The 288358-nt window shown below is 41.4% G+C and overlaps 2 protein-coding genes across 8 annotated transcripts; one reads left to right on the top strand and one right to left on the bottom strand.

Annotated features, from left to right (window-relative positions):
• Nucleotides 1–129178: 129178 nt before the first annotated feature.
• On the top strand, nucleotides 129179–205866 carry UGT8 (UDP glycosyltransferase 8). Of its 7 annotated transcripts, none has more exons than XM_063458268.1 (7): nucleotides 129179–129409; nucleotides 164755–165578; nucleotides 194101–194243; nucleotides 194353–194429; nucleotides 198875–199094; nucleotides 203979–205606; nucleotides 205728–205866. In XM_063458268.1, exons 2-6 carry the CDS (start codon nucleotides 164757–164759, stop codon nucleotides 204328–204330), a joined length of 1614 nt encoding a protein of 537 aa, XP_063314338.1. In that variant the 5' UTR covers nucleotides 129179–129409; nucleotides 164755–164756; the 3' UTR covers nucleotides 204331–205606; nucleotides 205728–205866. The 7 variants fall into 7 exon arrangements, with proteins under 7 accessions (XP_063314338.1, XP_063314337.1, XP_063314336.1 ...); XM_063458267.1 differs by having other exon boundaries at nucleotides 164752–165578; XM_063458266.1 differs by having other exon boundaries at nucleotides 129179–129617.
• A 5687-nt stretch (nucleotides 205867–211553) lies between these two features.
• Nucleotides 211554–281916, bottom strand: LOC134614463 (EF-hand calcium-binding domain-containing protein 14-like). Its single transcript, XM_063458264.1, has 10 exons — nucleotides 281624–281916; nucleotides 279504–279679; nucleotides 275910–275965; nucleotides 274105–274182; nucleotides 262565–262648; nucleotides 260528–260602; nucleotides 240202–240376; nucleotides 222296–222406; nucleotides 219385–219561; nucleotides 211554–211869 (listed from the first exon to the last, which is right to left on the bottom strand). The coding sequence occupies exons 1-10, from the start codon at nucleotides 281722–281724 to the stop codon at nucleotides 211865–211867; spliced, it is 1038 nt and encodes a 345-aa protein (XP_063314334.1). The 5' UTR covers nucleotides 281725–281916; the 3' UTR covers nucleotides 211554–211864.
• Nucleotides 281917–288358: the final 6442 nt, after the last annotated feature.

The following is a 288358-nucleotide window of genomic DNA, read 5'->3' as shown; positions in this document are numbered from 1 at the left end:
AATCAGGGGTTAATACACTAAGTCCATGATTGGCTTTATGAACATTTTTCACTTTAAAAATGATTGAATCACTCTAAGGACATTAGAATCATTTATGAAAAGGAGCACTAAAAGAAACTTAGTTGCACTCTTAACACTTAACCACCAGTATGACACTTTGTACATATATGGTTTTGAGACATTTTGTCTTCATACTTATAAGAGTATCCACTTGGGGATAATAGATGATGGTTCATGCACTCTGTTTCTAGTGCTTATGTATTTTATGTTCTTTATGTATCACTTTTTGTAGCTGAATTATCTTTATTTCATATAACACCTTATGGTTCTTTTTTTATCCGTTCATCTAACTGTGCACTCATCCGTGCATTCTAATTTGTTTCAGACCCGGTCAGGGTTAATGACGGACGAGACCAGTGCCCACCCCCTCTCCTGCGTAGGCAATTATCTTCAGCCTATCATAGGAGAGGGCGGGATATTTAAACCACGATTTCATCTTTAACCGGTTCCCTTGAAGAGCCGTCAGTCGGCGAAACGCGCGTCGGACTAAACCAAGGGAGGGTGGAAGTTCTAGACAGGGAGGACGCTCCTGGGCTATTGATTACAGTATACCTACTCACCCCCCTTGAGACCTATTTCATCGATTACATTTTCATGTAGGATAGAAACTCTTTGAATAGACAGCAGTCTTTATCATAAGGCTGACGATTGCAGGTCACCACCTAGCAATTAGTTATTCTGACGGTGTGGAGATCTAGTTAAACTTTGGAAAGTGAGGGAACGCTGGGGTTTTTGGAGTTCAGATTTTTCCTCCTTTGTACCCTTTCCCTCCTGTACTTTTCTATTTCTATTTTTGCCACCTACTAATGTGTGGTAGCTTTCCCACTATGTTTTAATAACTTGATCTCCTCTCCTTCCACACATTTTTTGTGAGTTCTATCCTTATTTATTTTAAAGATATATTTTTTTATTTTTTTATATTTTGATATACTTACTTTTAAATTGACTATTAAAAGTTATATTTTAACCCTGAGACTGCTGACCTTAATACTAAGTACCCTGCATTTGCAAGATTACGTTTATGCATGCATTTACCAGGGTTACTAGTATTCACCTTGTTTCTTTGTTCTATTCAGTAGGGGTTACCCCCCATTCATTCTCAGCAGTTTGACACACTCTCTCTATTTGAAAAATGTCATCTTTATCTTTTTGGTAACATGTTTACCTGAACTTTCCTCTGGAGAGAGAACAGAGACACAAGCTGATTAAGTAAACATTTAATCTGACAAAAAAGATTCACAGTGCTGAGTACAAAATACAGAAATAAATGATATACAGATAACAAATTTCAAAACAGTACATAAAATAAAATAGGAGAAAACACGAGAAATTCCTTACATGTATTTACCCCATATAGATTTCTTGTGGGAGTCTTAGATGGTATAGGTCTCCTAGAAGTTGCTGACCAAGGAAAAAAATGAATAACTCCCTGGATAGTCCAGCACCCTCATTATATACTTAAACTAGTTGTTTCTCAGTGGGCGGACCCCTGGGGGGGGGGGGATCAGAGGGGGTTGGTCTGGCAGTTTATTGCCCACTCTATGCAATTCCTTGTGTCCAGCTCTGGTGATGGCTATCTAGATGTTTTATGGTTTAGGCCTGGTGCAAGATCAAAGACCAGAATAAATGTCATCCCAAGGTTTACATAAAAACAACTCTTAACATATATCAACACACATTAAACACCAACTCATGCTTTTGGCATGACAGGTACCAATATCAAAATGTATATTTAAACCTTTTGGGGACAGTGTCTGTAGCTCAAAAATCCATTTTAACTCCTGTCTGTCCAGACTACAGGCACTGTTCCCACCTCTCCAATGATTAATTACTCTGTCAATCCCTAAAAATTCCAAACCACTAGGGTCAGATTGATGGTGATCTAAAAATGCTTGGATACGCTGTGGTTAGCAAAACCCTTTTTTAATATTCCTAACATGTTCATTTATGCATACTTTTAGCGGTCTAGATGTTCTGCCAACATATTGTTGGCCACACGGAAATTTTAATAAATAGATAACATTCTTGGTTCCGCAGGTAATGAGGGATTTAATACTAAAATCTTTTTTCTTTTTTTAAAATTGTTGTTTGTTTACATGCATTTCAACAACCACAATGATAAAACCCTGATTGTGATGTAGACCATTTGTTTAAAAAAATTACTTTATTCTTTATTGGTTTTTATATTACTTGATGTTAAAATACGTTAGCTCTTCTAAAAACTAATTTTGGGTTTGATCCTGTGAATTCATTCAATTTGTGATCTTGTTTTAAGATGTGCAAATTATGATGAATAATCTTTTTTAAAATTCCATCATGCCACAAAAATAAAAAAAAAAGATACTTTGTGGTCCCTCTTAGAAGAGAAGAAAAGAAGTCTACATTTTAAATTACATACTCTGCCAATTTTATTCATACATTTGTGAGTGTATCTTTGTTTTTACTTTTTATGGTGTTTAAATCTATGTACACCATTTGTGGTCCCTCTTAGTTCTTATTTATTTTAGGTTGTGTATTTTTTATTCATATCTATATTTGCAAAGACACAGAGGCGTCTTCACACTACCTTTGAAGGGGTAATTTATTATTATTTATTCAACGATTTCACTATTGGAATTGCATGCCACAAGGGTAATATTGTATTTTTTTCAATTAATATTTTTCCTGATTGTTTTGTCATTTTTGCATTTCCGTATTATCTCATTCACTGACACCATCAATTGCACTTATTATGTTTGCTGCATATCGTTTGGTATACTGTATTTACAATGCTTGCTACATATAACCAACTGATCAATGTATATTATTTGCCAACATCTCTTGCCCATTTCCTATATGGCAACTGAGGACTTATCAGGACATATTATCCCGATTTCTGTGTTACGGACATCGACAGGAGATGTCATCGCGTGAGCGTGATAATGTCCAACGCACGAGGGACAGGATGTTACCGCAGCCCCATCTTGGAAACCCCAGTGAGAGATGGAGATCGGACGGAAAAGGCAGAGTTTGAATGAAGATACTGTGGGTGGGTTTTTTTATATGCATTGGGAGGTTAGCAATGAATTGAGGGTTTCTGATCTTCTTTTAATGGTAGAATATACCGGAAATACCTTATATAGGTATTTCCTTTGTGCCACCTGTTTTGAATTTTATAATAAATTATGGTATAATACAGAACATTTTGAACCCAGTAGGACATGCACCTGAGGAAGACCAGCTACGGTCGGAACGCGTTGTGCTACTAGCTTTTACCCCTAAGTTTCTTGTGTTTGTTTATTTATTGTAATAAAGTATATTACTTATATAATTTATGGTTCATGATCTTCATTTGAGAAAAATACAGTTGGGACCGTCTGCACAGCAATACTTTGAGTGGTTTTATCATACCTACTGAGTTCAGAGCAGACCTGAAGGAGAAGAGAATAAATAATATGTATAATATAGAGTTTCCTCTATATTTGCTATACGGATACCACTTCGTACAGTCTGTGCTATGTCACTTTTATGTTTTTATTAATCGGTTTTATCCAGTTTACCTCTGCCAGTGTGTAATATACCATTAGTGCGCATTCATCCTTATTTCTCATCAAGATTCTGTGTATGTATAAGTGTTTTTGGCATAACACGTGGGTGAATTTGTGCATTTGGGTGAATTTGTGCTGCACTAGTTACTGGGTATTATTGTGGCATCATTTATCTGTTAAAAAAAAATGTTAAATGGTTGGTCTTCTCACAGGTCTATATTTTTCTTCCTTCTCAATTGGCCTCATCTCAATATTTTTCTAAAAATTGAACTTCAAGAGAAAGTTAAAATCACACAACTAGAATAGGTAATTTAAGAGAGACTTATCTGTTATCAGATTCTTTGTTAACAATCTCCTCTAATCTACTTAATTGTGCCTTGAGACAATCCAGTTTTTCAAGGAACTCATTTCGTTTACATGTTAGAGAAAGATTTTCTGCCTTTAGTTGTCTAATCTGTGCTTTAAGCACATGGTAGGGAATCCAAGGTTCTGTGGGGGGTTTACCATTATTATTTATGCTCTGTGATACCCACCTAGAATTAATTTGGCTTTTTTTTTTATTTCCCAGAGTCCAGCCATTCCTACTCATAGTTTGAGATTGATTAATTCGCAGAGTTACAGTTTCTTGCCATGTGCCCAATCTTACCACAACTAAAGCACTTAATACCTCCTCTTTGTTGGTTAAACAATTTGTTTTGTTCATGAATATTTATTGCATACACTCTCTCTGTATCAATTTTGCGCTGATTTTTTTATAATCGTGTTAGCTTTCTTTAACATATCTAAAATGTTTGGAAATGGGTTCTGTGTAGACACACACAATCCAACAAGCTCCTGAATAGAAGGCAGTGCTTTGCTCAGTAGAGCCCTTAAGGGGCTTGTTTGTTGTCCAGCTGGGAGTTTTAACTTGTAAAGTATCAACAACCTATCACTATATTCCTGTACACACTGTTAATTTCTTTGAAAGCAGTTTGCAAATGAAGCATGGACATTTGTCTCCTCCATACCTATGGCTTTTAAGATTTCATTTGCGAGCAGATCTTTGTTTCTGGGCTCTACAAACACTTCAGGGTGTAAACTTGCCTTTAAGGCGCAGTCAAGACTACTCATAAGTACTTCTAATTTGTCTGCATCTAATAAATTTGATTTGACTCTATAAAACTGCTGAATCTTTATGAACACTTTCGCTGGGTTATCAAGAAAGCCTATTTTTCCAAACTCTTTGCAAACGAAATCAATCTCAGCTATGGACAAAGGTCTGGACACATATTTTTAACAGAAATTAAAATTCCCTGATAATCCATTTTAGTTTTAACTGAAATTGGTGCCATTTTTGCAAGAATACTGCACTCACAATCTTCTTCATTATTATTAAAAACCTCCATCTTTGTTGCAAATAAACCTCCACAATCAGTTTTCAGCCTATATTTTGTAGCAGCAAAAAAAAAACATTTATTTTTCTTAGTTTACATTTTAAATCATCGATTTCTTCAAGGCAGGCATAATGGTCAGCCTTTTTCTGGCTGCTGGAAGCAAAGATCCTAGTAGCACCCTCTGCATCCTTCAGCCTTTCCACAAGCTACTCGTTACAACAACGCAATTCTTCATATTCTTTACGCATTTGCTGACTAGCTACACACAAAGCAGCAGCATTTTGCTCAGACAGTTTAAATGATTCAACATCATTCTTTAAACTCAAAACAACTGCCTCTAATTTCTCTTTTTGCTTGTATAAAGATTTGTAGTTCTCTGCAATCCAACGGGCAGCATAAATCAAAGCAATTTTACCACTAGATTTGGACAATTTATTTTTAATAATTGACCTGGCCACATATTCCTGAGCATTAAGCCACGGATCTAATGCACCCTCCATACATTGTATTATTGCTTCTGGATTAGACACCTTAGCAATCTTTTTCAATAAACTCTCCATCATTGACAAAGCACAATTCACTGAAATTTCTATACACAATATCTGAACAGTATCCAAAAGTCAATATACAAGTAGAGTTGAGCGAACCCAAACTGTAAAGTTCGGGCTCGTACCGAACATTACGATTTTTTTACACTGAACCCGGACATTTCAGTAACAGTTCGGGTTCGAGTTCGGGTTCGAGTTCCATTAGTGATTTAATGGCGCGTTTTGAAAAGCTGCAGGGCAGCCAATCAACAAGCGTTTGACTCATGTGCCCTTAGAAGCCATCACAGCCATGCCTACTAATGGCATGGCTGTGATTGGCCAGTGCAGCATGTGACCCATCCTCTATATAAGCTGGAGTCACATGAGCTTTTATTAGTGTAGGGAGAGGATGCTGCAGCTGTGAGGGACAGATTAGAAAATAATTCTGGTGTTGAATCTGCAAACTACCGCGATTATTTTTGTGGGTGCTATACTACATTTTTGTACCCTGCCCTGCAACTGCATGTGTGCCAGGCACATTACTTTAATCCTGTTCTGGTAGCTCAGTGGGAAACATCTAGGCATTTTAAATACTGCTGTGACATTGCAGTTTAACAAATTCAAATTGTTTTGGTGCATGAAAAGTAAATTTGGGGCGTGCACTTCATATCTGAGAGTCAAATAGAACCGTCAAATACTGTGGTTACATCGCACTTTGAAAAATTCTCATTTTTTTGGTGCTAAAAAGTAAATTTGGGGCGTGCACTTCATATCTGAGAGTCAAATAGAACCGTCAAATACTGTGGTTACATCGCACTTTGAAAAATTCACATTTCTTTGGTGCTAAAAAGTAAAATTGGGGCGTGCACTTCATATCTGAGAGTCAAATAGAACCGTCAAATACTGTGGTTACATCGCAGTTTGACCAATTCACATTTTTTTTGGTGCTAAAAAGTAAATTTGGGGCGTGCACTTCATATCTGAGCGTCAAATAGAACCATCAAATACTGTGGTTACATCGCACTTTGAAAAATTCTAATTTCTTTGGTGCTAAAAAGAAAATTTGGGGCATGCACTTCATATCTGAGAGTCAAAAAGAACCGTCAAATACTGTGGTTACATTGCACTGGAGCGTGATCGGAAGATGCGTGACTATAAGCGCACGTTGGTAGACACGCTGCTGAGGGCATTCCCAACTGACACCGGGGGCTCAGTGGAAGCACAAGGCGAAGGCAGAGGAGGAGGAAGAGGTCCCAACGCAGCTGGGGCACCGCCAGCACCTCAGAAGGCAGGGTTAGCATGGCCGAAATGTGAAAAAGCGTTGTCAGCACGCCACAACAACCAGCACCACCAGCTGATATGGAACGTCTTAGCAGGAGGCAGCATTTCAGCAACATGGTGGAACAGTACGTGTGCACACGCCTACACGTACTGATTGATGGGTCTGCCCCATCCAACTTCTGGGTCTCCAAATTGGGCACATGGCCTGAGCTTGCCCTTTATGCCTTGGAGGTGCTGGCCTGCCCTGCAGCCAGTGCATTGTCTGAACGTATGTTTAGCACGGCAGGGGGTGTTATCACAGACAAGCGCAGCAGCCTGTCCACAGGCAACGTGGACAAGCTCACGTTTATTAAAATGAACCAGGCATGGGTCCCACCAGACTTGTCTGTACCTTGTGCAGAATAGACATTTAAACCGGCCTCACCCAGCCATTGTTATACTCAAGTCCACTTATTCTTTGTTTTCTTTTTTTATATGTCCCAATATTTTGAGGGCTACCCCAATTAAAAAACACCGCCGCTTCCACCTACACCTCCACGGTCACCGCCTCCTCAACCTCCTTCTCCACATCCACCTCCTCCTCCTAGTTCATGATTATTATTTTTAATTTTTATGTATTTTATGTTATTTTAAGTTATTTCCCTATCCACATTTTTTGCAGGGCACTTGTCCTACTCTTATCCCCATTTTACTTCCTTTTGCAGCCCTCTAGCCCTTTCCAGGACATTTTTAGAGCCATTGAGTGCCCAAAAGTTCAGGTCCCCATTGACTTCAATGGGGTTCTGGTTCGGGGTCAAGTTTGAGTCTCAAACTCGAACTTTTTGCTGAAGTTCGGCCGAACCCGGCTAACCCAAACATCCAGGTGTCCGCTCAACTCTAGACGTGTGGTTTACAAAATACGTTGTATGTGTTTTTTTGTGTTAAATGAACCTATGACATCATTTAGTGTCACAATGAACACTTCTTCCAGAAACTCTTATCTGCATTTATGTTATGCTGTGACATTAATAATAAGACTAAAATATCACATCAATGTATTCACTATACTGTGATTTGTTGGGAATTTAAAGTAAATTCAAAGTGAATTTCAAAGGTTAGGCTAAAGTAGCTGAACTAGAAATAGCTGACTTTGAGATAATTCCAATTCAGTTATTTTGGCCTTAATATTGCACAAAAAAAAAAACAAGTGGAAGTAAATAGTAACATGCGCAATCTCAGTCTATGCAAACATAAATAAATATAAATAATACTTACATATATATGATGGCAATAAACATACAAATAAAAACATACTACCTCAAGTTTCTGCATGTGCTAGTTTTACTATATTCATATATTGAACATTGATTTGAGAGTAGTTAAAAAATGTGCGCTAGCAGGTTGTGTAAATTTGCACATTAAAAAAATGTTCTGGAGTGCACATTGCTTCAAGCTAAAATAAACAGGAGCTAGTACGTGGATGACTCAATCATTTTATTTTGTTCATTAAATATATACAATGAACTAGTATGTGGGTGACTCAATCCTTTAAATTGTGTTCATTAAAAGTAAACTATTGAGTCCAAAAATGCACACGTATTTTTAATGCATATAACTAATATTTGGAAGAAAAAGTATTTACCAAAATGTGCACAAATCTTTCCTAAGTCCTAAAAAACTTACCTTCTAGTTAGCTTTAGAAGTGGCCTCTGCAGTTAAAATTAATCAGCTCTCTTTTAAGAGGACAGAGGTGAGCAACAATTGGCACTCCACATGTTGTAGACTACATATATCTTGATGCTTTGCTAGCATTGTGGCTGTAAGAGCATTATGGGAGATGTAGTCCACATTATCTGTACTGCCAAAGGCAGGGCCGTCTTTAGTATTGATTGGACCCTGGGCAAAGCATTTGCTTGGGCCCTCTGGACCCTGTACACCCTCCCCAGGCATGCAATCATGTTATCACCCTTAACGCAGTGGCAACGTAAAGTAGAGAGGTGTAAGAATATTTTTTGGAGCCCCCCTAGTGAAAGGATGTTTAAAAGGTAGATCCCCATCTGTCATGCAACTCCAGCAATGCATTGACAGCTGTGTTGGCAGGTTTGTATTTAGCACTAAGCAGTTTTTGTGTGTTTCAATGTAAACCGTTTTTTGTATGGAATATGTTTGAATGTGGTGTTGGCGTTTGAATGTAAGCATGTATTTATGTGTAGTGTTGTTTTTTGAATGCAGGGGTGTGTATACATATAATGTTGGTGTTTAACACAGACGTGTAGTTGTATGTAGTGCTGAAGCTTGAATGCAGGGGTGTATTTGTGTGTAGTGTTAGCGTGTGAATGTTGAGATGTATGCACATATACACACACAAACACACACTTAGATATACACACAGTAAAAAAAAAAAGCAGACACGCAGATATACACACACTGACACACAAATACACAACCTGACACACATTCAGATACACAGACACACATACTAATAACATACAGATATACATACTGACAACATACAGATACACCAAAACACACAAAGACAACATACAGATACACACTGACACATGCAGACACACCGATACACATCCTGACATACACAAAGATACAAACAATGGCACACATGCAGTTACACAGACACACATATACACACCTGACACACTTGCAGATACACACAATGACAACATATAGACACACACACAGATATACTGACACATAGAGACAGACAAACTGACACACAAACATACACTGATAGACATATTTACACAGACACATAAACTGACAGACATACTGACTCATAGACAGACCGATATATACTAAGAGACACACAGACATACTGACACACTGACAGACATGCTGACACATTCACCAACACACACACACCGACATACTGAAACAAAGAGCCATATTGATACAGACATGCACACACTGACATACATATGGACACACACAGACACATACACTAACAGACATGCTGACACACACACACATATACTGACAGACATATTGACACACATTCACAGACACACATACAGGCATACTGACACGCTGACACATACACTGACAGACATTTTGATGCACACATATACTAAGACATACAGACATACATTCACAGGCATACTGACACACACCCTGACAGATATACTGACACACACTGACAGGCATACTGACACATACACTAACAGACATACTGACCCACACAGGCAAACATACTGAAACACACAGGTAGACATACTGACACATACACTGACAGACATACTGACATAGATATATACTGCTACATTCACAGATACACATACACACTGGCAGACATACTGACACACACACAAAATTTACACTATTAAACCCACCCTACAGTTTCCTACCTTGGAGGGTGCATTTCCCACTGGTGGCTGAAGCTGTTGGGAGTTGGGGTCTTGCCAGTTTGTCCCAGACCCCCTCCGCTCTGCCTCTTACTCCTCCCGCGCGGCTCCTCTCTTTATGGGAGGAAGTGACTTGCAGCCATCACTTCCTCCCAGCCGGATGCCGAAAAGCAAGAGGGCCTGGTCGCGCTCTTAAAGCGCCAGAGAGCAAGACCGGGCCCCTGCTGACAGAAGCCCACAGGGTGGCTGCACCAGCGGGTGGGAGAAATGCTTGAGGCCAGCGGGGCCAACAGTGCAGCTGCTTGGGGGCCCCCAGGAGTAATTGGGCCCAGGGCAACTGCCCCGTTTGCCCTGTGGTAAAGATGGCCTTGGACGAAGGTTGTCTACACCTAATTTAGATCAAGTCTCCAGTACAGAATTTTTCATATAGATAGGTCATTTTATAGAGATTTAGATATTCAAATAAGATTTTCTTTTTTCTTTTTTTTTTAAATTATACTTTAGGGATGCATTCGTTTACGTGCCATTTTAAAGAATTTATTTTTATGTGTATATTCAGCAAACAAGTGGGATATTCTGCAATGGCTGAGTCAATTGCCTGATCTCAAACCAGATCGAGCACGCATTTCACTTGCTGATGACAAAACTTCAGACAGAAAAACTCACAAACAAACTGAAGACCCGCTGCAGCATCACCATGGAGGAAGCCCAGCATCCCATACTTTAAGCAGTCATTGCCTGCAAAGGATTCTCAAAAAAGTATTGAAAATTAACATTTTATTTATGATTGTGCTAATTTGTCCAATTAAATTTGAGCCCCTGAAAAAAGGTGACTATGTATGAAAATGGCTGCAATTCCTGAACATGTCATATGACATTTTTATCCAAGCCCTAGAAGTTGAAGTAAAGCTGAAAGTCTGCACTTAAATTGCATCTTAGTTGTTTCATTTCAAATCCATTGTGGTGGCGTATAGAGACAAATTTATGAAAACTGTGTCTATGTCCAAATATTTTCAGACCTAACTGTATATGCTGAATGTACACAGAATGTGGAATGTATTCTGGAATAATGAACCTTGCACTGAGACTTGCACAGAGATGGGAAGTTGAGGGAGACTGGGAGAGGAGTCCATGACACATATCATAGAGAGCCACACCACTCAAGTCACTCCCACGAATTAGGGGGGCAAATTTTGATTTTGGGGGCGCCCGAATTTAGTCGTGCCTAGGGCAGCACAAATCCAAAATACACCACTGCATACACACTCACTGACAAACACATATACGCTCTCACTAACAGACACACACACTCTCACTAACAGACACACATACACTCTCAGTGACACACACACATACACTCTCACTGACAGACACACATACACTCCTTCTAACAGACACACTAACACACTAACTCACACAAACACACTCATAATTTTTTTTACTCACTTTTTAAGTTGCTGTAGTGTAATGTTTCCCCCTCGGGTCCAGCGGGGCAGGTGTGAGCGGTCGGGCAGGCAGGTGAACAGGTGTGGGCGGGGGGCGAGGGGTTAGGGAGCTCTGACCCTCCTGCTCAGCTCACTCGCGTGCCTCTTAGTTATTCCGGGCCGGAGTGACGTCATATTCTTGCTCCGGCATCACAGCGGGGCGCGTGAGGGAGCTGAGCAGGAAGATCTCAGAGGACAGTGCTCGCCTCTATTCTGAAGAGATGCCAGCCTCGTGGGGGCCCTGAGGTGGCCAGCCAGCCAGCTCTTGGATCCCCCAGGACAAGAGGCTGACAAGGTATTTTCCATGGCAGCTTTTTTTGCCACCCCCCTTAAAGTGCCACCCAAGGCAAATGTCTTGTCAACCTCGCGGTAAATACACCACTTGACTTAAATGAAGTATACAGGGAGTGCAGAATTATTAGGCAAGTTGTATTTTTGAGAATTAATTTTATTATTGAACAACAACCATGTTCTCAATGAACCCAAAAAACTCATTAATATCAAAGCTGAATATTTTTGGAAGTAGTTTTTAGTTTGTTTTTAGTTTTAGCTATTTTAGGGGGATATCTGTGTGTGCAGGTGACTATTACTGTGCATAATTATTAGGCAACTTAACAAAAACAAATATATACCCATTTCAATTATTTATTTTTACCAGTGAAACCAATATAACATCTCAACATTCACAAATATACATTTCTGACATTCAAAAACAAAACAAAAACAAATCAGTGACCAATATAGCCACCTTTCTTTGCAAGGACACTCAAAAGCCTGCCATCCATGGATTCTGTCAGTGTTTTGATCTGTTCACCATCAACATTGCGTGCAGAAGCAACCACAGCCTCCCAGACACTGTTCAGAGAGGTGTACTGTTTTCCCTCCTTGTAAATCTCACATTTGATGATGGACCACAGGTTCTCAATGGGGTTCAGATCAGGTGAACAAGGAGGCCATGTCATTAGATTTTCTTCTTTTATACCCTTTCTTGCCAGCCACGCTGTGGAGTACTTGGACGCGTGTGATGGAGCATTGTCCTGCATGAAAATCATGTTTCTCTTGAAGGATGCAGACTTCTTCCTGTACCACTGCTTGAAGAAGGTGTCTTCCAGAAACTGGCAGTAGGACTGGGAGTTGAGCTTGACTCCATCCTCAACCCGAAAAGGCCCCACAAGCTCATCTTTGATGATACCAGCCCAAACCAGTACTCCACCTCCACCTTGCTGGCGTCTGAGTCGGACTGGAGCTCTCTGCTCTTTACCAATCCAGCCACGGGCCTATCCATCTGGCCCATCAAGACTCACTCTCATTTCATCAGTCCATAAAACCTTAGAAAAATCAGTCTTGAGATATTTCTTGGCCCAGTCTTGACGTTTCAGCTTGTGTGTCTTGTTCCGTGGTGGTCGTCTTTCAGCCTTTCTTACCTTGGCCATGTCTCTGAGTATTGCACACTTTGTGCTTTTGGGCACTCCAGTGATGTTGCAGCTCTGAAATATGGCCAAACTGGTGGCAAGTGGCATCTTGGCAGCTGCACGCTTGACTTTTCTCAGTTCATGGGCAGTTATTTTGCGCCTTGGTTTCTCCACACGCTTCTTGCGACCCTGTTGACTATTTTGAATGAAACGCTTGATTGTTCGATGATCACGCTTCAGAAGCTTTGCAATTTTAAGAGTGCTGCATCCCTCTGCAAGATATCTCACTATTTTTTACTTTTCTGAGCCTGTCAAGTCCTTCTTTTGACCCATTTTGCCAAAGGAAAGGAAGTTGCCTAATAATTATGCACACCTGATATAGGGTGTTGATGTCATTAGACCACACCCCTTCTCATTACAGAGATGTACATCACCTAATATGCTTAATTGGTAGTAGGCTATACAGCTTGGAGTAAGACAACATGCATAAAGAGGATGATGTGGTCAAAATACTCATTTGCCTAATAATTCTGCACTCCCTGTATGTAAAAAAACAACAACACATCCCTAGTAATATGACAGGATCCTTCAGCCTTATACCTGTACCATGTACATGTTTTCCCTGCCACACTCCCTGCACAGTGCAGTGACATCATCAGACCCAGTGTCGATTCAAACACTGTCTGACCAAAGGTGCATGTATGTGGTGGAAAGATCCTATCATACACTAAAAGTATGGACGTGTTTTTATCATTTTGTTACTTAATTTAAGAACAATTTATTTCCTTTCAATACTTGATGAAAGTGTTCTCCTTTATTAAGTCAACTCAGCCAGTGGTTCTATTTCCCCAGTACAAATGCAGGCTTTGCACAATGCAGGGAAAATAACTGGAGTAAGTCTTAAATTAGAGCAATTATTAGTAAACCTGTTAACAAAATGCAATAAGGGGCCCCCAGAAACTAGGTCCAGTGGACACTTCTACATTTGTAGGGGGCATTTAATTGGATCCCCTCCATTTACTAGAGATTCCTAAAAATTGCTCCTGTCACTATCTGAGTGTAATGTATGCCTTCCTCACCTAGGTGTAAAGATAAAAAAAAGACAAGATAATGATTACAAACTACCAATACATCCTATATTGAAAAAAATATATATTTTTTCTAAATCACTTATTTTATCATGAAAATTTATCTACAGTCACAATGTATGTAATATTAGACAAATACCTGTAAAAGTGTCAGGTGTATGTAAAAAATGAAGGGACATTGCTCAGGTGATGACAGGTGAAGACTGTATGCACTAAGTGAATATTTATAGTATTCTGATGACGATATGAAGATGAAAAATGCACCTTTTTCTTGATGTAAATAATAAATGTTATGTAGAGGTTAGTATCAGCCATAACATCATTAGCGGTGGTGTCACCCAGTGCGGTGACTGACGGTGTCATCCTCCCATGGATTTCCTCCCATACAAGGCAATGATGAGATCCCTGGTGTTCAGTGGTCAGTCTTTCCGGTCTGCACCTTCGCCAGGTGCTAACCTTGTATATTCTTATTGTGAATTCCAGCTCACTGCTAGTGTCAGACCATTGCCACAGGTTACCATGGCAATGCACCAATATTATAAGTTAGTATAGTGCCTGTGCTCACGAGAGGGATATTCAAGGTTTGCACCCGAATGTCTCTGGACTTCCATGCATTGGGTACACTGGGCCAGGAAGAAAGATTTATGGTCTCAATCACCAGCTCAGGTGGACACAGCATTTCCACCTGTGCTGCCTTAAGGTGACTCCAGTTTTGTTAGTGTGACTCCCTCTGACTGTGTCACCAGGAATGGTCTGCACCCTCCACACCCTGCTAATGATGTCATTGATACCAGTGCGGGTGACCATGAATAGCATGGAGAAGTTCAACACAAGTGTTGATGATGGAAACGTTCAAGCTATAGACATCTACAAGCTATTGGTCTCAGCAATGCTACAGCTGCTTTTTACTAACACAACATAGCAGCATGCTAATTGGGGACACAAGGTAGTTGTCTGAGCCAGTTGACATGCAGCAGAGCACCCCCACTTGCCAGCAGCACACATACCTGCCTACCAGGGCATTGCTGGCAAGGGTGGCGCACAGCAGGTACTTGTTCTGCCACTGTTGTTAAGGACTGCAGAACGAGCCCTATACTGATGCTGGTTGCAGGCAGGTGATGTCACACTAGTCCAGGCATTAGTACAGAGCTACAGGAGGCACTGGGAGCTGGTCAATCATAGTAGTTCTTCACTGAACCAGGGATTAGGTTCAAGGTAAGAAAATGGAGATTGGGTGAACCTCAGTATAAAAATAAATTAAAAACTGTTTGCGTGTGTGTATGGAATGAATCTGTATGTGCATTAATATGTGTGTGTGTGTGTGAGTGAGTCTATGTATGCATATGAATGTATATTTGTGTTTGAGTATGTGTGTGTATATGAATGTGCATGTATGAGCCCATGTATTTGTGTGTATATGTGTCTCTGTGTTTGTAAACAATGAATGTTTATATGTATATATGGAGTGTTTTAATATTTATGTGATTTATATATATATATATATATACCGTATATACTTGAGTATAAGCTGACCCGAATATAAGCCGAGGCACCTAATTTTACCACAAAAAAACTGGGAAAACCTATTGACTTGAGTATAAGCCTAGGGTGGGAAATGCAGCTGCTACTGGTAAATTAAAAAAATAAAAACAGGAAATATTAACTTTGATTGTTCTGAGATCCCTATTAACCCTGACATGCCCGAGCTAAAATCAATAAATTGGTACAGCTGTGCTGATATCTCCCTGACGTGTGGAGTCCCCCAGGGTTCGGCTTTATCTCCAATCCTGTTTAACATCTATATGAGGCCACTGACCCATATCATCCGCCGCCACAGGCTTCCCTATCATATCTATGCCGACGATACCCAGTTGTACTTTCGCCTGGCCAAGAAAAAGGAGGATCAAATCAATCTTTCTTCATGCCTACAGGATATCCAGTCGTGGATGGGAGCCAATTATTTAAAACTTAATGGCTCCAAAACTGAATGCATCATCTTCAGTAACCAGGAGGTGAATAGTATCTTTCCCTCATGGCCGGACTCGTTTTCTCCATCTCCGAGTCCTGCCACTAAGGTCAGAGATCTGGGAGTCATTCTCGATTCCAGGTTGACACTGAAGCCTCAGATTAATCAGGTGGTAAGCTCTTGCCACTACCACCTGAAGCTTCTGAGGTCTATTTTCAGATTCATTGCCCCCTCCGATCAAATCTCGGTGGTCAACGCCATCATCAGTAGCCGATTTGACTACTGCAATGCTCTGTACATTGGACTGCCTCAGAACATCATACACAAGCTACAGTTGATACAGAACGCAGCTGCAAGGCTACTTACGGGTGTGGCCCGTAATGACCATATCACTCCATCATTAAGAGCCTTGCACTGGTTGCCCGTTCGTGAACGGGTTCTGTTTAAAAATGGTTGTTTGGTATATAAGGCAGTCCATGGTATGGGACCAGACTATCTGAAGGATAAATTCACACGCTATACTCCCAGTCGATCCTTGAGATCGGCTGATTTAGCCTTATTGAAGATTCCAAATTTTAAAAAGAAAAAGTGCGGAGGGAGAACGAGTGATGTTCAGGGAGCGCAATTTTGGAACTCCCTGCCTCTGACATTAAGACTTGAGAATGATCTACTGAAGTTTCGCCGGAGCTTAAAAACAGTTTTATTTGCTCAGGCGTATGGGATGACATGAAACTTTTAACCTGGTTCAAATGCATGTGATTATAATGCTGTTGTTTGCTGGATATTGTTTTGTCTGTTTTATTGCTGGTATGCGCATCGAGACCCTATGGGTAATAAGACTGCGTTTCTTAAGAATTTTTAATAAATAAATAAATAAATAAATATAAGCCTTGGGGAGTTCAGCATGCTACATCATTTGTCACTGACCACACTGGTAGATTACAAGGAGCTGGAACTTAAGTCATTGTGGGCTACATGTCTAATCATGTTCAGGTTGAGGATCCCATCCTTATTTGATGCTTGTAGTTCACAAACCTTTGTACAATACAGCTGTATCTGACTAGGGTTCTCTTGCTGTTACAGATGTTAAAGACTACATGTCACAGGATGCTCAGCAAGCTGGACAGCCAAGCCTATCCAGAATTCTAAGAAAAGAATCAATAAACCAGAATATGGAATGCAATGACCATCATGCTCAGCCACTTGGTTTTCCCAAACTTTTTTTATAATGATAAGTGGCAGTGTGATTGGGAAGCCAGATCAGGACTCACCCACAGTAGCTACAGTATCAAAGTCCTCCAACTTGTACTCAGACTGCGGTTCCAGGCAGGTTGGGGAGTTGTGGCCACATACTGGTAGCCCAAGGCAACCCGAGCTGGGGCTGGCGACTCCTCCATCGCAGCTCCCTTTGCCAGTACTCCTGGAGCCAGAGGTGGCTTTGCCCGAGCCGGTGTTCTATCAGATTCCCATACCTTGTCAGAATGCTATACCCACGTCACTTCCTGTGATGCGGCCACCCTGGACATGATGTTTCCCAGCTGGGGGAGGGGGTGTGCCGCGCCGCCAGGCGTAGAAGTACAGGTAGGGGAAAATGGGGAACCAACTTGCGATCAGAGCAAGGAGTGAATCGAGCTGCTGTGGGAGTGTCTGTTACACATAGAACAGGGAGCTGGGACTGCAGGAACTCTGCGCCGTGTGAGGGGGAGCTGGCTGGAGAACATGCACTTAGTCCCGTTGAAACTCACTCACGCGAGTATAAGCCGAGGGGGGCTTTTTCAGCATAAAAAATGCTGAAAAAGTCGTCTTATACACGAGTATATATGGTATAAATTAGGCAAAAATGTGATTCTTTGTTGAACTAATTTGCATATGCCCACCAAGAATCCTTTGTGGTAGTAACATCACTGCAAATTTGGGATTCCTGTGGGAAAAGCAAGTCTTATGGCTTGAGTGGTGTGCAGATTTTTGTTAAACATTGTATTAACTATCCACAAACTTCAGATGGAAGGGGTTTTCAATCACAATGTTTCCCCACTATACCTTTTTTTGTTTTTTGCTACTCAAGTACAGCCAAGCCTCACTAGCCAGCCAGTAACCAACCTCATGCTGATGATTTGCATTAACAATGAAACTGCTGTCCATGAGTGGTTCACTGGCTTTGCATCTTTTTCTAAGTTGTGTTTTGAAGCTGTTGTATACAGCAAACACAGACTCAAAGGAATCCATGTTTAAAATGGAATGAGGCAAAAATGTGATTCTTTGTTGAACTAATTTGCATATGCCTACCCAGAATCCTTTTCGGTAGTAACATCACTGCTAATTATTTGTGATTCCTGTTGGAAAAGCAAGTCTTATGGCTTGACTGGTGTGCAGATTTTTGTTTAACATTGTATTAACTCTATCTATCTATATATGTGTGTGTGTTTGTATATATGAATGTAAGTGTGTTGCATATGAATGTGTGGGTGTATATGTGCGTGTAATTTCCCTAACAGTTGGGGTAGGTACCAAAATACATTTCCAGCTTTAGGTGCCTTGGACGCCTGTGTCTAGCGCTTAGTTACTCAGTAACAAATACTCAAAATAATATTTAAATAGTCTTTTTTTCCTCCTTCCTTTATCATTATGGGAGCTTTTGTCATTCATTTTTTTAACCAACAATAATATGTTTCAGCAGGTAGCAGGTCATGGTTTAACTCTTTTTCACTTTGGTATTGAGGTTGCATTGTTGCTGATGGTCTACTCTACATACCTCACCAAGTATTTCAATAGAACATCAAAGAAATAAAAACAGCAGAAAGCATGATAACAATGAATAAGCTATAACTATAAATTATAGCATTGCCAGGTATGATGTTAATAATGAACTAGTTTTCAGTAAATACAATGGAAATAAATGTGGTTGCATACTTTGTAGTTAAAAAAAAAAAAATAAGTCTACAAAGGGTTTAGAGAGCTTAATCTCAGAGCGTTAGAGATATCCTCTGCACATGAACAAACACGGTAAATGTAATAAATGAAGACTAAACAGTGCACTTCCATAAAAGTTGATTAATAACACTACACATCCCACATTGTTCTGTGGATGTCACTTGATTGCTCATATATTGCATTAAAATAATCTTACATGAACCTAAAGTGATTCACAGGTTATATTTATACAGGAAATGTGGATACTAAAACATCTATGAATTCTTTCATTCAGTTCTACAGTGTTAATTTATTTGTAATCTTTATGGTCTTCCCGTTTGCATATTACATCACTGGTTAATAAGTAGCGCCATTTATAATGATTAACTTTACCAAATTAACACCATCAATGTGGCTGTTCTGAAGAGTGTGACCTCAGTGCTTGCTCACGGCAGAGTAGGGCACATGTTTGATTTCAGGTAGCTGAAAAAACATTGAAGGAGATCTAAAAATCACTACTGTCCCCTGCAATCCTTAAATCATTAACCTAATCTCATGACTAATTACATTGTAATGCGGCACTGAAATATGAGAAGCCCATTGAATACGTTTAATACTAGACAGAGCTAAAGCGTTATGAGGTTAGAGAGAGTTCCAAATGAGTGATTCAAAGCTCTGTCACAGTATAGGGGCACCTGTTTTAGTTTTGGTGCCAGCATTTCCTTTGTGCTTTTTCATCCAGAGAAGATCAGGTTGCCCATCCACAGTATCTCAAATCAGGTTAGACAATAAGATCTAACTTCCTTTCCAAAATATGCTAGAAGGGACATTCCATACAAAATATCAAGCAAATTGTAGTGTTTAATGAAGTTATCAGTATAGTCCCATCATTCAATCCCTTGCTTTTTTCAGTAACTTTTAGTAAATCTCCAACAAGCAAATTCTATTCATACCCTCTTAATTATTTATTTGTGGGTAGAATAAGGCTAGATGGAGTCCACTTAGTTTGGCAACCAAAGGCTCTAGAAAATGAGGTCTAGGGTGAGTACAAAATGTTTTAGTGGGTACAAAGAATGTTTAACAGAGGGGTCAAGAGAGAGTGTTCTGAGTCTGGTGAGGAGAGTAATGAAAATTTGAGAGGGTAATAGAAGTCTGAGGAGGAAACTAATAGAGGGGAATAGGGTGGATACTAATAGACAAGACTGTGAAGCATATTAGTAAGCTATGATAGCTATCAATGGAAGATGGAACCAGGCAACAAGAGGCAAGGATATTAATCAAGTGTACTACTAATTAATCGCTACTAATAGAATGGAAAGGGACAGAGTATTACATACGAGAAAATTAAGGATTAATTGATTGGAGATGGCACATAATTTATATAGGGGGATGGAAATGGAATGGATTTGAGTTTGGCGAAGGCAAAACTAGAATGGAATAGGAAGAGCTTGAAAAGGCTGGGGAGGATTATAAAAATGTGTACTAAAGATCGACTAGGAGCCTGGGAGGTTACTTATAGAGGACACTGGGGAAGGATGGTAAATATTAGGACTGGGGAGTGAAATATTAGAGGGGACTGAGGATGGTGCTTATAGTAGGATGGGAAGGAGTATTGGACAGGACTAGGGAAGGAGATTGTAACTGAGCTCCATGTACCCTGGCTGGGTACCTCTGCCAAGGACCGCTTCCTAGCTGGAAAAGGGGACAAACCTCAGCACTCCTGTCCCCAGTCGCCGTGACTTGACTGGGGTCCTGGAACCACTCTGTGCCTGAGCCGAATGGGGGAACTCACTCTATCCACTCTCAGGCACTGGATGACACTTAGTCAGGGGAGCTCTAGTCCTTACAAGGACTTTCCCCATTGAATCTTCCACACTGGAACAAGCTGGAGTAGTGATTAGCCCTTTCCCCTCCCAGTAACCAGATGACACATAGTTCTGGGAGTACAAGCTAGAATTCTTTCATCTTTCCAGATGGCCTGATTTTATACATTTATGGACACAGTTAAACATGCCTGTGACACTCCCACACAAAACAGGATAATCCCTCCCCTGTGCCTGGGAGATAATTGAGCCCGGAGCTGTACAAACTCAATTATATCCAGATACAGAAAAACATACAATTTACAAACACCCTAAAAGTACATTCCAAACCCATGAAAACCCCACAAAAGGTACATTCCCCAATCTGGGTGACCAACATATCTAAAAATGACCCAGATCGGTTCACAGGTTCAGCCTTTCCATGGAAGTCAATTATTTGACCAAGCGCGCACATGCTCCTATGCCCAAAACAGTTCCGTGAAATCAGGGCTAGCGGCCGGTCAACTTCGGTAACATAAAAACAAATAAAATACCGAAAGTAGTCTCTATTGGAACCATGGAGCTTGTTCCCCTCATCCAGACGAACGATTCCACCAAACAGTGTTCTTCTAGGATCTATAGAAACTAACGCAGGCAATGATGGAAGTCCAGCGGTGTTCAGGAGTTTCAGTGTCTGATTTTAGTTCTGTGAAGTTGACAACCAAACACCGCTGCCTGCGTTCATGCAAACAAGATGGCCGTTACCTTGTGGTCATTCATACGAATTGCGGCCACCCAGACAAACAATTAGAACACTGAGGTGAGAACTGTTCCAAGGTGTTAATAGGGGTTAACAAGCTGCCAGGTGGTTCCTGATTTGTGCGGTTGTTCGGGTTCCTGTACAGTATAGGAAAATTGGCAAGCAGGCTCTTTTAGGAGTTTGTGGCAAACTCACATGGGAAGGGGAGCTTGTTTAAGAGATAACTGGAGAAGGTGCTAAATTGAGGATGGAGAAAATCTAAATAAAAGGAAATAGGAAGGGCACTATGAGGCAGGGGCTTACTAATAAAGGATAGACATGTGCATTCGTTTTAGTACAAATAAGATTTCGTCTGAAAATTTGGGTTTATTAAATTGTAAATGAAAGCCCTACAAATGAAATATAAAAGAAACAAAAGCCAAATGCTAAATGCATTACTTTTTTTCGTTTCGTACGTTTAATAGACTCCATGCTGCAGGGGAATTAACCCCCACAGCACGGAGAAAAAACAGTACGCATGCGCGACAAAAAAAACAGCTCCCTCCTTGTCATAAATAACTATTCCTACCCACCCCCCACATTAAAACCTATGGGGTTCACTATGACCCCATATTAATAAAAGGGAGGTTAAATCCTCCTGCATGCCACGAGTAGGGGCAAGTCGCCTAAACAAATTTAAAAGTACTAGTGACTGGACAGCTATTGATGCCCAGTCGCTTGTGCAATAAGGAGGGACCTGGCACAGGTTAAATCCTCCTGCATGCCCCTACCTGTGCCAGGTCCCCCGATGTAGTAGGGGCATGTCGCCTAAACAGTATTTCTTTTATATAGAAGTGATAGAGCTACGGCAAGAGTACGTGTAACCAAAAGTTATAGCAAAAACTTTAAAAATGTTGCAATATGGAAAAGTAGCTATTTAAATCTAAATAGCTACTTTTTACACTTACTCTTACCTTAGCTCTAACACTTCTATATAGGATACATCTATATCCATTTTTAAATGACAGCGAGTAGCCAGAGGCTGCTCTCTTTCATTTAAAACCTAATAAAAATCAGTATGAGGGTCACTATAACTCCCATATTTATAAAAGGCAATATGATGGGGAACACAAATAACTAAAATGGGGGGGACATAGTGACCCGCGGGTGGGGGCTACTAATATAAACTGGGGGGGCTATTCATAAAAACAGGGCGACCTAATGTCCCCCCTGGTCCCCACTAAATAAAAAAAAATGAGCGACAGGTGGGGACCCTAAATAAATAAATAATAGGGGGGACCTAATGTCCCCCCCAGGTCCTCACCCATGACCGGTGGGTGGGGACCATAATTAATGAAAGGGGGGGACCTAATGTCCCCCCTGGACCCCACCAATGAGCGGTGGGTGTGGACCCTAAATAAATAAATAATGGGGGGACCTAATGTCCCCCCAGGTCCTCACCCATGACCTGTGGGTGGGGACCATAATTAATGAAAGGGGGGACCTAATGTCCCCCCTGGTCCCACCAATGAGCGGTGGGTGGGGACCCTAAATATAGTAATAATCAGGGGACCTAATATAAAACCTAATGTCCCCCCAAGGTCCCCACGCATGACCAGCAGATGGGGACCACAAATAAAGTGACTAGGGGTCCTCAAGCCCCTAGTCACCTCCTCAATAAAAATACCCTACCTACCCCCCACACACTGAGAATAGGGGATGGGGGCAATAAACTAACCCTGTAAAGTAAAATTTCATACTTACCATAAGATGTCTTCTTTCTTCTTTTCTATTCTTTCTTCAGCCCCCCAAAAGTCCAATAAACAATCCATAATACACATTGCAACTGTTAAAAAAAAAAACAGAGCCCCTCCCCCCAAAAAATATGGTAAAAAAATAATCCTTCTTCACCCATCGAGGGCATGGTGCAGAATGAGCTCTGAAGAGTGGGGAAAGGCTTATAAAGCCTTCCCATGCCCTGCAATTAGGCTCAGAGCGTTTGGATTGGTTGGTTTAAGCCAACCAATCACACTGCAGTCACAGGTAAATGAAGAGACTGACAGGTAATTGAATTGAAGAATTGAAAATCACCCTGTTCTGAGTCAAATTACACAGCATGGGAAAATTCCAAAGAACTTTTCCACACTGTGCAAAATGACACAGAGCACTCTGATTAGTTGGATTTCAAGCCATGGGGGACATTAGGACCTCCCCATTATCTATTTAGGGTCCCACCTGCCGTTCATTGGTAGGGATCAGATAGATACATTAGGTCCCCCCTTTAATTAATTAGGGTTCCCACCTGCCACCTGGGGGGACATTAGCTCCCCCCATTATTTATTTATTTAGGGTCTCCACCCACCGCTCATGGGTGGGGACCAGGGGGGACATTAGATCCCCCCATTTATATTAACAGCCCCCACCTGTGGGTCAGAGGTGGGGGCGCAGGAGGGCACTATGTTGCCCCCATTTTAGTTATTTGTGTTCCCCACCATGTGGAAACGGGGGTCCTGTGTCAGGTCCCTCCTTATTGCACTAGCAACTGGGCAGCAATAATTCCCCCCCTGGTCTCCTGCCCAGTCACTAGTGCTTTTAAATTTATTTAGGAGACAGGCCCCTATTCGCGGCATACCGCGAGTAGGTCATGCAGGAGCATTTAACCTCCCTTTTATCAATATGGGGGGTCATAATGACCCCCATCGGTTTTAATGCAGGATGGGTAGGAATAGTTATTTATTACAGCTTGTAGCGCTGCCGGCTCCCTCCTTGCTTTTTTTTTTTTTGCATGCATAGTATTGTTTTGCGAAAATGCGAAAATGAATTGCGTTTTAACGAATTTCATTAGAAAACTAATGGTTTGCGGACGAAATTCGGGATTGACAAATGACATTTTTATTTAGTATGAAATCATTCGTACAAAACTAAAATTTCATTTTTTTTCAGAAATAGATAAATATATAGATAGAGATAGATAGATAGAAATAGATAGATAGATAGATAGATAAAATAGATAAAAAATAGATAGAAATAGATAGAGATAGATAGATAGACAGACAGAAATAGATAGATACATACATAGATACATACATACATACATACATAGATGGATAGGGATAGAATGTGTGTGTGGGTGAACAATATTTATTTAAAATGTGTGTGTTTGTATACAAACACTATATGTAGAGATATCTTTATATATGGTGTTTGCATACAAACATTTGGCTTAGGAGGGATACCATAGGGGGGCAGGCATAGACAGCGGTAGAGCACTCAGTTCGTTCATAGAGGGGCATTCAGAGAGGGAGCTGGCAGCGCTACAAGCTGTAATAAATAACTATTCCTACCCCCCCTGCATTAAAACCGATGGGGGTCACTATGACCCCCATATTGATAAAAATGAGGTTAAATCCTCCCGCATGACCTACTCGCAGTATGCCGCGAGTAGGGGCCTGTCATCTAAACAAATTTAAAAGCACTAGTGACTGGGCGGGAGACGAGGGGGGAAATTTTTGCTGCCCAGTTGCTAGTGCAATAAGGAGGGACCTGACACAGGTCCCCCGTTTCCACATGGTGGGGAACACAAATAACTAAAATGGGGGCAATATAGTGCCCTCCTGCGCCCCCACCCCTGACCCACAGGTGGGGGCTGTTAATATAAATAGGGGGACCTAATGTCCCCTCTGGTCCCCACCCATGAGTATACACTGTGAGCCTGACACACACGCTGGCAGACAACTAACTGCTATTCAATCTGTTACAGTCAAAACATTTTTTTTTTTTAAATGTACACTACTGTTACACCAGATAGGAGTTGCACTGGTGTGACACTGTGCCCTGGCAGGCCCTGAAATGCACACTAGTGAAGGAAACTGACTGCTATTATATTACAGTCAAAAAAGTTTAGTTTTTTTTAAATGCAAGCTATTGGGACACCAGTGAGTGAGTGGTGGCACTGGGCAATTGGGCACAGTATACGCTGTGAGCCTGACACACACGCTGGCAGACAACTAACTGCTATTCAATCTATTACAGTCAAAATTATTTTATTTTTTTTAAATGTACACTACTGTTACACCAGATATGAGTTGCACTGGTGTGACACTGTGCCCTGGCAGGCCCTGAAACGCACACTAGTGAAGGAAACTGACTGCTATTATATTACAGTAGGGTGTGGAACTGCACTCTATCCCTTTAAGCAGTATGAAGCTGGGTGCAACTCAGACAGTCTCAGTACCAGAGACCAAAATGCTGAATAACAAAATAGAAGGAAAGTCGAGGCACGCCAAGGTACAAATCAGGCAATTTTATTGAACCCACTCCATCGCAAAATCCAAAAGTTAAAACCAATATGACAATGTCTATAATAACGGATTGAGATCATAATAATTAGGGCCTATTGAAGTCAGGGTTTTAAATTCCCTAATTTCCAGTGAGCTTCTCTGAATAATAGCCTTATGTGTGTCTCCATTAATTGACTGTTTAACTCTATGATGTAATCAATCCTGTCCAGCATCACTATAACACCACCCCTATCAGCTGGTTTTAAGACCAAATCCTGCTTTAGTTGAAATATTTTTAAAGCTTTATATTGTGCTTTTATTAAATTATTAGGGTGTGTATACGCTGGACAGGGTTACTTACATCATGACTCACCAAGTCAATAAAAGTTTCAACAGCATGATTAGCAATAGATGGATTAAAGGAACTTTTATATCACTTAATCTTGATATTACGTTACATGGGGTATTCAGATCAGTAGAAAGCAGCGGTTTACTAAAGAACACTTTTAACTTCTCTTAAAAATATTTCAACTAAAGCAGGATTTGGTCTTAAAACCAGCTGATAGGGGTGGTGTTATAGTGATGCTGGACAGGATTGATTACATCATAGAGTTAAACAGTCAATTAATGGAGACACACATAAGGCTATTATTCAGAGAAGCTCACTGGAAATTAGGGAATTTAAAACCCTGACTTCAATAGGCCCTAATTATTATGATCTCAATCCGTTATTATAGACATTGTCATATTGGTTTTAACTTTTGGATTTTGCGATGGAGTGGGTTCAATGAAATTGCCTGATTTGTACCTTGGCGTGCCTCAACTTTCCTTCTATTTTGTTATTGCTATTATATTACAGTCAAAAAAGTTTTTTGGTTTTTTTTTAAATGCAAGCTATTGTGACACCAGTGAGTGAGTGGTGGCACTGGGCAAGTGGGCACAGTATATGCTGTGAGCCTGACACACAGGCTGGCAGGCAGGCAGGCAGGCAACTGCAATTACATTACACAGAAGAAAAAAAAAGCAGACTGATGTTCTAGCCCTAAAAAGGGCTTTTTGGGGTGCTGTCCTTACAGCAGAGATCAGATGAGTCCTTCAGGACTGTAGTGGAAACTGAACACACTAGCCTAGCTATCAATTTCCCTATCAAATCAGCAGCAGCTACACTGTCCCTACTCTCACTAAGAATGCAGCTTCACAATGAATGTAAAATGGATGCTGTCCAGGAAGTGAGAGGGTCTGGGAGGGAGGGTCTGCTGCTGATTGGCTGGAATGTGTCTGCTGACTGTGAGGTACAGGCAGGGTCAAAGTTTACTCAATGATGACGAATAGGGGGCGGACCGAACAGCGCATGTGTTCGCCATCCGTGGCGAACGCGAGCAAGCGATGTTTGCCAGGAACTATTCGCCAGCGAACAGTTCAGGACATCACTATAGGGGACCTGTCTTTCTGGCTTTTTTATGTTGACTATAGTGATCCTTTAATTTTCAAACACTGACGATAATAAAAAAGTTGAAAATAAAATACTAGAAACCAACGTTTCTGACTTTAAAAGGTGTTTTGCTAAAAATAAAACAAGTTTTGCAGCTTTCTTCAATAAACACACCACCCTCTGTTCTCAATAAGCAACTTATCAGACTCAGTGCAGCCAGTGAGAGATCACTGTGAGCGGAGCTGCTGACATGACTTCACCCCTTAGCCAATCACTGTCCTCTTGTTATCTGCCACTTGCACCTCAGCATGGCTCTAAAATACCGTATTTACTTAAATATAATGCACCATCAAATCTAATGCGCCATCGAATCTAATGTGCACCTCAATTTTTGAAACTTGGAAGCTGAAAAACGCTTTTGCCTGCAAATGTAATGCGCATTTATACAAGAAGATACTACTATACAACATTGTGCTATAATGAAAATGTTTATTGCCATATACCATAGTACATTGATGCTATTTCAATTTTAGTGTTACATGTTAAGTCTATTCTTTCTTAAACTCAATTTCAGGAACAAAATTTACCTGTTTGTATTTGTCTGTTTGAATTCACCAGTTTTAATTCACTAGAAAATTTTGCCCCGATTGTAATGTGCCATTGAATATAATGTACGTTCAAATTCTGGAAACTTTATTTTCCAAAACAAGGTGCGCATTAGATTTGAGTAAATACAGTATTATACAGATAAAGTTAGGCTGTGGATCAGTCATGTCAGCAGCTCAGCTCACACTAAAATGCTCATTGGCTAAACTACACTATTAAAGGAACACTCCGGGCACCATAGCAACTTTATCTCAAACAGCTCCCCGTACACAAAACTATGTGAGATAGGTACGCATCTTAAAGGGTTACTCAAAGCACCATGAACACTTTATTGATTTGAAAGGGTTGTGGTGCCTGGAGTTTATATGTGCAGTGTTTTGCATATATGGAAATTAACCCCTCTGCTTTCGGTAGCATAACTCCCCCTCTGGCGGCATCATAGGGGCACAGCATCATTAGCCAGCCTAGAACTAGATCAAAATGGGAGCTAGCAAAATAGGCATCTGACACCAGCACTCATAGCCAATTGCAGCACCCCTCTATCCCGTTTCACCCATGTCCTCCCTTAATACTTCTCCCCCGTGACCTCCACACAGCGGGGTGATTGGAGGAACACTGGGCTGAAAGAGAATTTGGCATTGAAATGTATGGTAAGTTTTGGCTGTTTAATTGGTTTATCTTTTTTTTTAAGTTGGGGTGGTGGACCAACAGGGCAAGGGTTACTTTAACCAAATTAAGTTCTTTATTGAAACACTGTATTTTAGTTGGAATAACCCTTCAAAGTAACATGACACCCAGGATCTTCTGGCACCATATCAGGTTCATTAAGATGAAGTTGTTATGGGGCCCAGTGTTTTTCTTTAAGGGGGTGGAATTTATTTATTTATTTATTTATTTTAGAAAAACTAATTTGAACAGCGATAAAAATATAGAATAAATATGAGTCAAAACCCCATCAAATGCCCATACATTGTATTAGTGCCCAGAGTTTTCCTTCAAGGACAGTTAGCAGTCTCCCAAGCAAAACTGTACCTTTCATTTAACCTAGTGATGTCATTTTGTTATTGACATCTACCCTCCACATTGTGACCTAAAGCAAATGTTGATTATTTCCTTCCCTTTTTATGGCTCAGAGTTTCACATTGTTCATATGGTGTGATGTTACAATAGGTCACAGCTGATACTAGGCGGTCTGGTATAGCTTTAGTAGATAAAACATTGCAGAAATGCTATTGCGCACAGACAGAAATGTGTAGCACTAGGTGTTTTGCTGACAGTAAAAAATGGGTCGCAAGAGAATACTGAGAACGGGCAGCAGCTGCAATAGCCTGCCCTTCGGTTGGTCCCCGCTCAGTTCTCAAGCTGTTTTTTGCTCATCTTGTGCCATTACAGAGAGAACTTCTCTGAAACATATCAGACTGGTCCCACCCATACGGGCAGTCCAGATCCGAAATGCCAGCAAGTTCCCTCTGCACGAGAGACACAGCAACCCCAGACGATCGTTTCAGCCTTGTTAGGCATCATCAGTGAGGCATAGCTGATATCTCCCTAAGCACCGTGAGCAAGGGGTCCACGTCTGGATTATCCCTTTAAACTTGTGGACAGTAAAAAATGGGTCGCAAGAGAATACTGAGAACAGGCAGCAGCTGAAATAGCCTGCCCTTCGGTTGGTCCCCGCTCAGTTCTCAAGCTGTTTTTTGCTCATCTTGTGCCATTACAGAGAGAACTTCTCTGAAACATATCAGACTGGTCCCACCCATACGGGCAGTCCAGATCCGAAATGCCAGCAAGTTCCCTCTGCACGAGAGACACAGCAACCCCAGACGATCGTTTCAGCCTTGTTAGGCATCATCAGTGAGGCATAGCTGATATCTCCCTAGGCACCGTGAGCAAGGGGTCCACGTCTGGATTATCCCTTTAAACTTGTGGAGAGTAAAAAATGGGTCGCAAGAGAATACTGAGAACGGGCAGCAGCTGAAATAGCCTGCCCTTCGGTTGGTCCCCGCTCAGTTCTCAAGCTGTTTTTTGCTCATCTTGTGCCATTACAGAGAGAACTTCTCTGAAACATATCAGACTGGTCCCACCCATACGGGCAGTCCAGATCCGAAATGCCAGCAAGTTCCCTCTGCACGAGAGACACAGCAACCCCAGACGATCGTTTGAGTTCTGAGCGGGGACCCACCGAAGGGCAGGCTATTTCAGCTGCTGTCCATTCTCAGAATACTCTTGCGACCCGTTTTTTTCTCTCCATAAGTTTAAAGGGTAATCCAGACGTGGACACCTTGCTCACGGTGCCTAGAGAGATATCAGCTATGCCTCACTGATGATGCCTAACAAGGCTGAAACGATTGTCTGGGGTTGCTGTATCTCTCGTGCAGAGAGAACTTGCTGGCATTTCGGATCTGGACTGCCCATATTGGTGGGACCAGTCTGATATGCTTCAGATATGTTCTCTCTGTAATGGCACAAGATGAGCTAAAACCAGCTTGAGTTCTGAGCGGGGACCCACCGAAGGGCAGGCTATTTCAGCTGCTGTCCGTTCTCAGAATACTCTTGCGACCCGTTTTTTTCTCTCCATGTGTTTTGCTGACATGCTTGACTACATATTTACGCTCAGTCCAAATGCTGTTTTCAGTTCAGCAGAACAATTCCAAGATCAATAGCACACTTTTTAGTGTCACATCCAATCTGCTGTAACTAGGGGCTCCAGACGTGCATTGTATTTATAAGTAGAGGAACTTGATAATACTGGTTTTATTTCAATTGCCCAGTTCTATTTTGGCATCTAGTGTTTACAATAGGCACAGTCTATACAAGGGCATATATTTTTCGTGTTCATTTATTTTAAAAATATGTAAATAACGTGATGACTTCTTCTCTATCTAGGGGATGAGGAATTCTAACTTCCCCATGACTTGTCCCTCTTTTCAAATCCTAGATTATTCTAGACTCTAGAGGAACAAACCTTAATATGTATTTGTTTAACATATTTATCCTTTACATTTCACAAGTAGTGATGTCCCGAACTGTTCGCTGGTGAATAGTTCCTGGCGAACATAGCGTGTTCGCGTTCAACACCGATGGCGAACATATGCGATGTTCGGTCCCCCCCCTATTCGTCATCATCGAGTAAACTTTGACCCTGTACCACACAGTCAGCAGACACATTCCAGCCAATCAGCAGCAGACCCTCCCTCCCAGACCCTTCCACCTCCTGGACAGCATACAATTTAGATTAATTCTGAAGCTGCATTCATTTTTTTTTTGTGTTTGTGTTTATTATACATTATCCTCCATAGCCAGTAACCTGTGTTTATTATACATTATCCCCCCCATAGCCAGTAACCTGTGTTTATTATACATTATCCCCCCATAGCCAGTAACCTGTGTTTATTATACATTATCCTCCCATAGCCAGTAACCTGTGTTTATTATACATTACCCCCCATAGCCAGTAACCTGTGCTTATTATACATTATCTCCCCCATAGCCAGTAACCTGTGTTTATTATACATTACTGCCCACAGCCTGTAACCTGTGTTTATTATACATTATGCCCCCACAACCAGTAACCTGTGTTTATTATACATTATCCCCCCCAACCAGTAACCTGTGTTTATTATACATTATCCTCCCATAGCCAGTAACCTGTGTTTATTATACATTATCCCCCCATAGCCAGTAACCTGTGCTTATTATACATTATCTCCCCCCATAGCCAGTAACCTGTGTGTATTATACATTATCCTCCCATAGCCAGTAACCTGTGTTTATTATACATTATCTCCCCAATAGCCAGTAACCTGTGTTTATTATACATTATCCCCCCACAACCAGTAAACTGTTTTTATTATACATTATCCCCCCATAGCCAGTAACCTGTGTTTATTATACATTATCCCCCCATAGCCAGTAACCTGTGTTTATTATACATTATCTTCCCCATAGCCAGTAACCTGTGTTTATTATACATTATCCCCCATAGCCAGTAACCTGTGTTTATTATACATTATCCTCCCATAGCCAGTAACCTGTGTTTATTATACATTATCCCCCCACAACCAGTAACCTGTGTTTATTATACATTATCCCCCATAGCCAGTAACCTGTGCTTATTATACATTATCCCCCTATAGCCAGTAACCTGTGTTTATTATACATTATCCCCACCCCATAGCCAGTAACCTGTGTTTATTATACATTATTCCCCATAGTCATTTATCGTTGGACCTAGGTAGCATGATGTCTTAGGCTGGCCCAGAGAGTGAGTGAGTGAGTGAGTGAGTGAGTGAATAATATAATATATATGTTCAGAAACATATTAGTAATATATGTAAATTGGGTCATGCAAAGAGGGTGAAAAAGGTATTAAAGAAAAACACACTTATTGCACCAAATTTACAAAGCAAAACTTTTAAAAGCTTTCCTCATTTCTTTCTCAGGATGAGGAATATATCGGTTGTAGACTGAGGATTTCCATCTGCCCAATCTTTTAATAATATGCACTGGAGTGTCAGTGTTGAAGGAGACCCGAGACATGGATACAACCCAATCTTAGGAATAGTGTTCTGATGTAGAAGATGAATTTAGCCGTAGTCAGAGGGATTCAGTGAGAGTAGTGGTGAAATGTGTGTGGCGTGACTGAGTGTGGGTAAGTAAGAAGCAAGTATTTTAACTGGGCACTAGTTCTAGGTGGGATAAAGTGGTATAGCGGATGGATGAGTAGTTTGGTTCGTTTTAGAGGTTTGTAGAGAAAGTATATAGTGATCATGATTTTTAGCGATATCCAATATTTTTAAGGTGGTCCCAGGGCCACCACTCATATCTAGTGTCACAATAGCTTGCATTTAAAAATAAAATAAAAAAAAACTAGAAATTTGACTCTGAAATAATAGCAGTCAGTTTCCTTCACACATGTGCGTTTCAGGGCCTGCCACGGCACAGTGTCACACCAGTGCAACTCATATCTGGTGTAACAGTAGTGTACATTACAAAAAAAAACTAGAAATTTGACTCTGAAATAATAGCAGTCAGTTTCCTTCACACATGTGTGTTTCAGGGCCTGCCAGGGCACAGTGTCACACCAGTGCAACTCATATCTGGTGTAACAGTAGTGTACATTTAAAAAAAAAAAATACAGGGGGCTTGTTGTCACCTTTCGGGGACCCTTGGTGTTGTACGTGGCTGGGTGGAGGAAGAGACCTTCAATGACATCAGTGAGGACAAGGAACGGGACATGGCTAGCTTGGTATCCAACCTTGTGCAAATGGGGAGTTTGTGGTTGTGCAAATGGACTGTTTGCGGTTGTATGCGGTGCGTTAAACGGGGAGTTTGGTCTGTCACTGTGAAGCGGGCGCAATCCTTACACTACCTGATCGATACAACATCATACCTGATGTTTTAAAGCACGTTATTCCAAACAATTTAGGAATGTTAGGTGATTTATGCCCTTTATGGATTAAAACCAGACTGCATCAACTATGTCATTTTCCATGGCAGTTTTGCCATGGATCCCCCTCCGGCATGCCACAGTCCAGGTGTTAGTCCCCTTGAAACAACTTTTCCATCACTATTGTGGCCAGAAAGAGTCCCTGTGCGTTTTAAAATTCGCCTGCCTATTGAAGTCTATGGCGGTTCGCCGGGTTCGCCAGTTCGCGAACATTATTCACAAGCTATGTCTGTTTCAGCCCTCTAATTGAAGGTTCTAGAGCAGTGATGGTGAACCTTTTTGAGCCCGAGTGCCCAAACCACAATACATGTCAACTTTTTTTTCCTCAAAGTGCCAACACGGCAATTAAACTTGAATACAAACAGACAGACTGCTGAGTACACACAGACCGCTGAACACATACACACAGTCCGTTGAATACATACACAGTCCACTGAATACATGCACACAGTCCGCTGAATACACACACACAGACTGCTGAATACATACACAGAGTCTGCTTAACACACACACAGAGGCTGCTGAATATGCACAAACTGCTGAATACATAGAGATGGCTGAATACACACACTGCTGAATACACATACAGACAGACTGCTTAATACACACACACAGGCAGACTGCTGAGTACAAACAGACTGCTGAATACATACACTCAGTCTGCTGAATACATGCACATAAACACACACACAGACTGCTGAATGCAAATACACAGTCTGCTGAATAGACACACACAGTCCACTGAATACACACCCACACACACAGACTGCTGAATACATACAGACTGCTGAATACACACACACACACACACATTGCATTGAGGGGTGCAGTGTATGTGTTTGTGAGGGGTGCTGTGTGTATGAAGGGTGCTGTGTGTGAGAGGGGTGCTGTGTGTGAAGAGTGCTCTGTGTGTGGAGTGCTGTGTTTGTGTGTGAGGGGTGCTGAGTGTGTGAGGGGTGCTGTGTGTGAGAGGGGTGCTGTGTGTGAAGTGTGCTGTGTGTGGGGGGGTGCTGTGTGGGGCACTGCTGTGTGGAGGGGTGCTGTGTATGTGTGCTCACCTGTCCTCCTGCGCACAGAATGCTGTGTGGAGCATTGCCATGGTAACGCGCGGCAACGCTCCACACAGCCTGCTCGCAGGAGGACAGGAGAGCTGCTTCCCAGATCCCTCCCCCTGCCTCCGGTTCCTCTCGATATGAAAGCAGAGTAGGTGCCTGCCATTTTGGGCAAGCAGGTGCTTACTCTGCATAGCTGCTGACCGGTGCCAGCGTTCCCTCTCCCCCTCCAGCGACCTATGGCCATGTGCCCACAGAGAGGACTCGGCTTGCCACCTGTGGCACGCGTGTTCGCCATCACTGCTCTAGAGTGTTGTCTAATTATACGTACATCTTTACAATACAGATGTGCTTTTGTCTACTGGTCAGTTAATGCCTGAGGATGTACACTTAAAAATAAGGAATAAAAGGTATTAGGCAGATAAATAATTACTGAATATTTGAAATTTGCACAATTCCATCACGTTCTGTGGAACACCAGTTAAGAGTTGCCAAGAAGGTCTAAGCACTGTATCCCTGGTGTTCCTGTAACAATAATTATCTGTGCTACGTATTGCATGCACAACATGGACAAATGTTGTATCAATAAAGCATAATTTCTGTTGTCATTAGACACCATAAATAGTGGTTAATGTTTAATAGTGGTTAATGTTTTTTGTGTTTGTTTGTTTTTTTTGTAATTCTTTATTTTCAAATGACAGAAATTACAGGAACGTATACGTTGCGCTGGAGTGGATCATGAGCTTATGCAAAAGCCGAGGTTCTAACATTCCAGCAGTACAGATTTATACAGAAGGATAGAGAGAGAATTGTTATATGGTGATGGAACATTAGATTTCTTTTGTACGAGCCTGTTCTGTCAGGTTTTTCAACAGTTACATAACATACATAACGAAACAAGTTTAGGTTAAGTTTTAGCGTTAGAACTATAAGAGTGATAGAGAGGCTCCATATTCTTGGAGTCTCTAACCCTTTTGTTGTGTAAAAACAGCATAACATGGTTGTAGCAGTAATTGTTCTTTGTGCAATAAACAGTTTGCAGAGTTAAGCTGTTTCTAGTTATTGGAAATGGTTACAGTGAGTTACGGGGTGGGGATGTGTGTAGAACTTGTGGGGATGGGGGTTGAGGGGCTCAATTGGGCGTTTCCTCGAATCTGTATCCTATCTAACCTCCGCACTGTGTCGTGTTCATTTTAGTGGTCTGGTTAGTTGTGGTGTAGGTCCGTGGATGTCGTTGGTTTTAGTTGGGGAAGTGGGGAAGAGGGGGTGTGGTGGAATCTCAGTAAAAATAAATTACTAGGACAAGATTGCCACGTGGTATGTGCACTTGCATATGTTGATGCATCAGTTAGTTAGTTACACGTAGCTAAGATACAATCAGTAGTGTAAGGATCATGTGTAGGAATACAGGATATACAAGTATTTCCCCTCCTCCATTGTGCTGGGCAAGCCATGTGGTCAAACAGGAATTTAGTCTCTATTCGGTTGATGGATAAGAGTATGTGTAGGTTGAACTGATTATGGGAGGAGCTACATGCCTATATAAGGGACCTACACTGTATGATCAGGGCTCAGACTTTGCTGTTTTTTGGTGAAATTAGTCCCTCTGAGTCCTGGTCGGTGAATCGAATAAAGAATCTCTTCCTTCCTGGAGAAACCTGTGTCCATCTCTCTGTGCTTGGCTTCCGTCAGTTTCTCCGGTATCATTTGGTGCAATTGGCCGGGAAGCTCATCGTTCAATGGTAGCTGAGAAGCAGAGGCGTGAGACGGTATATCTTTGCCCACGCTCTCTACGGCTGCACCCCTGAACTTCTGCGTGGACCTTTCGTCTCGGCGCCACTGGTCTGTTGTCCAGGAGATCATCGGCCTCTACGTAGTAAGTGCTGGGGTGCCCCCGTCGATGAGTGTGAACCCAGGTTCAGGAACGAGGAGGTAAGACGACCACTGTTTTAGACGGTGGACCCACTAGGGGTATTGGATACCGATTGTGCGTTAGGCCCATAAGGGGTTATTTGTGTATGGAATCTGCCCCCTCCAGTGGAGGGAAGGAGCAAAGGCGCACCGCTCAATTAAACGCCCTGTAGTCAGCCCGTTTAATTTGGGTTCGGAGTCAGGCTGGGTTCTGTGTAAATAGCCCAAGCCGGACACCGGTGTCTTGTCTAGACTAGCGTTCTAGGGTGTATATTACGTTCGCTAGGTCGGAGGGACCGGGAGACTAAGCGGCGTCTGTGTAAATCGGTCCGCTAGATCTCAACCTATCTTGGCTAAGTGGGAAGGCGTGTAAATTTGGAACCCACTAGATTTTTGATAGAGTATATAGACTAAGAGGGTGCTGTTGTAAATTCCGCCCTCTAGTTCGCTATATGTGGTGCTTGGGCAGCGTGGCTAACCAAAACGGATGTAAATAGTTTTAGGTAGTCCATCGAGGTACTGGCCAATAGATTAGTTGGGAATTGTAAATGTGTTAAAGATTGTTGTAGTAGCGTGTATATCTTGCTAGATAGCGTGAGCTCTGCCATCTAGCGAGAGTGTGAATAGTGTGTAACTGTATTATAGCGCACGGTACCATAACCATGTATAATTACTGATACTGTAAATAACTACTAATAACTGTCGTCTATGTTGTATATTTAACACCATAACCACTACCAATTGAACTGTGACTTTAAATTGTACTCTAACCAATGCTAACCTTACTATAACTACTGTTTGTAAAGACGATGTTACTGGGGTATGTTATAGACGGGTAATTCAGATATAGGGAATTATAGTGTGGGTGACTGTATAGTTTCGCCAAGAGGCGCAGTAATAGTTATTTAGTGACTGGTGTAACAGCTGTGTGTGTACGGGAATTCCCTGTATGATTTGTTGTGTGCGTTTCACCTAGTAACTATACCACGTGGTGCTGTTGCCAAGGGAACGGGTGTGACCGTTGGAAGTGTGTTTGTTTAGTTTCTGTTGGAGACGACGCTTCATTGTTAGTATGGGTGCGTCAGATTCAACGGTTATGGATCCCTTAGGATGTATGTTGAAAAACTTTAAAAAGGGATACACTGTGTATGATTTTGGGGTAAAGATGTCTCCAACACGCCTGACTACTTTATGTAGTAGGGAATGGCCTACTTTGGTGGCTGCATGGCCACCACGTGGCAGTTTGGATCCTAATCTGGTACAGCGTGTACACGTGGCTGTATCAGGTAGGCCCGAACTTTACGGCCAGTTTCCGTATATTGACTGTTGGAAGCAGGCCGTAAATGACTTGCCAAAATGGATCCGGGTATGCCACGAGGAACAATGTCGCCTCATGGTGGCCAGAACTCGCTTGTCCACTAAGGCCGTAATTACGGCCATTTTGGACACGCCTCCTGAATCCGAGATCCCCATGCCGCCCCCTTACTCCTCCTCCACAGGAAGAGGAAGAGGAGGTGCTGTTGGTAAAGCTACTCCCCTTGCCCCGTTGTCCCCACCTACCCCCTCCTCTAGCTCAGAGCCCAGCCCTCTTGTTTTAAACCCTCCCCTTCCGGTACCTACCTCCGTTAACCCCACCTATCCAGATTTGACGTCATATCTAGTTCCTGGTCAGGCTCCTCCTAGCCCGGCCCGGAATATTTTACTCACTGATCTCCCCCTCAGTAAAGTGTCCCCTTCCCCTCGTCTTACTACCCCTCGACCGGAACCCCTAACTGACGTTTCTAAACGAAGCCCCATACTAACCCGACAACTGACCGGTACCCTCCAACCCCGACATTATCAAATGCCTCTCCGACTGACACCAGGCCCGACACACATTAACGGTGACGGCCAGTTACAACACGCTGATCCTGTATTCGTCTATGTTCCCTTCACTACTACTGATCTATTTAACTGGAAGACCCATAACTCTTCATACACCGATAAACCTCAAGCCATGACTGATTTGTTTACCTCCATAGTCCAGACACATAATCCCACTTGGGCTGATTGCCAGCAACTGCTTATGACATTGTTTAACAACGAGGAAAGGACACGGATAAACCAAGCGGCAATTAAAGCGCTGGAAGAAGTGGCCCGTACACAAAATCAGGCCAACCCAGCAGTATGGGCCGCAGCACATTATCCAAATACTGATCCGGAGTGGAATGTCAATGGCGCAGATATGGCCCATTTAAAATCATACAGGGACGCTATTATTGTTGGCATGAAAGCCGGCTGAGGTATTGCAGAAATGTGATGAATCGCCCAGTGCCTTTTATGACCGATTATTGGAGGCATAACGTTTGTATACCCCCTTTAATCCAGAGGCTCCTGAGAATTCCCGAATGGTTAACTCTGCCTTGTCAGCCAAGCCTACGGAGATATAAAGCGCAAGCTACAGAAGTTAGAAGGGTTTGTAGGGATGTCCATAACCCAACTAATGGAAATAGCAAATAAGGTCTATATGAATAGGGAGACAGAAACGAAGAAGGAGGAAGAGCGAAAGATGCGTAGGAAAGCAGATATGCTAGCAGTAGCTATCGAAGGTGAAGATAGAAGGGAAAAGGAAGTATATAGGGGAACGGATAAAGGTGAGAATAAGTGGAATGGGGAACCTTTGAGTAGGAACCAATGCGCGTAATGTAGGGAAGAAGGGCATTGGAGAAGTGAGTGTCCACGAAGGGAACAGTATGAGAGAGACAGACCTAGGGCAGGATATAGCAGTAATTATAGAGGTAGAGTGAGAGGTAGAGGAGGTCCTGGAGGAAATAGTGGGAATAATAGAGGAAGTGTTAGTGGAGATAGATATTACCCAGCAGCGCAGAGACCCCGCGAGAGAGAGGATAGGGACTTTGTGGGTTTGGCTGACACAGTCATGGAGGACTATTGATACCGACCGGGCTCCATCCCCCTTGGCCGAGCGGAGCCTATGGTCGATGTAGCAATAGGGGGAAAAAGGAGTTCTTTCATGATTGACACTGGTGCTGAACATTCGGTGGTGACTGACCTAGTCGCTCCTCCTTCAGGAAGAACTATCACCGTAATAGGAGCAACTGGAAGGAATGCCGCTAAACCGGTTCTTAAAAGTCGACTCTGTACATTGGGAGGCCACATAGTGAAACACCAGTTCCTTTATATGCCTGAATGTCCAGTCCAACTGCTAGGATGTGATTTGTTGTTGAAATTACAAGCACAGATAACATTTCTACCTAACGGAACAACATCTTTAAAGTTCAATGGACCTTCAGGTATAATGACAATATCAGTACCAAAGGAAGAAGAGTGTCGACTTTATACAGTGTTGACCAGCCAAAACCCTAAGAGTGATGAATCCTTGTTCAATATACCAGGAGTGTGGGCAGAGAATAACCCACCAGGACTTGCTCGTAATATCCCACCAATTCGTATCGAACTAAAGCTTGGGGTTTATCCAGTGAGCTTAAGACAATATCACATCCTACAAAAGGCCAAGAAGAACATACAATCTTATTTGGATAAGTTCATAAGGTATGGTATCCTAAAATTCTGTACTTCCCCCTGGAACACCCCATTGTTGCCTGTTCAAAAGCCCGGTACAGATGAGTATCGCCCTGTGCAGGACTTGAGAGCAGTCAATGATGCGGTAGTAAGTATACATCCAGTTGTGCCCAATCCATATAACCTGCTTGCTTTAATTCCAGGCGGGGCTACCTACTTCACAGTTTTGGATCTCAAAGATGCCTTATTTTGCCTACAAATTGCTGCGGAAAGCCAGTGTATCTTTGCATTCCAATGGGAAAATGCTGTAATGGGCTCGAAACGCCAGATGACTTGGACAAGTTTGCCCCAAGGGTTTAAAAATTCCCCTACCCTATTTGGATCAGCTTTAAGTCAAGACTTGCTGGATTTCAAGTCCATCCCAGGAGAATGTGTACTATTACAATACGTAGATGATTTGTTGATAGTGGCAGTTACAAGAGAGATATGTCAGCAAGCAACACATGATCTACTGCACATTTTTTGGAAGGCAGGATACAAGGTGTCCAGGAAGAAAGCCCAGTTGTGTCAGCCAACTGTCAAGTATCTTGGATTCCATATCTCTGAAGGTCAAAGGATAATGGGGCCAGAGAGAAAAGAAGCTGTATGCCAAATACCAATACCCAAGAATAGAAGACAAGTGCAAGAGTTCTTGGGGGCAGCAGGCTTCTGTAGGATATGGATTCCCAGTTATGCGATATTGGCGAAACCTCTTTATGTGGCTATAAAAGGTACAGAACACGATCCCTTCCTGTGGACCCCCGAACAGCAAAAGGCATTTGAAGATGTGAAGAAGGCATTGATGTGCGCCCCAGCATTAGGTCTACCTGATCATACACGCCCATTCTACTTATATGTACACGAGCAAAGAAGAATGGCTGTGGGAGTATTGACACAGTACTTGGGATCATGGCAACGACCTGTTGCATACATGTCCAAACAATTGGATGCAGTGGCCAGTGGTCTTCCACCTTGTCTAAGAGCCGTAGCTGCCGCCGCCCTGCTGGTAGCCGAAGCTGATAAGCTCACTCTGGGTCAGGAACTCTAGGTGCGAGTCCCACACGCAGTACAGACGTTGCTAGACTATAAAGGCAATTATTGGTTTAGCAATAGCCGCATGACTAAGTATCAAGCTATGTTATGTGAAAACCTGAGAGTGCATCTAGAGACTGTTAATACCTTGAATCCAGCTACCCTTTTGCCACAACCTACTAAGAGTCAACATGATTGCCTGGAGGTGATGGATGAAGTGTTTTCAAGTAGACCGGACCTTCGTGATTTTCCCATTCAGAATCCTGATGTCCAGTACTATACGGACGGCAGTAGTTATGTGAAAGAAGGGATTCGCTATGCAGGATATGCAGTGACAACCATAGACAAGGTGATAGAAGCTCGGCCATTGTCAAAAGGAACATCGGCACAGACGGCAGAACTAATCACACTCACACGAGCGTTACAATTGGCTGAAGGTTTAAGGGTGAACATCTACACGGACTCCAAGTATGCGTTTTTAACCACTCATGCCCACGGAGCCTTGTATAAAGAAAGAGGACTACTGAACTCAGAGGGTAAAGAAATCAAGTACGCAGCTGAGATATTACAACTACTGGAAGCCGTGTGGGAACCGAAAGAAGTTGGTATCATACATTGCCGAGCGCATCTGAAAGGTGATGGTGATGTAACAAAAGGAAATCGGATGGCAGATAATGCAGCCAAGCGTGCCGCTGAATCAGGAAAACAGGAGTATGTGGAACGTATAGCTGCTCTCATACCGACCCCTCTGTCTCAATGGACTCCAGTTTATACAGCTCAAGAAGAAGAGTGGTTAAAGACCGAAACTGGGAAGTACCTGGAGAACAATTGGTATCAGTTAGAAGATGGAAGAATAGTTATTCCAGCATCGCTAGCTGTAGAAATTGTCCAGAATTATCATAACGGGACACATTCCGGAAGAGATAGTATGGAAGAATCTCTTAGGAAGCATTTCTACATACCAAGATTGTCCAACTTGACTCAAGCCATTGTACGAAGATGTGTGATATGTGCCAAGAACAACGCAAGGCAAGGTCCAGTGAAACCACCGGGAGTCCAGTATATGGGAGGACTCCCTATGTCCGATCTCCAAATAGACTATACGGTAATGCCTAAATCCGGCGGACATCGCTACCTACTAGTAGTTGTGTCTACCTACTCAGGTTGGGTAGAAGCATGTCCTACTCGTACAGAGAAAGCAGGAGAAGTTGTGCGATTTCTGTTGCGAGAAATAATACCCCGATATGGACTACCATGTTCTATAGGATCGGATAATGGTCCAGCCTTTGTTCACCAGTGCCTACAACAACTGACTCATATGCTTGGTATTAAGTGGAAGCTTCATACGGCATATAGACCTCAGAGTTCTGGGAAAGTGGAAAGCATGAACAGAACTATTAAGAACCAATTGGCAAAGATGTGTCAAGAAACTCAACTTAAATGGAATGTTCTTTTGCCAATAGCTCTGTTACGCATTCGTAGTACACCTACCAGAAGGATGGGTCTCTCACCTTTTGAAATTATGTATGGGCGTCCACCTCCTGTACTTGGTAACTTAAGGGGGGATTTAAGTCAGTTGGGAGAAGGAATTACCCGGCAGCAGGTTGTAGAGTTGGGTAAAACTATGGAGGAGGTACAGAAATGGGCACAAGATAGATTACCTGTGAATATTTATCCACCTGTCCATTGTTATCATCCAGGAGATCAAGTTTGGATAAAGGAGTGGAACAGTGTACCGTTGGGGCCAAAGTGGAGGGGTCCTTATGTTGTTCTTTTGTCTACCCCTACAGCTATAAAGGTGGCTGAAGTGACTCCGTGGATTCATCACTCCAGGGTTAAACCAGCAGCAGTAGATTCTTGGCAAGCTACACCAGATCCAGAGAATCCCTGCAAGATCCGGTTAAAGCATGTAACTCAGTCGGAGTGACGAGGAGATATTGGGACTTCAAGAGTAAACAAAGAGATCAGCAAGTAGGTGTTTTGACGGCCATAATAAAGCCTGACCACCTGCCCACGTTACCAGGGCCGGTGCTAGGATTTTTAGTTACACAGGCGAAGATGCATTTTGGCGCCCCCAACCCTCATTAAAAAAAAAAAAAATGCATCTTCACCTGTGTGTCTTTCCTCCCAAGCCACAGGAACACAGGCATCATTTTTCAGTCACACAGTCAGTCATACAGGTACACTGTCATACAAAGACAGCAATAATCATACAGAGACATACAGACACATACAGTCAGAGACATACAAGCAGAGACATACATGCATACCGTCATACAGACACATACATACAGACAGGCATACAGAAACATACATACAAAGACATTCAGGCACATACATACAGACATACAGGCATAAAGAAACATACATGCAGAGACATACAGGCATGCAGACACATACATACATACATACATACATACAGGCATACAAAGACATACACACATACAGATACATGCATGCATACAGAGACATAACGTCATACAGACACATTCATATAGACAGGCATACAGACAAATACATACATACAGAGGCATTCCGTCATACAGACACATACATACATACAGAGGCATACCGTCATACAGACACATACATACATACATACAGAAACATGCATACAAAGACATACAGGCATACAGAGACACAGAGACACACACATACGTACATACAGAGACATAAAAGCATACAGTTACATACATGCATACGGAGACATATATACAGACATTCAGAGACAAACATACATCCAGTTACATACATGCATACAGAGACATACAGAAACATACGTACAAGACATACAGGCATACAGACACATACATACATACAGAGGCATACCATCATACAGATACATACATACATACAGACAGGCATACAGAAAAATACATACTCACTCACACACACACATGCACACAAACTCACAGACACATACTCGAACACACACACACACACATACTCACAAGCGCACACACACACACCGACAGACACACTCACTCACACACAAACTCATAGACACACTTACACACACACACACACTGACAGACACACACACACTCACTCACACACATAAACACTGACATACACACTCACACACAAACTCATAGACACACTTACACACACACTGACAGACACTCACACTCACATGCACACACACAGTAATTAATAAAGTAATTACTAATAAATTACATTTAAATGTCCCACCCAGCCTCCCTACCTGGTGGTCCAGTGAGGCTGCTGCGCAGCGTGCGGCTGAAGTTGATTAGGAGGCGGCGAGGGAGCTCTGATTTCTCTGACCGGCTCCCTCGCAGGCTGTTTTCTGATTCCGCGGGAGCCGGAATATGACGTCATATTCCGCTCCCGCGGCATCAGAAAACAGCCTGCGAGGGAGCCGGTCAGAGAGATCAGAGAGCTCCCTCGCCGCCTCCTAATCAACTTCAGCCGCACGCCGCGCAGCAGCTCCGGGGATCCAGGAGGTGACCAGGCAGGAGGGAGCACTTCCCTCCTGCCGGTCACTGGAATTTTGCGCCCCCAGAGCCGGTGCGCCCTAAGGCAGCCGCCTGTGCCGCCTTATGGACGCGCCGGCCCTGCACGTTACATAGCCAGAGTGTCTTGAAGGGACCTCTGTGAAGGGAAGAGAGGACTTGAAGGACTCCATTCCTTGCAGCCCTTACATCCTGGAAGCTGAGGTGCCATCGCACGGACGAAGAATTAGGATAAAGATGTCAGGAGAAATGCATTTGATAATGTGTATATTTGTATTTTTAATTATTCAGGAAGGTAGAGGTACCGACACACCTGGCTGTGAGGTTTGCATTAAGACTATAAAAACAAGTAATCATATTTCCCAGACCCTTATTTGGCATTCACAATATGAGTGTAAAGGATATGTATCTAAGTGTAGATACTTAGGTATAGATTATAGTGTATGCCATTTAGGAGTAGGAGAACCTAAGTGTTTTAGTCCAGAGTATCAACCCCGTACAATTTGGTTGACCCTTCGGAATGGAGACTCACAGGGGACCCTAATAAATAAGACAATACTAGAAACCGTACATTCTTCGGGTGTTCTTCTTTTTTGATGCATGTAAGGCGATATCAAGTGGTAGAAAACCGTGGAATGTATGCGGGGATCTTAAATGGGAAAGAACGTATGGGTCTAATGATAAGTATATTTGCCCCAGTAGTAAGAACAAGTATATAGATCCAAAATGCCCAAATAAGAATTATAATTATTGTCCATATTGGTCTTGTGTAGGGTGGGCAACTTGGGGACAGACAGTAGATAAGGATATGATTGTTACTAAGCTGCCTACCAAACCATATTGTAAGTCTATGGAGTGTAACCCAGTCCATATACTTATTAATAATCCTGAACAGTTTATAGATAAGTTCGGAAACTTATTTGGGTTCCAGATATATGGGACAGGTTTGGATCCTGGGACAATAATATTTATAGGGATAGAGACCGATACTGTGGCAGCCCAGACTCATCAGGTTTTCCATTCTTTCTACGAGGAGATGAGTGTAGAGAATAAGATCCCCCATAATGCTAAGAACTTAATTATTGATCTAGCCAAGAGTATTGCCGGTAGTCTTAATGTAACCAACTGCTATGTGTGTGGAGGTACTAATATGGGAGACCAATGGCCCTGGGAAGCGGTTCTGAGACAATTGAACAGATAACATCTTCTCAAGCTGATTATCAAATGAGTGTTAGAGGTAAATCTGAGTGGCGATTAAAGACCTCCATTATAGGTTATGTTTGCATAGCAAGAAAAGGAATAATGTTTAATACATCTGTAGGAGAATTGACTTGTCTAGGGCAAAAAGTTTATGATGATGATACAAAGAATACAACTTGGTGGTCAGCTTCAAATGTCTCAGAACCACCTAACCCGTTTGCAAGTTATACCAATTTAAAGGATGTGTGGTTTGCCCTATCTGCTACATCGAGTTGGAAAGCCCCAGCAAATTTGTACTGGATCTGTGGTAAGAAAGCATATTCGGAGTTACCACAGGACTGGGAAGGGGCATGTGTGTTAGGTATGCTCAAACCATCCTTCTTCTTGTTGCCTATTGAAACAGGAGAGACTTTGGGAGTTAAGGTATATGATGTGAATCATAGAAAGAAAAGGGGACCCCTAGAGATAGGTACCTGGGAAGATAATGAGTGGCCTCCCCAGCGTATTATAGATTATTATGGGCCAGCTACGTGGGCAGAGGATGGTACTTTTGGATATAGAACCCCAATATATATGCTCAACCGTATTATAAGGTTACAGGCAGTGGTTGAGATAATTACCAATGAAACATCGCAAGCGCTCAATCTCCTAGCGAAACATAATACTAGGATGAGGACAGCCGTTTACCAAAATAGATTAGCCTTGGATTACCTATTGGCAGAAGAGGGAGGTGTATGTGGGAAGTTTAACCTAAGCAATTGTTGTCTTCAAATAGATGATGAAGGGCAAGCAATAGCTGAGCTTACTAGCCATATGGTTAAACTAGCGCATGTGCCTACCCAGGTATGGAAAGGGTATAATCCAAGTAGTTGACAAAATGTAAATGTAATATGGACTGACAGTGAGAAATAAATATACCCAATGGGATGAAATAACAGTAGGGCTGCGTCACATACAAGGGAGCGACTTATTAAATGAAACCGAAAAGATATAACTGGTATGTGAGCGCTCCAATTAATTATGCAGATCTACATAAAAATCAAGATGAAAATATCAATAAACTTAAAAATGACCAATCTCGCCGAGATCACCACAATAACCACCATAAACCACAATTGAATGTACTGGGTGAGTCTTATCTGAATCAGAATACTCTACACATATATATAAGAGTATAACAAAATATCATTTATTGTATAATAAACTAATCATAAAAAATGAAACAACATCTCAAAATGTCCAGTATCAGATGTAATCGTGATGAATAGTAAGGGGCCCCTTATTCATATTCTTGTCGACAAAGGACTGATGTAAAAAATCCGAGATGTGCACATTAGCATAAAAACTATATGTGAACTCAAAAAAGTTCAAGCAGTAGGCTCCAGTCCAGTCCGTGAAAAAAAATATATAAGTGGATAAACGGATAGTGCCCAGACGACCAAGCCGTCTTACGGAGAGGGAGCTCAAACACCAGCCAAACACCCTGGTCAAGACTAAGAGGGAAGCGATAGGGATGGCCCTAAAGGTGAAAAATCACATCCAGATATGGAAAACTATGGGGATATCACTTCAGCAACTTACCCTATCCGTCCGACCATCGGGTGAGAAACTGGGAGCACATAAACTCCAAACCGTGAGGGCTGCAGGAAAAAGGCCGTTCTCGCCAGGTCGCTTGCCGAAAATCAATGGCGGGTCGTAAAGGACGAATCGGCTGGGAAGTTCAAATCCGTCGGCGGTGTGGTGAGGTAGCAGACAGCACGTCTACGCGTTTCGTCCTAGCTGGAGGACTTTTTCAAGACAATGTCTGCTGTCTAAGAGCCGGGTTTATATACCCACTCTTAATTGATTCATAGAATGGTCATGATTGTTAATTGATTCATAGAATGGTCATGATTGTTAATTGATAAACTGAGATCATTACAGATCTAAAGTAAATGGTCATAATTGTTAATTGATAAACTGAGATCATTACAGATCTAAAATAAAATATGCTGCAAGTGGATAGAAAAACACAAAATATAATAAACGAAAACATATATCCTTATTAGGACAATCTCATATTATTAACATCGAAAAATTATATATATATAGACATAAAATAAAGATTAAAAATATATTTTTATTTTTACTTTTATTTTTACTAATAAAGTATTTCAATCTCAAGTTTAACAGAGATAATTAATCAATCTTGATTTGTGAGCCTTTTTTTTTAAAATAATAATAATGATAATATAGTTCAATTGTTTTATAAAAATCTGTTATTTATATATATTAGATTAGGAACAAGAACATTAAAATAAATGTTGAGCACTATATTTTTGTATATATATTTATATGTATAATTAAGAAAAAGAACATTGGAAAAAAATGCTGAACACTCATATAGGATTCATATAAGTGTTAAAGAGACCATGGGGTCTAAGGTGAATCGTAATATATATGTGGTTCCCGATTCATCCTCTCCCACATATAGAGACAGTGAAAGATCTTTCACTCACAGGGACAAATAAGTATGTCTTCCAAATTTTAAATGTTACATTCCACTTCTTCATTTAACCCATTAGGAGTAAGTGTGTTGAGTCTAAAGATCCATTTAGTTTCTGCTGTAATTAAGGCTAATTTTCTATTGGGTATATTCTCTGCAATATGCTCGATGCCCATTACTAAAAGCTGTGAAGGGTTACTGTCATGGGCCATTTGGAAGTGTCTGGCTACTGGAGATTTTTTATCACGGTTGCTGATGGCTCGTCTGTGTTCCCTGAACCTGGCTTTTAATGGTCTCGAAGTCTGACCTACATATAGCAAGTCACAAGTACATATCAACAGATATACCACAAATGAGGTATTGCACGAGATTCTAGTGGTTGTATGGAAGTTCTCATCTTTAGAGGAAGGGGGAAAATTCTTTTTTCCGTGACATATGTGTTGGCAGGTTAAGCATCGGGTGGCACCACATTTGAAATTTCCTGCTTCACATAATATCGATGTTTGATTAGTTTTTGCAGTCGGAAACTTGGAAGGGGCCAATAGGTTCTTTAGATTCCTATTTTTACGGAATGTTACTCTGGGTACTTCAGGGATACTGAAACAAAGCCATGGATCCAACCGCAGAATAGACCAATGATTTTTTAGGATATGAATGATCTGGTTGTACGCCCTATTGTACGTTGTCGAGAAGATGGGACCTTTATTCTGACCCACCTCTCTAGTACTGATGTGAAAGTCTATCCTCGGTTTAGGTCTCCTTATTATCGGATGATAATAGATGGAGAATCATCCGATAATAAGGAGACCTAAACCGAGGATAGACTTTCACATCAGTACTAGAGAGGTGGGTCAGAATAAAGGTCCCATCTTCTCGACAACGTACAATAGGGCGTACAACCAGATCATTCATATCCTAAAAAATCATTGGTCTATTCTGCGGTTGGATCCATGGCTTCGTTTCAGTATCCCTGAAGTACCCAGAGTAACATTCCGTAAAAATAGGAATCTAAAGAACCTATTGGCCCCTTCCAAGTTTCCGACTGCAAAAACTAATCAAACATCGATATTATGTGAAGCAGGAAATTTCAAATGTGGTGCCACCCGATGCTTAACCTGCCAACACATATGTCACGGAAAAAAGAATTTTCCCCCTTCCTCTAAAGATGAGAACTTCCATACAACCACTAGAATCTCGTGCAATACCTCATTTGTGGTATATCTGTTGATATGTACTTGTGACTTGCTATATGTAGGTCAGACTTCGAGACCATTAAAAGCCAGGTTCAGGGAACACAGACGAGCCATCAGCAACCGTGATAAAAAATCTCCAGTAGCCAGACACTTCCAAATGGCCCATGACAGTAACCCTTCACAGCTTTTAGTAATGGGCATCGAGCATATTGCAGAGAATATACCCAATAGAAAATTAGCCTTAATTACAGCAGAAACTAAATGGATCTTTAGACTCAACACACTTACTCCTAATGGGTTAAATGAAGAAGTGGAATGTAACATTTAAAATTTGGAAGACATACTTATTTGTCCCTGTGAGTGAAAGATCTTTCACTGTCTCTATATGTGGGAGAGGATGAATCGGGAACCACATATATATTACGATTCACCTTAGACCCCATGGTCTCTTTAACACTTATATGAATCCTATATGAGTGTTCAGCATTTTTTTCCAATGTTCTTTTTCTTAATTATACATATAAATATATATACAAAAATATAGTGCTCAACATTTATTTTAATGTTCTTGTTCCTAATCTAATATATATAAATAACAGATTTTTATAAAACAATTGAACTATATTATCATTATTATTATTTTTAAAAAAAAGGCTCACAAATCAAGATTGATTAATTATCTCTGTTAAACTTGAGATTGAAATACTTTATTAGTAAAAATAAAAGTAAAAATAAAAATATATTTTTAATCTTTATTTTATGTCTATATATATATAATTTTTCGATGTTAATAATATGAGATTGTCCTAATAAGGATATATGTTTTCGTTTATTATATTTTGTGTTTTTCTATCCACTTGCAGCATATTTTATTTTAGATCTGTAATGATCTCAGTTTATCAATTAACAATTATGACCATTTACTTTAGATCTGTAATGATCTCAGTTTATCAATTAACAATCATGACCATTCTATGAATCAATTAACAATCATGACCATTCTATGAATCAATTAAGAGTGGGTATATAAACCCGGCTCTTAGACAGCAGACATTGTCTTGAAAAAGTCCTCCAGCTAGGACGAAACGCGTAGACGTGCTGTCTGCTACCTCACCACACCGCCGACGGATTTGAACTTCCCAGCCGATTCGTCCTTTACGACCCGCCATTGATTTTCGGCAAGCGACCTGGCGAGAACGGCCTTTTTCCTGCAGCCCTCACGGTTTGGAGTTTATGTGCTCCCAGTTTCTCACCCGATGGTCGGACGGATAGGGTAAGTTGCTGAAGTGATATCCCCATAGTTTTCCATATCTGGATGTGATTTTTCACCTTTGGGGCCATCCCTATCGCTTCCCTCTTAGTCTTGACCAGGGTGTTTGGCTGGTGTTTGAGCTCCCTCTCCGTAAGACGGCTTGGTCGTCTGGGCACTATCCGTTTATCCACTTATATATTTTTTTTCACGGACTGGACTGGAGCCTACTGCTTGAACTTTTTTGAGTTCACATATAGTTTTTATGCTAATGTGCACATCTCGGATTTTTTACATCAGTCCTTTGTCGACAAGAATATGAATAAGGGGCCCCTTACTATTCATCACGATTACATCTGATACTGGACATTTTGAGATGTTGTTTCATTTTTTATGATTAGTTTATTATACAATAAATGATATTTTGTTATACTCTTATATATATGTGTAGAGTATTCTGATTCAGATAAGACTCACCCAGTACATTCAATTGTGGTTTATGGTGGTTATTGTGATAATCCAAGTAGTTGGTTTGGTAACTGGTATGAGCAGTTTGGAGGACTTAAGGCATTGGTAGGTGGAGTCATGCTAATTTTGATGCTGTGCCTTCTCCTACCATGTCTGATTTTTTGGTAGTTAGGTCTGTGCAGAGCATTATAGAGAATATAGCAGAGAGAAAGGCTGCTGCACAGATAATGGCTATATATAGGTATGAGGCTCTAAATCAGGGAGAATTAGTACAGGAAGAGCAATGTTGAGGGATTCGTATCTTTAGGGAGTCGCAAAGTCTGGTCTGGTTCATGGCAACTTGAGGTGTAAGCAAACTATGGTTAAGTGATGCATCTGGAATTGTGAAATATCAGAAGCATCAAAGGGGGGAATGTGGTGGAATCTCAGTAAAAATAAATTTACTAGGACAAGATTGCCACGTGGTATGTGCACTTGCATATGTTGATGTATCAGTTAGTTAGTTACACGTAGCTAAGATACAATCAGTAGTGTAAGGAGCATGTGTAGGAATACAGGATATACGAGTATTTCCCCTCCTCCATTGTGCTGGGCAAGCCATGTGGTCAAACAGGAATTTAGTCTCTATTCGGTTGATGAATAAGAGTATGTGTAGGTTGAACTGATTATGGGAGGAGCTACATGCCTATATAAGGGACCTACACTGTATGATCAGGGCTCAGACTTTGCTGTTTTTTGGTGACATTAGTCCCTCTGAGTCCCGGTCGGTGAATCGAATAAAGAATCTCTTCCTTCCTGAAGAAACCTGTGTCCATCTCTCTGTGCTTGGCTTCCGTCAGTTTCTCCGGTATCAGGGGGGTGGGGGGTCCATTCCCCTTTGTAGGGGACGGTTATGAGCGTGTTGTAGAGGATGGTGATCTTCGTTGTAAGTTTATAGTTTGTTGTGGTGGTGGTGTGTATGGACGCTTATGGTCGTGGTTGTTCGCTTGGAGTGTGTGTAATTCGGATATTCTGTTGTGTTCTTTCCATGGTCTTGTTTCTTGGGGTATTAGATTTAGAGGTGGAAGAGAGAGAGAGAAAAAAAAGGGGGGAAGTGGGGAGGGCATAGGGGGAGCGGGGGGTGGGGTGGGTCTCGGTCTGTGTGGGGTGTTGTCTTCCTTAGGGTATGCCCTATTGTAGTTGAGGGGTTGGCTACCTTGTGTTTATATATGTTTCTGGTGTGTTTTATCTAGGTGTGGGAAATTCATATAGCCAGGGGTCCCATATCTTGTTGAAGTTTGTGATGTTCTCGTGTACTATGGCGGACAATTTATCCATGTGTCTGGCTTCTTCAATTTTGTGTAAGACAATTTGTGGTGTTGGTACCTCGGGTTTGCTCCATAATTCCGCTATCGCCCTTCGTGTCGCCAGGGCAATGCGGGCGATTAGTTTGTTCTGGCTTCTGGGGGGGTGTTGCAGTGGCCTAGATAACAGCCATGTCCATGGGTCTAGCGGGATCGTTGTGTGCAGAACTCGAGAGGCGATTTGTGCTATGTGGTCCCACAGTGAGGCTATTTTGGGTCACTCCCACCACACGTGGAGGTATGTGCCTTTGATTCCGCATTGTTTCCAGCATGCGTCCGTGGTTGTGATCCCCATCTGTTTTAGTCTAAGGGGGGTGAGGTACCATCTCATGAGGGTCTTATATGCCTGTTCTTTGTGGTTAACACAGATGGATACTTTGGCTGTGGCCTCCCAAATTGTCTCCCAGTCAGAAAGCGAGTTCGGTGGCCCGAGGTCCCTCTCCCAAGCCGACACATAGGTTAGGGAGTGTTCTTTTTGGGTTGTAATTATTGCCGTGTAGAGGACAGAAATTTGGCTTTTATGGATGGGGTTTGTTATGCAGGTTCTCTCTAGAGTGGTCTTTGGTGTGGTGCTTGCTTTTTTGTTTATTGGTGTCTCAAGGAAGCTGCGTATTTGTAGGTAGCGAAAGTGGTCGAATGTGTTTAGTGGGGTGTTTTGTGGGAGCTCGGGAAACTGGAGCAGTGTTTGGCCTTGGTAGAAGTTATAGAATCGGGTAAGGTTGTTGTCTTCAAATCTGGAGAAGTGTTGGGGCGTCATGCCGGGGATGAATTGCGTGTTACGCAAGATTGGGGTTAGTGGGGAGGGGTTCGATATCAAAGAGCATTTGGTCGTGATTTTGTCCCAGATTTTGATGGAGTTTGTGATCGCTGGGGAGGTGTTCCCTATTTGGGGTCTATCTTGTTTGGGCAGCCATATGTGTAGTGAGGGGAAGTCCCTCCCGAAGATCGTGTGTTCTAGGTCTACCCAGCGTTTTATGCCGTAAGGGGCGTGTAGGTGTTGCACCTGAGTTATTTGGGTTGCATGGTAGTAGTGCATGAAGTGGGGTAGACCCAGGCATCCAGCCATGTTTGGTACATATAGCGTTGCTCGTTTGATTCTAGCTCTCCTGTTAGCCCAAATGAATCTATCTATTTTGGTTTGCAGAGTTTTGAAGTCTTTGGTGACGAGTGAAATGGGTAGTGCCTGGAAGAGGTATAAGAATCTGGGAGTAAATTCATTTTTATGGAGGCTAGTCTACCTAGCCAGGAGATAGAAATATTAGCCCAGGAATCTAGGTCTTGGATGGCCGTTTGTAGTAATGGAGTGTAGTTCAGGTGGTACGTTTGGGAGAGGTCCTTGGGCAGGCGGGTTCCTAGGTATGTTATGTTTGTGCTAGAGAGGTCAAATGGGTAGGTTTTAGTCAGGTAGGGTTTCGTTTTTTTCTATGTTGAGCTTGTACCCTGATATTCTTGCGTATTCGTCTAATGCGGTCAATAGTGGCGGTATGGATTCGGTTGGATTGGTGACGGTTAAGAGGATATCGTCAGCGTATGCGGCTGTTTTGTATTCTTCGTTACGGATCAAAATTCCGGTTATTTGTCGATTTTGTTGTAGCGTTTGTAGGAGGGGTTCTAGGGAGAGGGCGAAAAGTATGGGGGAGAGTGGGCAGCCCTGTCTGGTGCCATTATGGATTTTTACTGTTGGAGGGGAGGTGAGTGGTAGGAGGAGTTTAGCCGTTGGGGTCTCGTACATTGTTCGTAAGGCATTAAAGAATGGTCATAGGAATCCGAATTTATGTAACGTGGCAAATAGAAATGGCCAGAGCAGGGGGACGAACGCCTTTTTGGCGTCTAGTGATAGAATTAGGGTGGGGATCTGTCGAGTCGTCACCGTCCAAATTAGGTCGTATGTTCGTCTAATATTGTCGCAAGCCTGTCTGTTGGGTATGAAGCCCACTTGGTCTGGGTGGATTAGTTTGTGGAGGTGTGGGTTTAGGCGGTTGGCGAGGATTTGGGTGAATAGCTTGATATCCACATTTAGGAGGGAGATTGGGCGGAAATGGCCGGGTTCGAGGTGGGTTTTCTGTGGTTTCGGGAGTAGGCAGATGTTGGCTTGTAACATTTCCGGCGGTAGCGGGTCTCCTTCCATAATCTTATTATAAAGATTGCAGAGATGGGGGTTAAGATGTTAGAGAATGTTTTAAAGTATAAGCCTGTATAGCCGTCTGGGCCTGGACATTTGTTCGGTTTATGACCTTTGATTGCTTTCGCTACTTCTTCCTCTGTGATCGGGGATGCGATTTGGTCTACTGCTGTTTGTTAGAGAGTCGGTAGTGTGGTCGAGGTTAGGTAGGCGTCTATCAGGTCCCTGAGGGCTTGTGGTTCTGAGCGTACTTGTGGGTTGTGGTCATAGAGTTTGGTGAAGTATGTGTGGAAGACTTCTGCTATTTGGTGTGGGAGCGTTCGCAAGTGTCCATCTGGAGCGAGGATCTGATGGATTTGTTTATGTGCAGTGTGTTGGCGTAATCTGCGTGCTAATAGGGTGTCTGCCTTGTTGGATTTTTCATAGTAGAGCTGCTTGGTCCATTGTAGGGCCTTTGTTGCGTCTTTTGCCATGAAGCTTTTTAGCTCGGTTTGGCATGTTGTAATTTGTGTTTGTAGTTCCGTGGTGGGGTCTTGTTTGAATTTGTGTTCTAGTGTACGTAGTTGGGTGAGTGTTTGTTCTAGGGTGTGGAGCTGTTGTTTTTTTCGCATGGATGCGAGGTTGATGAGAGTTCCTCGGATGACCGTTTTATGTGCCGCCCAGAGGACCCCCTCCGATGTGGCTGAGGGTGTGTTTATTTCAAAATATTCAGAGAGTGCCCTCTGGAGAGCATGCACGGTAGCGGGGTCATGGAGGAAAGTGGGGTTTAGCCGCCAGGACCATGGTCTTGTTATGTTTGGCAACTCGATAGTGAGGGCAATATCTGCATGGTCTGACCAGGTTATTGATCCGATTCTGGAGGTTTTAGTTTGTGGGAGGAGAGAAGGAGATATTAGGAACATGTCTATTCTTGAGTGCGAGCGGTGGGGGTGTGAATAGAATGTGTAGTCCTTCGTGGAGGGGTGTTGGGTTCTCCATATATCTATCAGGCGGGTGTCGGTAACGAATGAGAGCAGGAGTTTGTCTGTTTTAGCTGTAGGGGGTAGGTCTCGGATTGTCGGTCCCGCCCTGCGTCTATCTTCCTTTGGGTGGAGGGTGGCGTTGAAGTCTCCGCCAATGATTAGATGGTGGGATGGGAATAGTTTAAGGTGTGCCTGTATGGCATTCCAGAATGTAATAGCTGGGCCATTAGGGGCATAGAGGGAGGTGAAGGCGTATTTTTGTGGGCCTATGTGGCCTGCTATTGTAAGGTATCGACCCTGTGGGTCCTGGTGTGTTTGTTGGACCATTAGGGGGCATGATTTGCGGAGCATGATGGCGACTCCGCCCTGTTTGCCCGTGGGAGCGCATGCTGTATAATATTTGTTGTAATGTCGGCTTAGGAGAGGGAGCGGTTTGGTTTGGGGAAAGTGGGTTTCCTGAAGGCACAGTATGTCTGCCTTGGATCTGTTGGCCCAGCGGAGAAATTGGTGGCGTTTTGCGGGGCTGTTGAGGCCTTTGCAATTGATGGATATACATGTCAGCAGGCTGGGTTTGGTTTGTCTCCCTGATCCCAAATGTGGTATGTCTGCGGTGCGGGTGGTCCCTGTCATTATGGGGGGTAGCGGAGTAGGGGATAAAGAGAGGAGGAGAATACACACAAAAAAAACAATGAACAATCAAAAAACAAACTCACAAAAAAAAAATAGAGGGGGGGGGGGGGGGTGTGATGAAGACCGGGTGTGTACCGGGCTAACCTGGTCTTAAGTGTGGTGTGCCAGGTCCTGTGGGGGCGGAGTGTCTCCGGACTTGTTGTGTGGGAAACGGTGTGTCCGGGTGTAATAGGGGGAGTTGGGTATGATATTTAAGTTAGTGTTCAATTGGGTTATGGTGGTTTGGTGTTTCAGTGGAGGGTTGGGCCTCTATGTGAGTCAGGGCCCCTCCCCCTGGGCTTTGCGTTCGTGTCGGGTGTTGTGCTGGTGTGGGGTGGCGTTGGGCTGGATTAGTTGTGTTTGGTGATGGATTGATGGGTTAGTGTAGGTCGTGGTACCGTCCAATGTGTGGTGGTGTGTAATGCGAGGGGGTTTGTGTCTGAGTTGTTACCTGTCGTTCGGGTGGGGGTTTGTGGAGGGATGTGACTATGGAGTTGTGTGTGTGTCGGCGTGTCGTCATGGGGTGTGGGATGGGTTTGCCTCTGTATTGTCAGGCAGTGGTGAGTTAATGGGGTAGCATACCATACTATATACATACTTTAAACAAATAACTATATACATGGTTCATGTGCCTTGGTGGTTTTAGAACACCTTGCGCGTGGTTTGGTCACTTTTATACCCTGATTCCTGGGGCTGGCGTTTTCCATATAGCTTGTGGTGGCATGGGTGTGGGCGCGGGGGTGCTATGACTGTTGGGTTGTAGCGTAGTGACCTTTTGGTCGTGCGTCTGGTGGCTTAAATGGGTGTGGTGCGTCTGTTCACTTTGTACCTGAGGGGGGTGGGTCCCGGGCGTGCGTTTGTCCCCATAGGCCTCCCCTTGCCATTCCTTGTTGGTGTGGTTGGGCGGGTGGGTGTTGATGTGGTCTCAGTCAGGGGGTATGGGGCTAAGATCAGGCCCGTATCAAGGGGGTGTGGGGAGGGTTCGGCTGTTGTTGCAAGAGTGTCTTCGTTGAGCTTTCTGTCTCCTCCCCACCTCCCGCCCTCCCCCTCCCCGTCTTCGTTATTTGTCATGCCCCGCCCGGCCTGTGGTGTGGTACCCAGCATGTGGCACAGCGAACAATATAAAGCATTTTTAACATTACATTTAAGACTGTGATACCCAAAAGACACAGGGTGATACTTATGGTGGTTGTCCCTTCATCTTTGTCCCTTGGTGACCGGGCCATACGGGATGTCCTGAAGCAGTTCAGGTCACCTGGAAAAAGGTTGCGAAAAAGTGGCTTGGGTTTCTCCTTACAGTACCTTATAAGTGGCCAGTTCAGTATGTGTGCCCGGTTGGGTACCTCAAGGGCTCCTTGTGTTCCTCCATGAGGTTCGTGGGTGTGGTTGCCGTGCCGGATGGCCGTCAGTTCATGCTCCCAGGAGGTGGGATTAGGTCCTGTGCTGGTGAGTGGGTTTTGGTATGGTTGCCGATCATCCAATAGGGCGGGTCTTTAGGTCTTTTCCTGTATTTGGTTGTTGTCAGGTGCTAGAGGGCGGTTTGATGCCTAGTGGGTGGGGGTAAAGTGATATGGCGAAAAACCCCGCCAAGTGAGAGAAATACTGTATGGATAGGAAAAAAAAAAAAAAAATTAAAGAGTGGATAAATAAAGGAATAAAAAAAAGGGGGGGTCATTGTGTGGATGGGTTTCCCCGTGATTAGCCCCCGGTAGTCCCCTGGAGTGCCCCTGTTGGTCATGGGCTTGTGCCCGGGGCCTTCGGTATTGGGCCCGGGGATCTGTCCTTGGGTGGGGATCTACCGGGTGTAGGGGATATATTATCGTGGGTGTTGGGTCTTGTCATCGAGGGAGTGGGTACCTTTGGCTGAGGGTCCAGTCTTTTAGGTTGCCTGTTGTGGTTGTGGGTGAACTCTGTTGTTGGAGGTTTGGCGTTTCCTGCCCTGTTGGCGTGGTGGTAGTTGGTCCGAGTCCCGTGGGTGAGTATGTCCCGGGATGTTGTCTTCTGTGTCTGCTTCGGATTGGAGGGCAAGTCCCAGGTCTTTGGCAAAATCTACCATGTCAGTGACTCAAAACAGCGTGCAGACGTGGTTGCCTTTTCTCGCTGTTAATTTAAAGGGGTGCCCCCACATGTATTTCCAGCCCTGTTGAGTGAGGGCTGCGGTTAGTGGTTTCAGCTCCTTACGTTTTCGTAGTGTAGAGGGGGCCAGATCCTGGTAAAATTGGACTATTTGGCCTTGTACTTGAGGGGGGTTTGCCCTCGCTTTTCCCATGATTTGCTCTTTGATGTTGAAGTGGAGCATTTTGAGGATGACATCCCTGGGGGCCTGAGGGTTAAAGGCTGGGGGACGCAGTGCCCTGTGTACGCGTTCTATAGTGAGCTCTATCTCTGAGGCCTCTGGTAGCATGGTCTTGAATAGTACCTGTATGGTGGGGCGCAGGGCGTCCGCCATTATGGATTCTGGTAGGCCTCGCAGCCGTATATTATTCCGGCAGGACCGATTATTTAAATCTTCCACTCCGTCTTCTAGTTGTTGTATCTTGTCATGTAGGTGGGAGATTTCCTGATCGTGGAATCGGGACCTGGAGGTGATTTCCGCTAGACCGGTTTCTGTTTTGTGTGTTCTGGCGGCAAGTAATTCAATGTCCGTTTTCAGTCCTGTGATATGTTTGTCTAGTTCCGCCGCTGTGTAGGCTTTGATGTCGTTTGTCGCCTCTTGCAGCATTTGGCGGAGGTCCCCTTTGGTAAGCGGTGTATGCGGGTTTGTATGTTCGTCGTCTCCCCCACTGTCGGAGTCGGAGTCTGTGTGGCCTCGTGGGGAAGATGGCCGCTGGCGTTCTCTGGGTGTCTGGAAGAGCGTGGCGACCGAGGGTGTTTGGTCCCTTTTTTTCTTTGCGCCACCCATCTGGAGAGTTGTGGGGGGGTTGTCTGTGTGGGGGGGGGGGGTTTTAAAGTCGAGTGTCGGTGGTGTGGAAGCGGATGGTGGCGGATGGTAGCCCAGGAGCGAGGGAGCTCAGGCTTCACACGTCTGGCGCCATTGACGGTCAGGCTCCCCCCCCCGTGGGTTTTTTTAATAGTAAAATTTTAAATAACCATATATTAACCTCCTCCTTAATGATTAATATATTCACTACACAATATTAAAATATACAAATTAAATTAGTCATAAATATCAATTCAGATTAAATTACTCTGATTAAGCAAATGGGGATCAGTGGCATTGTGAGAAATGTTATCCTTTCCTTAATTCAAAGACAAGACAATAGAAATAACTTTATATAGATACCTCTTAACCATTTAATGACTTAACTATCTATGCGCAGGGCTTTAATGGCCATTGACGGCATAGACTGGTATGTGTTTAAAGAGTGAGCGTTGATTTATTAGTTATATATTTTCCAGTGTATGTACTTATTATTCTGGGTGTTTTTTTTTTTCTTTTTGCTTAGTTTTCTTTTTATTGTGTTTATTTTGTATCTTTTTTTGCATTTATTTTTATTGTCTATGTTATATGAGTTTTTTTGTCTTAATTTTTTTTTATTTTGTGAGGTATGATAGCCTCCAGACACTTGATAGCGCCCTTAGTATGTTTCCATTTAGATATTCATTGTGAAATGCACTATGCGCTCCAAACGCTCCTCGCGCATGCGCGATATGACAGCTGTGCCAACTTTATTCAGAGGTGATGTGGAACGCACCATGCGTTAAACACACTGTTCGCACTTGCGCGACATGGGTTATACCCCTGTGCGGCTGGCCTCAGGGTCGACATTATTTCCGTTACTGGAGTCAGGGGTGGGATTACTGACTGGGCATATCTGGTTCCGAATATTATTGGGACGCATATGTGTTCCATCTTACATTCGGCCATTGACTGACATGACAAGAGATTTACAGGTAATCCTGTTTTAATACCGGCTTATTATTATTAGTAGTATTTATTTTTTTAAACACTCAAGTTTTAAAACCTGTTTTTCCTGTTAATTACATATATATTATCGATGCACCCATATTTCCTTTTTATTAGTATCCTTGGTGACCATAGCTATGTGATTATGGTTGGGAGGATCCTAATCGATATGGGTGACCACCCATCACACTCACGTGTTTTGCATTGATATTGTGTTCATCTTTGGTATATAAAAGTGTTTTATTTTATTTTTCACAATATGTTCCCTTAATAAAGGCAATTCTGCCGAAACGTTGGGGGCAATTTTGACTTTCTCCCTCTTTTCACTATTTCTGTTATTTTTCATTTTATGGTATGTATAACTTGTTGGGTAGTTTGTTTAATTTATGTATGTGACTCTATACCAGGAATAGCATTATTGCATTTTCTTGCTGTTTTCTTTGAATACATGAGATTGTGGTATACCTTTTATTTTTTTTCTGTACTGAGTATTGTTTTGATACTTTTGTTTATGTTTTTGTGAATGAATTTTGGGATACCTGATATATTGGACCCAACTAATAAAGTAAAAAAAAATATATATATATATATATATCTCTGTGGTTGTGCTCCTCATTTAGTACTATTTGGAATTAAAATACAAGAACAGAAAATATTTTTAGGTTCTTTCCATGATCCATAATAGCAGGGCTGTGTCTGTTCACGCCTCCACTAGAAAACCATTGTGCCTCATGGACAGGGCTATTGTTAATAGTAAATGGGCCATACATCCATAAGGGCTGGGATCCCAATGGGGGGATATTGATGTAATGGGGGAATAGGTGCTGCTCTAAGGGAATAGGGGCTTTAGTGGGGAGATATGGGCTACAGTGAGAAATGGGATTTTTAAAGGCAGACTTAAATATTAAATGGGCCATCCATAGGTGCAGTAGTGTGGTGGATGGGGGCTGTAGTGATAGGATAGGGGCTGTAATAGAAGAACATTAACTGTAATGGGGAAATAGGGGCTGTAACAGGGGATAGAGTCTATAGTGGGGGTAGAGGCTGTAGTGGGGGGGGGGGACAAGGGCTGTAATGAGCAGTAGAAGCTGTAATTTGGGGGGATTGGGGCTGTAATGGGAGAATAGAGGTTGCAGTAAAGGGAATAGAGACTTTAGTGGGGAGACAAGGGTTGCAGTGAGAATAGGATTTTGCTAGTTCAGGAGAAAGGTTGTCGTGTTGAGGAAAAGTGGGTATAGTATTTGAATGGGAGCTGTCATCACCCCGGGTAACCTGACCGGTTACCTCCGTTAATTCTCTTCGTTCATCCATGCAGGAACCCCTTAGAATACAACGAGACTCACGGACAGGACAGAGATAGGACAAATCACGTGGTCGGACCATGCAGACATTACTATAACTATAAGGCTCCCACATACGACCAGACAATGGGCCTTGCGCCTAAACCCAACACTACTCCACGTCCCACACATCAAAAACACAATCAACAAAGCCATACAAGACTTCTTCAAAACCAATAAAGGCTCGGTGCCCTCGGCAGGCATGCTCTGGGCGGCACACAAAGCAGTCATCAAAGGCAGCTCACAAAAGGGAGAAACTATCCCGACTAAACCACCACCTCACCGAACTCCGTAAGGCGGAACACGTGCACAAACAAACCCCCACCCCCGACTTACAACAACAGATACAGGTACACAAACAAGCCATCCATGAATTCATGGCCCAAGACTCGAAAAAAGCGCTGCTATGGACAAGGCAGATGTTTTATGAGAAATCTAATAAAGCAGACTCCCTCTTGGCAAACAGACTTAAAAAGAAAATGCAACATAACCGGCTAGCCTCGATTAAATCCCCGGATGGCCAAACACAATACCTCCCCGAACAGATAGCAGAAACCTTCACCCAATTCTATGCCTCCCTCTACGACCATGACCCCCAATCTCGACACAACGCAACCGCCACAGAGGAGGCCATAGAACACTACTTACAAAACATACCCCTACCGCAACTCACCGACGAAGCAAGAGAATCACTAGCAGCAGAAGTTACAATAGAGGAGGTGGCAGAGACGATCAAGGCCCTCCAACCCAACAAATGCCTGGGCCCCGACGGCTACTCGGGACTATATTATAAAACGTACTCTGCAACCTTACTCCCACACCTTAGCGAGCTATTCACATGGATCCTCAAAAGAGAACCGTTCCCAGCGGAAATGCTCCAAGCTAATATTAGCCTAATACCAAAACCGAACAAATCCCTACAAGACCCGGAACACTATCGCCCCATTTCACTCCTAAATGTAGACGTTAAATTATTTACCAAACTCATTGCGAACAGACTTAAGCATTTCCTCCCCAAACTGATACACCCGGACCAAGTGGGCTTTATACCCAATAGACAAGCCTACGACAACACGAGACGCACCTACGACCTAATATGGACAGCCACCCACAGACGGATCCCTACGCTACTACTATCCCTGGACACCGAAAAGGCATTTGACAGGATCCTTTGGCCATACTTGTTCGCGGCCCTGATGAGGTTCGGCTTCCCCAGGGCTCTACTACAAGCAATCCACACCCTTTACACCACCCCAACAGCACGGCTACTAATAGCAAACGCACACCAAACCCCATTCCGAATACATAACGGTACTCGGCAGGGGTGCCCCCGGTCGCCCCTCCTCTTTGCCCTCTCCCTTGAACCCCTATTACAGAAGATCCGCAATACACCGGCTATACAAGGCTTGAAAATAAGACGGGAGGAATACAAAGTGGCGGCATATGCGGACGACTTGCTCCTAACTTTGACCGACCCAGCGACATCACTACCCCCCCTGCTAGAATTGTTAGATGAATACGCAAACATCTCAGGATATAAGCTCAATATAGAGAAAACAGAAGCCCTGACAATACAGATCCCACCCCACGAACGAACACTACTACAACAAACCTACCCATTCCGCTTACAAACACATAGTATTCACTACCTAGGAATCAACCTACCCGCGGACCTAAACTCTACATACAGACTAAACTACCCCCCACTAATCGACCAGGCCCTGAGAGACTTGCAAACATGGCAAAAATGATCCATCTCATGGCTGGGGAGACTGGCAGCGATCAAAAGGAACTTACTTCCACGTTTTCTTTTTTTTTTTAATTCTTTATTTTGGTAGTGCGCATAAGTATAACATATAGGCATGAGGTGCCCCGAAAGCAATCTCCAAGCATCTTCCACGCTAAACATGCGGGATCAGTGATTAACAGGCACATTTTTTTTGTTATAGTCAGCCTAAGGTCAGCTGTCACCATAGGTTCATACAGTAATAAGGTTTGGTCCTATGCTATACAAGCTGTACAGATGTCGCATGTTAGGATTTTAGTCGCTGCATAGACATGTTAGGGCCTAGGCATTGTAAATGACGGTCATGCTAGATATCTGGTAGTCGCTTTCAGGCAATGAACGGTCGCGTTAATGCTATGGTTAGTCGCCTTAGTGCTCTCATCAGTCACAGAATTAGTAACATTTGTCACTTTAACATGTTTCGCTTTAACATGTGTCGCTTTAACATGAGTCGCTTTAACATTTGTCACTTTAGCATTTGTCGCTTTTAACATTTGTCGCTTTAACATCTTTTAAAGTAGACAGGTAAACAAGGTTACAACGTAAGCTTCATAAAAATAATAGAAAACATTAGCTTGGTTCACAGATAGGCTTCCCTCAGCAAGCGCCTTGAGAGCAACTGGCAGGCTAGGGCATAAATGGTTTTAGAGCATCTTATACAGGCGCTTCATTTAATCGCCCTCAGTAGCGGACGCTCGGTTGAGGCTCGTAATATACGTAACTAGTGAGGTAACCACTTATGTGGCATGAGTGGCTCGATATATTACTGAAGTTAATTTTAACAGGGTATATAAGATTGTAAGTAAGGGTTAATGTGTGGCTTAGGGACGTTGTAGGTATGTGACATGTAATTGTTGTTGGGAGGGCACGCTTATGTGTTTTCTGGGCACGCTAAAGGAAGCAGATGGGTTGGTGAGTTGAGAGATCTAGAGTATTGTACAACATATGAACGACTTGTCGTAAGTTCTAGTCTGCTGTGTTACTACAGTCATGGTACATAGGCATGAATTGCACATTAGCATTAGCAATAGCTAGCTGAGATGGTGCATATCACAATTGGACTATGTATAGGCAAGCTGGGAAACATTATATAGCATGGAACATATAACTGTACTAAGCCTTGCCAATGTTGTATATACAAATTACAATTCCCTCTGGGTCTAGTTTGCCCCGCTGTGTCATTAGTTAATTGAGTATTGGAGCGTTAGAAGTAAGGATCAACAGTAGTAACATTATACTAGCAGGTTAGTGCAGGCATGGGTGTATAGTCCGTGTGGAGCAAGGCTACTGAGATTGGGTATTTAGCTGTTGCAAGAGCTCTGGGCAGTCTGTGCTATAAATACCCGTGTGTTGCAGTGAGTTAGTTTATCCGATACCCCTTGTTGGTTCAGCTCAGGCGTTGTCGTCTTCGACCTTTCCTTTGTGGCTGGTCAGTCCGATGCCGCTGGTGTGCGTCTGGGGGTAGTCCAGCGTGATAGTGCTCGGCAGGTAACGACCCCTCTGTTTCTCACCATGCGGTTTGCCCCAGGTTAAGATGAGGGTCGGGCGTTGGTTTTCCGGCGGTCCTCTTTAGCCCTGGAGTGCAGAGTGGTTACACTCAGGCCTGAGATTCTGTGTTTGGGTGCGTCGCTTGGTCTTTGGGGTTGCCCGGCGGTCCCGTTCCTGTGTGTGTGGGAGTGGGTGCGTGCACCCGGGTTGCTAGGATCCCTGTCCCGCCATTGCGGTCGTCGGTGCCTGCGTGGCTGAATGGCCGCCTTGAAGGTCCACAGAGGGAGTCCATAGTAGCGCGGCGGGTCACAGGACGTATCCATGAAGCCACTACACGGGCTGCTTGATGGTATGGCATTCCGCCGTCACACAGTATCGTGCATAGGCTCGAGCAGAGCCGGTCAAGGGCCTTCAGGGAGTGAGTGTGTGAATGGCTGCCCGTGCTCCCTCTCTGTGGCCTTAGCTTGGCGGCCATTTTGGCTGAGCTCTGGCTGCTCCGTGTCTCTGCTGGCTGTGTAGTCGTGGTTGCTCGTTTGCCAGTCATCGCTATAATCTTGCTCCTGTGTGTGTCTCAAGCTGTGGTTGCCGGGATAACCCTCACCGGCAGGGGGGGGAGGGAGTGTGCCGGGGAGACCTCCAGGTGAGTGGCTGCGGTCAGCTTAAGGGTCGGCCGCCTCCCTCGCTGTGTCCGAGTAGGCCTCTGGTAGGCCTCAGGTCGATCCCCGGTTAGGAGCCTCTGAATTTGGTCGGGATGCTTGGTGCTTGGCTCTGTAGTTTAGGGTTTCCTTCTCCAGGTCGTTTATTCATCTTTTGTCGGGTTTTTGCCCTGATTTTAGCTGATTTTGAGCTTTTTGGCCTGGAGCTCGTTTCATGTGCGACCGTTCAGCATGGCCGCTTAGCCCCGCCCCTACTTCCACGTTTTCTATACCTATTCCAGACCCTCCCCATCCCACTCTCACGAGCAGACTTCAAAAATCTTCAAATGCACATAGATAAATTTATTTGGGCAGGAAAAAGAGCTAGAATAAAACAAATTACCCTGTATATCCCACACAAAAAAGGGGGATTAGGCCTGCTGAATTTCTGGGACTATCACCAGGCATCCCAAATTGCACAAATTCAAACCATGCATGCCCCTCCAGGGGTAGAAAAGAAAAGACAGGGAAGGCAAGAAAGGGGGAGGGGTGGCCCTGTATATGAAGGATAGCATGAAATCTAGCCTAATAAAGGTTAGTGAGGCGAACATAGAGTCCGTTTGGGTTACGTTCGAATTTGGTAATCACACAGTAACTCGTGTAGGTGTGATTTATGGGCCCCCAGGACAAATTGAAGAGTTAGATAATCTACTAGTTGAGGAAATAGCTAAAATGACAATGAAGGGGGAAGTTATCATCATGGGTGACTTTAATCTTCCTGATGTGAATTGGAAAACAAAAATAGCTACTTGTGCCAGGAGCACACATATTCTAAACTCCCTACTGGGATTGTCTCTAAAACAAGTCGTTGAGGAGCCAACTCGTAAAGAGGCCATACTAGATTTAGTGTCAACAAATGGAGATTTGGTATCAGATATTACTGTAGGTGAAAGTTTAGGATCCAGTGATCATCAGTCAGTGTGGTTTAATATAAGAACAGTGACTGAGTCACACCACACAAAAACAAAAGTTTTAGACTTTAGAAAAACAGACTTTTCTAAAATTAGAATATGTGTAAAGGAGTCATTATCAGACTGGATCAATTTAAATGGAGTCCAAAAGAAATGGGATTATTTAAAAGTTGCACTACTGAAGGCAACAGAAAATTGCATTAGGATTGTCAGTAAAAGCAAAAAATTCAAGAAACCACTGTGGTACTCCGCAGATGTGGCCAAAATAGTAAAAAACTAAAAGTTAGCATTTAGTAATTATAAAAAACCCAGAGTGAGGAAGACAGAATGACCTATAAGATTAGGCAGAAAGAGACTAAGCAAGTTATAAGAGCTTCCAAATCACACACAGAAGAGAAAATAGCACAGTCAGTAAAAAAGGGGGACAAAACTTTTTTTAGATACATAAATGAGAAAAGAAAAGTAAAACAAGGATTAGTTAGATTAAAAACAAAAGAAGGAAGGTATGTAGATGAGGATAAAGGTCTCGCTGACTGCCTCAATGAATATTTTTGTTCGGTATTTACAGATGAAAATGAAGGAAAGGGACCTCAGTTAAGAAAAAGGATAAATTAGTCATTTATTACACGTGAATTTACAGAGGAAGAGTTTATATTTTAACTGTTAAAAGTAAAGACAAATAAGTCAATGAGACACGTGGCGAGGTCGGTTTCGCCACAGAAGCAATAGCGACAGTGACAATATGTGTTAACCACAAGGAGCAGGCGTATAAAACCCTGCTCAGGTGGTACCTCATCCCCTGGAGACTCAAACAAATGAAACGTATAGACTCGGACAGATGCTGGAAAGGGTGTGTAGAAAAGGGAACATACGTTCATATGTGGTGGGAATGTAGACATTTAACCCAAATCTGGAAAGAAATGGCCACTGCCACCTCAAGAGCATTACACACTGACATCCCCCTAGACCCATGGATCTGGCTGCTGTCCAAGCCCCATGAAAACCTGACCCGAGCACAAAACAAACTAGTAGCAAAGGTGGCCTTAGCAACGCGTAGAACAATAGCTACCCACTGGGGCAGCCCAGAAATCCCAGCGGCCCCAGAGGGTCAGAGAAAGATTAAGGAGGCTATGGAGATGGACGAACTGTCCGCACTAGTACATGAGAATACCAGATCTTTTCATAAGATCTGGGACCCCTGGTTGGCATTGTAGGAGAACAGGTGCGGTAGTGTGGGGGGGATGGGACGGACTGCCCCCCTCCCTTCCACACTCCACCCCTTTCCCACACCCACCCAATCCACACACCCAAACACCACTACTAACAGACACCACCCACATAAACAAGCAAACATAACAACTACAAACAACCACCTGACCTAACTCCGTAGAACGACATAACGACACTAGAACAATCTCCAAGTTCTAAACCCCCGACTCCGGAGGCACAACCACATCCCCAGAGGACAGAGACAACACAACGCATAAGGCAGGGTAAGACCACGACACCTCATAGAGCCCACGAACAGGGTGTGGAACATGACTGAGCACCACACAACAACACCACAATCTAACGCCCATAGCACAGTAACTAAGCACAGGGAAAACGGTGGTCACACCAACCGGAGGAGTTACCCCCACCCAACCCACCCACCTGGTTCTTCCAGACCGCGAGCAACGAAAGCAACCTGTTTAACAGCTGGAAAAACGAATGTAAACAGTAAAATGCTAAAACTTAAAACTGTAACCAATATGCTTGTAACTTGTTGCAACCCTTTTTCCTTTCTGTACCCCACAAAGTTGAAGAATTCTTAAAAACTCGAAAATAAAGAATTTATAAAAAAAGAATACGTGACTCATTTCCCCCGAGTAACTGGATGAGACCGAGTTCTGGAGTTCTTTTATTGTCCACACACAGCTTTTGTGCATAACCCCATGCAAGGGGTCTACCACACAACTATACAGGGTCACATCCTAGGATCCACACTCTCCCTGGGGTCATAGCACGGGAAGGGACTCCATTCCCTTTGTCCCCAAAGCCTGCCACTAAAACCACAGGGTTTCCCTTCTTCCCAGGAGCCTCTGTGCATGGGAGTCCGGGGACGGGAAAAAGGGATCGTTCCTTTGTCTGCTAGGCACAGAAAGGCCCACCCGCAGGAAGAGAGCTGCTCTCTTTGTCCCCGCAGGCACCGAAAAGCCCACCAACCTTGCCAGTGCCCCACAAGTGCCCACACCTACCTTAGGGATCCTCACAGTGGTACCTTCCTTGACCAGTCTCCTCTTGCCAGGTCCCTGTGTGAAACCCTGCAAGGGAAGTGCCTCCTTTAATGGTGGCTACCACGGGGAGCATTCATTAATTACTTCCCTTGCAGTTTCACATTTATATTGCGAGTGTGAACATTCTGATTAATTTATGTGAACGTTCTAATGGGACATCGGGGAGATCCTTGTTCGGGGGACGAACGAGTTGGGAAACAATCCACAATGGCTCCCCCTGGTGGGCATTCGTTTGTACAAATGCGGCCACCCAGAGCAGCACACCCTAACTGTTTCCCTTGCGGTTTGACACTTATGTTGCGAGGTGAGAACATTCTAACCCAGTATTTTAAATGGGATAATGGGGTGGTCCCTGTTCGGGAGGTGAATGGATTCCCATTCCGGAAGCACTCTCAAATGGGGAGCGGGCACAAAACAGGAAAATACAGGGGAAACACATGAAAAAGAAAAGGAAAATCCACATACAGGCAGCGGTTCTGCCACACAACTCCCCCTTAACCACAAGCCGGCATACACAGTCTGATCCCAACGGATCGGCTTGGGGATATCTGGGGAAGGGCTCACGGATCACTTCTCCAGGTCCGTCTGCTTTTACAACCCATCAGCATTCCCATTTTGCTTACCGGGTCTGTAATGAATGGTAAAATCATATGGTTGTTGGGACAGGCTCCACTGTAACAGCCTGGCATTGTCCCCAGTGACCCGTTTAAGCCACACCAACGGGTTGTGATCCATGAGTAAGGTGAATTGCTGTCCATAGAGGTAGGGGCGCAGTTTTTTGAGTGCCCACACTACCGCCAGACACTCCTTCTAAATGGTGGCGTAGCTCACCTCCCTGTGTAGTAGTTTCCTGCTGAGGTAAACCACTGGATGCTCTCCGCCATTGTCCCTGACCTGGCTCAGCACTGCTCCTAATCCAAACATAGAAGCATTTGTGTGAATGAGAAAACGTTCATTCGCATTAGGAGCAGCCAGGACAAGGGCATTAATCAGGGCGTTCTTAAGGGCTCGGAACGCCCGCTCACAATCTGGGGTCCAGTTCACCTCTCTGGGCAGATTCTTTCAGGTCAGGTTGGTGAGGGCACTGTTAGCTAGGGCACTGTAATTGGGGACGAATTTCCTATAGTAGCCAGCGGTCCGTAGGAAAGCCATCACCTGTATCTTAATGCGGGGCCAGGGCCAGTTAGCCACTGCCTCAACCTTGGCTGGCTTGGGTTTCTGTTTCCCACACCCTACTCGGTGCCTATGGCACTTCGACCATCCCTATGTTGCATTTGTTGGGTTTTAAGGTCAGTCCTGCATCCCTAATCCTATCCAGTACTGCTCCTATATGTTTTAAAACAGTAATGCATGATATTTGAAGTATTAATGTCAAATACTTAAATGCATTCCAAATATGAGGTATTCCCATATTCAGGAATAAAACCTGAATCTGTTTTGCGGTTTGTTTTTTCCTGTTATATCATGTGTGTACAAATTATTATATTCAAAACTGTGAAATTGTGGGGCGGAGCCAACTACCGAGCTGATTGGACGCCATTTCTGACAGCTCCAACACTCACCCTAATATTTTGCCTCAATCTTGAGAATCCAGCCTGATCCTACCGCTCCAAACATATACCCCAACCCGAACTGCACTGATAGATGCCATTCTTTATGAAAAAGACGGCACCAAAGAGGAAAAGCAAGCCCGGGGCCTACTCCACGCTCGCACCACTTACCATGGAGGTGCTCCTCGGCGGAATCTACCAGGGAACCACGAGCACCCCTGCCACTAAACCCCTCTCCAACCCCGGGGTCCACATGCCAGCCATGGGGCGACAATCCCAGAAAGCTGGTATACAGACAGAAGGAAGAGACATTGGGGCCATGCTCCAGCGGCCTGCAAGGCCCAAACTGACCCCAGAGGAAACCCAGCCTACCACTAATCAAACCACTCAGCCTGATCAAGCAGAGAGGAATGACCTCTGCACCATGATACCAGCACCCCCGGAGGGATCGCCTCCAGCGACGAAACACGACCTGCAAATACTTTTACAAGACTTCCAGAAAATCCTCTCGAAGGAACTAGCAGGACTTAAAGCGGACTTACAAACCACAAAAGACCGGGTACAAGCAACGGAGGCTGAAGTGACCGAAGTCATAACCAACCTAACAACGGTACAAGACTCTGTACAACAGCTCCAAAAATCCCACCATAACATGGCCCTACACCTGAATGCCCTCGAGAATAGCCATAGACGCAACAACATAAAAATACGAGGCATCCCGACAAGTGTCACCACAGAGGAACTGCTGCATTACACAAGATGGCTTTTAGCAACTGTTTTACCTCCGGCGGTGACAAGAAAACTGGTGATAGATGGAATATATCGGATTGCAGGTCCCCAAAGAGCCACCACACAAACAGCTCGAGATGTCATATTACGCTGCGTCTTCTTCAGATAAGGGCCTAATAATGGCGGCACTGCGGGGCAAGACCCCACTGACGTTTGAAGACACCAGCCTCACCTTTTACCAGGACCTAACGAGGGCCACACTACAGTGGCGCCCGTTCACTCCATCCTGTGACCCAACAACTACGGGCCGCTAACATACAGTACAGATAGGGAGCGCCGGGCTCACTACTAACGACACACAATGGGACTACCCACATACTCACATCACTCGAGGAAGCCCCGTCATTCTTTGCAACGCTAGGACTGAAAAATGCTGATGCACAAACCTCTGAGGGACCGGTAGATTTGGAGGGAAGCGCTCCAGGCACCGGACAGACACCCCGCATGACCACCTGAACACAGCAGGAGGAACAACTTCACGGGACACTGCATAGTGACTATAAGTTACTGACCTCATTAGATGATATCTATACTATGCCGGCTTGGTTTTAAATGTTTAAATTGTTTACAAGTTAAATACCCTAGTGCAGAATAAGTTTAACCTGAGCGATAGGGTCTCCTACCTGACCCCTCTGACGGACTGGGACCCCCTCTCATGGCGCCCGTGCCCGATAAAATAACTGCAAGATAACAACTCCCCCCCCCGCTGCCCCCAAGGTTAGGGGTAAAAAGCTTGACAATAAACAAATGTCGTTATGCAGCACACAGGGATGAGAGAGCAGTCAGGTTGATAGCGAAATCGCCCCAACCCTCATGACTTACAAATGTAGACTACAACACCCTCACTGGCGACACTCCTATCCTGGGATCTAGCATGTTATTGTCCCATAAAAACTAGGGCCTGAGCCTACAACGCACTGAACTTACACTCAACACCAGCATAGACACCTTCATGATCTCAGACCCACAAGCCAACGCTTAAATCTCTTTCTTGACTACTGACATGTCCTATTTAACCTGACAGACACAGATCTAATCTTTGACATGCCCTTTCAAACGGAGTAGATATCCCAAAAAGTGCTGATTAAAACCTGTTATTTTTCTGTCACACAAATGTATGCCTGATCAAATACTCATTCCCGCTGTTGTGGCAGGATAGGTACAATTGTACCACTTTCGCACAATTAAATAAAGAATTTAAAAAAAAAAACTGTGAAATTGTATTTTTTATTTTCTTTCCAATTTTACTTTACTTTTTTTCATATAAAATGATTACATTTGAATATATATATTCAGCATTAACAAAAAGCCCTTTATGCCCATTACAAAATGATATAGACTACATGAGGCTACACCAAATAAGAAAAATTAAAATCACTGGTGTACAAGCACATAGTAAAATTGCTAACTTGCTTTGGTCCTTTAAGCACAGACATGCTAAAAAGTCTTGGTTCTAAAGGGGTAAAATGTGAAATTGAAGAAAAAAAGATGAGCATTGTTTTCTGTAGTTTGATAGTTAAAATAAAGTCATTTTTTTTATCAAATGACAATGAAAGTTGATAAATTGTATTTCCCAAATGTGACAACAGTAGTTGGCACATGTGTTATTTTACATCTTCGTCTGAAAAAAATACTAGTTTGGGCACATTTTTCAATTCAATCACAGTAAATATACATTACAAAATGTAAGACTTATGCATAATAATTATTTGGTCATTTAGTGGAGGTGTAACTACAGATATGTATGATCACACACAGGGCTATAAACACCGGAACCACTTCATTAAGCTGCAGTGGTTCTGGGGACTATAGTGTCCCTTTAATGTGAGGTTAATTAGAGATTAGTGTCACTAATAATATACTAGATTGCCTACTTACAACCAGATGAAGATGGTGATGGGCACTGGCTGCAGTTTCGCTCCACTGGTCTGGTGTAGAACCGGATCTCTGGAGGCTGTTTGTAACTGCGGTCACAAAATTCAATGTTCTGGGAGAACAGGAAGCAGCTCAAGGTCTGGGCCCCAGGGCCTGACGGTGAGTATTTCCATAAGGCCCACCCATAAGTCCACCTATATGTTCCACCCAATAAATTCGCTCACAGGGAGTGTAGTGTGTAGGGTATGTGTTACATAGTTACATAGTTACATAGTTAGATAGCTGAAAAGAGACTTGCGTCCATCAAGTTCAGCCTTCCTCACACCTGTTTTTTGCTTTTGATCCAAAAGAGAAAAAAAAAAAAAAAAAAACCCAGTTTGAAGCACAATTTTGCAACAAGCTAGGACAAAAAATTCCTTATTGACCCCAGAATGGCAGTCAGATTTATCCTTGAATCAAGCAGTTATTACCCTACATTGAAAGATTATATCCTTGAATATTCTGTCTTTGCAAGTATGCATCTAGTAGCTGTTTGAACATCTGTATGGACTCTGATAAAACCACTTCTTCAGGCAGAGAATTCCACATCCTGATTGTTCTTACAGTAAAAAAACCTTTCCTTTGCCTTAGACGAAATCTTCTTTCTTCCAGTCTAAACGCATGGCCTCGTGTCCTATGTAAAGTCCGGTTTGTGAATAGATTTCCACACAATGGTTTGTATTGGCCCCGAATATATTTGTATAATGTTATCATATCCCCTCTCAGGCGACGTTTTTCTAAACTAAATAGGTTTAAATTTGTTAACCTTTCTTCATAGCTGATATGTTCCATTCCTTTTATTAATTTTGTAGCCCGCCTCTGCACTTTTTCTAGTGCCATGATATCCTTCTTTAGAACAGGTGCCCAAAATTGCACAGCATATTCAATATGTGGTCTTACCAGTGATTTATAGAGAGGCAAAATGATATTCTCGTCCCGAGAATGAATGCCCTTTTTCATGCATGACAATACCTTACTGGCCTTGGCCACTGCTGATTGCCATTGCACATTGTTGCATAGTTTGTTGTCTATAACAATTCCCAAGTCCTTTTCGTGTGTTGTTACCCCTAATTCGCTTCCATTAAGGGTATACGTTGCTTGTGTATTCTTTACGCCGAAGTGCATAACTTTGCATTTTTCAACATTAAATTTCATCTGCCATTTGAGTGCCCAGTCCTCCAGTCTATCTAAATCCTTCTGCAGCAAAGTAATATCTTGCTCACATTGTATTATTTTACAAAGTTTTGTGTCATCTGCAAACACTGAAACATGACTTTCAATGCTGTCTTCAAGATCATTTATAAAAATGTTAAATAGAAGGGGTCCCAGAACAGACCCCTGAGGGACACCACTTGCCACCTCTGTCCAGCTTGAAAATTTACCATTAACGACAACTCTTTGTATTCTGTTTTTAAGCCAATGTTCTACCCAAGAACAAGCATTTTCATCGAGACCGATTTCCTTGAGTTTGAACACTAATCTTTTGTGTGGAACTGTATCAAATGCCTTGGCAAAATCCAAATAGATCACATCCACTGCAACACCCTGATCTATACTTCTACTTACTTCTTCGTAGAACGCAATCAAGTTAGTTTGACATGACCTGTGCTTCATAAAACCGTGCTGATTTTTGCTGATAACCATATTCTTCTCAAGGAATTCTTGAATATTATCCCTTAATAACCTTTCAAATATTTTACCAGCCACAGAAGTTAAGTTCACAGGTCTATAATTTCCAGGCAAGGATTTTGAACCCTTTTTGAATATAGGAACCACATCTGCCTTCCTCCAATCCTCCGGAACACTTCCTGAAAGAAAAGAATCTTGAAAGATTAAAAACAGAGGTTCACTTATTTCTACACTTAGTTCCTTAAGTACACGTGGATGGATACCGTCAGGCCCTGGAGCTTTGTTTATATTAACTTTCTTTAGTTGCTGCAGCACATTGTCTTGAGTTAACCAATTACAATTATTCTGCAAGTTTTTAGTAGCAATCATTTGCACATCTATTGCCATGAGTTCTTCTTTAATATATACAGAGGAGAAATAGTTATTTAGAATTCCTGCCTTTTCTTGGTCTTCATTAACTAACACCCCCGTTTCAGTTTTAAGTGTACCTATACTTTCATTTTTGGGTTTTTTGGAATTTATGTACTTAAAAAATGCTTTGGGGTTGGTTTTGCTCTCTTTAGCTATCATTTTTTCATTTTGAAGTTTAGCAAGTTTAATTGCCTTTTTGCACGCATTATTTGCTTTCTTATATCTTTTATAAGATGCATCTGATTTGTCTGATTTAAATGCTTTAAATGCCCTTTTCTTATTTTTAATCTCTTGTTTTACTTCTCTACTAAGCCACATTGGTTTTAATTTGTTTCTTTTATACTTATTTCCCAATGGTACATACTGAGAAATGTACCTTTCTAATATTTGTTGGAAGATGATCCATTTATCCTCAGTGTTCTTTTCACTAAAGAGTTTATGCCAGTCAATATATTGTAAAGCTTCCCTTATCTTATTGAAATTGGCCTTTTTAAAATTATATGTTTTAGTATACCCCATGTGCTTTTGTTTTTTTGAGTTTATTTCAAAGGACACTATATTGTGATCACTATTTCCCAAGTGCTCACCTACTTGAATGTTGGTCAAAAGATCAACGTTGTTTGTTAAAACCAGGTCCAGACAAGCGTCCATTCTAGTTGGTGCTTGTACAAGTTGTAACATGAAGTTGTCATTTAACAAGTTTAAAAACCTAATTCCCTTTGCTGAGCTACTAGTCCCTATGTCCCAATTTATGTCTGGGTAATTAAAATCTCCAATAATTAAAGTGTTACCAAGATTTGCAGCTTTCTCAATTTGCTCAAACAGCTGTTGTTCCTCGTCAATATTAACATTAGGTGGTTTATAACATATCCCAACCAATAGTTGGTTTCCCTTCTTTTCCCCCAAGCAGATATTTACCCATAAAGCTTCCACATTTTCCTCATCGCATTCAATTTGCTTAAGATTTGGCTTTAAATCATGGTTGACATACAAACATACCCCACCACCCTTCTTGTTTTTCCTATCCTTCCTAAATAATGTGTACCCATTTAAGTTAACTGCCCAGTCATGTGTCTCATCCCACCATGTTTCAGTTATGCCTATTATATCATATTGTTTAGTGTATGCTAATGCCTCTAGTTCCCCCATTTTGTTATTTAGGCTCCTTGCATTAGTAAGCATACATTTAATATCATGCGTCTCTTGTTTATTTTGTGAATTACCAACATTACATAGCTTCTCTGTTCTGAGCTTGCCCCTCCCCCCGTCTCCACCCTCCTTATACTGTTCTAAAGCCCATCTCCTTTCTGTCCTATCTCCATTTTGTAGATTGCTATGACCCTCCCCCCCTACTACTAGTTTAAAATCTCCTCCAACCTTCTAGCCATCCTATCCCCCAGCACTGCAGACCCCCTTCCGTTTAGGTGCAATCCATCACTACTATATAGGTTGTACCCAATCGCAAAGTCGGCCCAGTGCTCTAAAAACCCAAAACCCTCCTTCCTGCACCAAGACTTCAGCCACGCATTAACCTCTCTAATCTCCCGCTGCCTTTCCACTGTAGCACGTGGCACAGGTAATATCTCAGAGAATACCACCTTGGAGGTCCTTTTCTTGAGTTTGCTACCTAATTCCCTGAAATCATTCTTTAGGACCTTCCATCTTCCTCTTACTTTGTCATTGGTACCAACATGGACCATGACCGCTGGGTCATCCCCAGCCCCTCCCAATAATCCATCCACTCTGTCAGCAACATGCCGGACCCGAGCACCCGGGAGACAGCAAACTGTCCGGTTGAGCCGATCAGAGTGGCAGATTGCCCTATCTGCTCTCCTAATGATAGAGTCCCCTACCACCACAACCTGTCTTGCCTTCCTTACATTTTGATCCCCACCCGTACTAGAGGGGCTGTCACCTCGGCTGTTAGAAGTAACAGCTTCCTCTAATACAGCTACTCCTGAGCTGATGCTCCCAACATCTTCCCTCAAACGGGCAAATCTGCTAGGTTGCACCAAATCAGGACTAGCTAGCCCTTTCCTCTTCCCTCCCCCCCTGCTTCCTCGCCCCACTGTCACCCAGCTACATGCCTGTTCCCCATCTGTCATATCTCCTCCCTCTCCACTACCTGACCCCACTAAACTCTGCTCAGTCAGCAGCAGACTCCTCTCAAGATTGTCGATCTCCCTCAAAGTTGCGATTTGCTTCTCAAGATCTCCAATCTGAGCTTCCAGAGAAGCCACTCGCACACAACCATCACAGAGGTATGGACCATGGACGGGTACATCCAGGCATCCATACATGCAACAAGATGTGCATTGAGTTAAACTAACAATCTTGCTAACACTCATTTCCCCAGATACAGATTAAAAAAAAATAAAGTAAAAAAAAAAATCTATATATATAAATAAATTTTTTTTTTAAAAATTACCTTGATAGTTTAAACCCCTAGTTAGTTCCAACTCCTGGTTTTTTAACTCCTACTTGAAAGAGTCTACTTAATAGAGTCTGCTTCCAAATAATGTGAGCAAGCTCAGGGAGTTAGGGGTGTGCCTTTATAGGGATACCAATCCCACACAGGTGCAATTAATAAACACTCCCCCCAATCAATCAAGCAGCAGCACAAAAGAGGGGGAAAAACCAGAACACCAGGAAAAAAAAAAAAAAAAAAAAATTTCTTTTAAACTTTACAGACTGAACCAATTAAACAAAATAAAATACAAACCACTCCAAGCAACTCCTGGTTTTTTAACTCCTACTTGAAAGAGTCTACTTAATAGAGTCTGCTTCCAAATAATGTGAGCAAGCTCAGGGAGTTAGGGGTGTGCCTTTATAGGGATACCAATCCCACACAGGTGCAATTAATAAACACTCCCCCCAATCAATCAAGCAGCAGCACAAAAGAGGGGGAAAAACCAGAACACCAGGAAAAAAAAAAAAAAAAAAAATTTCTTTTAAACTTTACAGACTGAACCAATTAAACAAAATAAAATACAAACCACTCTCCACAGTATACAAACCACTCCAAGCAACTCCTGGTTTTTTAACTCCTACTTGAAAGAGTCTACTTAATAGAGTCTGCTTCCAAATAATGTGAGCAAGCTCAGGGAGTTAGGGGTGTGCCTTTATAGGGATACCAATCCCACACAGGTGCAATTAATAAACACTCCCCCCAATCAATCAAGCAGCAGCACAAAAGAGGGGGAAAAACCAGAACACCAGGAAAAAAAAAAAAAAAAATTTCTTTTAAACTTTACAGACTGAACCAATTAAACAAAATAAAATACAAACCACTCTCCACAGTATACAAACCACTCCAAGCAACTCCTGGTTTTTTAACTCCTACTTGAAAGAGTCTACTTAATAGAGTCTGCTTCCAAATAATGTGAGCAAGCTCAGGGAGTTAGGGGTGTGCCTTTATAGGGATACCAATCCCACACAGGTGCAATTAATAAACACTCCCCCCAATCAATCAAGCAGCAGCACAAAAGAGGGGGAAAAACCAGAACACCAGGAAAAAAAAAAAAAAAAAAATTTCTTTTAAACTTTACAGACTGAACCAATTAAACAAAATAAAATACAAACCACTCTCCACAGTATACAAACCACTCCAAGCAACTCCTGGTTTTTTAACTCCTACTTGAAAGAGTCTACTTAATAGAGTCTGCTTCCAAATAATGTGAGCAAGCTCAGGGAGTTAGGGGTGTGCCTTTATAGGGATACCAATCCCACACAGGTGCAATTAATAAACACTCCCCCCAATCAATCAAGCAGCAGCACAAAAGAGGGGGAAAAACCAGAACACCAGGAAAAAAAAAAAAAAAAAAAATTTCTTTTAAACTTTACAGACTGAACCAATTAAACAAAATAAAATACAAACCACTCTCCACAGTATACAAACCACTCCAAGCAACTCCTGGTTTTTTAACTCCTACTTGAAAGAGTCTACTTAATAGAGTCTGCTTCCAAATAATGTGAGCAAGCTCAGGGAGTTAGGGGTGTGCCTTTATAGGGATACCAATCCCACACAGGTGCAATTAATAAACACTCCCCCCAATCAATCAAGCAGCAGCACAAAAGAGGGGGAAAAACCAGAACACCAGGAAAAAAAAAAAAAAAAAAAATTTCTTTTAAACTTTACAGACTGAACCAATTAAACAAAATAAAATACAAACCACTCTCCACAGTATACAAACCACTCCAAGCAACTCCTGGTTTTTTAACTCCTACTTGAAAGAGTCTACTTAATAGAGTCTGCTTCCAAATAATGTGAGCAAGCTCAGGGAGTTAGGGGTGTGCCTTTATAGGGATACCAATCCCACACAGGTGCAATTAATAAACACTCCCCCCAATCAATCAAGCAGCAGCACAAAAGAGGGGGAAAAACCAGAACACCAGGAAAAAAAAAAAAAAAAAAAATTTCTTTTAAACTTTACAGACTGAACCAATTAAACAAAATAAAATACAAACCACTCTCCACAGTATACAAACCACTCCAAGCAACTCCTGGTTTTTTAACTCCTACTTGAAAGAGTCTACTTAATAGAGTCTGCTTCCAAATAATGTGAGCAAGCTCAGGGAGTTAGGGGTGTGCCTTTATAGGGATACCAATCCCACACAGGTGCAATTAATAAACACTCCCCCCAATCAATCAAGCAGCAGCACAAAAGAGGGGGAAAAACCAGAACACCAGGAAAAAAAAAAAAAAAAAAATTTCTTTTAAACTTTACAGACTGAACCAATTAAACAAAATAAAATACAAACCACTCTCCACAGTATACAAACCACTCCAAGCAACTCCTGGTTTTTTAACTCCTACTTGAAAGAGTCTACTTAATAGAGTCTGCTTCCAAATAATGTGAGCAAGCTCAGGGAGTTAGGGGTGTGCCTTTATAGGGATACCAATCCCACACAGGTGCAATTAATAAACACTCCCCCCAATCAATCAAGCAGCAGCACAAAAGAGGGGGAAAAACCAGAACACCAGGAAAAAAAAAAAAAAAAAAAAATTTCTTTTAAACTTTACAGACTGAACCAATTAAACAAAATAAAATACAAACCACTCTCCACAGTATACAAACCACTCCAAGCAACTCCTGGTTTTTTAACTCCTACTTGAAAGAGTCTACTTAATAGAGTCTGCTTCCAAATAATGTGAGCAAGCTCAGGGAGTTAGGGGTGTGCCTTTATAGGGATACCAATCCCACACAGGTGCAATTAATAAACACTCCCCCCAATCAATCAAGCAGCAGCACAAAAGAGGGGGAAAAACCAGAACACCAGGAAAAAAAAAAAAAAAAAAAATTTCTTTTAAACTTTACAGACTGAACCAATTAAACAAAATAAAATACAAACCACTCTCCACAGTATACAAACCACTCCAAGCAACTCCTGGTTTTTTAACTCCTACTTGAAAGAGTCTACTTAATAGAGTCTGCTTCCAAATAATGTGAGCAAGCTCAGGGAGTTAGGGGTGTGCCTTTATAGGGATACCAATCCCACACAGGTGCAATTAATAAACACTCCCCCCAATCAATCAAGCAGCAGCACAAAAGAGGGGGAAAAACCAGAACACCAGGAAAAAAAAAAAAAAAAAAAAATTTCTTTTAAACTTTACAGACTGAACCAATTAAACAAAATAAAATACAAACCACTCTCCACAGTATACAAACCACTCCAAGCAACTCCTGGTTTTTTAACTCCTACTTGAAAGAGTCTACTTAATAGAGTCTGCTTCCAAATAATGTGAGCAAGCTCAGGGAGTTAGGGGTGTGCCTTTATAGGGATACCAATCCCACACAGGTGCAATTAATAAACACTCCCCCCAATCAATCAAGCAGCAGCACAAAAGAGGGGGAAAAACCAGAACACCAGGAAAAAAAAAAAAAAAAAAATTTCTTTTAAACTTTACAGACTGAACCAATTAAACAAAATAAAATACAAACCACTCTCCACAGTATACAAACCACTCCAAGCAACTCCTGGTTTTTTAACTCCTACTTGAAAGAGTCTACTTAATAGAGTCTGCTTCCAAATAATGTGAGCAAGCTCAGGGAGTTAGGGGTGTGCCTTTATAGGGATACCAATCCCACACAGGTGCAATTAATAAACACTCCCCCCAATCAATCAAGCAGCAGCACAAAAGAGGGGGAAAAACCAGAACACCAGGAAAAAAAAAAAAAAAAAAAATTCTTTTAAACTTTACAGACTGAACCAATTAAACAAAATAAAATACAAACCACTCTCCACAGTATACAAACCACTCCAAGCAACTCCTGTTTTTTTAACTCCTACTTGAAAGAGTCTACTTAATAGAGTCTGCTTCCAAATAATGTGTTATGTGTTATTGTAGAGGATCTAATCTGTGTGCTTATGGAATGTAGTGTATAGGCATACCAGTTTGTGTAGGTGATGCAGTGTGTTTGTGTGTAGCGGAAGCAGTGTGTGTTTGTGGTTGTGTGTAAGGAATCCATTGTGTGAATCTGTGTTTGTATGCATAAGGGATGCAAGGTGTGTGTCTGTAAGTGTGTGCATTGAGTGTGTGTAAGAAATGCATTGTTTCTGTGTGTATGTAAGAGAAGCAGTGTGTGTGTGTGTGTTTGCTTGTGTGTGTAAGGGATGCATTGTGTGTTTCTGTGTATGTATAGGGATGCATTGTGTGTGTGTGCGTGTAGTGTGAAAGAGCTCTCCATTCTGTCCCTTAGAGCTCTCCCCTGCCCCTTAGTGGTCTCTCCTCTCACCCCACTCTCCCCTGGGGGTCTCTTCTCACACCCACCCACCCACCCTCCCTGTGTTTCCTCACCTCCCCTTCTCCTCATCTCCACTTCTCCTCACCCCCTCTCCTGTGTTCTTCTCACCTCCCCCCGTGTCTTCTCACCTCCCCTGTGTTCTCCTCACCTCCCCTTCTCCTCACCCCCTCTCCCTGTGATCTTCTCACTCCCCCTCCCTGTGTTCTTCTCACCTCACCCCCGTGTTCTTCTCACTCCCCCCTCCCTGTGTTCTTCTCGCCTCCCCCTCTCCTCACCCCCCACCCTGTGTTCTTCTTACTCCCCCCTCCCTGTGTTCTTCTTACTCCCCCCTCCCCTCTTCTTCTTACCCCCCTCCCTTCTTCTTCTTACCCCCTCCCCCCTTTCTTCTTACTCCCCCCTCCCCTCTTCTTCTTACTCCCCCCTCCCTTCTTCTTCTTACTCCCCCCTCCCCTCTTTTTCTTACTCCCCCCTCCCCTCTTCTTCTTACTCATCCCCTCCACTTGTCTTCTTCTTACTCCCCTTCCCCCCTTTCTTCTTACTCCCCCTCCCCCCTTTCTTCTTACTCCCCCCTCCCCTCTTCTTCTTACTCCCCCCTCCACTTGTCTTCTTCTTACTCCCCCCACCCCTCTTCTTCTTACTCCCCCCACCCCTCTTCATACTCCCCCTCCCCCTTCTTAGCCCCCTCCACTTGTCTTCTTCTTACTTACCCCTCCCTCGTATTCTTCTTATCCCCCCTCCCTTGTTTTCTTCTTACTCCCCCCCTCCCTTGTTTCCTTCTTACTTCCCTACCTTCCCTCTTCTTCTTACCCTCCCCTCGTTCTTCTTACCCCTCCCCGTTCTTCTTATCTCCCTCCCCTCCCCCAGTTCTTCTACCCTCCCCCAGTATTTTTGTCACGTTTAAGCAACATCTCTTTTGTGTACTAAATAACTACCTGCCATACTGCGCGCACGCACACATCCTTGATTTCATACTCTTACTGAGTCATAATTCAGCATATTTTCTTGTTTATGACAGACACGTATGTTGTAACTTAATGTTGGGTATAATGTAAAATAAATATTGTTTAGTAAATATTGTATGCGGCATCACAGAGCATAGAAGAAGAAACAAAAAGTTTATAAAATTGAGCACTAGTACAGTAGAAATATTAACTACGGAGAGGCAATTGTGATGACAAAATGACCTTGGAAGAATCTTAACTGAATAAAGTTTACCTTTTATATAAATTGTTAAAATGAAAAATATCTCTAGAGAACTTGTACCCAAACCCAAAATAAAAAGTATAACAACTTGATGTCACCAAACTTGTTAATAAAATTTTCGTTAATAAATAGGGGAAGAATATTCTGTAAGTCTTACACTGAATTTAATTTAAACATTACAAGAGTCAATTGACAATTTTATATATATAAAGAAAAACAAAAAATCCATGCACATCTAGCAATTGACTTGAATAGTTTGCTAGAATTTTCGAAAGACTGGAAGGAGAGATACAATCAGCCTATTGTTAACAATATAGCCTACATTTTAAATGTGATTTGTGTATAGATGTATTGTCTTATTGATTCTAGACAGCTGACGTTCCTTGCACAGGCCGCCTCTGGTTACATTCCACGGGACACAATGACAATCTGAAGGGATGTACACTTAACAATGTGGTATTGATAAAACAAAATAGAGGATTGTGCTGAATGACTATTTTAACACATAGTATTTGTTCATGGATTTGCAGAAAATTTAACTCATACACCAGGAACATACATCTTTCTGTTCCTTTAAATAAGTAAAGAAACCACTATTGGAAAAAAAAATATATATATATATAAAATGAAATATAATAAGAAACACTTGCACATGTACAAGAGAGACATTAGAAGATTTGTATTTCTCCTATACCAACATTCCATCAAAAAAAACCTCTTAACATTTATCCTTATAAACAGTGCATTCAGAACGTATTTAGACCCCTTTCTTTTTCACATATTTTATGTTGTAGCCTTACGCTACAATTGCTTAAATTTTTTTAAATATATTTCATAATGACAATGCAAACTTTTTTTTTACTAATTTAATAAACCGAAGAAAGGTAAATATCACATAGACAAGTATTCACACGCTTTGCTATAACATTTATTTAGCATATTATTTAGCTCAGATGCATCTGATTTCTCTGGATCATCTACGAGATGTTTCTACACTTTGACTGAAATCCATTTGTGGCAAATTCAATTGATTGGACATGACTTGGAATTGTACACACCTGTCTATATAAGGTCTCACAACTGTAAGACATAATACAGATTAAGGGACATCACACACACAAAAATACAGCTTTAAATTTTACAAGGATACTTAAAATTACTTATCACCATATTATGTTAAGCCCACCACTACAGTACCCCAATATTGGTGGGTCCTACACTAATTTTAACATTTTATTGTGTATGTGCACTGTACATAATCTGCATTTTGTTTACATTTTGGTCTTTACAGCAGCACCACTGCTGAGAAATGCATGTTCTGGTTGTGCTCTCAATTCCTCTTTTTTCAGCTGTACGTACATGTCAGAGCAAAATCCAAACCATGAGGTCAAAGGAACGTCCTGCAGAGCTCAGAGACAGGAAGTGGCGAGGCACCAATCTGCAGAAGGCTATAATAAAATTTCGGCTGCATTTAAAGTTAAGAAAAGCACAGTGGCCTCTATGATTCATAATTGGTAGAAGTTTGGAACAACTTCTTTAAAGTATGGCTGCCCAGTCAAACTAACCCCCTTGGGAGAATTACCTCTAGATACGAGAGGTGACCAAGAACCTCTCTCACATTTCAAATTGCTTTCTCAAACTACTAATCCAGGTCTACTGTAATAGTGCATGTATGAATGGTAAAGGTGTAGGGGAGATATGTTAATTCCTATCCACAACCCCAGCTAACAGATCTCCCCCCATTTTCAGGGTAGACAGGTATTTTCCCGATGATAAAGGAATGGGCTTTGACAGATAAATGTACCAAACAGGAAGTCCACTCCACATTTACACCCATTGCATTTATGTTTTATTTATTGGGAAATATATTAAAACATTTTAATTTAATACTTTTATATATTTAAAAATTAAAACACCATTATTAAAGCAACTAGGATCTGAAAAGGAAAGTAAGTTAAAATCTATTTAAATTTCACCTTAGATAACCTTCATACTTGTACAATAAAACATATTTTGAAAATAAACCTATCATGTTTACATATAACTTGCTAAGAGTCTGTTGTGTTTGCATATGATACTCACTAAATTGGATGTTGATATGTGTGACAGACCGTCCGTCAATCAATGCTCCTAGCGCTTGCCAAGGACCATCAGCACCGCACCGGACACCATAGCCACTGCAGACTCCACGAACCGCCATAGCTTGGTTGTGATCTCGCAATCTCGTTCCCACCCTGGTCCAAACTCTGGACCCAGGATTGTGTGGGAAGGACCTCTCCTCCAGGAGGGTATAGCTGTGGGAAGAACCTCTCCTTCAGGAGAGTATAGCTGTATAGCTGAAGAGAGAGCTCTTACAAGAGCTAGCAGTGATATAGCAGGTATAGCTGTTCCCTACAACACGAGACGAGGCTGCGAGTTGAGGGTAAGAAGGTCTGGTTTATTGAGCACAAAGGCATTTCTTTTATACACATTTTCAGGCGAGAGGTACACCACCTGGACCTGATGGAACACAGGGACAAAAGGGACACAAACCAATAGGAACAATAATAAACACAATAACATTCCCACATACAGTCAGCTAGCCCTCCCCTCTGCCTGTGATATAATTACGCTAGCTAATGAAATAATTTAATTATCCACAGGCAGAAAGTATCAATTTTTTTCCCAAAACACAGAAAACACCCCAAAACATATACATCCCTGGATAGCCCTGATCTGGGTGAACAACATATCCAAAAAGCACCCAGATCAGAGCAGGGGTTCAAAAATTTTGTGGAAGTCACATTTGACCGACCGCACACACATTTTCATGTCCAAAACAGTTCCAGAGAATTAGGCTGTGTAACGGATCACCTGGCACCCCGACTGGGTACCTCCGTTGATGGATGGTCCTAGTGCTTCCCGAGGGCTCCAAGCACTCCACTTGACACCATAAGCACTACAAACACCACAAACCACCACAGCTTGGTTGGGGTCTCGCTGTCTCCTACACACCCTGGACCTACGACAAGGCTCCAGGTTCCAGTGGGTGAACCTCTCTTTCCCCAGAAAGTGAAGCAGGAACAGGAACAAGCTCTTACAAGAGCTTAGTGATTATTCATGGGAGTATGCAGAGCATAGCAATCCCTTGTAGCAGACTCCCCCAATAAGAGACAGGACTCTAGATTAAGGGTGAAGTAGAACTGAAGGTTTAATGGGACAGCTGCTTATTTTATACAGTATTTCCCCACAAGGTTACTGCCCACATGGACATTGTGGGGCACAGGACATGAAATGCACAATCCAATCAAAACAGAGTTTTACATTTGAACACTCCTAGTTACTGTACACAAACCCTCCCCTCTGCCTGTGATACAATTAACAAATGGACTAACTCAATTAACTTTAGCAGAAAAAAAACATACATTTTTACAAACCCAAAAAAGTGCCCCAAAATACAACATATCCCCACATCCCCTGATAGCCCCGATCTGTGTGAACAACATATCCAAAAATCACCCAGATCGGTTCAGGGGTTCAGGAATTTCCTGGACCTCTTATTTTTGCCCCACCGTGCACATAGTCCCATGCCCAAAACAGTTCCATACTGTTCCAGTTAAAAGTTCAAGGGGCAGAAAAAGTACTTTTGAACATGGGTTATCACAGGGCCCATAGACCCAAGGTAGGAGGCAGATAAGCAGGCCCCTCCAAAAACCAGTGGCGAAGTGTAGTTCGTCACAGGCTGTGGGGCCGGTCTATTTCCATTACTAAGTTCCGTTCATACGCATGAACGGGGGCCGTTTGTGAAAATAGTAAAAGTTAAAGTGGCATTCGAATTGTCGAACACACTTTGATTACCATCGAAATGTCGAAGTCCCAGAGAAGATAAAGTTCAGCGGTGTTCGTGCCATCGCATGTCCGATTTGAGTTCCATAAACTCGATGACCAAACACCGCTGAACGTGTTTGACTGAATTAAAATGGCCGCTGCCACGTGTTCATATGTCGAATGGCAGCGACTTCGACTGCTTTGGCACTTCGGCTGTATCCGAAGTGCCACTTCGAAAGTGCAAATCCTTTCCAATGGAATTTAAAGGGCCAGAAACAGTGTCTTAAAATCCAATAAGCCCAATCAGAGTTTTTGAATGGCAATACACCCCAGGGGCCATAGTCACAGGGCAAGAGGCGGGCAAGCAGGCCTCTCCAAAGCCCAGTGGTGAAGTGCAACTCATCACAATATACTTGGTTGTGTCATATATACACAGATACATTTAAATCATTTGAAATGCAGAATGGATAAATCAAGCAAAATCCAGTTTTGTTTCAATATTAGGCAGGGCATACACAATATGGTTTTGGAGATAGTGAGTTTAAGTTTTCACATAGATTTTTGAAGGTGCTTAGTTACATGTAAGTATTTTTTGTACTTAAGGGGGTCCCTTGAGGAGCTGGTGTCCTTGTTCCTTGTGGGCGATCCTTGGTTAGGGTGCTTAGGGAAGTGCCGCCTGGAGGATGTATTGATTGTACTGAAGATGTACTGATTTGGTGCGCGCAGTGTAAGGTGTAGGGTGGGGTTGAAATGGAAAAACTAAACTTAAGTATCCATAGCTTGATTTTGATTGTGGGTAATTCAGAAGGAGTCCTATTGGTTGATAGTTAAGTTGTATCAATATTGGATCCTTCAACCTATGTATGTGAGCTCTTATTTCTTAATTGAGCCTGTTATGGACAAAAAAACAAACAAACATAAGTTACATAGGCACATTTCTCAAATAATGTCTAATCATATAAAGAAATATACCACTCCCCTCTCCGTTTCCATATAGAGTGGGATACAAGTAATTATAATTAGTGGGTATCTGTCATACTGATATATATTGTATGTTCCATGTGAGATCTGTGAGTTTTCTGAGCAATAAAAAGGCCAGCATTTTGCAGTCCTCTTCTGGTGTGCAATTCTCCAAGTATAATGTTGCCCAGCTATAAGCTGTTTGCAAAGTCATCCATTTTCTTTGCTTAAAACCCTACACACATTGTCACCATCCTGCACACACTGTCTGTCACCTTCCCACACACACTGTCATATTTCCATACACACACTGTTACCCTCACCGGAAGCATAGAGATGGCACAGAGAGGCTAAGGGCAGCAACATGGTACAGAGAGGATGGTGGCAAGAAAGATGGCACTGGCAGTTTTTTTTGGAAGCTCATGGGCATGATATACATGGGTGTATATGTGTGACTGTGCTGATGTGCTTGTGTGTGTGTGCGCATGACTGTGGTTGGGAGTTGCAGGAAGTGAAAATACACTATGCACAGAATGCAGAAAAAACACAAACTATGATTCCCACCGATTAGCACCAATAATAGACAGCATTAAAAATACTTTATTTATTCACCCAATTCAAGTGCCGATGTCTCATGGAACTGGGTTGGCTCACCGCCTGCTTCAATGTGGGGGGCCGGGGGGCTAACGCGCAGATGTGGAAAGCGCCGTGAGTGCATTAGGCCCTCCCCAAAGGAAAGCATTGCCCTCAATGCTTTTCTATTGGGATTTCATTGATGCTGGATGTACTCATGCAGAGCTTGATGACGTCCAGTGTCATTTAGAGGACTCAGAGTCAGGTAAACTCCTGGAAGTATCTTTAGTGGCTGTCTATCTTAGATTCTCAAAAACCGCTACTCAGTAATTTTCAATGTAAACCCTTTAACATGTTCAGATTTTAAAGGAGCACTACAGTGTTCTACAAACATGTATTCCTAATGCTGTAGTGACCTGATCACTGTTTCTGGCTAACCTCTCAGTAAGAAACGGTGAGATTTACTTACCTTTTCTTCATCGCCACACTGCTCTCTCCTTCCTTAGGAAAGCATGCTTTCCTATGGGAGCAGGCTACAGTCTTGCAAAACCTTATTGCATGGTATTGTATTGTGTATAAAAGCAGGATGCTGTGCATCAGAAGCCAGAAATCTTAATGGAAGACCAAGATAAGTTTAACACATTGCAGACAGCACTGGAGATGAAAATGAGTAAGAGAGAGATAAGGTACATTCCAGTATCTCTATTAAACTGTAAAACAAGATTTTAATAAACATTTTTGGCTCTGCAAATTTCTACCCCAATAATAATAAGAGAATTGTATTCCATTGTCTGTTTGCTATCATTCTGTCTTTTGCTATATTCATTCATACCTGTTATATTGTTATGATCACAACATTTAATAAAAGCTTAATTACATAAAATCGATGTTTACATTACTTTTATAAATTACATTAGTATATGTTAAATGCCATTGTTTTGTCTCTGTTGCAGTTTATTGAACAGCTAAACATGAAAATTTTTCTGAATCGGGATTTTTTTTCCCATACCTGTTCTTCATAATTCCTTATATAATTAATTAAACAAGTATTAAAACAACAGCACCATCAAAAACTAAATCTCTGCAACCAACTTGAGACATGCAGACCTGGAAGGTGCTAACTCCAACATTTTAGAGAGAAGGTATCCCCTCAGATACTGGTGGGCTTATTTGGCATTAAAGGTCTGAATCCAGCAATTGGATGCCAGATGGACTTTTGAATACAACGTTACAGGAAGTGAGGTATCGGACTTAGACTGCAGGTACTTCACAGGATGTGACGTATCTGATTCGGACCGGAAGATTTAAGAAAATATATGACGAAGCCCAGATCATTCCGATCAATGAGGATTATGATTCCTCTATAGAAGCCTCTGTATATATATTTTTTATGTGTGATATATCTTGTACTTTAAGTAAAAAAATTTGGGGGACACTAACATGCCGGTTTTTGGACTTCCTGACCGGATGCATATATATAATTTATGTTAGACAACAAATGTATTAGCACCTGAGGAAGACCCCTTAGAGGGTTGAAACGCGTTGTGTGTTTTTTATACAATAAATTTTACAATAAATGATCTTTCTACTATTGTGGAGATCTTAATTTCTGATGATACAATTTGGGAACACTGATTCTGTTCCTTCATTACCGTGGAGTTCTTTAGGTCTGGTGCCACCAGTGGGTTCCTGAACATTTGGGAGTCCTGATCCTCTGCAGCTCCGCCTGACATCTCTTTTGGAGTTTGATATGCACCATAAGTCCCAAGCCTACTTTTAATTGGCTCAAAAAAGTGTGAGTTCATCCACTATTTTCAAAACATTGTTATATTGTATCTACAGGTTACAGTACGTATCTATGTTTGTATCATTTGATATAGGAACAAAGAAATTGTATTTGTCCTAAAGAGAAACACTGTGCAAACGATGTACATTGATACACTTTTTAAAGAAGATCATATACATATGAGGTATTTTGTCCCTCTTTGATACAATCACCTTGTTTTTTCTTCTCTTATGTACCTAAGTATATTTTAGTGACTATATACTTGGGGTGAGGTAGCAGCACGAGAGTTCTTCTCTCTTTCTGAGCGCCAGCTATATTCCTCTCTTTTTACACTTATATGTGTCCAGCAATATCTCCTGAGTACAGTGATACCACCCATGCATAGGTTTGTCGGGATGTTTGGGGGCTAAAAGGCCACATTTGGCAGGTGCCTATATCCGTTTTCCAACTTTTGACAAGTAGTCAACCTGCGCTCATGTTCTATTTGGGACATTTTTAAAGCCGGACAATGTATTTTACCCCCTTGAAACCAGATAGTTTTGAAACGTAGACAACCCAGGGTATTTCAAATGGTGGTATTTTAACACTCTTCATGCACTGAATGTACAAGCAGCCTTTGTCAAATGTTTGGGTAGTAATTGTTTTTGTGTTTTTTCCACACACATTGTACTTTACGCATGAATTAACAGATCCTGTTATGTGTCACTGCCGAACAACACTCCAATATGTGTTCAGCAACATCTCCTGAAATCAACTTACCCATATTTCATCCTTCATAGGTTTGTTGGGTTGTTTGGGGGCTAAAAGGTCACATTTGGCAGGTGTGCAAACTTGGAAATTCCGTTTTCCAACTTGGAATTTTGACATGTTGTCAACCTGCGCTCATGTCCTATTTGTGAAATTTTTTAAGCCGGCCAATGTATTTTACCTTCCGCGGAATATAGTTGGTTTGCTTTGCTAGGCAAATGTTGAGTGTGGTGGGTTTTTACACCCCCAAGATTAATTTATGGTTTAAAAGTATACATTTAAAAAAAAAAAAGTAAACATCCAAGGTTATAGAAAATGGTGTGTTTTGATTCTTTCCCCCAACCATTTTGCCCAACAATTTCAGAGAAAGTGTGTGATGGTAATTTTTGAATTCTGTTTTTTTATGTACCCATTGCTTTTAGATTTTGGCAGGCCAGTTATAAGCTATTTATTACTGCCTGAAAACCTTTTAACTTTTTAAAGAACAAATGTGCAGGTATCAAATGCATCTCTAGCAGCATGCCTCTAAACTAACTTTTGCAAAAAGAATCTACATGGACATTTGGGGGAAGGAAACTGACTAACTAAAAAAGACACAAAGTAAAAAAATGAGGAACAAGTATTATAAAAAGGTATATCTGTGTAGTAGTGCTTAAATCATGTTCTACACAGTCCAGGTTTTTAAGGGCAATCGGGACAGTAAAAGAGGGTGTCTGTCCTTTTCCTTTTTTTGTAACAGACTCTGCAACGTTTCTGGGGATTGGCTATTTTTTTTTAGTTGGCGGTATTTTGAAAATGAAATGTGTAGCCCCAACTCTGGACTCCTCTACCACTTTAGTATTTACAGATGAAAATGAAGGAAAAGGGCCTCAGTGAGGAAAAAGGACAAATGAGTCATTTGTTACATGTGAGTTTACAGAGGAAGAGGTTCTATTTCAACTGTCAAAAGTAAAGACAATTCCAGCCTCTAGTGGCTTTCTCACTGACAGCCGCTAGAGGCGCTTCCACGATTCTCACTGTGAAAACCACAGTGAGAAGACGCTGGACGTCTATAGGAAAGCATTGAGTAATGCTTTCATATGGGATGTTTGAATGTGCATGCGCATTCGGATCTGACATCGGCAGGGAGTGGAGAGTTCCCCTGCACAGAGAGAGCCCGACGCTGGAGAAAGGTAAGTGGCTGAAGGGGTTTTAACCCCTTCAGCCCAGCGGGAAGGGGGCCCTGAGGGTGGGGGGGACCTAATGACCCTATAGTGCCAGGAAAACAAGTTTGTTTTCCTGCCACTATAGTGCTCCTTTAACAGATTTATTTGACCAATCATTGTTAACAGGAGTAGTCCCAGAAGATTGGAAGTTAGCAAATGTTGTGCCCATTCACAAGAAAGGTAGTAGGGAGGAGTCGAGCAACTATAGGCTAGTAAGCCTTACTTCAGTAGTGGGGAAAGTCATGGAAACCATGTTAAATGATAGGATTGTTGAACATCTAAAATTACATTAATTTCAAGATCAGAGACAACATGGGTTTACTTCAGGGAGATCGTGCCAAACTAATCTCATTGTTTGGTTTTTTTTTTTATTGGGTAGCTAAAATAATAAATAGAGAACTTAATCCCAAAGAGACCACTCTCATAGAAAGTGACCAATAGGATCAAATCCCAGTCCAATCTAAAAAAGGTATTGGAAAATAACAAAAAGTGTATTAATATCTCTTAAAATGCTGAAGTAAGACATACACTAGACATATCCTAATGAAACAAGGCAAAAATAGGAGAGGTACTATATGCCTGCAAGTATGACAGTACACAATGTATCCAAAACAGAAACAAAACTAATCAAAAGGAAGTGGATACAAAGATAGGGAATTGGACTAAAGAGCATTGATCAGTTGCTACATAAAACAACCTAGATCCTATCCATGACTATTAAATATAAATAAAGCTAGACAAAGCTTAATAATGGTAACTCAAATTTAATGACAGGATAAGTTGTAAACCATCGGGCCAAACTCACTCCCCAAAGGGGAGGCTTCATGCCGGTTTGTGTGCCACATCCAGCAGGCATCCCCACGATTGAACCAGACCGATACCGCCCACTCTACACGCGTTCCCTAATAGCCCATCTCACAATGGCGGTGTCAATCAAACTGAAAAGATCGACAGTGCATGAAATACACTACCAACACAGATAGCCTCATGTATATCAAAATACCCTATGTATTCGGTTAGCATTTCATTGCATAATGAGTAATGCGTCCATAATATACTATTATAGTTATTATATTAAGGATACTTGTCCCTGTAGTGATCTCCATAAGGGGCGTATTATGACAAATCCTACTAAATAGACAACAGTACAAACTATAATAGAGTCCCATATTGAATAGAAAAAGGGGTGTAGGTTAGCGCTAATAATATATTTGGACAGGCAGCGACCTTATAGAGGGTAACCCTCTAACCCTCTATACAAGGAATACAAGGTAGAAAACAGAGAAAGGTTGCGCCAAAGTTAAAAAATAACCAGTAAAAACTATACAACAATAAAAATAATTAAAAAAAAATAAGTTCCAATGTGTGTCAGAAGGTCAAATGGTTTTAGTCTCTAATTCCGCTGTGGGGGTGACTTCTCTTGTTGTAATGGTTCACACCGTCTCGTGATATGGAAGACACAAGAAGAGAGGACCAATCGTGCGGAGTGTATTACAGTAAACGTAGTAGTATTAAATCTTATGTATTACACTCACATTTAGATGATCTATAGCCAGCTCTGGGTTTGTAGGCATATAGCGGAATAATCCCCGCTTACAGGATGTGTTGGTGCTTGTCCTCCAGGGGTTTGGTCCAACTTGCAGGAGAAGAAGATAAAAACAGCAGATAGTGCTCTCTGATGGTATTTTTGGGTGATGAATAAAATAAGATAAAATATACTCACAAAAGAAGTGCAGGTCTCACTGCACTTTTTGGATAGCGTTAGTGGTATAATCCCCACTTCAGGATATATAGTATAAAAATGCCAGGAAAGATAGTAAAAATTATAGTTGTGTATAAAAAATGATAATGGTGCATATATCTAACCAAAAAGTCATTTATTATTTAAAACACAATATAAAATAACCATAACGCGTTTCACCGCTGGGGCTTTATCAAAATGGTATAACATATATCCTGGCACATGAATAGTTTATATAGGTACACTAGTACTTTAAAAAATGGCGCCAAAATGACATCATAGTTAGGTGGCCAATCAGAATCATACACTGTACATTTAGAAACAGATTTAACATTGAGTTTAAAATTTTAAACCAAAGGTGTGTATCTTTAATAAAACGTTTGTTTTAATCATATCCGATCGTTATTTTTTAAAAACGAGGTTTAGAACTTTAGAAGATTAAAGTTATAAAAATCGCACGTCACGTGACCCGCACAGCACCATGGGTAATGTAGTGCGTCGGTCACGTGATCGGCTTCTGCAGAGTGGGGAGGACTTGTAGGCAATGCTGACGTCCAATGAGTGGGCGGCACCTATTGCATGAGGGGCGGATTGTGAAACAACACGTGACCCGCGGCCAATAGGAGGATGGCACGCGGGTCACGTGATCGGCAGATCGGCGAAAGGGCGCATGGGAAATGTAGTTTAGCACGCCCTTTCGTTAATAAATCATTATAGACTGATAATATTCATAAAATACATATTTAAATATGTTTCAAAGTTGGTTAAGAAGGTAAATAAATGAATGATTAGATGAATTAGTTAAGTATAACATATACTGGCTAATTCTAAATAAATGAATGGGTGAGTTAATCAAGTATAAATGGTACTAGCTGATTAGGCATATCAAATATGACATTTGATGTAATAGTGCAAATAGGGAAAATAAAATGAGTATATAGACATCACATAAATAAACTTATTAAAACCAAAAAGCAATAGAAATATTTTTAGACACTTATATGTAATAAATAAATAAAAAAAATATAGAATAATTAAGATGAAATAAAATAAAATAAAATAAAACAATGAGACACATCTTAAAGAGTAACTAGTAGTGGAAGCTCTACATTTTAGGCTTTCATTAAGGTGCATATACACATTTGAGCATATATATTAATGGTGAACATATAAGCGATAATGCAGTCAGGCTGGGGGTATCCCAGACTATAATGCCGTAGGTGACAGCTATGAATTGGATAGCCCCAGACTGACTGCATAAAACCATACATAATAAAATGACATTTATTAAAAAACCAATCATATTATTATAAAAAATTAAATAAATCAAAGTCAGCGTTTAAGCCTTGGGGGGTTAGAGTTTGTAGATTGAACACCCACTCCATTTCTGATCTCCCTAAGATATTTTTTATGTTGCCCCCTCTCCAGGGCAATTTACATTTTTTGATACCTATACATTTTAAAAATTTGGGATCCCGATTATGTTTAATAAAGTGCTTAGACACAGAGTGATTAGGGTATCCGTTTTTTATATTCCGGCAATGTTCTGCTAATCTGGTTTTTAGACATCTGGTGGTCATACCTACATATTGGAGGCCACATGGGCACTCCAATAGATAGATGACGTTGGTGGTGTTACATCCAATAAAATCTTTAATGGTATAGTTTTTGTTGGTGATATTGGATTTAAAATTAGTAACTTTACAGTGTGTGGAGGGAGCAGTGCTCTTACACACAATGCATCTTTTGCATTTGTAAAATCCTGTAGCTCCATCTAAAAAGGTGTGTGGTGGATTTTTTATTTCTTTAGTATAGTTATCAGTTAAAATGGATCTAAAATTTGGTGCACCTCTAAAAACAATTTTAGGTTGTATTGGTAAGATTTCTTTCAGGAGATCGTCCTGTCTTAAAAGATGCCAGTGTTTTTTGATTGTTTTTTTGATAAAACCATTTTTGTTATTATAATTAAAAATTATAGGAAGGGTGGGGGCTTCCGTGTTGTTTTTATCCTTATAGGTAAGGAGGCTCTCTCTAGGTTTTTCTTTCACTGATAATATAGTGTTATCCAGTTTAGTGGGTGAATAGTTTTTTTCTATAAATTGTTTTTTTAAAACCAATGATTGTTCGTTAAAATCATTAATGTGGGAACAATTTCGACGTATTCGTAAAAACTGACTTTTCGGTGCACTCTCCAGCCATGGCTTGTAGTGACAACTGGTGTGGTCAATTGCAGTGTTAGTGCATACTTTTTTAAAAAATGTTTTAGTGTGTATTGTACCTTCTTTGATAAAAATACTTAGATCTAAAAAATTAATTATCTCTTTACTATATTCACATGTTAAAACTATCCCTTTGTCGTTGGAATTAAGGTGTGATATAAAAGAGTTAAGTGAGTCCTCCGGGCCCTTCCATATAAAAAACAAATCATCAATATATCTAAAATAGGAGACCAGGTTATGCTCCCAGGCATGCCGTCCCCAGATGGCGCTGGATTCCCAGTCAGCCATAAAGAGGTTGGCATAACTGGGAGCAAACCTAGTCCCCATAGCTGTTCCCCTTTTTTGAAGATAAAAAGAGTCATAAAACCAAAAGTAATTGTTAGTTAAAATGATGTCTATACCTTCTACAATAAAATTGATCTGAGAGTCTGGAATTCTTTTTTCGTTAGATAGTATTGTTTTGACAGCATTGCATCCAAGTTGGTGGGGGATAATGGTATACAGGGAGGTGACATCACATGTAACGAGTGTAAAATCTGGTTCCCAACAAAAACCATTTAAAAATCTCAGTAGTGACATTGAATCCTTCAAATAAGATTTCATAAGTTTTACCGCTGGTTGTAGTAGGGTATCTATATATTGGGATAAATTACATAACGGAGAGTTGATCCCGGACACAATGGGTCTGCCGGGGGGGTGTTGAGCGTCTTTGTGTATTTTTGGTAAAAAATAAATTACTGGGATTTTAGGATTTTTTACAAACAGGTAATCAAATTCTTTTTTGTTCAGAATATTTTCATCTAGTCCTTTTTGTAGAAAGGTAATTATTTTTTGCTGTATGGATGATGTGGGATCCCTAGATAATTTCTCATATATAGCAGTATCGTTTAGTTGTTTATAGGCTTCATTAATATACATTGAACTCGATTGGATAACTAGACCCCCACCCTTGTCAGCAGGTTTGATAACAATTTCTTTGTCTTGTTGCAATTGTTTGATAGCTCTCTTTTCTAGTGCATTTAGGTTCTGTGCATCATATTTATTGTATTTAATTTTATTAAAATCTCTTAGCACTGATTTCTCAAACATCACTAGTGGGGCTGATTTAAAATGATAGGGATAAAAAGTAGATTTTGGTTTGAGGTCCGTGTTAATGTAAGCAGATTGCTCGGTGGAGGTAGGGGGAGGGAGGGATGACGGGGGAGGGGGATTGGTTTCTGGGTTATGCGCATTAAAAAATCTCTTAAGTGTAGCTTTACGTACGAATTTATTGACATCTAAAAATGCTTCAAAGGGTTTATTTTTTAGAGATTCAGACACACCCCAACACTTTTGCAAATACACCATACCCACCAAGGACAAAGAAAAGAACCCTAAGCCCAGAGGCAAACGGAGCGGCAGAAGACAACAAAAAAGAGAGATTAGAAAGATAAAAACCGCTCCGAAAGAATCAGATGCTGGCATTTTTAATTTATCACAAAAAGTTTTAAATGCAGCACAGATTTCAGTTTTAAGCAAAGGACTAAAATATGCCCCAACAAATTCTTTTAAACCCTTTGAAGCATTTTTAGATGTCAATAAATTCGTACGTAAAGCTACACTTAAGAGATTTTTTAATGCGCATAACCCAGAAACCAATCCCCCTCCCCCGTCATCCCTCCCTCCCCCTACCTCCACCGAGCAATCTGCTTACATTAACACGGACCTCAAACCAAAATCTACTTTTTATCCCTATCATTTTAAATCAGCCCCACTAGTGATGTTTGAGAAATCAGTGCTAAGAGATTTTAATAAAATTAAATACAATAAATATGATGCACAGAACCTAAATGCACTAGAAAAGAGAGCTATCAAACAATTGCAACAAGACAAAGAAATTGTTATCAAACCTGCTGACAAGGGTGGGGGTCTAGTTATCCAATCGAGTTCAATGTATATTAATGAAGCCTATAAACAACTAAACGATACTGCTATATATGAGAAATTATCTAGGGATCCCACATCATCCATACAGCAAAAAATAATTACCTTTCTACAAAAAGGACTAGATGAAAATATTCTGAACAAAAAAGAATTTGATTACCTGTTTGTAAAAAATCCTAAAATCCCAGTAATTTATTTTTTACCAAAAATACACAAAGACGCTCAACACCCCCCCGGCAGACCCATTGTGTCCGGGATCAACTCTCCGTTATGTAATTTATCCCAATATATAGATACCCTACTACAACCAGCGGTAAAACTTATGAAATCTTATTTGAAGGATTCAATGTCACTACTGAGATTTTTAAATGGTTTTTGTTGGGAACCAGATTTTACACTCGTTACATGTGATGTCACCTCCCTGTATACCATTATCCCCCACCAACTTGGATGCAATGCTGTCAAAACAATACTATCTAACGAAAAAAGAATTCCAGACTCTCAGATCAATTTTATTGTAGAAGGTATAGACATCATTTTAACTAACAATTACTTTTGGTTTTATGACTCTTTTTATCTTCAAAAAAGGGGAACAGCTATGGGGACTAGGTTTGCTCCCAGTTATGCCAACCTCTTTATGGCTGACTGGGAATCCAGCGCCATCTGGGGACGGCATGCCTGGGAGCATAACCTGGTCTCCTATTTTAGATATATTGATGATTTGTTTTTTATATGGAAGGGCCCGGAGGACTCACTTAACTCTTTTATATCACACCTTAATTCCAACGACAAAGGGATAGTTTTAACATGTGAATATAGTAAAGAGATAATTAATTTTTTAGATCTAAGTATTTTTATCAAAGAAGGTACAATACACACTAAAACATTTTTTAAAAAAGTATGCACTAACACTGCAATTGACCACACCAGTTGTCACTACAAGCCATGGCTGGAGAGTGCACCGAAAAGTCAGTTTTTACGAATACGTCGAAATTGTTCCCACATTAATGATTTTAACGAACAATCATTGGTTTTAAAAAAACAATTTATAGAAAAAAACTATTCACCCACTAAACTGGATAACACTATATTATCAGTGAAAGAAAAACCTAGAGAGAGCCTCCTTACCTATAAGGATAAAAACAACACGGAAGCCCCCACCCTTCCTATAATTTTTAATTATAATAACAAAAATGGTTTTATCAAAAAAACAATCAAAAAACACTGGCATCTTTTAAGACAGGACGATCTCCTGAAAGAAATCTTACCAATACAACCTAAAATTGTTTTTAGAGGTGCACCAAATTTTAGATCCATTTTAACTGATAACTATACTAAAGAAATAAAAAATCCACCACACACCTTTTTAGATGGAGCTACAGGATTTTACAAATGCAAAAGATGCATTGTGTGTAAGAGCACTGCTCCCTCCACACACTGTAAAGTTACTAATTTTAAATCCAATATCACCAACAAAAACTATACCATTAAAGATTTTATTGGATGTAACACCACCAACGTCATCTATCTATTGGAGTGCCCATGTGGCCTCCAATATGTAGGTATGACCACCAGATGTCTAAAAACCAGATTAGCAGAACATTGCCGGAATATAAAAAACGGATACCCTAATCACTCTGTGTCTAAGCACTTTATTAAACATAATCGGGATCCCAAATTTTTAAAATGTATAGGTATCAAAAAATGTAAATTGCCCTGGAGAGGGGGCAACATAAAAAATATCTTAGGGAGATCAGAAATGGAGTGGGTGTTCAATCTACAAACTCTAACCCCCCAAGGCTTAAACGCTGACTTTGATTTATTTAATTTTTTATAATAATATGATTGGTTTTTTAATAAATGTCATTTTATTATGTATGGTTTTATGCAGTCAGTCTGGGGCTATCCAATTCATAGCTGTCACCTACGGCATTATAGTCTGGGATACCCCCAGCCTGACTGCATTATCGCTTATATGTTCACCATTAATATATATGCTCAAATGTGTATATGCACCTTAATGAAAGCCTAAAATGTAGAGCTTCCACTACTAGTTACTCTTTAAGATGTGTCTCATTGTTTTATTTTATTTTATTTTATTTCATCTTAATTATTCTATATTTTTTTTATTTATTTATTACATATAAGTGTCTAAAAATATCTCTATTGCTTTTTGGTTTTAATAAGTTTATTTATGTGATGTCTATATACTCATTTTATTTTCCCTATTTGCACTATTACATCAAATGTCATATTTGATATGCCTAATCAGCTAGTACCATTTATACTTGATTAACTCACCCATTCATTTATTTAGAATTAGCCAGTATATGTTATACTTAACTAATTCATCTAATCATTCATTTATTTACCTTCTTAACCAACTTTGAAACATATTTAAATATGTATTTTATGAATATTATCAGTCTATAATGATTTATTAACGAAAGGGCGCGCTAAACTACATTTCCCATGCGCCCTTTCGCCGATCTGCCGATCACGTGACCCGCGTGCCATCCTCCTATTGGCCGCGGGTCACGTGTTGTTTCACAATCCGCCCCTCATGCAATAGGTGCCGCCCACTCATTGGACGTCAGCATTGCCTACAAGTCCTCCCCACTCTGCAGAAGCCGATCACGTGACCGACGCACTACATTACCCATGGTGCTGTGCGGGTCACGTGACGTGCGATTTTTATAACTTTAATCTTCTAAAGTTCTAAACCTCGTTTTTAAAAAATAACGATCGGATATGATTAAAACAAACGTTTTATTAAAGATACACACCTTTGGTTTAAAATTTTAAACTCAATGTTAAATCTGTTTCTAAATGTACAGTGTATGATTCTGATTGGCCACCTAACTATGATGTCATTTTGGCGCCATTTTTTAAAGTACTAGTGTACCTATATAAACTATTCATGTGCCAGGATATATGTTATACCATTTTGATAAAGCCCCAGCGGTGAAACGCGTTATGGTTATTTTATATTGTGTTTTAAATAATAAATGACTTTTTGGTTAGATATATGCACCATTATCATTTTTTATACACAACTATAATTTTTACTATCTTTCCTGGCATTTTTATACTATATATCCTGAAGTGGGGATTATACCACTAACGCTATCCAAAAAGTGCAGTGAGACCTGCACTTCTTTTGTGAGTATATTTTATCTTATTTTATTCATCACCCAAAAATACCATCAGAGAGCACTATCTGCTGTTTTTATCTTCTTCTCCTGCAAGTTGGACCAAACCCCTGGAGGACAAGCACCAACACATCCTGTAAGCGGGGATTATTCCGCTATATGCCTACAAACCCAGAGCTGGCTATAGCTCATCTAAATGTGAGTGTAATACATAAGATTTAATACTACTACGTTTACTGTAATACACTCCGCACGATTGGTCCTCTCTTCTTGTGTCTTCCATATCACGAGACGGTGTGAACCATTACAACAAGAGAAGTCACCCCCACAGCGGAATTAGAGACTAAAACCATTTGACCTTCTGACACACATTGGAACTTATTTTTTTTTTATTATTTTTATTGTTGTATAGTTTTTACTGGTTATTTTTTAACTTTGGCGCAACCTTTCTCTGTTTTCTACCCCATATTGAATAGGCTCAAAATTATCCAGGTATATTACGAATTATAATTCACAGATTTTACTATTAACATGATGTAAAGTCATGATTTTATTAACGACACGGAGGCGAGTATTATGCTGCACTCTTTCTTTATTTTCCCTCAGCAGCAAAGAATTTTTTTTTAAAACATAACCAGTAGTAACAGTAAACAGACTGAGATGAGTATCTTCTTAGCAACAGGAACAGCCAATCGGATTCCGCTCTCCAGCATAATAGGCTCTGTCAACCAATCTAATTCCTCTTTATTTGTGATCCCGAAGCAGTATAATCATCAAACCGAAAAAAAGGGACCGTGTACCAAGGGGTATCCCCAATGATCTGAAGTAGGTTAGGCTGTAAGACAAGGAGAAATATGGTAATATCCTAGTACCGAACTGGAAGTACGCATAAATCATAATCGTCATAATACAATTTTAATTCTCCTAAGCCATTGTGGTTAATTGAAATATTGACAAGCGTAACCTGCAGAAAATTCCATGACTACTAGGACTTACCGTGAAATCAACTTACCCATATTTCATCCTTCCACGGGATGGGCGGGAGGGATAATACTCGCCTACGTGTCGTTAAAAAAATCATGACTTTACGTCATGTTAATAGTAAAATCTGTGAATTTTATTAAGACACGGAGGCTCCTATTATGCTGGTTTAAAGCTGGGAGATTACCGTTCCCGCGAAGTGTTGAATGGATTTAAAGTAAAAGTCACGAAAGGTAGATTCTGAGGACCAATAGGCCGCCTTCAAAATGTCTTCAAGATGACAACCAATCGAGGAGGCCCTGGAAGTCATCACTCCTCGTACTGAGTGAGGTGAGAATAGTGAGGTGTCAATGCCCGCTAGGGACATAATCCATTTTACCCATCGAACCAGGGTAGGAGTAGACACTGGTAGGTGGTTTTAGGAAGGACACGAAGAGTTTGTGTTTCGTTATGTCTCATAGAATGGAGGTGCGAAGTTCATAAGTTTGTAAGCATTTGACCGGGCATAAAAGCGGCCTGTCAGGGAACGCTGGGTATGACACTTTCTTTAATGACGTCTTCGTTCTGCGAGATATATCGAAAGTGACCCCTTCCGGGGTGTAGGAACGTGCGGTAATGTCCTGGGCTCTGACATCGGAGATTGTCTTGCAGAATATGAGGCAGAGGAGTATAGCCAGCTTGGCCAACAGTTGTTTCAGGGATAGAAATGCGTTGTCTGGCCATGATTCGAGGAAATTGAGGATGATGGAAACGTCCCATAATACCAAGTATTGTGGAAGTGGGGCACGTGCAAATTTTATGCCACGTAGGAGTCTACATATCAGCGGGTGGCGTCCTATCGGGACTACATCTATCCCTTGGTGTGAAGCTGAAATGGCCGATCGGTACAGGTTCACTGTACGATAGGCTTTGCCGTCTTCAAACAATGAAGTTAGGAATTGGAGAATTCCAGTCAAAGGAGCTGATATGGGATCCAAATCTTGTTCCAGGCACCAATCACGCCATCTGCTCCATGAAGACTTATAAGCCTGTCTCGTGCCGGGCGCCCATGCGCTCTCGAGAAGGTGGAGAGTTGATTCTGAAACTCCCTCGATTGCCAAAGGTTCCCTGAAATTAGCCACACTGATAGATGCAGTAGGCCTTGCTGTACCAGGGGGTGAGGAGATCCGTCCAGGTCCTGAAGCAGGTACTCGAAGTGTGGGAGAATGCGAGGTATGTCTATCGTCATCTCTAAGAGGGGAGGAACCATGGTTGGGAGGGCCATAACTGTGCCACAAACACCAGGGTTCCCATCTATCGTCGTAACTGCAGTAGGCAGTGGGGAATCACTGCGAACGGTGGAAAGGCATAATTCCTTGTGGACGACCAATCTTGGGTGAAAGCATCTGTGCTGCTGGGTATGGTCTCCAGCTGAAAAATCTGGGAAGTTGTGTATTCAAGCGGGAGGCGAAAAGATCTTTGTCCATGGGGCTCCATAACGACTGGATATCTTGGAAAACCCTGGGGTCCAGTTGCCAATCGCTGGGGTCCCAGAGGTGTCGTGAGTACCAGTCTGCCATGGTGTTGCAGAGGCCCGGAATATATTCAGCTGTGACAGAAATGCCCTGAGTCAGGCAGAATTGCCAAAAATCTTGTGCCATGTTCGCCAGGACCTTCGATTTCGTGCCCCCTAGATGGTTTATATATCGGACTGCCGCTATATTGTCCATCTTCAGAAGGATAGAGCATTGTGCTTGAGTTGGTGAGAAGCTGCGGATCGCAAAGGATCCTGCCAAGAGTTCCAGGCAATTGATGTGGAGTGTAGATTCGCTGTCGGACCATCTGCCACCTGTAGATACATCTCCACAGCGAGCACCCCAACCGTGCAAACTCGCATCGGATTCTATTACGAGATCTGGTGTGGTGCCGAAAATGGCGCGACCATTCCAGGCTTCCATATGGGAAAGCCACCATGTCAGTTCGTCTTTTGCTTCCGAGTTCAGAGTGATCATATCTGTGTAGGAGACCCCGTCTCTCAAGTGGGAAGCTTGTAGACATTGTAACGCTCGTTAATGGAGAGAGCCCGGAAAGATGGCTTGTATGGAGGCCGCCAGGAGGCCAATCACTCTCGCCAACTGTTTGAGGGTAAGCTGGGGAGTCGCCAGAGTGCGTTTGATTACCTTTTTTATATTGTTCAGTTTCGTCATTGGTAGATGTAGGGTCTGAAACGTAGAGTCCACGATGAGACCTAAGAACTCTATGTGTTGTGTGGGAGCCAAAATTGATTTTTCCCAATTGATGAGGAAGCCTAATTTCTGTAATAGAGTCTGAGTCCAGTTCAGATGGGTCTTGGCAAGTTGGGTGGACTGACCCATGATGAGGATGTCGTATGGCTGTCCATCTGTGACATTGAGGAATGTTTTACCTTTGCCAAGGCCTTGCGGCCAGCCTGAGGTTGCATAGGGGTCGTGACAGGCAAAACCTGGGCAAGAGTCGGTTGATTTTTGTGCCTGAATCAGGGCATGTGTAAATGTCTGTGATATCGAGTCAGGTTTTCCCCTTTGCCGACATAAGGGCTTTAGTCATAGCCTGTGACATAGTGTTATCTATCAGGGTCTGCATATCAGCAGAGGTATCAAGCTCAGCGGGGGAACACGCTCCATTATCAGACACACCTGAAGGTGCCTTAAAACCACATTGGTTGGGGTTATTAGACCCAGAGGGTGTTGGAGCATCTTTGTCAGGTGGCATAATAATTATTAAGTTTGAATTCCAATATTGTTGAATGGGCAAGGCAGTGGCTGAGTGACAGGCAACAGAAGGTTGTAGTCAATGGAGTATATTCGAAGCATTGGCTTGTCACCAGTGGGGTACCTCAGGGATCTGTACTTGGACCCATTCTCTTTAATATTTATATTAGTGATATTGCAGAAGGTCTTGATGGTAAGGTATGTATTTTTGCTGAGGATACTAAGATATGTAACAGGGTTGATGTTCCAGGAGGGATAAGCCAAATGGCAAAACAAGAAAAGTGGTCAGAGTTGTGGCAACTGACATTTAATGTGGATAAGTAAAAACCCAAGGGCAGAGTACAGAATATTTGATAGCGTCCTACCCTCAACATCTGAGGAAAGGGATTTAGGGGTAATTATTTCTGATGCCTTAAAGGTAGGCAGACAATGTAATAGAGCAGTAGGAAATGCTAGCAGAATGCTTGGTTGTATAGGGAGAGGTATTAGCAGTAGAAAGAGGGAAGTGCTCATGCAATTGTACAGAACACTGGTGAGACCTCACTTAGAGTATTGTACGCAGTACTGGAGACCGTATCTCTAGAAGGATATTGATACTTTAGAGAGAGTTCAGAGAAGGGCTACTAAACTGGTTCATGGATTGCAGGATAAAACTTACAAGGAAAGGTTAAAAGAACTTAACATGTATAACTTGGAGGAAAGACGAGTTAGAAACATTTAAATACCTAAAGTGAATCAACACAATAAAGGAGGAGACTATATTTAAAAGAAGAAAATCTACCACAAGAGGACATGGTCTTAAATTAGGGGGGCAAAGGTTTAAAAATAATATCAGGAAGTATTACTTTACTGAGACGGTAGTGGATGCATGGAATAGCCTTTCAGCTGAAGTGGTAGAGGTTAACACAGTAAAAGAGTTTAAGCATGCGTGGGATATGCATAGGGCTATCCTAACCATAAGATAAGGCCAGGGACTAATGAAAGTATTTAGAAAATTGGGCAGACTAGATGGGCTGAATGGTTCTTATCTGCCATTACATTCTATGTTTCTTTGTTGTTGGAACTTGACCATCTTCATAATACTTGACCGTCTTCATAAATTATTGTTGAAAGGAGCTTGAGCTGAAATTAAATAAAAAATAATTGGATTCATTTTTTTTTTATAAGTAAACATGAATTGTGCATTGCTACTTGCACAAGATAGATAGCCACCTTTTTATACCAGGCTTTCGTCTTTTTTAAGATCAGATATGGTTGCATCAGTTGATCAGCTAAATCAATACCCATATGTGCCTGTTATAAGCCCTGATGCAAACAGGCTTGGTTTGAACTCTGCCTCGAAAAGTGACGTCTGACATTGTTTCGTCATGGATGGTGGTTATCATGTTAACATCCTACCTGTCGTTAAATTGTATTGGTAACACTTCAGCTTTGTGCAAAGCTTTGCTTTCTCCTTTTTTTAATTTGGCCTGTATTGGAAGTCTGGGGAAATCTTTGGAATTGTTTCGCACAATGCCGCAGGCCAGTGTCTGCAAACCATAAAAAATTTTCCCACTTGTCAGAAAGTCAGGACAGCCAGGAGGGTCCAGTTGGCAATCGTTCCCCTCATATATGCGAAAGACAAATGTATAGCCATTTTCGCTCTCGCTAAGTTTATAGAATTTTATGCCATATCTAGAGCGCTTTGTGCTGTTTGAATCTTGGGGATGTGCTGTTTCAATCCTAATCTCCATTTATATTTCATTAACGATTCATCAATTGATATATTTTGTTGGGGGGTATAAACTTCAGAAATTTTTTTTTGAAGATAGTTTACCAGTGGATGTGTTTTAGAAAGCATATCATATTCTGGTTGATCTCTGGGATGACAGAGGGTATTGTCATTAAAGTGTAAAAAGCAGAGTAGCAGCTCTTATCTTGCTCTAGACATAGTTTGGGAGTACACTGGATTAGAACAGATAGGGTTGGTGCTCCAGGAAGAACAAATTGATGGCTTCTTTATAATCCCCATGAGCATAGTAAGAGCCCATCATTTTTTCAGTTCAGAGACATCTGTGGGATGCCAAGCATGTTTCCTGACTGCATAGCTACCCATATTGGTATTAATGAATTGGGTAGCATATAGATTAGTCTGGGGAGCAATCTCCTCCCAGATGGTATCCCCTAAAATTAACTCCATATATTGCATAGGGGAGAATTCATACACATTGACATTAATGCCTGCGTTGGCACTAAAAAGGGGGATGTTGAGCTCAGCTAACTGTGGAGGTACCCACTCCTCCTCCACGTTCGGCGTAGCAGGGTAAGCACAGCATCTTTTTGCAGCCAGCTCACACACAGATGACGTGTCACTAGACTGACCTGGGTCAAAATTGGACACAGTGTCAATTTGGACACAGTGTCAATGGCGTCAAAATCGTTTTAAGTTATGACGGTTCAAGACCGTCATCAGTTCTCGGGGGAAGGTTTAATTAGGTAGAGCTCTAAAGTAAGCAATTGTAGGGTGCAATCAATTTTAAGATTGGTGAGTGGGGAGGTGGGTGCAACCTCTGGCAGTGGAGTTGTCAGTACTGCCAGGCTTCTCAATATTTACATCTACCCAAAAGGGGCATCCTTCCTTCAACCAGTGACAGCATATTTTTTGAAGTAGATGGTGTTCAGAGCCTTTAAGGATTTTTAATCAATGATCCAAATGAATTACAATCTGTTAAAGTAGCTGGCACCTGTCAGGTAATTCTACCTTTCCAATTGTTGTGAGGAGGAGTGCTGAATGAGTATATCCCATAAGCACCTGATAGACAGATTTGCACAATAGGTTGGCACTGAATTACATTTCACTTCAAAAGAAAATGTGAATAAAACCGTTGCAAAATTGCATACACACCATGACTTCTGAGACTTTCCCAAATACATTTTTAGAGTGCTCTTAATGTCTGTTTAATCACAATGTATGTAACTGAATGTTTAGACATTACTGCTTCTTTAATAATATATTGTGCCATTTCAATCAGGATTAAAATAACACACCTTCAGATATTTACATTTTTCAGACCTGCAAAACACAAAACTATTAACGTGATACTGTATTTTTAAACCATGCTTCCAGACATACTATCCAATTTCATTTTCCATCCTTTGACTCATCACAGAAGATTTAAGAATAGTGCTGGCCAAACGATTTAGCTGGGAATCATTTTAATTCATATAAATTTAACAAAGTGCCAAAGAATTCAAGAAAAAAAGTGCAAACATAATCTCAAATTGTCTCCAATAGTGTAAATCATTACAATATTAACATACATGAATGATATAAATAAATAAAATAAAAAGCAGAGATAAACTCTGAAAGTAATTTAACCTATTTTAAGCCTTCCTCAGTCAGTAATAGTACCCTATCCCAAAAGGCACCAGCATTCTCAACACCTCCCCTCTTCTCCAATATTATCTGAGGGTGCAGCCAAACATCTTCTTCAAGCATAGAAGCAGCCTCATTGTAATTTTGGTTGCCCCAGCTGCATCATCATATCAAGTTCAGGATGTGGCAGCCATAGTTGTTTGCATTGCAGCCACTGTGGCCACCATTTTAGCTTGTGTTTCAGTCACTATTCTTCGCGATCGTAGCACTGTCAAAGTTCCGGTTACAGATGATCAAAGTAGTCAATGGCAACATATACATGACAAATGATGATAATAAATATCACTTTCTATATGATCCATTCAAAATTAATATTAATAAACAAAAAATCAACAACATAATTTTCTTTATATAATTATCCAATACAGAAAGCCATCAAGTTTGAACTAAATAGGAACATCTTAATATAAATAATATACCATACAAAATATTTTTATAAAAGTTTCTTCTGTATTAAACATAAATTCCCTTTCCCTAAAAACTGAGATTTGTTTATAAATACAAAATCATAAAAAGTGACATAACTCAAAGTTATTAAGATCCCTTGGTATTCATGTATTTAACTTGAAAATCGGTCTCATCGCTTACTTTCCTAACTTTTGATGAAAATCCTCCCCCCTTCCAATTCCTTGAAACCTTCTTAAACGCAATCAAGTGTAAACCAGTAGGTATTGTGCCATATTTTAAATTAATGGGGACACTATGATTTTCTGTTCCTTTAAGGATATTTCTTATTTGTTCTTTGATATTTAAATGGAACTCCAATGCCCAAACACAAAATAAATAAATAAAAATCACCCAATGAAAACTTGCCTGCACTTAATTATGAATTTTATTAAAGACACGGAGGCTCCTATTATGCTTCTCTTTCTTTAATTCTCCCTCAGCAGCGAAGAGAGATATATGCAAAAGAGATAAAAAAAGAACAAATAACATAAGCATATTGACAGTGCTATCCTGGGTATCCACCCCCTTAGTATATAAGGTGTAGCACTTCCTGTTTCTTCCTCTTTCTTTCTGCTCCCTCAGGAGATAAGTACACCTTTTATCTATAATGTGCTCTGGTGGGATTTTTCTGTTATTGTGCTGTATATAACCCGGTTTTTTTACTTATATTGGGATAGACTTTAACGTTTATTCCCCTTTTTTCCCACTAGTTTACTCCATTATCTGTTTTTTTTTTTTTACTGTGCCTTTACTATATCTCTTGTGTGACCGTGTTGCCCTCCCTTCCACCTTTGGGCTTATCTGTTTTCGCTCCCTCCCGCCCCCCCCCCCCTCCGGTTGGGGCTCCCCCCCCGGTCACTCCATACTGGTTTCGCCGACGGGACGCCACTGTCTCCCCCACGGCGCTTCCCGGCACTATTTTCAGCACCGGCGGCCGGACCTACTTTTGGCTGCGCGGCGATTTCACTTTACTTTCGTTTTCGCCGCTCGCGAGCAGCGCGCATGCGCGGTAGCTCGCGGCGGCCATTTTATTGGTTTCTGGTCGCCGGTTATGGCGGCGGCCATCTTATGATCCGTTTATCGTGCTTTGGTTCGTTCTTGCACGCTGATTTCGATCCTCTCATCTCTCCAGGCGGGTACAGTGTCTTCCTAACCTTTTATTCTTAGGAGCTACCCTCCATCTCCCTGTACCTTCCCATCTTGTACCTGGGTTAATCAATCCTAGTACTCTAGTTCACCTTTTAGCTTCATTTGTTATTTTCTCACTTGCATTCATCCTGCTACCATGCAATCTGGGGATAAACTCCCTGGCAAACTTAGCCCCTCTATGGCCAATGCTATCCCTGACCCCATAGTTGACCCTGGGGTCATGGGCTCGGAAGAATTTCAATGCCTCCTGGACACCACCATGTCCAACTCTATTTCTAAGGCCATATCATCAGCCATGGGAGCTATGTCCTCTACCATCTCAGACTCCATCGCACAAGCGCTCAGGCAGGTCCAGCCCCACACTACCCCTGCCTTGACTCATACCCCCCCTGAGGGGACCTTGTCAGGACGCAAGGCTTCAGGCAAAAGCAAGCACTCACAAGACCCCCCCCCATGCAGGTTGACCCTGCTCTGATTGACACGCCTCAGGCTGTCCATGATGGCGCGCAACAACCGCGCAATAGAGCTTCTGGGCGAGCTACGGCTACCAGAGACTGGAAACGGGCAAGAGCCCAAGATATACTGTCTGATTCAGACGAGGAGGGGGAAGAGGGGTCTGACGTCCCGTACTCTGATCCGTACGAGGACGAGCTCTCAGAGGGCGAAGGCCTGCAGGGTAAACAATTCCCCTTGGCGCCAACACGTACCTCGGCGCACTCAGAGGCGCCCGGGGCAGAGCCTACAGGCGACCCTAAAGCTATTTGACCCTGACAACTTGAGACACCCACGCTCTGCTAGGTGGGAACCACCCGTACACATCGCCCAATACCTGGCCCTCAGGGTACGCAAGTCCCTCTCTCAGGAGGGCCGTAATAAGTTGAGAGCGGAATGCCCCCGACCCATTATACCTGATGCTGTGGCAAAAACCCCAGAAGTGGACCCCCAATTAGTCCAGTTTCTAGCCAAAACCGGCTGGAAACCTAGAAGGGGATTGGACTATTCCCTCCGTAATTGTCAGGACAAGTTCCTAGACACCCTGGGTCCCGTCACTAAACTGTATGAACTGCTGGAAGCAGCTCAGTCGGGTGAGGCACCATTAGACTTTGAGGTGGCATTTGGCTGGCTCCAACGCCTGGTCTGCATGATTGGCAACGCCAATACTGCCATGTCAACGGAGCGCAGGAAGGCTATCCTGATGAAAATTGAGCCCAAACTGGCGAGCATGGCCTCCACTGAGCCAGGGGCCGCGGCTAAGGGTCTATTATTCGGCGAATCATTCGTCAAAACCTTCACGGCTCTGGATAAAGCCCAATCATCCATAAAAAGGGTCTTCCACCAAAAGGTTTTCGGTGGGGCCGGTAGAGGTAGGAGCCGTCTACCCGGCCGCAATCCCCGAGGTTTCTCCAGACCGGGCAGAGGCTCCTTCAACACACAGAGGCAAAGCCAGGAACGTTCATATACACCATTCTTCCCCTCTCGAGGAAGAGCTTGGAATGCCCGCGGCGGCAGTGGTACAACCCCAGGAAAACGCCCTTATGGTGAGTACGATTTTTCCCCATTTTTCCCATATAAATGTGGGGGGCAGGTTGGCTTTGTTCACTCAGACTTGGGCCACAATCACATCCGACAGCTGGGTGTTACAGACTGTAGAGGGTTACCACCTAGAACTGACGGGTCTTCCCTTTCAGGAATCCCCTCCACGGGTACCACACATGCCACAGTCACACCGCGACCTCATCTCCGCAGAGATCGAGGTCCTTCACAACAAAAATGCCATAGAGGAAATCCCTCTAGATACCCCAGGTTTTGTAAGCAACCTGTTTTTAGTACCAAAGAAAGGCGGGGGTGTCCGCCCGGTTATCAACCTAAGACCCCTCAATGCCTTTATCCGATACCATCATTTCAAAATGGAGGGCATTCACTGCCTCCGAGACCTCCTTCTCCCAGGAGACTGGATGGTGAAACTCGATCTGCAAGATGCGATCCCGATAACTCCTACACACAGGAACCTATTACAATTCCAATGGGACACAAGGAAGTGGCGCTTCCGCTGCCTTCCCTTTGGTCTATCCTCCGCCCCCTGGTGCTTTACGAAAGTATTGAAACCAGTGGTTACATTCCTCAGATTACACGGAATTCGTCTCATCATCTACCTAGACGATATCCTCATACTGTCAGAAACGAGATCCCTTCTACTATCACATCTGTCGTGGACTCTGCACCTCCTACAGAACCTAGGCTTCCTAGTGAATTGGGAGAAATCGGTACTACAACCATCTCAGCAGATGGAATTCCTGGGATTCCGAGTCGATTCGGTACAACAAATTCTATGTCTCCCTGCGGACAAGATGGCCAGCATCAAGAAGGAGATCAGGAAGATAAGACACCGTCCAAATATCTCCCTGAGACAACTAGCCCGAGTAATCGGATTACTAGCGGCCTCCATACAGGCGATCTTCCCGGGACCACTCCACTATCGGGCGTTACAACGCCTGAAAGCTTCTTGCCTACGGAACGGGCAGTCGTACGAGTCCAACATCACTCTAGACGAGGAATCCAAGGAGGAGTTGGACTGGTGGTTGACCCACATGGAAGCATGGAACGGACGAGCGATCTTCGGTTCCACTCCGGATATAATAATAGAGTCGGATGCGAGCTTACATGGCTGGGGCGCGCGCTGCGGCTCCATCTCCACAGGAGGCAGATGGTCAGTAGACGAATCGTTCCTCCACATAAACTCACTGGAACTACTGGCAGCCTCATTTGCCATACGCAGCCTCACTCCCAGGAGCGCCTCTTGCTCAATCCTCCTCAAGTTGGACAATATCTCGGCGGTCAGGTACATAAACCATCTGGGAGGTACCAAATCACGCATCCTGGCGGTTTTAGCTCGAGATTTCTGGCATTACTGCTTACAAAACAATGTGTCGGTGACCGCGGAGCACATACCAGGCCTAGACAATTACGCCGCGGACTGGAACTCCAGATACCTGAGGGATCTGGGGGATTGGAGACTCCAACCGAAGGTCTTTTCCAAGATCTCTTTGCATCCAGACTGAACACACAACTTCCTCAATTTTTCAGCTGGCGACCGGATCCGGAAGCCTTGGCAACAGATGCCTTTCTTCAAGACTGGACCGGGGGACGAGCATACGCCTTTCCCCCGTTCAACCTGATTGCTCAGACTCTGGCGTACATTCGACGGTTCAAAGCAACAGTAGTTTTGATAACACCATGCTGGAGATCTCAACCCTGGTTCCCTCACCTTCTGGAAATGGCAATCGATTTCCCACATCTACTGCCGGATCACACGTCCCTGTTAACCAATCCGGATGGGGAGAACCACGACCTGATAGAACGGGGAATACTCCGTCTCATTGCATGGCTCCTTTCAGGGGACCCTGGGAAATCAGGGAAGTTTCGAGAACAACTACCCAACTTTTGGCGAACGCATGGGCACCAGGAACTCGGCGCACATATGCTGCGGCATGGAGAGTTTGGTCCGATTGGTGCCTGGAAAAATCAGTGGATCCCATATCAGCTCCTGTGAAGACAGTACTAGACTTTCTCACTCATTTATTCGAATCGGGCAAGGCGTTCCGTACAGTCAACATCTACAGATCGGCTATCTCGGCTGGTCACAATAATGTAGACGGAAGTCCTCTCGGACAGAACCCCCTGATCTGTCGCCTGCTCAAAGGCATACGTTTTGCACGGCCTCCAAAATCCAGATACGGGTCCTTTTGGGATGTCAACATTGTGTTCAAATTCTTAGAAGAGTGGCCCGACAACTCGGCACTATCACTTAAACATTTATCCGCTAAATTGCTCATGATTTTATGCTTACTATCCTGTAAACGAGTATCAGATGTACGAGCCTTAGACTGGCAAGCCCGCACATTCACTCCGGAGGGGGTGTCATTTGATATTTCACGAAGAACTAAATCAGCGACTAAGCATGTTTTCTATCCACGCCTCCCGAACCAACAAAAGCTGTGCCCAGTACTGTGCTTGAAAGAATACGAATCCCGTACTTCTTCCCTCCGACCACCAAACGAAGGCCCATTGTTTATTTCTCTGAAAAAACCGCACCTCCCGGTATCTACACCTACGCTTGCCCGTTGGGCCAAGTGGTTATTAGCTTCAGCAGGGATAGACGTAACAGTTTTCTCGGCCCACTCGGTGAGAGGCGCTATGGCTTCTAAAGCATCGACGATAGGATGTCGATTAGAGGATATCCTGAAGGCCGCAGACTGGTCTACGGAATCCACATTTCGGAATTTCTACTTTAAACCAATCCAACATTTTTCGGAAAGAGTTATTGCTCAGCTTTGAAAGAGCATAATAGGAGCCTCCGTGTCTTTAATAAAATTCCTAGATTTTACTATTAACATGACGTAAAGTCATGATTTTATTAAAGACACGGAGGCGAGTATTATTCCCTTCCCGCCCTCCCTGGGTGGAGGGATTGGATTTAGCAAGGATATCGACCTCAAGCGGATGTAACCGTAAGTTCAAACTGCCTTTTGCAGGTTTTCCTACATCCTTCAGGTAAGTGGCTCTACGTGCTACTGTGGACATAATCTGATAGATATTTAGGTTTGACGACATGACTATAATGCTGTACACATTAGTTATAACTGTTGTGGGGGTATATGATCAACCGAATATTACCATATTTTCTCCTTTCATTTTAGCCTGAATTATACTGTCATGGTGTTGAAGTACCGTTACTAAGTTCTACAGTCCATCATCAAAGAATGGAATTTTGACTACCGCCCACTGTTCCTGTTCGGGCCAAGTTTATCGTTCAGTTATGGATCTGGTCTTCGGATCGCAGAAGAAAGAGGAAGAAACAGGAAGTGCTACACCTTATATACTAAGGGGGTGGATACCCAGGATAGCACTGTCAATATGCTTATGTTATTTGTTCTTTTTTTTATCTCTTTTGCATATATCTCTCTTCGCTGCTGAGGGAGAATTAAAGAAAGAGAAGCATAATACTCGCCTCCGTGTCTTTAATAAAATCATGACTTTACGTCATGTTAATAGTAAAATCTAGGAATTTTATTGTTTTGGTTATATCTAAAGACCTCTTGCAAAACATGCATTACTTTTGTCTGCTGACTTTGCAAGCCCTCCCCTTCTAACCCAGTCCAGACATTATGTGGTTGTCCAATCACAGACTTCACAATGCAGCTCAATGAGAAGTCTTTGCAAGGCAGGTGCTCTGAGCAATTGCTGCCTTTTGTGTTTAGTTCCACTGAGCTAACCAAACCAGGAAGTAACATGGCCTGTTGTCTGCTTGGAAGCCAGGAGGATGAAACCAGATAAATTCATAACCTGTCAATTTCTACTGAAATCTGGACTTTTTGCAAAATGAAAGCTTTTCAGCAGGGCCAGATTAATAGCCCAGTGGGCCTGGTGCTGACAGTTATGATGGGGCCTAATTACAGAATCTTATCGACGAAAAATACTAAAACAGTCATACCTCCCAAGCGTCATGTATCTGACGGTGTTGGAGGGAAACTCAAAGGATGCAGCTATAAGAAAACACATACTCTATGCTAATCTCTTTATCTAATTTATGCTTTCATCTTTCAAGTAAATCCATACCAACAGCAGTGTCCAGTAAAGCAGGAAGCCAATGGGCGGGGTAAAAGAGTAAGCCAAATCACATGACCAGAACTGCCAGAAGGGGCGAACATGCCCAAAAAGGGGATATGTCTGTCCAAATAATTGGAAGGCCAGCCTGGCATCAGTGTCCCTATGAATCACAGTGTCAGTGTCACCATGTCGCCCAGTCCCTTAGTCTCCCAGTGTCTGTGTCCACATTTCTACCAGTGACCCCATGTCTCAGTGTGTCCTGTGTCACTAGGATACATGGGGACACAGAGACATGGGGACACTGAGACACATGGGGCACTTGTGGATACAGACATGGGGACACTGAGAGACATGGGGACACAGACATTTGGGGACACTGGGAGAAATGGGGTCACAGACACTAGGGACACAGATATGGGGACAGACACTGGGAGACATGGGGATACTGAGACACTAGGGACACTGGCTGGGAGACATAGGGACATGGGGACACAGACACTGGCTCGGAGACATGTGGACACTGGGAGACATGGGGACACAGACATATGGGGACAATGGGAGCCATGGAGACACTGGGAGCCATGGGGACACTGACTGGGAGGCATGGGGATACTGGGAGCCATGGGGACACTGAGACACTAGGGACACTGGCTGGGAGGCATGGGGACACTGGGAGACATGTGTCCCAATGTGTCTACCTATGTCTCACAGCATCCCCATGTGTCTGTGTCCGCATGTCTCACAGTGTCCCCTAGTGTCTGTGTGTCTCATGTCTCCCTGATGCCTTTCCCCTCATCCCTCACTTCCCTGAGCTGTAGTCTGTCTCTGCAGGCTGGGAGCAGCTGTCTGAACTCTCTGTACTGTGTAGCTGCTCCCCTGCGTATCAGTGAGTAGAGAGAGGCAGGGAGGGATATGCTGTAACTTCCTATCCCTGCCTCTTTCCATACACAGTGACCCCTACTGGCCAGTGCTGGTATTGCAGAGTAATCTCCGGTTATACGGAGAAAAATATTTGCATTTGTATTGCTGGTAATACTGCAATACCAGCACGGCCAGGCAGCCTCAAATACAGGCTGTGCCTTAAAATACCAGTCTGAAGGAAATCTTAAGAGTAGTGTGTAAAAAAAAAAAAAAAAAAAAAAATCAATTTTTTTTTTTTTTTTTTTAAATGGGCCTATTCCATGGGCCTGGGCCTGGAGCTGCAGCTCCATCAGACCCTATGTTAATCCGGCCCTGCTTTTCAGCAAGCTAATGTGCAATTCACATGGACAGATTAATAAATATATAACATTTTTGAATGGCATGTTAGTAGATCTTTTTATTTTTATTATTTTGCTTTGCAAGTAAAGATACAGGTTGGCTTGCAATGGCACAACAGCATGAGCAGGCAACACGTTACATGACAATACAGTGAAACGGCATTTGACAATTCTGCACAATTTTTATTATAAAGAATAATCATGCTAGGGAAACATGTCTAATTTTCTAAATATAAACACGGTAAGGACTGTCTAAGTAATAGACGTTATTTTACATGCTAGGCAGACAGATTATAGTAAGGACCATTGGAGCTGAGCAGACTGCTGTAATATTACATAAAGCTGTGTGAGACTAAGCAGGAGAAGTGATTAGGGAAAACGAAATGGCTTTAGTGGGTGTCAGAGAAGTTAGAATTATATGCTGCATGTGCTAACCTAAAAGCTGCAGACTCTTGTATATCCCTTGCTATGTTAGGCAGTGAATGCCTCTGTGGTTACATAGAGTGCCTGATGGAGTCGCTGGAGACTTATAGTCAGGGCCGGTGCAAGGATTTCTGCCACCCTAGACAAAGATTCATTTTGCCGCCCCTTCATGTCACTCACTCACTGACAGGCACGCACTGAAAGACACACACACACACTGACAGACACACACACTCAATGACAGACACAGACACTCATTGAAAAACACACACTCCCTGACAGATACACACTCACTCACTCACTAACAGACACACACATATTGACAGACATACACTCACTCACTGACAGGCACACAAACACACACTCACTGACAGACATACACTCACTCACTGACAGACACACTCACTAACAGACATACAGACACACTCACTAACAGACACACACACTTACTGACAGACATACACACACACACTCACTGACAGACACACACTCACTCACTCACTAACAGACACACACATACTGACAGACATACACTCACTCACTGACAGGCACACAAACACACACTCACTAACAGACATACAGACACACTCACTAACAGACACACACACTTACTGACAGACATACACACACTCACTCACTGACACACACACACGTACTAATAGACAGACATACACTCACTCACTGACAGACACACAAACACACACTCACTGACAGACACACACACATACAGACACTCACTGACATACATACACTCACTCACTGACAGACATACAGACACACACACTCACTGACATACATACACTCACTGACAGACAGACAGACTCACTGACATACATACACTCACTGACATACACTCATTCACTGACATACATACACTCACTGACAATAAAACACTCATCTCCCTGGGGTCCAGTGTGAGGCAGCTCGTCACTCCTCCAGCATGCCGTTTAGTACAGCCTCCCTCGCTGCCTGCCAGCTCTATCCACTCTCCTCCTCTCATCGCCCTTCTCACCGGCATTTAGTAGCAGAGCAGGCACCTGCCATCAAGGTAAGTGGGTGCCTGCTCTACCTTACCTAGCTCTGCATCGGGGGCACCCTGAGGTGGCCAGATGGACACCTCCTGGACCCCCTGTGACAGGGATCCTCTCGGCGCCTCCACCTTCAAGCGCCTTGAGGATCGGCCCGGCGCTGGGGGTGGCTTAAGAGCCGCTCGCCCAGACCTCCGGCCCCAGACAGGGGGAGCCCACCAGGAAATATCCTGGTGAGCGCCCCCAGCAGGCCGGCGCCCTAGGTGAATGCCTAGTTCGCCTAACAGTGGCGCCGGCCCTGCTTATAGTCTGTTAAGAAATGATACAGCAGGTCTGAATAGGCAATATTATATAAGTCCACAGTCTCTTGCAGGTATCCCAGGGACTCATCTGGGTGGCATTAGAGCTTCCCTTTCCAGGCTTGTTAGTCATCCAACTGCAATGCTTGGCAGGCTTAGTAGCTGTTTGGTGAGTTCGCCGGGTGGATCCGCTTTGCAGCGTGGAGTCCCAACTCCCCTCCAGGGGTCGTGTGTTTCAGACCGAGGATCCATTTACTTTCACAGTCCTGAGCTCTCCCCAGCGGACGTAAACAGTGGGCTCGCCGCTGGACTTGCTTTGCGGTCTTCATGGTGGGTGGTATGACTTCTCCCCCCCTGGAGCTCCATAAAACATGAGCCGTTAGTAATGAGCTTGGAGCCACCACCATCTTGTAAAGTAGGCCTTGTGAGTTCACCGTCCACCTCCCTCTCCTCCGGAGTAGGCCGCAACCTCCGAAGCTTCGTGCTTCCCTCAGGGGACCCAAAACTCCCGATCACGGGGTCTGCCACCTCTTCCACCACCGTGTGGATGTCTCATGGGCTCATTTCAAGTACCAGAGTTGCAAATTATAGCTTAAGAGGCCGGATTTCTCCAGAGCCTTTCCTGCATGCGACCAGTCAGCATGGTGGTTCGGCCCCGCCTATGTTAGATCTTTAATCTTATATTTTCTCTTACCTTCCATTAAAGGGAAACTATAGTCACCAGAACAACTATTGCATGTGTTCTGGTGAGTATAATTCATTATTCAGGCTTTTACTTTCTCTATTTGATTTCTTGCTACTGTATTATCACTGCAATTTAAAGCAATATTTATAAATTATTATTATTATTATTATTATTATTATTATTATTATTATAGCTGTTTGTATCTACTTTTTTTTCAAAAATTGTATTTCTTAAAAAAAAAAAAAAAAAAAGAGAAGTGAAAATATGTCAGTTACCTTTTACATGGTTTGACTTCTTAATTAGGAGTAGGCCCATGAGCGATGGGCACTACAGCAGGCGTTAAAACAATATTAGGACAATCATTAGCTAAATTTTTATTAGGTTTACATATGGATTGCAGGGACTGTTTCGATTTAACAGTGGTGGACAAGCTCACACACTAACTCAATGCCTTACTGATTGTATCAAGGATACTACGATAGCACACTGAAAAAAAAACCCTCCTCAGAATCAAGTCTATCTACAGTATGTTCATATGAATAGAACTGAACGTAAAGGAATCATCTTGACCTGTGCATTTTACCAGATTTACACAGTGATTGGGTACCAACACATGCTTCCTTCACCTTATGATATGTTCATGTAAGAGAAATTACTATGTGCGGAACATATACTTAAGATGTCAGCAGGGCCGGTCTTAGGCCTTTAGGCGCCCTGTGCGAAAAATCTTCACAGCCCTCCCCCCCTTCCCCCCGTCATCCATGTATGATGTAATGTTTGTGTTGTCTGTGTATGTGATAGGTATGATGACTGTGTGTGATATGTATGCTATGTGTTGGCTGTGTGTGATATTTGTAATGGGTGTATTAACAGTGTGTGATATGCGTGTATTGGTTGTATGTGATATTTGTGCTGGGTTTATTGGCTGTGTGTGATGGTTATTTAATTCAGATAAAAACATGCATTTAGGCCTGTGTGTGAATGCAGGTGTATATTTTTGCAGAGTTATGTGCACACAGTCCCACAGTCAGATGCACACAGTTATACATATACACTGTCGAATCCACCACATACACATAGTCGCAGGCAGACAGTCACATGCACAAGATCAGGCAAAAACACACAGGTACAGGCAATAACACACATACACAGCTACAGGCAGTGGTGTATCCTGGTTTTGTGCTGCCCTAGGCAGAATATGACGTCATATTCCGGCTCCCAGCATCACTCTGCGGGCGGGAGCTGAGCAGAGAGCTCAGGGGAAAGTGCTACCTCGCCAGCGCCGCCCGCCCAGCAGCCCGACCGGCATGTCAGTTAGCCGCAAGGCTAACAAGGCATTTGCCCTGGGCATTTGAGGGCGCGTTTTTTGCCGCCTCCTGGAAAATGCCGTCCAAGGCAAATGCCTTGTTTGCCTCGCGGCTAAAACGTTCCTGGTTACAGGTAGATAAACACACTCACACACAATTACAGGAAGACAGCCACACACACAGCCACACATACGATCTGACTTACACACAGCCACACCTACAGTTTTACACACACACACAGCCACACATACAGTCTTACACACACACAGGCAGACAGTCATATACACACACACACACACACACAGACAGTCACACTCACACTGACAATCACACATAGTTACCTCTGTTCATTGTTGAGGCAGTGCAGCTCCTGGAGACTGTTGGGGAAGCAGGGACTCCTTCCTGCTTCCCCTGCAGCAGTTAACTGGCACTTTTAGCTCCTCCCCCGCTGCACCCCGTTGCAGGGAAGCCCCGCCGCAGGGAAGCCCTGCCCCTGCCGCACGGGAACCTCCGCCCCCGCCGCAAATTATTATTTTTTTTATAATCCCGGACGCCCGTGTGAGAGCTGTGTCGGCCACCTGGCGCCCCCTGCTCCATGGCGCCCTGTGCGGCCGCACAGCTCGCACACCCCTAAGGCCGGCCCTGGATGTCTGAAGGACATCTCACAAAGGTGGTGGCTGCTTCCAGGGTCTGACTGAGCCCTACCCTCAAATGCATGGGTTCCCAGAAAAAACTGGGTTTGCAGCAACATCCGTTGGTGTTATCAGGTGAGGAGCATGCAGAGAAATATAGTCACTAGAACCTATACAGCTTAATGTAGTGGTTCTGGTGTCTACTGTCTGTTCCTGCAGCACTGTAATGCTGCCTTTTACATTGCTGCCTAGGAACACTTTAGCGCTTTAGATTGGTGATCTCAAGCCATGGAGGCAGGGCCAGCCGCCGCAAGACCAGCATGGTGTGGGAGAAAAGGTAGTACACAAACTTTTCCATTGCAATGGGAGAGGGATGGTCACCTAAATAGTTAGTCAAACACTATAATGTCAGGAATACATGTTTGCATTCCTCACACTATAGATTTCCTTTAAACCAGTGCACTAATGTGTTGCAGCACTATGTTAGGTGTGACGCAGCATGGTTGCGGAGAGAAGTATCGGCACCAGGGAGGGGGAGCCCAGAAAAGCAGGACCGGCATGGGGACAGCAGAGCAGCAGACTGCAGCTGGGTGCAGAGCTGCAGACCAAAGTAGCTGTCAGCGAGCTCAGGTACTGGCCAATCAGAGCATTACCGTGGATTACCACAGCAATGCTCTTACACTTCCTGTGCCATAGCTCGCGAGAACTTACTATATAGCCTGCAACTCTACCCCTAGAGGAGCTGCAGACCTGAGCATTAGTCCACTGGACCACCAGGGACCAGATTACTGCTGGTCACAACAGGTGTTGTGTGGAAGGCTTGTCACTCCACACACACTGTCCCCTTTACACACTGTCACCCCAAAACACACCACCACCCTTTCACACATTGTCACCCCTCTCACCCCCTTATCCCACCACACATTGTCACCCCCACACACTCTCACAACCCTTGCACTCTCTCAGCCCACCTCATATACTGTCACCCCCATACACACTGTCACATCCATCACACACACTGTCACCCCCTGACACACACTGTAACCTGCCTCACACACACTGCCACCCCCTCACACACTGTATCTCACCTTACACACACTGTCACCCATCACACACAATGTAACCCATCAAACACTGTCACCCCTTCACACACTGTCCCTCCCACACACACCGTCATACCTCTCACACACACACACTGTAACCCCCCTTACACCCTGTTAGTCCACCTCACATACTGTCACCCCCACACAGTCATCCCTTCACACTGTCACCACCACCACACACTGCCACCTCCCTCACACACTGTCAACCCCTTACACACTGTCACCCACCTCAAACACTGACACCCACAGATGCACTGTCACCCCTGCTTACCCTGTCACACTCACACTGACACAGATATCCTCATACTCATCCTGTCACAGTCACCCCCTGAAGACAGTCATTACACAGTCACTCTGTCAAACAACATAGCTTCACCATAAGCACAAGGCAAAGCTACAGGAAGGCCCCCTATACACACAACACACTGCAAGCAGCTACTCCACACACATACGGCCCTAGACACAAACATATACATGCTCAGAGACATACATTCATACACAAGGATACTCACTGTCAGTCACAAATTGTAAGCCTCACAAACAGGTAGACAATACCAGGCATACTCAGAAATACACACAGCCCCAATACACATTTTCTAAGTCTATAATTGTCAATGTGTGTGCAGTGGCGTAGCAAGGGGGTGGTCTGCCCAAGACAGCACATTTTCAGGGGTGGCAGGGGCCTGCACACAGAGCCAGGGCCATCAGGTGGCCCTAAGTGAATGTGTCCTAAGGGGTGTCCTAAGGGGCCCGGTCAGTGCTGCAGAGTTTTAATAGCGTGACCAGACCCCTGTAATGATGCCAATGCTTGGAGGAAATGACAGCCAGCTGGTTACTTCCTCCCAGCTATCAAAGAACTGCCCAGGAGAAAGACAGTGAGGAGGGACAGGCGGAGAGGAGGAGAGCGCAACCTAGAAGATCCTATGACTCACAACATTTTGAGTCAGCCAACCTTACCCCAGGGGAGCCACCCTCCTTCACCCTAAAGGTAGGTGGCTAAAACTGTACATTTTGCATATATGTGTATCTTTGTGTCTATTTGTATGTATCTGCGTCTGTATATGTGTACATGGCAGGGGCCTGCACACAGAGCCAGGGCCATCAGGTGGCCTGCACACAGAGCCAGGGCCATCAGGTGGCCCTAAGTGAATGTGTCCTAAGGGGTGTCCTAAGGGGCCCGGTCAGTGCTGCAGAGTTTTAATAGCGTGACCAGACCCCTGTAATGATGCCAATGCTTGGAGGAAATGACAGCCAGCTGGTTACTTCCTCCCAGCTATCAAAGAACTGCCCAGGAGAAAGACAGTGAGGAGGGACAGGCAGAGAGGAGGAGAGCGCAGCCTAGAAGATCCTATGACTCACAACATTTTGAGTCAGCCAACCTTACCCCAGGGGAGCCACCCTCCTTCACCCTAAAGGTAGGTGGCTAAAACTGTACATTTTGCATATATGTGTATCTTTGTGTCTATTTGTTATGTATCTGTGTCTGTATATGTGTACATGTATGAATCAGTGTGTCTGCATGTATATCTGTTAGTCTGTATGCATCTGCAAAATGCCACTGTTTTGCGTTTGCACTTTATTGCTCCTTTTTTTATATATATATTTATGCTTGTGGTGTGCTGTGGAATTCTGGAAAGAGAAAAGGTTGAGGAATACTGCTTTAAACTATAGAGATATCCATCTGATACAAGCTGTAATTACTGACCAAACTGTTGATATCAAGTAATAGTTAAACAATTATACAAAATTTTAAAAAACATAAACAATCTGTAGTTTCAAGTTCAAGATTTAAATTATGCAAAGCTCTTTGATAAAGCAATTTTTACAGATTCCCTATGGAATATATTTGATGTGCTACAGTTGTGACTGCAAAATTATAGGTTATTGACGTTATTAACTGTTTGTTTAACCATTAATTGATGCATTGATGGAAACTTTGCATTCATTGATGAGTTTGTAGCAGGCAGATCCATATGTACCGTACATGAATCCTACTGACTTCTGATTCCATTCCTGTCACACAGTACCCAGCTGTCCCCTTGCTTTTTGGTGGTCTTACCGTAGGAAAGCTTTCCTTTACTGTATAGTTTTAGCCTGGTCTATTTACAGGGCCGTCTTTACTATTGATTGGACCCTGGGCAAACATTTGCCTGGGCCCCTTGGACTCTGGCCCCCCACCTCCCGGGCATGCATTTACAACCTCAACTCCAACTAAGCGGCAGAACTAATGTATAGAGTGCCCAAGAATATTTTTCAGGCCTTCCCTGTATCGCAAGAGGGAAGAAAAGAGAAATCCCCATCTTTCATATAGGTCAAGCAATGCAATGACAGCTGGGGATCTACAATCCTTGAAGGTTGTATTTGTGAGCAGTGTTTGTGCATTTGAAGGTAAGCATGTTTTTGTATAGAGTGTATGTGTGCGTGTAGGGGTGTATTTGTATGTGCTGTTACCATTGGAATGCAGAGGTGTACTTGTGTGAAGTGTTTGCGTTTAAATGCAGGGGTGTGTGTTTGTCTGTAGTGTTGGCTTTTAAATGCAGGCATGCTTTTGTCTGTAGAGTTGATGTTTTAATATAATTGTAGCGTTTTAATACAAGGGGTGTGTTTGTATGTATTATTTGCATGCAGGGGGGTGTTTGGATGTAGTGTTGTCTTTTAAATGCATATGCACATTTGTGTGTAGTATTGGTGTTTCAGCAAAGGGGTTTGTTTATATGTAATGTTTGTGTTTGCATGGGTGTGTTTCCATGTTCTGTTTGATCTGGGATGTATGTACATACATATTAACACTTATAAACATACACATTAATACGCAGATACACACATAAACACCTTGACACATACTGGCATATTCACACACATACACAGATACACACCCTTTGGCACACATATACATGCACTTTGATACACACATCAACATACACACACTGGCACAGTCACACAGAGACACACACACATTGACACATATGTACACACACTCGGATACACACATACACAGAGGTACACATGCAGGGGTGTATTTGTGTACAGTGCTAGTGATGGAATGTAGGAGTGTATTTGTGTGCAGTGTTGGCATTAAAATGCTGGGATGTATGCATTACCACACACTCAGATGGAGACTTACACACCGACACATACATACACACAGGTAAACATACACACTGACCCACAAGTACACATACACAGGTATACATACACACTGACACACAGCCAGATACACACACACTGACACAAACACAGGCAGATACACACACACACAACTAGATACACACACTTACTGAAACCCATGTACACACACATATATGTGTGTCAATTTACATATTTTAATTTCTGCCCTCTAGCAGCTTCTGGATAGCAACTCCCAACACCCTTGGCCAATATAATGTCTCAACTCTGTTCTTACATAGTTTAAATAAATATTTGTCAATGTTTTATTTATTTATATTTAATAGGGCACTGTCAGGTTCTTCTAGGATTTGTAACATGTAGTTATCCCCTGTGTGCTTCATTACAAACACCAACACATGGGTGTTAGTAATGTCTGATGAATAAAAACAAAACATATTTAGCCCCCCTCCTGTCTCCTTACCTTTTGGGTTGAGAAGGATGGCTTCCCTGGGGTCCATTGGGAGCTTGCTGGCCCAGGCTGATGGGAGTCTGCATTCAGCTGCCCCAGTCCCTCTCCCCCACAATGCTTGCATTCTCCGCTGTGTGGTGTGTGCCCCCTCCCCAGCGGCACTGAGAAGGAAGTGATCTGTTCTTACTGGGAGGAGGCGATCTGCCCTTACTTCCTCCCAGCATGCCCGGGAACAAAGAGACTCACAGGGCAGTGTGTGAGATGGGGGCTAGCTGTGAGTATGTAGTCAGCCACCCCCCATATTACAGTGCCCCGGTCCGGAGCAGTATTAAAGGGCTGGGGACCCCTGATTACCTCAGGTGCTGCAGGGGGCCCACGGGGAAGCTGCCTTAGGGCCCCCAGGAGTAACTGGACCCGGGGCAGCTGCCCCTTTTGCCCCTCCTTAAAGACGGCCCTGTCTATTTACCGTGATACAATGATTACTGAATAATCATCCTCTTTCTGACACATCCGTGGCCACAGAGGCAATGTCAACATGAGAAGGATGTCAGAGAAATTTCAGTCTATAATTTGATAAACAGAAGGGAAATGTGCAGCACTGGCAAAGATGTATTTTTCACAAACTGATTTGGTGAGAATGGATTATCTATTATTCCATGAACTAAAAGATATATAAAAAAGTGCACTATTATTCCAACCTATTTGGCAGAGAACAGAATCGTCTCCATTGAAGTAAGCCAACTTAGAGCATGTACCTTCAGTTTGTCAATTGTGTCACTAAGAGACTTTAGCTGGGCCATCAATTTGAGTAGCTGGGCAGCTGGACTACCTGAAAAACAATCAATAAATGAATAGATCTGTGAGTTGAGGGTAAGAAGGTCTGGTTTATTGAGCACAAAGTCATTCCTTTTATATACATTTTCAGGCCAGATGCACACCCCCTGGACCTGATGAAACACAGGGACAAAAATAACATAAACCAATGGGAACAATAATTAGTACTGTAACACTCCCACATACAGTCAGCAAGCCCTCCCCTCTGCCTGTGATATAATTAAGATAGCTAATGGAATAACTTTACCCAAAGTTCAGAAACACCCCAAAACTCAAACATATCCCCATAAATTATACATCCCTGGATAGCTCTGATCTGGGCAAACAACATATCCAAAAATCACCCAGATCAGAGGTTTCCGAATTCTGTGGAAGTCACATTGGACCGACCGCACGCTTGATTTCATGCCTAAAAGAGTTCCAGAGAATTAGGCTGTGCGGCCGGTCTGTCTTCTCATTCAAATAAAGTACAATTTGCATGAACATTTGTGCGTAACTCCATTGGATGAGTCTCTTTCGGTAGTTTGTTCTTACTGAATAGCGCTCTGTTCGTGTGAATTTAGCCAAACGCACGGAGGGTGGACGTCAATGGCCACCGCCACGTGTTCGTTCATACGAACGACGACCACCCAGCCTTTTGTCAATTAGGCTGCGGTTAACCACAGCTTCTGTGTGGTTAACCAGCAACACACTCCACATGCAGGGTGGTCGGTCATTCGACACTTTGTTCGGCTTCTTGAATAATATGATCTTGTTCGTAATAACGTTTTATTTACTGAACCAACTAACAAACACATCAGGAGGCATATAAAATCCAGCAATGACAAGGGGAAAACGAAGTCCAGGGATGTGTCCTTTGTTGCAATAAATCTATCCTCTGATCAAACCCCTGGTCACCAGTACATTCCTCTCTTCTTGTGCGTGTTATCTACCACCTTCGTACTGGTTCTAATTTGCTGCAAAGTAACCAGTAGCTGGCTTGTCTTTCTGTACAAAGTGCCGGACAGTGTATCCTCATGCAGAGGTGGCAGAGATGCCAGATCCACCTTTATCTGTTCAGCAGCTTGCTGCTGGATATAGATTTATTTTGGTAATAATGTTAAAAATTCAGAACAAGGTGACCAGTCACCTTAATACAGTCTGTTCTCATAGTTCAGGTAATTTGGGGCAGACGTATGAGGTGCTGAAGACTACATATATGATCAGTCACCTTCAGTCTGTTGTTTTCATACTTTAATTGAGTTATTGAGAGCCACAGGGCTTCAATTTCCTTGGACGGTAATGCAAGCTCTGGTTGGAGGATACAAACAGAACTTACTAACATGAACATTTCATCTGTAAGCCATGCAGATATTACAAATGCAGGAATACATGAAGGTGTCTGCATTCAGGAGGCATGAAAAATCTGGACAACATAACACTGTGATGCTTAACAAATCCTAGTAATAATGTATGTGCAACACAGCATATACCATCTTCTTGTGTCACCTAAAAACATGTAGTGACTCCTTTAATCAATCAACCTATCTGAAGGCTAGAGGGAAGTTTTATTAAATTCTGGCACACCTGGTTACTGGAAGGAGCCATTTTATTTCTTCTTTTTTTTAAGTTTCCTATTTTATTTGGGTAAGACAGCATTAGTCAACTGTACGCACTTAAGAAGAAACAGAGAGCACGAACATGTAATAATAAAATAATCAGCTTGAAAACCCATTCTATGAGAGACATATAAGTCAAGGAAGTGATAACCCTGGGGCTTATTGGCAGTAATTACAGGAAGAAATAATTGGATTACATCTAGTAAAAATCAGAATAGTGCCAAGAAAGAAGGTATATTATTCATTAGTTTAAAATGCCAAGGCCATGGAATCATTATGTAATATATCAAGGTACAATAAAACAAATCATTAATGTGTTTTGATGTAACATAAACAGGGCTCGAGTCCTGCAGGAACGCGAGGGAACGGCGTCCCTGCACCTGTTCCAAAGCAGGAACGCCGTTCCAGCTAGTAGTCCTGCAGGACCTGCCCTCCTGCCTGCACACGGGGGCCCAGCACACTCTGTGTTCCCTCTCTTGTCTGATGTGTGCTGACATGGGGGAGTGTCTGATTTACTTTGTCTTGCAATAAAAGTAATAATGAATTTATCCATTCTAGCATTGTTTACCAATGTCCATATTTACTTTCCGCCCACTAAACTAGGTATCATGAGGAAAATCAAACATGATGCAAAAAATAAAAAAATATAAATAAAATAAATTCACCGTTCACCACGGTTGTGCACAACTAACCCCGTTTTGTTTTTGCATTGCTAGTATTTAATAAGAGTTCTAACCACAGTATGTAAACGATGTGCCCGCCTTCAACAGTGTATGGTTAAATCCGAACAAGACATGCCTTTATCAGTATGTTAAAGTGAGCACCTTATAAATACCTATTAGATGGATATTTGTACACGTAATTCATACTTTACTCTCCCACCAGTGGCATGTTAAACAGTGATATTTGTGGTATATTACAAAAATTACATTTGTCCTTGTTGCATTTTTTTCAGAACACTTTGGATGCCTCGAGAAACAGTACAGTATCTCAGACATTGGAAACACACTAATTGTGCAAAGGAAGATATATCTTTTTTTTTAAACCCACAAGCACTAAAAATGAAAACACATTTTATGTAATTTTGAGGTATCTCTGAAGATCAAGCTCTACACGGCTGGTTTCCTGAGAAGGCTATGCATTCTTTGTTGAAAAACAAATTCACCTGATTAAAATGACAATTTCACTGTAAACACCTAAAATAGATCGGTAACTTGGGTAGTTTCTAAAAGCTTTCCTGATCAGAGCACAGGGGAATTGTTTACCTTTTCACAGGGTTTTTTTTTTCCCAGTAACTGAATGCAGAGCAGGGGCAGGAGGAGGAGCCAGTACTGAGAATTTGTCCGAAGTTACAAGACATCAAAAACTGACACCGATCTCGTCCTGCCTGAGGCTAACGAAGAAGAACGTGAGAAGGAGTGGAAATATCCCTATCATCACACCCAGTCATTGGGCAGGCTGCAGAGAGTGACAGAACACTGAGATATATCAGGCATCTGTCATTGTTACTGTATACCGAGCACAGGATTCTATGCAGCATCACTCTCAGGACTGAGTCTAAAACAGCGCTCTGAAGAAGCACTGTTTACGGTACGACATCCTCCTTGATCTGAATAACAGGAGAGACAGTTTGAATGACACTTGTTCGCTAGTCTAGGAGGCAGGGGTCTTTTTTTTTTTTTAAAGACCTTTCTTTTTGGCACTGCTCCATAATTAATTAATTTAATTTCTGGAAAATATCCTTCTTTTTTGCAAGTTACCAACAAAGGCGTAACATTACGGATTCGTAGAAGACAAGGTAAGTAAACAACATATTTTGATATATTGATATCTGTTTTCTAGGCGATGTATTCGTTTTTTTTTTTTAATATTCTGAAAAATGGGTGGTAATGCATACGTCAGGGATAGGCAACCTTCGGCACTCCAGATGTTGTGGACTACATCTCCCACAATGCTCTTGCAGCCATAATGCTGGCAAAGCATCGCCTATCCCTGGTAGTGTTAGACAATGCAGTATTACCTTTAATTATGATCTAATTAATTTTATTATGCAGGGAGTTTACTGAGTAGGTGTTTTTATGCTGTGTACCTGGTTTCCTTATTAGATTCCTGTATTTCCATAAGTGAATGTGTGTAAAAATCACTGTAATGTACTGTATTCTGCCTAGTGTTAAGAAATTGAATGATAATTCACTAAGAGGGTGCAGATTCATAGCTAAATAAAGTCAGTGAGGGCTACCAGGCACATAGTGTAACTAGGAGTCCAATGTGCAAAAGCCATAAAAGTCACTTGTTATGAATGCAAGAACTCTATTAGTATATGCTAACAGCTGACTTAAACTTTAACCTACAACTATGCAAGCATGTATAACATTATCATTTTAACTGCAGCATTATGTGGACTGTACAATGTACTTTTATAATATTATTTATTGATAACATATTTTACCAGGAAATAATATCTGTCCATCCGTCTGTCTGCAATCATTATCATCATACCCTCCCCCCCCCCCATTATCCAGTCTACCTATTAAAGGTAAATTGAAACGCAATAGAGAAACAGTGGGATTTATTCCGTAGACATTGAACTGCAGTGAATTGCTAAATTGTGGGTAAAAAGCGAACTTGACTATAGTTGGAATTTTTTTTTTCTCAGCAGTTATATTTGCCCATATTTTGCTCTTTTCTCTTCAATTCACTGCAATTCTCATGGTGATTCAAAAGTGTAAAAAATAAAGTGAAATTTGGGCTTTGAACCAAAATAGTCCAAACAAATACATAGCTGACTTGAACAGTTTTTCCATTTCACATACTTTGCTCTAACATTTTGAAATTCGCTTTGAATTCTAGTCAGTTTACACTTAGGGATTTATTCACTAAGCTAAAAAGTGCAGTTAATTGAAATACAAATGACAACATGTAGGCACAAATAGCTGATCTGAAAACATTCTACAACACAATTATTGTCACAGATTGGATATTTTAGCCTACATTTGACTTAATTTACTCCTACAATTTTAATTGACTATGGCGATTTTTTTTAACTTACTATTTAGGTTTCGGTGAACAATTCTGTCTGTGTATAAACACTGTCTAGTGGATAGTCAACTACATTAATGCACTTTACACAATAGGGGTGTAGACATGTAGACTAATTTTAAGGGACATTCCAGGCAGGGCTGTATTTACCACAAGGCAAATAAGGCATTTGCCTAGGGTGGCACTTTCAGGGGGGGTGGCAAAAAATGCCACACCAAGTGCCCAGGCAAATGCCTTGTTTGCCTTGTGTCCTGGGGGTGCCCAAGAGATGGCTGCCACCTTAGGCCCCCCCCAGGTGTTAAAGTACTAATAATCTAGCCGGGTGGTGAGGGAGATATGTCCTTTTAGATAATTATTAAAGATCTTAATAATTGATGAGTGTATGAGAAAATATCTGTGTGTGAGTATGTTTGTGACTGTCAGTGAGTGTCTGTGTGTGTCTGTCAGTGTGTGTGTCTGTCATTGTTTGTGTGTGTGTGTCTGTCAGTCAAAAAAAAGGCCTTGACACGAATTAGTGGAGCAAATCTAGTTAAAGGGGGTGCCGCATTTAGTCATGCCTAGGGCAGCACAAATTCAGAATACACCACTGATTCCAGGCACCAACGCAACTTAATTTAAATGAAGTTGTTATGGTGCCAGGAAACCTCTGAGGGCACTCTTGCCTCAAGGTGTTGAATTGTTCTTGAATGGTTTAACTCCAAACTTGCCTCCAGCGGCGATGACCACTCCCCCCGCAGGCGACATCCGGCTTCTGAATTTTCAGATTCAGGAAGTGCGGAGTGCTGATGAACAGAGGTGCTGCTGATTGACTGAGAGTGGTCAGCTGATGCTCTCAGCCAATCAGTGACTCCCCATTCACCAAACTGTCTTGGATGCTGTATGGCGGGACTGGACATCACCGCTGAAGGCAACTTTGGGGTTAAACTGTTCAAGAACGGTTAAAGCCCTTGAGGTAAGAGTGCCTCGAGGGGCCTTCTGGCACCATTACAACTTTTAGACTAAGTTGGTTTAGTGCCTGGAGTGTCCCTTTAAGTCTGGTCTGTTTAAGAACCACAAGATTTGCTAGGGTGACAACCACTATGTTTGGATATCTTTATCTGAAGCCTGAAGATTAAAGCGAAAAGGACGCTCATTTTATACTTTAAACTTTTTCACTACTGCATAGTGGAAATTTATCAAGGCAAAAACAGTTGCTATTATGGTGCAAACTTTTAAGTAAGGACTCATCACCATAGTAACCAATAAAATGTTTCTCAACATTTAGAATTTTGCAGCTAGAATAGCACCTATTTTTTGTTTGAAAAATCTAGTATGTGTTTGCAAAAATAACTTTACTAATAAACAAAACACATAAAAAAAAATCATTTTTTTTGCGTAGGTGTTGATTTAATATTTATGACTAAGTATTTTAAATGATTTCATATTTTAATTTTTTTTTTTTAAAGGACCACTATAGTGCCAGGAAAACACTCGTTTTCCTGGCTCTATAGGGTCCTTGGGTCCCCCTCACCCTCTGGGTCCCCCTCCCGTCGGGCTCTAGGGTGAGGAAGGGGTCAATCCCTTACCTTTTTTCCAGCGCCGTGCTGAAGCGGGGGGACTCTCCTCCTCCTTTCCCGTCGTCGGCTGAATGCGCATGCGCGGCACGAGCCACGCGTGCATTCAGCCAGTCTCATAGGAAAGCATTATCAATGCTTTCCTATGGATGCTGGTGTCTTCTCACTTTGAAAATCACAGTGAGAAGCGTGGAAGCGCCTCTAGCAGCTGTCAATGAGACAGCCACTAGAGGCTGGATTAACCCATTTGTACAGCAGAAAGGGTTAATCCTAGAGGGACCTGGCACCCAGACCACTTCATTAAGCTGAAGTGGTCTGGGTGCCTATAGTGCTCCTTTAATATTGTGATATAGTGATGTCTGTTTTATACGTTTTTTTTGTTGATATTTCAATATTTTGAAAAATATTTTAAACATTTATCCAAAAATATTAAATAACTTTAACCCCTTAAGGACCGAGGACGGTTCAGGACCGTCATAGGCATTTTGGCGTTGCCGACGGTGACGGTCCTGAACCGTCCTAACGGTCAGATGTACTTACCCGATCGCCGTCGTTCCCCTGGCGGCGATCGGCAGTGCTCCCGGTGTGGGGAGACTGCCTGCAGCCCAGACAGTCTCCCCATGGCGGATTAGGACCCCTTGGGCCATGTGATCGCTCAACAGAGCGATCACATGGTCACAATAGGTGTCCATGTGTCTGCCTGCAGGGGGACTGCCTGTGCTGACAGGCAGTCTCCCTGCTAGTGTAAAATCATAAAAAAATTAAAGGTTAATGTTAATTAAAAAAATAATAATAATTATATATTTGTGTATATATATATATATATATATATATATATATATATATATGATATACAGACATATATTAATTAAATTCTCTGGACTTTCGGCCCAGGCCGAAAGTCCAGAGAATTTAATTTGCTAGCACTGTATTTTACCCTGTAACGTTCTATGACACCCTAAAACCTGTACATGGGGGGTACTGTTTTACTCGGGAGACTTCGCTGAACACAAATATTAGTGATTCAAAACAGTAAAACATATCACAGTGATGATATTGTCAGTGAACGTGACTTTTTTTTGCATTTTTCACACACAAACAGCACTTTTACTGATGATATAATTGTTGTGATACATTTTCCTGTTTTGAAACACTAATATTTGTGTTCAGCAAAGTCTCCTGAGTATAACAGTACCCCCCATGTACAGGTTTTATAGCGTTTTTGAAAGTTACAGGGTCATATATATGGGTCAAATATTTTTACATTGAAAATAGCCAGGTTGGTTACGTTGCCTTTGAGAGCGTATGGTTGCCCAGGAATGAGAATTACCCCCATGATGGCATACCCAAGGTATTGCAAATGGGAAATGTCCAGTCTTTTTTAGTAACCACTTAGTCACAAACACTGGCCAAAATTAGCGTTCAATTTAGTTTTTTACTTTTTTCACACACAACCAAAAATGAACACTAACTTTGGCCAGTGTTTGCGACTAAGTGGCTACTAAAAAAGTCTGGAAATACCCCAAATTGAATACCCTGGGTTGTCTACTTTAAAAAAAATATGTACATGTGGGGTGTTATTCAGAAATTTATGACAGATAATAATGTTACAATGTCACTATTGATACATTTTAAAAATGTATGTTTTGAAACTGCAATATCCTACTTGTACTTATAGTCCTATAACATGCAAAAAATAGCAAAAAAGCATGTAAACACTGGGTTCTTTTAAACTCAGGACAAATTTTTGAATCTGTTTAGCAGTTTTTTTCATTCGCTTTTGTAGATGAGTAAAATATTTTTCAAATAAAAGTCAAAAAACATGTATGTTTTTCAATTTTTCATCATATCTTTTCATTTAAAAAAAAAATAAATTACATGAGATTATATAAATAATGGTATGTAAAGAAAGCCCCTTTTGTCCTGAAAAAAACAATATATAACTTGTATGGGAACAGTAAATGAGAGAGCGGAAAATTACAGCTAAACACAAACACCACAAAAGTGTAAAAAGATGCCTGGTCGCAAATGTACAACATCGCAAAAATAGTCCGGTCCTTAAGGGGTTAAAGGATCACTATAGGGTCAGGAACACAAACATGTATTCCTGACCCTATAGTGTTAAAACCACCATCTAGCCCTCCTGGGACCCTTATGCCTCCATAAATATAGCAACACCTTACTGTATTCAAGCCAGAAGCTGTAGAACTGCATGCTGTTTGCCTCAACAACAACAAAAAAAACAAGCAGTCTGCAGACATCATCAGAAGTAGTGGCCCGATACAATCACAATGCTTCCCCATAGGATTGGCTGAGACTGACAAGGAGGCAGATCAGGGGCAGAACCAGCATGATTCAAACACAGCCCTGGCCAATCAGCATCTCCTCATATAGATGAATTGAATCAATGAATCTCTATGAGGAAAGTTCACTGTCTGCATGCAGAGGGTGGAGATACTGAATGTTTGGATGCATTTTAGGCAGCCATGACCCAGGAAGGATCTCTAACAGCCATCCGAGGAGTGGCCAGTGAAGGTATCACTAGGCTGTAATGTAAACACTGCATTTTCTCTGAAAAAGACCATGTTTACAGCAAAAAGCCTGAAGGTAATGATTCTATTCACCAGAACAAATTCAATAAGCTGTAGTTGTTCTTGTGACTGTAGTGTCCCTTTAATAGTGACAATGTTTTTTTTTTTTTTTAACTGCTGTCACTGGAATATCCTTTCTTGCCACTCTTTTTAGATAAGTAGAAAATATTATCTTATGATACAATTAGGAAAAGTACACAGAATTATTTTATCTGTAGTTGTTTATCAGGGGTTATGATAATTTGTATTTACCTAAGACACCTATAACCCACTAGTGAACTCAAGGCCACAAAACAGATATAATGCATGAAGTATTCAAATGCTATTGATATAAATACTAACATTTTTAATGGAGGTCCACATTTTGTTTATGTTGAGATATTTTTCATATATAGTACAGATATTGTAAACATCTTGTTGTCAATCCACAACACCATCACTCATGCATGTACTATTCTTGGAGGTTACCCCAAAATGTACTATACAAATGTTTGAACTAAATAGGTTATTTAATGTGGCCCTAGATGGGATACCAGTTAAAGACTTGATACCTACCATATAAAATGTATTGACTGATCTGGTAGTTAAATATTATTTACATTATTTACAACACAGTCATAGTTATTCAGTAAAGTGAGTATTCTAAACAAATTACAAATTTAAGGTCAAAATAGTTGAACTGGAAAAGTTATATTCTACACTTTCAGTTCAGTTACGTTGGCTTTAAATTTTAAGTTCAGTTTGAATTTCACCTTCGTGGGTAACCCATGTATTATTTACTTTGGAAGTTCTTATCTCCTGTTCTGTTAACAGACTTTAATCACTTACATGAGGCTTTTGCAGGCTCCAGCAGATATTTAACAGAACAGGCAATTAGAGTACAACATACGCTTTTTCAGGAAATGTGTGTAGAGACCATGTAAGTCACGGAAGGTGTGGCTAAAGCTGCATAAATAATGCGGTTTGACTCCTAAATGGCAGAAATTTGAGTAGTTAAACTGTAAAGTCACGAACTATACACCAAAACCATGTTAAGGACACAACTTTAGAAATAAAAGGGAATCATGACGGAATATTTCAGTCATGTGTCCTTAAGGGGTTAAGCTGAAGGTGGTTTGGCGCTCAGAGTGTCCTTTTAAATCGAATTATTACTAATGAAATGTTGTTGTTTTGTTGCTGGAAGTGACCCTTTTTCATCTAAACCACAGAGGATATTTTAAACTGAAAATACTTTTTTATCTTTATTAGCATGATTATCATTAGTAAAGGGTTACTCCCAACATTTTTCCAGTTTAAATAATGCCCTATTGGGCATTATTCTTAAGGTCACCTACCTAAAACGTTTTTAATTACGTTTTTATTTACCTTAATCAAGTCAGGAGAAGATCCCCTTGTGATGTCAGTTAAAGGTTTCTTGTAGAGATGTTTTTGAATGAACCATCCCAGAAAATGTATGGGGAGGGCTTATGACAAAATTGGACGGAGGGAGAAAAGCAGGGAAGCAGACCACGTCTGGCACCAACGTGAAGTGTGCACTATAAACAGGCTGAAAATATGCACAGAGTTGGCATTCATTAATCTAGAACGCAAGGGGTGTAACTAGCCCCCGACACACAATTAAAATTACCCTGGATGTGCAGTGTTCCATGCTGAAGCGCTGCACATCCAGACTCCTACCACCATGACTACATCAAAAAGCAGAAGTGGGCATGGTGGTTGGAGTAACACCAGAGCCCTAACTTTGACATCTGTTTCCTGTCTGCAGGGCCAGCCTTTGGGTTGTGCGACTTGTGCAGAGCACAGGGCGCCAAAGCAACAGGGGCACCAGGGAGCTGTCACAACTCGCACACAGGGGCAGACTGAGCACTTGGAAAATTGGGCCTGAGACTTTTGAAGGCCTGCCCATGTTTAACCAGCTGGCGAGGTCAGCTAATTACACATCCTGCTCACTAGCACTAGTGGCAACTGCTTGAAGCATGGCAGAGCCTATAATATTAAATATGGATCCTGATCTTACTGTGTCTTTCCTGGTGTTTGAAAGGGGAGGAGATATGAAGTCATATCATATCCCCGCCCTCGTCTCCCACACACCATACCCATACGGCGTGGCCTCATTGTTGAAGAGGTCTGTAGGAGTGACCAGCTAGCTCCTCATAAAGAAAGCTGAGACAAGCTATAGAAAGCCTGAGGTAGGACCACAGGAGAAAAAAATAAAATAATAAATTATAATTTTAAATATTTTTTTTTTAATTGTAGCTGAAGTGAGAAAGTAGTGGTTTGTATAAGACAGACAAAGAAAATAAGTTGAAAATGGGAGTGACATAGCATGGAGATAACTAAGGATTGAGTCTGATTATGGAGGGAAGGCCAAATGAAGGGGGAGGGGAGATAGAGAGAATTGGGTGGAAAAATATATGAACATTCACAAAGACCTCAACAAATTTACACACATATTGAGACAACACAGAAATACACTCTTTTCTACTTGCTGTTCAAATACATCCCCACATTTACACACTGCTACTTTACACAAATTCATATCTACTGGCACAATACACACATACTTCCCCACATTCACACACAGTTCCATGTTCCAAAAGTACACTCCCAACTTTATACAATCATGCCTGAAAATTCAGCCCATCTTAACACTGCCATGCTAGACAAATAACATCCACATATTTACTTTACTTATAGGCTTACGCTAACCCAGGGGCGCCCAAAATGTTGATCTCCAGATGTTGTAGAACTACAACTCCCATGTTGCTTTGCATGCCTTTAGAAAGACAAAGCATCATGGAAGCTGTAGTTTTAAAACATCGGGGATCTACCATTTGGGCACCTTCTCCACACCTTCTCCACAATTAGCCTCTTGCTATAAGGTCCCCCCATGAAAATGGAAAAAAGTTTAAATTTACCTTGATTACAGCGCCTAGTGAAGCTCACAGCGCTCCTGTCTGTGTCACAGGTGGCCTTGTGTGGTCCTAACTCTGGTTTCTCATAGAGGAGAGGTGTGGAAAGGATGGATATTTGATTAACAACAAAACCGCACAGTGAGAGGAAGGGAGGGGAAAGTAATATTCCCCTTGCAGGTGCTTTGTTTGCAAAAAAGATTTTCTGTTGCCAGTGCACTGTGCATGTTGACAGATGCTAAAATATGCACAGATGTAAAATATGCACAGAATTTACATTAGGTCTGTTCTGGGCTGCCTAAGTCATTTGTGCTGTGGGTAAAATTAGCCCTCGACAAACAATTAAGAGTAACTCTGAATGTGTAGTGTTTCAAGGAGAAACTGCGCATCCAGACTCCTACCACCGTGATCCCTATCTATCTGTCTGTCTGTGTATGCAACTGTATGTGTGTCAGTATATGTATTAAAAACGGACATACATGCAGATACTGACACACATACAAATGTACAGGCACACTGCCACACATGCAGATACACAGACATACTGATACACACACTACACACACAGATACACATTACACACATACAGTATACACAAACTACACATACACAGATACACACAGATACAAACACAAACACACACACTACAGATACACACATACATAAAAACAGATACACACACTACACACAGAAACACACAGATACCCACACTACATACAGACACACACACACACAAACACACAGATACCCACGCTACATACAGATACACAAATACACACACATTACATACATACAAACAGATACACAAACCCATTCACTGACACTGACTCACACTCTCAATAACAGACATTCACTTATTATTTTAATTTGCCCATTCAGCCTACCTAACTGGAGAGCTGGAGTGGATCTGTCCCTGGGTACAGTGGGGTTGCATTAGAGGCAGCGAGGGAGCTGTAATCCTTCTGCTCAGCTCTGTTGTGGGCCGTGAGGGAGCAGAGCAGAAGAATTACCGCTCCCTCGTCATCTCTAATGCACTTACAGCTGCCTGCCTCACTGCAACCACACTGGACCCCAGGGACGGAGAGAGCACTGGCTGCATATATAGATTTGCGCTATATATATATATTTATATGCAGATAGCTGGCCCAGGATCCTTACGGCAGACACAGGGGCGGCAAAATGCCGCCCCTGTTAAAGTGCCATCTGGAGCCATAGCTGCACCGGGGCCTATGGACGGACTGGCCCTGTATCTATCTATATATACATTTTTATTTTTGTAAACAGTAATAATCAACAATAATGGGTGGGTGAAAGTGTTCACAGGCACTCAGAAGCTATCTACTATTACACATAGTAATCACAAACCCTTTTTAACACATACAGGGTATTATATGATATGCATTGCTCATAGTGCCCATTGAAAATATTGGTAAGGCAAATTTTGGCTGAAAAGTTTCTACTTTATCTGATGAAAGCTCACTACAGAAAATACTGATGATTTTGACCATTGTCCTGTGCTTTGTGGGAGTCTCCCTTAGTACAATAGGTGTCTGCCTACTCTGCCCAAACTGTTGGAGGGGACTGATTGGTGAGGGAGCAACGTACTACTTATTGCACCCCCATGCATAGTTGCTTGTGTGCATCTTGTGAACCCAGCAGCCACAACACACCCCAGGGAGATGATCACTTCAGCACTCCCAGGTACAAGTAGGGAGGTTGGGTATTCGTCTTTAAATAAATAAAACTTGTTTGTGTGTGTATGTGTGTATGTGTGTATGTGCTCGTGTATGTCTGAATGTATATACATGCGTGCTTGTATTTAGTAGATTGCTCCCTTATTTGGTATCCTTCAATATAGCAATCCAACATAAGTATAGCAAATTGGATAATTATCTATTAAACAACTAAAAGAAAAAAAATAAGAGAAGCCCTTATCTTAATGTTGATATTTAAGCTGCTTAGTAGATAACTCCCTAATTTGCTATCCTTAGTTTGGATCGCCCAAATGTACAGATACCTAATTAGTGTGCTGCTTAGAAGATAAGTCCTTTTTTGGTATCCATAAATATGGCAAACCCACATAAGAATAGTAAATTAAGGAGTTATCTACTAAGCAGCTTAAATACCAACATTAAGATAAGGGCTTCTCTTATTTTTTTTTCTTTTAGTTGTTTAATAGATAATTATCCAATTGAAAGATCAAACTTTAGAAATTAGCGTTCATAGTTTTTATGTTTCAGCAGTAGTAGATAGCTGTTTGTCTCTCTCTCTCTCTCTCTCTCTCTCTATTTATGTATATCTATAAATATGGCAATCCCACCGAAGAATACCAATTTAGGAAGCTATTTATTATAATCTTTTTTTTCGATGGTGGCTCCATTTACGAATTAGACATTTGTTCATCATGTGTTGAATGTTGATGACCCCTGTTTTAAATTGAGGGAGGAACTGGATTAGCGAGTGTGGTCAGGGATGTAATGTGGCCGTGAAGGGGTACTGTGAAGATTTTCGCATATAATAGCCTAAGGCCGGCCATGACTGTGTGTCATCATACATTTCCTTGGATCATAATTAAAGCTGACAGTATGCCTTCCTGTGCTTTTTTGAATCTTTATCTCCTCAGCTGTTCAGGCATTTTAGCATTCTGTGGCCAGCCTGTAAAGCCAGCAAGGGGCAAAACTAATCAGTCTGCCCCGCCACCAAACATCCCTTATCTACCTTTGCCTACATCTTCCATTTTCCTCCAGTCAGTGATATGTCAGCACCCTCTGCCTGCTAACTGTGTGCTGCTAAAATCAAACATCACTATGTTGCAAACTGATGTACAAGTCTATTGCTTCTCCTGCACTAGTGAAAGTTCACCTCCTGATTCTGAGTTTTCCCATCTTCCTGCCTCTTGACGCTCACATCAATTTGTGATAGCACTTACCAGTATTGAGGCACCAGCTTCATCTCTGCATTGTTCTTAGATGGCCATGCACTCACTTTAACCTCACGGGTCGCTCACTGATTTTGATGCACCAGTGAATATTTAATGCCAATCTGTTCCATCTAGATGCAGCATCATTTACACGAGATATCACTGGCCCTATTTAAACTTCACTAACTTTTGGACCAGGGCACTTTTGTAGTCTTACAGCCCTCAAGTGTGTTTATTTGTCATTCCTGTCCATTTGTTCTTGGCTGAGATTGTCCAGTCCTGTATCCCAGTGTACCAGACCAAGCTTGTCCTGACTTTATTGTATTTTATACTAGCCTGTATTTATGTTAATGTTTAGCAAAAAATGAAGTGGATAGCCGCACCCTACCCATTAAACACTCTAAACATTCTTTAGAACAGAACATGAATATCTAATCTTCTAAAGATAAGCAAAATATGCTTTCATAATATGTAAACAAAACAAAAAACAGAAAACTTTCAAAGTGATTTAAAAAAAATATATAAAAATATTAAATATTTTAAAAGTTTTTCAAAAAAATGATGATGATATTTGAAAAGCTTATCCAAAAATATTAAATTGAGGCCTATGCTGATATGGGTATAACTCAATTCAAAACAGAAACTGCTATGTTTATAAATGGGTTAATCCAGCCCTCAAATCCTCTAGTGGCTGTCTCACTGACAGCCGCTAGAGGCGCTTGCGTGATTCTCACTGTGAAAATCACAGTGAGAACACGCAAGCGTCCATAGGAAAGATGGGTAATAGTACCTGTGACGGACCCCCTGGCACTGCAACCGAGTACCTCCGCCAATCGATGCTCCTAGTGCTTGCCGAGGACTCCAAGCACTCCAACCAACACCATCAGCACTGCAGACTTATCCCATCCCCCAAGCATGAGCCAAGGCTTCAAGAAAGGGTCAAGCAGGTCTGTTTAATGAGCACACAAAATCAACAGCACTCATGCAGCAAAACAACTCCTCCTCAGAGGAAAACCAAATGACAGTTAAAAGGGTCAGACAGTGTTTGAATATATAACAGTTATTAAGGGTTTAATCTGGTGTTCTAGGGGGGGGGGGAGGGGATAAAACAGTCTAACTAAGTCCATAAAACAGGGGTTTGCTTCACACTCCGCATCCAAAGTGCATCAGAGCATTTAAAGGGCCAGAACCAGTCTAATAAAATCCACTATGCCCAAATAACGTATTTAAAGGGCAAAATCTTCCAGGGGCCATAGTCGCAGGGCAGGAGGCTGGTAATTAGTCCTCTCCAGGCACAAGTGGCGAAGGGCACTTCGTCACAGTACCTATTTAAAAAACATCATTAATAAATAAAATATATAAAAAAAAAGAAATAGAAGATGGCATAGAATTGAAATTACACATAAAGCAGGCTGGAAGCAAATTGAAAAAATAAAAAAATATATATATTTATTGTAATTATTTCAATAGCTTTAATCCTATTTCACATTTATTCCCCCTATTTCACATTTATTCCCCCTATTTCTGTCTAAGCATTAAGCCTGGCCACTCTAAGATCTGGTAATACACTTTTCCCACTGTGCCTTTGGCAGATTGCTGAATTATAACTTGCTGGGGATCTTATCGTACTGACAGAGACCAGGTCCATCATTCCAAACTCCTCTCCACTCCCAGCTACTAACACAGATCACCTGCAGCTGGAAGGAGAGGGAAGATTGAACACGTGTGTAAAAATATGTGATTGTGTGAATATGAGTGTGTCTATATATGTATATTTTGTATTGGCTTTCTTAGCTGAAATGTTGCACTTTATCCTTTAATAAATCTGTTTTGGACATTTTTCTTGTTTTGCCAGTCTGCTTTCTAGGTGGTTTGCTGCAGTGGAGTGGAGAGGCACTTGGATTGTCCTATTATTTATGTGTGCCTTCCCATTTTGCCTGTTTATGTATATTTGACTGTTTGTAGACGTTTGTGTGTTCCTCTGTATGAAAGTGACTGTACGTATGTTTGTGCATGTGTCAGTGTTTTTATGTGACTGTGTCTATATTTGTGTGTGTGTCTATTCATTTGACTGTTCTTCAATTTGTGTCTATATATGTGGGTGACTTTGTTTGTGATTGCATGTCTTTTTGTGTATCTGACTATGTGCACACATTTATGCTTGTGTGGCTGAATGTGTAGTTTTGTGTTTGTTTGTTAGTGAATGTGACTGAGTGTGATTGTATTTCTGTGTATGAATGTGATGCACAATCACAGATTTCCATTTGACTCTGTGTGTGATTCACTTGTATTTATGTATTAAATGGCTACATGCTAATGCTAGTTTCTTTTATTTTTCTCTTCTGCTAAAACCAGAAACTGTTCTAACTTATCCATATGGTAGATTTCACATTTGTTTACCCGGAATCAGTTTTCTTACCTTTAGTTGGCTCAAACTTTATTTGTTCACTTTAATAACTTCTTGGTCTGCCCACATCCGTTGTTAGCTAAAATTCCTTAATCAAGCACTTGTCCTCCATTATTTCCTGTGTTGCCATTGTTCCTTTCTACTGACATCACATCTTTATTCATACAGTCCAAAACAGAAAGAACAAAACCTTGTTCCAACCCTGTCACTACTTTTTACAAACCAGCTGCTACTATCCACATTTGCATGAAGTGTGTATGCTCAGGTGTGTGTTTCTATGCTGCATCAACAATCTGCTAATATGTTAATGGTTGGCATCTGTAGTGGCAGTTGTTATCAGCAACAGGTTACAAACATTTAGCAACAAGGCTGTAAACCTGGTGGTTATTTGCAGTCCCTAGAAACTACCATCTGTCTGTGGCAGCTATTTACCAACAATATTGGAAATTAACCTTTAACTGCCCACGTCAGTTTTGTTCTTACTGTGTATGTGATGTGCACAGGCTACACACATAATGCAGAACTTTCTTTCTCTCTTGCTGGAGAGAGATCTTAGTCATAGACTTTTATGGTTATTCACTAAAGTGAGAATTAAAAGTAAATGTAAAGTTGTGACGGATGCTCCTGTGCCACATACCTTTGGATAGGCTCGAAGGCTAGCATTTGCCCACAGGCTTTGTTCTGGTATCACTGTAGGGTGGAGTATAGGGCCCCTTATACTTACTGTGATTTCCAGTCGGTGTTGAGGACCTCTGAGGATCGCCAGGACTCATTTCACACATTGATTGCCTGAGGGGGGAGATACTCTGGAGCTGTTCCTCTGATTGGGACTGTGCCGAGGTCCTGTCAATCTTTAAGAGGGTGTCACTTGGTCCCCCTACCTCTAAATAGAGTGCTTTTTGAAGGGGAGATTGGGGTGGCAAGTAGGCATCTGAATAAACGTGGGATATGAAAGCGTTACCCTCTACAGAGGCCAAGAAATCAATTTTTGGAGACTGGGAATAAGCCACCACATGGCTGCTTAACTACTTGCTAGATCAGAGAATAGTGACAAGTCGGTATACCTTTAACACGCTGTAATTTGGGCGCAGATTCTCTGATCAGCGTGTTATTTGAACAGCAAGGGCGCTCCGTGACAAAAATCCCCCAGGAAAAGGGGGTTCCTGTGGAAACTTTGAATGCAGTGCCTCTAGGTCTTTGAGGGCACAGCAGGGAGCAGATTGTGTTAGCTGGGGACCCTAGCAGGGAAAGCCAACAATGTTGTATTTAACTTTAATTAGTAACGCTGTCAGATAAGGTTAAGTTAATTTGAAATTTAAGGTCAAAATAGCCAAACTAGAAACATTCTCTAAGTCTGCTTTGCTTTCCCGATAGCTACTCTGGCCTTCAAAGGATACTATAGGCATCAAAACAACTTTAGCTTAATTAAGTCGTTTTTCTGTATAGATCATGCTCTCACTGCTAAATTCTCCATTTACCATTTAGAAGTAAAATCACTTTGCTTCTGTCCATGCAGCCCTAGCCACACCTCCCCTGGTTGTGACCGACACAACCTATATGAAAAAGATATGTTTTGTTCTAGATGTCTTTATCTCCCGCTCTGTAAATTGAATTATAATCAAACACCGGAGGTTCCTGCAGGCTCTAGAAGGTTATTAACAGAGCAAGCAAAAATTAATTCTAAATTAAACAGAATGTACAATTAGAGAAGTTTAAACATTAGATCTCTCTTTACTGGAAGTCTACATCTCTGCATTTATATGTCAATAGTATATACAGAATTATCCCTACATTCAAAGGCAAACACTAAACACAAACTAGTCACTACATTCAAATGGCAAAAGTACATAAAAACACAACACTGCACACTAATACACCTATACATTCACACACAACCATAGTCCATACAAAAGAATGCTTACATTCAAACATACAAACACGGCTTAGTGCAATACAAACCTGCAAGGATGGGCAAATCATATATCCCCAGCTGGCAAAGCATTGTAGACGTTGTACGACAGATGGGGATCTACCTTTTTTCAATCCTTGCGATAGGATGGCCCTAAAAAAGTCTTGCACCAGGGCCTCTCTGCTTTAGTTTCACCACTGAGTTGAAGCATATTCCATATATAGTAGCTCAGGTATATGCACCAATAGGTGGATGCAATTTAGATTTTTGCTCTTTGCGTTATGTATCAAGGATTATTCCAATACTTATTTAATAATGCATGAGTTAGGGATGATTAATATGAAAAAACCTTATCTAGTTACCTATGTAGTATGGAACTCCAACTTTTAATGATGAACTCCCACTGTGCTGACTGAGGGATAGTTTCACACTACAGAACAAAATTGGCACGACAGGACAGGGCCGACAAAATCGTGACTGTTGGGTGCTCTGGTGTGATTTGACATTTTTCTGTTGACCAAAATGTGCATATATCTATTTCGACGGTTATGATGGAAAAAAAGAGTATATGGATATTTTTGAGGCAACTCTACAAGAAGATTAAAATAAAGTTTGGTGGTGTTACAACTGGTGAGATTATGGTTTACAAATATTTTAGAGGTTAGAAATTTCATAACTTACAAAAACGTGGTCGCATGTTTTATTGTATTTTTGCATCATATTATAAAGTACAACCTGGATATATAATGCAAATTATTGCAACCCTCATGGGATGCCATGAAGTGTTATTTTCTGATGTAAATATGAAAGTATGTCTCATAGAGGCTTGAGCTAAAATGGTACATGACAAATGAGCACAAATTAGTTGATGGTCCTAAAACCTTACAGTGCTGTGGAATTGCTTATTATGACTTCCTATAACTTCAACTGTTCCGTTTTTGCTTAGATAGTCCCATGCTTTAGGCTGATGTCCCAACATAAATGGGCCGTGGGACCTGTCCGGCATTTTGTGCTGTGTGTAGCTTTCTCCCTTCCCCCATACTAGGTAGCATGGCTGAGCAGCAGTACCTCCATTAAGCTTAGGCAGGCATGTGGCACGAGTCATATCTCTGCTCTCTGTGTACCTCACAGCATGACTTTGAACTTGTGACTTGGTGACGAGGCTGTGCTGTTATCGACTAAGGGCTTCAGGATTGGGTCTCCACAGAGCTGGTCAGCATGCTCCCCAAGGACCTGATTGCACATAGGGCTGAGTAGTGAGTATGCAATTGTTACGGTGTTTATAAATTTGTGCCTGTGTCTGTATGTCTCTGTATGACTGTATTTCTGTGACTGTATGTCTCTGTATGACTGTATAAAATAAGATTAAGGAACAGATCACACACAAAAATACAGCTTTAACTTTTACAAGGCTACTTAAAATCGGGAGGAAAGAGGAGAGACCACTAAGGGAAAGAGGGGGGAGGAGGGGTGAAGCACTATGGGACAAGGGGGAGAAAGAGCACTAAGGGACGGGGGGGACTGGGAAGAGCGCTAAGGGACGGGGGGGGGGGGGCAGAGAAGACCACTAAGTGACAGGGGTGCAGGGAAGAGCACTATAGGATGGGGGGGCAGGGGAGAGCACTAAGGGTCAAGAGGAGAGCATCAAGAAGGGTCAGGGGAGAGCATTAAGGTGTAGGGGGCAGAAGAGTGCACTAAAGGGCAGGAGAGAGGACTAAGGGACAGGAGGAGAGAGGAGGGGAGAGCACTAAGTGACAGGGGGGCAGGGGAGAGCACTAAGCGACGGGGGCAGGAGAGATCACTAAGGGGCAGTAGAGATAACTAAGGGGCAGGGGAGAGCACTAAGGGACAGGTGGGGAGGGGAGATCACTAAGGGATGAGAGAGCATTAAAGGAATAGGAGAGAACTAAGGGATGGTAGAGCACTAAGGGACAGGATGGGGATGAGAGAGGACTAAGGGACAGTAGGGGAGGGGAGAGTTCTAAGGGACAGGAGGCGAGACCTCTAAGGGACAGGGGGAAGTGAAAGAGATCATTAAGGGTCTCACACACAGACACACCGAAACATACAATGCATCCTACACTCACACAGAAACACACCATGCTTCTCTTACACACACAGAAACACACAATCCAAACCTCACACACACACACACAATGCAGCTCTTGCACACATACACAGAAGCACACATCGCATCCCTTACATACAAAAACACACAATGCATCCCTTTCGCGCACTCAATGCAACCTTACAGACACATACACTGCATTACATTACATACACAGAAACACACACCTTGCATCCCTTACACACACACACACCCAGAAACACACAATGCATTCCTTACACACAAACACACACTGCATCCCCTATACACACACACACACTACATCCCTTAAACAAACAGGTATCTCTATAAACTACACTCCATAAGAACACACACGCATTACATCCTCTACAATAACACAAAACATCCCCTACAATCATACACTCCACTCCCTGTGAGCAAACTCATGGGTTAGCCTTGAAGACATAAGGCTTATGGGCAGGCCTTGTAGACATACCACGGTCAGGACCTGTAAAGGGCCCCAAAAAATGGAGTTGGTTCCTGTTCGTTGATATTTGTGAGCACTGCCTTCAGAGAGCCTGTTTTAACACCAGACTGCAGCCTGAGCCCATCATCATCCTCTTGTCCTCATCTGGTGGTAAGAAGACTATCCAGTATATTATTAGTGGCACTAATTTCTAAGTTACCTCTCATTAAAGGGACACTATAGTCACCAGAACCACTACAGCTTAATGTAGTGGTTCTGGTGTCTATAACCTGTCCCTGCAGGCTTTTTAATGTAAACACACTGCCTTTTCAGAGTAAAGGCACTGTGTGCAGCACTGGCATTGGCTCATATGGCAGATCATATGGGTGGGGCATTGTGATGTCACATGGTGGCAGAGCATATGGGGGACCGCACATTTTTGTTTGCCTAGGGTGGCAAAAATCCTTGCACCAGCCCTGACTCCACAAGACCTCTGCATAGGTTATGTGGTATCTGGCACAAAGACATTATTAGCAGATCATTTAAGTCCTGCAAGTGGCGAGGTGGGGCCTCCATGGATCAGATTTGTTGTTCCAGCACATCCCACAGATGCTCAATCTGATTGAGATCTGGGGAATTTGAAGGCCAAAGCAACACTCATGTTCAGTATTGTTAGGGTGCATTATCCTGCTGAAATAGGCCACTGCCAGCAGCGAACACCTTTGCCTAAAGTAGTGGCTTTGCTTTAATATAATTTCTAGGTAGGTGGTAGATTTCAAAGTAACATCCACATGAATGCTAGGTTTCCAGCAGAACATTGCCCAGATTTCCAGCAGAACATTGTCTCTGCCGGCCTGCCATTTTCCCATCCTGCTGCCATCTCTTCCCCAGGGAAACAATGCACCCACACCAGGCCATCAACCTGATCTAAAAGAAAACACGATTCATCAGGCCAGGAAACCTTCGTCCATTGCTCCATGGTCCAGTTCTGATGCTGACGTCCTCATCGAAGGCACATTCTGCAGTAGAAAGAGGTCATCATGGGTGCTCTGTCCTGTCTGCGGCCATGCAGCCCCATACAAAGCAAACTACGATGCATTGTGTGTTCTGACACCTGTCTTTCCTGGTAACAAATAAAAGTTAGGGGAAAAAAGAGTATAAGAAATATTGTGGTGCTACTATCACCTAGTGTGAATCACTCTAACACACAAAAGTTTATAAGGTACAAATAAAGATAATGGTGAGAGCACTCAATGCATGCAATATAAAAGTTTACCAGTACTGTCTTGAGCATGTATCTAAACTAACAAGACATAAAAAGGACCATAGGGTAATATTATCATGAATATATACAATGTCCATATATTACTGGTTGAACTCACATGCTTCTGAGTCACTTTTAAGCAGGACGTCCTGTATTGATATAGATGAATCCTCCCTGGGTGTAGTCTGTACAATTATTCCAGGATGCAGGATCAAGTAAAAACTTATTTTATTAATACAAAATAAAAATATGTAATTAAAAATCAAATACAGATAAAATGTACCGGAAGTATTGCGGGCAGAATTTTGAAAAGTCCGTTATAAATATAGATGCCAGTTCTTTATAAAAAAAAATTATTTTCACATAAAAAAGACATCAATTATTATAATAGTTAATTAAACCTTCGAAAAGAGGAAAAATGAAGGGGAAATATTATTAGATGAAGGGAATTGAAAATAAGAAATATAATTTCGTATAAAAACCTAAATGTTCTAAATCAATTAAATACACATTAAGTGACGTCATGACGTACTGAACATGTCGGACGACGAACGATGACGAAAACGGAAGTAGGAATGTACAGAGATTGCGGGGAAATGCGCCAAATCTTTCAGGATAAAAACAGAAACAGCGGAGATGGACAAATAGCACCACTTGAGAAAGGCTTCTTTGCCAAAACGCGTTGTGGTATATTTGATGGACAATTTTATCTGTATTTGATATTCTAGGCCACCAGACCTCCAGTGGCAATGTCATAGTCAGGGTCCTTTGCAAACTATGTAAAGGCCTTAGACAGTGATAGAGCCGCTTTAAGAGGCTGTTCTTAAATGTAAACATAAGACATTTTAATTTAATTTATCCAATTTTGGCCATCACATGCCCGCTTTAACAATATTGCCCTTTCTGTCAGTAGTACAACCTGGCATGGACTTCTACTGCTTTGATCCTCTTAATATTTGATGTGTTGACCTTTCAGAGATGTGTGGACTTCATGGCAACTTTAATAACCATATTTGTTGTCACCAAATATATTTTGTACAGTTATTTGTAAATTCTCAGCACTGTAGAATGTTAAAGAGAGAGTAGCTGTGTTAAAGGGGATATCAGTTGGTTCTAAGATGCTGAAACTAGGGATCGACCGATATTGATTTTTTAGAGCCGATACCGATACAGATATCTGTGAGGTTTTAGGCCAATAGCGATAACTTACCGATACCGATATTCTGTACATTTACCTTTTTGGAAAAATAAACAATTTCTACACAAATCTACTGTTTACTGAACGTGTTTATTTAATATTTTTTTTAGCAAACCTTTTTTTTATTAAGTGGTAAATGCACAAAATATCTATGCCAGTCAGATTTTTTTGTTTTCAAGAATATTTATTGTTCCTCTCCTCTCCCTTCCCTTCCCCTCCCCCCCCCCCTTCCTACTCTGCCCCTTAGTGTACCTCTCCCCTCCTTTCCCTGTCTCTTAGTGTACCTCTCCCCTCCCTTCCCATGAAAACTAAAACTGAATCTCCTGTACCGCAGTCCTCTCAACCACTCTACATTGAGTGACTGGTAGGGGGAAGCGCTGTGTGTTTTCTTTCTGATGGTTACTTGATTCTTGCGCTCCCCAGAGCCGGTGCGCCCTAAGACGGCCACCTTATGGATGCACCGGCCCTGCATGCGCTGGGCCACGGCCGCCCCTCACATTATCGGCAATATCTTTATCAATAGTGACCGATAGCGATATTTGCCAAAATCTGGAATATCGATCTATCCCTAACTGAAACTACTATGACGGATATCAGCAATCATACCTGTGTCAGTTTCACTTAGATCATACATCTTCCTCATACTATTTACATATTTACGTGAAGCCACACAATTTGTTTTTTGACTGTTTTACTGTTTGCCTTAATCACATAATTAGAAAGTGAAAAATAAAGTATCTGTTTTAACATTATGTATTCTACTGTGAGATCCAAAGAATTTCTACTCAGTACCAGACATTCCTCCAACAATTATGTAAAATATTTAGTAGGTCAAGATGATGCTCTGTTTCAAAGGACAATGGCCGGAGGCAGAGAAAACCCCCTAACTTGGCATTTAGTAGAAATACTTATCCCACTCTCCAAATTACTCTTGGATATGGAGAATTTGACATAAATTATGAATTATTATGCGTTGGTTTTAGCTTTGTTCACACTTTCTTGGAAAAAAAATCAAATACTTTATGGGAAATGCATGGAAATATATTATATACTATATATTAGTTATATACTAATTTGTGACATTCAGTGCATCTAACCAGACTCAAACATTGATGAGTGAAATCAGACTTTGCACTTACGTGGCATTTAAAAACAAAGGGCATAAAATATTTTTTCTATTACCATCATTCACTTTTATAGCACTTAATAAAATATAGTTAACACAAGCTGATAAACCTAGACACATCTGTATGTGGACTTTTCCAAACATAATGCAAATATAGTCAAAAAGCAAGAAAGCTGAGCTATTTGATTGGAATGTAATTCTTCATAACACACTCCATGTGAAGAGACTTGAAAAGTATTTCTTGATGAGCTTATGAAATAATTTAGGTGAATGATTTACTCCTACCTGCTCTCATCTGCTCTCAAAAGCTTCAAATAATGTCCCTCAGTCTGAAAGGATTACACTAAAGTATAATGTAACAGTAAAAATAAAATGATAGTGCCACCGGAAAAAATATCTTTTATTCAGTTGGTCCTTTTTATCCTTCATACACGCTCCCTGCTTGCGGTATAAATTTAAGGTTATGAAACCAGATGGTTTTATATTTAGTTTTAAATAAAGTACTAGCAGTTAACTCCACCTGGAAGCATATGTGGTGGAGAAAAAAGAGGAGCTGCATAAAAGATTATTTTCCAGTGCCAGTGTCATATATTGCATAAGCCTGCCACAACGTCAATGTACCCCATTCTTGGCAGGTCCTACTCTAGCAGCCTAATGCTTGCTCTTATGAGATTAATCCACTTACTGGGGAAATACTTCCTTACTGGGACTCTCTGCAAGTCAAGGCTAAATAGGGTCCTGGAATGAGGCACCTGTGACAGGGAGGGATGCAAAACCAAGGAGTTGGCCTGGACTCCCAAATATAAATAAAACCAAGTGGGCTGCACTCACCTGAACATGCATACATGATAGGGTGCTGCTGGGGCCAAAATATACAAATTAGAGAATCCAGCACACTCGCTTACACACTCAAACAATGATTTCAAATCTTAGAGATTTCAAATCTTAGAGATTGTTATAGTTTTATTTAAAAACACCTCACGTAGGCAAAAAATTATGGGGGTTTAGTTATGATCATATATTGCATAAGCCTGCCACAACGTCAATGTACCTCATTCTTGGCAGGTCCTACTCTAGCAGCTTAATGCTTGCTCTTATGAGATTAATCCACTTACAATCTCTGAGATTTGAAATCATTGTTTAGTGAATAAGTGAGTGCGCTGGATTCTGTATTTTGTGTATATACACACACATATATATATATATATGCGTGTCTGTGTGAGGTGAGTGTCATGGTTTTCATTTTATTTAGTATATATACTATATATTTATTTTTGTCATAAGTAAAAACATATCAACATTGCATTTAATTATAGTCCTTAAACACACTAATAATACAATACATTTAGAATTTCATTGGTTATACTCAGATATGTCCCCTGTAAACTGCATGCTTTTACCGCTTACACTACTGCCTCCACTCAGATGAGGTGGAAAAAAAGAACAAATATAGGCTAACCTTTGGGGTCTGGCCCTGCAGTCCCCCTTTAGTTTCCTGATGTCCTACATCATTTGATGTGCTTGCACTGTACAGTGTGCACTAGAAGCAAACTTCAGCTGCACTCCCTGCATGATCCACGAACTAAGGGGCCAATAAAACAGACTGTCATGGTCCATCTGCCCCATTTCCATGCAGACCCATACTATATGGGTGTCTCCTGTCGGTCACACCACTGGTGACATCCTCGTACTGACTGATTATATTTTGGGTGCACAACCAAATTGTATATTTTTTTTTAAAATGCAATAACACTATCATGTACTATATCTTCAAAAACAGACAGGCACAAACATTCATTTTTTTCAGCACTAATGCAGCCAAACTAATAGTACATTTGTTTTTAAAATTGAATAACGTGGGGTGCAAAGTGTTTGTTGGGGGGAAGGGTGTCAGAACATTTTGTCCTGTTCACTCCTTTACCCAGTCTTTTTTGATACTCGCTTCCCTGCCCAGTTTTCTGATGCAGAAGCAGTGGAGCCAAGATCTAGGGACTGCAAGTGCAGGGCCCGGCGACATTCTGTCTCCTTTCCCTGAATCTGTATGTGACATAGAGAGAGAGACTTGCAGCCTTCGGGCCTGCTTTTAGGTAGGGAGAATATAAAACATGTTTTTCTAGTGTGCCTGTTTATGTACATGTCTGTGTGTAGACATGTCCCTGAATCTATCTATGTATGGTTGTCTGTGCCTGTTTGTTGATGCCTGTCTTAATGTCTGTGTCTATAACTGCATCTGTGTGTACCTGTCAGTTAATGCCTTCATCTCTATATCCTATATGTCTATATGTCTGCCTGTATGTGCCTATGTCTCTGTATGCCTGTGTCTGTGCCTGAATCTATGTATGGCTGCCCATTAATGAGTGTGTTTGTGTGTAAGCCTGTTCCCCCCATATGTGTATGCCTGTCTGTTAATGCATTTGTCTGTGTGTAAGCATGTGCCTGACTCTGTGTATGCTTTCCTGTGCCTGTTTGTGTATGCTGCTCTATATGCCTTTTTGTGTGCAATGAGACAATCCAAGAATAGAATATGGGAATATATTAATTCAATTAAATGAAACAATGTGAATTCACTAATAACACGTCATTTTCTTACGTGTCATAAATTAGATGTATTGAAGCTCTATATACACGAATGTAAAACCGAATAGAGGCAGGGACCCTAGGTCCAAATATTACTATTGTGAGGTTAAATAGATTTTTAAGCTTCACACTAGCAGACCCTGCGGCCTCAATAATGAGTTTGATATACACAATTATTTTTACATTTTAATAATATATTTTTTTCCTTTCTTTTCAAGGAAGTGTTCAACATTGGCTGGTTGATGACACAAATAATAGATCTCTCTCTTGCGGAGCAATTAATAATATTTAATTATAGAAAAAACATAAATAACAAGGATTAACAACCATGTAACACAAACTGATTTCTTACTAATTCCCAGCCATCACGTTGGTGATATTTCCATTCATTTCTGCAGACATATCAAGTTTCTGATCTCCAATTTTTGCAACGGTTATGAAGGATTAGCACCCATTTAGGCACTTTACAAAAAAATAAAATATATAAGTTTGTTTGATCAACAAAATAAAACCAATAGAAGGAGAAATAGTTTGATACATTTTAATATAATTTTGTTAATTTAACTAAACAGGAGTCATATTTCTAACTCATTGATATATGTTTTTGCATTGAGTTATTGAATTTTTGAATATGCACTTAAATCCATAGGCAGTTTTTTCACAAGTGGATGATTTACCAATATTTTATTAATTTATGTGGTCATATATACAAAATGCATTTACGTTTGGATTACTACATTGAATACACTGTTCAGTAAGGGTTCCTTATGATATGAATGTTACTAGTTTTCAATTTTGTACCTTCAATAGTGCATTTTCCCAAGCAAGTCTCTCCCATTTATTTTTTACACTGCCTATTTTAAATGTACTTATTCTTATGTTCACTATTTTTTTTAAATGTTTTATTTAAAAATTGTTATGCTTTATAACATTTTTCCAATTTTCCCCTCTACTTTTTCTTACTATATATACCTGTGTTATACAGAGAGCAGCACTATGCACTTTACAGTGAGCACTGACTGCCCCAGGATATTATACACATATATCTGTATTATACAGATCTAGCACTATACAGGGAGCACTGACTCTCCCGGGATATTATACACACAGACCTGTACTATATAGAGAGCAGCACTATAAGGGGTACTAACTATTCTGGGATGCTATACAGACACAGACTTGTATTATACTGAGAGCAGCACTGACTATTCTGGGACATTATACACACAAACCTGTATTATACAGAGAGCAGCACTATACAGGGAGCACTGACTGTCCCAGGATATTATACACAGACTTGTATTATACAGAGAGCAGCACTATACAGCAATCGCTGACTGTCCCAGCATATGATACACACACAGACCTGTATTATACAGAGAACAGCACTATACAGGGAGCACTGACTGTCCCAGGATATTATACACACATACTTGCATTATACAGAGAGCAGCACTATAGTGTTATACAGATAGCTGAGCACACTACCCCATGTTTCAATCTCTAGACTACTAGTACTTGTTAACAGCAGCTCCCAGACGCGTGTAACATGCAGTGGCTCAAACAGGTTATTCGACGGTAAAGCGCACCAGCCAAGTCAAATATACATATATGTATAGTATACAGGTATACAGTAAGCACACACGCTCACTGATACACAGGCACAAAGACAGACACTAATACACACAGTTAGGCTCACTGACCGACAAAACTCTCTGACTCACACACAAGCTTACTACAGACAAACTCACTTGTATAGACACACTACAGTCAAGGCTCACTACAGACAAGTTCAGTGACACACACAAGCTTACTACAGGCAAGCTCACTGACACACACAAGCTCACTAAATACAAGCTCACTGACACACGCTCACTACAGACAAACTCACTGACACACTAACTCACTATAGACAAGCTCACTGACACACACACACACACACAAGCTCACTAAATACAAGCTCACTGACACTCACATGCTCACTACAGACAAGCTTACTGACATAGACAAGCTCACTGACACACACAAGCAGTGTCATCTTAACATCGCTGTGGGCCCCCCGGGCAAAGCAGTGCACTGGGCCCCTTCCTACACAACAACTCACATGAATAAAATGTTTACTTATCGATAAAATTAAGCTTAAATTTATTGGTACCTCCAACAAATGCAATACATAAATACAATACACACAGACTGCTGAATACAGTCACAGACTGCTGTATTATACAGAGAGCAGCTAGCAGTTTAAATTTATATTTGTCTGTGACTGAGATTACCACAAATTCTATGTTGCAACTGCATGTGAAAACATTCCAAAATTGTATAGCATTAGTATCAGAGCCTGTATGATTTTACATATGATTTTGTAATATGTATTTGAGTGTGTCGCAATAAGTTTAATGTAATGATATGGGCTACTCCTGACTGAAAAATAAAGCAGCATGTGTTAGTTCCACTGGCTGCACTGGTCCCTGATCCTAGGGACGTATTAAGAAAAAGTTAGACCTGAAAGCGACAAGTGCCTCTATTAAGGCAGTAGTTGGAGTCAGTGTAGGCAGAGGTCTCTATATCTGCCTGGGAAAGGAACAGTAGAGGCAAAGGCAGACAAGAGTTTGGAAGGAGAGAGTTCTAGCCTGGTCCAGTGGAAGAGGTCCTCAGAAACCGCAGTCACGCTTTAGCGACTGTGTCTGAAGAGCTCCAGAGTACCCTGGTAGCAAAAAGGAAGTTGACCTTGTAACGGACCGTTTTGCTCACCAGAGGTTAAAAAACGTTTAGGCGATAATCCCCTTCCAGATAGACAAGCAGCTACTGCAATCACCAATCTCCCGAACTGCAAACTGCACGAAGTCACCAACTCCCGAATAGGAAACACACGAACACAGGAAGCAGCCGAACAGGAAAAACCGTAGGGGTGTTGTGTGTGAGCGGTGCAGTGTGTGTGTGTGTGTGTGTGTGAAGAGTGCTGTGTGTGTGACAGGTGCTGAGTGTATGTGAGCGGTGCTAAGTGTGTGTGAGGGGTGCTGTGTATGTGTGTCAGAGGTGCTGTGTGTGTGAGGGGGCTTTATGTCAGGGGTGCTGTGTGAGGGGTGCTTTGTGTGTGAGATTGGTGCTGTGTGTGCGTGAGGGGTGCTGTGTATGTGCGTGAGGGGTGCTGTGTGTGAGGGTTGCTGTGTTTTTGTGAGGGGTGCAGTGTGTGTGTGTGTAAGGGATGCAGTGTGTACGTGTGAGGGGTGCAGTGTGTGAGGGGTGCTGTGTGTGTGCGGAGTGCTGTGCCCTGGTGGTGGTGAATTGTTACAACCTCACTGACACACACACACACACAAGATCACTACAAACAAGCTCACTGACACACACACAATCGTTCTCACTAGCAGGCACATACACACACACACACACACAAAGCTGAGTATATCAAGCCTACCTGGCACTGGAGGCTGTTGCTGGGAGGTCAGGTAGCCATCTTCTGGCCTCTTCCAACTGCAGCAAGGTCTCCTGCTTAACTGTGGGGGCGGAGCTTGGGGCGGGAGGCGTGGCCGGTCGGTATGGGTGGCGCTTCTGCCGTGGGGGTGGAGCCTGTATCAGCGAGGCAGAGCAGGAGCCTATGTGCAGGGGAAGCTGCTGGGAAATCGGAAGGGAGACTGTCAGTGCTCCCTCTGGCCCCAGCCAGCAGCCTTAATGCAGCCCCCAGCACTACTCTCCACGGCCCCCAGCACTACTCTCCATCTCCCAGCAACGCTGGCTGTTACAGTCCGAGGAAATTTAATAAAATTGCCGGGACAAGTTGCCGGGACTGTACCGGGAGAGTGAATTGCCCGGGACAGACTCCAGCTTGCCAAGACTGTCCCGGCAAAAACGTTACAGTTGGCAACTATGACTAGTCTTCTCTCTCAGTAAAGTAATGCTTCCTGATATTATTTTTAAACCTTTGCCCCTCTAATTTAAGACCATGTCCTCTGGTTGTGGTAGTTGTTCTTCTTTTAAACATAGTCTCCTCCTTTACTGTTTAGTTTTCTGGTACCTGAATCTGTGTATGCCTGTTTGTGTATGTCTTTGTGTTAATGGCTGTATCTTTGCCTATTCCCTCATCTGCTGGTACCTGCCTGTAATGCCTGTGTCTTTGTATCCTGTTGTTGTGCCTGTGTTTGCGTGTATTGCCAGCCTTGGTGTGTGTCTGCCTATATGTGCCTGCCTATGTATGTGTGTCATTTTGTCCATCACGTTGTGTGCCTACAGAGATGTGTGCACCTGTGTCTGTTTTACAAATTTAATTCTTCAATTTTATTACACACACACAACATCCACAAAATCACACTATTCCACATATACCCACAATCACTCTCAGCCAACTACACACATAAAGGCTCTGCATGAGGTCGTCTAGCGTCATTTCACGGAGTCACACTGCATGAAACTTCAGGAAGCGCCTCTAGTGGCTGTTTGGTAGACAGCCACAAGGGGCACCCTTAGTACTGCAATGCAAACATTGCACTTTTCTAAAAATGAAATGTTTTACATTGTAGGACTAAGGGGGGCATGGACAGTGCACCCAGACCACGTCAGTGAGATCAAAGTGATATCCAACAAATGCAATAATTCTTGTTCATAGTTTAATACCTGGGGGGCTTTACCAAATGTTTGTCTCTTTTTATACTCATACAAAATGCCAAGTGCAAGTCACAGGAAAAGTGTAATAAATATACAAAAAGTTGAACATATTTTGTTTTTGATGTTTAGTTTTGTTCTGCTTTTTACAGCAAAAAAATTATAGCTAACATTAAAGTTAAATCTCTGTTAAATGTTTAAAGTGTACAAGTACAGCAGTGCATTGCATATTAAAGAGAACCTATGGTTTGAAAAATATTAATTGTTTTTAATAACCCCCCTTGTCCTTCCCCCTTTAACATTAAAAAGAATGTTAGATGATGATTACTCTCCTCTTTTTAAGTTTCGGGACTCCTCACCTACAGCCTCCAAATCCGTCTCCAATGATATCTGTATCCGATCTCTTCAAAATATTGCTTCTTCTAAAGACGCAATAGATTTGAACAAGGCATGTGCAGCCATATTCAGTGCTCCTCCAATGAAATGCTATCAGCAGCATTTGATTCCAGGGCTGAGTTTTACTCAGTTGTGGAGTAAGAAGCACATATATTGGTAAAAAACAAAAAAACTGCAATGTTTTACATTGCAGAGTTAAAATGACAAAATAACCTCACCCAGACTTCTTCATTAAGATGAACTGGCGTGGGTGACTTTAGCATTCCTTTGAATACAAATTCATGTACACCAAGCATGTCAATCCCGCGGCCCGACATCTTTGCGGCCCTGCGAGCCGCGAGTACATGCTTAGTGTTCCAAGCATAGTAGGCACCTGCAATGTGGGGAAAACTCTGCTAACATTCACCCAGCAGGGGAGGAGAGAAAGGTGGATGCAGCGAGGGAGCTCGGCCTTCCTGTTCCTCATTGCACCCTCGCGCGCGCCGTCTGTAGTGATGCCAGGTGCCGGAATATGACGTCTTATTCCGGCACCCGGCATCGCTAAACTGTGCACGAGGGAGCAGTGAGGAGCAGGAAGGCTGAGCTCCAGATAGAAGATCCCCACTGGACCCCAGGAAGAAATACAATTATGTAAGTGTGTGCAAGAATGTGTAAATGTGTGAGTCCGTGTCTGTCAGAGTGTGTGTGTGTGTGTGTGTGTGTGTCTGTCAGTGAGTGTGTGTGTGTCATTGAGTGTGTGTGTGTGTCTGTCAGTGAGTGTGTGTGTGTCAGTGAGTGTATGTGTGTCAGTGAGTGTATGTGTGTCTGTCTGTGCGTCAATGAGTGTATATGTGTCAGTGAGTGTCTGTCAGTGAGCATGTGTGTGTCAGTGAGTGTGTGTCAGTGAGTATAAAATACGGCGTATACTGCGCCCAAAGGTAATACGTACATACACCTCTGAGAGGGAGAGTTGGTAAGTACCGTCATAACGTGTGCGGTCCACGGTGGTACGCACATCGCGTCCGGAACTTGCCGACCGTCTCCCTTTTTGCCACATCACTTCCGGTATGCATTACGGAACCGGAAGAAGTATCCACCAGGTAGCGTTCTACAATCAACTCTCACATATTTATACAGGACATTGAGGAACCACCCCACACTTTTGATAAAGCCTCTGGAGAGGCGAAACGCGTTAAGTGGGACATTCTTTATTGGACATTTGTACCTATACTTTTATATGTTATATTTATATAATAAATAGTATTTTTTATTCTACCTAGCCATATATCCTTTATTATTTTACCTGCATTCTATGTCCTGTTGACTACCTGGTGCCATCAAATCCTTAGGTGGGGATAGTACGACCCATGCTGTGATTACTAGAGCAGGTCTTGCTCTACAAATTGTAAGTACAATACTTTATTCTATTACCCTGGTTTATAGTACTTACTAGACTATCGGAGTGCTTCTCTCTTTTATTTACATTTGCATCTGGAGGACCAATACCATCTCTACCATCCTGTATCCTTAGACGGGGATTATACTGTCCACGCTGAACAAAGCAGAGCTCTTATATAGCTCTACCCTATGTGAGTGGTTTTCCTACAGTTATCCAGCACAAATATTTGCACTTTAATATACTGTATTGCACTATTTTTTTTCTCTCGGTTTTATTACTTCGAGGTACTTACCAACTCTCCCTCTCAGAGGTGTATGTACGTATTACCTTTGGGCGCAGTATACGCCATATTTTATATTCTCTGTTTCACTAATACACAAGGTTTGGGAATCCTTGTATTGTATACAGCAGCCCTCACAGATCTATCACGTTATAGCGAGCGCCTATATACCCTGTTTTTTCTTATACTGTGTGTCAGTGAGTGTCTGTGTGTCTGTCAGTGTGTGTGTGTGTGTGTCTGTCAGTAAGTGTGTGTGTGTCGGTCAGTGTTGTGATGGCCACGGCTGGACAGTTGAGGACCTGGAGGTGCACGGAGGCACGCAATGCCACGTCACATTCCAACATGACATCGACGTGCTCCACCTTCACAGGGCTTCAAGAAGTAGCGAGAGGATCCGCTTTGGCACAGGGTGCAGACGGCGCCATTTGGGGTATGCCAGATGCCGGACTCCGGAGTCGCATACTGTAACGGATCGACGGGCACCCCGACTGGGTGCCTCCGTTGAAGGATGCTCCTAGCGCTTCCTGAGGACTCCAAGCACTGCAGCAGACACCATAACCACCGTAGACTCCTCCAGAGAGCAAGGCAGGAACAAGCTCTTACAAGAGCTTAGTAGTGATTTAGCAAGGGAGTATGACAAGCATAGCAATCCCTTATAGCAGATTCCCCCAATAAGAGACAGGACTCAGACTGAGGGTGAAGTAGAACTGAAGTTTTTAATCCAACACAATGCTTTTATGCCCATTTTACAAACATAGTACCGCCCACAGGGTTTTGAAGTACATCTAAAAATAACACATTACAACACATACAATGCAAGTACAGCAGCCAATCAGACACAATGGGACAATAGAAACACACCCAGCATATTCCTCCCCTCTGCTTAGGAGATAATTGAGTCAATGTCTGTATCTACTCAATTATCTCCAAGCTGAGAAGTTACACTTTTTATACATTTTTATAACTTGGTGTGTTTACATCGTACATACATAAAACTTATATTATTTTAACCAGTATAACTTGGGGACAAACATATCAAAAATTTGTGGAAATCCGTCCAGGGGTTGCAGAGATAGTAAAAAGTATTTTTGGACCGACCGTAGTGTGCCTTGGACAACGCCCTGCTGGGGAACAATGGAGCAGGAGGAGGGGAAGAGCCACACCTTCCCAGGGATTCAAAGGTGAAGAAAAAAAGTGTCCAAAAAGTTCCAATTTATCTATACACTGTTTTTAAAGGGCCAGCACAGTACAATAAAAGTCCATAAACCCCAAATGAGTTCCTTAAAGGGCAATACAATCCAGGGGCCATAGTCACATGACAGGAGGCTGGTAATCAGTCTTCTCCAATGCCCAGTGGCGAGGCTGGTTCCGCCACACATACTGGCAGCGGCAATGTGAGCAGAGTCTGCCTGTTGGCTAGAGGGGGGTGCTGGGATTTAGTATATGGGAGGGACTGGGATTTAGCAGAGGGGGGACTGGTATTTACTAGAGGGGGGGGCTGGGATTTAGTAGAGGGGATGCTTTTTTTTTCTTTTTTATACTGTACTTTTTAAAATAAACCTACGTTTCTATGAAAATTTAAGTTTTTGCGGCCCACATAAACTTAAACCTTGTTTATTTGGCTTTTGCTAGACTTTGGGTTTGACATGCTTGATGTACACTGCACTGATATCCACATTTGAAAAATACATTTATTTAAATTATTATTTGTCCTATTTACTTTTTGCCTAAATACACATGTTCCTGAGGGTCTCATTCAATGAAAATATTAATAAAAATTGAAAACAGCTTATACAATTTGAACATAGCATGCGTTCATTTATGCTAGCAGTTTAAATTTATATTTGTCTGTGACCTAGATTACCACAAATTCGATGTTGCAACTGCATGTGAAAAAATTCCAAAATTGTATCGCATTAGTATCAGAGCCTGTATGATTTTACATATGATTTTGTAATATGTATTTGAGTGTGTCGCAATAAGTTTAATGTAATGATATGGGCTACTCCTGACTGAAAAATAAAGCAGCGTGTGTTAGTTCCACTGGCTGCACTGGTCCCTGATCCTAGGGACGTATTAAGAAAAAGTTAGACCTGAAAGCGACAAGTGCCTCTATAATGGCAGTAGTTGGAGTCAGTGTAGGCAGAGGTCTCTATATCTGCCCGGGAAAGGAACAGTAGAGGCAAAGGCGGACAAGAGTTTGAAAGGAGAGAGTTCTAGCCTGGTCCAGTGGAAGAGGTCCTCAGAAATCACAGTCACGCTTTAGCGACTGCGTCTGAAGAGCTCCAGAGTACCCTGGTAGCAAAAAGGAAGTTGACCTTGTAACGGACCGTTTTGCTCACCAGAGGTTAAAAACCGTTTAGGCGATAATCCCCTTCCAGATAGACAAGCAGCTACTGCAATCACCAATCTCCCGAACTGCAAACTGCATGAAGTCACCAACTCCCGAATAGGAAACACACGAACACAGGAAGCAGCCGAACAGGAAAAACCATATGACAGGTTTACACTCCTGGCAATCGGCATACAATCCAATTCCCCCCAAGGACGAGATGACACTTCGTTTTGAGGGTTAAGCAGAATCTGGTTTACTGGGGCTAAGTGCCCGGCTTTTATGCAGGTCTCCCACCTGGTGGAACTCCCCTAGGGGACCAGATGGGAGACTGGGACACAAAGGATACAAGAACCAATCACAGACTTACACATTTCACCAATCCCACAATGCATTACAATCCCTCCTCTCTGCCCTGGAGATAATTGGGAAGTAATCCAATTATCTCCAAGGACAGAGGCAAAACTCCATTAACCACATGTTAGCAAAAAGACATAAAATTACATACTGTTACATTTAACATATAAAACATACACCTCCTACATATCCCCAGATAGCTTAGATCTGAGCACACATTATTACCGAATGGCGCTCAGATTCCATACATACAGTTCAATCGCCATGGAGCCAAAGTCTTTCCCATAGTTACACGAATAGGCTCCATGGCATGGCTATCTGGGGTGATGCTGTTCATACGGTCAAACTACCGAATGAACAGTCAGTCGGTTCCACTACCGAATGCAGAGGTAAGGATGCTGGAAGCTCAGCGGTGTTCGCGCAATTAAGTGTCCGTTTTCAGTTCCATAGTTTGTGCGCTGAACACCGCTGGCCGTTCGAAAGCTAAAATGGCCGCTGCCACGTGTTCGTCAAACGAACAAAGGCCACCCAGCGTTTGTCAATTAAGCTGCGGTTAACCACAGCTGCTGGGTGGTCAATTGACGGCACACTCCAGTTCCCAGGTGGTCCCTAGATCGGTACTTTGTTCGGTAGATTGAATCTACCGAACACCCCGGCAGAAAGGCACGAACAAGCCTTTCTGCAGGGAAAATAAAGGTTTGAACTGCAGGGCCATAGTCTAAAGGGAGCAGGCGAGCAACCAGGCTTCTCCAGTGCACAGTGACGAGGTTGGTTTTGCCACAGACCTGGCGGAGGTCCTTTGACAACTTGGTGAAAGGATTATTATATTGAAAAATAGTATTGAGGTGTCTTGTTTCCAGTGGCCATTGCCAAACAACTCCCTGGACATCATATCCATGTATAAATGTAGTCTGGCCTGGAGTGCATTTAGAGCATAGGCCACCATCCCATACCTGCACAATGCCAGGCTAATAAAGGCCCTGCACAATTCCAGTCTGATGCCTAATTTCTGCAAAATTGTGCTAACAGGCATCGCAACTCACCTCTAGCTATTTTAATGTTCAGAGGAAGTGTTTGAGGCTCTCAGCCCTTACATGCTCGTGGCCATGGGTCTCCCCCTACCAACCCCCCCATCTGCCATTCCTCTCATGTGCCTCGTATTAGATTTGTGTAAAAATAATATGTACAATGCCTGCCTTTAAAATTGCTGACAGCATTATTTATAAAATCACAAATTTTGTGGACCTCAACAAAGAATTTATAATTGAATGTGAATTCTAACTGAATACGTTTTCTCTAACTCTGCCGTGTTTCCAGTCTGGATATTATGGCTACATTTGTGATTTCTGATGCATTCCTGACAGCAGATAGTGTATGTATTGTTAAATAATGACCATGATGGTAGTATATGTTTACCATATACATTTTATTTGATAGATTGGTTATCTTTGTTAAGTGGAATTGTTTCTATATTATATTTATGAAGGCTTGCAAAACGACTTCAAATTCCAAAATGGTGTATTTGTATAAAACATTTTTTTTTCCTTTCTTCCATAGCAGCCATGAAGCCATTTATACCAGTTACGCTGTTCATGTGGATCATACTTGGAATGACAAGGGCTGCCAAAATTCTTGTGGTCCCGCCAATAATGTTTGAGAGCCATCTATACATATTTAAAACAGTAGCCTCTGCTTTGCACGAACAAGGACACCAAACTTTTTTACTTGTTTCTGAAGGAAGGGATATACCACCATCTAGTCATTACGAATTGCAACGTTACCCGGGAATTTTTAACTCCACCACATCAGATGATTTTCTACAGTCCAAAATGCAGAATATATTCTCTGGGAGACTTACAGCACTGGAACTCTTTGATATTCTTGATCATTATTCCCAAAACTGTGACATAACTGTGGGCAACCATGAACTCATGCAGCGCCTGAAGCAAGAACACTATGATTTGGTGCTGGTTGATCCAAATGAGATGTGTGGATTCGTCATAGCCAATATTTTGGATGTTAATTATGCTGTGTTTTCTACTGGACTTTGGTATCCAGCTGAAGTGGGTGCACCTGCTCCTCTAGCCTATGTACCTGAGTTTAATTCACTCCTCACAGATCGCATGAACCTGTTGGAAAGGATTAAAAATTCAATTGTTTATCTTGTTTCTCGATTTGGAGTGAACTTTCTAGTCCTACCAAAATATGAAAGCATAATGAAAAAACACAACATTTTGCCAACAAAGTCCATGTATGATTTAATCCAGGGATCTTCTCTATGGATGCTCTGTACAGATATTGCACTGGAGTTTCCAAGGCCCACACTTCCAAATGTAGTTTATGTTGGGGGCATCCTCACTAAACCAGTCAACCCATTACCTCAAGTAAGTTTTGGGATTTTTTACATGGAACTTTAAAGGTTAAAGGCAAAAGTATAATATATATCTGATAGGTACAGAAACATGCATTATTGACACTAATATATTTTATTCTCAGGGATTTGACATCTATTCCAAATATGGTGAGTCTTTGTGTGTTACAGTAGATAAGGTTGACCTAAATATATGAGATATAAATCTGACTTATTGTATGATAATGGACGGGATTCCAGTTATGGACTAATCAAAAATCTGTCTTGAGTAGATTCAAGTAATTGTAATGTTAGTATTGTAGACTCAGGAGTAAAACAAAGTTGAAGATGATCTGAGTTGGTTGCACATCTTTTAGTGCGACTGCTCAAATATACCATGATATGTAGAACATATATATATCTGCTAGTACAAACTATAAAAATCTCAGATCACTTCCTCCAAGTATTTGTTAATGGGAATCCGCACTGGAGTAGAGCAGTTTGCAACATCTATTGCATCTCCTGCCCTTGACCTGTACCTGGCCAGCCAGGTTCCCGCGAGACACCAGTGAAGCAAACCTGCTAGGTATACATAGAGCTGCAGAAGAAGCCTTATCATCATACAAATAATACAAACAGTCCAACCACAAACACACACAGTCCCCAAAAACACTGACATTCCACATACACACTGCATTACATACACACACTATACAAACACACTGCATTATATACACATACACTACACAAACACACTGTGTATATAATGCAGTGTGTTTGTGTAGTGTGTTTATATAATGCAGTGTGTGTTTGTGTAGTGTGTTTATATAATGCAGTGTGTGTATATAATGCAGTGTGTTTGCATAGTGTGTGTATATAATGCAGTGTGTTTGCATAGTGTGTGTGTGTATATACTGCAGTGTGTTTGTGTAGTGTGTTTATATAATGCAGTGTGTGTAGCATGTGTATATAATGCAGTGTGTTTGCATAGTGTGTGTGTATATAATGCAGTGTGTTTATATAATGCACACTACACAAACATGCTGCATTATATACACACACTACACAAACACACACACACACTCTGCATTCATTATATACACACACTACACAAACACACACACACACACACTTTGCATTTAGTATATACAGCATTCACTCCACGCACACTACCCACACACTCTGCTTTCACTATATACACACAACACTAATACACACTGCATCCACTACACAAACACACACAGCTCCCCTGTCTAAACACACTGCATCCACTACACGTGGCATGTATATTTTGTGCATTTACCTTTAGAAATAGTTTTTATTTTCCAAAATGGTAAATGTACAGAATATTAGCAAATTATATCGGCTATCGGCCTGAAAGTTCACAGAATATCGGTATCGGTATTGGATCTAAAAAATCAATATCGGTCGATTCCTAATACACGCACAGAAGGAGCCTCTCACATGCAGTACCATAAACAGACCCACACATACACATACCACCATACACACAATGTGAAATTTCATCCAGACACACAATTGCACAAGTGGCCCCCATACACAACCCACATTTATTGATATCATACACAATACCTCAAACTACTGATATACAGTATAACAGCCTACATGGGCACAAATACAACGCTACAAAGCAACTGCAGCACTCATAAATAACACAAGCAAAAGAAAGTAACAACTTTAAAATATAGGACTGGCACAGCAAGGTACTTCAAGATCCTGTTTTGGCACAGTGCTTCTAAAAGGTTGCCTACTCCTGATCTATAAGATCATTTACATTTGTAGAGATAGTAATAGTAGTATACATGTAGGAGGAGTAACTAATCTTTATGTTATCCTCTCTGCTATAATATATATATATATATATTCCTTTTACCTCTGATTGTAGGAACTCATGTCTCTCTATTGGATCTACTAGAGAAATATTGTATATGAGGGCACATTAATCTATGGTATTAACATAGATAAGAAATGTATGATTTATTTTTGTCCTTTTGAGTGAGAATGGAGCTAAAGTTTTCTCAGACTTGGTGCATGTGCATATATGTGTATATATATACACACACCTTGATCCTGATGAAAGTCCTGGATGGGGACTGAAACGTCGATCCTTCTTTTTTAATGATTTCTCAATAAAGCCTTAAGTTTTAACTTTGAAAAGTCCGTTAGTGCTGGACATTTTTTTGCTGCTTCTGTATCGTTTGATCCCGGCTTCTAGTGGCCGGCAATTAATTTTTCTGGATAGCCTGAGTGCGAGAACCCTTTACATATTATATATATACAAACTAACAAATCAGCATTAGAGGTCAACTAACGAGGGTCCTAACCAAAGGGCCCTCTTAAAATCAGAAAAGCACGTTGTGAGTTAAGGATTATAACGGAATTTCTATAAGAAAGGTTACCCTGGCATCCAAAAGCTTGGGGGTGAGCAAAATGCTATAATGTGTTTTATTGTTCTTGTTGACTAACTGGCATTATTTATAAGTATGTTACAAAATACAGTAAGCTTATCCCTATGGTGAAAATGTGAGGTGTCAGTTTAGTTCTCAGTAAACTGATTGCTGAACAACTCCGTGTTTAATAATTAAATCTCATTACTGAAATGCATTTACAAAAATAATCTACTGCAACCTTTAGATTCTTAGTGTTTGCTTGGGCACAAAAGATAGACGTAACTTAAAGAGCTGCTTTGCAAGGTGTCTCCTCCTATGCCATGACCATTTTATAGACACCTAATAATAACAAAAATGCCATCAATTCCACTATTCTGATATAAACACTATTATAATCAAGATACATAGAAACAAATAAGGTCCAGATTGAGAGAGTGAGCATATGTGTGTCTGTTTCAAAATCAATTTTCACACATGATCAGGTGTTTGCAACTGTATGAGCCAAGTAGCCTGCCCACATTTTAGACATCTCAACCTCTGGGAGACCCATTTTTAATGCTGCTCCCTTACACCTGCAAATCGTATAGAATATCCCGTAAATCAAACACACACTCTGACCTCTGCTGCTGCATGCTCACTTCCATCATCCTCAGCAACGACCAGGACCCTAAGCAAGCCACCCTCCTGGACATAAAGGTAAGCTAACAGGAGGATGGCTGAAAATATATAAAGTATGACATGTATGTGTGTCAGATAGAACGTCTGTGTGTGTCAGTATGTGCATGTGCCAGTGTGTGTGTCTCGTGTATTTGAGTGTTTGTGTGTGTGTGCGTGTGTGTGTGCCAGTGTGTATCTTTATGTCAGTGTGTGTATCTATGTGTATGTTCCAGTGTGTGTATTTGTCTCTCAGTGTATATCTGAATGTGTGTGTACCTGTGTGTCAGTGTGTATCTGAGTGTGTGTACAAAAAGCCCCAAAAGCGGGACACCAGGGAACTAAAGTGGGAAACAACCCAAAAATTTGGACAGGATCTGAAAATCGAGACTGTCCAACTGAAATCGGGACAGTTGAGAAGCATGTTAAGGGGAGAATTTAAAGTGAATTTAAATTTTAATGCTAACTTAGAGAATTTTTTCAGACTTTTTTTACCTTCAATTTGAAATTTAATTTGAATTCTCACCTGTATGTTCTTTTAATATATTCTTTCTCTTGTAACCGACAATCAGTATTCTTCTAACCAAGGGCTCGACAAACCCCAGGCGGCAGGTTGCCGATGCGACTAGGAAATTTGCCTTGGCGCCTGGGATTAGTGAGCCCCATTAGCCACCGTAGTGACTGGCAACCTGCAATGGGAGGTGGCAGGCGGCCCATAGAGGGCAGAGGCAGGCGGGCAGCTCACAGTGAGCGGAGGTGGCTAATAGTGAGCAGAGGTGGGCCGCAGGCGGCCGGACATGCAGGTGGCTCATGGAACAAGATGAGCAGGTAGGCGGGCGGCCGGACATGCAGGCGGATCATGAAGCAAGAAGAGTGGGCGGCCGGATAGGCAGGTAGCTCATGGAGCAAGAGCTCACAGGCTGCAGACTGTGGAAGCGGCGAGGGAGCTTTGAACTTACTGCTCTGCTCCCTCTCATGCTCTCAAGTGATGCTGGGAGCAGGGGCGTATTAGCCGCGAGGCAAACAAGGCATTTGCCTTGGGCGGCATTTTCCAGGGGGCGGCAAAAAAAGCCGCCCCCAAACGCCCAGGGCAAATGCCTTGTTAGCCTTGCGGCTAACTGACATGCCGTCTGGGCGGGCGGTCTGCTGGGCAGTGCGGGCGGGCGGGCGGCCGGCGAGGGAGCACTTCCTCTGAGCTGTCTGCTCAGCTCCCTCGCGCGCCGCAGAGTGAGGCTGGGAGCCGGAAGATGACGTCATATTCCGGCTCCGCCTCCCAGCCTCACTGTGCGGCGCGCGAGGGAGCTGAGCAGACAGCTCAGAGGAAGTGCTCCCTCGCCGGCCGCCCGCCCGCCAGCACTGCCTAGCAGCCACTGGACCACCAGGGAGAAATAGGACCTCCCCCCAGCATTCCCAAAGGTAAGGAGGCTGGGGGGGGTAAATTAAAAAAAAAAATGTGTTAAATATGTGAGTGAGTGAGTATGTGTGTATGTCTGTTAGTGTGTGTGTGTCTGTCTGTTAGTGTGTCTGTGTATGTCTGTCAGTGTGTGTATGTCTGTTAGTGTGTGTGTGTGTGTATGTATGTCTGTTAGTGTGTATGTCAGTTAGTGTGTGTGTATGTCTGTTAGTGTGTGTCTGTTAGTGTGAGTGTGTGTGTATCTGCTAGTGAGTGTGTGTCTGTTAGTGAGTGTGTCTGTAAGTGTGTGTGTGTTTCTGTTAGCGAGTGTGTGTTTCTGTTAGCTAGTGTATGTGTATCTGTAAGTGAATGTGTGTATTTAGAAGGCGGGGCGGGGGAAGGGTGCGGGCGGGGGGAAGGGTTGGATGGGGGTGGCGCGGGCGGGAGGGGGGCGCCTGAGTTTTGTCCTGCCTAGGGCAGCACAAAACCAGGATACACCACTGGCTGGGAGCCAGAATATTACGTCATGCGAGCATGCGAGGGAGCAGGAAGATGATCAGAGCAACCTCACTGGACCACATTTAAATAAAACAAGTAATTTGTGAGTGTATGTGGCCAGGGTTTGTGACTAAGTGGCTACTAAAAAAGACTGGACATACCCCATTTGTAATACCTTGGGTTGTCTACTTTTGCAAATGGTATGCCATCATGGGGGTAATTTTATAAACTGAAAAATGTAATGTGCTATATTTGACCCTGTAACTTTCCAAAACACCATAAAACCTGTACATTGACGGTACTGTTTTACTTGTCAGACATCGCTGAATACAAATATGTGTACTTTATTGCAGTAACAGCTAACAGTAGTGTGACATTCACAGTTAAAATGCCATGCAGAACTAAAAAAAATAACAAAATTTCTTAGTTTCTCTTTTCTTTATAATGTATTCATATTAAATTATGTTTAATGTACAAATATTTGACGTGACATGAAAGCCCTGTTTTTCTTGAACAAAATGATATATGATATGTGTGGGTGCGCATAATATGAAAGATGTGAATTATACCTGAACAGACATATAGGGCAAATTCAAGGTTTTGTTTACGTTTTGTTTTGATCACAACTTGTACAACTGCATCAGTCCTTAACCCCTAAAGGACACAGCTTCAGAAGCTTGTCTTACGCTTAATGACACAAGCAATTTTTGCATTTTCTTGCTGTTTGCGTTCAACTGCAATTTGCATCTCTCAAGGACAGAAAGAGCTTTAATTTGATGTAACATATATATAATCAGAACTAAATGAATTTATTTTTAATTACTTTCTTTAACCTGCACTGATTATGCACACATTATTATTGCAAAAACTGTAAAAAAAAAAAACAAAAAAAAACATTTTTTTTTGCATTTTTAATAATAAATATGCATTTTTATATATATATATATATATATATATATATATATATAAATGCTTATTTCTTGCAAAAACTGTAAAAAAAACATTTTGCATTTTTTTGCATTTTTCTGCATTTTTAATAATAAAAATTATAATATATATATATATATATATATATATATATATATATATATATATATAAAAATAATAATTATATATATAAATGCTTATTTATTATTAAAAATGCAAAACAAAATGAAAAATGTTTTTTTTTTTACAGTTTTTGTAATAATAATAATGAGTGATAATGAGTGCAGGTTAAAGAAAGTAATTAAAAGTAAATTCATTTAGTTCTGATTTACAGAATATATAATGTGTCTGGGATTTTAAGTTTTTTTTGATAGTTACAGGTCACAACGTTTGTCTTGTAAGCTTAATAGCCATAAAAGAAAACAAGATTGACAAACAAAAGTATATATTTATATAAAGTAGACATCACAGGCTATTTACCTAAGGTTGTTTTGACACTTTTTACGTAGCCATTTCACCGCCAACCTCTGCTAAATATTGGAGTAAAATTTTGTTTTTTGGGGGGTTTTGGCACACAAACGTATTTTGTTAAGTTGGTGTGTGCTATTCCTGTACAAAGTTTTATTTTGTGTTCAGTTACATCTGCTGAGTAAAATTACACCCCCATTGTATGTCTTTGGCACTATTTCGTGAAGCTACAGTGCCATATAGGAGACCTGTCCTTTTCAGTATTCACAGTAGAATTTTGAGAGACGGATTTAATGAGCTTATGCTTCCATTTGGCGTATTATAACAGTTTGACTGTTCAAAAAACCCACAAAGGCCTACCATTTGTAAAAGTAGACACTCCAGGGTATCTCATATGGTGCATATTGTGCCTTAACATGCCCCCATTTATTCACCAATACATGCCAAATTATGTGGTAAAAAATAATTTTGGCCATTTTTTACATACAGATTATATTTTTGCTGGGCATTTTGTATATTTCATATGTGCCACTAAGTTCAAACCCCCCAAATTATGCTCAGCTAAGTCTTCTGAGTAAAATGACACCCCCATTGTATGTCTTTGGCACTATTTTGTGAAGTTACAGTGCTGTAAAAGAGACGTGACAAGTTCAGGTTTTTAAGTGTGAATTTTCATGGAGGGTTTTGATGCGTCCGTGTTCCACTTTGGAGCACTTGAGCAGGCTACATATTACAACTACACCATAAAGGCATACCATTTCTTAAAGAACACATCCCAGGGTATTTCAAAAGGCATATTTTGAACCTTAGCGTTGGATCATTTTTCCGCTAGCTTGTGCCAAGTGTAGTGGTAATAAGCGTTTTTTCTGCCTTTTTGACACACAAAGTGAGTTTGCTTTGCACAGTATATTTTGCAAACCTTATGTGTGCTACGACTGTATAATACTTCATATGTTGCTCAACTATGCCGGCTGAGTACAGCAATACCCCCGTATGTACCTTTGCCGGGTATATGTGGACATTGGAGGGCCACATTTGGGACATAGCCATTCCAGTTTTTTTCAAACTTTAAATTTTTGCGCTGTGCCCATGTCCCATTTTAGAGTATTTTATCAGGCTATATAATCCAAATACCCCATCCATACCATTTCTTAAAGAAGACATCCCAGGGTATTTCAAAAGGCATATTTTGAACCTTAGCGTGGGATAATTTTTCCTCTAGCTTGTACCAAGTGTAGTGGTAATAAGCGTTTTTTCTGCCTTTTTGACACACAAAGTGAGTTTGCACAGTATATTTTGCATACCTTATGTGTGCTACGACTGTATAATACTTCATATGTTGCTCAGCTATGTCGGCTGAGTACAGCAATACCCCCTATGTACCTTTGCCATGTATATATGGACATTGGAGGGGCACATTTTGGACATAGCCATTCCAGGTTTTTTTCAAACTTTGAATTTTTGCGCTGTGCCCATGTCCCATTTTAGAGTATTTTACCAGGCTTTATAATCCAAATACGCCATAAAGCTATACTATTTCTTAAAGATGACATCCCAGGGTATTTCAAAAGGCATATTTTGAACCTTAGCATGGGATCATTTTCCCACTAGCTTGTACCAAGTGTAGTGGAAATAAGCATTTTTTCTGCCTTTTTGACACACATAGTGAGTTTGCGCAGTATATTTTGCAAACCTTATGTGTGCTATGACTGTATAATACTTCATATGTTGCTCAGCTATGTCGTCTGAGTACAGCAATACCCCCGTAAGTTCCTTTGCCAGGTATATGTGGATGTTGAAGGGGCACATATCAGACGCAGCCATTCAGTTTTTTTCTAACTTTGAAGTTTTACGCTGTGTCCATGTTCCATTTTGGAGTAGTTTAGATGGTTGGTTATTGAAACTTCCCCACAAAAACATACTATTTTTAAACAATACACCCTGGGGTAATTCAAAAGTCATATTTTGAACCTTAGCGTGGGATAATTTTTTCTCTAGTTTGTTCCAGGTTTAGTGGTAATGAGCGTTTTTAAATGTATTTTTTTTACTTTTTTAAACTTTTTAAAACTAGTTTTTAAACTTTTGTTTTGCTTATTATTTTTTTAAAACTTTCTTAAAACTTTTTTTACAGATTTAAAATTTTTCTAAGCTTTTTTTACCGTTAACCCCTAACTAGCAGTAAGCAGCACTACTAACAGTAAATACCCAATTTCCCCATAACTCCCACCCAGCCACCCGAGCTAGCAAAATATATAATTATAAAATATTTAAATTAATTAAATAAATTGAACCCCTGAGGGTTAAAAAATAAATAAAAGTTAATCCTCAGGGATTAATTTTACCGCGTGACGGACGAGGTCCGTCACCCGTCATTAAGGGTATCACCAGGATGACGGACCTCGTCTGTCACCCGTCCTGAAGGGGTTGAGGGGTTAAGGAATGGAAATCATAGAACATATAACATATTGATGTTTTTTTTATTTTTTTAAATAATGCACTACTCTCATTTCAAATCCTGAAAAACAAATATAATTTAGATGACTGCCTATCTAAACAGTATCAACACATTACTACAAAACTAACCAAACTTTAAAGTGTCTCCTCTCTAGATCACTCATACACAACTTTACAACCCACTAATCTGGAAACTATCTGTCTGAAACACCCTGTTTAAAAACACACCATCTCCTCCTTCTCTTATTACTTGTCTTCATTTCCCATCAAAAAACTGCAATTCATGAATCTGACATGAAAATTGATTTTGATTTGGCAGACTGGTACAAAATAAAGAAGCCTTAAGAGGTATGACATTTGAAAGTCATATGCCGATGGTATCTGGTTCCCACTAAACTTAAAAAGATGTTCCGAGATACCTCGGACACTTGTTGGAGAGACCGCGGGGAGGTGGGTGATATGTTCCACATTTGGTGGCAATGTAGAAAAATCAAACCATTTTGGGACATTATTTTTTCCCTAATTCAGGTAGTTGCATCAACTATCAACTCTCTTTCTCTCCAAAGGTTTGTTTGTTTAAACTCCTTCCCACTTTTCTAGATAAGGTAGATAGGATCATCATTTCCCATATACTAATCTCAGCTACATCAATATTACCATGTTATTGGAAAATACCACAAATACCTACCAGGCCAGAAATGATTGCATTTATTTGTGAGAACTAGAGATACCAGCTTGCCATAAAACAACCATCACTCATACACACACATACTCTCTGGTACCAGTGGGAAAATGTGGTCAAGAAAAAAGAATGATTACTATGTTTTTTTTTGACAAAGAGATTACAAATATATATCATATGCATACCATTGTTTGGAAACAAGAGAACTCTGAACAGCCTGTATACAATTTCTAGCTGATTCAAGTTATATTACAACAAAGTTTGTAAAAGTAAATCTAGTGAACTATAGAAGCCCAAAGTCCAGTTTATGGCGTGTTACTTTTTGTAGTCTCATCATATCTCTTTCAATTTCTTACACCTATCAACTACTCTTTAGGGGAGATTGATCAAAGTGTTTGTTGTAAAAAGTTCTCCAAAGTACTTGAAGTGGAGCAATCACTATGGAAACCACTGGAACCAGCCAGCACGTTCCATAGTTGACTCCTTATTTTTTACATATTTGAACAGCTTTTTAAAACAAAACAATTTGTTAATTCTCCTCCATTGACTTTACCCCAACCTTACATTGTCACGGGTATTCACTGAAGTGTGAATCAAACTGCAGAATCTGGAAATTGTTCTTTATATGTAATAACAACGGAATTTGCTGCATGGCTGAAATCAAGCCCTAGATGCTTAAAATGCATGCCCAAATATACAAAATCCAAACTATTTACCTGCTGGCTTGGCGGCCTAAGGGGTTAACTATTAGACAGCTGGCTAGCTCTTGCTTTTTTATCTAGTGTTCAACCTGATTAATATATCTTAATAAATAAAACACACCTACCTATATTTTCTACCCAGAAAATGGGCACAGAGATGGGCAGGAAGAGAGCAAGATTTGTGCAGGGGACGGGTCCGCCTGTCAAGGAGACGAGCCTGCCCATCAAGGAGCCAAATACCCCAAAATGTGGGACTGTTCCAGCAAATACAGGATTGTTCACACCTATGAATACATAACTGGATCTTTAGTTTGTCATGCCCTGGATCAAGGGCCTCCTGATAGTAGTTATATTAAATTTTGAAAAAAAGAATACAATTGCAGCCATAAAACTACCTTAAGGTAGTCTCTAGGCTACAATTGAGGTATTCTTTTTTTTAAATGCATTATACAGATAACGCATTAAAGTATATGAAACCCCTTCCACACACCCACACAATAAACACACTCACATTTGAAAAACAATCTCTAAGTCTTGCATTATTCCAGGATGGTTGCATTTTAACGCTTTATAATATTTAGTCATTTACAGTGGGACTCTGCTAGTTAGCACCAGCTAGGCTCTTGCACAGCAAACACAGCTGTACATTAAAGTACTGAAGTCTATGTTGAATAACTAATTGCAAAGTTCAATAGAACAAAGACTGCACACAGCGGAGTGAAACAGTCCATTCTTGTTTTACTATCTCAGGCACTGAAAAGAAGAGATATATATTATAAACTGGGGAAATGGATTCTTGTTTATTCCTGTTCTTATGCCAGTATTATTAACTCTTGAAGTGCACGAGAGGAAATACACATATTGCTTTATAGTAAGGTACTCACACAACAGACCATGTTGGAGAAATAACATTTTCACTTTGACAGGGCCGGACTGGGAAGTAAAAGCAGCCCTGGAAAAAAATTATTTACCAGCCCCATAATGCGTCGCGCCAGCATACTGTGCAGATACAGAGTTGGAAAACATAACTTAAAATTAAAATGTATTACTCTAATGTGAAAAAAAAACACTCATAGGCTTCAAAAAAAACAAAAGTGCAGATTTATTTTAAGCAAACTTGCCTTTGCATGTAATCAGTGTTTCAGTCTAACTACCTTGACATATTAAGGAAAGCTTGGTAATGGGACTGAAATGGTGAATGTATGTAGGGCACAACTGTAAAAAATAACGTTATCTTGTTTATTTTGAAGTCCTGTGGGTGCGCTCTTAACTTTAAATATGTTATTGTTGTGGAGTATGCACCTAACAACAAGACTGGGCCAATATCAGCTCATTACATATGGTACATATTAATGACATTTCTCTGTGTATTATGCATATATAAATGTACATATATATATATACACACATACATATACATACATATATATATACACATACACCAGTGGCGGATCCAGAGCCTGATCTCGGGAGGGGCACTTGTAGATTATTTAAAGAAATAATCCATGCACTATAACCACTTCTGCTCTGTGTAGTGGTTTTGGTGCCAGGAGTGCCGGGACCCCCTCCCAGAGTAAGTAGTCAAACCGTTTAAGAACAGTTTGACAACTTACCTGGGGTCTGCTGGGATATTGGGCTGTAGTAGGTTATAGGAGCAGTGGTGCAATGGGTGAGGGGTGCAGTGTGTGTGACAGGTTCAGTGTGTTTGTGGGGGGTGTAGTGTGTGAATGTGTAGGGTGTGTGGGACAATGTGTGTATGGGGGGGCTTTGTATGTGTGTGGGGCCATGTGTGTGTGGGGCAATGTGTGTATGGGTGGGCAGTGTATGTGGGGCAATGTGTGTATGGGAGGCAGTGTATAAATGTGCATGGTGTGTGTGGGGGGGGGCAGTGTGTATATGGGGGGGCAGTGTATGTATGTGAGGGGCAGTGTGGGAATGTGTATGGTGTGTGTGTATGGGGCTAGAGTTCACTCTCACCATTGCGACCACCAGGAATCCCTAGTGGTCACAGTGGTGAGAGTGAACTGTAGCCCGTAGCTCCAGGGCTAGAGTTCACTCTCGCGAGAGCCGGAGCGTTGCCGTGGTAAACGCGACAATGCTCTGTGCTCGCAAGAGGAGGAGCTGCAGCTGAGCTCACGGGCCCTCACTTCCTCCCTACCCTGCCGGCTGCCTGCACGGTGCCCGCGGAACGGGGAGGGAGTGCCAGCCCTGCATTGACCAGCAGTGGAGAGCCTCGGGGGCTTGGAATTGTGGGAACCGCGAGGAAGCATGATAGAGAGACATGCTCCCTCCTCCTTCAGTCCTCAGCATTAGTGACAGGTGTGCCTCTGGACCTGTGAGGTTGCCACCCGGCCCGCGGCTCCAGCGTGTTACGCGGCCGGCCCCCTCCCTCCAGTCAATGCAGCACCCTCCCTCCAGTCAATGTTAAACCAGTTCGAGCAGTTTGACACTAAATAACTAATCCTGCCCTACAAAAGCCCAGCATCTGTTGGGGACATGGCTAAAACAGAGATTACACAATTAATTCTAACCACACTGATTACACACATTGAGTGTTGTGTTAGGCTGATAGTTGTTGCTGCTCGTGCTAACATGCTTATTGCCTATTGCTGCTCGTGCTAACATGCTTTAATGCTTCCTCATTAGCTCCCCAACATATATGCAATGGAATGCTGGGGGCTCTTATTTAGCAATAAAATATTAAAAATGGTTTTAATGCTGAGTGGAATGGCGACACCAGTGGACTCCATACACTAGCCACTTCAATAAGATGACTTTTTAAGAGTGACTACAGTGTCCCTTTAAGGTGTACAGTGAAATCAATTTTGCCATAAAACACACGGCTCAAAGTGCAGCTTCATGTGTCAGCCTGGGCAGGCTTAGTTTGTTTATTGACACTAGTGCTTTATTGATTGTATTTGACATGTATTTCAAAGCATCACATATTTCTCCAAAGTAACAGTTTGAATGTTTAATTACGCCACAAAGGCCTATTATTTGTAAAAGTAGATGTATGATGTATATTGTGCTTTTTTCACCAGTGTATGTGAAAGGTTGTGGTTAAAAAAAACAACAAAAAAACAATTTTTACAGTGAGTGCAGAATTATTAGGCAAGTTGTATTTTTGAGGATTCATTTTATTATTGAACAACAACCATGTTCTCAATGAACCCAAAAAACTCATTAATATCAAAGCTGAATATTTTTGGAAGTAGTTTTTAGTTTGTTTTTAGTTTTAGCTATTTTAGGGGGATATCTGTGTGTGCAGGTGACTATTAATGTGCATAATTATTAGGCAACTTAACAAAAAACAAATATATACCCATTTCAATTATTTATTTTTACCAGTGAAACCAATATAACATCTCAACATTCACAAATATACATTTCTGACATTCAAAAACAAAACAAAAACAAATCAGTGACCAATATAGCCACCTTTCTTTGCAAGGACACTCAAAAGCCTGCCATCCATGGATTCTGTCAGTGTTTTGATCTGTTCACCATCAACATTGCGTGCAGAAGCAACCACAGCCTCCCAGACACTGTTCAGAGAGGTGTACTGTTTTCCCTCCTTGTAAATCTCACATTTGATGATGGACCACAGGTTCTCAATGGGGTTCAGATCAGGTGAACAAGGAGGCCATGTCATTAGATTTTCTTCTTTTATTCCCTTTCTTGCCAGCCACGCTGTGGAGTACTTGGACGCGTGTGATGGAGCATTGTCCTGCATGAAAATCATGTTTTTCTTGAAGGATGCAGACTTCTTCCTGTACCACTGCTTGAAGAAGGTGTCTTCCAGAAACTGGCAGTAGGACTGGGAGTTGAGCTTGACTCCATCCTCAAACCGAAAAGGCTCCACAAGCTCATCTTTGATGATACCAGCCCAAACCAGTACTCCACCTCCACCTTGCTGGCGTCTGAGTCGGACTGGAGCTCTCTGCCCTTTACCAATCCAGCCACGGGCCCATCCATCTGGCCCATCAAGACTCACTCTCATTTCATCAGTCCATAAAACCTTAGAAAAATCAGTCTTGAGATATTTCTTGGCCCAGTCTTGACGTTTCAGCTTGTGTGTCTTGTTCAGTGGTGGTCGTCTTTCAGCCTTTCTTACCTTGGCCATGTCTCTGAGTATTGCACACCTTGTGCTTTTGGGCACTCCAGTGATGTTGCAACTCTGAAATATGGCCAAACTGGTGGCAAGTGGCATCTTGGCAGCTGCACGCTTGACTTTTCTCAGTTCATGGGCAGTTATTTTGCGCCTTGGTTTCTCCACACGCTTTTTGCGACCCTGTTGACTATTTTGAATGAAACGCTTGATTGTTCGATGATCACGCTTCAGAAGCTTTGCAATTTTAAGAGTGCTGCATCCATCTGCAAGATATCTCACTATTTTTGACTTTTCTGAGCCTGTCAAGTCCTTCTTTTGACCCATTTTGCCAAAGGAAAGGAAGTTGCCTAATAATTATGCACTTCTGATATAGGGTGTTGATGTCATTAGACCACACCCCTTCTCATTACAGAGATGCACATCACCTAATATGCTTAATTGGTAGTAGGCTTTCAAGCCTATACAGCTTGGAGTAAGACAACATGCATAAAGAGGATGATGTGGTCAAAATACTCATTTGCCTAATAATTTTGCACTCCCTGTATACATACACAAAAAAACTATTTTTATACATACACATATTCTAACTGTGCATTTTTTAAATCTGATATGTGCCATAGCAGTATATTTTGTAAACGTATTATGTGCTACTGTTATAGCTATATTTCCTGAGTACAGAATTGCATACCATTGCCAATTTCTTGTTAAAATATAGAGCTGAACATAAAACCTGCCAATTGAAGGTACCACTTTAATGGCAAATTGAAGATAGGTGCATTTTGGGGCATTTAGAAGCTCATATTGTTAACTTACTTCATATAAGCATACACTTTCTAAATATGGACACAATAAGGGCTAGCTTTATTGAGGTGCCTTTTTTTCACCATTTTTTTTAAGTTTATAGTTTATTGATCTTAAATATGCTCAGCAACATCTCTTGAGTACAGCAATACCGCATTACCAATTTAAATCCTTAATGCTTTACCAACCTCTAATTTTAAACCAAATCCCAATTCAAAATCTAACCCTGGGGGGCGGGGCCTAGCCATCGAGCAAGCTGGTCGCACTACACCAGAGCTCCGAGCAGGAACCTGCAAATAAGCTACGTATTACTAATATAACACGACAAAACTACTATTTGGGTGCACCAGAGAATCGGCGTTACCCTGAGACACATTTGAGCGACCAGCCGTGCTCGGTGAGACACGTTGAAGCTGACACAGCTTGGAGGCCTACCCGCGGATGCAAGCGTGGGAGAGGCGGCCGACCACCCTGCGAGCAGCCAAGCGGGAAGCGCTGGAAACCCCGTTTCCCCCCCTTGCCGGTGAAGGATATCCCGGCAAAATCGTTATGCCTACAGACTCGACCAAGAGACGAAAAGAGGAACCAGGGAACTCACCTGATCCTGTCTCACCATACTGCTACACAGCCAGAGCTAAGATGGCGGCTGCCATGCCGACGACATACAGCCTGCTGGACAATTACGAACAGTGGCTGGATGAACTCTTCGGAGCCTTGTGGCAAAGTCTGTGGGGCAGGGGGACGTGGACACAGGGGAAGCAGAAAACGACCGCCAAGCAGCAGAACTTACCTCCTAGTGGCTCGTACCATGAGGCTGATGGGCCTCGGAGCATGCGACCAGGCCCCAACCCATAGAAACCCAGGCATAAAAGAGCCAGCTTGAAAGCAGCACCCGGTCTATTACCGCCCACCGCTCGCTGCCACCCTTCAGGGTCGAGAGCCCAACAAACGGGACGACCAGGAGGCCGGCTGCCTAAGAGAACGGCAGCCACCATTAGGCAAAGGCGTTTTAACAGTGAGCCCTCCCGTAGTTTATACAGAAGAGCTGCGGAGGCCACCCTGAGCCTCACCACTCGGAGTATCCAGCAGCCCCCAACGGACTACCCACAGGCCTCATCCACCCACCGAGAGACCGACCCTCACTGTGGCAGGCAGGCCACCAGGGGAGACAACAACATACCAGCAGCTGGCGTGGGTTAAGTGACTCTCGTGAACTCTAAATTAAATGCCCTAATTATGCCGACCTACTCACTGTTAGTCAGCTTAGTACAGTTGATTTTGCCTTATATTTTTTTTTTGTCTCTGCCTAAATGTGTTCCCTGGCATACCTCTAAGATGTTTCTTGAAACACGATATAAACCTTAGTACCAACATGATCTACTTTGCCCTAACTGTCAATATGTCTACTATATACCAAGCCTCTTCAAACATAAGATAAGATGTAGCTCAGAATTATTTTCTCTTATATGTATAACCTTGAGTACCAAAGTAGTCAGGAAGCTACAAACAAATCTACTCTTAATTTGATTGTTATCATATAGGCATATCTACTTAAGTAACTTTACCCTTAAAAATGTGCATGTTTTCAAGGCCACTGTTTAACATATCTATGTTCCCATATTAATGAACGCTGTTGTGGCGCACGTTTATACTTTGTACTCACCTGCACTACAAAAATAAAGAATTAAAAAAATAAAAAATAAAAATCTAACCCTGAATCAAATCATCTGGGCTACTGACAGCCCAGCACTGATCAGAATGGCATTGGGGCATTGAGGGAATTCTTCTGTTTTTTGTTTAGACCCCTCCATAACATAAGATCCAGTTACAGACCAACTATGATTGAGCTTGATACATCCACTGCAGTGTTTATGGAGTTAAAGGGCTATATGCAATGTTCACTTTCAACACTGCATGCAGCTCACCAAAGAGTGTGGGGCCACTAGAAATGGCCCCACCTGATAAAGGAGAGCCCCAGGTATCTTGACATGTTTGGTCAATGGAATGAAAATGAATGCACATGTGTTATTTATAATAACATATAATTATATATCATTTTTACGGTATTTTAATTATTTTTTTTTTTTAATTCTTTATTTTTATTTTATGTTGGTGCAAGTTGGTACCAGCTGACCTGTAACGCCCCAACAGCAAAATCAGGTCTAAATGGATATAATAATACAACAGTGTCTTGACAGGTAACAACACAGTTCAGTTACGGCATCAATAACCATATGCATGTTTATGTATGTGAATTAGGGCTGCGCATTTTGTCTAGCAAACAGGTTAAAGGACCACTATAGTGCCAGGAAAATATACTCGTTTTCCTGGCACTATAATGCCCTGAGGGCTCTCCCACCCTCAGGGCCCGCCGGATTCTAGGGGGTGGAAGGGGTTAAATGTACCTCTTTTTCCAGCGCCGGGCGGGGAACTCTCCTCCTCCATATCGCCGTCATTGGCTAAATGCGCATACGCGGCAGGAGCTGCGCGCACATTCAGCCAGTCCATAGGAAAGCATTCTCAATGCTTTCCTATGGACGCTGGCATCTTCTCACTGTGAAAATCACAGTGAGAAGCGCGGAAGCGCCTCTAGCGGCTGTCAATGAGACAGCCACTAGAGGCTGGATTAACCCTATTATAGAAGAAAGGGTTAATCCTAGCTGGACCTGGCACCCAGACCACTTCATTAAGCTGAAGTGGTCTGGGTGCCTATAGTGGTCCTTTAACATGACTAATTTTAAGTTAGGTAGTATCAGTGAACGATGCTTCAAGAATAACTGTATGTGCCCCACAGGATAGACTGTCCGTTACTGTGTGGTCATGGAGTTAATTCCCGATGTGAGGGAGGCTGTGAGTGTATGTGGAATGATCAGCACTGATCAGTGTTGTTGAGTCTAGGTATGTGTGTCGCGCAAGGTTAGCGAGTCTGTGTAGGGTATGTCTGTGTTTTGTTTGGGATAGTCCGGTGGGCTCTCCACGCCGTATCAGCCTGGACGATGCTCTATGTCAGTTAAGTTAAGTTAGGGCGTATGCACCGCCCGGTCGTTTCATGCGTTCCTTAGGTTAGAGGTTGGGACCGTAGTTATAGCAGATAGTCATCTGGTCGGGTATGTCCGCTTTAAGCGGTGGTATCCCCCCCACCAGGCCTACGAGTTTCAGCCGCGGCATCTCACAAGGGAGAGCCCTTCATGTATTATAATGCTCACTGGGTTTGTCCTCTGTTGATATGCTAAAGTCAGCGGGTATGGTAATAGGACGTGTGCTGTGCCCTTCCCCTCCACTCTCCTGTCTGCTTCTCTGCAGTGATACAGTCCCTCTTAGTAACCCATTAATAAACAGTACGAAGCATACAGCGTAAATGCTAACAGGTCTAGTAAAAGAATAATTATCCTTGTCTTTAGTTATCATGCTTTAGGAAAGTTCCTCTTTTTGTGTAGAGGGTTTCAGATCGTGAAAGTCTCATGCCATACTAGCCCTCTGTTATCTCTTATAGCCTGGCATACTCTCAAGCATAACAAAAATGTAAAAAATTGGAACAATTATAAAAAAAAAAAAAAAAATTATAAAAAGCAAAAGGGACAAAACTGGAGGCAAACTGCCATTAAACTTTGTGGGTATTATAAGACCAGCAGTGAGTTAAAGTAAGTTGCGTGTCTTGGTGAGTCCTGTGGGGTGTTAGCGGCTTGAGTGGTACTCGTGCTCCGTCCGCCGCACCAGGCTATGGTGGGTTCAGCAGTCTCGTCTTTTTATGTGACGCTCCCGTCTCGGTGGTTCGTTTTCGCGTCAGGTTGGCCCCATCAGTTACTGGGTAAGTGGAGTGCCTTCAGGAATTCTGGGGGATCTTCTTGTGCTGATAGGGTTAAGACACTACTAGAGTGCCCGATGCTCCCCATCTATTTAGGATCCCCTTTTCACGGAGTTCCCTTGTCACTTGCATGAACCTCCGTCTCTCTAGATGGACGTTGAAGGGTAGATCGATAGAAATTTCGATCAGGCGCCTGGGATTTGTTGGCCTTTAGCCAAGCCGCGTAGCAAACATTGAAGCCAGCCGCCACTAGGAGCATGGTAATCTTCCTGCAGCTCCTCTCTGCTCCCTCACCGACTGTTTGGTGATGCCTGGAATATGACGTCACTCAAGCCCCGGCATCACTACAGAAAGCGCACAGTAGAGCAGAGAGGAACTGCAAGAAGTTCATCAGAGCAGCCACACAGGACCCCAGGAAAAAACACTCCAGTTTTCCAAAAGGCTGAGTGGATTTAAATTAAAGTAAAAATAGCAGTTTGTCTGTGTGTGTGCCTGTCTGTCTGTCTGTCAGAGTGTGTGTGTCTGTCACTGTGTGTATGTGTCTCAGAGTGTGTGTCTGTCAATATATGTCTGTCAGAGGGTGTGTGTCTCAGTAAGAGAGTGTGTGCCTGTCAGTGTACGTCTCTTTAGGTACCAGCCCCCTCCAATTACATGAGAAAGGTGTTTTTACTCACCTTTTCCCACGCCGTGTCAGTTTTGCCGTGGCTGGTCCCACCTCCATGACTGAGGTTATCAATGATCTCCGCTAAGCCAATGCTTTCCCATGGGAAAGCACTGGGAGGGTATTGCGCATGCGCAGCAAAACATGCTGTGCAAATCAGCATCTCCTCATAGAGATGCGTTGAATTAACGCATCTCTATGAGAAACATTTACCGCCTCCATACAGAGTTTGGAGACGTTGAACGTGGGTGCTGCACACTGTGCAGCTCTGACCTAGGACTTTAGTGGCCTGTCACTAGAGGTGTTTCTCTGAAAAGGTAGTGATTACATTGAAAACATGGATATGCTATAGACACCAGAACAACTACATTAAACTGTAGTGATTCTGGTGACTTTAGTTTTACTTTAAGGGTTGCATTTTTCTTGTTGAAAATTAAACTTTGTTAGTTTAAAAAAAAAACTGGCTCCTAATCTTTTTAGCTGGCTCCTAGATTTCAAACAAATTTGTCAAGCCTTGCACTAGGGAGTATCACAAAACCGGTAATGTTTTAAATCACCCAGAATGTAAAATTAAATGAAAAGGAGAACTGGGGATTGTAGATACAAATTAGCAGCAGTTTACAGGATCAATAATGTATCAAGTGTCTCAGCAGGCTTTATTAATAGGATGCCAATTAGATCACTAAGAAAACTGGCTGATATTGAGCTGCTGTTAAATAAAATAAAAGTAGGATACGAAACAAACAGCCCATCTGAAAATACCCAGTAAATAGTACAATTGTAATTGGATTGAATTATATATTTTACTTAAGTGTACATAAGATGCAAATTAAAGAACCTGCCCCTTTAAATTTATTCTCATGCTCTCAGTTGTCTCAAAAACAACAACACAACCTACATATGTAAATTCCTAATAGAAAGTATAGCAATCTCCTAACCGCAGTGTCTAGGTCAGTGATGGTGAACCTTTTTGAGCCCGAGTGCCCAAACCGCAATACATGCCAACTTATTTTTCCTCAAAGTGCCAACATGGCAATTAAACCTGAATACACACAGATTGCTGAGTACACACAGACAGCTGAATACATACACACAGTCCACTGAATACATACACATAGTCCGCTGAATACATGCACAGAGTCTGCTGAATACACACACAAACATACACACAGACTGCTGAATACGTACACAGAGACGGCTGAATACACACAAACTGCTGAATGCATACACACAGACTGCTGAATACATACACACAGTCTGCTGAAAACATACACACAAACACACACACACACAGACTGCTGAATACATACACACAGTCTGCTGAATACAAACACACAAACAGACTGCTGAATACACACACACAGTCTGCTTAATGGACACACACACAGACTGCTGAATACATGCCCTTTTGGGCAGGCCGGTGCCTACTCTGCATTGCTGCCGACCGGCGCCGGCTACCCCCTGGCGACCTATGGCTGCGTACCCATAGGTTCGCCATCACTGGTCTACGTGTATACACTGAACAATAACCACAGTTGTCTCAATGTAAAAGAGACAACCTTCAGTACCAAAATAAAATAAACACCTTAGCCACAAGCAAATACCTCAGTTATGCAAAAGGTTGTACAAAAACCTCCAACCACTAAGACTATTTTCCTTCAAGGCTCACAATTACCCAAGCCGTCATAAGATCGGCATGTGCATGAAGGGATAAGTTAAGTGCTCAATGAAAATAAAAAACAAGCGATATAAACCAAATCCCAACAAACATTTAGCTGCCTCATCAGGGAAAAATTCAGCGTACATTTTCTAGGTTTTTCACTTCCTAGGACATTCCTCCCAACCCTAGTTCAGTTTTGGGGTCCTGTCCTGCAGTCCCAGGTTTATTTTCTATAGTGTTCTTGACATCTGTGTCAAGAGCACTAGATGTTATTGCATTGGGCAAAGCACACTTAGGGCATTCGGTCGATAGGCAAAATGTTTTAACTGCTTAAGGACAGAGGCAAATGTACAAGTTCTGATCAAAACAAAATCAAAACCTATATGTCTGTTCAACCATAATTTACATCTTAAATATTAACCCCTTAAGGACACAGCTTCAGAATTTCTGCATTTTTCTACTGTTTGTATTCAAATGCAATTTGCATCTCTGTCATTTATTGCACCAACACATATACATTGTATAATATGAGGGCAAACAGGGCTTTAATTTGATGTCACATATACATAGATACATTCTCATTAATTATATAAAAATGCCAAAAAATTGAAGAAGAAAAAAAATAATACATTTTATTCACAGTTTTGGCAATAATATGTGCATAATATGTCCAGCTTAGAAAAAGTAATTCAAAATAAATTCATTTATGTGTCTTGATTTATACAGGGAGTGCAGAATTATTAGGCAAATGAGTATTTTGACCACATCATCCTCTTTATGCATGTTGTCTTACTCCAAGCTGTATAGGCTCGAAAGCCTACTACCAATTAAGCATATTAGGTGATGTGCATCTCTGTAATGAGAAGGGGTGTGGTCTAATGACATCAACACCCTATATCAGGTGTGCATAATTATTAGGCAACTTCCTTTCCTTTGGCAAAATGGGTCAAAAGAAGGACTGGACAGGCTCAGAAAAGTCAAAAATAGTGAGATATCTTGCAGAGGGATGCAGCACTCTTAAAATTGCAAAGCTTCTGAAGCGTGATCATCGAACAATCAAGCGTTTCATTCAAAATAGTCAACAGGGTCGCAAGAAGCGTGTGGAGAAACCAAGGCGCAAAATAACTGCCCATGAACTGAGAAAAGTCAAGCGTGCAGCTGCCAAGATGCCACTTGCCACCAGTTTGGCCATATTTCAGAGCTGCAACATCACTGGAGTGCCCAAAAGCACAAGGTGTGCAATACTCAGAGACATGGCCAAGGTAAGAAAGGCTGAAAGATGACCACCACTAAACAAGACACACAAGCTGAAACGTCAAGACTGGGCCAAGAAATATCTCAAGACTGATTTTTCTAAGGTTTTATGGACTGATGAAATGAGAGTGAGTCTTGATGGGCCAGATGGATGGATTGGTAAAGGGCAGAGAGCTCCAGTCCGACTCAGACGCCAGCAAGGTGGAAGTGGAGTACTGGTTTGGGCTGGTATCATCAAAGATGAGCTTGTGGGGCCTTTTCGGGTTGAGGATGGAGTCAAGCTCAACTCCCAGTCCTACTGCCAGTTTCTGGAAGACACCTTCTTCAAGCAGTGGTACAGGAAGAAGTCTGCATCCTTCAAGAAAAACATGATTTTCATGCAGGACAATGCTCCATCACACGCGTCCAAGTACTTCACAGCGTGGCTGGCAAGAAAGGGTATAAAAGAAGAAAATCTAATGACATGGCCTCCTTGTTCACCTGATCTGAACCCCATTGAGAACCTGTGGTCCATCATCAAATGTGAGATTTACAAGGAGGGAAAACAGTACACCTCTCTGAACAGTGTCTGGGAGGCTGTGGTTGCTGCTGCACACAATGTTGATGGTGAACAGATCAAAACACTGACAGAATCCATGGATGGCAGGCTTTTGAGTGTCCTTGCAAAGAAAGGTGGCTATATTGGTCACTGATTTGTTTTTGTTATGTTTTTGAATGTCAGCAATGTATATTTGTGAATTTTGAGATGTTATATTGGTTTCACTGGTAAAAATAAATAATTGAAATGGGTATATATTTGTTTTTTGTTAAGTTGCCTAATAATTATGCACAGTAATAGTCACCTGCACACACAGATATCCCCCTAAAATAGCTATAACTAAAAACAAACTAAAAACTACTTCCAAAAATATTCAGCTTTGATATTAATGAGTTTTTTGGGTTCATTGAGAACATGGTTGTTGTTCAATAATAAAATTAATCCTCAAAAATACAACTTGCCTAATAATTCTGCACTCCCTGTAGAGTACATCATATGTTTAGGATTTCAGCTTATTTTGAAAGCTACAGGTCACAAAATACAAGGACTAAAATACAATTTCAATTTGCAACAATTTTAGAATTTTGTATTTTTGTCTTGTAGGTTTAGTAGCCATCCCAGAAAACAAAATTGCCACACAAAAGTATATATTTATATAAAGTAGACATCCAGGGGTGTATCCTGGTTTTGTGCTGCCCCAGGACAAAACTCAGGCGCCCCCATCACCCCCACCCCCCCCCCCCGCCACCCCCACTCAACCCTTCCCCCGCCTTCTAAATACACACACACTGACAGATACGCATCCATTAGCTAACTGTTAGCTAATGGATGCGTATCTGTCAGTGTGTGTGTGTGTGTGTGTGAGTGTATGAGTGTGTCTGTGTGTGAGTGTGTCTGTTAGTGAGTGTGAGTGTGTCTGTTAGCTGCTAACAGACACACTCACACACTCACTAACAGACACACTCACACACACTGACATACACACACTAACAGACACACACAGTCAGACACACACACACACTCTAACAGACACACTCTCACACACACACACTCTAACAGACAAACAGACACTCACACTCACTAACAGACACACACTAACAGACACACTCACACACACTAACAGACACACTCACACACACTAACAGACACACACAGTCAGAGACACTCACACACACTAACAGACACACACACACACACACACACACTAACAGACACACTCACTAACAGACACACACACACTCACATTAACTCATTTTTTTTTTTAATTTACCCCCCCCCCCAGCCTCCTTACCTTTGGGAATGCTGGGGCGGTTCTCCCTCTCCCTGGGGTCTAGTGGGGCTGCCGGTCGGGCTGCTGGGCTGGTTGCTGGGCGGGCGGCTGGCGAGGGAGCACTTCCTCTGAGCTGTCTGCTCAGCTCCCTCGCGCGCCGCAGAGTGAGGCTGGGAGGCAGAGCCGGAATATGACGTCATATTCCGGCTCCCAGCCTCACTCTGCGGCGCGCGAGGGAGCTGAGCAGACAGCTCAGAGGAAGTGCTCCCTCGCCAGCCGCCCGCCCAGCAACCAGCCCAGCAGCCACCAGCCCAGGATGTCTGTTAGCCGCAAGGCTAACAAGGCATTTGCCCTGGGCGTTTGGGGGCGGCTTTTTTTGCCGCCCCCTGGAAAATGCCGCCCAAGGCAAATGCCTTGTTTGCCTCGCGGCAAATACGCCCCTGTAGACATCACAGGCTATTTACCTAAGCTTAGTTTGACACTTTTTACTTAGCCATTTCAACGCCAATCTCTGCTAAATATTGGAGTCAAATTGTGTTTTTTCTTTATTTTGGCATATACACATATAACAAGGTTTTTGTAATGTGTATTTCGTAAAGCTGATGTGTGCTATTCCTGCCCAGAACCCCATATTGTGTTCTGCTACATCTGCTGAGTATAACGATACCCCCATTGTATGCCTTTGGCACTTTTCTGTAAAGCTACAGTGCCATATAAGAGACAAGGCTAATTCAGTTTCTATAGTTAAGATTTACGTAGATGGATTTGACTGGCCTATGTCTCATTTTAGGGTATTCTAGCAGTGTGACTGTTCAAATTACCCCACAAAGGGCTTTCATTTGATAAAGCAGACACCCTAGGGCAGGGGTAGGCAACCTACAGCACTAGTGCCATGCATGGCACTCAAGGCTGCTGGAGCCAAGCAGGCTCTGTCCTATCAGGAGTCCCAGTAAAACTTCAGATATCTGTTAATACAAAGAGGTGGTGAAGAACAATCCTCAATTTATGCATTGCAGCACATAGAGGAAGTGATCTCAGATCACTTCTTCCCAGCACTTGTGGATGGGAATCCACACTGTAGTAGAGCAGCCTGCAGCTGCTGTTGCAGCTCCTATACTTGAGCTATACCTGGCCAGCATGGTCCCCACTGGAACCTAGGGAAGCCACCCACACTGCTAGATATACACAGAAATGCAGAATATCCGTCCCCTCATACAAATAATACAAACAGCCCCCACACACTACCAAACACACAATGTGACATATCCATCCACACACAATTCCACAAGCAGCCCTCATACATAGCCCACATTCATATGTATCATACACGATACCATAAACTACTAATGAACATATACAATATAATAGCTCATATACGCACAAATACAACGATACAAAGCAATTACAGTAAAAATAACAAAAGCAGAATACGGCAGCATACACACCTCAATTTAAAAATAATAGGATCGGCACGCCATGCGATGTCACAATCCTATATCGGCACAGTGCTGCTAAAAGGTTGCCTACCCCTGCCCTAGGGTATCTTATATGGTGTATATTGTGCCTTAACTTGTCACCATTTTTTCACCAATTTATGTCAATGTTTGTGGTGGGGGGGGGGGGGGAGGGGGATGGCATTTTCACATATATGTTGCATTTCTGCTGAGTATTTCTTACACTTAATATGTACCACTGTCATTAAAATACCCAAATTATACTCAGTTACATCTTCTGAGTAAAACAATATGCCCAATGTATGACCTAGACACTATTTTGTGAGGTTACAGTGCTGTAAAAGAGACGTGACAAGTTCAGGTTTTTAAGTGTGAATTTTCATGGAAGGTTTTGATGCGTCCGTGTCCCACTTTGGAGAACTTGAGCAGGCTAAAAATTACAACTACACCATAAAGACATACCATTTCTTAAAGAAGACATCCCAGGGTATTTCAAACGCCATATTTTGAACCTTAGCGTGGGATCATTTTTCCGCTAGTTTATACCAAGTGTAGTGGTAATAAGGCAATACTCTGCCTTTTTGACACACAAAGTGAGTTTGCACAGTATATTTTGCAAACCTTATGCGTGCTACGACTGTATAATACTTCATATGTTTCTCAGCTATGTCGTCTGAGTACAGCAATACCCTCATAAGTACCATTGCCAGGTATATGTGGACATGGAAGGGGCACATTTGAGACACTCATTCCAGTTTTTTTCAAACTTTGAATTTGTACGCTGTGTCCATGTCCCATTTTAGCAGGCTATATAATCCAACTACCCCATAAAGGCATACCGTTTCTTAAAAAAGACATCCCAGGGTATTTCAAAAGGCATATTTTGAACCTTAGCGTGGGATCATTTTTCTGCTAGCTTGTACCAAGTGTAGTGGTAATAAGCAGTTTTTTTGCCTTTTTGACACACAGTGAGTTTGCACAGTATATTGTGCAAACCTTATGTGTGCTACGACTCTATAATACTTCATATGTTGCTCAGTTATGTCGTCTGAGTACAGAAATACCCTCGTATGTACCTTTGCCAGGTATATGTGGATGTTGAAGAATCACATTTGAGACACAGCCATTCAGTTTTTTTCTAACTTTGAAGTTTTACCATCTAAACTACTCCAAAATGGAGCATGGACACAGCATCCATGCTCCATTTTGGATTAGTTTAGATGGTTGGTTATTGAAACTTCCCCACAAACACATACTATTTATTAAAGAATACACCCTGGGGTAATTCAAAAGGCGTATTTTGAATCTTAGCGTGGGATCAAATTTTCTCTAGTTTGTTCCAGGTGTAGTGGTAATGAGCATTTTTAAATGTATTTTTTTACTTTTTTTAAAAAAATTTACTTTTTAAAACTAGTTTTTAGACTATTTTAACTATTTTTTTGCTTAATAATTTTTTTCAACTTTCTTAACTTTTTTTTTACAGATTAAACATTTGTCTAAGTTTTTTTTTTTTTTTTTTTTACCGTTAACCCCTAACTAGCAGTAAACAGCACTAACAGTAAATTCCCCAATTTTCCATAACTCCCACCGACCCCAGCTAGCAAAATATATTATTTTAAAATATTTAAATTAATGAATTAAATAAATTGAACCCCTGAGGGTTAAAAAAAAAAAGTTAACCCTAAGGGGTTAAAAAAAAAATCGGATCACAGTATAATACTGTGATCTGTATTTTGATCACTGTAGGTAGTGATCAACTGGCAGGAAATGGGGTTAATTTTTATTAGGACTGGGTAAAGGAGGGTGGTATTTTTTAAAATATGTTATTAAAATGTTTTTTACTTGTTTAAACTTAACCTCTATCTAGCCTAACAATGAATTCCCCAATTCCTCACCATCCTTCCACCCAGCTAGCTAAATATACCATTTTAATATTTTTAAATTAGTTAATAAAACAAAATTAACCCTTGAGGGTTACAAAAAATAAAAGTTGACTCTCAGGGGTTAAAAAAATAATAATAATCTGATCACAGTAAAATGTATACCTTACCAATTGATCACTGTAGTCAGTTTGCAAAAGTAGACAACCCAGGCTAATTAAAATTAAGTTTGTCCAGTCTTTTAGTAGCCAATGGTCAAAGTTAGTGTTTGTTTTATTTATTTTTTGCATTTTTCACACTTAACATGCGCTTTCACTGATGATATCATTGATCATTGTCATTATAAGTTTTACTGTTTAAAAACTAATATTTGTGTTCAGCGAGGTCTACAATATTCCCCATGTATATGTTTTACAAGGTTTTGGGAAGTTATATTGTCAAATATGGGGCTTGCACATTAAATTTTGATTGGAATATCAGGCAGGTCCCTCAAATTATAATTAATCAAATCACTTAGTTATGTAAAATAATACATAACTATATGCGTAGAATATCAAAATGTATATTTATGTATTATATAAAACATTTCCTAACTTATAAAAATATACCTTTTATTAACTGCTGGGCATTGCTATATATTGCTAGGCTTTGTTCAATTAAATGCTTCTCTTATAAATGCACCAGACTGACACACCTTTTTTGTGGGCATTACTTCTGATCCCAGCCATGTCATTGACATGTAACCTTCGCAACTCGGTATCTTCTAATGATTAGGGTGTAAGCATGTAGTTCACAAGGTGTGCCAAAGGTTAACTGCATTGATGCATAGACAGTGTTGTTAATTAATCCCTTTACATGTGTTCATAATTATTACTATTGTCAAATGTATTAGTGTAAGTCAGCATGACTAAGACAATATTGTTCCTCTTAAAAGGATTTTAAAATGTGGGTGGACAGCGTGGATGAAAATGGATTTGTTCTGGTTTCATTTGGAGCGGGTGTGAAGTACTTGTCAGAAGACATTGCACATAAACTAGCTGGCGCACTTGCAAAATTACCTCAGAAAGTGATTTGGCGGTAAGTGACAAAGACAAAATGAATACTTACCCATTCAAATAGTAAGTAATAAAAAGTATGCATGTTTCCTGCATTGAATGTGTATTATTTATTTTATATTTGTTTCTAGATTTTCTGGGAGCAAACCAAACAATTTAGGAAACAACACAAAACTGGTAGAATGGCTACCTCAAAATGACTTATTGGGTGAGTAAAATGCATTTTTCACAGTCCTCTATAATTAATTTGAGCAATCCTGTCTCAGATGTTACCCCTGTAATTATACACATAAAAAGAATAAATAAGAAAAGCATGCTGGCTGTTATTTATATTCATCATTGTTGTGATATTCTGGTAACGGTGAAATAGTAAATACTGCTTTTATAATGATGCTTACAAGTATAAAAAACAAAATCTTAAGTCAAAAAGGTGCTACAATACTAGTGTGGTTTCCTCCTTTATACGCCAAAAACAAACAATACCTGCAAAGAAAAAAAAACACAATATGCTGTGGAACGTGCTAATGGAGAACTTATAATAATGTGTTATCATGTGTACATTTCTGAAGAGGGGACTAACAAGTTACAGTGCCCAATTGCTACAGGAAATCAAGGGCTCCCCTCCCAATACAAGAATTATGGCTACATAATCAAAGATGCATTTTGTCCTCCATCCATTCACTGGCAGGGCCCCCAAATAGGATTAACTTTAACAGGGTTACTCTAACTAAAAACAGGGTTTTAAAGGATCACTATAGGGACAGGAACACAAACATGTATTCCTGACCCTATAGTGTTAACACCACCATGTAGCCCTCCTGGGCCCCTCACGCCTCCATAAATATATATTAAAAATCTTACTGTATTCAAGCCAGAAGCTGTAAATCTGCATGCTGTTAGACTCAGAAAAACAAGCAGTCTGCTGACATGTGGTAGCCTGATCCAATCACAATGCTTCGCCATAGGATTGGCTAAGATTGACAAGGAGGCAGATCAGGGGCAGAGCCAACATGATTCAAACACAGCCCTGGCCAACCAGCATCTCCTCATAGAGATGAATTGAATCAATGAATCTCTATGAGGAAAGTCCAGTGTCTGCATGCAGAGGGAGAAGATACTGAATAACAGGATGCTGTGCACAGTGCTGCTCTGTGCTCTGCTGACAGCAGATCTATGTGGATTGAGGCATATTATGCCTCCATCAACTCCGAAGTCCCTCTGGTTCACTCTGAGTGACTGCAACTGGAGGTGTTCCTCACTTTCAATGTACAGTGTTTACATGAGAGAGGCTGCAGGGTGCTATAGTTCTTAGCTGAACAACCTCATTAAGCTGAAGTTCTTCAGGTGACTATAGTGTCCCTTTAATAAAAAAATTAAATCTTGTGAGCATGACCTCTCATTCCTTTTAAAATATAAAAATAATGACATGCAAATTTATTGACACGCTTACGGTTGTGTTTGCACAAGTAAAAAGTATTGTGCATGAAGAGGCTGCTTGTAGTGTTGCATTTGTGTTTGGCTGCTACTTGTGAGATTGTATGTGTGTAGAGAGGTTTGCTAGTGGTGTGGTGTGAAGAGGCCGCTGGCACACCAACCTAAAGGATGTTGCAGAGAGTGCTGCTGAAACTCTCTCTGCAGTGCCCATTCGCAGTGCAAGCACATATAATTATGTGTTCACGCTGTGCTGCCCAGTTAAGTAGTTATGGTTTGCAGAGGTCCTGTGCAACTTACATTAAGGAGTTAAACCATTAACAAATGGTTTAAAAATCAACGTTTTGAATTCTTATGGTGTGAAAAGACTGCACACTGTCTTAACTTAAGGGGTTAAATAGTTAACAAGCTGTTTAAATCAAAAGTCCAGACGATGATGCCCGATTTTTCTCCCCCTTCACTTCATCTTAAGATCAGAGGTTTTAATCTTATTATACTTTATTTATAATGATCCATCACATTCAGTAGCACTGTCCATTGTTACAATGGTACAAGTAAAAAGACAAAATACTATATAACGAAAAGACAATACAAATTTGACAAACGAAAACAGGAGGAGGTGTGGGCCCTATTCCAGGGCTTGACAAATTTACTTTGAATCTAGGAGCCAGCTAAAAAAGTTAGGAGCCAGTGTTTTTTTCCTGGCGCTGAAAATACAATTCTTAAAGGAACACTATAGTCACCAGAACCACTACCGCTTAATTTAGTTGTTTTAGTGTTTGTAGCCTGTGCCTGCAGGATTTTCAATGTAAACACTGCTTTTTCTGCTCTGTGGAATTGGGTCTGGCAGCGAGCATAGCCGTCGTTACCTGGTGCCCTGCCAGTTTGCAATTTCCCTGCACAGCCTCAGCGCCGGGAGGAAGAAATTACACCTCCCTTCACTTCCTTGATTTGTCAAACCCAGCCCTATTCCAAGGGGAATATACAGTCTAGGAAGTCCTGGACTGTGCGCCACATGGGCTGAGAGCATCAGCTGATTCTCTAAGCCATCAGCACCTGGTCCGAGGCTTCTTGATTGAATGATTGAAGCCACTGACTTTCAGAAGAAGTGCAGAAGCAGAGCGATCAGGCACCATCGTCCAGACTTATGGGTTAAACCATCAGCTAAGATGCCTTCCGGGACCACCTTGCACCATAACAACTTAATTGCAATGAAGTTGTTATGGTGCTCAGTGTTTCACTTTAAGGGCTATTTCCTTACTCAAAGTGATGCATGTAATCACTTCCAGAACAATCATAGCGATGGTGTCATTTAATTTCTTATATAGGAAGAATTCCTATGCAGTCAGGTCATACAGACATGCTTCTTCCTTATTGGCATTGCAGTCACTCGGCATTAATGGAGAATATAAAATAAGACACTGATAAATTATTATATGTACAGCTGCAGAGTTCATCACATGTGCATGTATTAGCAAATATCTCCATTTATAAATGACAAAAAAGAATGTAACAATGGATAAAAATAAATGAATATATGAATAATAATTATTGTGTCCAAGAGTAAATCCTGTTTGGTAAATCTCATCGATGACATAATTAAAATTGTTTTCTCCTTGCATTAATGACCCATATAGCTGTAAACTCACTGAAACAAATCCAAGCTTTCTGTTCCTATCTATAGAGAGAAACTTGATGTTCAGTTTGCAATTGAGTAGTGCTGCCGTCCTTGCCCAGTCTGCTCTGTGAATCTCGGCAGAGAGAGCAGTATAGATATACAGTTAGTAATTTGGAGTTCTGTGCTGCCTCAAAGAACAGCACAGTTTAAATAGAGACACAGGGAATACGACAACTAATGTCTGTGCCTCTATCACTGTTCTACTTGCACTCCCAGTCAAGATGTATGGTTTAGACTGCCAGTCGGCCAGGAAGAGGAGCATGGAAGTATTAATTCTGAACTATTTAACCAACCGCTGCTGCCTGCCATACACCATCCATCAGAATTAGAACAATAAGCTCACACAGCCTCCAATTAAAGTGAAAATACACAATATTTTGTACACAGTCTGGTCATACCTCTGTGAGTTAAATCTCCCCATCATCCGACTAATAATCTCTTTTTTATTTTATTTATTTTTTTATAGTGAGTGTGTGTCTCTGTGTAGATCTTTGCCTATGTATTGTGTGTGTGTGTGTGTGTGCACCTGTTTGTGCCTATGTGTGTGTGTGTGTGTGTGTGTGTGTGCCTGCTAAGTTTAGTTGGCAACTTTCTATGTTTGTACATTGTAATGTGCTCAGCACGTGTATACATGTTAATGGGTTGATGCTAAATAAAACTGAAATTTAAAGGACCACTCTAGGCACCCAGACCACTTCAGCTTAATGAGGTGGTCTGGGTGCCAGGTCCTTCTAGGGTTAACCCATTTTTTTCATAAACCTAGCAGTTTCAGAGAAACTGCTAGGTTTATGAATGGGTTAAGCCTTCCCCCTATGTCCTCTAGTGGCTGTCTCATTGACAGCCGCTAGAGGCGCTTGCGTGCTTCTCACTGTGATTTTCACAGTGAGAGCACGCCAGCGTCCATAGGAAAGCATTATGAATGCTTTCCTATGTGACCGGCTGAATGCGCGCGCAGCTCTTGCCGCGCGTGCGCATTCAGCCGACGGGGAGGAGAAGAGGCGGATCGGAGGAGGAGAGCTCTCCGCCCAGCGCTGGAAAAAGGTAAGATTTAACCCCTTTCCCCTTTCCAGAGCCGGGCGGGAGGGGGTCCCTGAGGGTGGGGGCACCATCAGGGCACTCTAGTGCCAGGAAAACAAGTATGTTTTCCTGGCACTAGAGCGGTCCTTTAACTTGTGCCTATATTTGACAGAAGTCATTTCTATCTAATAGAGGCACAGAAACCTTCTAGACTGAACAGTATTATTCCTCCCAAGATTTAAAATGTACAAAGAGGGATGTATAATTTTAGAGGTGTGATGTACTAATAACAGTTTATGCAACTAACAAGTAATTTAGAACAAGACCATTGTATCTTATTTTACACATACTTTTTCTAAACACATTTATATAGTTTACTTAGATACAACCACTTATTCATTGCAACTGCTACGTCCCACCACATTTTACTTTCCACCCATTTCTCTTATTCAATGTTGACAAATTATTTAGTTTTTAATGCAATCTATATAGGTATGGATAAGTATATTTTATATTTATTATTTTAGGTCACCTGAAGATTAAGGCATTTCTCAGTCATGGGGGTTTGAATGGTATTTTTGAAGCCATGTACCATGGAGTACCTGTTGTAGGAATCCCACTTTTTGGTGACCATTATGATACCATGACACGTGTACAAGCAAAAGGAATGGGTATTCTTCTAGAATGGAAAAAGATGACAGAAGGAAATTTATTTAAAGCCCTTACAAATGTTATCAATGATGAAAGGTAAACTATTTCCACATTATATATTTTTTTTACATTTTCTTGTTAATATTGTAACAGTGTATGTTAACCGCTTCAATAACAAAAACAAGTATAAACGTTTTTGTTTTCATGTTTTTTTGCAGCATAAAATGTAATTCTTAAAGCCTTAATGGGCCACATTTATACTCTAGTTATGATTACCAACCTGTAGCGGTATGAATTTCTCTGCCAGAAGCCGCTAGTCACTGATATAATTAAAGTTGCTGAAAATGTCGGCTAACCCCTTTCTCTCCGTGGTGCAGGGAGTTTAAATGAATCGTTTTATTTTACAGTTGTGGGAGAAGTTAATGGACTATACAATTTCACTGTCTGCATTATATAAGCAGTCCAGAGATTGATAATGATTGATATCATTATCATTACCATTACTTCCTTAAACTCAACTTGACCAAAACTGAAATTCTGGTCTTTCCTTTTTCAAGTGTTGCTACTCCTGTGTCTGTCTCCTTCCAAGTCAACGGTTCTACCATCAGCTCCACCACGAAGGCTCGCTGCCTAGGTGTTCTCTTTGACTCCGACCTCTCCTTCACGCCTCATGTTCAGTCTATCGCCAAATCGTGCCGCTTCCATCTCAAAAACATTGCGTGCATCTGCCCCTATTTAACGCCTGATGCAACTAAGCTGCTGGTTCATTCCACTTTCCTTTCTTGCCTTGACTACTGTAATCCGCTTCTCAGTGGTCTTACGTGCTCCCAACTTGCGCCGTTACAGTCCTTAATGAATGCAGCTGCGAGGCTCATCTTCCTGTCCGCCCGCACCTCCCACGCCTCTAGGTCCTTCAAAAAAACCATTAAAAACCCACTTCATAAAAGCGTATTAAACTGTTAATAGCTCCTGACTGATTCCTCTCTTGTAACCGTCATTAGTCTAATACTATCCTTACCTTTTGTGTCACTTTACCCCACTCCCTCTAGCATGTAAGCTCATTGAACAGGGCCCTCAACCCTTCTGTTCCTGTGTGTCCAACTTGTCTGGTTACAACTACATGATTGTTCGTCCACCCACTGTAAAGTGCTGCAGAATTTGTTGCCGCTATATACAAATTAACATAATAATATGGCAGTTTTATTTATTTATTTTTATTTAGAAATATATGTGTAACTGTATTTACTGTACAAGTGGATGGCACGCTCTTACCACCAGCTCTTTCACGGGGTGGTAAGGGTGAGCCGCTGTGGGAATTAGAGGGATTCCCTGCTTTGCTGCATTCGTCTATGTTCGGGGAATTTTCCCTGAACATAGACAAATGCACCAGAGCAGGCAATCCCTTAATTCCTCACTTACCGACCAATTTGTTCTACAAGTGGGTCGTAAGAAAAGAACCTGGTCGAAAAGTGACGAGTACCTGCATGCGGGCATTATACTCAATGTAGACATTCTTTTTACATTATGTTTCCATTTTCAGTAAGTTGTACTGCTAGTAATGCTTTTAGGGTCCTTACTAACACCTATAGGCAAGGTATTTTACCATTATTATTGATCAATTTTTTTCATGACTACTGTATGTGAGAAAACATGCATTCTTGCTTTTGTACTAACATTTCAATGCCGCGCATGCACCTTAGAGCTCCCCATAGGAAAGCATTGAAAATGCTTTTCAATGCTTTCCTATGGGGAAATGAGCGACGCTGGAGGTCCTCACACAGCGTGAGAATGTCCAGCGACGGTCTAGCACACGTTTTCTGTGCTATGATGCAGGAAGTGACCTCTAGTGGCTGTCTAGTAGACAGCCACTAGAGGAGGAGTTAACCCTGCAAGGTAATTATTGCAGTTTATACAAAACTGCAATAATTACACTTGCCGGGTTAAGAGTAGTGGGAGATGGCACCCAGACCACTCCAATGGGCAGAAGTGGTCTGGGTGCCTGGAGTGTTCCTTTAACAGTGGGTAGTGAGGTTGGAGGACAGGGACTGACAGGGAAGGGGTTGACAGTGGGTAGGGTCGTAGGGTCGTTGACTAACAGAGACTGGAGGGGAAGGGATTGACAGTGGGTAAGGAGGTTGACCGACAGGGACTGGTAGGGAAGTGGGTAAAGAGGTTGGCTGACACGTGCTGGAGGAGAATGCATTACAAGGAGAGAAATACATATGAGCTCTAGCTTTGTCTCTGTGGTGCAGTCTATGCTGTGAGCCATAGGCGTGCGCACGGGGTGTGCCGGGTGTGCCTGGGCACACCCTAATCCCCGCGGCACGCCTATGGATTGAGTCCTGCAGGAACGGAGTTGCTGCACTTTTTTTGTGCAGGAACGCCATTCCTGAAGGCACTCAGCGCCCCCCAATGCCCCCTTCCTCCCCCCATGTCCCCCCTGTCATGGATGGGAGGGGGGGGCAAGAGGGGATGAACCCCCTCCCCCCGGTCGGGCGACTCTCTCCATATCAGCCGCGGCGAGGGAGCTGTGTGCTGTCTGCTCCCTCTCGCCGCGCACCGCTTGCTGATGCTGGGAGCCGGAATATGACGTCATATTCCGGCTCCCAGCTACAGCGGACAGCCCGCGCGGCGAGAGGGAGCAGACAGCACACAGCTGGAGAGAGCCGCCCGACCCACTGGACCCCAGGGACAAGTCCACGCCAGCACTCCAGGTAGGGAGGCTGGGTGGACATTTTTTTAATTAAAAAAATTATAATTTGTGTGTGTCTGTGACTGTGTGTGTGTGTGTGTGTGTGTCTGTGTCTGTGACTGTGTGTGTGTCTGTGAATGTGTGTCTGTGAATGTGTGTATGTGAATATGTGTGTGTCTGTGAATGTGTGTGTGTGTGTCTGTGAATGTGTGTGTATGTGTATCTGTGAATGTGTGTCTGTGAATGTGTATGTGTGTGTGAATGTGTATGTGTGTCAGTGTATGTGAATATGTGTGTCTGTGAATGTATGAGTGTGTCTGTGAATGTGTGTGTGTATATATATATACACACACACATATACATACACACACTGGAGTGTATATTATTTTTTTGGGGGGGTGGGAATCTTGGTTCCCACACTTTATTCCCCAGGACTTTATTCTCCCATGTCGGCTCACGCAGAACCGGCGCTGAGTGTCGGCTCTGCTCTAAGCCTCCATGGGCCGGCGGGGAGATCAAAGATCTACCTCACCGACCCACAGCAGCATGAAGGGAGGCAGGAGAGGACCCGGGGAGCTCTAGACAGCAGCTCCGCCAGGTTCCTCTCGCGAGATCTGAGCGTTGCCGCGGCAACGCTCAGATCTCACGAGAGTTAACTCTAGCCCCGCAGGCTAGAGTTCACTCTCCACTGGACCACCAGGGATGGCACATGGCAGCAAGGATCCCCCCTCCCTACATAAGGTAAGAAGGGAGGGGGGATATTTACTAATCTGCCCCCACCTCCACAATCTGTCCAAACATACAGCACACACACACACATACAGCACCCACACACAAAAAGCACCTACAGACATACAGCACTCTCACACAAACAGCACACACACAGCACCCTCACACACACAGCACCCAAACAGCACCCACACACATACAGTACACATACAGCACCCTCACACACACAGTACACTAACCGCACCCTCACAAACACACACAGCACCTTTACAAACACACAACACCCTCACACACAGCACACTAACAACACCCTCACAAACACACACACACAACCAGCACCCTCAGAAATACACGACACCCACACACATCACACAAACAGCACCCTCACACACACAGCACCATCACACACACATCACACAAACAGCACCCTCACACACACAGCACCCTCACACAGCACACTAACAGGACCCTAACACACACACACAAACACCCTCACACACAAACAGCACCCTCACACACACACACAAACACCCTCACCCACATAGCACACTACCAGCACCCTCACACATACACACACACAGCAGCACCCTTACACACACCACCCTCACACAGCAAACTAACAGCACACACACACACACACACACACACAGCAGTGTATGTCTATGTGTGTGTGTATATATATATATACATATACATGCGGCGTGTGTTTGTGCTTTAGGGTGCACACCCTAATGCAATAGGCTGCGCACGCCTATGCTGTGAGCATTCCTTACACTACAGAAGACATGTCTCTATTTTCATTAGCTGAAGTAAGTTTCTTTCAGACACTGGGAATCAGGAACATGTTGAAATGTGAGAGGGGTTGGCTAAGGAGGCTGGGTTACACTGCTGAAAGCACTGCAGGAAAACTACACAGAATTGAAAGACAAGAAACTAACCATAGGCATTTTTGAGCTTCTTAGCGTTAATTTAAGCGTAACTTGTTTAGCTGCCTGGAGTGTCCCTTTTATGGTAGTAGTTGTTTTGATAGAGCATAGTCAGTCCCTGTAGCCTTTTTGCTGTAAACACTGTTTGTTTTAGAGAAAAGGCAGAACTGATATTCAGTGTCTCCATCCTCTGCATGCAATTTTCATCGTAGACATGTATTGATTTAATGCATCTCTATGAGGAGATGCTGATTGGCATTTCTATGAGGAGATTGCTGATTGCATTTGGAGGCAGATCAGGGGCAGAGCAAGCAGTAGCAGACTGGAATAAAGGTAAGATTTACTATAGTTAGGAGGCAAGTAGGGGGCTAGATGGTGTTTTTAACACTATAGGGTCCGGAATACATGTTTGCATTCCTGGCCCTATAGTGTTCCTTTAAGCACCTTGGTGCAGCTTTCAGGGCTCCAATATACAATTCAAGATGAGGCAAACACAAAGAATTTGTAAAAGGTTTATTCTTTTATTGATTCAAAGGTAAAATAAAAATCCATGTTACACTCTCACACATGACCTAGATGTTACATTTTTTGAAAATATGTTTTAATTGTTATATTTTTCTTTGTACTACTCAGTTATCGACAACAGGCGTTGAGGATGTCCAACATTCACAAGGATCAACCAGGCCATCCTGTGACTAGAGCTACATATTGGATTGATTACATTCTACGTCATGATGGGGCAGAACACCTGCGAGCTGCGGCCTATGATATCTCTTTGTACCAGTACTATTTAGTGGATGCTATTATACTTACACTTTTAGCAGGTTTCTTAGGCTGGTACTTTGTTTCAAATCTAGTCAAATATTTTAAGAAAAATTTAACCAGTACAAAGCACAGCACCCTAAATGGATTTTGTCATAACGGAATAGCAAATGGCAAACACAAGAAAAACGGATTCATCAAACATGAAAAAAAAGTAAAATGAACAGAAAAGCACTGATTTAAAAAGGATTCCAAAATGGGAATTGATGGTTTATTACCAGTGCTGGGGGAGATTTTGCTGCATTGCTGGAAATATCTATCTAGAAGGCCTACGCCACATGGCTCCCCATTGGCATCCCTTACCATCACTGTTTTTCCCAAGGCTGGCCTTATCCCATCTGTTGGATTTTTAGTAAATGTACTTCATGCTCCCCCAACACTGACTTTCAGGCTTAAAATAGAATCTCCAAACACTTCCTCCTTATAACAAAATTTTATTGAACGCTTATCAAAACTAAAAGGTTTTACATTTTATAAAGGTTAATTTTTATTTTTTCTGCTAAGAGATGGAGACATGTTAATGGTCTTGCAGGTAGTTCTGAATTTAAGTCTGTATGAAATGTTATTTTAACACCCACAGGGATCCTTGCCTAAAATTAGACCTGAAAATTCTACTTGTATAAGCATTTAAATACCTCACCCACATAGCATGTTTAACTGCAATGATATGTTTTATTGAACACTGTGGACAGCATAACCACTTGAAGTGATTGAGGTGATTATGATGCCTGGAGTTTGCTGGAAATGGGTTTTACATCACTGCTAAATGCTTTACTCGCTGCAGCCCACAGTAATGCCTTTAAATACGATATGACAGAGGCGGAGTTATGCAAACCATTTCATACTGGCGATTGAGTTAGTGATTGGCTGAGAGCACTCCGTTGAAGCTCTCAGGCTAACTACTGCCTGCATCCCTTGGTACAACGTGAAGGGGATCATAGCTTTACCTATGACATTTTGTCATTGGCTGAATGACTGCCAGTGACAGAATCTCTCTGAGTAAATTGTTTAGCATTGATGTGGGACCGAAAGCTCCAGGTACCCAAGTATTTTAATCAGTTAATGTGGTTATGAGTGTTACTGTAAGTCTTTTGGGATAAATAATTTTTAGCTTTTTAAACACACCATTAGTTGCTGCCTCTAGATGATGTATTAATTGTGTCCTAGAACAGGGGTGGGGAACCTTTTATCTGCCAAGCACCATTTGGATATTTAAAACATCATTCGCAGGCCATACAAAATTATCAGCTTAAGAATTAGCCTGCTGTATTTGGTCAAACGTTTCATTAACTCACTCCTAATTTGATGGCTGGAACAGCTTCTCTTTGGTGTGATGTTGATATTGATGATGTTGCTACTCGCAGTGTGTGTGTGTGTGTGAGAGATGGGTGTAGTGTGTGAGTGTGTGAGGTGCAGTCTGTGAGTGTGTGAGGGCTGCAGTGTGTGTGGGAAGGGTGCAGAGTGTGAGTAAGTAATGGGTACAGAGTGTGTGTGTGTGTGTGCAGGGTGCAGTGTGTGTGTGCAGTGTGTGTGTGCAGGGTGCAGTGTGTGTGTGAGGAGTGCAGAGTGTGTGTGAGGGGTGCAGTGTGTTTGTGTGAGGGGTGCTGTTTGTGTGTGAGGCGGTACAGTGTGTTTGTGTGAGGAGTTCTGTGTGTGTTGGGGTGGGTGTGCAGTGTGTTTGTGCGAGGAGTTCCGTGTGTGTGTGAAGAGTGCAGAGTTTGTGTGAGGGGTTCTGTGTGTTAGGTGTGCTGTGTGGGGGGGGTGTAGTGTGTTTGTGCAAGGGGCTCTGTGTGTTTGTGTGAGGGATGCTGTGTGTGTGAGGGGGTGTACTGTGTGTGAGGGATGCTGTGTTTGTGAGAGGGGTGCAGTGTGTGTGTGTGTGTGTGAAGGGTTATGTGTGTGTGTTTGAGGGGTGCAGTATGTGTATGTGAGGTGGTGTAGTGTGTGTCAGGGGTCTATATTGGGGTGGGGACGATCAGGGAGAATATCTCTATATATTTTTTTTTACTTACAAAGAGGAAAAAATGTATGCCCCCTCCTTCTTACCTCTGGTATGGAAGGAGAGAACATATCACTGCAATCCCTGGTGGTCCAGTGGTTTCGCGTGCACTTTAGCCTGCTTCCCGTGAGCACATCGCTGTTAGAGTGTTTCCAGGGTTACACGCGGTAACGCTCTGATTTGCATCACAGCCTCTCGGGTCCTCCTCCTATACAGCATGCTCCCGGGTCCTAGCTCCCTCCCTCTCCCTTAATAAACTGCCCGAAGACCGGTGAGGGAGATCTGTGATCTCTCCACCGGCCCGAAAAAGGCAGACAGCAGGGCCGGCTCTCCACCGTCCGATTCAAATGATTTTGCGGGCCGGATGTTCCCCACCCCTGTCCTAGAATCTCAGAAGTAATTCATTTTGGACTTTCAATGTACTACTTGTAGACAACTCTCCTGGTTGTTTTTAAAGGGATACTCCAAGAACCCTATTCACTACCGACCGCTATAGTGGTTATGGTGCCAGTGGTGCCCTGCCACCTTCCCACACTGAGCAGTCAAACCATTTAAAAACAATTTGTCTACTTACCTGGGGTTCATCGGGTGCCCGCTCCTGTGGTCCCTGAAAGCACCTACACTAAGCTAAGTCTATCAGAACAGGTAGATGCACCTGTTTAGATTTAGCGTAATGGAAGTGGGCATGGGTACAAATGGTTCTTAAATGGTTTTACTGCTTACTGTGGGAGAATGCTAGGGCACTCTTGGCACAATAATCACTACCGTGGGCTATATAGTTATGGTGCTAGTTACTTTACGTTGTATTGCCCTTTACTGAGGATCATTGTCTTGCAAAAGCTCATATTTTTTGTTCCACACATTTGTCCTTCTATTTTACATAGAACCTTTTGATGGATAGTATACAAGCAGCTCAATGTTGCCAACAACATATATCAATGTAGTGGTTGTTTGTTAGTACTTTCAGTTTTGCACCCAAAACTCTCTCTCTTTTCACGCTTGATGGCAAAGTCTAAATGTATATTTTAATATAAAAATAAAAAAATAAGACTTTTATCAGAATGCCTTTCTTGCTGTTCTCCCCAATGGAAAAGCTTTTGTGATGTCTTAATGTGGTTAAATGGTATAATATTAGTTTATTCCCCTCCATTGAACCCTGTAGCCTTTCAAATAGGTTGCTGGACTATTATTTAATTCCCATTCATGGAACTTTGAAGCATTTCAAATAGGATTCTAGACTCACTACTACTACTGATCCATCTAAATGCACTCAATGGAATATGAAAATAAGCGAATAATATAATGCTTTTTTTTCTGATCTGCACACTTGTTTTACATCACCTCTAACCGTTATACAATGCTCTTTTATGCACATTTTCCTTTGAAATCCAGAGTCAGACCAACTTCAAATTTTGTAAGTAACAGTTCTAGGTCAATTTTTTTGCTACAAATTGTCCCATATTTTGTATTTCTATATAAACTCTGAGCTTCCATGGCACTGGGTTTAAATACGTAAAGGAACACTATAGTGTCAGAAATACAAACGTATTCCTGATACTTTAGTGTTTAACTATTTAGATGACTGTCCCTCCCTCCAACTGCATGGGAAAGGTGAGTTTACGTACTTTTTTTTCCCCTCACTACAGTTATCCCCTGCCTTTATGGCTGAGAACATCACTCTTTATGATCTCAGCCAATCCATTGCTTTCCAATACGAACGCATTGGGTGGATATTGCACATGGACGGCAAAACGCAGAGTTGCGCCAATCAGCATCTCCTCATAGAGATGCATTGCTTTAATGCATCTCTATGGGGAAGTTCAGCACCCCAATACAGTGTGTCTCCGTGACTGCCAGGTGTTCCTAGGTTTTCTATGAAAAGGTAGCCTTTACTATGTTCAACCTGCAGGGACATGCTACAGACACTAGAACAACTAGTGGTTCTGGTGACTGTAGTGTCCCTTTACTATAGGAACATATTTTTTATCTTTATGAAATGTTATCTATATTTTTATTGTTTAAATAAAATTACATACAGAGCATAATTTTAACATGCAATTTGTATTTCAGTGGTGTGAGAATTGGATAGAGGTCTCAGCTTTTTTTTTCAGATTAGACATGTCCTCTGTCTATTTAGATTAGTGACTTTACAAAATAATACCGAACACTGAGTGCATGTTCAGTCAGTCAGTTTTTAGATTATACATGCTCTAATCCATGGAAAAACATAATATTTTAATATAGTACATAATTATATACTTACTAATATAATGAATTCTAACACTTCATATAAAAAACATTTCAAAATTCCTACAGTATTAATGCTTTTTTTTTTTTTTCTTTTGTTCTTATTACACAAGGCAACTATCAACATTAACATTGTAAATAATTTACAATGTTTAATGCATTCTTCAATTCATGATTCTGTTCTAGCATATTATATATTTAATAGTGACGACAGGTGCTGTTTGTAAAATTGGAAACACATTGAGTGTTACATATTCAGAAACGATCTACATTTTGTAAAGACACGATAATATCCCTGTCAATCAAGTTATATTATAGTCTTTTATTTTTTTTATTCTGTAAACAGTGAGTGAATTAAACACTGAATTAGCAAAATTAAATCTTGAAAAAGTTATTAGTGAAATAAAATCCTAAAGTTATTCCTATTCCTATAATGGCAAACCTCGAATGGCATTGACTGGCATTTTACAAATTCAGTTTTTAATTCAATCAACACCCTAGTTTTGCACACAAGTAAAATATACAGGGGCTCAAATAGTTAACCAATACGAGTACCATTTCCACATTTTGCACGGTTACAACCTGGAATTAAAATTTTGATTACACAACATATCTAACATTGGGATGGTACATACATCTTAACCCCTTAAGGACCAAACTTCTGGAATAAAAGGGAATCATGACATGTCAGACATGTCATGTGTCCTTAAGGGGTTAAAGGACCACTCTAGGCACCCAGACCACTTCAGCTTAATGAAGTGGTCTGGGTGCCAGGTCCAGCTAGGGTTAACCCATTTTTTTTTATAAACATAGCAGTTTCAGAGAAACTGCTATGTTTATAAATGGGTTAAGCCTTCCCCCAAATCCTCTAGTGGCTGTCTCATTGACAGCCGCTAAAAGCGCTTGCGTGATTCTCACTGTGCAAATCACAGTGAGAGCACGCAAGCGTCCATAGGAAAGCATTGTAAATGCTTTCCTATGCGACCGTCTGAATGTGCGCAGCTCTTGCCGTGCGTGCGCATTCAGCCGACGGGGCGGACCGGAGGAGGATCGGAGGCAGAGAGCTCCCCGCCCAGCGCTGGAAAAAGGTAAGTTTTACCCCTTTTCCCCTTTCCAGAGCCGGGCGGGAGGGGGACCCTGAGGGTGGGGGCACCCTCAGGGCACTATAGTGCCAGGAAAACGAGTATGTTTTCCTGGCACTATAGTGGTCCTTTAAGTCAGGCAAGCAGCTATTAGTTCAGGTTTACCAATTATCCATAGTAGAATTTAATGAAATATCTATTTGTTTTTCATTAACTTTTGTCACAATTAAAACTATTTGGCGTCACAAACTGATAAGATATGTTATGTAACATATCTTAAAAATCCCAGTTAGTTCCATTTTAATAACAGATTTTGACATTACAAAATGCTGACATGTGTAAAAGGGTGACTAGTTATGCAAGTCACTACAATGGCATAAAAAGGTAACAACCAATATTTCATATTGTGTGGATTCTAGCTATTTTGTACGGCATAAATTCACACAATACAAATTCACACACCAAACATGCATACGATACATACAGAAAATGTTGTATGGACACACATACAATTTTTTTTGATATTTTCTCAAATCAGTTCCCTATTAGATGACTGTTTAAGCATGACTGTTCACACAATTTACACTGGGTAGTGTGTAACCCATCAATGTAAAACTGTTGGCAGGTATCTGCTAATCAGTGTACTGTAAATATAGGCCAGCAATGCAGCTAATGAGACTAGCTTTAAGTTATGCAAAATACAAAATGGAATCAACAACAATAAATAATAAACCACAGGCAATGTGCTAAGTTTTTGATTTCATAATTTCTCCCAATTATTGTAACTGAGACTGGGCATATTATTGGGAGCATGTATCATTAACAAACTGATCCTGTAATTGCAGTAATTGCAATAGCTATACTATGCCCTGATTACTATTCCTTTTTTGTGTACTTTGAATTTGAGCGGCACACATTGTGCATTGTTTATGTACATAATCAACAGTTCTTTATTTATTAAATACATTTATATGAAAACTATTACTACTGTTTTTCTAGATCCTCCAACTGTACACCATGTTTTATTTCAATACTGTACCACCAGGAGCTTTAATGTTGTGTTTGTTACTGAGAATATTTCTAATTTTATGCATACATCGTGCATGAAAAGCACTATTTTATACCAGTTTAAAATGAAAAGTAAGCAATGATTGGTGGTTAAAAAGTAGTTTTTGGGTGTATGAAAAAAAAATGTAAAGAATTTAATTATTACACTGATTTGAAAGATGTAGAAGCAATAGTGAATTCAGGGTTTTTAAACAATAAAATAAATACAAATTGACCTAAATATAATAACCAGTAAAATGTCAGTGATTGAAAACTCCTACAGTATGTAATAATTTAAATAAAAATAATAAAATGTGTAGCATAGGTAGGTGGATTTTCATAAACACTTTAAATTCAGCCTCACATTTTTTTGTAAATATATTTTAAATATTTACATTGTATGATAAATGACTTGAGTACAAGATTATAACAACGAAAGTGTTTGGAAATATATGTTAAGGTATAAATATAAAGACTGTAACTGAAGTTTGGCTTGCATATTCTTCAAAACTGTACATTTATTTTTATTTATTTGTACTACACAGTGTTTTATCAGGAGTTTCAGTGCCCTGTAAAATCTTGAAGGTTACTTGAATGTTTGTATTTGTATTTTCATATTAAATGGGCCTTGTGGAAAAACATTGTCAATCTCTTCACCAAGCATTGTTTCTGCAGGTTAGTTTGTCCATTTAACCAGGACTTTATAGTTAGTGTTAATGCTAAGAGTGTATTACCTGCAAGTAGCTAAATTACTTTTCGTACTTAATACACATGAATATGATGGTGTAGTCAAGGCAAGGAAGGAATACACAGAAAAAGTTCACACTATAACTAATTAAATTGACCATTATATACAAACTTGGAAACTGTTATCTACAATTAAACATGTTTAGTTTCTTTAAATAAATACAGTTGAAAAATAACTACTAATGTCTGATATAAAGCAAACTAACCATTGAAATACAACTTTTTATTCATTTGAGATCAATTATATTAAAATCGTATCCACGTACTAAGTAACATTTGTTTTTATTAAGATGTAATGCGGTAAAATTACATTTTGATGTGACATAGAAAAAAAGTTACTAAGATATTTGAAACAATTACTGTAAAGCCTATAACTGAATTACACTTTTAAATTGTAGGATAACAGCATTTATTTCTGTATGTCAGAAATACATCCATTGTTTGTGTAAATGCAGTAATTTTAATAAAACATTGTTTATTAAAAAGTTGCGTGTATGCATTTTTTTTTCATAGCTGTCCACTAACGTCTTCCCTTGTAGTTGTCTGTCTTCTATCTTGTTTTTTGATCTTTCAATTTAATCTGAAATCATATATACACAACATATTACAATTGACATGTAATTTATATCTGATGATAACCACTAAATAATACGTGGGATGAACAAAAAATGGTCCATGTAAATTTACTTCAATGTGTACTGTTGTTCATCATCATCTCATATCATATTATCTATATATCTCAAGTAAGACCTTAGGAAAAGTAAAAATTATCCTACATTAATTCATGAACCCTTAGCAATGAAGCGCTACTTTAACCACAGCTTTTTAAAACATAGCAAGGATTGTGATCCAAAAGGCCTGGAAATTTCATTAAAAAGCAAGAACTTTAAAGGTATCTTTATATTTTACAATGATTACATTTATTTTCTACATATATCGTTTAATGAAATATCTACATCATGTCTTAATAGAAAACAGTACAATAACCTCTACATCTTAAAAGTAGTGATTTTGGCACATAAATGCTGTCCCTTTAAATAGCTGTCAGACTATACTGTTCTAAGAGTTGAAAAGCTTTAACTCTTAGATTTGAACCAGCCCCATGTTGAGAAAACAAAAAAGTCAATATTATATAGTCAATATGCCAGAAGAGGAACAGCGAGTGTGACATCAGCCACCATGCAATGAGAAGTTGTATTAGAAAATATGATATAATCATAAAAATGAAAGAGACAGTCAATTGCCGACAGGGATTACCCACAGAGTATCTAGTATGGAAATACTCCATACAAACCTTACTTGGAGATTCTCTAATTCAATACCTCTAATAGCTACCCATGTTTAATCGTTTTTTCACTTTCACATTTATACTTGTTTTTTTTTCTAATCTTTTAACTGCTGTGAAATACTAGATACTCTTGTATTCCTTATTTTACTTTATTGTATTTAACTTTTTTTTATATGTTCTATAGTATCTACTTTTTGTTCACTTTTATCCAGTAATTTGTTTTATTAGTCTTTTTTATATTGGCGTCATCTATTGTTTTTACAATTTTATTACTTCTTGTTTGGGCATAGAGGGATCTACAGTTTCAGAGTTTGCTGCCTTTTTGGTCTGTCTGTCTGTCTGTAGAAGAACTTCCATCGCTTTGCCTTTCTTTTGCTATTTTTATATGCACTTCATGCCAGAGAGACAAGTCATCCTACTGGTATAGCATCTAAAATGGTTGGACACTGGTTTAGACTCTTCTTGGTTCACTATTAAAAATGGAACCCATCAGGGATGTCCATTGGCACCTCTTCTTTATATTCTTTCTATTGAGCCACTGGTAGCATATATAAGACAAAATCATAACATAACTGGGTTGAATTTAGACAAGCAAGAACAAAAAATAACTATGTTTGCTGACGACGAAATTATGACTTTAACAAATCCTGAATCCTCTATACCATCTTCACTTCAGTGTATAGAACAATATAGTAGAATCTCTTAACTGTAAAATTAATATGCAAAAAGTTTTACATCGTAATCTTGCAAGTTTACTAATAAGAAATTTAAATAATAATCATAAATTTAACTGGTCCAACTCTCTTTGTTACCTGGGAATAAATATACATTTTAATATTGAAGAGTGGACTACTGATAATTATAACATATTACTTAAAGAATTTAGAAATACAACCTCGAAATGGTCTAAACTACAAATATCCTGGCTTGGAAGAATAAATATTATTAGAGCATACCTACTCCCAAAACTGGAATACCTTTTCCATACTATTCCTCTTAGAGTCCCAAAGAAGATACTTTAACTATTTCATGGTTTATTTGTATCCTATGTTTGGGGTAACAAGAAACCTAGGATTGCGCTTAGAACATATTTTATACTCATTATACAGTAATGTTTTCACACTATTTAGAATGGGGAAACAATAACTCAAAGCGGAAAGCATGGTATATATATGAAAATAGGGTATGTGGTACTTTTGACCCTTTTGATTTTTTGGGGTGGATAAGAAACTCTTTAAAAAATTACATATTGATAACGTAACTATTTCCCATATTTTCCAATCTATAAAACCGATGAAGAAATATTTTTTCCCCCAAAATCAAATCTCTTCACACGCCCCTCTGAAAATCCTGAAGTTTTTTATTCAGGACCTTAATCTATCTGGATGGCTTATTCAGGAACTCTACGGTACCTCAGGGATTGGTAGTTTTTCGTATCTGCAGGAAAACATTGGATTACCGCATAAAGAACATTTCAACTATCTAAGAATAAGAGATTTTCTCCATAAGACAACTATAATTAAGGACTCCCCCTTTGCTACGTTTCTCTTCGGAGAGGCTAAAAATAAATTCTCAGTAGTTAGAAGATCTTTGGAGGTATTAAACCAGGAAGTAAAACATAATACTATCTCTAGATGGGAAACTGAGTTAAATAAATATTTTTCCTGTCAAGACTAGTTAAACTCATTTGAAGCATTAAAAAAAACAATCCATTGTATAAATATACAAGAAACGTTTCTCAAACTTATCCATAGATGGTATATGGTCCCTACGAAAACATGTAAATTTCAAACAAACTCTTCAAATGTCTGTTAGCGTTGTAATAATGAATGTGGCTCATTTAAACATATTAAACTTTTTGTTGATCTGGGGGGCGTGGCCAGCGGCTGAACTGAGCGGACGTCTCTCCACGGAGCTCCGCTCTCCACAATAGACACTAAGGCCCTAAACAACGGGAAAAATAAAAATAACCACCCGAGACAAACAAAACCCCCAAACAGAGACTATGGGGAAGAAAAACCGAAAAAATCTGAGTTCAGTTACGCCCCGGCAGCCCGACATTAGACTCTCCTTTGAGCCTCCACGAAGGCCCAAGATGGCGCCTGAGGCCTTTTACTCACCAGAAGCCTCTGCAGAAGAGGTGGACTCCCTGCCCTCGTCTCGTTCAGAGGTCCGAGACAGCTCGCCGGAGCATGAGGCAGACGAGACCCCAGCCACAAAAGGGGATATCAAGAGGCTCCTGCTCGACCTACGGCAGATCTGGAAAGAGGACCTCCAGAAGGTCCAGACGGAAGTGGAGGATGTACGCCGCACAGTCCGCGACCTGGAGACAAGGGAGACAACCAGAGACAAAAAACTATCTGACACAGATCAGAACCTACAGGAGCTCAACCTACAGGTACGAGACCTGAGACGCTCGATGTCTATTATGGAGGCAAGGCACAGACGAAAAAACCTGCGCCTTAGAGGTGTCCCAGAACACATAGACGACGCACAGCTCCTGCCCTATATACATAACCTCATGACAGCCATGAGCATTAGAGGCCCCACGGACAGGGCACAAATCACCTCAGCTTTCAGGGTGCGAAAATCCGCAGCAGCGCCCAAAGAAGCGCCCAGAGACGTCATCATTGTCACCAGGGACATCTCCATACGGGCCGCAATCATGACCCGATCAAGGGAACTAGGCACAGTGACCCACGAAGGCCACAAGGTAGCAGTGTACCCTGATACGCCATTTTCAGCGCTCACAGAAAAGCGTAAACTGGCGCCTGTGGCTAGGAAACTGAGAGATGCTAACCTGAGATACCGTTGGGGCATGGATGGATCCCTCACCACTGTCATCGCAGGTGAAAGCTGCACACTCACCTCAGCAGATGACCCAGACAGCTTCCTAAAACACACAGGACTGACGACAATGCAACAGCAAGGGACCCCTCTACCAGAAGCTACAATAGCGGAACCGGAGCAATGTCTACACCATAAGCACAAGCAACACAAAGCACCGAGCACCGTGACAATAAAGAGGCTGACACCTGCAGCCATAAGAGAGCCAGAACGCAAATTTGCTAAGTGACTCAATAATTGCACTGAAAATGTGTCTATTACCAAGGGCTGCTGCTAAAATAACGAGAGTTTAACCCCCTACCTACCTACCCACCTATATAATACCTATATGTTCACTAAGAGTTTTACGTTCATATTCTACGCCTACATACTAACCATATGCATAATTGATGTTTTACATTACTTGTCACATATGAAACTTTGTAACGCATAAGACAGATAATGATGTTAAACTATATAAAATTTTCAATAAAACATAAATTGAAAAAAAAAAACTTTTTGTTGATCTAAAATTGAATATTATTCTATCTCCAGAAAGATTTTTATTCCAACTAGACTTGCCAAAAATGGATAAAGCATCTCAGTACTTGACCATACATGTCTTGATGGACGTCAAACTATGTATTGCCAGAAAGTGTAAACAGAATATACCTCCTTCTATAACAGAGATTAAAACCCAGATCCAATACCAAGGTTTAATGGAAACCGTGGTTTATTTCAACGATAATAATATTGGTTCTTATAATAAGATATGGACAAAATGTTTCGATTACTATAAAGAATAGAATATCCATGTCTTAGTAAACCTAACAAACCCTGGCATAAATACTCTTTTATGGTAAATCCCTAATAACATCTTTCTGAAATGGCTCTAGACCCAGTTAATGAATTAAAATATCAAAGAAGCGATATTGATTCTGTTCACTTCATTGATCTCAATAGTTGACCTTATGTTTTTTATGTTTTTATGTTGTAGGTTTTATTTATGTTTTTTGTACTATATTTTACGTTTTAAACTTTGAAAAAAGAGCTCAACTCTAGAGTATACTAACTCCAGATATTAATGTGTAAAACTATTTAATCAAGAAACAAAATATATGGAGAATCATTGTAACATCCTGACACACTAACTTGGTTTGTTATCTGAAAGATGATATTGAACTCAACTGTTTATTACTTGTTTAATATTTGTAAAATTTGTAAAAGTATAATAAAAAATGAAATTTAAAAAAATAAAATAAATTGGTTGGACACAATTACTGCCAGGAAAAGTGTATGAAATTTATAATTTTCCATAACACAATATTGTCTTTCTCAAAACAATGTATAAATATCAATAAGGACATAAAAATATACAGCCTTATACAATGCATAAAAATGTACAGTCCTATACAGTGTATCAATGACTAGTAACTGCTGCCAGTAACGTGCGTTTCAGGCTGGTAGTCATACGTAGTCAAAAGACTTAGACATTACAATATCACAACATGAGCTTTAAATAACCCCTCCCACCCCCCCCAAAAAAACAAGCAAATCCTAAATTTTGGTGAAGGGCAAACCTAAGTTAAGCCATTTACTACAGTGTAGAAAATTTGGAAGTCCAGGGAGACCATAGCTCAAGCAGATTCCAAGTATGAGGGTTAAAAAAGGAATTCACTATGCTGTTACAGTCTGATGCCAAGCCGGAAGGGTATGGGATTTCCATGCCCTGGCGATATTAATTTTAATTGCAAACAAAATATGGGTGAAGAGATATATTTGATTCTTATCTTGTGTAGGAAAGTCAATATTAAACAGAAATAGTTGGGGACTAATTTCTATAGTGTCCTCAAATATAAGGTTTATTAGGTCTATCATTTGTGTTTTGATATTATTAAGCTCTGGACAGTCCCACCAGGTATGGTACATGGTACCTTCTTCCTTCCCTCATCTCCAACAGTCCTTCGAATGAACTGATGATAGTTTATGAAGTCTAACCGGTGCCAGATACCATCTATACAATAGCTTAAAGTGGGTTTCAACCAAAGATACATTGTGAATGCATTTCTTTATTACCAGCAGGGTGGCTTTAGTCCACTCTGTAAGAGTGAAGGATTTCCCAATGTCCGTCTCCCACTTAGTAAATGATAGAACATGGGGGACTTGTTCTAAAGAGTTGAATAGTTTATTAAAACTAGAGATTCCTCCCTTTTTTTGACTAATCGCCAATACAGGAGCAATATGATGGGCAATATGATGGGCTTTAACTAGCGATTTAGATAATAAAAAGTTCTTAATCCTAAGATATAGGAACAAATCTCTAGATGGAAGATAATATTTTGATTGTAGGAATACAAATGAAGCTGGTTTATTATTCTCGCATATGTCAGCGATCTTTCGTATTCCTAAATGTACCCACGGGTTGATATTTAAATCCAGCATAGCATCTTGAAGCACCTCTATGGGGGTATCATAGAGTAATTTGCCTTCCAAATTTAGTTTCTTATTTAAAAGTTTCATTGTAGATACCATATCACCCAGAATTCTATTAGAAAATTGTTCTGGTTCCAATACGAACAAATTCAGAAGGCCTAACCACACTAAAATAAATAGTTTACGCCTAGGACTGCATTCCTGTTCAAGTTTGAACCATGAATAAGGGTGACATTGAGCCGGATTCAACCATAAGAGGAGATGAGTTGCTTTACAAGAATCATGAGTCTTAACCACGTCCGGGAATGCTATACTTTCAAATAGCTTATTTGCAAAGGTCTCAAACGCTATCCTCGGTGGCTTAGCCAGCCAAATATAGCTAGAAAACAAACTTTGGAAGCAGTTAAGAGTCCCCATCCCAATTCTATATGGGATCGCCCTAAAGAGATATAAAAGTTTTGGCATCAAAAATGCTTTGGTCATATTTATTCTTCCATTTTGTAACCTGAAATTGCAATTCGTTGAATAAATTATCAAAATTCATTTGGATCGCACTGTCAATATCAAAAGATATTTTAATCCCCAGATAATCAATTATATCGCTTGCCCATACCAGGTTATAGCAAGAAGACAAAAGATCTTTCTGAGTCTTAGTTAAGAGAAAAGGTAAAATTTGAGACTTTTTCAAATTAACCTTATAATTAGAGAAGCTGCAATAAATAAAAAATGTCATCCAATAGATGGAATTGACACCAGTGAGTCGACCAGAGTAAGGAGGACATCGTCCGCAAACAGAGATATCTTAACATTTCCTTCCTGTAGCTGTACCCCTTTTATGTTACTGTTCTGTCTAATCAGGGTAGCTAAAGGCTCGATTGTGAGGACATATAGGAGGGGGGCCAAAGGGCATCCCTGCCTCATACCGTTTTTTATTTCAAAAGGGTTCGAGTCGAAATAAGGATTCCTTTTTTCGCTGAGGAGTTCTTATATAATGACATAGTTTTGATCATGGGAATTTTTAACAGGCCAGTTGATTGGGGATTACCTGGCCTATTGCTTAGAGAGAAGGATTAAATGCCCTGCAGCAAATCTATTTTCTTTTTTACATTCACCCAAACTAAAATGAACATGGTGATATTATTTAGGTTAATTGGTGGCTCTTCATATGTTTATTAACCCATCCGTCCAACAGCAAAGGTATAGGGATGGGATTTCATAATGTAAAGACAAATGGCATCATGACTTCCATGGGTGCAAGTGAAAAAAGAAACATGAGTATTGCACACTCCTTTTATAAAAAAGTATTTTATTCTTTGTCTTCACAATTACCTGTGAAATCATGGCAAGAATAATAATAGTGATGGCTGCATATTGAGAGTTATTTCAAGAAAAGTTCTTATGATGTAAAACTGTCCGTGTACATTTTCATTACTGTACATTTGATTTTTTTTTCTAAGATGGTCAAAAATTACTTTAAAAAACATAAAGCGTAAAACAAGACATATATTAAAGTCCATGTTTATGCATGCTATTTAGACCTTTATTTACCTGGTAACTGAAATGCTCTGATTAGTTCAATGTAAGAATAATATCTGTTTTTATCATCATCAAACTGAGCTAGAACATCCTCATTTGGGGCTTCTTCTCCAAGAACTTTCTTTATTTCATCGTAAGACAAAAATCCATTTGCATCTTTATCTGCTCCATAGAAAAATACCTGAAAGTCTAAGCATATTATAAATGTAAGTAATTTGACAAACTCATGTTTTGTTTATTTAATATGTAGCGAGTGAGATAGAGCATCAAATGGAATCTCTATTTCTTCAATAAAGGAAATGCCAAGCATCATTACCATTACAGCACACGGTAGTGGTTATGGTCCCAGGTAGTGCTCTGGCGCTCTCCCGGTTAAGTCGTCCAATCAGTTGTGAATGGTTTGACAAATTACCTGGGATCTGCTGGGTACCAGACATAGCCTCTTCTGCAGCCAATGAGCTAAGCTAGTTAACCATGGTTTAATGCCTATAATTAAGATTTCATTCTTGACTGAAGTAGCAGACGCAACAGCCCATGCTTGTACAAAGGTTACATCCCAGACAATCATGTGGTATTCATTCTGTTATATTAAGGGTATAAACAGTCCACGATTTGTTATATTTTTAATCTTGCTTTAATTTCTGTATTATTGTCGATGGATGCTTTGTTGTTCTTAATAATATGACAGTAATTCTTAAAAAAGAATAGAAGGTGTGGAGTCAATAGACAAAATTAAGTCTTCTACTATTATAACAGTATATTACTTGCTTCTGTTAATTATCCAGTTTAAATTTTTACATATCAAAGTAACTTTTGTGTTATTGTTAACAGTAACAACAAATATTTGACACATATTGGAGAATATTTTAAAAATAGATCTTTTGTAATAATACATTGTATCTTTGGTTTATTCTAAATCAGTGACCAGGCCTCAACTGTGGCTAGTAGTAAGTGTACCTGAACCTTAATAAATGTGTGTGGTGTGTCAGTGGTGTTATGTTAGTGTATGTGTGGGCTGTGTGTAATATTGTGTATGCATTGATTGTAGTATTGTGTGTGAGGGGTTACTTGTAGAGTTTTGTGTGTGAATGTGGATTGATTGTGGATTGTGTGTGCATGTGCTGAGGGGGCTGTTTGTTTGGGTTGATTGTGAAATTGTGTGTGTTGGCTGCCTGTTATGTTATGTACAGTATCTCACAAAGTGAGTACACCCCTCACAGTTTTGTAAATATTTTATAATATCTATCGGTGCCTGTTTATACACTCCATATATACATATTGTTCTTTATTACCTTTATAAGCTCATTACAGATTAGAACTTGATCAGTATGGTGAAGTTTATATTCAGGATTTAGTACTATTTTTAGGATTTATATACATGGTTTTATATATCAATAAAATTGTCCTTTTTACTTTTCATCGTTCTATTTTTATGTTGTTACATTGAGGAGCGCACATAACCTTTTTTGACCTATGAGCTTTCACTAATTTAAGATGCTTGTTGGTGTATGTAGCTGCCCTTTTTATTATATCTATTACACCTATTTCCATTAGTTTTGGAAACAATGACACACCTACAATTTCACAGACACACTGATACACACACTGACACACATGCAGATGCACAGACACACTGATACATATGCAGATACACATATACACACACTGACACGCAAACAGATGTACAGACACACATACAGTTGCACAGACACACTGATACAATCACTGCCACACATGCAGACACACAGATGGAAACACTAACACACATACAATTGCACAGAAGCACTGATACACATGCAGATACACAGATATACACACTGACACACATGCAGACACAGAAACAGAAACACTGACACACATACAATTGCACCAACACACTGATACACACACTGTGACACATGCAGATACACAGATATACACACTGACACACACACATACCAACACGTGTACAGACACACAGATCCAAACATTGACACACACGGATACAGACAGAAACACTGACACAGGCAGATACATAAACACACAGAAAAACACTGACACACATGCAGTTACGCGGGCAGAGGCGGGGACGAGCCAGAAAGGGGGTGGAGTTATGCAGGCAGAGGCAGGGTTGAGACTGCTAGAATGCGGAGTTATGCGGGCAGAGGCGGGCATGAAACGGCAAGTAGGGCGGCATTGAGATACTGTGGGCGGGTGGGGGCAGGCACTGACAGCTCGCAGCTCTCTCTCCTTCCCTCTTCTTTTTTGAGTTTAGAGGACGTACCTAACTCTCCCTCACTTCCTCGCAGCTCTCCCTGCACATTACAAGCGCACAACCGGGCCCCTCATGGCACATTTCCATCAGGTGGTCCTGAGTGCATGGGCCACCTGATGGACCTTTACCCATGTTCCCAGCCCGTGTGATGCAGCTGCACTGCCGCCATTAATCATTTCTTTTCATGTACCCTCAGATGCTTGGAATTGTATCTCTGGGGGTACGCATACCATGGGTTAGGAACCCCTGGTCTAGACCTTTAGCAGTGAGTTAGAGCATTGCCATGATAACCAATGGCAACATTCTGAATCACTGATAAGTACCAGATTGCAAATGAGAATACTGATAAGTACCAGATTTGCACCTTCGGAAGGCAGACCAGAGGCTTCCTTGCACTCCAGGTGCTGGGCTGATCCACTGATCTCTCCATCTGGCCCATTTGGATATAGGAAGCATTGCATGCCATGCAAAGGCAAAATGTATTCCATGCATGGAACATTTAAAATAGGTTGCCATCCACTGAATTAGAAGGTGGGTGCTATAAATAATCTATCAACATGTAGCAATTAAAGATTAAGTTAACAATCAAAATCCTACTGCGTATATATACTGTACATAGGGTAGTTTAGTCAGTTGTAGAAATTACAAAAATAAGTGTGATAATCTCACCTGGTCGACTCTTTAGAAAAGGAATTGATAATTGATCAATTGTTTCTAAAACATCATTTGGCTTTGAAATTGATTGCATCGCAGTTCTCATCTCTGACAGAGTCTGCATAGCTGAAATTATATAAGAATATATGATATAATACATATAATAATTTGTAATATATGCATTTCTAATATTTAAATATTATTTAAAAGAGATCCCTGAATGAATTTTAGTGCGTGGCTAGCAAAGTCAGTATATAACAAAGTATAATTTAGGTAATAGAAAAAGCAGTGCTTGTTTCAAAAGTATACACTTTGAGTATGTCGCAATTACAGCATCTGTCCGAAAGTGCTTAACCCCTTAAGGACCAAACTTCCCGAATAAAAGGGAACCATGACATGTCACACATGTCATGTGTCCTTAAGGGGTTAAAAGCACATACGATTTTAAACTGTATATTAACGAGTTTGTATCCCTGTATACATTTGTATGATATCTCAGTAATATTGTTAATAAAGGTATTTTGGCTACTTTTATACCTGAGGACTACTCAAAAGAATCCTATGTGGGGATCACACCACTTACGCACTACACATTGAGCAGTTTGTCCGGCCGTGCTCCCTCTACTGCACTGACCTGTGCATTTTCTCTATTTCAGTGGAGCTACTATGGCCAACAACTCTTTAATGTGCACTATCGTGGACTCTCTACTTAAGATGTTTGATACCATCCATGGGGATGCCCCCCTTCTGCCTTGCAGCCTACTCTCACTCCTGGCCCTAGAGGCTCTGATTCAGACGGTTCTCTCCACTCCCTGGAGATGAGCTCCATGCGCAGATGACCCTGGAAAGGCCAGAGCACCTCTGCTGAGAATGGGAAATTGCATGTCAAATTGTCTAAACCTTGTCAGGGACTTCTGATTACCATGTCCTGGATGAATACAGGGCTGGCAGCTTGGTCGATATTTGTCCCGGCGTGGGGACCTTTGGTTGTTTCTAAAACTACGTCAAAGAGATGGTGGTCAACTTCTCCCTGGCTGATGCTCTGAGACCTCAGTCGACCCTTGTTGACGATCCCATTCGGGAAGGCCTCTCTTCAACCCACATCTCCTCAAGCACCCATACTCCTTCAAGTGGGCACCACTCGGCCACATTGTGGAGGTCCTCAGGTATTGGCTCTGCCATCCTCTGGATAAGGAAGTCAGGACGAAGCTTCATGCAGAGTGCCCTCGTCCAACACTCCTGGTTAAAGTGACTATTACCCCTGATTTCGACCCGGTGTTTGCCACATTTATGATTCTTTCCTAGAAGGATTCACGCAAGGGCCTGGAACAGGGTCTATGTTCCACCATCAGCGGCCTGCTGATTTAGATATTTCTAATGGCCGATGATGCTCTGAATGACGGATGCTCTGAATGCCAGCTTCCGGTTGACTGTTGGTTTCATGATCTCCTGCTAGACATCATCAAAAAAAGAAGTGGGAGGATCTGCCTGGGAGTTTTGTTCTAATGATCTTTTTTCTGATTTCTGGTTCTTTCTGAAGAGTTATGTTAACTATTTCTTTGCTGCTGGAGGTTTCAGTAAAGAAGGTAAAGGAAATATTTGTTTCTTTCAAAAAATATTTACAAAGAAGTAAAGAAAGTCCACTATAAATTAATTACCCCTAAAGATGTATACTTAAAGGGACACTATAGTCACCAGAACAACTATAGCTTAATGTATTTGTTCTGGTGATTATAATCATTGCCTTAATGCATTTTAATGCAAACACTGCCTTTTCAAAGAAAAGGCAGTGTTTATATTGCCCCTAGGAACACCTCCAAGTGGCCACTCCTCAAATGGCCACTGGAGGTGCTTCCTGGGACAGTGCTGCACAGTAGGCAGCACTGCCGTTCAGTGTCTCCACGCACTACATGGGGACGCTGAATTTTCCTCAAAGAGATGCATTGATTCAATGCATCTCTATGAGGAGGTGCTGATTGGCCCATACTGTGTTTGGCCCTGCCCCCTTGCCGATGTCACCAGGGGGGTGCCAGTGCTGGCAGACCCACGCAACACTGGAAATAAGGTGAGTTTTAATTTATTTTAAGGGGCTAAGGGGGGGCAAGCCACCTAAATGCACTATAGGATCAGGAACACATGTTTGTTTTCTTGACCCTATAGTCTTCCTTTAAATCATTCAATTATCCCCACTAAGCTTGAAGTCTTCATTCTATATATCCAGAAGAAATGCTCTTCTTCAAGTTCCTTTGCTTGTCAGGAAACCTACTTCCTCTAGTGGGACTTCAACCGCTGTTTCCCACTTTGTGTCTGTGCATGCCACTCTCTGTGCCACTATGGAACCTACTGTCCTGGGCAAATTCCAGAAGGTAACCTGGTTACTTCTCACCTACCTGGATCACATTCATTGTTTTATTTTTGTTGGGCAGCTGTGTAAAGGGGCCTCAACATTTCTGATGGCAGCCTTGGTCCTACCATAACAAGATGTTCATGGCTGTAGGCCAGGGTTGGTCCTAGGACTCATTCATATAAAGGAAGTGAATCTCCCTACCTCCAAATGCAATGGCGAATCTTAAAATCAGGCTATTGTTAAGAGCCTCCAGGAACTAAAGGAACAACTTCCTTGTGTCTGTCTTCCAGAGATATGTAGATTTAGTTAATTCTGCCATGTCTGCTCCCTTCAACCCAGGTGTAGGTTAGTATATGATGGTGCACAAGTCATGCCCACCTGTCACCTGGTGGTAGGAAATAGTTATGCATAAGGATGAAGGCCAATATTTTCTTAACGAACATCATTATATACGCTGTGAATTCTTCTCCCTTTTTGATTAGGGATATTTAACATGCTTTTTCCCCAAAGTGTGTGGGATAGATGAATATTAATATTAATAAATATGTTCTCCTTCATCTCTCCACCCACCATATAATTTCACTATCCATTGTGTGATTTCACTGTGTGTTGTTTTTTTAAGAGTTCTTTAACATTTAATAAAGGTTACTTTTGTACATATTTGTAATTACTTATGCTTGCACTAAAATTAAATAGAAAATAAATAAATACATAAATAAATAAATGTGGGTTCCTCTAGGGCCCTAATAATCACAGGGAGTGCCAGTAAGGATAAATAAATAGGCCAGAAGATGGTCAGCAATGTATTGCTGCCTCTGAAAGGGAATTAACTTAAATTTCAAAGAGGGTTTAGGAGATGCCAAGTGTGACGGTCTGAGAAGGTATCACCATCTTGCATACCCTTTTCCCATAAAATAATACGCCAATAATCCACAGGATCCAATATCGCTGGTGTCGCATAATAAGCCAAAGCTTAATGCTGGGACAAGACTGTTTAATGAGAACACAGGCATTCAATTTATACAGTGTATAACTCCTCCTCTGCGCCAGCGAGATAATTGAGTTTACGGAACATACTAAACTCAATTATCCTCTGGTCAGAAAAAGTCAAATTTTTCACAATATCTCGAAATACCCCCAAAATACATAAGAATTCCACAAAAGTCCCTGGGTAGTCTGCCTCTGTGGGAGCAACATATAAAAAAAATCAGCCAAATCCGTTTGGTAGTTATCGAACGGCACCACGGGGAGAGTTGATTGGTCTGCCACAAGGTAGAAGCCGAGAAACAGTTCCAGAAGAAATGTAGCAAGAGCCGGTCTCTGTTCATCAGGGTTTTATACAAAAACCACAATAGATAGAGTCAATCTGGTTCGTGGAGAATGCTCCCTGTGTTTGGTAGTTTGAAACTCCCGAACGCCATTCATCTGAGTTGCTGGGAAGGGGAATGTAGAGAAGCTCCATAGAGACCGGTGCTGAAAACAGTTCCAAGCACTCGACGACCAAGTCCCGCAGGCAGTGTTTAGGAGACAAGATGGCCGCCACCCATTGTTCTCACCACATGTATTCATATGCACGAAATAGGGGCCACTTAGGAGCATTCAATTAGTCTGCGGTTTTCGTATAGATACATAACGTTCTCAGTTCTAATTAGTCTCTGGGGTGGTCTCGGTTTGGGAACCGAACAAAATAACAAATGGAACATAACAAAAGAACGAATGACTGGGGAAGGCTGATTGAAGGGAGTACAAGTAGCCTAATGGTGATGGGGGTATCCCTTCACACCAAGTCTCCTGAATAACCCCAAAGATAGAGTCTGACAGGGCCTGGACTTAGCATTGTTAGGCTTATTGAATTAGTTTCCTTTGCTGAATCTGAATTGATGTCATACTACAAGCATATGAAGTAGGTGAAGTCATCTTTCTCCACGGCTTGAATCAGCTGCCCAACTGAGAACCTGTATTACAACAATTAGCAAAGTTTGCATTCTTGTCTTTTTGTTTTTAATATACAAATAAATAAATATACTGTTAAGTATTATTACATTGATGTCCAGCACTATTTGCTCTCCTTTTTATAATATAGAGGCATTCCCTCTCCATTAAGGGATTCCACAAATTTTACCTGTGGGATATTCCATGGATTTAATTTTCTGTTAACTAACAAATGTATGTTTGTCAGTGCCATTTTTTTCTATGCACTTGTGGTGTTAAAGGGAACCACACTATTATTGTATGTTATCTTTATAGCCTCTATGATTTGCCATATCCCTACTGTTTTCTATTCATTGTGCAAGTTCTAGGGCCAGGGCAAGTCCTTGGGGAAATTAGTGTATTTGATAAATATTGTGCATGCCACAATGTTGAGTGTGGGTCACTATTTCATACTATATATATATATATATATATATATATATATATATATATATATATATATATATATATATATATATATATATATTTATTTTATATGCACAATTGTATTCTTAAGGCCAGCAGATTTGCTACTAATCTTTCTCCTGAATATGCCTCTAGTGTCACAATAGGATCAATATTATTTTACCCTGACAACATGGACCTCAAAGAAAGTTTTTTCTTTCAAAACAATTAACAGAAATATAAAAACAATAACAACTTTTAATAACGGTATATTGTTAAGTTAAGGGTTGCAATAGGGTCAATGACACAGGATAGGCAAAAGGAGTTGTTTTCCTGACACCACAGTCCCCAATGGAAGGATTATCGTTACTCAAGGTAACAAAAAAAAATCTTTTTAACAACTGTATATTGGTAAAATAGTCTCCCGCTTGGATGACTGGCACAATTCCTGCCAACTGACAGTCCCCTATCTCCTACTCAAAGTTTTCTCTATGACTTCTGTCAGTATTAGCTGAAAGAAATAGATACAACTTAAAGCTAAAGCTATACTCACTGTAAAATCAATGACCAGGCAAGGCAAAATTATTATTTTTTCTTGACACCCCAGTCCCCAAAGGAAGGATTTTCATTCCTCAAAACTGTTTACAAAAAAAATGAGAAGTGTGTATTGGTAAACGAGTCTCGCACAAGGATGAATGACAAGATGCCTGTCAACCAAAGTGACAATCTCCTATACCTCACTCAAAGCTTTTTTATAGTGCCCCTGGCAGCTAAATACAGTATTAAACTAAGGCTAATCTCACACCATAATTAATGACCTAATGACTCCTATGCAGGCCAAGCAATTCCAATATCAATTCCATCCCTCTTTTTTCTAGTGCCAGGAGTGGCACAATGAATCATGATTGAAAATGAATATGTTTGGACTTGAATGAGTCGGTTCATCCAATATTCTGCCACATGGCTGTTCACATATCAGACATTCTTCAGAACATCCGATCAGTCCACCTTTAGCAAAATTGCAGTTCATTCAGAAACAAATCCCCAAGTCTGTACTGGATTTACCTATATTGATATTTTTAAAGACATTTTTTACTATTGCTACATGGATGACAATATGCTCATAGTACCTCATTTTGTGATTTTACCTACCTAACTTGACAGTATGTGTTACTCTTTGTACTAAAAATGTACAACTGAAAAAGAAAAGATGGGGGCGTGGCTAACCACCATGCAAGATGGCAGCTTAAATCTGTGCTCTGGCATCTAGACTTTAACAAAGGTGAAATTAGGAGACTTATCCGGTATAATTGCACACCTGACCTCAAGTATGTTGCAGGGAAAGGGAATAAACGTAATTTATTTGACCAAAAACCTACTCCTATGCCCCTGGCTGTGCAGGCCATGCCGCAAGATGGCAGAGCCCTATCATAAGACAGTAACCCTGCTTCGGAAGCGGACTGTCCTATTGTGGACAGACACCTAACCCCAACATACTTACAGGAGGCGCTGGACTGCCAAACTAATCTCCTCAGGTCCTCACATGTGGACACACTGCATAAAGACATCTAAGAGCTGGGAGTGCGGACGTCCCATAACGAAAGCAAGATGTCCAAATTTGCCTCAGCTCATAATGATTTAGCTTATCATGTCCAATGGCTGGAACAACAACTTACTTCCATGGACAAAAAATGATGGACGCTGAGGATTGATCGCGTCGAAACAACTTACGGCTGAGGGGCATTGAAGCATAGTCGGCATACGTCCACGGTTTGTTTAATGTGCTCGCACCTGAAGTTCCTACCGACATGCTGCTGATGGACCAGGTACATCGAGTGCCTAAGCTGACACACCTGGCTGCAACAGTTCCGCGAGATGTCCTACTGCGAGCCCACTACTATCATGTGAAGGAAATCAAATTGAAAAACACCTGCACGAGGGGAGATCTACCGGCCGACTATGCTTCAATGAATATTTTTACAGATCTTTAAGCGGCCAGACTGAGGAGGCGCCGCAACTTCCACCAGATCATCGACACCCTCAAGAGCAACACACCAGGTACCGATGGGAATACCCAACTAAGCTCCTGGCCATAAGAAATGGAACCATCACGGCCCTGACACCTCAGAGGAAGGTTCGACTATCTTGTCTCCGACTACCACAAATCCCAGCCTCGCCGGGCGCAAGACACCAGGTCTTCTTGGAATGGTCTGGGACTGGGCGCTGATTACCATGACTGGAACCAAAACTTGCTCCTGTACCAAGCAGACTGCAATTATGACCGAGATTTTGTTTCCACTTATAATTCACCCAGTTATATTTATGTTACATGTTAAGGCTGACCAATTTTATTGACTCTAGTACACTTGAGTAGCCATTTCAGCTGGTGTTTGCTATACGCCTCATAGTACATGCTAAGATAAGTATCTAGATTTCAGCACACTTTGAGTAACCACTGAGGCTGGTGTTTCTTGCTCTAGGGGAGTCAGACTGGGTAGGGATGCAGCTGGTAAGCCCCAAGGAGTATGTGCCTCCACTTAAGTGAAGAGTACTTCTACCCATGGAGGTTGAGGTGCTATATAGATATAAAGACAGTATAAAACAAAACAACGACAAAAAAAAAGTTACTAACCTATGCTGCAACATTTATGATCACTGTAGTTCTCCATACATATTGTTTACATCTAAAGCCCGACTAGTCACCACGCTAGGACATATCAGTCCTGCTTACCCCACAGTGCACGAGGACTGCACTTTTCCCCCCCAGTGGGACTTACTGTATATACTTTCTTTATTTGTTGTTTTTCTTTCTTTACTTCTTTATTTGTGCTTTTTCTCTCCCGGATAACCCCTCACCCTCTCACCTTCTACCGAGAGAACTTTATCTATTTGATCAACTATGGCACTCAGAGCCGCAATTACAATTGATCCCTCCACGAGATGTGGATACAGCTGGACTTATCCACATCCCTGACTTCCATCATTGGTACCTTGGCTTCATAGCTCATGAGAAACTGGGAACACATAAGCATTCCCTGAATGCCACCCAACTATGAAGCTTTACTTGCACAACGTACAGGGCTTAAACACCCCACATAAGCGAAGAATACTTATGGACGAGGCCAAACAGATCAAAGGTGACATCCTATGTGTTCAAGAAACGCACTTTGTTAAACTCAAAATCCCATCCTTTGGTACCAGAGATTATCCTATACAATACCACACTGCCCATACATCCATGTCAAGGGGGGTATCAATCCTTCTCCACAAATCTCTATCATTTGAATTTCTTAAGAGCAAAGTTGATAGTCAACGCAGGTATATAATACTCACCTGTAAAATCAATGACACAGAATGCATAATAGCAAATGTGTGCAGTCCTAATACCAACCAAAGGAGCTGTCTCCATAAAGTCCTAAACAAAATAGGGACTCCCCACACAGACCAGATAATCATATACTAGACCACAATCTAGATTCCACTTCTAAAGTCAGAAACAATAGCCTTAAAACAGAATTTCAATCCATAACTAAACTCATAACTGAATTTCAATTATAAGATGTGTTGCGAACCCTCCACCCTTCTGACCGAACTTACTCGCACCACTCTCGAGCACACAAAACCTACTCTCGCATAGATCGTGTACTTACCTCTGCCTCTATACTTACATCGCACTGCCCCATGGGAGACATAGTATGGTCGGACCATGCTCTGGTCCTATTGACCATCACTGAGCAGGTACAATGGGGCGCCCACCCTGGAAACTCAATGACACATTATTATATGACGAACAGTTTAAGGGGAAAGTAGACGCGAAGATACAGGCATACTTTGCTACTAACACTACCATGGATACCTCCACCTTCACTCAATGGTTGGCACATAAAACGGTTGTGTAAGGCATATTCCTTAGCCAAGCATCACATCGCAAGATAGCCACATCTGCTCAACGTATGTCACTCTAACTAGCTCTGAGAAATGCATCTGCATGACACTATTTAACCCCCACACCTGCACAATAACCAAATCCCTCAATGAACTTCATATGACTAAAACAGCACACTTATTACAAAGACTGAAAGTTAGGGAATATGCTCACAGATATAAAGCACGGTTACATAAACAGCAGGCCTCTTCCAAACTACCTTATCTTCTGCAGCCGGATGGCACGAAAATATATAACCCCCAACACATCACTGACCAACTGGCAACATACTACACTAAGCTATATAACTTAAAATCTGACGCACATACCCACAAACCAACTGACACTGAGATCTCTGACTTTCTGGTCAGAATGAACCTCAGAACCCTTACAATGGACCAACAAACACTGCTACAATCCCCCATCACAGTTGAGGAAATCATTACCATCATTGATGCCCTACCATCTGGGAAATCATCTGGCCCTGATGGGCTGTCAAATCCATACTATAAAGCCTTCTCCTCCACCCTCGCCCCACATCTCTTGCACACTTTTCAAGTGCTGCTAGCCTCTGGAGACCCACCAGCTGAAATGCTGATGGCACACATCATGACATTGCCCAAACCAGGGAAAATACCAAATAGGGGTCAGAATCTAAGGCCAATATCACTTCTGAACACAGATATATTAAAATCTTTGCAAAACTTTTCACTAATAGACTATCATATATCATTCCCACCATTGTCCATGATGACCAAATGGGGTTTGTTAAGGGGCGTCAGTGAGCGGATGGGACTAAGAAGGTTATTGACTTGATGCACAGCTTGCGGGGTGGGGGGGGGGGAGGGGACAGTGTATTACTCTTGTTGGATGTTGAAAAAATCTTTGATAGGCTGCACTAACCCTTCCTCCTTGTGGTGTTAAAAAAGTTCCAGTTCCCGCCAGCCTTACCCATGGCGGTTAAGGTGCTATATAGCAACCCAGCGGCGAGAGTCACCAATAGAGGATTTGTATCACTGGCATTAGTATAACCAATGGTTCTAGGCAGTGGTTCTAATGCTCACTGTCACCCTTATTGTACATATTGGCATTAGAACCACTTAACTTAATTCGCAATGATCCACACATCCTGGAGTACGTATTCACCAACAAGAGTACAAACTAACACTTTTTGCGGACGACATTCTCCTCACCCTTCATAACTCTGGGGAGTCTCTACGTTTGCAGCCATTTTAGACATGTACAGTCACTGCTCTTACTATAAACTAAACGTTCCAAAAACCCAGGCCATGAGTTTTAATGCCTTCCATGCCTCTTTGCACACACTTAAACAGACCTTCCAATATGATTGGAGAACTGACCATTTAACATTCTTGGGAATTACCAACTCCATAGATAAACTGTACAAGGCAAACTACATAAGTCTACAAAATGACATTAAGACACTCCTTATCAGCTGGGAAAATACATTTATTTCCTGCTCAGGCCATATGGCTGCGGTTAAGATGATAGCTATTGCTAAATACCAGTATCTGTTCAGAACACTACCAATCAAGGTGCCAACTAAATACTTCACACAAAGCCAAAAGCTAATTGTAGCAGATTGCATTGGGCTGTATGCAAAATTGTGTGTTATAATGTACTTTTGGTTATTTCCTGTTATGTGTATTGATAGTGTATGTATGCAGCATTTGCCTGATTGTTCGGTAAAATCACTCCGTCCATCATACGAATGAAACTACCGAACAATCAGACCACCCCAGGGATAAGTGTGCCTCTCGTTTACCCCCCTAATCCAGTGTAACCACAAGCTAATTTACAATTGACAAAATCCCCCGTGTGGGCTTTCTGGGTGGCCGCCGTTCGGCATACGAACACGTGGTGGCAGCCATCATGCATACGAACGCTCAGCGGTGTTTGGTCGTCGAGTGTCTGGAACCCAAATCGGACACTTGATTACCTGAAGACCGCTGAGACCTCCAGGGCTCCAGAACTACCAAACAGAATAACCCATCAGTCTATCATTCGTTTAACAAGGGGATTCATGCGAACCCCAGCTCAGCCCTGGATGGCAGGGATTTTCGTGCTTTTTATCTCCCAAATCAAGACCGACCGCAAGGCCAAAACACATGGAAGTATTTTCGGATACTACCTCGTGTGCGGTCGGTCAAATCTCTACTTCCACCTAACTCCCGAACCCCTGGTCCGATCTGGGTGATTTTTGAATATGTTGCTCAGCCAGATCAGGGCTATCAGGGGGTATAACATGTATAACATGTATAATTGTACCTAGCATATTTGGGGTACATCTGAAAACCGGGTGAAACCAAATACTGTATAAGTGGATTATGTGTCATACTGAGGGGAGGAGATTTGTGGAAGGTAATGTGTAAATGATTGGCTACTGTACTAATTATTGTGGGTACCTCCCTTGTAAGGGAGAAATGAGAAATGCTTAAAAGAAGGATGTGTGGCATAACAGTTCAGTTCTGCTCCTGATGCTGTGTGTCGTCCAGTCATTGGGAATTGTGATGGGATACTTTTGGATTACTTTACTAACCGTGGATATTATTCTCTTGGGTATTACTAATTGTTCCTGAGCCTCACTTGGATTACCAGCGGACATAGTCTGTGAGAGACCAGCTCTCCGCTACAATAATCAACAAATTCATATGGGCAGACAAAAGACCGAGAGTCTCTGTGTCCACTCTGTACCACCACTTCACAAAGAGAGGCATGAGCCTACCAAATATTCAATATTATTACTTAGAGCAGCTGGTGCTGGCTCAGACGCAGAGACAACCCCCACAATAGGTAGGCATTGAATCAGCAGTAACAAGGGGCCATCATTTTTCCTCCTTGATGTGGATTCCCAACCACCTTAGACCTAGACAGATACCCATACTTCCTATGACAGCCTTCACAAGGCATGTATGGAACACACACAGACACAGGTACTGCTCTCATGACCTGTACTCCCCGGCAATGACAATCTCCACACTTCAATACATGATACCTAATCTTAATTCTCAAATCTGGGAAAGACATGACATATGCTATGTCCACCAATTGATCCATGATAATAAGGTTATAGCATTTGCCCATCTACAACAAAGCCATAACCTCCCAAGTGTAGCTCACATCTCTTACCTACAATTAAAAATGTGGTTACTGAAACACTATATTCCAGCACGGCACAGTGTAAATATGCAGCAGCTGAGGAGCTTTGAGAAAATACTCACGAAACAGGCACCAGCAACAAAAATAATTTCAATACTTTACGCTGGGCTGAACATTATTCATTAATATTTTCTTCTAATAAAAAACTTACACTATACGCCAAACAGAGCTCTCAAGGAAAATTTTATATAGATGGTATTTGGTACCAAAGCACTTGCATAGTATGCACCCTAACATCTCTGACCAATGTTGGAGATGTCAAGATAGGCTTGGAGATATGCTCCACATATCATGGGCATGCCCAAAAATAGTGAATTATTGGAAAAGGGTAGCAGATCTGATATATAGAGTGACGGGTGCGTATCCTGCATAACCCGGAAAACTTTCTGCTACAGAACTACACCCTAAAAATAACTGGTATGTCGCGCTACCTCATATACCATATAAACATTGCAGTGCTTACGGTCATCAGTAGGAATTGGAGAAAAAACACGCCCCCTACATTGGAAGAATGCCTACAACTTATTGAAACCAATAAACTATCTGAAATATCGGGCAGACAAGCTGCAAATCAACAAAGCAAGACTTGGAGAGTAGCCTGGACTAGCTGGGATGAAGCAAATTGTCTCACTAACCCATAACCCACATGCCCTCAAAGTCATAACAGCTGTGCCCATGATATGTGCTCAAATAATACATGAATATGATGTGAAGAGGGAAAAGTTGTAACTTGAATATTGCATACATCATTCAATCACACAAAGCAAATCTTAAAAAACTGGATGATTTTGTATAATGAAAAGCTTGGTTGGGGGGTAGCTTAGATCGCTGTAACTTTACTTGCCAATCTCTGTTAGGCCTTGCTGGGTACTAAGAAACTCCTTAATCCTTCCCCTCCCGTCCTCTCTTCACTCTTTACTTTTCCTTATTCTTCTTTTTTCTCTTATAAGAGAAAATTGTTCACATGGTGTCTACACATCCTAGACATACATCCTAGAGATCAGTTACAATGTTTACAAGCTGTGAATTACGCTGTATAAATGTACCAAACATGATTGCTGTAATGATGATTGAAATTTTATATTGTCAAATGTACAACAACTTTTTCTACTAATGTATACAACTGTGAATGAACAAAATTCATGATAAAAAAAAGAAAAAAAAAAAGAAAAGATGAGAAGATGAACAAAAATCAAGGGAAATCTAACTGTCAAGGCTGGGACTTCACTCCAAGGTAATCCACAAAACAGAAGAGTAGGCACATTTGGATACAATCCAAGGCAAAATAAATCCAATTTGTTCCCAGTCTTCTTCTGGTTTGTGGTTTAGTAAATTGATGCATTAAAAACATGTCCTAAATTGAATTCAATCAGTACAGACACTCCTTACTTATCGACGGGGTTCCGTTTTTACGACTCAGTCCACTGAACATAGAGCAGTTCACTAGCGCAGGGAATCCCACAAATCTATGTTCTAGAAAAATTCCCCGAACATAGATTAGCTCAGTAGTGCAGGGAATCCTGCAAATCTATGTTCGGGGAAAATCCCACGAACATAGACCAGCTATCTAACATGGGGAATCCCTCGAATTCGTAATCCAAGCAGTCATAAAGTAGGTAGGTCACAAGTGTGAGGACTACCTTTATATGGTTTTGATTTTTCAAAAATAATATTCTATTGAAACATATTACATTGAACAATTTAACAATTTAAAAATAAAAAGATCATTCTTTTTTTTCCCGATAAAGGTTTATAACTCTCCCTGTTCTGCAAATGGATACTTTTTACCATATAGTGACTATTAAAAATGGAGATCCAGAAGAGTCCAGGCATCAACATTTATTGCTCTACACAAAAATAAACATTAAAAAAAAAAAAAGCATAAGAAAGACAATAAGAACAGACATAATTTCTCTGCAGACTAAATAAATATTTTGCCTTTAAAAAATAAAAAAAATGTCTGTGCCCTATACTTTTATCTTATTCAGTAGAAAGCTGCCAAAAGTTTTATCTTGCTTGCGTGGTTACTGAAGAAATCTATTTTATTTACATATCAGTCTGATAACAATCACATTCGCAGTACTATTTCATTGTGCATCATGGAAAAGTTAGGGCCGTTAAAGCTGAACTTTGAATGTTCAATACTAATTAGTAATAAGTTACAAAAGAAAATACAGAAGATACTGAAAATAGCATGAGGGATGTCACTTATATTACATTGGAATGCCACAACAATGCATATAATTTTGTTACTTTATCTTTTTTTGTTGGGCTCTTACCATGTGAAGAACAGAGCTGGCACTAAAAGAGCAAAATGTTTTTATGACATAAATGTTTATTTTTCTGTTATATTTCTGTGTTTAAACCTATAGCAGATATAACAATATCATTACTCGGTTTAATATTGTTTTCTTATCATACTATACTACCCAGTTTCTCTTTCAAGTTTAAGACTATCTTTAACAGCGCAAACTCTCACTCTGAACAATTACATTGTTCAAATACCTTGTGCTTCACAGAATTAATTTCAAATATAGATTTGAACTATACACGCACAATAAGTATTGGCTTTAATGACTCTGGTTGTATATTACCGCATGCAAGAAACAGATGGCACATTGAATATAACTGATAAGCAAAGTACGTTGGAGAGGAAATGAATAGTTTAGCAAGGAGTTTTTTCTTTCACATCATTAGAACAATTAGAACACGGTCAATATCCATAGTAACTGTATCTGTATACATACAATAAATCCATATGAAAATCATTTTACAGTTCTGGTCTATAACATGTTATATTATTTACTTTGCATACAGTTGTATTCAACATGCATGGTAAAATAGCCACTGTTCATTTGCAAATAACCTTCATTTATATAAAAAAGTAACACAAGGGTGAAGCTGGCATGGGCACACCCAGGAAACATTGGCATGGAAACGCAAAGGGCTATCTGCTGTTAAAATACACAGGAAAATCTGGTTTGTAAATGAACAAATGTAAATGGCTTGGAAAAACCAAGTGAAACTGATTCTGTTTTAGAGAACAAAGGAGAAAATGGCATAGAAATTAATCGAGAGGTTGTCATGGAATATATGGGGAAAGTGGCAAGGGAAACACAGAGAATGGCATTAAAACACGTGGGAGAGATATTAAGACAATGGGAACAAAAGGCTGTCATTTTACGGATATAGAAAGGCTATCACTTAAGGACATAAATCATTGCATAAATCATTGAAGTTTGGCACTGATGCAGAACTCACCCAATTTTTTTTTTTTATTAAAATACAATGTGTGGAATGGAATGGAAGCTTATATCATTACTTCATTATGTATGATAAGTGCTTTTATTTATGCATGCAATTTAATTTCAATCTTTATGTTTATACTAAGCTTTGTATACCATATATCTTTTATATCACTACATGTATTCCCTAGAAATGCATAGAGAGAACATGTGAGCTTTCTATTGGTACAGAGCACTGAAAAGCTCATTGTATATGTTGCACAGAGTAGTGAACATGGTCAGGCATTATGTTTGTTCACAGAAGTATGTGCAATCATCCTCTATATCTGCATAGGGCAGTGTGGAGATTACTGTACATCTGCATCAGCTAGTATATATATATTTTTTTTTATTTCAGCATTGAAACTTTTTTTGTTTTCTCCAGTAAATGGGTGCACAATGCTGATACGATGTAATACAGAACTATTATCTAAACATTTGTAGGGTAGTTTGTGCTTGCTTCATAACATTTCATTTTTCTGATGTACTTCTGAAACGTTATCTCGCAGTATGCAGACTAGAAGTTTCCTTGATGTTTTTGTATTTTCAAGTAATGTATCATGATTTTAATTTTAATATTATGGTACATAGAAACATAGAATGTGACGGCAGATAAGAAACATTCGGCTTATCCAGTCTGCTCAATTTTCTAAATACTCTTATTAGTCCCTGTCCTTATCTTAAGTCTAGGATAGCCTTATGCCTAGCTAATACTTCCTTATATTATTTTTAAACCTTTGCTCCTCTAATTTAAGACTATGTCCTCTTGCTGTGGAATTTGTTCTACTTTTAAATATTGTCCCCTCTTTTACTGTGTTGATTCACTTTATGTATTTAAATGTTTCTATCATATCCCCCGTCTCATCTTTCCCCTGAGCTATACATGTTAAGATCCTTTAACTAGTTTAGTATTCCTTCTCTGAACTCTCTACAAAGTATCAATATTCTTCTGAAGATCTGATCTACAGTACTGCGTACCATACTCCAAGTGCGGTCTCACCAGTGCTCTGTACAATGGCATGAGCACTTCCCTCTTTCTACTGCTAATTCCTCTCCCTATGCATTCTGCTAGCATTTCCCGCTGCTCTATTACATTGTCTGCGTACCTTTAAGTCATAATAATGAAAATAATGAAATAACTACTCCTAAATTACTTTCAGATGTTGAGGTTAGGACTGTATCAAATATTCTATACTCTGCCCTTGGGTTTTTACGTCCAAGATGCATTATCTTGCACTTATCCACATTAAATGTCAGTTTCTACAACTCTCACCTTTTTTCTATTTTACCCAAATCATTAGCATTTTGGCTTATCCCTCCTGGAACATAAACCCTGTTACATATCTCTTGTATCATCAACAAAAAGATATACCTTACAATCAAGACCTTCTGCAATATCACTAATAAAAATATTAAAGAGAATAGGTCCAAGCACAGATCCCTGAGGTACCCCACTGGTAACAAGACCTTGCTTTGAATATACTACATTGACTACAACCCTCTGTTACCTGTCATTCAGCCACTCCCTAGCTCATTCAACAATATTTGAATCCAAACTTAAAGATTGTAGTTTATTGATGGGCCTTCTATGTGTGACAGTGTCAAAAGCCTTACTGAAAACTAGGTAAGCAATGTCTTCTGCACCACCTTGATCTATTATTTTAGTTACTCAATAATAAAAAATCAATAAGATTAGTTTGACATGACCTCCCTGAAGTAAACCCATGTTGTCTCTGATGTTCAACAATCTCATCCTTTAACATGGTTTCTATTACTTTCCCCACTACTGAAGTAAGGCTTACTGGCCTATAGTTGCCTGACTCCTCCCTACTACCTTTCCCTACTAATTTCCAATATTCTGGGACCACTCCTGTTAACAATTATTGGTTAAATAAATTTGTTAATGGTTTTGCTAGTACACTATTAAGCTATTTTAATAACTTTGGGTGTATACCATCAGGCCCCATCGACGTATTTGTTTTTACTTTTCACAGTTGACATAGAACCTCTTACTCTGTAAACTCACATGTAACAAGGTTTTCCTTTTTCCTGAACTGAGGTCCCTTTCCTTCATTTTCATCTTTAAATACTGAACAAAAATATTAATTGAGGCAGTCAGCTAGACCTTTATCCTCTTCTACATACTTTCCTTCTTTTGTTTTTACTCTAACTAATTATTGTTTTACTTTTCTTTTCTCATTTATGTATCTAAAAAATCTTTTGTCCCCCCTTTTTTTTTACTGACTGGGCTGTTTTCTCTTCTGTGTGTGACTTGGAAGCTTTTATAACGTGCTTAGCCTCTGTCTGCCTAATCTTGTAGATCTGTCTATCTTCCTCACTCTGTTTTTTTTTTTATAATTACTAAATGCTAACTTGTTGTTGTTGTTGTTGATCTTGATATTAACTGCTTTGAGTGTGTGCTGCACTGCTATTAAATTAATGTCATCATGTGGCATATAACATTTTATTCTGCATCTAAATGCATGTGTTTAAATGGACACTAAACACCATAACAGCTTTAGCTTAATGGAGCAGTTTTTGTGTATAGATCTTTTCTCAATTCTCTGCCATTCAGGAGTCAACTCACTTTATTTTTCTTATGCAGCCTTAGGCACACTTCCACCGGCTGTGACTCACATAACTTCCTTACACACTTGCTGAAAAAGAGTCCACATTTTTTTTAGTTTCCTTTATTGTACATTGTGTTTCATTTAAAACGCATCTCCTGCTCTGTTTCCTTGGTAATAGTTTTGCATTTTTATAATATAATGTTTATTGTGTATATAACAAAGAGTTGGAAAACACCTACTCTGAGGTTCCATGTACAGAGGATCTGTTGTCTTCTGGATTGGGAGTTCCGCTGTTGGCTTTGGTGTTGTTTCAATGACACCTAAATGTTCTTGCTTTGAGCGGTTTAAAGCATTTTCAATAAAATAGACATCATCTCTTAGTTGTGATATCTGCGAGAAGACTATATCCATGTTCTGACAAATTTAAGGAAAAATGGGTGTTATAAACATATTGCATGCAATCAATATACTGAATATCTAGAAAGTGGGATGTTGGGAGGGATGTGTGTATGTGAGAAGGATGAGAGGAGAGTACTGACGGTTTTGAGATATGTATGGAACATTAAATATGTATGTGAGGTTGTGTTACTAAGCTTTTTTGCAGGTAACAATGTGGGAATGTAGCTGTTGGAAAATGTGGGTGAATGGAAAGTTATTTATAATAAAGGCCCACGTATAGTTTTTACAGCATAGTATTAATTTAAGGGGACTTACAGCAGGGGAAATACAATGCCCTGCACTAATATTGGAACCCTTAATGGAGAAAAGAAGCTGTGAAAAATTGTCTTCATTGCTTAACCTTTCATTATTTTGTTAAAAAAATACACAAAAATACTCTGCTCTCATGTATATCAAACTATTGCAAACACAACACAGGTTTGTCCAAAATATCTTTATTAAATATATGTGTGGCACAATTCCTTTGTTTATGAGAAAAGTATATTCACATGGATATTTTACATTTTTAGTACAACTGTGTGACTAGGACCAGGAAATTGTTCGACCATGACTTCCAGTTTTACAGGGGTATAAATATGAGGTAACTCACAGGCCAAATTATCTTAGTCATTTGTCAAAATAAGTACGACTGAGGAATATAGCTGTAATGTGTAGCAAAAGGTTGTTGAGCATCACAAAATATAAAGTGGCTACAAGAAAATATCAAAAGCATTGAAAATGCCTAATTATACCATATGTATTGTCTCAATGCACTGTAAGGAAGATGGTTTGAGTGGCCAAAAATTATCCAAGGATCACAGCTGGATGATTGCAGAATAGTGATGTCGCGAACATAAAATTTTCCGTTCGCAAACGGCGAACGCGAACTTCCGCAAATGTTCGCGAACGGGCGAACCGGGCGAACCGCCATAGACTTCAATAGGCAGGCGAATTTTAAAACCCACAGGGACTCTTTCTGGCCACAATAGTGATGGAAAAGTTGTTTCAACGGGACTAACACCTGGACTGTGGCATGCCAGAGGGGGATCCATGGCAAAACTCCCATGGAAAATTACATAGTTGATGCAGAGTCTGGTTTTAATCCATAAAGGGCATAAATCACCTAACATTCCTAAATTGTTTGGAATAACGTGCTTTAAAACATCAGGTATGATGTTGTATCGATCAGGTAGTGTAAGGGTTACGCCCGCTTCACAGTGACAGACCAAACTCCCCGTTTAAACAGTCCATTTGCACAACCACAATCTCCCCATTTGCACAAGGTTGGATACCAAGCTAGCCATGTCCCGTTCCTTGTCCTCATTGATGTCATTGAAGGTGTCTTCCTCCACCCAGCCACGTACAACACCAAGGGTCCCCAAAAGGTGACAACAAGCCCCTTGGGACGCCTGCTGTGTTTGGTCTTCCACCTCCTCAAAGCCACCTTCCTCCTCTGACTCCTCTTCTTCAGACTCCTCTCTCTGCGTTGCCTCTCTCTGCGTTATTATAAGGTGTGTTAAGTAGTACTATTCCTATCAGTTTAATCCCTGTTATGTCCTTTGTCAGGGGACGTGTATATGGCATCGATTTTAGGAACCGGGAGATGGAAAAAGATGCTTGGTCGGTCCTCCTACTTCAAATTTGGGGAACTGCGCATGCAATCTAATGTGCCACCAGATAGGAGTGGTGTTTTAAGTAGTACTATTCTTATCAGTTTAATCCCTGTTACGTCCCCTATCAGGGGACGTGTATATGGCATCGATTTTAGGAACCGGGAGATGGAAAAAGATGCTTAGTTGGTCCTCCTACTTCAAATTTGGGGCATTGCGCGTGTAATCTAATGTGCCACCAGATAGGAGTGGTGTGTTAAGTAGTCCCCCTCATCCGGCCTTTTTTAGTCAAATGTATCGCCCACTGTCAGTCCCTTCGGGATCCATCCCTCATTCATCTTAATAAAGGTGAGGTAATCTAGACTTTTTTGACCTAGGCGACTTCTCTTCTCAGTGACAATACCTCCTGCTGCACTGAAGGTCCTTTCTGACAGGACACTTGAAGCGGGGCAGGCCAGAAGTTCTATCGCAAATTGGGATAGCTCAGGCCACAGGTCAAGCCTGCACACCAAGTAGTCAAGGGGTTCATCGCTCCTCAGAGTGTCGATATCTGCAGTTAAGGCGAGGTAGTCTGCTACCTGTCGGTCGAGTCGTTTTCTGAGGGTGGACCCCGAAGGGCTGTGGCGATGCGTAGGACTTAAAAAGCTCCGCATGTCCTCCATCAACAACACGTCTGTAAAGCATCCTGTCCTTGCCGGCGTGGTCGTGGGAGGAGGAGGATTACTTTCACCTCTTCCCCTGTTAGATTCCCGTTGTGCTGTGACATTACCTTTATACACTGTGTAAAGCATACTTTTTAATTTATTTTGGAACTGCTGCATCCTTTCCGACTTGCGGTAATTCGGTAACATTTCAGGCACTTTCTGCTTATACTGGGGGTCTAGTAGCGTGGACACCCAGTACAGGTCGTTCTCCTTCAGCCTTTTTATACGAGGGTCCCTCAACAGGCTTGACAGCATGAAAGACCCCATTTGCACAAGGTTGGATGCCGAGCTACTCATGTCCCATTCCTCGTCCTCAGTGATCTCACTGAAGGTATGTTCTTCCCCCCAGCCACATACAACACCAAGGGTACCAGATAGGTGACAATGAGCACCCTGGGATGCCTGTTGTGGTTGGTCTTCCTCCTCCTCCTCAAAGCCACATTCCTCCTCTGACTCCTCTTTCTTACAATCCTCTTCCAGCATTGCCGCAGGTCCAGCAAGCGATGCTGATAAGGCTGTTTCTGGTGGTGATGGTGACCACAACTCTTCCTCTTCACGCTCATCTACGGCCTGATCCAGCACTCTTCGCAGGGCACGCTCCAGGAAGAAAACAAATGGTATGATGTCGCTGATGGTGCCTTCGGTGCGACTGACTAGGTTTGTCACCTCCTCAAAAGGACGCATGAGCCTACAGGCATTGCGCATGAGCGTCCAGTAACGTGGCAAGAAAAATCCTAGCTCCCCAGAGGCTGTCCTAGCACCCCGGTCATACAAATATTAATTAACGTCTTTTTCTTGTTGGAGCAGGCGGTCGAACATAAGGAGTGTTGAATTCCAACGTGTCGGGCTGTCGCAAATCAAGCGCCTCACTGGCATGTTGTTTCGCCGCTGGATATCTGCAAAGTGCGCCATGGCTGTGTAGGAATGCCTGAAATGGCCACACACCTTCCTGGCCTGCTTCAGGACGTCATGTAAGCCTGGGTACTTATGCACAAAGCATTGTACGATCAGATTACACACATGTGCCATGCACGGCACATGTGTCAACTTGCCCAAATTCAATGCCGCCAACAAATTTCTTCCATTGTCACAAACCACTTTGCCGATCTCCAGTTGGTGCGGAGTCAGCCACTGATCCACCTGTGCGTTCAGGGCGGACAGTAGTGCTGGTCCGGTGTGACTCTCTGCTTTCAGGCAAGTCAACCCCAAGACGGTGTGACATTGCCGTATCCGGGATGTGGAATAGTACCTGGGGAGCTGGGGGGGTGCCATGATGTGGAGCAAGACGCAGCAGCAGAAGAGGTCTCAGCCGAGGAGGTTATGGACGAGGATGGAGTAGGAGGAGTAGAGGAGGTGGCAGCAGGCCTGCCTGCAAGTCATGGCAGTGTCACCAACTCCTCTACTTGGCAGCCGTCAGCAGGTTTACCCAATGCGCAGTGTAGGTGATATACCTGCCCTGACCGTGCTTTGCAGACCAGGTATCAGTGGTCAGATGGACCCTTGCCCCAACACTGTGTGCCAGACATGCCATTACTTCCTTTTGCACAATCGAGTACAGGTTGGGGATTGCCTTTTGTGAAAATAAATTTCGGCTGGGTACCTTCCACTGCGGTGTCCCAATAGCTACAAATTTTTGGAACGCCTCAGACTCCACCAGCTTGTATGGTAAAAGCTGGCAGGCTAAGAGTTCAGACAAGCCAGCTGTCAGACGCTGGGCAAGGGGGTGACTTTGTGACATTGGCTTCTTACGCTCAAACATGTCCTTGACAGACACCTGACTGTGGGCAGATGAGCAGGAACTGCTCAAGGCGAGAGACGGAGTGATGGATGGTTGAGAGGGGGCAAGGAGGACAGCAGTGGTTGACGTGGCTGAAGATGCTGGACCAGGAGGAGGATGGCGGCTTTGAGTTTTTTTTTTTAAATGTACACTACTGTTTCACCAGATATGAGTTGCACTGCTGTGACACTGTGCCCTGGCAGGCCCTGAAACGCACATGCGTGAAGGAAACTGACTGCTATTATTTCACAGTCAAATTTCTAGGTTTTTTTTTAATGTACACTACTGTTACACCAGATATGAGTTGCACTGGTGTGACACTGTGCCCTGGCAGGCCCTGAAACGCACACGTGTGAAGGAAACTGACTGCTATTATTTCACAGTCAAATTTCTAGTTTTTTTTTAAATGTACACTACTGTTACACCAGATATGAGTTGCACTGATGTGACACTGTGCCCTGGCAGGCCATGAAACACACACGCGTGAAGGAAACTGACTGCTATTATTTCACTGTCAAAAAGGGTTGTTTTTTTAAATGTACACTACTGTTACACCAGATATGAGTTGCACTGTTGTGACACTGTTCCCTGGCAGGCCCTGAAACACACACTAGTGAAGGAAACTGACTGCTATTATATTACAGTCCAAAACGTTTTTGGTTTTTTTTAAATGCAAGCTATTGGGACACCAGATATGAGAGAGTGGTGGCACTGGGCAGGCCCTGAAACGCACACTAGTGAAGGAAACTGACTACTATTATATTACAGTCGAAAAAGTTTATTTTTTTTTAAATGCAAGCTATTGGGACACCAGTGAGTGAGTGGTGGCACTGGGCAAGTGGGCACAGTATACGCTGTGAGCCTGACACACACGCTGGCAGACAACTAACTGCTATTCAATCTATTACAGTCAAAATTTTATTTTTTTTAAAAAAAAATGTACACTACTGTTACACCAGATATGAGTTGCACTGGTGTGACACTGTGCCCTGGCAGGCACTGAAACGCACACGTGTGAAGGAAACTGACTGCTATTACATTACAGTCAAAAAAGTTTGTTTGTTTTTAAATGCAAGCTATTGTGACACCAGATATGAGTGGTGGCACTGGGCAAGTGGGCACAGTATACGCTGTGAGCCTGACACACACGCTGGCAGGCAGGCAACTGCAATTAGATTACACAGAAAAAAAAAAAGCAAACTGATGTTCTAGCCCTAAAAAGGGCTTTTTGGGGTGCTGTCCTTACAGCAGAGATCAGATGAGTCCTTCAGGACTGTAGTGGACACTGAATACACTAGCCTAGCTATCAATTTCCCTATTAAATCAGCAGCAGCACACTGTCCCTCCTCTCACTAAAAATGCAGCTTCAGAATGAATCTAAAATGGATGCTGTCCAGGAGGTGGGAGGGTCTGGGAGGGAGGGTCTGCTGCTGATTGGCTGGAATGTGTCTGCTGACTGTGAGGTACAGGGTCAAAGTTTATTCAATGATGACGAATAGGGGGCGGACCGAACATCGTATATGTTTGCCGTCCGTGGCGAACGCGAACAAGCTATGTTTGCCAGGAACTATTCGCCAGCGAACCGTTCAGGACATCACTATTGCAGAACTTAGTTGTGTCTTGGGGTAAGAAAGTCTCCAAAACGTCAATCCAATGTCACCTACATCACCACAAGTTGTTTTCACGACCCACAAGGGTTTCAACAAAAAAGCCTTTACTCTCATCAAAAAACAAACTCAAGCATCTACGGTTTGCCTGACACTAACGGAATTAAAATGGGATCAGGTTCTATGGTCAGATGAAATAGAGCTTTTTGTCAATAAATACCAGAAGTGGGTTTGGCGCATACAGAGAGAGGTAGCCATATAAAAAGTACTACATGCTCACAGTTAAATATGGTGGTGGCTCTTTAATGTTTTGAGGTTGTTTTTCTGCCAGATTACCTGGACATTTTGTTAACCCCTGAAGAACGGAGGCAAATGTACAAGTACTATTTAAAACTAAACCTGTAATTTGAGCTTTTTCTGTTCAACCATAATTTATCTCTTTCATATTAAGTGCACCCACACTTATATGATTTTTTTCAGAAGAAACAGAGCTTTCATTTCACATCAAAGTTTCACATATGAAACATAATTTATTATGAATGAAATATAAAAAAGTTTGAGAAATAAGAAATGTTATTGTTCAAGTTCTGCATGGCATTTTAACTGTGAATGTCAAAATACTGTTAGCGTTTACTACAATAAAACACACATATTTGTGTTAAAGGACCACTCTAGTGCCAGGAAAACACACTCGTTTTCCTGGCACTAGAGTACCCTGAGGGTGCCCCCACCCTCAGGGACCCACTCCCGCCGGGATCTGGAGAGAGGAAGGGGTTAAACTTACCTCTTTTTCCAGCGCCGGGCGGGGAGCTTTCCTCCTCCTCTCCATCTTGATCGCGACGTCATCGGCTGAATGCGCATGCGCGGCAGGAGCCGCGCTCGCATTCAGCCGGTCGCATAGGAAAGCATTTACAATGCTTTCCTATGGACGCTTGCGTGCTCTCACTGTGATTTTCACAGTGAGAAGCACGCAAGCGCCTCTAGCGGCTGTCAATGAGACAGCCACTAGAGGATTTGGAGGCTGGATTAACCCTCATTATAAACATAGCAGTTTCTCTGAAACTGCTATGTTTATAAAAAAAAGGGTTAATCCTAGAGGTACCTGGCACCCAGACCACTTCATTAAGCTGAAGTCGTCTGGGTGCCTAGAGTGGTCCTTTAAGCGATGTCTCACAAGTACAATAGTACCCTCCATTTTTAGGGTTTGTGGGGTTTGGCCAAATTACAGGTTTTCCCCGTTTCCAGTTTTTTCCACATTGAAATTTCCCAGATTGTTTTGCTGAGCCTATATTGCATTTGAGCCCATATGGCAGTCCAGAAATGACAATTTCCTACATCATAGCTTACCATTTGCAAAAGTAGACAACTCTGGGTATGTCCAGTCTTTATTAGTAGCCACTTTAAGAGAGTGGCTACTAATAAAGAAGCGTTTGCTGTGATATTGGAAACCTCATGAAAATATATTCTGGGGAAGATCAATTGTGGGGATTAACAAAGAAACCTAAATTGCGTTGTTCACACAATCTAACAAGAACAACATTTTTAATTTTTATTGTTTATATTTAATTTTTTTTTACCTATTTATATGTACATATCTGTTATTAATATTTCATCAGAAAATGCTGATAACATAATTACACCTCTTTCTTACATGACAAGTAACCCTTGTATTGTAAAAACACAAACAGTGTGCAATTTTGTACACAATACTACTCCATTAACTTAATTAGTTATTATTCAGCACTCACATATTTAAAGAAAAATATTTTTAAATAATTTTCAATAAAGTAAGAATTAGCTGTTTCAGTACTATATCGAAATATATTCCTTTGCTGACACCTTGTGGTAGAAGTCTGTAATTTACTGAAACATGGTTCAAAAAATAATGCACATTTTCATGATGGGCTAAAGCACATATGCTTTGATTTAAAACTTTTAACAATGATAGTTTGAAAACAATTTTCTTTTGATTGGAATTTACAAAGCTTATATTGCTACAAAGCTACAAAGCTTATATTGCATAAGAAAACTACATTTCTCATTACATTGAATATGCAGGAATCTAATTGTCTTTCAATTTAGATTTTTTTGCTGCATATATTTTTTAATAATAATATTTGGAAAGGCAAATAGGCCCAACTCAATGCAAATATGAAAACCCAGTATGCCACACACTATATAAAGTGGGGGTGGGAGCAGAAATGTTAGTGTTATTTACCAAAGTAAGAGTTCAAAGTTAAGTTAAAGTGAATTTCAAATACAAGGACAACATTGTTATTTAATAGTTTTAAAGACTTAAAATAGTGTTTTGTCTGTATTCTAATTATTTTGTAAATGTGGAAATGTATGGGTTTTATCCACAGCACAAATATTAATGATATATGCACTTGTTGTGATTACCATTTTTTAAATATTTAGTTTACATTGATTCATTTGAAGTACTATCAAATGTGGGGGGAACATGGCTTGCAAGGTTTGTTTCAAATTTTACAGAAATGTACTGAAATGTAGCTGTCTGATTTTCCTTCAATTACAGCAGACAGTGGCATAGCCAAAGACAATGAGCAACATTACCAAATATATTTTTGTATCCTGAGAATATCCAATAAACCCTGCCTAACATGAGTTATTAAAATGTATATTTTAGCATTTGGCAGCTGTTTTTTGATGAAACTACACTTTATGGCCAAAGTATGTATACACCTGACCATTACACCAGTATAAGCTTGTTGGACACACCATTCCAAGATAATGGGCAAACATATGGAGTTAGGCCCACCTCTGTGGCTACAACAGCTACCACTCTTCTGTGAAGGTGTTCTACAAGATTTTGGATTATGTCTCTAGGAATTTGTGCCCACTCAGTCAAGAGAGCATACATGAGGTCAGGTATTGATGTTGGACAAGAAGGTCTGACTCGTAGATAGTGTTCTACTTCACTTGACTTCCTCCATAGAGATGTCGCGAACATAAAATTTTCCGTTCGCGAATGGCGAACGCGAATTTCCGCAAATGTTCGCGAATGGGCGAACCGGGCGAACCGCCATAGACTTCAATGGGCAGGCGAATTTTAAAACCACAGGGACTCTTTCTTGCCACAATAGTGATGGAAAAGTTGTTTCAAGGGGACTAACACCTGGACCGTGGCATGCCGGAGGGGGATCCATGGCAAAACTCCCATGGAAAATTACATAGTTGATGCAGAGTCTGGTTTTAATCCATAAAGGGCATAAATCACCTAACATTCCTAAATTGTTTGGAATAACGTGCTTTAAAACATCAGGTATGATGTTGTATCGATCAGGTAGTGTAAGGGTTACGCCCGCTTCACAGTGACAGACCAAACTCCCCGTTTAACGCACCACAAACACCGCAAACTGTTGTCAGCAATGACGGCATTCTGGTGGTGGCAACAGCATGCGTTGATTGGCGTGCTGTCTGGCTGACCATGGGTGCCGATGCATGCTTTCTGACTGTGCCACTAGCTCCTTGTGATGACCTCCCCCTGCTTCCAACTCGTCTCCTCCTCCTCTCTGTCTCCCCATCTGAACTTCCCCCCTGTTCTTCTTCTCTTCTAGCGGGCACCCACGTGACATCCACGGACGCATCGTCATCATAAACCGCTTCACTTGTACCTGACAACTCAGCAAAGGAAGCAGCAGCGGGTACAACATCATCATCATCACACCGTACGTCCATGTGTGTAATGCTGCCTGACTGAGACATATCCCTGTTATCTACATCCTCTGGCAATAATGGTTGTGCATCACTCATTTCTTCCAACTGATGTGTAAATAACTCCTCTGACAGATCAAGTGAAGCGGCTGTGGTGCTATTGTTGGTGGCGGCAGGCGGGCGAGTGGTAACTTGAGAGGTGCCCGAAGCTAAGCTGGAGGAGGATGGTGTGTCAAGGTTCCGAGCGGAAGCTGTAGAAGATTGGGTGTCCTGTGTTAGCCAGTCAACTATGTCCTCAGAACTTTTCGAGTTCAGGGCACGTGGCCTCTGAACACTGGGCATTATTCTAGGGCCAAAGGGAATCACAGCACCATGACCACGGCGGACCCTGCGGGGTGGCCTGCCTCTGCCTGTCATTTTTTTTTCGATTAGTGGTACTAAGCTACAGTGACAACAGATATGAGTGGCACTGTGCACTGGCAGAAGTTGGCAGAGTAGACGCTGTAGGCCTGACACACACGCTTGCAGACAACTAACTGCTACTCAATCTATTACTGTCAAAATAGTATTTTTATTTTAAATGTACACTACTGTTACACCAGATATGAGTTGCACTGGTGTGACACTGTGCCCTGGCAGGCCCTGAAACCCACACGCGTGAAGGAAACTGACTGCTATTATTTCACAGTCAAAAAAGTGTTGTTTTTTTTAAATGTACACTACTGTTACACCAGATATGAGTTGCACTTGTGTGACACTGTGCCCTGGCAGGCCCTGAAACGCACACGCATGAAGGAAACTGACTGCTATTATTTCAGAGTCAAAAAAGTGTTGTTTTTTTGGGGGCGCGGGGCAGGGCCGCCGAGCTGTGCGGTCGCAGGACAGATCAGCTCCTGCACACTATGACCCATTAAGCATGTGAATCGGGTTTCTAGGGGGAATAAATGGTCACCATCCACAACCCTCGATGCACACAGGCTACCGGAGCTGAGGATAGGCTTGCTCCTGGAGTTCTAGTCCCTCAGAGGAGAGGTCCCTGCTGTACCAGACGGCGGGCCTACCTGGCGGTGAGTGGAGTGGACAGCCGCCGCTCCACTATCCTGCCTAACGGAGCCTGAAAAGAGCATGGAACAGGGCAGACCCGGTCCCAGTCCCCCCCCCTCTGGGCCGGGGGGGGTGATCCCGGTCCATGTCCCAGAGCCACACCCGGAGACACCGCCGGACCATCGGGCCCAACCCAAGATGGCGGAGGCCATGTGTGCGGGAACCAAACCGCAGTGCCCACAGCAGTCTACGGACACCATCTGGCCCGACGGCAACAAGCACCAAGCGACCCATACCTTACAGCAACACCCAAGTACGGAGACACTCCGGAGGCCTGAAGCTGGTAACCCGGCACGAAGCAACACCCATGTGGACGGCGCGGCGGAAGAGACCACTCACCCTTCTTCAGAGCTAGGAGCTCACCGGGAGGTACCTCTCCACAGCGCGCCATACCCCCAGGGGAAAACCGGCACCCGACGGAACCCATGGCTCACGATCCTGTTGATGGGACCAATGGCGAATGCGCATGAGCCCCCACCAAGGCCTCATGCCGAAGAACGGCGGCCCCGGACGCAGAGTCGCCACGACACCGGGACAATCAGCTGCCTGGTGCTGGCCTACAACCTGGCAAAGAACCAAGCGGCACTCACCCCTAGATTGACAAAAAAAAAAGAGACCTGCACAAAACAGCCCATGAAGAGAGAGGCAGTCAGACCCAGATACCGCAGCCGAGCTACATGACCTGCACTCAGCCTCCTTCACCGGACCACCATCTGTCCGGTCCAAGTGGAACAAAAAAGTGTTGTTTTTTTTAAATGTACACTACTGTTACACCAGATATGAGTTGCACTGGTGTGACACTGTGCCTTGGCAGGCCCTGAAACGCACACGTGTGAAGGAAACTGACTGCTATTATTTCACAGTCAAAAAAGTTTTTTGTTTTTTTACATGCAAGCTATTGTGACACCAGATATGAGTGGTGGCACTTGGCAATTGGGCACAGTATACGCTGTGAGCCTGCCACACACGCTGGCAGGCAGGCAACTGCAATTAGATTACACAGGAAATCTTTTGGGGTGCTGTCCTTACAGCAGAGCTCAGATGAGTCCTTCAGGACTGTAGTGGACACTGAATACACTAGCCTAGCTATCGATTTCCCTATTAAATCAGCAGCAGCTACACTGTCCCTCCTCTCACTAAGAATGCAGCTTCCGGGGGGCGGGGCCTAGCTGTCATGGAGGAAAGAAGCACTTCGTGTGAGCTCCCTCAATATCTCACTTTAAGCAGCTATCAACAAGCGAATTTCACCCCAGAAGGGGATGAGCCAGCAATGTTGCTCCTACCTGACCGACCCGACATGCTTAATAGCGGTCAGCAACTCGACAGAGTCTTACTTACCTCCCCGTGGCAAGTGTGGCTTGGTGCTCACCGGGCGGGAGAGGTGGCCGATCTCCCGATCCTGGGATGCCCAGGAGCAGCTACTGCCCGGCAGGAGCTCCGTTACCCCCCCCCCTCGGACCGGTGGGGGTTATCCCGGTCCACCCCTGAGAGGCTGTCTGGAGCTAATGGACGCACAGAGCACAGCCGCCCAGGCTGACATACTCATCTGCGACTCTCCCAATATAGCGGCAGCCGCATGTCCTCCTGGTACCAGCAAAGCATGGCAGGATATTGAGTCTAAGCTGGACAGACTCTTTAATCAATTTTGGAAGCAAATAACAAGCAGGAAGCCCCAACAAGCTCCACCACAGCCCCAACAAGCTCCACCACAGCTAAGCGAAGCAGTCCCCATTAAAATCCACCAACGCAAAAGGCGTCGAAGACGGGACCGGAGGCACAAACAGAAATGCAGAGCCTTCCCCACGTCAAGCACTCGCCTGCACCTTAAGCTACCACAGTCCCGCACCGGACGTGAAGCACCACCGGGACAGATCCGACCACCGGACAAAACAAGCTTCCACCACCTCAAGCCGCGAACCCGGCACTCAGCCAGAGACTTGCCTTTGTTGTTCCAGGTATCAGGGACTACCAGGGTCTGCACATGGCACCCAGAAGGGATCGTATGAGCACAAGCAGTAAACAGCAGCCTGCCAAGCATGTCCCACTATAGCCGATCCTCCACACTATGCCTTTGATCACATGAACTGCTCTCTGCACATTAACTAATCGTAAAGTAGCAAGCGTTTAAACGTCATTATTTCACCTCCTAAAGAGTTTATTGTCGTAGTTCCTTACATGCCTTTACCTTAACCGTTCATGTATTATGTTATTCACTAGTCTCATCTCATGGGGCGACTCACACTTGATTTATAACTAGTGGTGGAGCTGCTGATATAAATACACAGTTTATAACGTGCAAGCTACACCCTAAACATGACAGCCATCTTTCACAACAATGTACTGCTATATACTCATACCCTCAGTGCAACTAGCCATGATTTACGCACGTTCAGCCTAGCATGCTCAAATATAACACACTTCTGAAAAAAAAAAAAAAAGAATGCAGCTTCCGAATGAATATAAAATGGATGCTGTCCAGGAGGTGGGAGGGTCTGGAAGGGAGGGTCTGCTGCTGATTGGCTGGAATGTGTCTGCTGACTGTGAGGTACAGGGTCAAAGTTTACTCAATGATGATGAATAGGGGGCGGACCGAACATCGCATATGTTTGCCGTCCGTGGCGAACGCGAACAAGCTATGTTCGCCAGGAACTATTCGCCAGCGAACTATTCTGGACCTCTCTATTCCTCCATATAAAAGTAATCAAACCATGCACAGGGACATATTCTGAAACAAGACCCACCCACCCCCCCCATACAAATGCCACAAAGACAGAAGCAACAAACATTCTAAAATGTATTTTTTTCACTGTAGAGTAGAATGCTTTACAATATACCAGTTGACACTTAGCATATCGCTATATGATGATGTGAGGCTTCTGAACAGTTGCTTAGCCATGGAAACCCATTTTAAAAAGCTCCCGATGCACAATTTTAAAACATGAAAGGAGGCTTCATATTTTGCATTATCTTTCTTTGCTAACTCCATAGCAGCAAAGAAAAAACAGTTGAAACCAATCAGAACACAGTCAGAGTGTATATAAGTGAAAGTGTAACCTGAGCACTTCCTCTTTCTTTGCTGCTCCATCACTAGTCACAATACTGCTTCTATACTTCTGATTTAAAACTTTACTTATTGTATGTGATTCAGTTTCTCCTTTCCTGTGGGGTGCCATGGGGCTATCCTTTATCTCCACCTCCCTTGTGGAACTGTTATTTCTGTACTGGTGTTCTGTCCCCTCACTCCCCAGGCCCTCTCTTCCCTGAGGCGGCCTTTACTTCCCCCCTTCCTGGTGGCTACGTTCGCCACTTTCCTTATGTTTCCCGCGCTGTTCGCACTGAGTTCAGTGCCTTGAGCAGGGCGTTCAATTGATTCACGCATTTAGGCACGAATGGTCCGTTCGCGAGGTTTTCCTTCGTGGCTATTCTCTGCATTACGTTTGGGGATTTGCGCATGAACTAACCGTTCGTGAATCTCCGTTCGCGGAGGTCCATCCTCATTATACTTTCGGTAGTTTGTTTTTTGCGAATGGACTGTTCGATCGAATTCTGCCGTTCACGTCTAATCTCTGTCCCCTGACGTTCGGATGTTCAGATATCCAGAATCCCAAGGACCTTCAGGCAATGATTAACGCGGCGGTGGCCGCATCCCTAGAGAAGTGCTCCCGGCGGCCTCTGATGCTATCAGGCTGGTTCCTAAATGCTCCCAAGACAGGGAAGACTCAGAAGAGTCTGATGACTCCTCCAGAGAGAGGTCCTTAGTGAGGTCCTTAGTGACCTGGATTCTTTTAGGGGCGCATGGTGTATTAACGACTTATCGTCAGCGACTAAAGACCTACTGTGGGATTCCTGGGCCCCAGTAACACGGAAGAGTTACCGATCTGCTTGGCGATCTTGGACCAGTTGGTGCATGGGACGGGACCTTGATCCCTCTACAGTTCCTATTTCCGCGATGATTAATTTCCTCTCTTCACTGTTCGGGGAAGGTAAGTCATACCGCACCATCAATGTCATCAGGTCTACTATATCGGACGCCCATATACCTACCCAAGGGAGGAGAGTTGGTCAAGACCCCCTGATCTGTCAACTACTATGAGGCATCAAACTCAGACGTCCTCGAGCTCCTAATTACCAACGTCTATGGGATGTGGATGTGGACGTGGTGCTTCGGTTCTTGAGATGGTGGCCACCTAATGAACTTCTATCCTTATGACAATTGGCAACCAAATTTACCTTCCTACTGTGCCTCGTCTCGTTCCGATGAGTCTTGGACGTGCGCGTGTTCGATGTGGACGCCTTTACAATCGCTCTGGAAGGGGTCACATTCTGTATTTTACGATGAACTAAATCTGATTCATCGTCGGTCTTCTACCCGTTCTTTGCTTCAGATCCTCAACTATGTGTGGTTACGGCTTTGCGGGCATATGTGAAGGCCCAACAACATCCCAGCAACTACTGGTGTCATATATTAGCCCTCACGGTCCAGTTTAGGTCTCTACCCTGTCCAGATGGATTAGATGGCTCCTCACCCTGGCCGGAATAGACCCGTCTTTTGGTGCCCACTCCGTTCGCGGAGCAGCAGCATCATCGCCGTTTATGGCGGGTGCGTCACTTTCGGATATCTTACAAGCGGAAGACTGGTCCCGCAAATCAACCTTTCGTATATGGAGCCTCCTGTCATGTTGTAAAATTGAAGATTATGCTAATGCAATGTACTAATAATCTTCATTTTAGTAATGACAGGAGGCGACTATTCCCCCCCCCCCCCTTTTATGGTTCTTCCCAACCCTGGTATAAGGTAAGTTACAGAGTCATAGGACGCTGGAGAATTCTAGTTCTGGGATATGTCTATTTACCTGTATGAGACTTATTATTGGTTTATGAATTTAGTTATTGCATATGTGATTAGCTCTATTATGATAACACCTGATATTGTTAGATAACTTTAGTTTATTAACATCTGCTTACGTAAGCTCACTTTTATACATTCATATGGTCGGTTCCGTATCACTGAAACTAGTCTCTTTTCTTTCAGCTTAACAAGTCATCATTTTCAACTAGGATTTCATAAAAAGTTTACCGTTTAATTATGGACTTTTGATGTTGCATTTGACAAGAGGAAGTGCTCAGGATACGCAGTCATTTATATACACTCTGACTGTGTTCTGATTATTTTCTTTATTTTAACTGTTTTTTCTTTGCTGCTATGGAGTTAGTAAAAAAAAGTTAATGCAAAATACTCGCCTCCTGTCATGACTAAACTTAAAGGACCACTCTAGGCACCCAGACCACTTCAGCTTAATGAGGTGGTCTGGGTGCCAGGTCCCTCTAGGATTAACCCTTTTTTTTTATAAACATAGCAGTTTCAGAGATGCTGATAGCAGAGAAACTGCTATGTTTATACTGAGGGTTAATCCAGCCTCCAAAACCTCTAGTGGCTGTCTCATTGACTGCCGCTAGAGGCGCTTGCGTGCTTCTCACTGTGAAAATCACAGTGAGAGCACGCAAGCGTCCATAGGAAAGCATTGTAAATGGTCCCGCAAATCAACCTTTCGTATATGGAGCCTCCTGTCATGTTGTAAAATTGAAGATTATGCTAATGCAATGTACTAATAATCTTCATTTTAGTAATGACAGGAGGCGACTATTCCCCCCCCCCCCCCTTTTATGGTTCTTCCCAACCCTGGTATAAGGTAAGTTACAGAGTCATAGGACGCTGGAGAATTCTAGTTCTGGGATATGTCTATTTACCTGTATGAGACTTATTATTGGTTTATGAATTTAGTTATTGCATATGTGATTAGCTCTATTATGATAACACCTGATATTGTTAGATAACTTTAGTTTATTAACATCTGCTTACGTAAGCTCACTTTTATACATTCATATGGTCGGTTCCGTATCACTGAAACTAGTCTCTTTTCTTTCAGCTTAACAAGTCATCATTTTCAACTAGGATTTCATAAAAAGTTTACCGTTTAATTATGGACTTTTGATGTTGCATTTGACAAGAGGAAGTGCTCAGGATACGCAGTCATTTATATACACTCTGACTGTGTTCTGATTATTTTCTTTATTTTAACTGTTTTTTCTTTGCTGCTATGGAGTTAGTAAAAAAAAGTTAATGCAAAATACTCGCCTCCTGTCATGACTAAACTTAAAGGACCACTCTAGGCACCCAGACCACTTCAGCTTAATGAGGTGGTCTGGGTGCCAGGTCCCTCTAGGATTAACCCTTTTTTTTTATAAACATAGCAGTTTCAGAGATGCTGATAGCAGAGAAACTGCTATGTTTATACTGAGGGTTAATCCAGCCTCCAAAACCTCTAGTGGCTGTCTCATTGACTGCCGCTAGAGGCGCTTGCGTGCTTCTCACTGTGAAAATCACAGTGAGAGCACGCAAGCGTCCATAGGAAAGCATTGTAAATGCTTTCCTATGCGACCGGCTGAATGCGAGCGCGGCTCCTGCCGCGCATGCGCATTCAGACGATGACGTCGCAAGGAAGAAGGAGAGGAGGAGGAAAGCTCCCCGCCCGGCGTTGGAGAAAGAGGTAAGTTTAACCCCTTCCTCCCCCCAGATCCCGGCGGGAGTGGGTCCCTGAGGGTGGGGGCACCCTCAGGGCACTCTAGCGCCAGGAAAACGAGTATGTTTTCCTGGCACTAGAGTGGTCCTTTAAGATTATTAGCACATTGCGTTAGCATGATCTTCAATTATTGTGCTGATGTTTCTTCTAGATGCAGTTTGGAACAGAATGTGATTTTTGTCTGCTATGTGCTACAGTATACAACACCATGCTCTGTAAATATGCATTCTCTACTACTCCATCACTGGGCTGATCATGCTTAAAAAATTTGGTAGGAAATTAGACAAACTGACATGTGGTGGCATCTAGTGGCAGCGCTCCATTTAAATTAATTGATCAATTGGGCTCAGCCATCTTTGTGTGGACAAGGCGCTGTGGGACATGTCATCTGCCCACACTAGATGCACAGTGACATTCTCATGCATGCCCAGTTTAACTTGGGCATTTGTATTGTCCGAAATTTAGGTGGAAATTTTAGCTATTCGCTCATTCGTCAGAGAGACAAATGAACGAATAGAAATGACAAGGAAACATAGAAACATAGAACGGTCTTCAAACAAATGTATTACAAGGAGGGAGTTATTGGCTTGCGGCTCTCTCCTTGTAATATGTAAAAATATAAGCGGCAAGGAGTTGTGCTCCCCATCACTTTCTAACCCCTGTATACCCCCTTGGGCCCCTACTCGCTATACCATGGCAGGGTGGAGGCCCTTTAGTGACAAAAGGGGGTGGGGACTGTCTTCCCCTGGCCCTCAACCATAAGTGTTGGGTGAGGGCCCTTAAATGACAAAAGGGGGGAGGGGAACTACTTTCTCCACCTCCGGTCCCCACCCATGAGATGCGGGTGGTGGCCCTTTAATTACAAAAGGTGTGCGGGGTACCTACAGTCTCCCCCCTGGCCCCACCTGCCGCTCATGGGTGAGGGCCTAGGGGGGAGACATTAGGTCCTTCCACTTTTGTCATTTAAGGGCCACCACCCACTGCTAATGAGTAGGGACCAGGAAAGATGCTAGTTCCCCATTTAGTTTAATAGCCCCAACTTGTGGAGCCCTGTTAATTATTTAAATAGGTGGCCCACCATTGGGGCACTTTATAAGATGGGGGGATCCCAATAGTGAGCAGCTCATTGTTTAGTAGATATGCCCATACTCGCGGCATAGCAAGTTGGGGCAAAAGGGAGATTTCATTTTCAATCTCCCTTATTTACTAATTCTAAGTAATCTTTAGTTAGCATTAGTAAAGTAGGCTGAAAGACTGATTCTGCTCTTTCAGCCTTTTAGCAGATAGGTCCCTAATAATGTATCGGAATTTTATTCGTTCTAATGAAATTTAGAACCAAACAAAACGCACAAATTTCATCCTAACACAAATGGACAAACTGTACACATTCTGTTAGGACAAAATTCAGTGAATTTGCAGGTGTGAAAGATAAAAGACTATGTCCCTCCAACTTATCTCACTATGCCCCTCCAACTTATCTCACTATGTCCCTCCAACTTATCTCACTATGTCCCTCCATCTTGTCTACGCTAGGTTTAGTTATTATGTACGTGCAGCAAATATATAATTTGGCATGTAGCTAAATTAATGTATTTTGTAGGATGTGCTTCCGCAGAACCTTGGAAACCTTGCCAAGAGATAACGCTAAGAGGGTGTATGAGTGATCACAGGAATACTATATGAAACTAGTTATAAATGCTTTTTGGCATAAATCCTTTTTTTTTTTGTCTAAATTGCATAAATATCCAGCCCTCCCAATAACGAATCATCTTTACACTGACTTGCTGTAACCTATGAATGCTAAACTGGAACCGTAAATCATACAGAAGTCAGGATTTCCCTGAGACAGGTGCCCTGTCTAAATGACAGGATGTTCGAACGGTGAATGAAACAACACGAGAACACATGAGGAAAGTTGAATATTGTGGGAAAATGTATCTGACCACAGGAAATGGAGCATGGAAAAATACATAAAACAAAGTAGTCCCTACTTTGCCTTATGTTTTAAAGAAAACTAGATCAGAAAGGAAGAAATGAAGAACAGATCCTGACAGAGGGAGAGAAGAGGAAGCGGTTGGGGAAAGGTAAGTTTGGCATGACAGTGCCACTTTAAGGACGCTCAAAAAGTATTTTTTTGTGTACTGGAAACAACATACACTTGTGTTGAATATATGTACAACAACACAATGGAGATACAGCTAATTTCTGTGGAAGAAAATAAAAACCAACCATAGTGTAAAACTACTAAGTAGATATGCCACCACATATTAGTTTGCACTTCCAAGATAAGGAGTTTCAGGTTAAATTATAGTAATGCAATCTAAAATGTCTACTTAATGGTTTACACTATGGTTGTTTTTTTCTTCCCTTATGTTGTTGTACATATATATTCTGAGAGACCATAGATTTTTTTCCACTTTATAAGTTGAGTATTATATTGTTGACTGATTGTGTAACAGTAGGGGGATATACTTTTTGTTGACACATACTGTCAGCTCTCTTTAAACGTGTTTCTATAATGCAGGCAGCATGCTTCTTATCAGCAGTCAAACACCCAAATAATGTCCTGGATTCTCTTAGGGTTTACTCTGCTTACAGAATATCAATTTTATCATAGACTTCAACTGATGAACTGCTATTCAGCTATCAATCCTTACTTTTCTTACAGAATCCAGCCTTAAATATTCTTCTAATTAACGTTTACGCCAAAAAAGTATTTGTGAAATACTAGTTGCATTTTCCTGGCACTCATATTGTTAACAACACACAAGTATTTCAAAGGATTTTTAAAAGCAATCTGCTGCAGTACATTTGCAAATATAGAATACAATACACTTAAAAGCCTTTAATCCTGGAAATGCATTTGGAACCTATTTGAATAGAGCAAACTATATACTATTAAAATTAAAAAAAAAATCCTTATAATTTGAACACTAAAAAAGAATAATGTATTACAAAACACTTAGCTATTACTACTTTTATAGATCTATTGTAGACTGCATTACATTTTCAAAAGAGGTATGTCATTTCTATTAAAATTAAAGGAAAGCCAAAGAAAATTGTACTGACCTCCTCCAGGTGATTTCGAATAGTATTTAAGGCTTTGGTCATATTATTGAACTGTCTTTCCAATGCATTTTCATACTGTGAAATATGCCAAAAAAGTCAAAAATACAAATTACGATGTACATTATTAAATTGAACTGTAAATTGACTTGAGAATTTGATTCAAGAAATAATACTGACTTCAACATTTGCATTTGATAATCATGATTCTCATTTAAAAATAATATGAAGTCATAAATGTTGTCACTTTTTTTTGTTTGATTTTAAAGGCTGTAAAGGTCAGATATATTGATTAATAAAATATTTCAAGCTTCGTCAATATGAATTACGTACCCCACTAATTATGGACCATTTAGTCCTCTGTCCCCTGCCTTACTGTTCATATCAACAGCCAACACATGAACTTTATTCACCCATATTCTATTCTAGTTGCTATCCAATCTGGTTTTGAGTCTATCCACCTAACATAGTCTGTGGTTCTCAATGTTCATTATGTACTCACTCAAGCACATTGCCTTCCATTGCATACATTGCATTATTTTTCCCTTAACTTTGGCTATCCTTTGAATAACCAATTTAGCGTTCATTTGACCCTCACCCTGCCTTTCTGATCATTTTAACAGATTTTTTTTTAACAACTTATCTACCTTGTCTATCCAATTCCAGTGGGTCTTATCTATTGCATTCAAGGATCTCAAAACTAGATGGAGATAAATCGGTCAAGAAGACTGAAAATTAAAGATAAAATACACTATCAAATCTAAAATTACATTTTTTTTTAATGTCTTTATATAATTGTTATGCTATAAGATGTGTATTTTAAAGGAACAATCTCTGAAATATAAGTCATTATTACAAGTAAATGCCAAATCTAATGTTTTTAACACCCTTTTAGTTCTCTTCCCCTCTTTCCCTTTCTTTAACTCGGTAAAGTACATTTCTATGTTTCTAATCTAGTTAACGGTAATCCATGTAATATTATTTTTATGTTGAGTTGAACAGCTTTTGTAAATGTAACATGCATCAAATTAATTCCTAACTTGTTTTAAAATAGATAATTGGTGTTGTGAATATGTTTCATTTGATTAGCAGACTTCTTTCTGTAATGAAGGATTGAAACTTTATAATTATGACTTTGATTTAATAAGCTTTCCAAAAGATTAAATACTGTTAAATAAGCATTACAAAGGATTTATCTACATAAATCACATTTAAAGTCAATGGTGATGTTATTAGAAATATAATTCAGAAACTTTTTCTAACAGTATTAAATCCTTTGGAAAGCTCATCAAAGAGATACTAAAGGTACCCAGACCACTCCATCTCATTGAATTGGTCTGGGTGCATAGTCCCAAGTCCTTTCACCCTGCATAGGTAATTATTGCAGTTTTTAATGAACTGCAATAATTAAATTTTAGAGGAAACTCCAACTTTAGTGGGCGTCTAGTAGACAGCCACTATAGGGACTTCCAGGTGATTAGGTGACTTTTGGTCGCCTGACGCTGGACGTCCTCACGCTATGCATCAGGTCATCCAGCATCCTTAGGAAAGCATTATACATACTTTCCTGTGGGGGAAATACTAATGTGAGCGTGGCCATTGGCGAGCTGATGCCGGCGGTGGGAGGAGCAGCGGCAGAGTCCGAACCAGTGGCACTGGACTCAGGCAAGTGATAGAAGGTTTTTTTTTAACTCTTTCTGCACCAAGAGAGAGGGGAAGGAGGCCTTGAAGGAGTGGGGCACTATATAGAGCTATAGTGCCAGGAAAACTACTTTTTTTTTGTTTTCCTGGCACTATAGTTTCCCTTTAAATCGAAGTCTGTATTTATATGACAATTTAATTTTACAAGTTTCTGACTTGTTTGTGACACTCCGCATTAAAAACTAAATTATAAATAAGCACGTGTTTCTGTAGCATTAAATAACATTTCATGTAGGTTTACGTAGTTAAGAATTATAAACATACATCACTGCTATTAAAACTAAAATATTCCCCATTTAAATAAAAAGTAACAGAATGTGCAATTATAGTTATATTTACCTTAGTTGCTTCGGCTTGTTGGTGGATTTGTTCAGCTTTGTAATCCTCATGACTTGAAACAATCTTTTTCACTGATTTCATATTCTACACAAAGCAATATTTGATGTCAGCATGTGACTAATTACTTATATCCACTAAATACAAATAAACCAAACAAGGTAATATAATTAATACGATTTTGCAATGTAATAGCATAAAAGCAGCATTGTCACCTTCCTCTCCCTCACCAAAATGAGCATTTCATAGATATATATTCTTTATGAAATACTCATATAGATAGTGTTAGAATTTCACAGATTTTCCAACCCAGACAAAAGATATACTGAGACAAGAAAAATTACGGAAAATCCCCAGATAGCGACTGTGTCGCTTTAAGGAACAGCGGAGAAAATGCTGCCTATGGCTGTGCTGACATGCAGAAATGGCTACAATATATTTATAAAAATACAAACAGTGTTGCACTCACTGTATATTTAGATCACTGCCTGGTGCTGATCAGCAAAGGTATAGATATGAAAGTAGATAGCACTCCACGGTCTTTATCTTCAGGTAAAAATTTACTTTTAATGATCCAAGTTAAAACATCAACGTTTCAGTCTGGACAATCAGACTTTCATCAGGACAAGGTTAGCCAGTATTCAGAATATACATATATACTGTACCATTAAACAACAATCAAAGCACACCTCCACAAGCCGTCCGGTCCATTGCCGCGCCGAAAATGCCGGTCGCATGCGGATGACGTCATCACGCATGCGTCAATTACGCATGCGTCGATCACATGCCCGGCCGTTCATTGGGCGTATCCATAGCAACCAGACACTTCTGCGGCTCTTTGGGCACGGACCGAGGCTTTTAAAACTGTCTGCCTCCAACCAGCACATAAAATAAATGTACTTAAAGTAATACACACCCACTGTGAAAAAAATAAAAATAAATACTAATTATTCATATTAAAAATAATTACCTCTGCTGGAGGACAGTTCATAGAACTTAATATTATAAACCTTAAGAAATACTGCTCACTATGGTGACCCCCTTGTATCTTAAGAGACCACAACAGATTTACTGTCAAAAATACGGCATGACTCCCTGCACTAACGTTATTTTGTATCACCAAGAATCAATTGAAGACTTGTAGGGTAATGGACCAAGATCCATATGCTTACTGTCCTACTAGTTACTTCTCTAACATGCTGAATATCACTGTTACTTTGAAATTAACATATTTACACATTTACATATTTAAACATCTTAGGCTGGGTCCCTGTAACCTAATTAAAGTCTTATACACTATATCATACTGAAATGTCCACCTATCTATCTCAGAAACCAATTTCTATCTATAGAGGTCATAAATTTATACCGATAGTGTGCTATACTTCTAGGTTGTCCAGACTGAAACGTTGATGTTTTAACTTGGAGCATTAAAAGTAAATTTTTACCTGAAGATAAAGACTGTGGAGTGCTATCTACTTTCATATCTATACCTTTGGTGATCAGCACCAGGCAGTATTTTTATTTTGTTTTTTTGTATTTATATTTGGCACATGGCAGTGCCGATTGTGTATGCACCCTGGACTTTGGGCTTGTACCCTATATTTTGCTAAAACTATTCATTTTTTTCAACATATTTGTATTTTGAACACTTTCGAATATCCCTTGAGAAATAATTTTAAGTATTTATTGGATTTTTCTGCTTGTGAAAAGCGAGTGAGTACATTTTCATGGAGGATTTTTTTTACTCTTGCTGGAGGGCTGACTGAACAGGCTGAACTATGGCAATGTAATGATACAGATGCTGATAGAATCAGATGGTCGGAGACCACGACAATCTACCCAGCACTACCACTTTATGAGAGATATACTTTGAGTTACTTAGATTAAAGAAACATGAAACTGATCTGGATTTACACGGATTATTCTTATCTGAGTATCACAAAAATTACAAATTCCCAGGGGCTTCAGAGTGAAGAACATCCCCACGATCGGGAGACTAAAGCCAAAGGTGTGTAGGAAATGGGTGGCCGTATTGAACAAATGTTCACTTGATTTAATGCTGGTAATTATTGAAGATGTAAGAGAGGATCTGGTTCAAATACGCAGAAGAATAACGGAACTAGAGACACAACAAACTTTACTTTTGTCATCCATCGAAGCCGCACCAACCCTCTTAAAATTGGAGGATAACGTTAAACAATACAAAATTGATCTTGTACGTTTTAAGAGGGAAAAACAAGAAAAAGTAGCGTCCGACTATAAAGAACATACGGTTTACAGATGGCTGTGTGGTCATAGTGAACGTCTAAGATTTGCAAGAAAGCGTAAGTTTGTTCGCAAACCGAGGCAATTCACCATTGATAAAACATCGGGGGAGTCCAATTCGGAGTCTGATACTTATCTTGAAAGAAATACCAGCACTGTGCCTTTTTTAGAAGGGACACAAGTAGAACACCCAGGGATACGAACGAGGAATCAATACAGAAATCAGGCACAAGAAAGAGGCTCATCACGAGACGTGGCCAGATGGGGAGAACCTTCTGGGGGAAGAGGGAGACCTCCAAGATTCAATATTTCCTCTAGAAAACTCCTCCCTGACGAATTAAGTTTACTCAGCAAAGGTCTATCTTTTGTTCCTACCAACGGTCCCAACCAACTTCAATGGGAAACGGAATTGTTCAAATTTGGACGAACCATGCGACTTAAAGATTTCTTTAAGAACTATCCATCCATAGAGATGGATCAAAGAACAAAATTTAAACCAAAAAGTATGTTTGATCCAATGTCTAATCAGGCCACGATTAAAACTTTTTTGCGCTCAGTGGAGAAAGAAGCCAAAAATATCTTCAGAACACAGCAAAAGGTGCACTCTAATTGTACTTCCAGAGACAGATAAATAATTACATAGTTGTCCCGTGACAATAAAATCGTGATAAGACCAGCCGATAAGGGGGGAGGCATAGTGGTGTTGGACTATGCAGATTACCGAGATGAGATCCTTAACCAACTATCTGACCGGCAAACCTATCTTCAGATCCCCAAGGACCCCACGGCACAACTACAATGCCACTTGGATAAGATACTTAAAAAAGGGCTTACAAGGGGCGGGGCCAGGCCGCCAAACAAGATGGTCGCAGGACAGACCAGCTCCTGGCACTAACAAAGAAATAAGCATGGAAAATGAACTTTGGGCACAAAAAGCCGACCAGCTGAGGTGGACCACATCGGGGGGAGAGTATCGGACCCAGGGTGAGGCTGGCCTGCAAGGTTTCAGTCCCCTGGAGGAAGAAACCTCACCGGCGCAGACGAGGCCTACTCCGGCGGTGAGTGGGGCAGACGGCCGCTGCCCCACTATCCTGCTCATTGGTACTCAGCCAAGGCCGGACCCGACGGGAACTGGCCCCGTCCCCCCCCCTCTGGACCGGGGGGGTGATCCCGGTCCTTACTCCCGCATGCCCCGATCATCTAGGGCGCAGCAGCAGGGCCGCCCTGCTCAGACACCAAGACGCTGCAGACAAGATGGCGGATGGTAAAAGAGAGGGCGCCAAAATCGGAGCCACCACAGGCTTACCACCGAATCAGGCAGAGAGGCGCAGAAACAACCCACACTGCTCTCCCTTCAAAAGAACATACCTGCGGGCCGACCCAGCAAAAGGTGACTCCCTCTGCCCGACCTACCTAAAACCGGGGAAGGGGACAGAAGAGAGCACACAGCACTCACCTGGACATCGACCCAAATGGGAGCTGCACTCCAGACAAGATCGTCACAAGTGTCAGCCACACACCCAGCGTGAGAATCTGCAGCACCATGAAGGCTACCGCGAGCACAAGCGGGTCAGTACCTATCACCAGCACGAACTTATACCACCCAAGGACAATAACCTGCCGCAGATAGACATCGGCTAAACAGCCTCTCACAGGTCCCACGGGGTCAAGCTTTCCGCCGAAGGTTTGGGGAGAACAGACTTGCTACTCCACTATAAGCAATAATTTACCAGCCTAGCTCCCCACTTGCTATATTATGTTATTTTGCATTATTCCTCCCCGCATTCTGTCTAGCAATATAGCTCAATACTGTCTTGCATATTATTCTACTAAGCCCATGGCGTGCAAGCAAAGTTAACATATTCGTGTTATATGTTCCACAACTACTGAGCCTGATAACTTGCAGGACCTAACACTGCTAATCCCAAATAAGCATCCACAGGCAGTGAAAGCATTACCCTGTTTATACCTACAACAAGTAGGTTTTTTCTTATTTTTGTGTCTAAGTCTAAGCATATTTGAGCCATTTTACCAGATAACTACTACATCTCATGTCTAAGCTTGCTGGGGAAGCTTGCCCACCTATACTGGCTTGGCATTCACACAGTGAGGCTACTTGCCTGTGTAGTTTAGACATTAAGACATAAGTTTATATTATACTGTTAGCAACCTATGACAGCTCTGTCTATTTCTCTCTTGTAAATTAATCTTATGCTATTGCCACGCGCAAGGTCTAATCTACAGAATTACTCAGCATTACTTCAACATATATAAAAATGTGCCGTTAATCTTAATGCGCCAACTGTATTATCTGTGTATAAGCTCGAGGAATGCTGTTGGGGCACCACGAGCCTGCATGTTATTCATTCACAGCACAATAAAAATAAAGAATTTAAAAAAAAAAAAAAAGGGCTTACAAGCCGACTATTTAACCAGTGAACTTTATGAGTTTTTGACATAGTCGAACCCCAGGACTCCCATCCTATATACTTTACCTAAAGTACATAAAAATGTTGAGAAAACCCCTGGATGGCCCATCGTGTCGGCTAAACAAGGAATTTTGGAACCAATAGCTCAATGGTTGGATTTCCTTATGAAGGATACAGTGGCTAATCTAACGACATGTTTAAAAGATACACCTACTTTTCTACAATTAATCTCAGCGGTGGAACTACCCTCTGAACCAGTTATGCTTTTGACTTGTGATGTCAAAAGCTTATATACGGTCATCCCCCACCTTGATGGTATCGCAGCGACAAGACAGGTACTAGCAGAATCTCCGCATTACCGAGGTCCACCCATCGAGTATGCAATGGAATTAATTGATTCAAGGATAAATCTGACTGCCATTCTGGGGTCAAGAAGGAATTTTTTGTCCTAGCTTGTTGCAAAATTGTGCTTCAAACTGGGTTTTTTTCTTTTTTTTTTTTTTTTTTTTTTTTTTTTTTTTCTTTTCTTTTGGATCAACAGCAAAAAACAGGTGTGAGGAAGGCTGAACTTGATGGACGCAAGTCTCTTTTCAGCTATCTAACTATGTAACTATGTAACTATGAAGTGGTGTTAACATTTAATTATTTTCGTTTTGAAAAAAAACGGTATCGCCAGGTGGCGGGTACCTCGAAGGGGGCGGCCATGGCACCCATGTATGCCAACTGCTTCATGTACAAATTTGAGATGGAACACATTCTGGAACCATTTAAAACTAAGATCTTGTTGTATGCAAGATTTATCGATGACCTGTTCTTTAAAGTTAAGGGTGACCTTGACACCGTTTCGGATATGGTAGCCTCAATTAATATGGCGAGCCCCAATATTGAGCTTACAATGACAGCAAGCAAGACCACTGTCGACTTTCTGGACGTGAGGGTGAGCATTGAGAATAAGAAAATAATGTATACTCTGTTCACCAAATCCACCGACCGAAAAACACTTCTACATGCTAATAGCTTTCATCCAAATTCTCTGAAAGCATCTTTACCGTATTCACAGTTCTTAAGGGTATTTAGGAATAACTCGGACCCTGATAGAGCGCAAGAACACATTAACACCATGTGGGACAAGTTCCTAGAACGGGGGTATAAGAAAGCGGCATTGAATAGTGCCCTACTAAAATGCCACCATGTGAATGCTAGTCCTAACAACAAAAATCAACGTTTGGTGTTCCCAACGATCTACAACACGGCCTCCACAGCATTAAGAAGATCTATCAATGTGAACTGGCGGATACTCATTTACGATATCTCTCTCCCTAATGAATTTGCCGCTCCACCAATGATGAGCTACAAGAGGAATAAAAGTTTGAGAGACTTACTAGTTAAAATGGATCCTAGTCACTGTTATGAAACTAAAACAGCTACCAGTAACCATGGGTGATATCATTGCATGGGATGTGTCACCTGTGGACACATGGTCCCAGGGCGGACGTTTTCACATCCCCATACAGGCAAACAATATAACATCAAACATCGATTGACCTGTACTAGTGACTTTGTAATATACAAATTGACATGTCCCTGCGGCCTAGTTTATATAGGCAAAACTGATATGCCTTTAAGAGAACGGATTAGAAATCATCGCTCAAATATTCGAGTGGCATACCGGGATAATATCTCGGAGTTACCCGTGGCTAGACATTTTTTGGAAACAGGACATGCCCTTCCGTCACTTAAACTAATGGCGATTGATCACATTCCACCACCAAGGAGAGGGGGTGATCGGAAGAAAATGCTTCTTCAGAGAGAGATTTATTGGATCAGAACTCTGGAAACGATAGCACCAAAAGGACTGAATGAGAAATATTCTCTAGCAGTATTTTTATAAAAAGGATATTTTTCGTTATAGGCATCATTACAATGATTTCAGATCAGTCCTGATTAACCCATGAGCCCACCCTGGGGGACAGTCTATGAGTTCTCAGTACTTAGATGACGGATTAGTAATTGAAAACTACTAGTCAGATAGCTATATGTATGACCATTACAATAATCTGGCAAGTGACCAACTCTCTACCCAGGGAGATGGGAAATAGATTAAGTGGACTGGCACCATATAATGATTATAAAATTGTTTTAGAGTAAAGAATTTTTCATGTGGGCTGATTTGAACGAGGATGAGTTTTAGAGGATGTTAATCTCTCTATCTGTAGTTGTGATAGTTACTGTGGAGTGTATTTAGTTAGTTTTTGAGTGATAATACCGCAATAACCTGGAAGTATAGCACACTATCGGTATAAATTTATGACCTCGATAGATAGAAATTGGTTTCTGAGATAGGTGGACATTTCAGTGTGATATAGTGTATAAGACTTTAATTAGGTTACAGGGACCCAGCCTAAGATGTGTAAATATGTAAATGTGTAAATATGTTAATTTCAAAGTAACAGTGATATTCAGCATGTTAGAGAAGTAACTAGTAGGACAGTAAGCATATGGATCTTGGTCCATTACCCTACAAGTCTTCAATTGATTCTTGGTGATACAAAATAACGTTAGTGCAGGGAGTCATGCCGTATTTTTTACAGTAATACTGTTGTGGTCTCTTAAGATACAAGGGGGTCACCATAGTGAGCAGTATTTCTTAAGGTTTATAATATTAAGTTCTATGAACTGTCCTCCAGCAGAGGTAATTGTTTTTAATATGAATAATTAGTATTTCTTTTTATTTTTTTCACAGTGGTTGTGTATTACTTTAAGTACATTTATTTTATGTGCTGGCTGGAGGCAGACAGATTTAAAAGCCTCGGTCCGTGCCCAAAGAGCCGCAGAAGTGTCTGGTTGCTATGGATACGCCCAATGAACGGCCGGGCACGTGATCGACGCATGCGTAATTGACACATGCATGATGACGTCATCTGCACGCGACCGGCATTTTCGGCGCGGCAATGGACCGGACGGCTTGTGGAGGTGTGCCTCTAACCAGGTGGGGTAAGTGCATTGTTTGATTGTTGTTTAATGGTACAGTATATATGTATATTCTGAATACTGGCTAACCTTGTCCTGCTGAAAGTCTGATTGTCCAGACTGAAACATTGATGTTTTAACTTGGAGCATTAAAAGTTAATTTTTACCTGAAGATAAAGACCGTGGAATGATATCTACTTTCATATCTATATATATATATATATATATATATATATATATATATATATATACATATATTATAATTAGATATAATCAAATACTTGAATATTTAAATTGAAATTAATGGGACTCATTCAGAGATAAGTCTCTTTTTATTGATACTAGCAATTTAAAATCACTCAAACTTATATGCAATACTGCATTTAAATAAAATTCAATTAATTGAAAGCTTTAAAAAAAAAAAGACAAGTTCTTTCAAATCAATATTCAAATACATATGGAATATAATGTCTAGATTTTGCATTCACATATTCAAATTATGTTATGTATACTTGGATACAGGGGTAAAAATTTAGAGATCACCAAATATCTCTTTATGGAAGTGATTAACATTCAACACATGGTGTTTATGTAACGGATACTTCTAAGGTGCCTTTAAATTAAAACCATCAGTAAATTAGTCTGTAAATTAGTCAATAAATTAGTCTGTTTATGCTAGACATCCATTCCTTTTTATATATGAATCTACATATAAGAAAGGCGATCTCTTTATTTCCCTCTTGGAAGATTTTATTTCCCATAATTATTGCTCCGTTTTTCTATCTTATATTTTGCTTTGATTTCCTTTTTGTTTGAGCCCTACTGGCTCCTATTGGTAGTCTATTTGTAACATCAAGTTATAGGTGGAACACACACTTCCTTACTTGGAACACACATGCCTAGGAAGCCAATTAGAATGAACCGCTGAACCGGAAGTGACACAAGTGCCGAAAACCGGAAGTGACATCACGAAAAAGAAACCAGGAAATTTGATCACCCACAGCTGCAACAAGTTACTGACGCCCAGTGAAGCACCAATGAAGAGGATGAACCACCAGTATAAAAGAAAGGACTCAGGGGGAGGGTTATTTATGATTGTACATTTGTATTTGTTTTTACTGCTGTTACTACTTGAATACCAGGAGGTCCCTGAGGAAGTCCATCTGGACGAAACGCGTAGGACCTGGTACCATAACAGCTTTTTTATATATATTACATTTTATATACTTTTTTAATAAAGAAGAAAACATTTTTCTACTCCATATTCTGAGTTCAATTTAGTCTTCCTGGGAATAGAGGCAGTGCTATCGCCTCCCATCAACATCAGGGGAGGCACCCTTTGGCGCCATTTATTCGTCCATCCTGTGAGTTATATTCTACATAGCGCACATATTGTTTATTATACAGTGTTACACTATCATTTGTTTTATATTCTTTTTGTAGATCCACTGCTGTATCCTCATTTTTTTGTATATATCTGTTCCATATTGCAGGGATTATTGCTTGGATATCCCTGGAGGAAGCTGTAACCATAAGTGTTCCTCACCTTTGTGTTTATAGTGTGTGAGGTGACTGTTTTTCGTATTGTATATATGCTACAATATTGTCTGGCCCAATGACCATGAAATATCAGGCATTATTGCAAGGCAGATTCTAAAAAAAATTAAAATTATATTATACGCATCTGGATTAAAAACAAAATAGGAAGTGAGAGAATCTTTTCATTTTTAACTTTAAAATTATTATTATTTTTTAATGATTAATTATTATATTTTTCCTTTGGTATCTTATGAAAATAGGGAGCAGTAATTTAAAGTTAAAAAAGGGGATTTATGCAAAAAATGTATGTCTGAATTAAGTGCAGGGCCGGCGCTACCATAAGGTGGCAGACTGCAAGGGGCGAGGGGTACAAGATCCATTTCACCGCACTTCCCTCCAGCCGGTGAGCCATTGTAGTGGGCTGAGCTGCAGACTGCGGTTGAGGAGCTTTGTCATCCTCTACCTGGTCTGACAGGAAGTGCTCAATGAGAGCACCGAACAGCTTCCGGTCAGACTTGTGAGTACGTGGCTCATCCCACTACAAGGAGGAGGGACATCAGCAGGCACAGGGAGGAAATGGGGGTGGAGACCTCAAAGGGAAGTTGGGGGGACAAAAGAGACATAGAGGAGCTGGGGGCAGAGAAAAAAATGTGTGGATACTTTTTATTTAAACTGGTATACAGTGTAACACTCTTCATTCTTCCACTGGGTATATTAGTACTTTAGCAATTCTGTGCTTCGGCACTTTGGCTATTTGGAAATCCGGCGCTTCGGCACTTTGGCACTTCGGTTCGGCATTCCGAAATTCAGCACTTCGGCTATTCGGACATTTGGCTCTTCGGGACTTCGGCAGTTCGGTTCAGCACTTCGGAAATTCGGCAATTCAGCAATTCAGCTATTCGGACATTCGAAAGTATCCGAATGTTCGAATTGCCGGAAATTCATCCGAATTCACATTCGGAACGAAACAAATTGCACATGTCTACTCAATAAGCTTCTAGCTATCAACTAATTTTTGTTGAGTGACATCATAATCTGAGTAAAGAAAATTAAATACATAAATAAATTGATGTTAATTAGTGTATTAATGATCTCAATATGTTGTGACACTTGGATGTGATAAAATGAAAATAAGGACATGTATAAAACATTTGTAAAATCCTGGGGTAAAATAATAATGGACCCAAGCTTAGTTGGAAGCTGAAAAAAATAAAACTTAATCTGAATTATGAAACTAAAACAGTATTGTCTGTGAATGATTTGCAGGAGCATTAACTGCTAATGGGGTTTAATAAGTTTTTTAGTACTTCATAAAAGTATTCTGCTTGGATTCATAATACCAAAAGAAGTGAAAACTGCCAGAAGCAGCATTTAAATTCATGAAAACAGGATAATCTATTTCTGATCTTTACTGAACAAATGGCTTTTCATATGCCCTGTTATGTTTCAAGTGCAGTTAGGATACTTGTAAGGTATTTTCGGTGCTTTTAAACAGAGCAATCAATTTGTCTTCATTAATTGCAAACTATACTATTAGTTGCAAGGCATATCAAGATCTGTGTTGCATTAGAATATGTAGATCATTTATATGTGATTAGAATCTTCAAATTTTCTTTTACAGAAATGTGCTATCTTTGCTTGTCTGAGTGAATAGAAATATCTACGTATTTACAAGCATTTTGGCTATATAATAAATATTTACATATTTCTATTCACTTTTTTTTTACATTTGTAGTTAACGTATTATATATACATATTAATAAGGCATGGTGTACCAGTTATGAATGAAATTGGCATGTAACACATCTAGGTGGTTGCTGTATAGTCTAGTACAGAGAAAATGTAAACAGCAATTCATGTTTGACTACCCCTAGAGATGGGGCTATTGTGATATGCTACTTATAACTTTGGAAAACATTATCCCTGTGTGGGGTCGACCAATAGGGAAATATACAAAACTATTAACTGTTCTTTGTCCATCTCATTAGGTAGAAAAATATTTGTGATATATATGTGAATTCCATACTCACTCTGCCTATAAAGACATCAGCTGTAATTTACTAATATATGAGTGGCAAAACGTATTGTATGGTGTTGCTGCATTGCCCAAAGAATACATATATGGTATTTTGGTTTTATGACCGTAAACTTGTGCTGCTAATGGAAGGTTTCTTTTAAAACTGAACTAGTGAGATAAATTTTATTTGATGCCCTCTTGAATGGGACATCCCAAATTGCAAGCAATTCAGCATTTGTTCCTTAATCTGATATCTATAGATGACATTTCAGCATTTTGACACAGAATCCCTTTATTTTATACATCTGTTTAATATTTACCAATTCTATAGCATGAATCCTTTTCAAAAGACTGATGTTATTCATTCCTCGTTCATCCGACTTTAATCCTTCCGTTTTCTTATGATCATGCAAAATAAAATAATTTGTATAGTTTTAATAAAGAACAGAAGTGGAAAAACAATTATAACAGTTTTGTTGTAGTGATCTTCAAGAGTATTTCAGTAATGCCTAAATTATGTTTTGCAGTAACTGCAGTAACTGTAATTACATTTTAAAATATATTTGGCATAAGAGTTATGGACTGTTTCTTATTAGCAGAGCTGAGTTCTGAAGATTATTATTAATAATGCCCACATATCTTTTTTTATTTAAGTATATCCTGCAGTGATGAAAAAAAGGCGACTACCCTGACGTTACCTGCAGAGAATCCCATAATTTTATTGGTTTTACTGTAAAGAACCCTTTCTGCTATTGCACACAAGGAAATTATTCAATGGATAACACATTTAAATTGTACAGACCTGTTTATGATGAAATTAAAAGCAAAATATCTGTATTAACCCTGTATACATCTCTGCAGAATTTGTTGGCGCTATATAACTAATATATATATATATATATATATATATATATATATAAAATACATTGCTAAACACAAATACACACACCAGTCAAGCCATAAGACTTGCTTTCCCACAGACATCTCGCTAACAGTGCTCTCACTACTGCAAAGAACCACATTTTTGCCTCATAATTTTACTGTATACATGGATTCCTTGGAGTATGTGTCTGCTGTATACAACAGCTTTGAAACGCAACTCAAGAAGAAGAGCAAAACCAGTGAACCACTTATGGACAGCTGTTTCATTGTTAATGCAACTCATCAGCATGAGGTTGGTTACTGGCTTGCAATGGAGGCTTGGCGCTACTTGTAAAGTACATACCAGCAGAGTTGTGGTGGGGAAAAAAGTGTGGATGAAATACAGACACCAGTCAAGCCATAAGACTTGCTTTTTCCACAGAAATCTCACTTTAACAGTGCTCTCACTACTGCAAGGGATTCTGGGTAGGAGTATACAAATGAGCTTAACAAAGAAACACATTTTTGACTCATAATTCCACTGGATTCCTTGGAGTATGTGTCTTTTGGAATATTAACATATTGTAGGGGTAAGAACGAAACATTATCCTCCTGCAATGTTTTGCTCACAAATATACAGTATCTACTGGATGATTAACTATTAATAAAAATATACAGTATATAGGGGATAATGCACTATTAATAAGAATATCAGTATATGCGGAATGATTCACTATTAGTAAAAAATACACAGTATATAGGTAATGATTCACGATTAATAAAAATATACCGTACATACGGGCTTATTCACTAAACACTGGATTTTGTCCAGATAGACAAAATCCTGTGAAAATGACTGACTGAAATGGTCATTCTTATATTTACTAAAGGCAAATATGGTTGGAAATTTGGTCAGCCTGAGCAAACCTGCAGCCATCGCCTGGGTGCCTTTGCTTGTCCAGATTAAAATTGGTGCTTTTGCATCGGAATTCTATACAAAGTATAGGATTCAGAAGATTCAGATTCATTTTTCATTATTTTTAATGTGTTGTTTATTTATGCATATATTTTCCTCTTAAAAAAAATGTGGAGCTTCCATTACTTGCATTGACCACAATAGGGCCCATAAGTAACTGTTCTAAAAAGGGTGACATAGAAAAATGCAAAGGGTTGAAAAAAACATATTCAATTAATTAAAATCAATGCATTAGTAAAAGCACAATTTCACAATAATGAAAAAAATATGAATAAAAATATGTATCACCTGAGTTGCATTTTCAGATCTTGAACCACTCACATTATTAACATAATTGAGTTGGCCTGCAAAACAAACATGCAATCCATCACAGTGCTATCTTATACAGTACTACTGCAAGTGGTTTGTAACTAGGCAGCAATTATGTTATGTCTAATGCTACATGATTAAATAAATGACAAACAGTATTATTGTGCAGTAGTTCAAGGTAATTTCTTTGAGCTTTGGAGTTTTGAGAGCACATAAACATAATGGCAGTAAATCTTCGCAATTTAGAGAAAAACACTTATGATGAAATCCATTAAATTTAACATCCTCTAATTACACAAGAAAGAATCTAAATTACCTTAATTTAATTATAAATTAAAAATAACCAATTTCACTTTGAATGCACTTGATATGGCACAGAGATTAGACTAAGCAGCTCAGAACTGGCCTGGGAATGGCATTCTAAACAATTAATGAGACTGTGTAAAATAAGTAACTATATACAATAGATTGGATGCACAGTCATCTAGGTATAACAAAATATGTTCCAATATTTTTTATTGCGCTCAAACTACCATCCATGTTGTGAAAAATGCTGATTAGGGACCAAAATGTAGGATACCAGAAGCTAACCTGAGATAGTAGGACAGGCCCTTTAATTTGGGTAATTCCACGTAACCTTAGATAGGTGAGAGGACATTAATGCTATCAAGGTCCTTACAAATACTTAAAAGCAGGGTATTGGGTATTTTCTATTTATCTATTTTTGTCACATATATTGTACTTTTACGTGTATACTAATTATATTTCAGACCCTATATACCGTATTTATCGGCGTATAACACGCACTTTTTTCCCCTGAAAATAGGGGAAAAATCGTGGGTGCGTGTTATACGCCGATATCCCATAATTACTTACCTGTCCTGAAGCGTGGGCCGGCTTCACAGCGCGCACCGCGGTACAGGAACTTTAATTTAAGGTTCCGGTTTCCGGCGGGACTGAAAGGAAGTGTGCACAATAATGTGCACACTTCCTTTCAGTCCCGCCGGAAACCGGAACCTTAAATTAAAGTTCCTGTTCCGCGGTGCACGGTGTGAAGCCGGCCCACGCTTCAGGACAGGTAAGTAATTATGGGAGGGGAGGAAAGTACACTATGGGAGGGGAGGGGAGGGGGAGGAAAGTACACTATGGGAGGGGAGGGGGAGGAAAGTACACTATGGGAGGGGAGGGGGAGGAAAGTACACTATGGGAGGGGAGGAGGGGAAGTACACTATGGGAGGGGAGGAGGAGGAAAGTACACTATGGGAGGGGAGGGGGGAGAATACTATGGGAGGGGAGAGGGGAGAATACTATGGGAGGGGAGGGGGGGAGAATACTATGGGAGGGGAGGGGGGAGAATACTATGGGAGGGGAGGGGGGGGAGAATACGAGGGGAGGGGGGGGAGAATACTATGGGAGGGGAGGGGGGAGAATACTATATACTATGGGAGGGGAGGGGGGGAGAATACTATGGGAGGGGAGGGGGGGAGAATACTATGGGAGGGGAGGGGGGAGAATACTATGGGAGGAGGGGGGGAATACTATGGGAGGAGGGGGGAATACTATGGGAGGAGGGGGGAATACTATGGGAGGGGGGAGAATACTATGGAAAGGGGGGAGAATACTATGGAAAGGGGGGACACTATGGGATGAGGGGGGAATACTATGGGATGAGGGGGGGGAATACTATGGGATGAGGGGGGAAATTTCCTGGAATTTCTTTCTAAAAATGAGGTGCGTGTTATACGCCTGTGCGTGTTATACGCCGATAAATACGGTACATCATACTGCAAGATAAAGCGTGCGGTCTAAAGTTTTATCATTACCCTGATCTTTCTATAAAGGGTGAATGAATAAATAAAAATGAACATTTTGTAAATGTTCGTAACATATGTACTATGTTTATATGAACAGCAATACATACACACAGCTGTTGTTATATCATACATTTATGTGCTAACTCTGCATCCTATGTTTCAAATAAATATTGTACTAATATCTTTGCAACCCCCAAAACAAAAACAAGAAATCTGGTCATGAAGTGGTTAACATGGATCTTAAAGAGTCACCATTTTTTAAATCCAGTTATATATATTTTTAAGCTCTCTGCAGCCAAGTGGGACATTTAGCTTTTATATCACTAGCACAGTTTTTTTACCATTTTGAAAAAGCCTGTTTAGGTGAAACGCGTTAATGGTTTTAAATTGTGTATTTTAATAATAAAAGTGATTTTGGTTACCTTTTTTATAGGACCAACTCCTACTTTATTTGATCAACTATTTTATTATTCCTGGCAGTTTTATAATTCAATTTTCCCTTTTTTTTATTTATATATATATTTTTTATATTTATTTTTATATACATATTATTCTTTCAATTATTATTTATTATTATTTTATTCTACAACCACTACTATTTTTACTACTATTTTTACCTCTCTAAACTCGGATCCTGATCCAAAGAAATCCCAGGTGGGGATTATTCCACCAGCGCCCTATTAATAGAGCAGTATTTCCTGCTCTATATTTGTAAGTATATTTTATTTACTGTTACTTTACATACCCTACCTACTGAGAGCACTATTGTTGTTTTCTATACATTCCGGAGTACCAAGGTTGGATCAACAGACGTTTTCTCCAGTATATCCTGGTAGCGGGGATCATACCGCTGCAACGCCTATAAGCCTAGAGCTGGTCCAAAGCTCCTACAAATGTGAGTGTATTATCATATTATTTTCTCATTTTATCCTTGGAGCCGCAATTCTTCACTATTGGCAGTTTGTCGTGTCTCCTATTTTGTCTCCACATATACGGATCATCCTACTACCCGGACGGATCAACTCCTGAGGACTGTACAGATATCCCACCAAGCTATATCAGTGAGACTATTTTTTTATTCATTTTTATCATTTTTATCAATTTTTTCATTGTATATTTTTTATTATCTGCAAAGACTCTCTTCAAAGATATATATATTTTTCCATAGATAATTTTTTCACCTGGTTCTAAGAAACTCTCTGACAGCCCCAGTCTGTATTATGGCAATGCAAATTGCCATAATACAGACTATTGACTCGAGTATAAGCCGAGTTGGGGTTTTTCAGCACAAAAAATTTGCTGAAAAACTCGGCTTATACTCGAGTATATACGGTACTTCAGAATATCATAAAAATCGGAATACCTAAACGAATGGCATGAATTTGACATTACTGTTGTTGCTGCTGCTATTCTAATTGAAAAAAAATTGCCAATTCTCAATTGAAACATACAATACACTGCCAATGTATTCAGGAGCTGTAGTGGTTATGGTGCTTGGAGTGTTCCTTTAAACAGTAAATTCAGTGGACACAATTTAAATCAACATAGTTATTTTGGGTAAAGTATCTAATTCAGTTGAGTTGGCCATTGTTCACAACCTGGCCAATTTGCCATAAATTTTAAAAGTCAATTGCTATCTTGCCAAATGAATTTTAATGAAAAAAAAAAAAACATTATCGTGAAATGTCTGACCAGATAAACATTTTCATGAATGGATGTTGTACAGTTTTATAGATAATTATATACTACTAGTCCATACCTTTCTGTAAGAATGCTTGATCCAGTTTAATTGTTTCTAGGTCCATGTGCATGGTCAAAACAAAGATACATAGAGCTGCTTGTGAAGAGACCAAAAACACAATGAAAACTGTATGGCAAAGCCACTGTGGTTGTGCCAATGTGTAGATTGTATTCAGTCCTCTCATATATGATTTCCTGTAATTGGACAGAATATCATACATATTGTAAAACAAATACATTACAGTATAACGAGTATTTTAAAAACTTGGTGTATATCATTATCCGATGGCTAAAAAAAAAAAAAAAAAAAGCTCTGAATCTTAAGTTAATCAATCATGCTTTTCGAATCACAATAGTGCCAAAGAGGAGTTATCGGTACATTAACTGGACTCTTGGACATAAAGCAAGTTCAAAACCTGAAAGGACTTAAAAACAATTTTCTAACATATAATATAACAAAACTGATAATGGAACAAGCAGAATGCAATTTGCTGGAAAATTTAGAATTTTGGCCCAAATTTAATGCGCATTCAAATTTTTAAAACTTTATTTTGCAAGAAAGGTGCACATTAGATTAGAGTAAATACGGTAACTCTCACACAAGTAAACCCTTTGCGCACGTAAAAGAATATTACCACGGATTATACAGCAATAGCTGTATATTTAACATTTGCAGCTACTGCATGCCCTCCTCTACTTTCCCAGCACAGAGATTTTGTGCTGTCCAATCATAGGCTACCCAATGAACTGTATTGCAGCTCACATAGATGTTTTTTTAAACACAGGTGCCCTGGGCAATATCATTTAGCTATATTCTTATAAAATTAATAAAAAGAGGACAACGTTTTCACAGATAAAGCACTTTGCCAATATGAAGTGCTTTTTATGTTTGGAGTGTGCCTTCAGCTACTATAAAGTATGTATAATTATACTTTTGCCTTTATATGTGACAACATTTATTTCATTATAAGGATGCACAGAATTTTAATATTGACATAAAGAAGTCAAAATTTTTAGAGTTAATTTTCTTAAAATCTATCAGTATGGGAAGTTGTGTCTGATTTCTCCCATGTGAAAATGTCACAGTCAATAAGTAGCAAAAAGGATATTGATTTTTTTTGTGCAATTAAGAAATCACTTTTCCCACTGTAACGTCTGGAAAGATATCCAATTCAACAAGTTGGGCCATCTTTTGCCACTCTGCTATTTTGGTCAACATTTTGCAAGTTGTTTTTAACTGCAAAACTCAATGTTTTGTTAATATATCCCTAACTGATACACAAATCTACAATTAACATACTTTTTAGATCAGTTTTTTTATTTTTTTATTTTAGAAACATTTAGACAGAAATAATGTCACAATATAGTATAGTTACAGTATATGATCATACATTAAACAAACAAGTAATAGCGGACAAAGGAAAGACTGATGGTGCTGCTTGCCTCTTTCTTAAGTCAATTATGTGGTCAGGAATATATACTTTTGAGCTTTCTTTGGGGTATACCCACTAGTCTTCAAGTGTAACTGTGTTATACCCTTTTGAGCCTTTAGTATTAAGGAATGTCCTTTTCTATACAACCCATTGCCTCCTTTCCTTACCACTCATATTTTTAATTTTTCCCATTCATCCCTGTTGTTATGCAGATACTCCCAAGTATTTTTTTCTTTTGTGTGTTTTATCAACATTTTTATCTTGGACATGTTGGGTTGAATACCAACTAGCTCTATTTGATTATTTGATTTATGATCATACATTGCATTATCCTGTCACAATTTGTCAAGTCATATTCTAGCAATCTAATGTTTGCTTTTATTAGATTAACTCTGTAGTACAAGGTTGCTAGTGTAGGATGTGCAAAAAAGGGGGTACATGGACATTGTGACATTATGAGAATTTAGTTACAAAATATGATTATACATTGCATAAGTCAATTTAATGTTGGCTTGTTTATAGTTTTGTAAAAGTAAATATGTACTACATAACAAATGTAGATACAATGGAATGTGTAATACAAGTGTTACTTGCCTCATTTATAATATGTTGCCGTAATAAAAACAATATTGCACTCTGGTGTATAGTATTAGATGATACCAGCTTTGTTTATTTATAATTTCTAAAATTATTTGTATTTACGTACCCTTGTTGAGTCTTCTCATTGCCTCTGTTGCTTTTCTCATACTCTTCTACATCAGATTCATCATGTAAAAGAGCATAGTTCTCTTGTTTACCTGTATCCATTTTATCAGTTGAATCCAGAAACTGCAGAGTTATAAAATTGGTCTGTGTTATTGTTTAGTTTTCTTCCTAGTGACTTGTTGACTACCAGTAAGATTCCCTTACACTGTTGGAACACAGAGCTCTCTGTATTAAACTCTTAGACTAAAATTATGTGATACTGGTGAATTAGTTCAGGAATGCAAGAGTATTCAATTCCTCGATGAAGACCCACCTGCTTTAGAAAAAAGGTTGGGTTACAGAGTAAGTCTGGTCTCTTAATAATTAGAGATTCACAAAAACCTTCCACCCTCCACCCAACCCCCCCGAAAAAGTACTAACAAGAGACAATAGGCTCTTGGTTCATCTAAGCTGATGATATGAGATGTCAGCACACCAAATAGGATTGGAAAGATTTTGTTTTTCATAATTGTTTTAGAATCAAGATTATTTAACTCATTCAACACTGGAGCTATTTTGCACAGCAAAGGATAGGAAAAGTAAATATGTATTTTTGCCCCGTTTTTGTTTAGCTCTAATTCTTCTCTTGGTCATTTAGGGCACCTATTGAAATCTACCACATAATTACTGAAATGAGTACTTGTTTAACCCCTTAAGGACCAAACTTCTGGAATAAAAGGGAATCATGACATGTCACACGTCATGTGTCCTTAAGGGGTTAAACTTGCACAGGTGCATATTTGGTTTGATTGGTTCAAACTGGGTACATAAACACAGAGCACTAGTGTATTATTGTAGTATAGCAAGCTGACTACCTACAAACAACTAAAATTGACATGATATATAAACCAGGTTGGTTCTTTGCACTATGACCTTTTTATTAAAGTATCAATGCTGCATCCCCTTTATTGGCTTATCAGAAGGATAATTTTTCTGGCCCTAAATAATGCCAGCATGTTATTGGCATGCAAGAAGTTTGTCAATATGCTCCATCAAAGCATGAAAGCCCATTTTATGTTACCTTAATCAAAATGAAGTTGTTATGGTACCAATAAGTTCCTTGTGCTGGCTCACCTTTAGGGGTTAAATCGTTTATTAATGGATTAACCCTAGAGTCTGTGTTCCAATACCAAATCCATCTGAAGACAAAAAATCAAATAAAATTAGTATCAGCGCTTAGCAGATATTCCCTTATTACCCAAATATAGGGAAAACATACAATGTAGTAAGGAAAAACCTAGGAGACCACTCTCATGGAGTTACCACTAGATTAAAATCCCAGTCCAATCTAGAAAAAGGTCTTAAAAAAAAATAACAAAAACTTAATTAATAATACTGAATTTACTGAGGTAAACCATAGAGAATAACCTGAACTGGGATTTTAATCTAGTGGTCACTCCATGAGAGTGGTCTCCTAGGATTTTCCTCTATATTTATATATATATTTGGGTAATAAGGGAATATCTACTAAGCGCTGATACTAATTGTATTTAATTTTTTGTCTGCATTATTTTGAAAACTTTGGAAGGTTTTTATAGTATATGGCAGCTCTTGTTCATTTGTTGTGTAGTGCTTTAGTGCACTTTTATTTAATCTATTTTGCGCTCTCTTATCCTTCTAAATTACCAAATCTATCTGCCTCTCTGTCCTTCCATTTTTTCAAAATCTTTAATAGACAAGGCTTGTTTCATATTCAAAAGCTTTATTGACACAACATTATACATATACTAATTGAAAATTGTCTACCCCTAAAGATGAGTCAACACCAGGCATCTCCTGGGGGTGTGGCCTGGTGCACGGACAAGATGGACGTTTAATACTACAGCTCCCTCCATCTGGTCCGATATATAGCTTTTTATAGCATTATTCCAGGGTCTAATGGGTCGTACCAAAACAGCTGGCATTCCCCAACCTCCCCGGCACACGTCGGTAGCAACATACCCCGCACCTATGGATGAATTCTTGTCAACCCCGCCGGCCCTCTCGGATACTGCGGCCTCCGGACACGTGGACGAGTTGTTAAGACCAGGAAGCCCGGGGACCTCAGAGGCAGACGTGGGGGACTCACCTAACCCAATGGAGCAGATCAGGCTGGATATCTGAGCGATCACCACCTCCATGTTCACTAAAGTGGATGCTGGAGTGTTGGAGATGGAGCTTGGATCTCGGATCTGGAAGCCTCTGCAGAGCGCTCCAATGTCCAACATGGAGCAGCTGAGGTGGCAGCCACCAGACAGGGGAACATGCTGTTAGACCTCCAGAGGCAGGTCAAAGACCTTAACAATAGGGGATGACGCTGTAATATTAGAATCCATGGCCTACCGGAAGACACCCTGGCAGAACTACTGAAGGCTACTCTGCAGGCCCTGTTCAATTTCATACTGGGGAACGACGCCCCAGAGAGCATCCAGCTGGATCGAACACATCGCACCCTCCGCCAACAGAGGTCTGATGGTGTACCGCGGGATGTTGTCTGCTGCATCCACTTATTCCGGCAAAAAGAGCGGATTATGCTCAGGGCCCGGGAGCGCCAGAAATGGCAATTTCAGAATGCTGCGGTAGGCCTCTTTCAAGACCTGTCTCCCCTGACACTGGATGCCTGATGGGCCCTCTGACCAGTCACGATTAGGCTCCAAAAACTAGATAGAGACTGATGATACCCGTTCAGCCTACATGTCAGGGCAGGCAACACATGGGCTACAATCAAGTCCCCTGAAGATATCTCAGGATTCCTGTGGGCACTGGCACTGACCCTAGCCAATGTGAAAACTGGATACTTCATCCCACTACGATGCCACCCCGGGTGCAGCAATCCGGAAAACACAGAAGTCTGACCCCGCACTCACCTCCCCCTTGACACCACAAGCGATACCATGCAGGCCAGAGGAGTGAACCTGTCACCTGGTCCGTCTTCACCCAGGTCCCGCTATGCCTCCAGACAGGAGAACGGTGGCTACATGGGTTGAGGGTAAGCTTAGAGAACCACCAGGGTGCCGAGTTTTTGCCTCTTATGGGCCGGGGCGACACCTGTATAGGTTGTGAGGGAGCCTGGATAGAGGCTTCACTACCTGTAGTCCTGCTGCCACAACTACTCACCTACCTGTGCTTAATTCATGCCCCTGGGGGCTCTGAAGACACTATGACATCGGTCCCTTCATTCATTTCATGGTGAGGGGGGCTCTTTTGGTTTGGGTGGCCTGGTCCCGGGGACGAGCAAGCAAGTATGGTGTTCATGTAATATGCACAGTTACTCTATGAGGGGTCACGTTGTTGCCCCCGAGCTTGACCTAAGCTACAGTGACTCGGGTAACTGTATTCATATTATACAATGGTTAAGTCGCACCCATGCAACCTGGGGATCCAGTGGAGACTTTCTCCCCTTTATTATTTATGAAGCAAAACCTGTCATTATGCAAAGCTGTTAAGATCTTGAGAATCATATTTTTTTTCTTTAGGTTTCTATTAGTTAAGGTGATGATTTTGTTTTTCCCTACACTAAGGCAGCGGTGTAAGGCCTGCAAATGTATTGTACTCAACATTGTCGTACTACTCAGCAGTTCATAGGTCCTATTCCAGGATCGACTCTATGTTTCTTACGCAACCCTACCTGACTGTTCTTCAGGACTCCCACGTGGGAAACATCACATGGTCGGATCACCCCCCCGTGAGCATCTGCATATCGTCTCCCCTGTTCAAACCCCAAAAATGGACTTGGTGACTGAACAAATCATTGTTCCTGGAGGCAGAGGTGATTTTGGCAGTAAAGGATTCACTCACCAAATACTCCAGAGACACCTCCAACAGTTGTTTGGGAAGCACACAAAAGTGTAATACGGGGACAGTTCATCACTATTGGTGCAGACATTAAGAGGGCTAGGTCAGAGAAACTTTGTTCGTTGCTAGACAAGATTGCAACATTAGAACTAAGACACAAACAAACACTGGCAGATAAGGACTTTAAGATCCTGCTCGACGCTAGAAAAGACCTGAAGACACTGCTCTCCCAGCAGCAACTACATATGCTTCAGAAATCTCAACGCGTTTTCTGTGAGCACTCCAACAATTGTGGACGTTTATTGGCGAAAATGTTGAAGAAAAGACAGGAGTGTTTCCACATCAAAAAGATACGGGTGGAACCCCATCGGACCTCAGAACACCCAACGGAAATGACAGTGGCATTTAGCAAGTATTATAACACACTGTACAATATACAAGAGAACAAGGTTCCACACAACGCTACTGCCCATCTAGCCGACATGGATGCGTATCTCTCCACACATGTCAAGACAAAAACTATTGGCAAAGGCGAAGGCTGCCCTGGCTGCGGAGATCACACAGAACTGCATGAGGTTATTACAACATCCAAAACAGGCAGAGCCAAAGGTCCGGATTGCTTCCCCTTGCGATATTACAAAAAGTTTGGGGAATATCAACTGCCACAAATTTTGACATCATTCAATTCCTCATTGCAGGGGGGAAGTTGGGGATGGAGTCACTCTTAGTGCACATCACCATTCTCCAGAAGGAGAGCAAGCTCCTTACTAAACTGTGACTGCAAATTCCTGGCTAAGGTTCTCGCATGAAACCAGTCCTTTCTTCTCTGGTCAATTTGGACCAAAGTGGGTTTATCTCTGGATGGGAGGCAAAGGATAACTCCATACGACTCCTGAATATCCTACAGTTAGCCACTTCCATGCGCCGTCGCCTGGTCATTCTCTCCACCGACGCTGAGAAGGCTTTTGACCGGGTGACCTTATACTGCAGAAGATAGGGTTCTGGGAGACATTTTGGAGATGGATCTGAGCTCTCTATTCCACACCCTCAGCCAGGATGTGAGTAAATGGAGGCCTCTCAATGCCAGTGTGGATCTCGATTGGCACCCAACACCCGCCCACTCTCGACCAAATTATTCGTGCTGACTCTAGAGCCATTCTTGGAGGCCGTCAGGGCCAGTGCCTTCCTCTACATCTTCTGTTATGCTGGAAAAGAACACAAGATATCCGCGGATGACTTACTGTTTTACGTGGAACAACCGCTAATCACACTCCCGAACATCATCAGTGAATTTCGTGAGTATGTCGGACTAAGTAATTTTAAACTGAACTTTGATAAATCGGAGGCCCTAAATATTACAGTCCCTGCCCGAGATCCGGGTCACCTTGCTGGCAGTTTCAAGATTCACAGGTGCGAAGATCGCATTAAGTACCTGGGTATTTGGAGCCCCCGGGACCACCATGACAGTTGTACCACCTCAACTTCCAGCCCTTGCTGTCCCGACTCATGACCGACATGGTACCACACTTTTCCTGGGTTGGATGTATCAACGCCATCAAAATGAATGTATCCTCTATTTGTTTCAGACAATTCTGATTGCCCTCTCGCTGGCCTTTATCTAGTCGCTGAACTCTGCATTAATATCCTTCATTTGGAAGGGTTGTAGACCATGGCTTCGTGTGACACAACTTATGAGACCTAAGCAAGATGGAGGTCTTTGCCTACCATCATTTTTGGGCTATTACCAAGTGACCCAGGGATAGTGGAATGGTACAATGCAAAAACCTTCTTGGGTGGAAGTTTATAAATCGGGCTCGCAGACCTATGTCAGGGAGTCAAATTAATTCCCTTATGAATGCTGGTGGGCGAGAGGACCCCCACAGCTTTGGAGTCTTTCACTTATCACCAACTGCACCTTTTTCATGCTTTAGTAACCAACCAGCTGCAATTACGTCAACCTTTGTACCCATTTGAAGACATCTTCTCAAAGAAGACGGTCCTTCACCGCAGCATCTCCATGCTGTATCTTCTGTTGTTATTGGAAGACAGAACACTTCCCCTAAGTTTCAGACCTTTGGGAAGAGTCCCTCCAAACATCATTCTCCACCCAATAATGGTCACAAATAACAACATTCATGCATCTCAGCTCTCGCTGCGCAAAATACCAAGAGATAAACTATGAGATACTCACCCATTGGTATGACACACCGCAGAAAATTTATAAATACAGATGTTGTCTCTCTTATTCATATCTCCTAGTCCCTTATTGGAGGAAGATCTTTGACAACCTGTCACGAGTAGCGGACGAAGGTATGACCTTCAACCCTGCGGAGATGTTACTTAATAAATCGAACTTTTTAATCTCAAAATACAAGAAAATTCTTGCTCACATCGGCTCGGTTGCTAATCCCGATGCACCGGCGCTGTAAGGAACCCCCGACACACCAGGATTGGCTAGGCAGAGTCGAAGAGATACATCCGGTTGAAGAGGATGTTGTGATAGTAAGTGGGTGTCAGGATTACTAATTGATCCCGCACGCAGAACTGTGTCTCACCTAGGACTAAGGATAACGTCTAACCGGACCTTAGAATGGCCGGACTTAACGACTCCAAGAATAGTCAGAATACTTGCCGAGGTCAGAGATAGAGAATCAGACACAGCGATGAGGAAAAGCCAAAAGTCAAGGATACCAGATATCAGGGAAGTCAAAACAAAGGCAAAGTCAAATACCAAAAAATCAAGATCATAAACGCACTCTCGGATTACCATCAGGCAGAAACCACGACAGGGCAATGTGAGAATAAAATGTTTAAATAACCCTCCTGTTATTCCGATTTGCTGTGATACGCCTTTGACCCCAAAACGTGCGGGCACGGGACGTCACGCGCACGCCGACGTCATTCTCAATGTGGGCGGTCATGG

Source organism: Pelobates fuscus, chromosome 6 (assembly GCF_036172605.1).
Source record: "Pelobates fuscus isolate aPelFus1 chromosome 6, aPelFus1.pri, whole genome shotgun sequence".
In the NCBI taxonomy this organism is placed as follows: Eukaryota; Metazoa; Chordata; class Amphibia; order Anura; family Pelobatidae; genus Pelobates; species Pelobates fuscus.
This window is presented reverse-complemented; position numbering and strand designations above follow the sequence as displayed.

What these genes read in the sequence shown, in the direction of transcription:
- UGT8 (XM_063458268.1), top strand. Translation starts at nt 164,757, where the DNA reads ATGAAGCCATTTATACCAGTTACGCTGTTCATGTGGATCATACTTGGA. An exon ending in CAGTCAACCCATTACCTCAA is followed by an intron (nt 165,579 to 194,100) that starts GTAAGTTTTGGG and finishes TCCTCTTAAAAG; the next exon opens with GATTTTAAAATGTGGGTGGA. An exon ending in CCTCAGAAAGTGATTTGGCG is followed by an intron (nt 194,244 to 194,352) that starts GTAAGTGACAAA and finishes ATTTGTTTCTAG; the next exon opens with ATTTTCTGGGAGCAAACCAA.
- LOC134614463 (XM_063458264.1), bottom strand. Translation starts at nt 281,724, where the DNA reads ATGGATACAGGTAAACAAGAGAACTATGCTCTTTTACATGATGAATCT. An exon ending in GATCTGAAAATGCAACTCAG is followed by an intron (nt 274,183 to 275,909) that starts GTGATACATATT and finishes CATGATCATAAG; the next exon opens with AAAACGGAAGGATTAAAGTC. An exon ending in AACAAGCCGAAGCAACTAAG is followed by an intron (nt 260,603 to 262,564) that starts GTAAATATAACT and finishes CATATTTCACAG; the next exon opens with TATGAAAATGCATTGGAAAG.